Source organism: Mesoplodon mirus (assembly GCF_964341445.2).
Source record: "Mesoplodon mirus genome assembly, chromosome: 14".
In the NCBI taxonomy this organism is placed as follows: Eukaryota; Metazoa; Chordata; class Mammalia; order Artiodactyla; family Ziphiidae; genus Mesoplodon; species Mesoplodon mirus.
This window is the reverse complement of record NC_138990.1, coordinates 1544589-1828296: the sequence shown is the minus strand read 5'-3', so window position 1 is coordinate 1828296 and position 283708 is coordinate 1544589. Positions and strand designations below refer to the sequence as shown.

At 45.2% G+C, this 283708-nt stretch overlaps 5 protein-coding genes, 1 long non-coding RNA gene and 2 pseudogenes across 17 annotated transcripts; 3 read left to right on the top strand and 5 right to left on the bottom strand.

The window, feature by feature from the left end:
* Positions 1–9866: 9866 nt before the first annotated feature.
* LOC309815549 lies at positions 9867–16962 on the bottom strand. The gene is made up of 3 exons (XR_014295890.1): positions 16897–16962; positions 16587–16704; positions 9867–10664 (listed from the first exon to the last, which is right to left on the bottom strand). It is a non-coding gene; the product is annotated as an uncharacterized lncRNA (long non-coding RNA).
* Positions 16963–29103: 12141 nt separating this feature from the next.
* On the bottom strand, positions 29104–39630 carry BOLA3 (bolA family member 3). Its single transcript, XM_082641862.1, has 4 exons — positions 39512–39630; positions 37251–37374; positions 35054–35142; positions 29104–29348 (listed from the first exon to the last, which is right to left on the bottom strand). The coding sequence occupies exons 1-4, from the start codon at positions 39563–39565 to the stop codon at positions 29283–29285; spliced, it is 333 nt and encodes a 110-aa protein (XP_082497988.1). The 5' UTR covers positions 39566–39630; the 3' UTR covers positions 29104–29282.
* A 6119-nt stretch (positions 39631–45749) lies between these two features.
* Positions 45750–64948, bottom strand: MOB1A (MOB kinase activator 1A). The gene is made up of 6 exons (XM_082642771.1): positions 64721–64948; positions 61689–61855; positions 56424–56517; positions 54859–54992; positions 50674–50837; positions 45750–49561 (listed from the first exon to the last, which is right to left on the bottom strand). The coding sequence occupies exons 1-6, from the start codon at positions 64732–64734 to the stop codon at positions 49484–49486; spliced, it is 651 nt and encodes a 216-aa protein (XP_082498897.1). The 5' UTR covers positions 64735–64948; the 3' UTR covers positions 45750–49483.
* Positions 64949–80568: 15620 nt separating this feature from the next.
* On the top strand, positions 80569–100178 carry MTHFD2 (methylenetetrahydrofolate dehydrogenase (NADP+ dependent) 2, methenyltetrahydrofolate cyclohydrolase). Its single transcript, XM_082641802.1, has 8 exons — positions 80569–80705; positions 93235–93419; positions 94866–94988; positions 95613–95765; positions 96184–96291; positions 97137–97229; positions 97608–97733; positions 98920–100178. Exons 1-8 carry the CDS (start codon positions 80605–80607, stop codon positions 99081–99083), a joined length of 1053 nt encoding a protein of 350 aa, XP_082497928.1. The 5' UTR covers positions 80569–80604; the 3' UTR covers positions 99084–100178.
* Positions 100179–102575: 2397 nt separating this feature from the next.
* Positions 102576–198459, bottom strand: SLC4A5 (solute carrier family 4 member 5). 2 transcript variants are annotated; one of them, XM_082641801.1, is made up of 26 exons: positions 198318–198459; positions 192780–192950; positions 178708–178837; positions 148451–148611; positions 147417–147572; positions 146619–146714; positions 144153–144208; positions 140631–140788; positions 140110–140197; positions 138766–138920; positions 138200–138388; positions 136321–136495; positions 134345–134478; positions 133386–133657; positions 129062–129120; positions 127031–127231; positions 123444–123557; positions 121859–122020; positions 120872–121050; positions 119512–119584; positions 111103–111171; positions 110450–110623; positions 108031–108180; positions 105118–105185; positions 102983–103168; positions 102576–102897 (listed from the first exon to the last, which is right to left on the bottom strand). In XM_082641801.1, exons 1-25 carry the CDS (start codon positions 198394–198396, stop codon positions 103003–103005), a joined length of 3435 nt encoding a protein of 1144 aa, XP_082497927.1. In that variant the 5' UTR covers positions 198397–198459; the 3' UTR covers positions 102576–102897; positions 102983–103002. The 2 variants fall into 2 exon arrangements, with proteins under 2 accessions (XP_082497927.1, XP_082497926.1); XM_082641800.1 differs by having other exon boundaries at positions 102576–103168.
* Positions 198460–215533: 17074 nt separating this feature from the next.
* Positions 215534–216433, top strand: LOC309815919 (chromobox protein homolog 1-like; annotated as a pseudogene). The gene has a single exon. The product of its transcript is annotated as a chromobox protein homolog 1-like (transcript).
* Positions 216434–250315: 33882 nt separating this feature from the next.
* DCTN1 (dynactin subunit 1) lies at positions 250316–280481 on the bottom strand. 9 transcript variants are annotated; one of them, XM_082643069.1, is made up of 30 exons: positions 280324–280481; positions 267169–267414; positions 266813–266891; positions 266579–266613; positions 263530–263547; positions 262129–262149; positions 260695–260886; positions 260150–260347; positions 259795–259999; positions 259640–259718; positions 259366–259525; positions 259150–259254; positions 258777–258968; positions 258571–258687; positions 258172–258324; positions 257418–257578; positions 257144–257312; positions 256808–256876; positions 256510–256572; positions 256249–256398; positions 255926–256087; positions 255707–255838; positions 255349–255474; positions 254966–255108; positions 254527–254693; positions 252467–252600; positions 252160–252352; positions 251838–251917; positions 251202–251291; positions 250316–250793 (listed from the first exon to the last, which is right to left on the bottom strand). In XM_082643069.1, the coding sequence occupies exons 2-30, from the start codon at positions 267394–267396 to the stop codon at positions 250656–250658; spliced, it is 3759 nt and encodes a 1252-aa protein (XP_082499195.1). In that variant the 5' UTR covers positions 267397–267414; positions 280324–280481; the 3' UTR covers positions 250316–250655. The 9 variants fall into 9 exon arrangements, with proteins under 9 accessions (XP_082499195.1, XP_082499197.1, XP_082499196.1 ...); XM_082643071.1 differs by lacking the exon at positions 280324–280481 and adding an exon at positions 280216–280238; XM_082643070.1 differs by lacking the exon at positions 280324–280481 and adding an exon at positions 279918–279939.
* LOC309815918 lies at positions 279826–282264 on the top strand (annotated as a pseudogene). Its single transcript has 3 exons — positions 279826–279848; positions 279993–280283; positions 281625–282264. The product of its transcript is annotated as an uncharacterized misc_RNA (transcript).
* Positions 282265–283708: the final 1444 nt, after the last annotated feature.

Below are 283708 nucleotides of genomic sequence, written 5' to 3'. Positions count from 1 at the left end.
GTTGGTTTGGAAGGTCCTGAGTGTAACCCAGGTGATTCTGATGCTTGGCATGTATGAATCTCCTTGATGTGTGTTAAATAGACTCTTCCCCTCATCCCCCTTTGGTAGCAAAGCCATTAGATGAAAGAAGAAACCAATACAAGCTCCAAGCATGTGATGTCTGTCCCCCCAGCCCAAACAGCCTTCGGTTCATAAATTCTAGATCAGCAAATAGGCTGCTGAGAAGTGAGTCAAGAGGCAGTCTCCATTGGACGTCCCCATGCCCTTCAGAACGGTGTTTCAGAAATTAGGTGGTGCTGTTGCCATGCTTAAGCCCATGCTGATTTTTACACACTACATGTATAACCTACCTCAAATCTCAGTCATTAAATTAGCATGCTTTAGACGTATGTTTAAAAAGTAACTATGCACAGCTCTTTATCCCCCCCCCCTTGCTGCTGAAGGTTTCTTAAAGAGAAAAATCAAATTTTTATTTTTTACTGGCACTATCATTTTTTAAGTCCTAAAGATGATTAACAGACGTTTTTATCATGAGAAGAAACATAAAGCCATTGCAACTAAAGAACCTAACAGCATGATCAAGTTTTAATAATAGTATAGCAGCGGAAATGATGGAGTCTGAAGAGTCATCCCCCAGTGTGCCCTGTCCACAGACGCCATCCACATGCAGTGCAGACATTTGGTTCTTCTTTTGTTTCGTTTTCCCTGCCTTGTGCTTGCAAGGAAAGTACTTGCAAAGTTTTGTGCTAAGAGGTCTTTAAAATAAAAATCGCTTTGCGGCAGGTTCTCGCAAAATAACTGGTGCTAGCTCAAGAAACCGTTATCGAACCATCAGAAATCTTGAGTAAGGTGTTTCATGGATTTTGGGGTTTCTTGTTTTTCTTGTTGTTTGGTGTGTTTTTTGGCAGGGCCTAGGTTTCCCACACTGGCTTCGTGGGTACTGCTTTGCTGTCTCACTGAGATGACAGGTATGCATGGGAAGAGATCATACCCACCCCTCTTGGTCCTTTCACCAGCCTCTTTTGGAAACAGTAGTTTGCAGAACAAGGGACTTTTAAAGTGCTAAAGTAAGGAAAGAAAGAGCAGATCTTAATTGCTTTGTACCCGACAGCAGTAGGTGTGTGAGGACGGGTGACAGTGAGTAAGTTGATGATAACCTGATTCCATTGAGAGAACCCGGCCAGGCTTCATGAAGTTAACCACCGCCAGATCTCACACCAAGGCAGTGCTGTGGAAAATTTAAATGATAGCCCTGACGTGCCTCAACCAATCTCTCTTTCCTTTTGTTACTGAAATGTGTTTTATGGACTAGGAAGCATTTTTATGAATTGAAATAGTATAAATAAAATGGTGCTATGGTGTTTTAATGTGACTGTCCCTGATCCTGTCCTGCTGAGGTGCTATCAAGGTTCTGAAACCACAACCAACCAAAAACAAGGTGGGCTCCAGTCTCTCTTGGCTTCTCCCCCCCCCCCCCCGGTGCTGTCTCCTTAGACCTCTGTTTACGTGCTAGAACCTGCTCTGAGCAGTTTTTCTGTTTTGTTTTATTCTTCCCTTGCTGGCCAAATAGAAAGGCAAGTCTCGAAGGCAGCCGGCCCCCTTTCTACGACGGGGGATGGGCCTTCCTGGCTTGGAGGTGGCGGGCGCTCTCGTCTCACATCTGTCCTCTTAGGCCTGATAGGAAAGGAGGTGTGAAGGGCTCTTTTCTTTTTTTTTTGGAGGAAGGGGCGTTGGGTACTCCTGCCTCTTCTGACGTGGCAGGCACTCTCATCGCCGACACACAGTTTCCTCCTGCAGCCCGGGGTGCCAAGTAGACGTCTCTGGGGGTCCCAACGGTGCTCTGCACGCCAAGGTGGGCCAGATGGGCCTCCTTCCTCACCGAGCGCTGGCCAGGACCGTGGTGGGCAGGGGTCTCACTCCTTAGCTCCCCACAGCCTTCGCCCCAGCAATGCTTCTGCTTCTCACTGGGAGCCCCTCATGTTCAAACTTAGAGGAAGGAGCTTTCTTTGCTCACTCTGTGCCACTGAGGCTCTTTTTAGTTGGTGCTATTCTAAATTCCTTCTTGGGTCCACAAAAGTTGATATTTTAAAAACTCAACAGGAAGCTCCATTTTGTGTCATCCACTGTCACAGTAATTTTTTTAAATACCTCAAAACGGGACATCATGACAACTTCGGTAAAGGAGATTCCATGAGGGTCTGATACATACAGGTTGTCCATTTGATGACATACCTGACCTTGAAGAATCTGGGGTCACTTTGTTTTTCATTCTTCAGTTAAAATGGCAGAATGCCTAAAGGAAGGACTGTGGTTGACTTTATTTCGTTTCCTTTTTTTGCTTTTGAATAAAATGTGAATTTCCCATGCCCATCTCATCGAGCTTTCTCAGTCATTGTTGCTGTCATTTGAAATGACTCCCTCAAAACCTAGTTTTATTAGCCAGCTGCATCTGCTGTAGTACACGGCCAACTTCAACATGCCCTGGACCAAAAGGAACATTTGTGGGGGTGCATACCCCCAGCATAGGTTATACAGTCCCACACCCACGTGTGCAAAGAGTTTTTCCGTGTGTGAGGCCCCTGTCTTGGCGCTCCCAGCCCTTCCTTCTGCAGAGCTGCCGACAAGAGCAAAGCAATAGGCTTCTTCCCTGAGCAGAGACTGCAGCACAGAAATGCAAAGTCTAAAGTTGCTTTTGGCCTAAGAATCAGTGAGAATTGGCCTACTTCCTTGTTTGCTTCTATTCTGATATCAGGGATGCTTTTTGTAGTGGTATTGTTTGCTCTCTTTTCTCATTTTGACTACCTGTCATTCAGGGATAACTCATCGTTATTCACATGAGGATTTAAAAAATACTATTTGGCTCATTTGAACCTCCAAATTTTCTTGGTTCCAGTACTTTTTTTTCTTTGGAGGGGAAAAAGGAGGAGAAAAACAGGAGCGATGTAATTTCTTTTTCACATATTCTAAGTTAAAAAACAAGAAACAAGGACAGGTCATATTGTGGCATATTACTGCATTAGACTTCATCTAGAACCCCTGTAGCTTTTTGGTGTGTTTTATTTCTTCTCTCTTTGAATTCCTGTTTGGTTACTTGGCTTCCAATGGAGGTGAACTTAACAACCATACTTGAATATTCCGTCTTGACTTTGTAACTGTGGCTACTTGAAATGAAGTTTATCTGGGGTTGATGGATGAATGGTAGATTTTTGCAATGTCTCAAGGCAATAGGATGTGTATTATTAAACTGTAGATATTCTTAGTACAGTAAATTTATGCCGATAATTTTATTTTGTATAATTTTTACCTTTTTGTTAATATTTTTCCTCCCACTTTCTTGGTTTTGCCTCCTGAGCTACCCTCCGTGCCCTCCCTTCTCCCCCAGTGTTTCAGCAGATTTGATTTAGGGTGCCTAGAAATTGCAAGTATGTATCCTTTTTTGATTTGTATTTTATTATAATTTACACAAACAACTGGGTTTGTGAACTGTATTACTCCTGGTATCTTTAAAATATTGTGGGTGTTTTAATAAATTTTATATTTATTTTTTGCACTCAAATTCTGTGTGGCTTCTTCCCCCCACCCCACCTTGAATTGGGCCCAGATTGCGGTATTTAAGATTCCCTGTAATCCCACCCTCCCCCTGCAGGTTGTAGGTACACAAAGGAAGCCCTGACTAATGGCCTGTTCCCCTTCCACCTCCTGCATAAAGTGATGTTCAAAGACTGGCAGCTGTTAAAGCTGCCATAAAGGGGGAAAGTAGACGTGGCCGTTCACTCATCCGTTTCTCCTTTGGTTTGCTTTTCCCCTTTGATCTTTTGGTCCCCTCTTTCCATTCAGTTTGGAGACTCCCACGCCCCCGCCCCCATTAAGACTGTTCACTTCTGATGTACTGTTTGCTAAGGATTGCTGCATCCTGCTCCATTCTGGTGGCCTCAGCAGCACATCCAGTAGGAGGGGCCTATCTCTGGAGAGAGGAGCTTTCCCATAAGGTCCCATGCCTGGGGCTCCCTCTTTTCTTTCAGATTGCCAATTCTGCTGATGGCTGAAGAGGGAACTATTGAAGTTGAAGAAAGGAAAAGAGAGAAGGGCCAATGGGAGGAGGAGAAACCATCCCTTCTGCTTGAAGCATCGGACTAAAGTGCATTCAGCGTCTCTGAGGGACAGCCAGCCCCGCAGTCCATAAAGACCAGCACCCTGTCCAGTTGATGCCTGTATCCCGTTAGGTCACGAGACAGGAAGGCTCCTCTCTGAGGACATTTGCGTGAAAACCCCATCATTCCAACAGGGGTGCCAGATGACAGCCTCGGGGGTTTTCTTCTCTGTTTCAGTTGCAAAGGAACCCTCTGGAAATGCCTGGGCAACCAGGGTTACCAGGGCTTCTCACAGATGTTCGTGTGTTTTATGAAAGTGGGGTCACACTGTGTTTGGTAACCTGCTTTCCACTTGACATCTTTGAGTTGAAAGAGACCTAGTGTCCCCTTTCCCAGCCCCTGTTGTGTTGGCCCCATTTCCAGGCCCTGAGGTGAGGGGTAGGAGATTACTGCTTCGCCAGGGACTGACTCCCTCCTGGGTAATATAAATATGCTTTCATCTCTCCTTATACAAATTCCGTGTTAGATATAGAAAAATTAGAAGACAGGAGTTTTAAAAAATTATTTGAAATCCCACTACAAGAGAACCACATATTATGGGTCACAAACATTTCCTGAGTATTTAAATATAACCATATGTGTGTATATATATATATATTTTTAATGAAATAAAACAATAATACCATGTTGTGATCTTTTTTCACTTAACATATCTTCAAGTATCAGTAATACAGAACTAGAGTTGACCCTTGAACAACGTGGTGGTTAGGCGCACCAACCCTCTGCACAAAAAGCCTCAGATTATTTACCTGTCCACCCTCTGTATCAGCACTTCCTTGGTATCTGAGGTTCCACGTCTACCCACTCAACCAACTTGGATCCCGTAGGACTGTAGTATCTACTATTGAAAAAAATCTGCGTTGGGACTTCCCTGGTGGTGCAGTGATTACGAATCCACCTGCCAATGCAGGGGACATGCGTTCGATGCCTGGTCCGGGAGGATCCCGCATACCACAGAGCAACTAAGCCTGGGTGCCACAACTACTGAGGCCACGTGCCACAACTACTGAAGCCCATGTGCCGAGAGCCCGTGCTCTGCAACAAGAGAAGCCACCGAAATGAGAAGCCGGAGCACTGCAATGAAGAGTAGCCCCCACTCGCCGCAACTAGAGAAAGCCCGCGTGCAGCAATGAAGACCCAGTGCAGCCAAAAATAAATTTTTAAAAATTAAAAAGTGAACCTGTGCAATTCAACCCCATGTTGTTCAAGGGTCAACTGTATATCTTTTTAAAGAGTTGCCTAATATTTCATTGTGTGGATTTACTCATCCACACATTACTATGGAACTCTAAGATTCCAACTTGTTGCAGTTATAAACTGAACTAATCTAAATCTGCCTCCATCGTCTTTCCACTAAATTTCCTTGTACTCCAAGAAGCATCTAAATTAATCCCTCTGAGCCACATGACTGCATCCTTAATTCCCTGAACCTTCTTGTGACCCTATACTACCCCCCCCCCATATCCCTGTTCACACCTAGAGCATCCTTCGCTATAGTGGGATCTCTAGAAATGACCGCTGTCCCAGATGGGGTATGGCTGGCCTAAAGCAAGCACACAGACACCACGGAGTCCCACAATCGGGACACGCCATTTTTATTAACACACACCAAAGTTTATTAGCTTTTTAATCAGCTGAGTCACGCTGAGGGCTGTGTGGCTCAGTGGAAAGAACATGGCTCCCTCACTTCCCAGTTGTGTGACGTGAGATGAGCTGTTTCATCTCCCTGTGTCCTTTTCTTTGTCTGTAAAGCAGGCTAATACCACCACGTAAGATGGATATGAGGATCAAAAAGAAATACTAGAGAAGTCAGAGTACCAGGCATTTGAGATGTGGCAGGTCTAGAAGCTATCGTTATCACTCTGGGCACATAAGAAGCTTTAAGTCACTAAAGAGTCCAGGACTCAGTTGTGGACCACAGAGTGACCTCTTCTGTGAACTACGGCCAAGTCAGGCTCCCGAGCTCCAGCCTTTATGCACTTCATCTTGTGTTTTTACTTCTACACACGGCACTTGAACCTTAACCATCCTGAATGGGCTGTTTAACCCGTCCTCCCTGCCAGTGTTGAATCTTAATTTTGTCGATATTGTTTAACCCTCCATAGCTATGCAAACTTGTTCAATAACCTTATCACAAGTTCTGCTGATGCTCTTGTAGGCTGCTTTACCTAGGAGAGCTGTTAGTCATTTTATGTCTCCCATTGTATTCTGAAAATCATAGGCACTCCTTGTCCTGTAAGAAGAAATGAATTGATACCCTTAGGGAGCGGGGGATCAGCTGAAATACATTCAACACATGTCACAGTGCACGTCCCCGTCAGAGACACAGGCACACCACAGAAGACACAAGAGGACCACACATAGAAGACGCCATAGAAGACATAATCAAAGCCTCATCAAAATCTAGATCCAGGGCTTCCCTGGTGACGCAGTGGTTGGGAGTCTGCCTGCCGATGCACGGGACATGGGTTCGAGCCCTGGTCTGGGAGGATCCCACATGCCACGGAGCAAGTAGGCCCGTGAGGCACAACTGCTGAGCCTGTGCGTCTGGAGCCTGTGCTCCGCAACAAGAGAGGCGGCGATAGTGAGAGGCCCGCGCACCACGATGAAGAGTGGCCCCCGCTCGCCGCAACTAGAGAAAGCCCTTGCACAGAAACGAAGACCCAACACAGCCAAAAATTAATCAATTAATAAACTCCTACCCCCAACATCTTCTTAAAAAAAAAAACAATCTAGATCCTTCCAATGCTACCCTGACTCCCACCTGCAGAAGCCTTGGCAGATACCTGCTCTCTTCCTCTGCCAGCAAACCCAGACCCAGGACCAATACCCCTTCCCTACCCTTCAAACATCTTTCCTATTTTGTCTTTTTTCTTCTCACACATTGACTCCTACTCCTTGAGACTACGCCCCTCCCCGCGGACATTTTCTCTTGATTTGCACCCTTTGCTTCCCCTCTGACATGCCTCATCGAGACTATCCTCTTTCTGCAGCTCCTCCCCTCACCGTGCTCTCAGGACTGTCGGCCTGATCCTGCTCTGCCCTCAAGCTCACCACCTTTCTCCCTGCTTCCCATCACCACCACGTTTCTGCAGGTGTAGACAACCTCCTGGCTTCAACATCCACACTACTCACTCACCCTGTCTTTGTTCCTCCAGAAAGAGCTGTCTTCTAGGCCAATGATTCTGTCTTCACTGATCTCTCAAAACCCTCTGCTCCTGGGATGTACCGCCAGTGACGTCCCATTATCCCAGAACCCTAAAGCCCTCCGCTCTTCTCGTGGCCCCTTTGTGCCCTCATGTCCATTAAACACATATGCCCCCCAGGAGAAAAGGCTCAATCCTCACTATGACCTATAAGCTTGCCCTCAGAGGGCTTGCTCAGCCACCAGGCCTCAACCATGACCCTAATGCCAGTGATTTCCAAAGCTGTGTCGAGCCCCGAGACCCTCATGAGTTTGGGCTGCTGGATAGCTCTGGATGGCTGTTTGGCAGGGCCAAAGTCTTAACACACCTAAAATTGACCTCTCAAGTCTCTGCCATATTTTCCTCTGGCTGTTGATGGCCCCATCATTCTTCTGGTCACATCCTGACACCTGCCAAGGCTGGATTTTACCCCTTTCGTGTCCTCAATCCTGCCTCCTCTTTTCACTATTATTAGCAGTCCACACTGTGCAGTTGCACAGTCCATTCACATAGACTAACATGTGGGCCTTGATCATTGGCATAGATTCCCTGTGGGCAGGAGAGGACCACAGCAGGGTCTTCTAAAGCCAGGGGCCCAGGGAAGAGGCATCTCATACTTTGGTCTAAAAATGAGAACTTTCTGAAAGATTAAGTGACTTGCCCAAGACCATCATCTAGGAAGTGGCAGAATCCAGACTCAAACCAGGTGTGTCTGACACCAAAGCCTGAGCCCCATCCAAATATACCCCTGCTTCTTCTGCACCTTAAGAGCCATGTATCCAAGGGATACACATTGTTCTCGCTGGCAGGAATCTACCCGCAAGCTGAGCTTAAGGTATGGCTGACAGCCTGCAGGTCTATGAGTACAAGAGGCGTAGGACAAGGTGGCTCTGCAGGAAGGCTTGTGCTTTTTAGAGCTTTTCAAAAGTATCAATATTTGAAAGTCTGCATTCTAGCCCCCATTTTATCTCCCTGCTCACCTCACCAAAGCCGATCTCCTTACCTAGATAATCTTCCTTAAACCAAAGAGGATGATACTATTTCCCTGTAATACTCCTCACTGCTCTCCATATGGCACAGCTCTCAGGGTAAGGTGCAACACCCTAACTCCGTCCGAGGGCCCTGCAGGACATGGCCCCAGCTCACAGCCCACTCGGTGTCTTTGTCCGATGATCTCCTGCCTGCCCCCACCCCAGCCAGGTGGCTTCTCACAAATGAAAGTGCTCTCAGGCTAATGATAGTGCAAATAATACCCCCAAGGACTCACGCCTTTTAAAATCCGTTAAAATATTTACATAAACTATAAAACTACTCCAAATAAATTATCAATAAGAACAAAAAGATCAACAAGATTTTACTCAAGGAAGTATGAATAAACAGGAAGTCGAGTTTTCTGAAACCAAAGAAAAACTTTTACTGCACAAAGAACCTCAAACACTAATTCAGAGACTAGCAATGAATCCTTTGCAAGAAATACAGAAGGTTAGACAGTGATTGCAATCTATTCTCAAAAAAAAAAAAAAAGCTACAAGTGTATATTGTACAACACAGGGAATATAGCCAATATTTTATAATAACCATAAATGCAGTATAACCTTTAAAAATTGTGAATCACTATACTGTAACCTGTAACTTATATAATATTGTACGTCAACTACACTTCAATAATAAATAAATAAATGAATAAATAAATAAAAAGAGTATGTCACCCACTCAACAAAAGCAAGATTCCTCGATAATAGACTAAATAGTATCGATGCTGAAAGCACGACTGATATGCTGAGAACGGAATAACTAAGTTAGATCAGGAAACAGCTATTTAACACAAAAGATTACATAGGGAGATGCACAAGGCCATAAAAGACTATGCGAATAGAGCAATGAAATGCCTCTTGAAAATACAGACTTCCCAATAAAGGGCACAGAATAAATTGTTCTGAATCAGTAATCAAAGGTCTGTGGGAAGAAAAATGTTCTGAATGAGGTCAAGTGGAATTGTTACCTCCAAGGCATTGCAGGCTGTGGCTCATTTGATCAAGAAGTCCAAGTCCTGGAGATTAACCTCCTCCTCTTTGGCTGAGGAATCATTTCCGCAAACACATTTCAACTCTTCAGCCATGTTTACATTCGGAACCCTGAGCAAAAGCTGTAGGCCCGCAGCCCATAAGTCTCAGATCCACTCAGTCCATAGCCAGCACCGAACACCTCGCTCTCAGCAGCTACTGTGCTGGGTGCTGGCCACACACCGCCAGGCCCAGACATCCAAGCAGTTCAGAACAGAGGACCTCACTGGAGACTAAAATGTCCGGCTGGTTTTTTACTATCCCTATGCACTGGCAATTCTAAACAATGTCATTGCTAAGGCAATAAATGAGGTAAATATTATGGTACAAAAAAGGAAAAGTGAACTAATGCTTTGTTTTTAAATTAGTAAACTTTATTTGTAGAGCAGTTTTAGGTTTATAGAAAAATTTATTGGTAAGTGGAGAGTTCCCATATACCCACCCCATCCTCCCCAATTTCCCCTATTACTAACATCTTGCATTAGTGTTGTACATTTGTTATGATAGGTGACTCGATATTGATACAAAATTATGAACCAAAGTCTATAGATTACATTAGGGATCACTCTTTGTATTGTACACTCTAAGGGTTTTAACAAATGTGTGATGACATGCATCCACCATTGCAGGATCCTACAGAATAGTTTCACTGCCTTAAAAATCCTCTGTGTGCCGCCTTGTTCATCCCTTCCTCCCCTCCAACCCCTGCCAACACTGATCTTTTTTCACTGTCTCCATAGTTCCGCCTTTTCCAGAATGTCATATAGTTGGAATCCCACAGTGTGCAGCCTTTTCAGATTGGCTTCTTTCACTTACAATGTTCATTTGAGCTTCCTCATGTGCTTTCGTGGCTTGATAGGTCGTTTCTTTTATTGCTGGAATTGACACTTTAATTGCATTAACGTGTGTTTTGTTAAAGGGCGGGAAGAGAGGGGTTTCTGCGGATGTGGAGGGAAGTGTCTGGTGTAGACAGAGCGCCAGGCCTGAGGAAGCTCCGGGCACCCAGGTGACCAGCCGGGGGCGAGGGCGGGGGCGGTGCAAGCGGGAAGCAGCACCTGGAGAAGAGGCGGTGTCGGGGGAACCTGATCCGGTCTGTGTGCTGACAGCGTCCCTCTGGCTGCTGGGTGAGCGCTGAGAAGCGCGGCGGAGAAACTTCACGTCATAGGCGGCCTGGAGTCCCCAGGCGGGGTCTTTGCTTTCAGCGGGCGCTTGCAGATGGCCTCCCCAAGGAGCCCACGTTGTGGGTCTAACAGTTGTTGTGGTTACTGTTTTAACAATAAAGAACCTTCAGATTAGCACTTAAAAAAAAATTTTTTTTTGATGTTAACATTTCATTTTTTTTTAACATCTTTATTGGAGTATAATTGCTTTACAATGGTGTGTCAGTTTCTGCTTTATAACAAAGTGAATCAGCTATACGTATACATATATCCCCATATCTCCTCCCTCTTGCGTCTCCCTCCCACCCTCCCTATCCCACCCCTCTAGGTGGTCACACAGCACGGAGCTGATCTCCCTGCAGATTAGCACATTTAAAAATTACGCTTTAATAAACATTACATTCTGCAGGCAAATTAGTACCAAGTCAGCCCCTGACATGCAGACTCAGCAGCATGCTTTTTTTTTTTTAATTATTACTATTATTTGGGTTAAAATGAGTTTTCCCCTTGGTTTCTGTTTACTTAGCAATTTTTCCAATTTATTTTTTATTGTAAAATGTACATCAAATAAAGTTTACTATTTTAACTATTTACACATGTACAGTTCAGTGGCATTAATTACATTCACATTGTTGTGCAGTCTCCACCATCCATCCCCAGAACTTTTTCATCCTCCCAAACAAAAACTCTGTGCCCACTAAGCAATAACTCCTCATCCTCCCCTCCCGGCCCCTGGCAACCATCTTTTTACTTTCTCTCTCTATGAATTTGACTACCTAGGTACCTCATAGAAGTGGAATCATACAATAGTTGTCCTTCTGCGTCTGGCTTAATTCACTTTGCATTAATGTCTTCAAGATCCATCCATGGAATAGAATGTGTCAAAATTTTACTCTTTTTTTTTTTTTGCGGTACGCGGGCCTCTCACTGCTGTGGCCTCTCCCGTTGCGGAGCACAGGCTCCAGACACGCAGGCTCAGCGGCCACGGCTCACGGGCCCAGCTGCTCCGCGGCACGTGGGATCCTCCCAGACCGGGGCACGAACCCACGTCCCCTGAATCAGCAGGCAGACTCTCAACCACTGCGCCACCAGGGACAGCCCCTAAACTATTCGTTTTTGATACACAAGTTGTCTCTACTTTAACCCGTGGCAGCCCCTCAAGCTCATGCCTGTGCCCTTTGATACGTCCTCACCATTAGAGTGTTTTCTTATTTTCTGTCATACGATATATCCCAGGCTTATCTCACACTTTCCCTGCCCCAGTCCTGGAATGAGCCATTTCTCCAAGAAGCCCTGGTTCTTTTAAAATGGGAAATATTTAGAAATCAAAATCTGGGAGATATTCATGTCCAGTGCTACTTGGAGTATAGCTTCCCAGCCCTTTCAGTTGACAGATTTAGGAGATACATGAACACATTCTTTTAAAAAAATCATGAGTTCAAATAGATAACCCTAATTCCCCTCTAACACCACAGGGCTTTTCCTCTCCATTCTGTGTTCCACATCTGTATTGTAAATTTCCTTCATCAGCCAAAGGCCACCAGGAGCACACCTACAGTTAAATGAAGTTAGATTTATGACCTGTTGCAACAAGGGAAACTGCTCAACTTGAGGAGCCATGGGACGTCCCAGGGGGAGGGTGTCAGAAAGGACTTGGCAGGATTTGGGCTTGTGTTGGGTGATTACGGAGGAAGGTTTGAGGGAGTGCGCATTGCTCTGGATATATGGCTGTAAGGAGGCAGGCCTAACTCTATGGGCAGGTATCTTAATTCTTTTCTGGAAAGAGAGAAGCATGGGAACAAGGCTACCAATCACAGGGTTAGGCCATTTTTGTGGTTTAAACAATGTTCAAGTTTTTGTCTGTGTTTGGACACGATTATGAGGTGGTCCTCTTTTTATTTGGATCCATCACCATCACAGAGTGGCCTTCCCTGATGTTGGTGTTCTGTGAAATTTTTACTTTTAATAAACACCACAGCCTACCTCCAGTGCCAGGTCAGCTCCCAGCTGTCAGGGGCTAATTCTCTCTCTCAATATCTCCCTTTTTCCACAGTGAAAACATTCACTCCCAACAGTATTGATGTATTTAGTCATTTGCTCAGTCCTACAATATGCACAAAATAGTTTCGGAGTTGTTACACTTATACCACTACCAACAACGAAAATATCAAGTAAAAGTCAAGATTTCTTTGTAGATTTCTTTAATTCTCGGAATATGTCCAATTAAAAGGACGGTGTTCAAAGTTACTTGAACTAATCATATTTTTTTCTTCTGTATAAATGAGTTTGTTATCAATTTGACTTTCAACTAGGTTCTTTTTTAAATGTTAAGTATTTTCCCCATCCTCAGCGATTTATTTTTTGAATATGTAAAATATTAACACAGTTAAAGAGTCAACACTATACGAAAAAGATGTATTCAGACAAGTCTCATTCTTTTCTCTCTTCCTCTCTCTCCATTCCCACCTAGCCCCTCTAGATAAGCCAATATCATTAAATTTCTGGTTTATCTTTCCAATCTTTCCATTTATAAAAATAAGCAGACACAATATAGACTTTTATTTTCCTTACTTACACAAAAGCCAGCGTATGAAATATACTTTCAAACTTTTGGGTTTTTTTTTTAAAAGGAAGGTTTATTGAAGTATGATATATTCACTCCTTTTAAGTGTACAGTTTGATTGATGCTGACTATCAAACTAGGTAACCACCACCAAAACCAAGATACAGAACATGTCCAGCACCCCAGTAAGTTCCCTGTCCCTTTGCAGTCAATCTTCTTCTCCCACTCCCAGCCTCTGGCAAACACAGATTTAATTCCTCTCTCTATTATTTTACCTTTTCTAGAATATCATAGAAATGGAATCAGACAGTATTTAGTCCTTTGTATCATCTGGCCTCTTTCACTTAGCATAATGAAAGTGAGATTCTTAATTGTTGTTAAAAGTACTAATTGTTCTTTTCCTTATTATTGTTGTGTACTATTTTGTTGTGTGGCTAGAAAAATTTGTTTATGAATGTTTATGTTTTTTATGTTAACAATGTTTCATACATTATTAATGTATGAATTCTTTATATAAGCTTTCTTCTTCTACTTGTGTGATTACATCTTTAATATTTAGACCTCTGATCGTTTGCATATTTTTCTTGTGTATGGTGTGAGACATAGGTCCAGGTCCTTTATTTACAAATTATTTTCCCACTTTCCCACTTTTGAATTGTATTTTCACTTTCTTGATGGTGTCTTTGAAGCACAAAAGTTTTTCATTTTGATGGATTCCAACTTATTTTTCTTTTCTCACTTGCTTTTAGTGTCATGTATCAGAAGGCTTTGTCTAACCTAAGGTCACAGAAATTTACTTCCATGTTTTCTTCTAAGACTTTTATAATTTTAGCTCTTACACTTAGGTCTATGATAGATTTTGAATTAATTTTTCTGTACAGGGTGAGGAAGGGGTCCAACTTTATTATTGTACATCTGGATATCCAGTTGTCCCAGTGATATTTGTTGAAAAGACTATTCTTTCCACCTTGAATTGTCTTGGCATCTTTGTTGAAAATCAAATGACCATAAATGTAAAGGTTTGTTTCTGAACTTTCAATTCTATTCCATTAATCTCTATTTCTATCCTTATACCAGTACCTCATTGTCTTGATTACTGTAGCCTTGTAGTAAGTTTTGAAATTGGGAAGTACAAATTCTCCAACTTCATTCTTATTTTTCAATACTGTTTTGGCTAATCTAGGCCCTTTACATTTCCATATGAATTTTAGAATCAGCTTGTCAATTTCTGCAAAAAAAGGCAGCTGGAATTCTGATAGAGATTGTGTTGCATCTATAGATCAATTTGGAGAGTATTGCCATCTTAACAATATTCTAATCCATGAACAGGTGGTGTCTTTCCACTTGTTTAGATCTTCTTCAATTTCTTTCAATAATGTTTTGTGGTTTTCAGTGTACAAATCCTAAACTCATTTTGGGAGGTTTATTCTTAAGTATTTTATTCTTTTTATGCTATTGTATGTGGAATTGTTCAATTTTATTTTCAGATTATTCACTGTCAGTGTATAGAAGTACAGTTGATTTTTGTATATTGATCCTGTATCCTGCAACCTTGCTGAACTCATTTACTAGTTCTAATAGTTCTTTGTGGATCCCTTAGGATTTTTAAAACAGGTTTAATTTTATTAATTAATTTATATTAATTGATATACTTGCTTTGCAAAAGGATTTGGCTATTTCCTTTCATCTTTTAGTTCCTGGAATAATTTGTGTAGTATTAGGTTTACCTGGTGTTTAAGGATTTGATAGAATTCCCCTATATATGGTGTATTTATTTGATAAATTTCTCTATTATTTTATGGAGATTGGTCTGTTAATGTTTTCTCTCTCCATGAGGGTCAATTTTGGGAAACTTGTATTCTCCTCTGAAATTATTGATTTTATCTGTAGTTTGAAATTTATTTGCATAAAGTTGTACAAAGTAGTCTCATATATTTTTTTAGTTTCCTCTGTTTCAATGGTTATTTCCCCTATGCCCTTTTATATTTTGTATTTTTGTGCTTTCTTCCCTTTTTTCTCAATTAGTTTAGCTACTGGTTTGTTGATCTTGTTAATTTTTTCCAAAAGAACCAGCATTTTGATGTATTATTTTCACTATCTTTTGTTTCCTACCTCATTAATTTATGCTTTTATGGTTATCATTTCCTTCCGTGTTCTTTATTTGGTTAATTTTGTAGTTCTTTTTCTGGCTTTTTGAGGAAGCTAAAATTTTTAACAAACAAAAGATAGCTTATAGTCTGCCAACTATTTTTTAGCAAAAAACAAAGGGTTTTTAAAATGTCTACTGAAGCTATGAATCCTAGGAACAAAGTTCCTTCTAGAAAATTTTACTGAAAAATCTCCTTCGTGAATTAAAGTTAATTACAATGATACAATAACATGACGTGAACATAAACATTTTTTTCATTCCACAAACGTGTAACATAAGGACCACAGGAATGATCTAAGCTTGACACATCTGAGATATTGTCTGTACAACCTAGTATATAATTTTAAGTTTTTTAGTTGAATTTTTAACCATAAAATATCAGATTACTGACGTTAATTATCTCTGAAGTCAATTCTCAGATGATGGCATTCCACTTTATGCTTGGCTTTGGCTTAACATTTATTTTGCCCGTAGGGATTGAATGTGTCTGGTCCACCTCCACCAGAAGAGGGCGAGAAGGTTGGGCGTTACAGTCTGGTTTATGGGTGGCCGAGAGAGAATGGAATGAGGAGGCAGACGTTAAGTCTGGCTTGAGGTGCCAGCGGGAAGACCCAATAGTGTTCCAGGGGCCCTGTTACCAGAAGCGCTCTGGGACTACCCATGGGCCAACTCCTTTCTTACATGAGAGGGCCTCCTGGACCTCCGGGCTCCTCCCAGGATGCTGCATCCCAGAGACCCGTCGGACCTCCCTCTGGAGCGCTCCATCCTGCTAGGTCCAGGGCCCGGGTAGCGATGACAGGCGACGGCCGTACCCTTCGGTCTTCCCCTCCGGGCCTGTGCACCCCTCGCCCGGACAAAGCTTGAGCGCGCGCTTCCGGACTCGGGAGAACATCCGGGTCATTTACAAACTAAAGCACGCAAGAGGCCACGGCGGGCGGTGGGTGGAGCGATCTTGGTGCGGATCTACCCGGAGGGAGGGGCCATGGGAGAGACCCAGCAGAACGCGGGTGGCGCGCCCGCCGCGGGGAGCCTCTAACCGCCCCTGCGCCCGGACTGGGGCACCGAGCTCGGGGAGCCGTTCGACTTAGGAAAACACAAGCAGTGAGGAATTGGTATTCTTGAGAAATACATCACATTTGTCAGGGAAACGACAGAGACTGAACTCAGCTTTACAAAGCAACTCAGGAATCTTTTGAAGAAATACCAACCTAAAAAGAACTGGAAGGAGGAAGAATACAAGTATATCCGTCATGTAAAGCGTTCCTTCCCACCCCGTGAGCGAAATGAGCTCTCACGCTGGGCACCATGAATTTACCTTGGAGAACTTGACCTCACAGGTCACCGTGGAGTTAGCGGGCTGTGTTCAAGACCAGAGCAGGAGTGGAAATCGCACTTTTCGTGATGCACAAAAGAGAGCCACCGATAGACACTTGCTGGAAGCAACGTAAATCAAGTAAACGACGGTATGTGTGAGATTCCAAAACACTGACAGAACACAGCAGTATTTTGGAAAAAAAAAAACAAAACATGCTGACATGAGTGTTTAAAAGGTAGGTGTTGAAAAGGCACACCAACAAACTCAAAAGTGTCACCAGTAGCAGAGGACGGCAAAGCAGATTACTCACCAAGTCTTCAAGAAATTGGACCAGGACCTGCATGAATATTACCGTCCTCGTATATCCAACATCCTTCAGAAAATACAAGAGATGGAAGGAAGAAGGACAGTGAGAATTGGAGGATCAATGAAGACATGCAGATGTTGATCAACAGGCAATAGTAATCAGTGGGAGATGCGTGGATACCATAGTTAAGGCAGCTGAACCAATGATCAGATAAATGTCATAGTTGGTAACAGAAACTTTCAAGTCAGAGTTTGAGCCTCCTGGAGACATCTGAGGAAGACACTCAGCCAATGAAGTGTACTGTATCTGATCAGAGTGTTTAAAATTCCAGAGTAGACAAAACAGAGTTCAAATCTGATAGCAAATCCAAAGGAAAGTTATGGCTGTTCATAAAAATAAATGTCTCCCACACAGTAAAGGGAACTCATTGCTTCAATGAGTTCATGATCTTCAAACCCCAAATTCACTTTAAAAACCTAAAGCATGGTGGGGGGGGGGGAGGGCAACACCAGAGGGTTTCAGCAATCTTTCATCTCAACAAAGAAGGAAAAAGCTATATAAAGAAAGTCAATGAATTAAATAAAGAAATCCAGATGGAGATGGATCAGAGATGGTATAACAAAAATGAAGAGTGACTGTCTAATGAATCCTCAAATGGGACACCCAGCCGGTTTGGGTCACAAATTAACTATATATATATATATATATATATATATATGGAGAGAGAGAGAGTTTCATATACATATATACATATATACATATACGTAGGAAAACTGTGACGAGAGGCCCAGAACCTTGAAGCCTGGCTAGCTGAGGTTGAAGGCAGGCTCCCAGCACCAAGTGAAGAGGCCTGACAACAGAGTGTAATGCACAAAAATCTCAGTCCCAAATAACTGTGCACAAGACTGGAAGAATACAGACACCGGTTACACAGAGGAGCAAAGTCAGAAGAGTGAGGTGCAGGTCTGGTCATGACTTTTAATAATAAATTCGATGAAAAGGGACATCTTCCCCCCCTACAGGGACTTGTAAAACTCTCTACATATTTGAAGATCAGAATGAAGGAATTCTTTCAGCAGTTGAAGCAGAAACATTGTATGTTATAGAGGAAAATGAAGGTGATTCTGCATTTGGAGAAATGAAGATGAAAAGGGTTATATTCCTACTTTATTTGTCAAAGGCTATTTGGACAAAAATGCCAAAGGTGCTAAGATGTATACAGGCATACCTTGGAGACATTGCAAGTTTGGATCCAGACCACTGCAATAAAGCGAATATGATAATAAAGTCACACGAATTTCTTTGGTTTCCCAGTGCATATAAAAGTTATGTTTATGTTATACTGTAGTAAGTGTGCAATAGCATTATATCTGAAAGAACAACATATATTACTTAATTTTTTTTTTTTTTTTTTTTTTTTTTGCTGCACTGCACGGGATGTGGGATCTTAGTTCCCCAACCAGGGATCGAACCCTCGCCCCCTGCATTGGAAGTGCAGAGTCTTAACCACTGGACAGCCAGGGAAGTCCCACAACTTTTTTTTTTTTTCCTGCGGTACGCGGGCCTCTCACCGCTGCGGCCTCTCCCGTTGCGGAGCACAGGCTCCAGACGCGCAGGCTCAGCGGCCACGGCTCACGGGCCCAGCCGCTCCGCGGCATGTGGGATCCTCCCGGACCGGGGTACGAACCCATGTCCCCTGCATCGGCAGGCAGACTCTCAACCACTGCACCACCAGGGAAGCCCCCACACCTTAATTTTTAAAAATACTTTACTGCTAAAAAATACTAACTATTGTCTGAGCCTTCAGCAAGTCAGTCTTTTTGCTGGTGGAAGGTCTTGCCCAGATGTGTTGATGGCTACTGACTGATCAGCGTGGTGGTTGCTGAAGGTTGGGGTGGCTCTGGAAATTTCTTAAAATAAGACAACAATGAAGTGTGCCACATCAATTGACTCTTCATTTCGTGGACAATTTCTCTGTAGCATCCCATGCTGTTTGATAGCATTTTACCCACAGTAGAACTTCTTTCAATATTGGAGTCAGTTCGCTCAAACCTGCTATTGCTTTATCAATCAACTGTCTGTGTAATATTCTAGACTCTTTGCTGTTATCTCAAGAATCTTTACAGCATCTTCACCAGGAGTAGGTTCCATCTCAAGAAACCACTTTCTTTGCTCATCAGTAAGAAGCAACTCCTTATCTGTGAAAAGTTTTATCACGACATTACAGCAATTCAGTCCCATCGTCAGGCTCCATGTCTAGTTCCCTTGCTCTTTCCACCACATCTGCTGTTGTTTCCTCCATGAAAGCCTTGAACCCCTCAAAGTCACCTGTGAGGGTTGGAATCAACTTCTTCCAAACTCCCATTAATATTGATATTTTGACCTCTTCCCATGAATCATGAATGTTCTTAATGGCCTCTAGAATGGTGAATCCTTTCCAATTCAGAGGTTTTTCAACTGACTTCACCCAGATCCATCAGAGGAATCACTATCTATGGCAGCTATAGCCTTACAAAATGTAATCCTCTTTTTCTATCTGAGTTTTAATTTTAATAGATATTGCCAAGTTTCTCTTGTTTAGTTAAAATCAACTATGCCTAACAAAATCCAAAATGTATTTCTTAAGTACTAACACTTGAGAGTCAAAATACCCCTTGATCCATGGACTGCAGAATGGATGTTGTGTTAGCAGGCATGAAAAAAGCATTAATCTCATTGTATATCTCCATCAGAGTTCTTGGGTGACCACGTGAATTGTCAATGAATAATAATATTTTGAAAAGAATATTTATTTTTAAGAGCAGTTGATTTCAACAGTGGGCCTAAAATATTCAGGAAACCATGTAGTAAGTAGCTGTGCTGTCATCCAGGCTTTATTGTTCCATTTGCAGAGCACAGGCAGAGTAGATCTAGCATAATTCTTAAGGACACTAGGATTTTCAGAATGGTAAATGAGCATTGGTTTCACCATAAAGCCACCAGATGCATTAGCCCCTAGCAAGAGAGCTCTGAAACTAGGCATTGATTTCTCCTCTCTAGCTATGGAAGTCCTAAATGGCATCTTCTTCCAATATAAGACTGTTTCATTTACATTGAAAAACTGTTGTTTGGTGTAGCCACCTTCATGAATTATCTTAGCTAGATCTGGATAACTTGCTGTAGCTTCTACATCAGAACTTGCTGCTTCCCCTTGCACTTTTTTTTTTTTTTTTTTTTTTTTGCGGTACGCGGGCCTCTCACTGTTGTGACCTCTCCCGTTGCGGAGCACAGGCTCTGGACTCGCAGGCTCAGTGGCCATGGCCCACGGGCCCAGCCGCTCCGCGGCACGCAGGATCCCCCCCGGACCGGGACACGAGCCCGCGTCCCCCGCATCGGCAGGCGGACTCCCAACCACCGTGCCACCAGGGAAGCCCTGATCTCTTCTTTATGTACAGTGTCTGCCACGAATTGAAGCATATTCTAATATTACATTTTGTAACTTAATAAATTGAACTATGCTAGTTCGTTAAACTTTACCACTATTCACTTAGAGGAACTCATGAACAAAATAAAATCTCACCCTACTTGAGTAAAGAAGTAAATAAGAAAATACTTATATTGGTACTAATTGCTTAAATGTGGTTAAGATCATGGCTAGTTCATCATGATTATCCCAGCCTGTCTATTTGATCCCAAACACCTAATTGAAATCTGTAAAAGTTTGGTCAATTAACCTGTTGATTTTTACATATGGCACCAGTTGAGCTCTCCACCAATTGCAGATCAGATATTCTAGTGCTGTACAGACACACTTACATGAAAACAGCACATGTCCACTTCTCAGTCACCTAGGTTCTGTTTCAGCTGGAGGTTTGGTGGCAGGAGAAGCTGTGTTCAGCTCACACTTCCCCAGGCTGGGCTATAATTTGAATGCAGTGTGGTGATAACTACAGTCATACACAGACTAAGAGCGCAGCATATTGTTTCCAAAGGGTAGATTTTTAAATCATTCCCATCTTTAAGATCTAAATTTCTAGTTACTGAAATTTTAAAAAAGTAGTAAATGTAAGGGCCCACTTCAGAAAATGTGATTAACTTTAGCCAGAATAAAATAAATATTTCTCACCATCTTTAAAGAAATCTGGCCACATAGGATTTACATTCTTAAATTGGCGCTGAAGCAGGAGGATGGATAGTGAAACTGGTCACATGCATAGTCAGCCACCAAATCCAGTGTTTGATTATGCTCAATAAAGACGCAGCTATAAATGGGTCGGAAGGAAGGTGTCAGGTTGAGACATACCCTTTTTTTTTTTGGCTTTGAAAAATATTTATTCATGTCTTTCCTACTTTTAGATAGGAAAATTAGCTTCTTGCCTCTACTTCATGGGCTCATTTCATAAGCTCATATCAGAGGATCAGAAAATGGCAGGAGGGACTCATACTTGTTGCTCTGGATGGCCTGTGTTTCAAGGTAAGTTAGCTGCAGTCAGCTTACATTTTACACTGGCTACCAAAGTGAGATATAGCGGACTGTACTTAATGACAGCCCAACTTACAGCTACATATATAAATTTTTTTAATTAAAATTTCTTTGCATTATTATGCCTTTATTGACATGATATTGATAAAGCCACCTATCTTGATCCAGACCTCTTCAGGGGATTGTTTCCTTCAGTTCTCCTTTTCAAGTATTGCATCAAGAAAATCAGCTGACCCTTAAATGATGGAGATTTGTTTTAATGAGCCGTAATGCTCATTAAACTAGTAGACTAACTGCTTCTGGCATTTAACCAAATGAATGGGAGACCAAAGGTATTATAATCTGACCTTCTTATGTCAGATTATGAGCTCACTTCCAAATTGTTAACTACCAGAAAAAGCCTAGAACAGGCCAAGTCAACATTAGCTTTTAAAAAGCCTGCCTTGAAAAACATCCTGTTTTTTGAAGTTTTTTTTTTTAGGATTGTGCAGATTTGATTCAGAAAATAGCTCGATTTGTTTGTATAGAGCAAGTGTTGTGTGCATAAACTTATGATCATTATTTTAAGCCGTAGCCTCCACACCAAAAACAGATGGAGACATGGGACATTGACTAAACAGTTCAAGATATTTTGTAGCTGCAGTTCCTTTAGTCAGTGCCTGAAGTATTAGAAAAGTATTGAACAATTTCCAAAGCATCAGAAATTTCCTTTTCTACCCAAGATATTCTTTTCTTCCGACAGTTCTCTGTTAAATAAAAGAAGAAAAATCTCAGCCTGATTATAAAGTTTTCTTCCTTTATTTTACAGGTTAATAATAACACACTTTTGATAGGGACTGAGTGAAGGGACAAAGTAGGTGATTAAATAGTTAATCCCACTGGGGGGTTGTAAGCAGAAAGAAAAAACTTACACGGAGACCCCTGTAAGTTAATGATCACTGAAGAAGGCAGGCTTGCTTAGCAACAAAACCATGCAACAGAAGCATGAGACATGCCCCCAAACAATAAAACAATGGTGAACTGAGACCCACATCCTGCCCAGTGAGGTCAGTAAGTTAATGATTCCTAGGACACGCTCCTCTGAGCATATTAAGAAGAAAAATGTAGGGAAAAGATGACATTATACTGAAACCTGAGATGATTTACCATACTTTAGTATATGTTACTGCCTTTTTGCCCATTTCTATCGTGCCATGACCGTCCCAGTTTGACCACGTAGGGACAAGAAATCTCCCCCGCCTGACATGGAGGAGGAACTGATGACGGAAGCTTGACATCTACTGAAGAATGAGGAAGAAGGTGGTCTTCTTTCTCTCCCCGCTTTTCCTTTGATTATAAACATGTAGCCCGCCTAGCTTTCGGCGCGGCACTCCCTTGCTTGCCTGCTTGTACCCCTCACACGGGTCCTAGTCTAATCAACTCTTTCTGTACCTGTCATTCGGCCTCTCACTGAATTCTTTCTGCGCAGAGACAGAAGAACCGATGCTCTATTAAGCCCCGAAGCGTGTTCTGCAATCTCACTTACAGGTTAATGATGTGTGTGTTGAAGTCTTTCCTCCCTAACCTTGTTTATAAATCTACCAAACCTCACCCCAGACAATGAATTTCTTTAAACTCCTCCTGTTTGGGTGAAGCTGTTACTTCCTGAGGTCCAAAACTCATGGCACTTGTTTTCCTTTTAATAATGCTAGGGCACTTTTTCGGTGTGGTGTCTATCATGTGATTATTTAATGTTTGCCAAAATGTTTAGAATAACTTTCAATTGGCCCACTGGATTATGACTCCTTTTGTGGTTTTGTTTTTGTTTTTAAAAGTGCTTTCAATCAAACACATCTATAATTCGCCGCACAGAATATACTGCTATTTAAAGAGTGACCAAAAACAAGGAAATTATGAGAAACTGTCTTGAGGGAGAGGGGAGTACTAAAAGTAATGTGGTGCTGTGGAGGGGATACCTGGGTAAGACATTATGGAAAACGATGGAAATCTGACTAAACTTTGGGCTTTAATTTGTAATACTGTATCAGTATTGGGGTTTACTAACAAATGTGCTATAATAATGTAAGCCGTTAATAATAGGGGAAACGGGGGTACACAGGAACTCTCCATACTACCTCATTTTTCCTGTAAATCTAAAGCTGTTCTAAAAACACTTATATTCAATATAAACTGTTCTAAAAACTGCTTATAAAAAACAAAAACCTAAAGTGATTACCTGAACTTCAGTTGTTTTAACTTTCTACTCTTTTATCCATTTGTTTAGCTGATTATTCTGCTCCCTAACGACCTTTTTATTTTCATAACTGCTGGAGAGGCTGCCTGCTGGATGAGACTACTATAGACACTTGGGTTCTGAATAAACTGTGTTTGAATAAAGGTCAACATGATTGTTTGTTTTTATTCTTATTCTAAAAGAAATGAAACCATCTGGTACCTTTTACTTGTACCCTCTTATCTGCCTCTCTAATAAATATTATATTTTCCTCAAAAAATTAAAGCGCATAAATGTTCTTTTAAATTCACAGTGTGCAGTGGTTGAGAATCCGCCTGCCAATGCAGGGGACGCGGGTTCGAGCCCTGGACCGGGAAGATCCCACATGCCGCGGAGCAACTAAGCCCGTGCGCCACAGCTACTGAGCCTGCGCTCTAGAGCCCGGGAGCCACAACTACTGAGCCCGTGCGCCACAGCTACTGAGCCTGCGCCCTAGAGCCCGGGAGCCACAACTACTGAAGCCCGCGCGCCTAGGGTCCGTGCTCCGCAACAAGAGAAGCCACCGCAATGAGAAGCTCGCGCAGCGCAATGAAGAGTAGCCCTGACTTGCCGCAACTAGTGAAAGCCCAAGCCCGCGCGCAGCAACGAAGACCCAATGCAGCCGAAAATAAATAATTAATTTTAAAAAATAAATTCACAGTGTCAGGGTATTTTACCAGAGCCTAAGAGCTCAGTTCCGTGAAATGAGGTGCCTAACGGCAGACTTCACCCCGCCCCAACAAATGCAAATTAAAAGGCGTCCAAAGCGTGGCTCGGCGGGCATGCAGCAGAGACCCCGCCGACCGGGCGAGGGGCGCCGGGAGCCCCGCAGAGGTTGGGGTGGGGGGAGCTGGGTCTTCGGCGGCGCGGAGCCGTGGCCGCGGACCCCAGCCCGAGCCTCCGCCGCGCGCCGGCCGGCGTGTCTGAGTCGTCGCGAGGAAGCGCAGGGCGGGAGGGCGGCCGGCCCTGCTCCCCGGAGACCGTCGGGGCTGGTGGAGGCCCTGCTCTTTGGCTCGGATCCCGGGGCGGATCCCGCCCAGGGCAGCGTGCCCTCCGCCCCAGTTAGGTCAGGGCTGCACCTGGCTGGGAGGCGTCGCGCACTGTCACGCTTTACTCTGCGCAATTAGGGGGTGGGTCCCCCTAGACGGTGGGGGCGGAGGTGAGCTGGCCAACTGCCCCCTGTGCAGCAGCTCCCTAGAGGGAAAGGGGGTGGGCAGGGCAGGCCTCACCCGTCTGGGGCCAGAGGGGAGGGGTCTGGGGGGGGTCCCGACTCCTGGGCCACTAAGGGAGTCTGTCTTTAACTTGGGCTCTGGAATCCACTCTCCCCACCCCTCACTAGCTGGTCTCTTAGACCCGGGAGGGACCAGGTATGGGGATTTTTAAGATACCCGAGGTAGCTCTGACTTGCAGTAGGTTGAGAATCGCTCTTTATTTCCTAGTGTGACTTTCTCTTAACTGAGACTTGCCAGCGCCCCTCATGACAGCTCCCAGGCCGTTCTTTTTCAACTTCCGCTTCTCCTTGACTGATTCTCTCCGTATTTCCCGATTTGAACCAGATTTGTTTTCCCAGAGCTTTCCACCAACCATTATCTGTCCTTTGGTCATTTACCCTTTCCAGTTTGGATTCCCATAAAAGGAAATTGAGTCTATTGATCCCCTGCCACTGCCATTGTCTGGGTGGGGCTTTGTGGCCCCAATCCCCTCCCAGGTTGCAGGCCAGCTTGTCCCACAACTGCTAGTTGGGTGCTCTAATCAGGGGTGAGAGGGGCACCACAGGAACCCATGGAACAAAACAGGCCTGGGACCCTGCAGTGTCTCTTACTTAGGTTGACTTGCCTAGTTAGCAATCACCAACCCCAGGACGCTTTGGATTTTCCACTGGAAAACTGCACATTGTCTTCAAAAGGACCCTTGACTCAGAAAACGTCTCAGGTTCATTCAGCAGTTTCCATAAGTAGCACTTAAACTCTAGGAGTTGGCTGTATCAGATGCAATGTATATACTGTGGCTGCTAACGTGAAGCAATTCCTTCTTATTCAGTCAACTAAAAAAGAAACCCTGTAGGGGTAAGACAGGAATAAAGACACAGACCTACTAGAGAATGGACTTGAGGATATGGGGAGGGGGAAGGGTAAGCTGTGACAAAGTGAAAGAGCGGCATGGACATATATACACTACCAAACGTGAGGTAGATAGCTAGTGGGAAGCAGCCGCATAGCACAGGGAGATCAGCTCGGTACTTTGTGACCGCCTGGAGGGGTGGGATAGGGAGGGTGGGAGAGAGACGCAAAAGGGAGGGGATATGGAAACATATGTATATGTATAACTGATTAAATTTGTTATAAAGCAAAAAAATAAAATTAAATTAAGTTTAAATAAATAAATAAATAAATAAATTAAATATAGAAAAAGAAACCCTGTTATTCCTCTCCCAACTTGCCTTTTAATTTGTGGGTAAGAACAGTGTGTATGTGTGTGTGTGTGTGATGGGGGGCGGGGGGTGGGGGGCGAGGGTCGGGGGGAGGTACCTTAAAAAGCTCTTCCTGCCATATTTGGGAGCAGACATGTGAAGCGGTAGGACTGACACAGTTCACTGGGTCTGAAGCGTCCTCTGCAGTGGGGGTGTGGTGAAGCAGGGGCAAGCGTCCCAGTTTCTCTAGTGTCCCCACACTCCTGAGGCCTTTTCTTCCTGTTCTCCCACCCACCTTTTCCTCCAGTTGAGAATTCCGGTTGTTTCGCCCCAAGTCTCTGCTTTGGAGAACAGAACCCCTACTTCTTTCGGCAGTTGTTCCTCCCTCCCCTCCAAACCCGAGTCCAGAGAGAGGCTGCAGTGTACTGTGGCTCCTGGACTCCAGGTGGCTCCTGATTCAGGACAGGCCGATCAAAGGCCCTCCCTGGCATCCTTTGAAGTGGAAGTTGGAAGGACAGTCTGTCTTTCTCATGATCTGCACATTAAGATATAAAAATTAAGAGCCACTGGCAGGATCGTCGGTTGTGTACTGGCAGCATGTGGTGGACGCTGATTTACAGTAGGAGACGATAAAGCTGATCTGCAGAGCAGCAGACAGGAGGCAGGGAGCCCCGGTGGCGGTGGGGTTCCTGTTCCTGACGTGTAGCTGTAACCCTGTCCTTTCTGCAGGTTGGCTCTTCAACCCTTCCTTCAATATGTGTAATCCCCAGCGTCCTCCTAGTAACGCACAAGTGTATCAGTTATCGATTGCTTCATAAGCATTCACCCCGGAATTCCATGGCTGGAAACAACAAACATTTATTATCTCACTTATTATCTCTCATCATTTATTATCTCAATAGTTTCTATTGGTCAGGAATTGAGAAGTAGCCTAGCTGAGTGGTTCCAGCTGTTTGCAGTCAAGGTGTCAGCTGGGGCTACAGTTTTCTGAAGGCTTGGCTGTGACAGACTTGGAAGGATCCACTTCCAAGACGAATGGCTCTTGTCTTGGCAGAAGGCTCACTTCTCTATGGGCTGCCAGCAGGCCTACTTCATTGGCTGTTGCTAAGAGACCTTGGCCCCTCACCACACGGACCTCTCCACAGGCTGCTTGAGTGTCCTCACAACATGGCAGCTACCTTCCCCCAGAGCAGGCGATCCAAGAGAGCAAGGAGGAAGCCACAGTGCCCTTTATGACCTAGTCTCTGAAGCTGCACACTGTCACCTCCATTTTAATCTGTTCTTTAGAAGCAGATCCCTACGTCCAGCCCACCCTCAAGAGGAGGACAGTTAGGCTCCACACGAGTAATCAACATGTATCTAATTCTGTGGTCTTTCTGTTCTCGCTGACCACTGCCTTCTTCTTGCCTCTGGGACTTAGGTGTTTCCTCACTATACCACCTAAAAGCTGTCCTGTGGGGTGTCTAGGTCTTTTGGAGGTGCCCTGGGCCCTCAGGAGTTGTTTTATCCTGTCTTTTCAAATCTGATACAACTTAGTGAAGCTATTCCATGCAAAAAGCAGTTCTGCCTTGGCAGGACACCAATCCCTCCCCCACACTGTGGGGTTAGAGAATAATTTTAAACCAAAAAATGAGGGCACCGTATGTGAACAGAATATTTAAAATTTGTGCTGCTCCAAAGCTCTGGGGCTCAAGGTTGTTTTACCTACATACTTTTATTTCTTAGGGAGGTAAGAGGGATCTTAAGAACTGATAGTGACCAGTGATTTCTCTGGTGGTCAGTTCCATGAAACACAAAGGAGGAGTTTGGGGAAGGAGTGGTGGTCAATCTGCCATCGCTATGGTGACAGGTCACGTGGAGGACTGAGAGAGGCAGTGGATGTGGTTTCTCAGAAAGCTGTCCAGTGGAGAGACGGGAGCAGGAGGGCACGAGCCACACTGTGAGGGGTGGGTGAACCCATCAGGGCTCTTGGTTGTAAGCGACAGATACTGACCAGGCCAATGTAAGCAGAAAAGAATTTAGTGAAAGGATATGGGGATAATCAGAGAATTTCTAGGAACACTGATGAAGCAGCTTCTGAAAATGGGCTGGAAGAGGAAGACTGGCCAGAGCCCAGATCATGTTGCAGACACAGTGACCACCACCACGGACTCCAGAGACAGCGGCCTGTAACACTGACACCTCCCAGAACACTGGACATTGCTGCCACAGCTGCCAAAATGGACACGCCACTGCCCCGCTTCTCAGCGTCACTTGCTCCCAGTGCAAAGTTCAAGGCAGATCCATCTGGCTGAGTCTAGACCATCTGCCTGTGCCTTGTTTGCCAAGGAGCTAGGAAAGCAAGCCTTTTTAGCTTCTGACACTGGACGCAGGCTCAACCTCCCACCAAGATGCAAAGGGTGGGGGATCTTCAAACGTGAAGAAGACCCTGATCCAGGCAGCCCACACTCCTCAGAGTTCACTCCAGGAAGTAAGAAACTTGAGGGTCCAAGATCATTCTTGTAAGAAGTTTGGAGGGAAAGGGAAACAGAGTGGTGAACTAAGGGAAGAGCAAAACCAAAGGGTCTTTCCTTTTCTTTTTGGTAAAATTAAGGGACCTGAGCAGTTTCACAGAGGAGAAGAAACAAAGTTTCTTGACAAGACAAGGAAGCTGGCACCCCATTCGGCCTCTAGCACCAGGACAGAGCTGTTCAAAGACAAGACCACTTTGAACACAACGACATGCTTCTCAAATAAAGGAACTAAAAGCATTACTCATGACTCCTCAAAAATTTCATATAGTCTCTCTTGGTCTGCTTCTTATTAATTACATTATCCCCATATTAAGAATGTTGCCAGGACTTCCCTGGTGGTGCAGTGGATAAGACTCCTCGCTCCTAATGCGGGGGGGCCCGGGTTCAATCCCTGGTTGGGGAACTAGATCCCACATGCATATCACAACTAAGAGTTTGCATGCCACAACTAAGGAGCCCTCAAGCTGCAACTAAGACCCAGCACAAATAAATAAATAAATATTTTAAAAAAGAAGAAGAAGAATGTTGCCTAGCGCAGAGCAGGATTAAATAAATATTTTTGTAATGAAAAAAATTTTAGCTGTCTGTTGCCTTTAATTAACATCTAAATAGATATCATACTCTTCTCTAATTACAACATGGAAATGTCCATGAACAAAATAGATAAATTGTTTGTCATAGGCCTAGGAAGGAATGGTGGCAATAGGATACACCCAAGGTTTCAGCAGCAGCATCTACGCAGCCAGGGCGTGGTCAGTGTTTGGGGACAGAGGTGAATATCCGCAATCCGTGCATACTTTTGATTTCTTCTTTTAGTGCCTAAGGAAGCAGAACAGCATCATCATTGTTTGTTTGTATTCGACACTGATTACATACATATATACATATATTACATTTATATAGCTCTATCTCTGTAGGAAACTTTGCACACACTTTCTTTAAGCAATGTTTCCTTTTTATTTTTGGAATCAGTATTGAAGCCGGCTCAAAAATCAAAAGGCATAAAAGGCATGCAGTAAAGTCTCCCTCCCACACCTGTCCCCCAGTTTCCACCTCCAAACCAAATAGAGAACTGTTGGTATTTTCATGTGCATCTTTGCAAGGATTTAAAAATGCATATTCAAACTAATATTAGTATATATTCCATCCCAATACCTTTTTTAAACACAAATGATAGTATTTCAAACACACTGTTCTGCACTCTCTCTTCCCCTAACACTGGGGGTCTTTCCATATCAGGCATAAGGCACGCCCTCATTCTTTTTTGTATCAGCACAGCATCCATTATATGTATCCATTCCATTATATGTATACATATGTAACCATTCCACATATGTATTCCACATATGTATACATTCCATTATAGGTGTCCTAACTTTTTAGCCTGTCCCCTAATGAAGAACTTTCAGGCTGTTTTTTGTGTTTTGCTATTTTTTTTTTTTTTTTTTTTTTTTTTGCTGTACGCGGGCCTCTCACTGCTGTGGCCTCTCCCGTTGCGGAGCACAGGCTCCGGACACACAGGCTCCGCGGCCATGGCTCGCGGGCCCAGCCGCTCCGCGGCATGAGGGATCTTCCGGGATCGGGGCACGAACCCGTGTGCCCTGCATCGGCAGGCAGACTCTCAACCACTGCGCCACCAGGGAAGCCCATGTGTTTTGCTATTTTCAGCAAAGAATAGCTGTTCTTTAAAACCACACTGGGAGTTCCCTGGTGGTCTAGTGGTTAGGATTCCACGCTTTCACTGCGGAGGCCTGGGTTCAATCCCTGGTTGGGGAACTGAGATTCCACAAGCACAGCCAACATTTTAAAAAATTACTTGAATAAAAGAAAATATACAGCTTCATGTAAAAAAAAATTTTTTTTAAATAAAAAGATAAAACCACACGAATCAGCACCAATTCCCCAATTTTACTCTAAATCAGAAAATAAAGTTGTAAATTACGAGATTTGTTTAGGGCTACAAATGATGTCAGGGCCCAAGTGTAAATGGGCAACCACAATCAAATAGATATGTAGCTCCTGCAGTACCAGGAGACAAACTGCAGGACCTGAGTGAGACACGGGAGTCTAAGTCCTTTTATACTAGGCCCAAGACATCGCAGTGGGGCGGACATTTTTTTCCGGTCTGTCCAGCAGTCTCCCGTCTCCTTGTCCACTTTAATTGTGTACTTCTGGTGGGACTACCAGCTGACCTGTACTGAGGAAGCTATGTGCCCCTGGACCAGCCTGACTGGTCCAGGGAAGGCACATGACTCCAACTGGGTCAGTCAGAGTCTTCCCTGGGAGTTTTCAGTGTAGAGCCTTCTCTCTTGGTCCCCACAGATATACCTTGTCTTATTGCACTTTGCTTTACTGTATTTTGCAGATATTGTGTTTTTTCACAAACTGAAGGTTTGTGGCATCCCTCTATTATCAGATGATGATTAGCACTTTTTAGCAAAGTATTTTAAAATTAAGATATGTAGATTTTTTTAAGACATAATGCTACTGCACACTTGATAGATACAATATAGTGTAAGCATAACTTTTATATACACTGGGAAACCAAAAAAATCCATGTGCTTGATTTATCGTCATGGTCTGGAACCAAGCCTGCAATATCTCTGAGCTACGCCTGCATACTGGAATGTTGTCACTTGGAGGCAACTTGGAGTCCTCTTCCCTATCAAGAAGAGAAAGCCCACCTCCAGGAGGAGAAAATGAGGCCAACATACAGAAACTGGAAGCTCAGAAGAAGAGAATATGAAAGAACAAGCAGACGAACTTAAGACCCTGAATCTAGATAATTTCATTACATGGGCCAATTAATTACCTTTGTTTGCTAATGCTCGTTTTAACTTTGTCTCTGCCACTTACAACAAAGAGAATACTAACACATGCGGTCAAATTTATTGAGTCAGAAGGTTCCTTAGAGATAATCTAGTCTTATCTCCATCTTTGACAAAAAAAGAAATAGAGTTTACCCCTTGTCCAAAGTCAGCAAGTGAGTAACAGCAAGTGAGACAGAACCTGAACCCAGGGAATCCTGACATCCTGGCCCCCCCGATGCCAGGAGCTGTGGTTGTGTTGGGAGCCAATGAGCTGCCCCACCATCTCCATATTCACAAATAAGCCCCTCAGCTCTGCAGATAAGCAGAAATGCCCCTGGAAAAAGCCTCATGTCACTGCTGCGAGAGGGAAACACAGTGCCCTGAGCCACATGCTCTCTGCTTTCTGCAGGCCTGGAATGTTCCCTAGAGGCTGTCCCTGTGTCTCGGCCACAATTCTTAAAGCCTCTGTGGCTAGATGAGGGCCCAGTCACAGCTTCACATGAAAGACCCTGGACAGAGAAACCATCCAGGCTTTGATCCCTAAGCCCTGTGCACTTCCCCTTCCAGGTCCTTCTCCTCACTCTCTTGCAGCTCTCAGAGGGCTCCCCAACACAGGTCACAGGATCTTATAGCTACAGAGGGCCTTAGAGATAACTTGGGTCACTTTAAATAGGTCAGGAAACTGAGGCCCTAGTGGGGAAATGACTTGGCCAAAGTCCCACAGTTTATAAGATCTAGAGTAGGTAAACATTTTTCAGCACCCGCTACGCCCATGGCATTAGGCTGGGTGCTGGGGACACAAATGAAAAAGGCATGGGAAAATGATAAAAAAGGTAAGGAAAGTAACTCAACAAGAAATGGATTCAGCACAGACAGTGATGGATGCTGTCGGACCACAAGCCAGCTCAGCACTGTTGCGGGTACTGTTAGGAAGAAGCGTTTGCTACTGCACTGGCCGCTGGTGGAGGAGGTAGCCCAGGAGAGGGACGGCTGGAGGTGCGACAGGCACAGAGGCACAGGGCACTGGGCCCAGGAGAGCAGGTGAGGAAAGGCTGGGAACCTGCTGAAATTCACCGGGAAAAGCCTGGCTTTGAGTCAGGCCCACGGAGGGGAGACTGTGGCCGACCACACAGAGGATCGGAAATCCCAGAGGAGGGAGGGACCGGGCTCCACGGGCAACCAGGGTGCCCACCGCAGGGTTCTGAGTAGGGGAACAAGGGCAGAGGCACCCTTTGGGGAGGATGATGGACAACAGACAGCAAGGAGGGCAGAGAAAGGGAGAGGGCAACTGCTGTTTACCAAGCACCTTCCCCATGCCAGCACAAGGTGGGCACGTGCGGCCAGCACCTCACTTGATCTTCGCCAACGAGGAATCTGAAGCTCTCGTCGCACTGTAATGTGCGGAGCCGGGATGGACCGGTTCACCCGACACAGAAGGGAACACGGTGCTTGCTCTCCTCTGTGTGGCTGCTCCCCAGGGTAGGGGCAGGATGGATGGGGAAGGAATCCTCATCATCCTGCCATCGCTGGGGCCTGGCCCAAAGGATATGGCAGTGACGCCCTCTGCCACTGCCTCCTGCGTCACCCACCCCACGACAAGCAGTGCTTGGCCCAGCAAAGAGGCTGCTGTGGTAACCCAGGCAGTAGCTGCTCCAGGTTAAAAGTATACCAATGCCAGGAGGTGAATTCTCTGAAATGGAAAGCCTTTCAGGCATTAAACATTTAATTTCTCTGTAAATCAATAACAAAACCCAGGCCAGCGCTCCTTACTCTCTATAAACTCTCAACAAATACTGATTGAGCTGTTTTATGTACCGGGTCCTTTGTTAGGTGTTGGGGACACAGCAGTGAAGAAAACAGACCTGGGTTGTATAAGTGAATCACTCTGCTGTACACCTAAAACGAATACAACATTGTTAATCAACTATGCTCCCGTGTAAAATAAAAATTACAAAAAAAAGAAGAAAAGAAAAAGAAAACAGACCTGGGCCTGGCCTGCATAGTCTGCTTCCAGGGCAACGACAAGTGAGCAAGGCTCTCCAGCTAGGCCGGGGCCAGGGAAGGTACATGCTCAGTAGGGGCCCAGAGGAAACCTTGAGCCCAAGATGACGTAGGTGACATTCTCCCAAGCGGAGGAAAATGCTGCCCCCTGAACTTGGCGCAGGTTCCTCGCAGCATTTATAGGTAACAGTGATGATGATGGTGACAGCGGCTGACATTTATGAAGGACTGACCATGTGTCAGACGCTGTTCTCAGTGCTTTACACGACTTTACCACTAGTCCTCAGGAGAGCCCTTTGAGGCAAATCCTATTACTCTCTCTGTTACAGATTAGGAAACTGAGGCACAGGGAGGTTAAGTAACTTGCTCAAGGTCACACAGCAGAAAGTAGCAGAGCCCAGATTTGAAATGTGGGCAGTCCAACTCCAGAACCTGCATCCTTGTAACCATGGCTTCAGGCCAGGGGATGTGCTGTACTTAACAGCACCCCCCGGAGCCCAGTTGCACTAGGCAGCCTGAGTAGTTTTGATAACAAAACCCAAAGTCCTACCAGTTGGGGATGATCTGGGCCAGTTGGGTCTTCCCTGCCTTGTCTTCTACCTTGGTTCCAATCCCTGGGATCACATGGGGCTAGAACTGCTTCTGGAGGACAGAAGTGGCTGCTGTTCTGCCCCAGACTGCCCGGTCAGACGACCAGCATGCCTTAGGGCTGTACGTGCCCACATCCAAGTGAAGGTGGACTCCACGAGGATTCCAAAGATGGATCCAACAAGGAACCGGACCACAAAGGGCTCGCAGGGCCAAGGGATGGTGGCAGGGACCTAAGTATCCAGGACACAAGGCAGAAAAGCCTGGAGTCAGACAGTGGAGGGCATTCATTCCCTGCCGGGCAGACGGGAAGGCAGCACTTGAGCCTGGCAGAGGACTGAGGGAGGCGCAGCCCAGGCAGGAGGTCGCATCTGGACAAAGGTCCTCAGGTGCTTGGAGAGACCGATGGGCAGGGCCCAGAGGGAGGATCTGGGCCGGGAAGGGTGGGGAAAGGCCTGGAAGAGCAGTTTGGAACAGCTGGACTCGGCTTTCACGACCAGAGCTGTGCTTTGCAAAAGTTAAACTAGTCCACAAAGTGCAACTTTCCAGAATGATGTCAAACACACTGGCTGAATGGGGTGAGTTTATAGACATAGGCCCAAGGGTCAAGGCTGGAATAAATTCCAAGTAAAAGAAGCATAGAAAATGAATACATTGGGCCTTAGTCTGGTTTACTCTGACGTTCCAGACCCCTGCTGTCGTCACTGGGTCTGGGGCCGCTGGAGCAATTCTCAATCAGGCCATCCTTCAATTTACCCAGTTTCGGACGACTTTAGTAGTCCTAAAAGAGGCTTAAAAACATGTTCAAATCTACAGAAACATATATATTTTAGTACTCCTGTGTTTACTGTTCAATAGGCAACAATCACAGTATATGGTAAACATCGGTAGCACTGCGCAGGGAAATGCAAAAGAACTAGTGGGCGGCTTGTTTTCAAGTTTGAATAAAATTCAGATTTGCCTGCAGTCCGATCCCAGATAGTTCGTTGACGTTTTTCTCGGATCCTGAGTCCTGTTCACATGATTGTGGTATTGCATTAGTCTTTCCTAGGACTGGTGGTACAATACCATCCGCACTTGCAGGCCCTTTCAGATGCGGAGACCAGTGGCAAAGCCTCTACTGACCTGATTTACCATCTGGTGCTGCTGGACAGTTCTCTTCTCCTTAAATTCTTCTGATTCGATTTGAATTTCATACATTGCCCCACAGCCTCCTGAAATAAATGTGATTTGAAAGTGTTTCAATTATTAAGTTACAGCAGCCACAGTTCCTTGTGTCCTGGAAGTAAGTACCACACAATCCAAAGAAGGTCTGAATGCTATCATTCAGCAGAAAGTTGCTAAGATTGTTAGAAGATCATGGCCCACAATCTGACCACGGCCTCCTCCTGGCAGACTGCCTCAATCCAAAACATGCTCTTCCTTTTGTAAGGCACCTGCACTGCCCAGAATTTTGCTTTTGGGGTAGGAAAGATAAGGCGCAAAACATGTAAAGCCTAGGAAATGTAGGTTTTCCTACTGTTCCCTTTTATTAAGCCAGCAAATGCCATGGAAGAAGGTGGGAGGGACTGAATTTCAGTGCTCCACCTCCCAAAGGACTAGCAATTGGTATTTTTAAAAATGCAAAAACACACTAAAATCTGATTCAAAAACATGTGCAATACTATCCAAAATAAAAGGAACAAGGAAGCGTGAGAGACAGGGACACAGCATGACAATAAACAGTGAAAACATGCTGGTCACGGAGCTGGGCTCTCCAGCACCCCTGCTCTACACGCAGCATTAAGGGTTTCCCCCTGGGCTGCGGCAGGGAGCGGGTGGCTATCCGGGGATGCTCTCAAGGCAGAGCTTGCGTGGACCCATCCACCCCCAGCCCGAGCTTTGTCTCCACATGGCTGGAGAGCTAGTGCTGACGACTGATGCTAATAAAACGTGCTGCTCCAGCATGACACAACGCGGCAAGAAAGAACTCAATAGCCTTTGTTAAGATTTTTCCATGGGTTCTAGGAGCCTAAGCTTTGGCTAAACCAAGGTTCCTAGCCTTGATCCCCTTTCTGCACTCTACCCAGGGCTAGGCAGAGTGAGACTGGAGGTCAAGTTCCAGCTCTCCCCTAACTGGGCCTGAGGCAGGTACAGGACTGGTGACATCGAGACCTCAGCACTGGGACTTCCCTGGTGGCACAGCGGTTAAGAATCCGCCTGCCAATGCAGGGGACACGGGTTTGAGCCCTGGTCCGGGAAGGTCCCACAGGCCGCAGAGCAACTAAGCCTGTGCTCCACAACTACTGAGCCTGCGCTCTAGAGCCCACAGCCACAACTACTGAAGCCCGTGCGCCTAGAGCCCGTGCTCCGCGACAGGAGACGCCACTGCAATGAGAAGCCCGCCCACCGCAACAATGAGTAGCCTGTGCTCGCCGCAACTAGAGAAAGCCCGCGCGCAGCAATGAAGACCCAACGCGGCCAAAAATAAATAAATAAAATTAAAAAAAAAAAAAAAAAGGCCTCAGCATTGCCCTGGGACCCCTGCAGAGGGCTCACCCAACCTACCATTCCAACAGATCTTTAGATTGGTTAATTTCCTAGAGTGTCCAGAATAAAACTACTTTCTAAACTTTCTCCCTATCCTTGTAAATGTTATGTTCCCAGAGAAGCCAGTAAGCCCTCGAGCAACGCAGAGTGACAAAGACTGGGTCTGGGTGTGGGAGATGCCACCCCTGGCCAGCTCTTCCACATGTGTGTCTAGATAAAGGCCTTATCTTCCCGGTCTGCTGCGGGCAGAAGCCGATATCCCAGCCCGCTCCTAACTCACAGTCAGCCTGAACTTTGAGGTGCCAGCGGCCATCTGAGAAAGGCAGGGCCTGGCTGGGGCTGGTCACTGGGCTCAGGACACAGTCTGCCCTGGGTTCTGGCTCCGCCGCCTATTCCCTGTGAAGGGCCAGGCAGGTTCTTAGACCTCTCTGGGCTCGTCTTCCTGGAGTCTGTTCTAGCTCTGCCATTCTAGGGTGTCAGAAGAATGTGGGGACATTAAAGTCTGGCTCATCTCAAAGTCAAATTAAAGGCTGTGGACCTGAGCCCCAGGGTGACTGAGAGAGACCTAGTCTGAGCTGCACCAAGCTGGCAACCACAAGTCCTCGCAGTTCCCCGCCCATGTTTCTGCATCCCCACCTCCACCCTTCCAGCGGGAGAGGCCAAGGTCTGTGTCCAAAAGCCACACGTACTGAGAAGCCACCGATGGCGAGTTCCTTCCAAGCCCCCTGCCCTCTACCCTTCCAGTGGGTAAAATCTTCCCAAACTCTGTGGGAAAGATGAGAGAAAACTTTACCTGAAATGTCAGTGACTTTGATAGCTGTGGCTCGAGGAAATTTTTCTTTGAGAATCTGGGTCACTTTGAGCTCCCCCTCCGTCTGCGAGGCAAACATGCGCTGGGCGCAGTGGAGAAGACGAAGCTGCCACAGAACAGAGGAGAGTCACTGTGCAGGCCCCCCCTGCCCTCCCCTGCAAGGCAGGGCCCCGGGCTAAGTCAGGGGGACTGCATGGCGTCCGATGTCCATTTAAGCTCCACAGGATGCAGAATAAACTTTTTTTGAGGGGGGAGTGGAGTTGTAAAATAACTCACTTTGACTCTAGAGATAACAAGGGCCTCAACTTAATTCAACAGATGTTTATCCTCATGATAGTGAGACACTATCATGATGACGGTTTAATAAGTGAGGGACCTGAAGCACTAAGTAATAGGCCAAGGTTGGATCCCTTAGTAAGATGCAGAGTCAGGAGAGGCCGGGCAGCAGCCTGGCTCAGGCGTGCCCTGCTTAGGCCAGCATGCCATTGACCATGTACTGATGGGGCCAAATGCCACCCACGCTTTAGGCCTGATTAACATTCTACATTCTCTCCAGTGGGAGGTAACCCTGTGACCTACTGCTCAATAAGCCAGCTACCCTTTGCAATTCTGACTGGGAGAAGAAACAGAATTCTATTAAAGGACCTGAAGTCAGAACATTTTTAGATTATTTACCACTGGCAGTAACTCTCCCCCCTCCCCCAATGGCTACCCTGAGGACCCAGTGCTTCTGACGGGAACGTGCCTCAACCCTTACGGAAGAAAGAGCACAAAACCGTGTCGGCAGCCCCTTGGCTGGGCTGAGCACATGCTGAAAGGGGAGACTGAAAATAGAGCATGGCAGGCCTTCAAGGTCAGGCTTGGAGTTTGTTAGACAGGCTTCTTGGTGCCAAAGTAACAGTGCCTTTTGAAGCAAGTCAGGAAAGATTCCCAGATAACGGTTTCAATACAAAGGGAGTAGTACCCGGTATCCCTAACTGGGGGAGGAAGGCGGGTGGGGCGCTGTTCATCAAGTGCTGGTGCTGAAGGTAACATCCCTTCACCTCCTCAGTCCTGCCCATCCTCAGGCCTTTGCTGACGGCCCAGAGCAGGGGCCTGGGTTATAGAACCTCAGAGCGCCCTCTTTAAAATGCCCTGTGCACTGACTCTTTCACCAGCTGGTCTTAGAGGCCAAGACTGGGTCTGTCTTCCAGAGCTGAGCCAGGGCAGACCCTCAGGAGGACTTGGGTTATGGATGTATGAGTGAATGAACGAACGAGCAGGGGAAGAACCACACGATTCAGGGCATATGTGCTGGGCACCTGCAAAGAAGTCCTGATTCCAGCAGGCAACTGAAATGCAGGGCAGGAGAAAGATCTGGAGGGAGGCTGGCTGAGCGATGTACACAGGGACAGAATCTTAAGCTGTGGGCCTGGGTAAGACTGGGGGGCGGGGGGAATGGGACCTCCTCTGAAGACACTGCCCTGGGGGGCAAAGGCAGAGGGTAGCCAGGTGGCACGCAGAGGCAGCAATCACTAAGGAGTGAGGGTGGTTAGCACTGCTGACTCCTTGGGAGAAGCCTTTTCCTCATCTCAGCTGATCTGCAGGCAGCGGCCTTTAAACCAGTAATCTACTGACAAAATCCCCGGAAAGCCGACTGTCCGCTCTGAATGTCACCAGCAGAAGTGCCCTGCATGCGTGGGGGAGGCAGGTCCAAGAGGAGGAATGTGAGAGGAAAGCGAAAGAAGTGGATGAAGTGAGGAAAGAATGAACCAGAAACGGGGGAGAGAAAATCAGCAGGGCACGTGGTGAGTGCCCTCGGCTGGCTTCCTACCCCGGAAGTATGGGATCTGGGGAGGGTCAAGGCCACAGAAGCCAGGCGGACTTTCCGGAGCCCTACCCAGGCAACAGTCCCCGGCACGCACGCCGCGACTCCGGGCTATGAGTCCCATGTCTTCGGCTCAGTAAATCAACATTGCTTTTTCCGTGCCCGCTGTATTATGACCATCTCTTCCCCTCGGCCTCACCCCCCACTCCGATCGGGAGCTCCCCCAGCACGCGCCGGGCCTGACACTTCTCCCAGTGCCCGGAGGCGGGCCCACGAAATGAACGAACCAACGAGTGAGTGAATGAGAGAAATGAACGGCAGGCCCTGGGCCCTGCGCGCCGCCCGCTGTGGACCAGTTCCGCGGCCGCGGCCGGCCCCGCGGTCCCAGCGCAGCTTCCGCCCAGGGGAGAGCAGCCCGATCCCCACCCGCGCTCACCCGGCGGGTTCCGCGGAGCAGAGGCGCTGCCGCGGCCGGGCTCCACGCCGCCATGCCCGGCCGACGCGGCCCGCCGTCTGAGGTCGCCTTGTCGCCCAAAAGACGTGGAGCCTGGGACCAGGGCCGCCGCCGCCGCGGGCTAGGCCGCCCCCTGCCGTCCGGAGGCCGCGAGCCGCCCCCGCACGCCCCGCCCACGCCCAGGGCCCCGCCCTCTGCCCTGGCTCTGGCCCGGCCTCCCCTGCCTCCCAAGCCTCGCCCCCAGCGGGTCCTTCCTCCTCTGCCTACAAGCCGGTGCTAGGTGCTCGGTCCTGCAGGACTTTCCCTCGTCCCAAGGACCCTGGGGCCCTAGGTGGAACGCCTCCATTCCAACTCCCCACCCGAAAACTTGCTGCTAAACTGAGGAGCTTGGGTTTCTCCCTCCAGGAGGGAACCAGGAGAGGATTTTAAGCAGGGGAGTCGTTTTCAGATTCGCGTTTTGGAAAGATCACTCGCTCCTGCAAGGAGCGGGGACAGGAGGCTGAGACGGGACGAGAACAGGAGTCCCAAGGCTACTGCAGTGGTCCGAGGGAGACGTGAGGCCCGAATAGAGCAGCAGCAGCAGCAGGGGTGGGAGGGGTGCACTGAGACACCTGGGAGGGGAATGGACTGGAGCGACCCGATTGGCGGATGAGGGGATGAAGGCAGCAGGGAGGACTCTCAGGGTTCTGGCTTGGACGGTGAAATGAGTAGAGAGCTAGGGTTGGGGTGAAGGGGGTCGACTAACTCAGTTCTGGATTTGTCTGAGTCTAAGGCCTGCAGGACACGGCCCAGCAGAGATGCTGCTGGAAACACAGACCTCGGACTCTTCACAGTGCAGTGGAAAACTGACACCATCAGGGACCGGTATTGATAGGGACTGAGTAAAGGGACAAAGTAGGTGATTAAATAGTTAATCCCACTGAGGAATCATAAGTAAAGAAAAAAGTATAGAAGACCCCGGTAAGTTAACGATCACCCAAGAAAGTAGGTTTGCTTAATCACAAAACCAAGCAGGCTTGCCTAGCAACAAAACCATGCAAGCTTGCCTAGCAACAAAACCATGCAACAGAAGCATGAGACATGCCCCAAAACAATAAAACAATGGTGTAATGAGACCCACATCCTACCCAGTAAGTTCAGGAAGTTGATGATGCCTAAGACATACTTCTCTGCACGCACTGAGAACAGTGATATAAGGAAAAGGTGACATTATACTGAAACCTGAGATGATTTATCACATTTTAGTATATGTTACTGCCTTTATTTTTATTTTATTTTATTTTTTTTGTGGTACGCGGGCCTCTCACTGTTGTGGCCTCTCCCGTTGTGGAGCACAGGCTCCGGACGCGCAGGCTCAGCGGCCATGGCTCACGGGCCCAGCCGCTCCCTGGTATGTGGGATCTTCCCGGACCGGGGCACGAACCCGTGTCCCCTGCATCGGCAGGCGGACTCTCAACCACTGTGCCACCAGGGAAGCCCTGTTACTGCCTTTTTGCTCATTTCCATTGTGCCACGGCAGTCCCAGTTTGACCACGTAGGGACAAGAAAACTCCCCCGCCTGACATGGAGGAGGAACTGATGACGGAAGCTTGACGTCGACTGAAGAATGAGGAAGAAGTTGGTCTTCTCCCCCTCCCCACTTCTCCTTTGATCACAGAACTGTAGCCCACTAAGCTCTCAGGGCGGCACCCTCTTGCCAGCTGCTTGTAACCTCACAAGCATCCTATTCTAATAAATCACTTATCTATCACTTTGCCTCTTGCTGCATTCTTTCTGCGCTGAGCCATAAAGAACCAGAGCTCCTTGGAGCCCCGAGACACATTTCTGAGGTTTCAGTATGATTATCAGCAAATCTGCCCCACTGTTGGAATACTTCAGATAGATATCAAAGCCAAAACTCAGCCAAGCCCTTTCTCCAGTAGGATATTTGCAGCAGGTGGTCTGGTACACACTGAAGGATGTACCAGCTCTTTTTCGTATTGCATTCTGGCTTATACAATCAACATGTTCGGTGTTGCACTTGGGTGGGTTGTGCAAGCAGACAGGGTAGTAGGTCCCCGGAGAAAGAGAATCAGGCATGGCTTTCTTGACATGAGCCATTTCTGGCCTAAGTCATTTTGTGATCTAAGCCTGGCCACAGCGCTTGCCCTTGAATAGGTCTCAGTAATTAATGATCTTAAGGAAATAAAAGAATGCAGGAACAAACGACTGTAACCCAGCAAGAGAAGTAACAATCGCAAAGATAATAAATCACTTATAAAGACTCCCAGTTCTGTTTCAACGGTAAAGATTAGCCTGGCACCCACTCTTGAGTTGTTTTGCAGACTTCAAACACCATCCCCACCCGCCTTGAGGGCTCAGCCACCAGATCAACTGGAAGCTAAGAAATGATGTTGATCTATCCTGACCCTCGTGACTTCAACTAAAACTTTGACTGTCAACCTGTGCCCCAATTCTAGACTGAATTCTCCTCTGCTCAAGTCCCTTCATGAATATGCATGTACCCTTAGCTTAAAACTTCTCCAGTTTTGCTCTTGGGGACATACTGCTTTGGGAAAGATCCCCAGTGTTATTACTTGCTGCAATAAATCCTTCCTTCTCCTCCTCTTTGACTTGGTTGTGTCATTTGGCTTGACACCCACCAAGAGGCAAACCCAGTTGTGGGGTAACAGTTGGACGTGAGACAAGATACATTTACAGACAGCCTTCTGTTCACACTTCCAGATAGAAGTAACAAAAGGAACAGGGTAAATAGCTGGACTTTGCCTCCAGTGGACACTTTAAGAAAACAGTAATGGCAGGGGCAGAGAGGAGTTGAACCCTGACCACATAAGAGACAAAGAGACCACATATTTCTCATTCTCGAGGTCTAGGAGACCTTCCCGACTACACATAGTAGATGATGTCAACCTACCCATAGGCCTCTTCAATAGAAGCCATCTTGGCTAAGAGATGCACGCACACAGGAAGGACCCTGAGATAAACCAAATACGGACTCAGAGCCAGTCAATGCTAGATGACTGGCCAGAGGAAACCAGAAAGAAATGCCCCATATTAAGTGATTCAAACTACCACGAGGGCACGACTCTGAGTCCGCCTGTGTCTATCCACACACACTCTTTTTCCTCCTAATAAACACTTTGTTTCACTACTTTCCATCTCCTTGTGGAAATTCATTTCTAAAAACCGACAGGCCAGAGCCTTGTCACTGACCACTGTCTCTGGTGGTCTAGTGGCTAGGATTCAGCACTCTCACGCCATGGCCTGACTTCAATCTCTGCCCAGGGAACCGAAATCTTGCTTCCAGCCACTGCAGGCCAAGGCCACCTGATATCAGATGGACCTACAGCTGCTGTTTAAAGTGATCAGCTAAAAGTATGCTCATTCATTCTAGTATTAGTTGAATGACTCCTATTATTTTATTTTATTTTTTGCGGTATGCGGGCCTCTCATCGTTGTGGCCTCTATCGTTGCGGAGCACAGGCTCCGGACGCGCAGGCTCAGCGGCCATGGCTCACGGGCCCAGCCGCTCCGCGGCATGTGGGATCCTCCCGGACTGGGGCACGAACCCGTGTCCCCTGCATCAGCAGGCGGACTCTCAACCACTGCGCCACCAGGGAAGCCCCACCCATCTTTTGAGTCAGTCCAAGCCTTGTCTTCTCCAGGGAGCCACCTCTGACTGCCCCACAGTAAACTAAGGGCCCATAACTTCTGCATAACTTTTACTACACAAAATAGCCCTTTAGAACTATCAATTTATGTATATGTCTGTTTTTCGCACTGGTCCATAAACTCCATGACAGGATCTTGCTTTAGTAACCTATGTCAAAGGCCCAGCACGGCACGGGACAAAAAGGCTTTGCACTGACTGACAGTGGTTTAACAATTCTAGCTCCACAGTATGAATCCGAACCTTTTTAGACAAGGATTTTCAGAACAATCTCACCATCTTGGGCTTCCAAATTAGTTCCAAGATAACAGTTCACATAATTTTTTATAATAGAAGCAAATCAAAGGCCAGTTTTAGGACTTGGATGAAAAATGCAAAAGAGGATTGGTGGCATAAAAAATAGAGTGAGGGACTTTCCTGGTGGTGCAGTGGCCAATGCAGGGGACACGGGTTTGAGCCCTGGTACGGGAAGATCCCACATGCCGCGGAGCAACTAAGCCCGTGCGCCACAACTACTGAGCCCATGAGCCATAACTACTGAAACCCGCCAGCCTAGAGCCCATGCTCCGCCACAAGAGAAGCCACTGCAATTAGAAGCCCACACACTGCAACGAAGAGTAGCCCCTGCTCACCGCAACTAAAGCCCGCATGCAGCAATGAAGACCCAACACAGCCAAGAATAAATAAATAAATTTATTTTTTTAAAAAAGGCCAGTTTTACTTTATGATTAGAAGCATAATGCCTTTAGTCTCCAGAAATGGGTCTATCCCTTCTGCATTTACTCTTTTTGCCCTGAACTTGAGATTCTCTCCTCTTCACTTGTATCAGTCCATGATCACTCCCAGCTTTCATACTTGTATCTGAGCTAACTGCAGAAAATTCCTTAAGTAGGATCTATTTGGATACATCTTTTTTTTTTTTTTACCTCATTGGGATGATTTTTTAATTGCAGTCATTTTGTTTTACAGAGTCTCCTAGCACTCTTGAGTACACAGAACTTTTACAAATGCAAGCCAGAGAGAAAGAGACCCACCTCACTATGTATTCAAAGTCTGAGCTTTTGTGACATAGTCTAAAAAACACTGAAAAATTCCTAACATACCTCTCAACTGTCACCCCTTCAACAGATTGCTGTAAGGATTAAATGAGATGAACCTGCTAAAAGTCTCCCCTAAACAGGTAGGTTCCTCTAAGGAAGTGATATTCAAAATGCTGGTCAGCCACAAGACAAAGAGTTTGGCCAGAATCTGCATCAGTCATCTACTTCCTTCAGTTAGCAAATCTGCTACAAAAAAATGTCAGCTGAGCTAAACAGTACACTCAGATACTTACATTATAGTGAAAACTCCTCAGCTTTTCACAGAACAGGAGCAAAAAGTTCACAGAACAGCAGCCTGTCCGAGCTTTTGGACCATCCAGGAGTGTGCAACAATTTGCTATGAACTCTGAACCCCAAGTAAAATCCAGAAACCTTTTCCTAGCCTCTCTTGCAGCCAGAAGAGAGCTATGTGACCTAGGCTCTGCCAATGAGAGTCACCCATTTAAGCTTCTGATTAGGAAGAGACACGAAAGGAAGGAGGTGCTAGGTAAAATCCTTTATTCTGGTCAAGGCATATGCATCTAGCTTTGGGGAGGAGGTAAGGCTCACTAACATCTAGTGGCCAAAAACAACAATGCAGGCTACAGTGTCCAAACCTACCTCAACAGCACTGGGGTATTTGCTAAAGAAGGCCCAAAGCATGGTCTGGACACTGTTTCTGGCTGTGCAGCTTCAAAGCCAGACTCTGGCTCCCCCAAATATTATTCAAGTTCTTCTACTCATTTATAAAGTTTAAAATAGCTTTCAAACTTAGTCATTAGATACCTTCACAAACTTAACACTTTTGCAACAGATTTTAAGTTTACTAAAATATAACCATCAAAAAAGAAAGTCCAAATTTTGATTACTAGCTTACCCATACCTTTATACAAAATGAGTGTTAACCCATATTATTTAGCCACAATTGTTAAGTTTTCATTAACTCTACTCAAAAAAGGTCGAAACAATTCTAGCAATGCTATTCTGAATGGACCTAAAATTAGGTATCTGTAATTTGAACCTCTAAAAATAACTAATATTTCTCCTATAATAATGAAAAATGTCTGTTTGATGTGGGGAGGGGTGTCTTATGGATAAGCCGAGTACTCAATTTCAAGGTCAGAAAATTAATGAGTCTAGTCTTTCCTCTTCCCTTTTCTCAATCTCACAACCAGGAATGTACAAAAGAGGTCAAGAGCCTGGTTAGCATGGTAAGAAGGAGACAACTTATTTTTTGTATGGGATAGGTTTTAGCCACTGCATCCAGAGGCACAGTCTGTTCCTTGGGGGTGGGCCTGCTATTACAAGATGTTTAGTTCATTTAGGAACTTCCCTTTCTTCTAAGAGTTAAGAAACCATTTTCGCTACTAAATGATAAGCAAAGGTAACCTTTCACAGAACCTGCAAAAATCTCAAGTTTCACATTTAAACAGAAACAAGTGTGTTGAGACATACTTTCATCAGTCCTTCCTTTCTTTCAATATATTTTATTCTGATGAAGTTACAAAAGTAGATACAAAATATTTTTTTAAAAAGTACAGTTAACTGACTTAGAAAAATAGATAAAGCCCCTAAAGGTTTAAAAATACAAAATAAATTTTCATGTAAAGAACATTTAAAAATATTTTAGATGATAACCAAGACTAACTTAAACTGTTTTAAATGTAGACCAAACATAGAATGTTGTTCTATAATAAATCTATAGCACACTGGTAATCCATTTGGATTTACAGAATACTTGTTTGGAAAAGAATCTGATAATGAGAGAAAACCAAAGTGAATTTCAATTCAGTTGCTTCAGTAAAATTACTGCTATCACAGGTAATATCAATAGCATCCCCCAAAGCCCCTTACAGTCTGAAATATCAAAATCTAATGCAAAAACAAAGGAACACTGAGGAACTACTTATTTTCCCTCTTTGCCAGAATTATACAATAGTAAAAAACCAAATCCAGTTACTGAACTGATATTAGGAGGAAATAATGTCCCTGTTGAAGCTTAGTTTGGTGTACCAGCTGGTACTTTCAGGCCAGAATTCTAGACAGAAGAGACAGCCTCCTACAACCAGGCAAGGGGAAGAACAGCACCATGACTGGAGCTGCTTAGAAACAAATTTCTAGGACTCATACTCTTCAGTACTGATTTATTTATACTTATAAGGTGATGATGTTATGTTTAGAAGCTTCTCCACTTCTAATGTGACCTCACTGCTCAGAGAGAAGGCCAAGAGTATAATCAAGAAACCTCAACAACATTTGAAAGATTAAAATCACCACCAGAATTGTTCCTCTTGCTTTTGCATTACTAGAAAAACCTTCCTTTTGCTGTTATCAATGTCATGATGAATACAGATGTGCATTTCTCAAGTAAGCAGCTACATGAGCTAGGGATCTACAAGTCTAAGATGAAAGGAAATACTTTGTTAGCTGGCAGCGCAGTAAAAATCACTTTCTTCACAGTTTGGAGAATAAAGGGTACATTTGGCTGTCAATACAGAAACTGTAGTGCAAGGAAGTTGCACTATTTAAACAAAAACCTGCACTAAAATCATGGGTTGGGCAGTACTTGCTAAATTATGCAGTTAATCCTACGGTGCTTTAATTTCCAGGCCTTTAAAAAAAACTTTCCAGGCCAGAAGTTTTTTTTAAAGGCCTGGAAATTGAAGCACCATAGGATTAACTGCATAATTTAGCGAGTCCTGTCCAACCCATGATTTTAGTCAGGTGTAAAGGGCAGTGACCGGACACTGAGAGGTGACTTCTGAGTAGGAGGAGCCAGGGGAGTGAGTGTCACTCGGGGAGATAAATCAAGATTGAGAGGAGTCAGAGAGAGACTGATTTCTTCCAGCTTTAATCAAAGGCTGGCCCTCCAGCCAAGTCAGAAAGGTGTCATCCTCTCCCTATTCTCTCCCCGTCCTCCAACTCTCCTGTTCTCAACTCCCGGGCCTTGGATGTAAACAAATAATGCTGACACCAATGTTTAGATGCATTGTTGGTTAAGCCAGATTAGCTTGGGAACCTAGTAATGCTTTTATTTTTTTTAAAAAAAGGACATTCTGAATTACCTGAATTCCCAAATTACCAACAAATTAAAAAATTTATGTACCATTATTAAGCTGCCTCTACTACTGTCCTAATTGTGGCCATCTTTAGTTAGTTTTAGGGCTGAGTCATGAAGAGAGGAAGGATTTCTACCACTGAAAATAAATGGAGAAAAGTGAGAACCCTTTTGTTTGATGATATGTGAAATATTAGAAATAATGAAAGTACAATCCTAGGTGAGAAATATTTCATTCCTTGCATACTTAAAGCCAACAATGTTCAAAGTCAAGAGTCAGTAATATTCTAGGTGGCATGTAAAAACCTTCTTTCTTGTTTGGAAATGATCAACATAAACATACAGAATGCCTGACAGGGACTTTGGATATTCTTAAAATGTGGATTATGGAATGTTTCATAGAGGGCTTTTCTCTTTTTTTTCATAAGGGATTTTTCTACACTTTATTTCCCAAAACAACGATGTACGGTTTCAGCCTAAATCAGATAAAATGTTTTGTTTCCTTTAAAATTCTACATATATTTAAGAATTTATTGAAATTGGGTTATTACAAAAATGGAGTTTCTAAGCAATTCTTTTCTTTACATTCTAGTGGAATAATAAAAATAAAAATAAAACCCTATCAAATTTAACCTTAACCAAAGGTATCAAGATGGAAGATGGTGAGTACTTTGCAAAAAAAATCGTAGCTCTGAAACGAAGAACGCTGATGAAATTAAAGTGTTGCCAGTCTGGCAAGTCTTTAGTAATATGTGTGCCTCATTACATTTTAAACAGTCTAAATCTCAGAAACCTAAGGAAAATTAGATCTTTTCTTCACTAAAGGAGAAGATTCTTTTTATCCCAATAGAAACAGAATAATTTCAAGTTTTAATACAGAAACAAAACAGAATAAAATCCCAATCCATCCTCTGACTATTAACAGATGAAGTTTTCTTTTTTTTTTTTTAACTTATCCCATTTTGTCTCCTTTAAACATATTACTCCCCCTCGCCCAACACATACACACATTAAAGAACAGGCAGCACATCAAACTTTCAGCTGGGTTATAAAATGTGTACACCTTCAAGGTTTTTTATTGTGGTTTTCCTTACGTTTTATCCTTATTGGCATAAGGTTCGTGCATTTCTACAGTACACTTAACTAAGTCTCAAGTCACAATAAAAATGTATAAAAGTAGTTTCTTTTTAAAGGAAAACTCAAAATTAAATAGTCAAGTACTCTGAGTACTTTCTTCCATTCTCCTATCCAAATTTTAAGGCCTCTGAAACAAACATGAATGAAAATAATGGTTTTTGAGACCCAAATTTGTTATAATTTTTTGGAAGTTTTCCTTTTCTCAGCCAAAACCTACATATTAAAATTAATCTGAATGAAGCATTTCAAAATAAAAATCTGCAAGACGATCCTTAGATGACTTAAAAAAATTATGTGATACACACACACTGAAAATTTAGACAGGTTTATGTGAATAAAATTCCAAATAAAGATTAAAAAGATTAAAAAATAAAGTCCTTTTAGAAATAACTTTGGTTACTCCCATACCACATGTCATATGATGATTTAAACTGCAATCATGGATTTTGAAAAAATATACATATATATAATCTTACCTATAAAAACACTAGCATACAAACTTCAAACTACAAGGTTATCCAAAGTGACACAAATGTTCTAAATCTTAAGGAAATTTTAGAACACCTCTTCTATTTGTAAAATGAAAGCAGAATAAAACTGATCTGTGATTGCCTTATTAGGAAATTTGTTCTGGAAACCTGTTAATAAATTATTGGAAATTCTTAATATCCATCATGCTGTCACCTGAAACAGAGTCAGTCATCTTCTTCAGTAAAAGAGTAAGTAAGCTAACAAACTACAGGTTAGTCCTCACATTCTACAACCAAGTACGACTCTACGGCAGTAACAGCAGTGGTCACACAGTGCCTCAGATTCAGCTGTGCCCTGAATTTCTCACTCTGAAGGTATGAGGCCAACCTACCTTTGGGACAATTTTATCAGTAGACACAGACAATAGGTATCTTTTTATCTTGTTTTCTTAAAGTTTGTATCACTAGTCTATAACAGAAAGCAACAAGAGAGCTCTAGCAGTAGATGAAGCAAGAGGGTAACTGTTCTAGAAGAAAAATTTATCTGTCTTTCGATCCAAGCTTCTCAATTAATTCCTGAAGAGGTGCCAACTCACGCCTATCAATCAGATTAAACTCCTAAAATAAAGAAGAAAAATAAAATTTAAAAACAGATCTAAAATTAAAACTCTATAAATGTCATCGAGAAGGGCTTCCCAACCCTAGCTTTCTGAAATCCAAAAGAATGATGAAATAATCTCTATGAACATTTTTAAATGGGGTCATTTTTACTCCCTGTTTTAAACTACAGGGGACTTAATAAATAAGCAACCGTACATATTAACATGATCCTGTGTAAAATCGTATAATGTTTGCATTTACACAGAAATTATGTGAAAACTATACACTGAACCATTGACAGTGGCCTCTTCTGGGTCAGCAGACCTTTTACTTTCGTATATCTATATCTATACTCTATATATGCCATGCAGTAGTCTCAGAAGGAAAACAAAGAAGAGAGCACAGTACATTCTCCTTTGTGTGGTACATAGAATTGTGACATATAATATCTACTATAAAACTACCTGCTTTCCCTCCAAAATATCTAGAGAGACATATTTATATTTTACATACAGAATTATATATCTCGAAAGTTAGGCTAACGAGTCCCTATTCTTTGATATCTTTTTCAAACAATGTGAATTATTTTGACTTTAAAAAGTTCTAATTCCAACTAAGGGCCCATAGGGAAATAGGCCACACCTCTGAAGGGGGTGGTTCTTTTTGAAATTTCTAGCTGCTGGCTTTGTAAGATTTGGCCTGAAGTGGACTTCTGGAAACTTAACCCAAGATAGTAGCTAATGAGTTCTTCCAAAAGTTCTCTTTTAGGCATAGACATCTCATGAAACAACCCAACCATAGATGTTTTTCCATGGCATCCCTTTACCCAGCAGTGGCAATGGAACAGGAGGGTATGAACAAGCTTTCTTGAGTGTTTGGTGCTTCTTGTCATATCTTAACCAGAGACCTGGGGCAGGTCTCTCCAGAGGCAAAAGGTCCAAAATGGGGGTAATGGTTTCTATGCTGCTATGCACATCAAAGAAATAAACATGGAAAAGGGAACAAAACACGAGAACCCTGCATGCTTAGCTCTACATCTATAAATAAGACTCTAAAAATTACTCCATATTAACTACCAATCCAGATATGTCCAGGTCAAAGGACACAAAAGTCAACGCGGTTCAACTTACCTGAACAAAGAAAATAAAGTGCTTAAAGGAGGTGTTGAGGTGGGCCTCCTCCTGCAGCTGCATCACAGAATCAAAGTGCTGGTGATAAATATGGGCATAAACCCTGAACAGACGCTTTAGAATGGTCTTTGCCACAGACATAAAGTTTTTAGGAAATGGGACACCTGTAATATAGGTATGTATCAATCAGTCTTTTATCAATTCAAGAAAAATAGCAGAAAAGTTTAGACGCTGCCATGAGCAACTCCAATACACAAATTCACAAATACAAGCCTATTTCCATTTTTTTTTAAGGCAAGGGGAAAAAAAAACCCCAAACCTAAGTATATGAGGTATCCTCACATACCACACTTTTCCTGACTGCCTTAGAATAGCAGACACAGGTATCAAGTTATGCAAGATGATGAGGAATCAAAATCAGTTTTAGTTGTTTAATACAGGAGAGTTTCTCCCTAAAATTAAATGCAACTTTTTTTTTTTTTTTTTTTTGGCTGCACGTCATGGCATGTTGGGATCTTAATTCCCCAACCAGGGATTGAACCCACGCCCCCTGCATTGGAAGCATGGAGTCTTAACCACTGGACCACAAGGGAAGTCCTGGAGAATAAGTATTTTTGACTATAAATAGAAAATTTTTACTTTTTGCAATTTTTAACTGTAAAAAATTTTTTTACACAAACACATACACACTCAACCAGGACTGGAAACTCTCCCGAGCAAAAAAAAAAAAGAAAGGCACACTTTGAGTCATTATTATCTACTGTCTACAAATAAAAAGTATTTCCTCAGGGCTTCCCTGGTGGCGCAGTGGTTGAGAGTCCGCCTGCCGATGCAGGGGACACGGGTTCGTGCCCCCGTCTGGGAAGATCCCACATGCCGCGGAGCGTCTAGACCCGTGAACCATGGCCGCTGAGACTGCGCGTCCGGAGCCTGTGCTCCACAACGGGAGAGGCCACGACAGTGAGAGGCCCGCGTACCGCAAAAAAAAAAAAAAAAAAAAAAAAAAAGTATTTCCTCCTCTGAAGTACTCTGAAAAGCCAGTTTTCCTTCTTAAACTAGGAGTCCTCGACTTTTTATTTAATTTTTTAAAGTGCTATTTTCATTTTCCTATAGTCTAAGAAGGGGAATAATACTTTCTGTACAGGGGAGGAATGGCACCTCCCTATTTTTCAAAGAATATAAACACCTCCTTAGAAAAGAACTGGGAGAGGACTTAGTCATCTCTCTCCAAGCAGTGCAGGTGGGGATGTGACTGGTTGCATTCCTGAGAATTTTGGTTGACAAGACCAATATTTGTTAGAAAACAGAGACAGGAGAAAGACAATACAACTGGCACTGTGTATAGTTAACAAATACATAAGAAGGCATCTGCTTCCAAAATAACCTAGATTAGTTGGCCTTGAAGGTCTGTTCCACTACACTACTCTCGAACATATTCTTTTCTCTAATCTTTCAGAAAACAAAGGCTGTCATTTTCTCCTTCCCTGCATTTTGTGTTCTTTATTTCTCAACCAGTCCTTAATAGCTTGAAATTTAGTATAGTTTGCTCTTGTTAGCTGATTTGTGTGTGTGTGTGTGTGTGTGTGTGTGTGTCCCCACCCTTAGTCTTGTTAACAACTTGCCTTTTCACACATTATTCTGGGGCTTATGGACATGTTTCTTCTGGACTTGGTCTTATATTCATGTACTGAAAAGATGGATTTAAGTCAAATCCTTTTTCTTTCAGAATTTGTAAATGGGCCCCATGCTATTAAAAAGAACATTAATAAGTTGGATATATTTGTTTAAAAATGAATAATAGACAGTTTGTCTAATAAGAATAAATAATTAGCATAAGTAAGATCTGGATAATAGCCTAATGAAGGGGGAAAGAATTCCAGAACATTATAATAAAATACTGAAGAACTGGGAAGCCGAGGAAAGAGAATAATGACAAAAGTATTCTTTACCTCCATAAGAGGGAGACTTTAATAAAGAAATACAAGTGATTTGTTTTAATCTAAGCAGCACTTTCCAAGCTGAATTTAACATTCAAGCACACCCAATACACAATAAAGGATCTATGAGAAAGGAAACAAAAGGTTTTATAGAATGGAAAAGTTGACCAAAAACAAACAGACCAAACATAACAACATGATATAAAATTTTCTCCTGAAAGAGCCTCTGATTAGACTTCAAAAAGGAATCTGCTATGTTCTGAATGTTTGTGTCTCCCTCAAAATCATGTTGAAATTCTAACCCCCTAGATGATGGTACTAAGAGGTGGGGCCTTTGGGGGTGATTAGGTCATAGGGCATCTTCCCTCATGAATAGGATTAGTGCCCTTATAAGAAGAAACTCGACAAAGATGATTTCCCTCTCTGCCATGTGCGGATACAACGAAAACACTGCTTTTTGCTATCTGTAAACCAGGAAGAGGACCTATGACAGAACCTGACCATGCTGGCTCCTGATCTTGGACTTGCAGACTTCAGAACTGTGGGAAATACATCTCTATTGCTTATAAGCCCTCCAGTCTCTGGTATTTTTTGTTATAGCAGCCCGAACAGACAAGACAGAATCCAACAATATGTTGTTCATAATATACCCTTATACTGAAAGTGACAAGGACCAATCACATCCATGAATACCAATGCCAAAATCTTAATCAAAATAGCAGAAATAAAAAAAATACTCTTGCAGCAGAACATTAAAAAAGATGGAGAAAACCTTATGATCAACAACAGATACTAGAAAAGTATCTGATAAAACCCTATAACCAACTTGATTTTTAAAAATTCACATACCTCTAACCAAAAGCAAGATTCCTACTTAATGCTGAAATACTAGAAGCACTCACATAAAAGTAAACAAGAAAAAGATGTTTGCCATCATCACCATTAATCAGTACTGCTCTGGAAGTACTAGTTATTGCAATTAGATAAGAGTTACACAAGTAGTATATTTATCAGAAGAGGTGAAATTAATATTATCTTAGTATGATATAACTGTATACTTTAAAAACTCAAGAAAACCAATCCAAAAGAAACAATCGGAATAGTTTTCCTATATACTAAACAATAACCAGTTAGAAACCAGATTATCAATAAAAACATTAAGTGCCTAGGAATAAACTTACGAAACCTGAAGGACTAGCATAAAGTAAAATGCAGAATCTTACACGAGGAAATAAGAAATAATTAAAAGACATGAATAAAGGAATATGAATTGTTCTTGGATAGGAAGACTCAAGTGTTGTCAAGAGAACGAGAATCCCTACATTAATCTACAAATTGAATAAAATCATAATAAAAATCTCACAGTTTTTTTTTTTTTTTTACCTTGCAAAATGTTTCTAAATTCTTTGGAAGAACAAATTTTCCAGAATAGCTGTAAGTATTCTGAAAAAGAAGAGCAAGGAAGAGAGACTAGCCCTACAAGATGTTCAAAGATACATAGCCATGGTAATTAAAACAGTGTGGAATTTCTATAACAACAGGTAAAGAGATTAAAAGACTCCAAGATATATGTCAATTTGGTGTACACATATGATAATGAGGGGATAAAAGACACATGTATTCGATAAATGGCACTGGACAAACTAGCATTTATAGTTGGAAAAAAGTAAAGGGAGCATTGAAAAAAAATTCCTGACAGAACAAAGATTAAAATAAAATGTAAAAGCAAAACCACAAAAGTACTAAATAAAAGCATGGACAAATATTTTATAATCTGTAAGTAGGAAAATCCCTTCTAATCATTGTATTAAAATCCAGACATCATAAAGGGAAAGATTAATAGGTCAAAATAAGAACATTATACATAGCAAAAAAAACCTCATAAACAAGACCATAAGGCAACCCAGGGAAAAAATACACACAACATGCATGACAAAGAGCTAATAACCTTAACATAAAGAAACAGAAAAAGGATATAAACAGAAAACACACAAGGATCAATAAACCAAAAAATGCTCACTGTTATTGATATTTTTTAGAATGTACCTTATACTAGAAATTTATTTACCTATATTAGAAAAGATGAAAACCTGAGTAACAACTAGTACTGGTGAAGAAACCCAGGCAGACACAAGCATGGCTGGAAGGAGTAGACATTTACAACCTTTTTTAATAGTAATAGAGCATTAAAAAGACAATAACACATTTATCTTTTAAAAAGAAAATTAGTTCTACAACATTAACTCACCAATTTTAGAAGGAAAAAGAGTTTCATCATCAAGTTGATCCTGAACCCAAGTCATCAAATAGTCAATGTATTTTGGTGCAGAACATTTGATTGGCTTTTTAATATTAGTACCATCTGCCCAATGATATTCATATCTGGAGAGAAAAAAGTTTTAGTGATAAAGTTTTCAAAAACATGTTGCAACTTGTAATCAAAGTAGGTTCACAGTTTGTCAACAGAAGTTATATATATAGTACTATAGTATAGTATCTATATTTAGTAAATTACCTAAAGTTCTACTGAAGATCACTTGAGAGTTCCCTGTAGAAGTACAGTTGACCCTTGAACAATGTGGGTCTGAACCACACAAGGCCCACTTACAAACAGATATTTTTCAATAGTAAACACTACAAGATCCACGGTTGGTTGACTCTGTAGATGCAGAGGAACCATGGATACGGAGGGCCGACCATAAGTTACACTGTATTCTGAGATGTGATGGTAATAAAGGAAAAGAAAAGGAAGCTGGTGTGGCAGCTGGCTGTGCCAGAATCTGTTTTACAACACAGCCCTGAGAAAGACAAAGGAACTGCATTCCTGTCTGTTAGACAGAGGGTGCTGAGGACTGGGCAAGGTGCTGATGGATCCACCACATTCTGAGCTTGTTGGCCATTAAGTAATCAACAACAGAGCCAAGATTATAAAACCCTGTTTCTTGGAGAGCGTTTTAAAGAAACAATCTTAGGCACGCGTCTTTTTCTACCTCACCTTTGCTAGAATGATTAATAAGACTTAATCAAAACTTCACTGTGTGAAGCATTTAAGCCAAAGATAGTTTGAGGAATAAAACTTAACACTTCACAAAATAAAAAACATCTCTCCTAAAATAACATAATAAAAATAGGACTCAAACTCATGGGGGCCCTTTTTTTCCTTTACATCTATAGCAAATTCAGAAAGGACTATTTTTTCCCAAGAGGTAAATATCTTGCTACCATCTATCATCACATAAAATCAATCATTTGTTATAGGAAAAAAGGCCGGAAGGACACACTAAAATGTTAATTCCATCACATCTTAACTTTATGGGTGATAAAGAGTTCCATCTCTTCCTCAACATTTCTAGAAATTTATGATAGTCAAAAACATTTTAATCTAGATAACTAAAGCAGCACCATTTGGAGGTAACTAACAGTAAATAAGCACAACAACAAAAAAAATCAAATATTAAAGGGTCAACTAAAAACTCTTCCAAGAAATTAATTTAAAAACCAGAAACAGAACCATAAATGTTAATAAAATTGAAAAAAATAACTTTCGTAAAAGCAAGATAAACCTAAGCCAAATTTCTTTACTTTCAATCCTACTACTGAATATTCATACTTAATATAATGCAATTATAAAAAATCAAAATACTGGGTACCACATACCAAAGTATTTAATAACTAAAAGCTTATAGGTAAACTTTTTGTTTTCACAAGCAAATGGGTAAGAAAAACAAGTCTTTATTATTTAATTTATATCAATTGGTGATTAGCTTTATTTGGTAATAATTCAAATACCTATATAATAGCCAGTATATGTACCTTGGACCTGCAGACATGACTGGACAGCTTGCTTCAGTGCAGAATTCTGTGATAGTTCCATATAGCATGTTGATCTGGTTGAAGAAATCCACAGCTGGAAAGATAATAGCAGAACTGTGTTAAAATGTCTGTGTAAACACAACAAAACATCAGACCTCTCAGTCGGAGGATTCAGCCAAGAATCCTCAGGAGATTCAACAATCCAGGGGCACTATAAATTCTCTTTCTAAGTTGTTACACCTAAGTAAAGTTAACTTTTAATATTCATTCACTTTTAATATACTAAGCTTTTAAACAGCCTGTAAGCAGGAAAATAAAATATTAGGGATAATTCTAACGTAATGGTGATTATTACATTAGAATATACAATTTGATCATATACAAGCAAATGAAAAAATCCATAGCTTCTTACCAATCTGGACCAGACAATATTATCTGTGTTGGGAAAGAAAAAAATCGTTGCGGAATATACTGGGAGGGAGGTGTATCAGCTGTGTCAGGCATTTAAAAAATCTAGTTCATCATAAAAAATTGAGACCTAGTGCATATTGAGAACATAAAAAAGACAGGAGATAATGTCCCTTCCCCTAGACTCTCCAGCTAACAAAAGGGACAAAATTAAAAGAGAGGAGTAATATAACATATAAGAAGATAGCATACAAAGGCCAACAATAAGTGCTAGAAGAGTTCAGAGAAAAGGCAACATCTCGAGGAGCTGAGATAGTCAAGGAGTACTTCCTAAAGGAGCTTCAGCTAGATCTGGAAGAAAACAGAAGAGGAAGCGGGTAAGAAATGAACTTAACTGAGTGAAACATATTACTATGTGCAAAGAGAACCACATAAGCCTTGGCAAGCTTTTTCAAAAATATCTTAGTTCCCCATCTAAAAGATTACCTAAAAAATCAACTAGGGCTTCTCCAAGTTTCTTAGAAAACAAATCAATATTCCACCATGTCAAAAGGAATTTTATACAAAACTCCCTCACTTACAAACCTTCCTCTTAAATTAGTCATGTTTCTAGGAAAGTAATACTTAGGCATTCAATATTCATTCAAAACAAAGAGTGTGCCCAGATGGTGTGCTGGTTTATTGATCTGTTCTCAACATACGGTCCAGAGATCCCCTGTTTCAGAGGGGAATCTGTGAGGTCAGAAACATTTTAATTGCTCTGAATTTTCACTCTCTCTCAGGAGGCACAGTGGAGTTGTCCAGAGGCTCCATAATGTATGACATCACAACAGACTGAATGCAGAAGCAGATATGAGAATCCAGCCAACCTCCTATTAAGACAGACATTAAATAAGATTTGCAAACCTGTAAAACAATGCCACACTTCTCATTAAAATTTATTTTGGAAAATAGTCATTTTTCATAAAAATATATTTATGTTAACATGTATTTTAAAATAAGTATTTAAACTTGCTCAGTTTTAATTTCTAACACAGTATCACTAAATATAACCCACATAATTAAAAGCCCTTTAAGGTTCTCAGTAATATTTAAGAGAATAAAGGGATCCTGGAACCAAAAGGTTTGAGAACAGTTGATTAGAGCATTAAGTCTCAAAGAAAAATCGAAAAGCTGAAGAAGGCCAACAGATGCCTTCAGAATAAAAGATGACATACAGATGGCCAACAGACACATGAAAAGATGCTCAACATTGCTAATTATTAGAGAAATGCATATCAAAATTACAATGAGGTACCACCTCACACCAGTCAGAATGGCCATCATTAAAAAGTCTACACATAACAAATGCTGGAGAGGATGTGGAGAAAAGGGAACCCTCCTACACCGTTGGTGGGAATGTATCAATAAATTGGTGCAGCCACTGTGGAAAACAGTACAGAGGTTCCTCAGAAAACTAAAAATAGAGTTACCACATGATCCAGCAACCCCACTCCTGGGCATATACCTGGACAAAACTATAATTCAAAAACATACGTGCACCCCTATGTTCATAGCAGCACTATTCACAATAGCCAAGACATCGAAACAACTTAAATGTCCATCAACAGATGAATGGATAAAGATGTGGTACATATATACAATGGAATATTACTCAGCCATAAAAAAGAATGAAATATGGGACTTCCCTGGCGGTCCAGTGGTTGAGACTCTGCACTCCCAATGCAGGGGGCATGGGTTCAATCCCTGGTCAGGGAACTGAGATCGCACATGCCTCACAGTGCAGCCCCCCCAAAAAAGAACAAAATGCCATCTGCAGCAATGTGGATGGACCTAGAGATTATAATACTAAGTGAAGTAAGTCAGAAAGAGAAAGACAGATACCATATGACATCACTTATATGTGGAATCTAAAATATAACACAGGGGCTTCCCTGGTGGTGCAGTGGTTAAGAATCCACCTGCCCAGTGCAGCGGTCATGGGTTCGATCCCTGGTCCAGGAAGACCCCATGTGCCGCGGAGCAACTAAGCCTGTGTGCCACAGCTACTGAGCCTGCGCTCTAGAGCCTGCGAGCCACAAGTACTGAGCCCACGTGCCACAACTAATGAAGCCCCCACGCCTAGAGCCCATGCTCTGCAACAAGAGAAGCCACCAGGATGAGAAGCCCTCACACTGCACGAAGAGCAGCCCCCACTCACTGCAACTAGAGAAAGTCCACACAGAGCAACCGAAGACCCAATGCAGCCAAAAATAAATAAATAAAACCAATAAATTAAAAAAATAATAAAAATTAAAAAATAAAATATGACACAAATGAACCTATTTATGAATCAGAAACAGAATCATGGACATAGAGGACAGACTGGTGGTTGCCAAGGGGGAAGGGGTTGGGGGAGGGATGGAGTGGGAGGCTGGGGTGAGCAGATGTGAGCTTTTATATAGAGAATGGGTAGAACAAGGTCCTACTGTATAGCACAGAGAACGATATTCAATATCCTATGGTAAACCATAATGAAAAAGAACATAAAAAAAAGATGTATGTATATGTATAACTGAATCACTTTGCTATATAGCAGTAATTAACACAACACTGTAAATCAACTGTACTTCATTTAAGAAAAATCAAAAAAAAGAATGGAAGATAATAATTTGAATAAGGTTACAAAAAAAGTGGTCTTTTCTGAATAGATAATATGCCACGTGGTTCACATGCCAAAAGATAGATAAAAATATACAGCGAAAAATCTAAGTTCCAACTTACCACCTACACACAGGTAACTACTATAGTAATTTTTTCAGTGTCTTGCCCCCTAAGTTTCTTTATCCCATCTAACAAAAGATAACACATTACATAGTTCTACACCTGATTTTTTTTCTCTTAATAATATGAATAATGGCTTTTTAATGAGTTGAGAAAAATAAAATTTTTCTTGATGTGGCTACTAGAAAATTTTAAATTCCATTTGTAGCTCACAATATATTTCTACTGGACCACACTGACCAAGGCAATGATTATCAACAGTTGAAAACCACATAAAAAAACAACTAGACACTATGGAAATATCTACACTGTTGGAAGTATATACCACCACCTACGAAGTAGTCTTACACAAAATCAAACCTGAATCTGATCAAAGCTCCAAATCTGTTCTAACATGGTAGCCACTAGACACACAGGGCAATTTACGTTAAAATGAAGTTAAATTTAAAATTCATTTCCAGTCACAGTAGCCACATTTCAAGTGCTAAATGGCCACAGTGAAGATATACAACATTTGCCTAATCACAGAAAGTTCTCTTGGACAGTGCTGCTCTAGATTTAACATTTACAGGAAATAAAAGAACAAGATAATGGACGCCTTGGGGATGTTATCAGCAAAATTCATTCTGTAGAAAACAAACTGGTTTCTTCAACAACAACAACAAAAAGAGCAAGGAAAAATAACTGCAATGAGGGGCAACCTGTGAATTAAGAGATTCAAGAAACATATGTACAGACCTTGTTGGGTCCTGATTTAAACCAACCATATATTTTTATTCTTTACTTTCATAAAAATATTTATTTATTTGGCCGCTCCAGCTCTTAGTTGCAGCATGCAGGATCTAGTTCCCTGACCAGGGATTGAACCCGGGCCCCCTGCAGTGGGAGTGCGGAGTCTTAACCACTGGACCACCAGGGAAATCCCCTTATATTTTTTTAAAAATAAACATTTATAGGACAATCAGGGGAAATGTGAACATTAACTGGATATCTGATAACATAAAGGAATGATGGCGCTGTCAGTACCTTTAAAAGGGGAAGTTCTTATCCTTTAGATACTGAAATATTTATAGATAAAATAATATGTCTGGGATTTGCTTCAAAATAATCAGGGTAGTGTACAGAAGCAGCACAATTGCCCATGAATTGATAACTGTTGAAGCTGGATAATGGATACCTGGGAATTCATTCTACTTGCTTCTCTACTTCTGTATGTTTGAAAATTTCCATTAAAAAGTTTTAAAGGGCTTCCCTGGTGGCGCAGTGGTTGAGAGTCCGCCTGCCGATGCAGGGGACATGGGTTCGTGCCCCGGTCCGGGAAGGTCCTACATGCCGCGGAGCGGCTGGGCCCGTGAGCCATGGCCGCTGAGCCTGCGCGTCCGGAGCCTGTGCTCCGCAACGGGAGAGGCCACAACAGTGAGAGGCCCGCATACCGCAAAAAAAAAAAAAAAAAAAGTTTTAAAGATTCCTGGAACATCTAAAATTCCTAATAGACTATCATCCAGAACTGATCTCATCTCAGAAATGATAGACACTAATATTCAAACCTCTAGACTCAGCATATCCTTCCATGTCATGCTTTTATGTCTTGAATTCAGAGTGACTTTCAGCTCATGGGTCCCTCTGTTTTCTCCCAATCTCTCAATTTTCTTCTGACTACTCCTAACTCACAATAATCAAGTGACTGACCACAGCAACTGCACTTGACTTTTCTGTATACACAGGCAGATGAAAGCTGCTGGGAGAGGGGGCACAACTATGAAGATGGACCCCTACAAAGTCATGTCCACCACAGGCAGAATCTTTGTATTTATCAATCTTTCATTTGACCTTACTCAGCAATTCAGACCATTCTCCTCAGAGATCACCCCAAAGTACTTTTCATTTCTCCTCAGGTCTCTCTATTTAAGCACACAAGCTACAATCAGGTACACTGTGAAGAGAACACACTTTGGATGTATTTGTACTTACATGTTTCTTTACAGATAATCTGTTTTACTAAGATAGCTACATCCATAAGAAAATTGATTAACAAAAAGATTTTAGCAAAATCTTCTTACAAACCAGTAGAGTTGAAAGTTATTAAAAACTTACTGTTAACCGCAATCCATTCGTTGAGGTCCTCTCCCTCTGGCAACATAACAGCTTGTCTCAGATTCCCACTTCCTAGAGTTGCTTCTGCATGTTTTAAGAGTTCATACTGATGAGATCCTTCAGGGATATTCTTCTTTGGTTTGAATGTTTTAGAAGAGCGGCTACTACTGTTAGGTTAAAAGTAAAAGTACATCAATTTTTAGGACCAGAAGCAGAATGACAATTTTAGGCATATAAATTGTTTTGAAATTAAAAAATATTCCCTGAAAAGTGCCAAGATGGGGGGTAGGGGAAGAGAGAATAAACACAATAAAAGAAAGAGTTAAATTTTTTCCCCTACATAGAGACAGGATTAGCAGCACCATTTCACATAGAAGGCAATTTTACTATGCCTCATGAAGCAGGCTGGTGTAACAGAAAGGGCACCTTAACCAAAAGAAGAAAAAACCTGGATTCTAGTTCTTGATCTACCACTAACTCTGTGACTGCCTGAGAAACCTAACCTCCTTTGGCCTCAATTTTCACCTAATAGTGCTGTGAGGGTGTTAGCTCTAAGGTTCGTACAGCTCAAAAATCCAGTTTTCTGTATCAAAATATTTGTGATGCCATCAAAGCAAACCAGAGAAGTAGCACTAACGTTTTAGAGTTTATAGCAGGGAAAATAAATGAGACAACTGGTTTGGTCGGGGGGCGGGGATAAGTTTTTATTCCTATCTCACACCATTCATAAGGAAGGTCTTCCTAACATGACACAAAGCCCAGAAGAAATGGACAGCTTTCTAACCGTAACAATTAAAACTTCAATAATTCAGAACAAGGAGACAAGTAGCAAAAAAAAAGTATTTGCAACATATATTAAAAGTATTAACTAAATTATAAAGGGTTTTTATAATCTGTTAAGAAAAAGGCAAAGAATGCTTTAGAAAAATGGGCTAAGGAGATGAATACACAATTCAGAAAGAAAAAGAGAATGACAAATGAACATATGAAAAGCTGTTCAATTAAAATGAGATTTATTTTTCCTTAACCTGAGTGTCAGAAATCAGAACAATTACATTAAGTGTGGGATACAGTAGAGAGAAATTAGTACTTTAATTCGCTAATGGTCAAAGTGCATTAACATTTTAAGAGGGCAACACGGCAATATCTATTAACACTGAAATGCTTCTCAATCCATCGCTTCTACTTCTAGGTGTCTCTCCTCGATATGGATAAGGATGTGTTTCCCAAGATTGTTTTTAATAGCAAAAAACCTGGAAATGATCCTAAAGCTTACTGGTAGAGGAATGAATAACTATGATACATCTATATCATGGAATACCATACAGTAGTTAAGATATTTTCCGTACTTAGCAAGAAATGATGTCTCAAGGTTCAGTATGATCTTCATCTAAGTTAAGACTTTTGTGCTTCAAATGGCACCATCAAGACAGTGAAAAGAATCCACAAAGTAGGAGAAAATATTGCAAATCACAGATGTGATAAGGGACTTGTATCCAAGATAAAGAATTTTTACAACTTAAAACCAAAAAGACAAGCCCATTTAAAAAATGGTCAAAGGATCTGAATAGACATTACTCCAAAGAAGATACACAAATGGCCAATAAGCACACGAAAAGATGCTCAACATCATTAGTCATTAAGGAAATGCCAATTAAAATCACAATGAGATACCATTTCACATCCACTTAGGATGGCTATAATCAAAAATGCAATTAACAAGTGCTAGGGAGGGTGTAGGGAAATTGAAACTCATACAGTGCTAATGGGAAGGCAAAATGGTGCAGTGCTTTGAAAGTCTGGCAGTTCCTCAAAAGGTTAAACATAGTTACCATATAACCAGGCAATTCCCAAGAGAAAGGAACACATAGGTACATCCAAGTTCATAGCTGTATTATTCATAATAACCAAAAGTGGAAACTCAAACGTCCATCAACAAAACAAAGTTTAAAAGAAATAAACGGCCTCACATTTAGGTCCAAAAAGCAAATAAGAACTGTGCATCCACAAAGCACTAACAGAAAAAAAAGACTGGGGTGGGGGAGGGTGATGGTGGTTTCTAGTAATATGGAAATTTGCAATTAAAATATAAACCAAAGATTTTTTGATATGGTCATCATACTCTGAAGACTATACGCTTAAAAAAATAATCCAAAGGAGGGGAAAAGCGATTTAGACAAAGTCTCAGTAGTTCTATTTTATAACAGCAAAATACTAGAAAGAATCCAAACTTCTCACAATAAGAAACGGGGTAAACTCTGGTTATGAAACACTATTTCACATGTCAAGTATGTGGGTGATGCCCATAACTGAAAATGGATTATTTATTCGCTCATACAATACATATTTAAGCAACATGCTAGGTAAAGAGAGCCACCTGAGAAAAATAAGGTGCCAGAGCAATGCTTCTCAAACCTTAATGTGAGTAAGCATCATCAGAGAATTTACAAACTTTCCCATTCAAGGCTCCTTTGGGCCCAGACGTTACCTCTAAAACAGGATTCTACTGAGTTAAAAAGAAGTTAGTTAATTATACAAATTCACAAAGTGGGCTGGATCAGAATTGGAGGCAAGGCCCGCAGCTTAACTTCAGCGGCACTCCCACATCTTCCTGGGGCGGCATTTTTCCGCGGGGGTAATTTAATACTGACAATAATAAAGCTGGACGTACGGTGGAGTAAAAAGCTAAGTCAGCATATGCATCGTTACTAAAAGGCTCGAGACTCAAGACAAATTGAGGCGCCCAGATCGTCCCTCTGCCCTCAGGTGCCCTCGGGCGGAAAAGTCTGGAGGCACTACCGGCCTCGGGGCCTTTCTACTCCCCAACCTTCTCGCTCCGCTTCCTTTGCCTCGACCTTCATCTCCCTCTGCTTCTGCCCACATCCAAGCCTCCCCCGTGACCCCGAGCGTGGGCAAAGCAAGCGCCGGGCACCAGACCCCGGCCCCGGGGACCCGCCCTCGCCTCAGGCGTCCGTCCGCCCCTCCCGGGCCTCGGCCCTCAGTCCTGGAGCCCTCGACCGGGCCACACTCACAAGAGGAAGCTCATCTTCTATCCTCGGAGGGGAGGGGAGGGGCCGCTGGCCCCTGCCGCGGACAGGATTCGGAGCCCGCGCGGGACCAAGGGGGAGCGGAAGGTCCTCAGCCAGCGGACAGCGGAAGCCCGCGCCGCCGCTGCTCCGGGCCGGGATCGAGCTGGGGCAAGCAGGTGAGAGGAACTGCACCCGCCTCGCCCCCCTCCCCCGCCTTACAGACCCAAAATGCGGAACCAGCAAAATCTCGCGAGCTAAGGCTTCGTTCTGCTCCTCCCCGCTGAGAGGGTCTCAAGAGGCCCCTTTTCGCACCGCCCGCTCCTCCGTCTCAGCCAATCAGCAGCCTCTAGGCCGGGACTTCCGCTCCCGGAGGCGTGGTGGAATTGCGGTCTTCGGACTGGAAGAGCGGCTGAGCTTGTGCGTGCTTCGAATTGTTGCTAATGCGAAATCTTAGTTCCCCAACCAGGGATGGAACCCAGGCCCACGGCAGTGAAATGGCCGAGTCTTAACCACTGGACGGCAAGGCAATTACCCCAAAATTTTTTAAAACTTTAATTTGAGTTTTAAGTTGAGCTCTCACTCACATAGCATAAAATTCACCCTTTTAAAAAGTAAGCGCCTGCGTTTCTTTGTGTGTATTCAGAGTTGTGCAACAATAGCCATTATCTGATTCTAGAACATTTTTTTCCATCACCCCAAAAAGAAACCGGTACCCATTAGCAGTCTCCATGCCTCCCTCCTACCAACACCTAGCAACAACTAGTGTACCTTCTTTTTATATGAATTTGCCTAATCTGGATATTTCATGTTAAGTGGAGCCACACAATATGGAGTGTTTTGTGTCTGGCTTCTTATGTTTTTCAGATTCATCCATGTTGTAGCATGTATCAGTACTTCATTCTTTGACGAACACTATTCCATTGTATGAATATACCATGTTTTGTTTATCCATTCATCTGTTGATGGACATTTGGGTTGTTAACACTTTTTGGCTATTATGAATACTGTTGCTACGAACGTTCCTGTACTGGTTTTTGTGTGGATGAATGTGTTCTTTTCTTTTGGGTATATGCCTAGGAGTGGCTGGGTCATATGGTAACTATATGTTTAAACTTTGGGGTAACTGACAGATTGTTTTCCAAATTGGCTGCACCATTTTACATGCCCACTGGCCAATATCTGAGGGTTCTGATATTTCCCCATCCTTGATAGCATTTGCTATTATGTGTTTTTCTGATTATAGCCATCCTAGTGGGTGTGAAGTGGTATCTCTTGATTCTGATTTGCATTTCCCTGTTGGCTGATGTTGAGAATCTTTTCATGTGCTTATTGGCCTTTGAAACAAATACATTTTTACCTTCCTTTAAGTTACCTCAGGCCCCCAAAAGACCATCTGGAAAAGGGTCCTGGTCCAATAACAGTCTTCATCCACTGTCTCCACAACATTACCATTTCTTTTGTTCCTCAACACCAGTCAGTCCACATTCTGCGGGGTGCCTCCCTCCCACAGAAAATTCTCTCACCAAGCTCTCCAGTGTCGGTTTCCAAATCCCACAGGCATTTTTCAGTCATTATCTTACTTGCCATTTAGTTCTATCTGGCCCATCCCACTAGACTCCTGATTTGATCACTGATTTTATTTTTCAAGAACCTCTTTGTCCCTCCCTGTGATCTGGCTTCTGTAGGGTACAAGTAGGGCACAGAAAAGGGGAAACCATGGCCAGATATGTTGATAATAGTCTACTTTAGCCAGGCTTGTTTGGATGCAAGTGACAGAAACCCACACTGTTCATCTTTCCATCAGAGCCATCTTACGTTTTCTTCCCCAGTAGACTGTGAATTCCTTTGGGGACAAAACATAACTTGTTTATTTGTCATCGCCAGTGCTCAGCACAGCACACAATAAATGCTCAATATAGACTGGAATTCTCAGACTAACAGAGGAGATTGACACAGAAATAAACGGTAATTAGTGCAGTATTACCAGTACTGATAAGATGAAAGGTAGAGGAATTCTAGGCTTTTTATGACTTGGCCTTTAGTTTTCTAGCTTCATTGCTCAAGGTGGTTTTCCAGCCAAACAACTTCTTGCTGTTTCTCCTATAAGTCCTGGGCCTCCTTGAGTCCATGCTCCTGTGCTTGCAGTTCTTTTTGCCTGGAATGCCCCAACATCCACATCTTACCTTGTCCTTCAAGATCCAGCAGGAAATCCTCTTTCCTACCTCTGAACTCTTGTAGCCCTTTATCTATTGATATATCTTTCTTATAATATAATTATAGTTGAAGTTAAAGAGTAGTATTTGCATATTTAACAGCTGTTTTGTTAGGTGGTAGGACTTTGAGGGTTTATGTTCTTTTCTATTTTTCTGTATAATTCCAATTTTTCTCTAAAAGCAAATACTAATATGAATTTTTTTCTTTCTTTCTTTTTGAAACGAGAAGCAAGATAGAATAGTGACTAAAAAGCTCATATTTTGGAGGTGACTATTTGTATTTGGACCCTGCCAGTGCTACTTAATAACCATATAACGTTGAGTATTTTCATAACTTTTTGCCTCAGTTTTCTCATTTGTAAAATGCGGGCAATCTCTTAAGGTTGTGAGGATTAAATAAGGTATAGAACTCCCTTAGACAGTTCTAGAACATATATTTACTCAATCAACGTTTGCTATTTAAAAAGGAAGAAATTTTGACATATTTTATTACCTCGGTTGGATGACCAGCTTCTTGAAAGCAAATCCCTGACTTACTTAGCTTTGTATTTTAACTGTGCCTATTGTGGAGCCTTGTATGAGATATTTAGCAAATAGAAATGTAGCAAATATTTGCTAGGTAATGCAACTGAATATTTGGCTAAGTATTATTTTATTTATTTATTCATTTTTTGGTGGCACCACGTGGCTTATGGGATCTTAGTTCCCCGACCAGGGATTGAACCTGGGCCCTCGGCAGTGAAAGCACAGATTCTTAACCACTGGACTGCCAGGGAATTCCGGGCTACGTATTATTTTAGACCAATGTTTTTAAACAGATGCAGTCCCTGAATTTCAGCAGTTCTTGTGTAGCTTAGGAAGTAGTTGCATCTGCTTGCCCAGAGGGTACATTCGCACTTTCTGTTGTTGTTGTTTTTAACCTACCTCATATTTCCTCAATGGGGAACAATCTTTGATCAAATGGCAGTAAAATGACCAGGTAAGGCAGTACGTATTTTCTGGAAGGGATGGAAGTGCCTGGATCCTTCCCCAAAATATTTTAATAAGGAAGCCACGTGGGAAAACAACAGAGATATTATATCACGAGGCTACTAGAGTGAGAGCCACAAGGAAAGTCCTATGCTGGTTCTGTAACCTTGGCTTCTGAGAAAGAATGCTGCCATTAAATGATAGAGCAGTGGTTTAAACTGGAAACCTCTTCATTACCCACGTGTTTTCTATGAGAATTTTTTTAAACTAATTAAATTATTTATTTCTTTATTTTTTGGCCGCATTGAGTCTTCGTTGCTGTGCGCGGGCTTTCTCTAGTTGCGGCGAACAGGGGCTACTCTTCGTTGCGGTGTGTGGGCTTCTCATTGCGGTGGCTTCTCTTTGTTGCAGAGCACAGGCTCTAGGCACGGGGGCTGCAGTAGTTGCGGCACGTGGGCTCAGTAGTTGTGGCACACGGGCTTAGCTGCTCCGCAGCGTGTGGGATCTTCCCGGACCAGGGCTCGAACTCATGTCCCCAGCATTAGCAGGCAGATTCTTAACCACTGTGCCACCAGGGAAGTCCCTATGAGAATTTTTATATGGTATTTTCAGTTTGTTGTACATATTCTCTCTTTCACTCACACACACACACAATTATTCTAGAAAGGTGCAGTCTAATAGAAACAGAGTTTGAGCCACATAAGTTTAAATTTTCTAATATATATATATATATATATATATATATTTAAAGCAAAAATAAAAAACCCGAGTGGAATTAATCTTGATAATATATTTTATTTAGCCTGATTTATCCAAAATAATGTGATTTTAACAAGGAATCAATTTAAACCTTTTTAATAAGATATTTTACTTTTTGTTACAAAACATGATATGAATGTATTTACATCTACACACAGCTCAGTTTGGACCAGCCACATTTCAAGTGCTCAGTAGCCACCTATGGCTAATGGCTGCCATGTTGGACAATACAGTTCTAGATTATCTGCATGATCCTCTCATAACATACCTTCATTTTTGCTTGCTCTTTTTGGTATCAAAGTGCCAGTTGTCATGATCTAATAAAACATTAACAGAAGCAAGCAATGGGAAAACAATGCATCAGTACCAACTGACAGCCACATGACAGGCCTTGGAATGAAGAAACCAAGAAAAAGCAAAACTGGGGGAGAATCAAGAATAGCTCAGCAAATGGTGCAGGATGCCCAGTGCAAAAGAATTTACCCTGTACCTGTCACTACCACATTCATGTTGCAGGTGATTTTATTTCATCCAAATATTCCCTGTCACATTAAGTAATGATGTTATTTGGATTTTATTAACTTTACTGGTTTTTTTGGTGTTTAATTTACAACTGTAATTTGATAGCTTTTTAAAAGCTATAAACATAAGGACATTTAGAAATTTATACTTTTATAATAATTTATATTATTTAAATAATGTAATTGTCATTAAAAATATTTCCAGAGAGCATGAGAAGGGAGTTTGTGAAAATTTTCCTTCCTTTTAATGGGATTGTTCCTTAAGTTGGAGAATCACCGAGGATATGAAAGGCCAGCCGTTTATAAGAAAACCTTTCCAGACAGCAGAGGGGAGGAGGGGGAGCCTTAGGGACTTGGAAATATTTGACCAGGATGTCAATATAGACCACGTAGAGATCAAAGATAAGATTTCTGAATGAACAAATACAACAAAACAGAAACAGACTCATAGATACAGAGAACAAACGGGTCGTTGTCATGGTGGGGGCGGGGGGGAGATGAGTGAAGTAGATGAAGAAGATTAAGAGGTACCAACTTCCAGGTAAAATGACTTATTTAGTCATGGCGATGTAATGTAGAGCATAGGGAATATAGTCAATAATATTGTAATAACTTTGTATGGTGACGCTTAGTAACTAGACTTATGATGGTGATCATTTGTGTATAAAAATATCGACCTGAAACTAATGTAATATTGCAAGGCAATAATACTTCAATTTGAAAAGTAATAAAATGTAAAGGTAAAACGTAAAAAAAAATAATAAGATTTCTGAGAGAAAGATAGAGTAAAACGTAGGAAGAGAGTGAGAGAAATTGCTAATTGCTACAGGGCAATTTGCTCCCCTCAGACACAGCCTATGGTCTACAAATACTGGGGAGGTTTTACTCTTTCCTTGGCTCAGTTGGCCAGAGAGATCACTGCACACCATCTGGTCACAGCAGATGCTGAAAGCAGAAGCTAAGCAGCAAATTGTACCGCAGCCAATACTGCCTTTTCTGAACCTCTCCCACCCCCTGCCCCACCCGCATTCATCACGCAGTTCCCCTTTCCAGCTCCCTCGGGCAGAATTTGCAACCTTGCATTTTCATTCTGTATAAGTGCCCTGTCTCATCATTTGAACAAACTCGCTCAAGCCCCACCTCTTCTCACTTTGGTCACAGCAAGTTTCCTGCCCCTCCCAGCTAGTCGGTGCTCTTGGCAGCCTGTGATTTAGCCCCTGTCACAAGTGGATAAAAAAAGACAAACAGACAGTAAAGTTGCTAAGCTGTCCCTGCTCCTTCTCTCATGACTCAGGTCACAGGTCGTGAAAGAGAAATCCCAATTTGTTGAATACGGAAAACTCAGTGAAGAAGCCATGTGAAAGTTTCCACTTTGAAAATGTCTTCAGTCTAAGGTCAGACCTCTGTCAGTCACATACACTGGTGAACGCAGTTCATGGCCCTGGCACTCCTGGAGCTCACATTCAGTTGGAGAAGATAGATATTAACAAATAATTACATAATTACTACTAGGAAGAAAAGCACAAAATGCATTAAGAGCATTAAGAGAGTGTAACAGGAGAGACTGGGGAGTCTCAGGAGGTGTCATTTAAGCCGAGACCCGAGAAGGTGAGGTAGCCGAATGAAGAGAGACGGAAGAGGGTCTGCTCAGAGTCAATAGCACGTGCACAGGCTTTGAAGCAGGTAAGAGTTTGCTATGATCAAGGCACCAAAAGTGTAGAACTACCATACGACCCAGCAATCCCACTACTGGGCATATACCCTGAGAAAACCATAATTCAAAAAGAGACATGTACCAAAATGTTCATTGCAGCTCTATTTACAATAGCCAGGACATGGAAGCAACCTAACTGTTCATCAACAGAGGAATGGATAAAGAAAATGTGGTACACATATACAATGGAATATTACTCAGCCATAAAAAGGAACAAAATTGGGTCACTTGTAGAGATGTGGATGGACCTAGAGACTGTCATACAGAGTGAAGTAAGTCAGAAAGAGAAAAACAAATACCGTATATTAACACATATATGTGGAGTCTAGAAAAATGGTATAGATGATCTTATTTGCAAAGCAGAAATAGAGACACAGATGTAGAGAACAAATGTATAGATACGGGGCAGGGGGCAGCGGGGGTGATGGGAAGAATTGGGAGATTGGTTTTGACACTATGTATAAATTAGATAACTAATGAGAACCTACTGTATAGCACTGGGAACTACTCAGTGCTCTGTGGTGACCTAAATGGGAAAGAAATCCAAAAACGAGGGGATACATTTATTCGTATAGCTGATTCATTTTACTGTACGGTAGAAACTAACACAACATTGTAAAGCAACTATACTCCAATAAAAATTAATTTAAAAAAAGAAAAGGCACCGGAAGAGGCCAGTGTAATGAGAATGTGGTAGGCAAAGGGAAAGTGAAGGGAGCTGAAACTAGCCACCAAAAACTTAGATCTTAGTTGAAGCCGGTTGGCCAGCCATTGAAAGGTTTTCAGAAGGGTGATGCCATCTACACTTTAAAATGTGGAAGCAGTTAAGAGGGTATTGTGGTTGTCTGGGCAGAAGATGGAGTTGACCTAGACTAGATCAATGGAGAGAAGTAGACACAACTGAGATCTACTCTGGAGAAATAATTCAGTGATGAGCTGACTGTGAGTCAAGGCTAAGTTCTGTGTTTCTGGCACAAACAACTAGCTCGTTGTTCCCAATTACTAAGATAGAGAAGATGGGAGGAAAAGCAGCTTTGGGGGTAGATCAGGAGTTCTGTTTTGAATGTATTAACACTGAAATATCTACGATGCAGATATATACAGGTCTGGAGCTCAAAGAAGAGACCAGGATGACGATCATCTTGGCAGGTACCAACGTATAGATATTTACAGCCATGGCAGTGGATACAATAGCCAGGGGTAGAGTAGACAGTAAGAGGTGCCAGGGAAGAACCTTGAGGAGCCCTGATATTTAGAGGCCACATAGAAAGAAGAAACTGGCAAAGGAGGTTGAGAAGGAGCAGCCAGAGAAGCAGGAGGGAACCTAGGAGGGGATGTTATAAAAGCACGAGAAGAGTGTTGAAGGATAAGAGATGGGGTCAACTCTATGGAATGATCTTGAAAGTTCCAGGAAGAGGACTGAAGGGAAAGTTTATAAAAGTGGTGACCTTGGGGAAATCTTCTGACTGTGTTCTCATCTTCACGTTCCACTGTGGTGATTTCGGAGGGAAGCTTTATAAATGCCATCAGTGTGGGGGAGGAGAGTCAGGCAGGAACCAGATGTACTGATGAAAACCTTTGTCACTCAGGCATGTCCTGTGGTACTCACTGAGGAGTAGCCTTCTCTGAAAGTGTACTCTTTTTTTGCTTCAACTGTTTTTAATTGAATGATTCTTTAAATTCTATAGTGCTTTACAATTTTCAAAATTTTCACATTTCATATAATCCCCTTGAAAGCATACTCTTGAGTAAGAAATGGTGACAAGAATTTGGCTCAGATCGCCTTCAGTCACAAAGAGAACCCAGAGACTCTAAAGTTTTTAGAGTCTTTTCTCATATTTTTTGCCATTTTCCTTTGCTATCTTAACCCTGCCACTTACTAGCTGTGCACCTGTGCACTTATTTATCCTCTTTGTACCTCAGTTTTCTCATCTGTAAAATAGGGACAATAATAAGACTGATAAGAGGATTGGATAATACATGTAAAATACTCAGAACAGGGCTAATATGTTGGCTATTATTAGTCTCAGAAACCAAAGTTTGTGTTGTTGACATCTTTTCTTTTCTCCTAAAGTTCAAAAGCTATTTCTCTCATGTCTTAAAAAAGAAAGGGACTTCCCTGGTGGCGCAGTGGTTAAGAATCCACCTGCCAATGCAGGGGACATGGGTTCGAGCCCCGGTCCGGGAAGATCCCTCATGCCGCAGAGCAACTAAGTCTGTGAGCCACAACTACTGAGCCTGCATGCCTAGATCCCATGCTCCGCAACAAAAGAAGCCACTGCAATGAGAAGCCCGCGCACTGCAACAAAGAGTAGCCCCCGCTGGCCACAACTAGAGAAAGCCTGAGTGCAGCAGCAAAGACCCAAAGCAGCCAAAAATAAATAAATAAATTTATATTTTAAAAAAAAGGAAATGGATTTGAAAATTAGATTTGCCATTTACTAGCTGTGTGATCTTCAGGAAGTTACTAACCACTCTGTGCCTCAGTTTCCTCATCTGCAAAATGGGGATAATAGCAGTACACTGCTTTATAGAGTTATCGTGAGATTAAATGAGTTATGAAGCGTAGAGCATTTAGAACAGTGCCTGGCACATAGTAAGTGCTACCTCTTAGTTATGTTGTTCTCTGCAGCTAATCATTTCCCTCAGTATTGCCACCACCTTTAATCTTGAATGTAATAAAATGAGGACAAGTAAAAAGTGTGTAGATTTTTTTCATGATAAAATACAAGTTTTGATTTATTTGTAATTAATTCTAAGGAGATAATAAGCAAGAACATGATAGATTGGCATCTAAGTACTGAAGTTTGGAAGATAAACAATATTTTCCATAACAATTTTTGGTGCTGCTGTCAGAAACATGTATTTTTAACCACAAAACATCATCTCTCTTCTTTAAAAAATCATACAGGGCTTCCCTGGTGGCACAGTGGTTGGGAGTCCGCCTGCCGATGCAGGGGACACGGGTTCGTGCCCCAGTCCGGGAAGATCCCACATGCCGTGGAGCGGCTGGGCCCATGAGCTGTGGCCGCTGAGCCTGCGCATCCGGAGCCTGTGCTCCGCAACGGGAGAGGCCACAACAGCGAGAGGCCCGCATACCGCAAAAAAAAAAAAAAACATACAAAATTTTTGTAAATGGTAAAAATTTAGTAAGAGTTCTTTTTGGCAAGCCAAAAAGAAGAAAAAGGAGGAAAAAGAAGAGGAGAAGAAAAGGAAGGAGACAGGCAGGCAGGCTAATAAAGTACAACCTTTGGGGAGGATCATGTCATTAAATGTTCTGTAACCTTGTCAACCCTCCTGTTCCACTTGCTCCATTCCAGCCGTTACATGCTGCCAAATGCCCTCTCTTCACTCTGACCTCACACAACTGTGATAGACATATTTTGTGAAAGAACATGGGTTTTGAATGAAGACAGACCTATGTTTAATCCTGGCACTGCCATGACTAGCTGGTGGTCATGGGCAAATTACTTTAACTTTGTTGCTTCTTCTATAATAGATATAATAATATATTGACCTCACAGGAACATTAGGATTATATGAGTAAACGTAGGGGAAGTATCTAGCATATTTCCTGGCACGTGGTTAATGGTCTATGAAACTAGTTCCCTTTTCTCTGCAGTCTGACTCCCTGCCCCCTTTCCTATCCTGTCAAGTAAGTAAGGTCCCCTTCCTTCTCCTTGAAATTAGAAGAAAACTGAACTGCATCTCCTCAGGGTGCTACACGGACTCCGCCAATATCCAGAACCCTTTAAACAGAAGCCACCCCCAGTTCAAATATAAGAAAGAGAAGAATTGAAGAAAGAACCTAAATCCTGAAAATTCTGAGGCTGATATTCTCCAACCACTGGATCCTTAACCTGCTGCCTTTCACCCTAGAATGGTTTATGAAGGAGATATGCACAGCGGCCCTGTAAATCACTGGAGGCTTCTGTGCAGTCTTCTGAACAAAGTTCCCAGCTTGTTATGAGCTAGGATGGACTGCTTGTGAGCCACGAGCTCTCCTGTTTTCTTTTTTTTTTTTTTTCTTTTTTGGCAGTACGCGGGCCTCTCACTGCTGTGGCCTCTCCCATTGCGGAGCACAGGCTCCGGACGCGCAGGCTCAGCGGCCATGGCTCACGGGCCCAGCCGCTCCGCGGCACGTGGGATCTTCCCGGACCGGGACACGAACCCGTGTCCCCTGCATTGGCAGGTGGACTCTTAACCACTGCGCCCCCAGGGAAGCCCATCTCTCCTGTTTTCTGTCGGCCTTATGGCCCTGTCAAAAAGGCTGAACACACTCCTTGGCCTGCTTCCGAGTCCACACGTTCACTATGGCCATAAAGGTGATTCCAGTATAAAGGCGAGGACAGGACTTTGCCAAGAGTCAGGGGTCCCTCCACTCAGCTCCCAGAGACCCATGGGCACACCTCTCTCACTTATCTACTCAACTGTTAACATGATTTGTCTTCCACCTCACTGAGCTAGAAACCTAGTTAGAACAAGTTTGTATCTTATTCAACTTTTTAAAAATATCCTTACTTGCAAGAACAGTGCCATTTACCTAATCCTGGGTGTTTCTGATTGGTGCTGGACTGGGTGTCATTTTGTCTCTGCTTCTTAATCTTTTTTGTATTTTCCAGTGTGTATGCGTACATGTGTGTGTTTTAAACAAAGAACATGAATTGCTTTCATAGTAAGAAAAAAGGAACAATTCTCTGGTTGGGTGTTTCGGAGACTGGGCTGTCCTGTCTTAGTGTTACAGTATGTTCTAAGATGAAAGTCAGGAGCATGACATGGATAGGCATGGCCCAAACTAGCCTAGTGTGAAAGCAGCATCATGGTCCGGGTGTTGATATTAATTTCCCTAAGGAGGGGCACTAGGGTGTGGTAGACAATCAGAGGGCTTGGGAGAACAGGTTTTACCAATCGGTACAGAAACATTTCAATATTTTCACAACTGCAGTGGCTATCCTGATGCCATTATGAGCTCTAGGTCATGAGGGGTGCCCAGCATAATCCTTACTTAGAAATTGCTCTGGGATGATAATGAGTCCTTGATTTCTTCAGGTAAATCAGTTACACTGGAGGTTTGATGGGTGGTGGAATGTGTTGGTGTTCATAAGCTCTGTGGTTCCTTCTAGACGTGGAACACTGTTAGAGTTTAGCTGCCAATTCTGTGGGTCCCACCACCATGGCCTCCTCTGCCCAACAGTTCTCTCTCACCCATTTATAGTTTTAAGTGATTTCACCTGTGTGTGGTCTGGTTTCCTCCTTAGCTATCTATTAAATATTCAGGCCCACGTGAAGTGGAGGGCTAGAGGGAAGGCTTCCATGCCAGGCCTCATCTTGCTGGTGAGTGACTTCAGGCAAGTGGTCATCTCTCTGAGTCTCAGTTTTCTCATCTGAAATGCAGAACATAATACGTACCTCACAGGATTGTTGGGATTATAGAAGATGGTGCTGAACCCAGTGCCTGGCACAGAATAAGTGCTCAATAAATGGTACTTAATAGCAGAGCATGGACTCTGGAGCCAGCCTGTCTGGCTTCAGTCTCTGCCCTCCCCTTACTAGGACCCTGACCTTAGACATGTTCCTTAAACCTCCTGTGCCTCATTTTCCCCATCTGTAAATGGACATAATAATAGCACTTACTTCATGGGCTTACTGTGAAATTAAATAGGATAATATTTGCAAAGGGCATAAAACAGTGCCTGACACATTATAAGTGTTCAATAAAGCTTAGCTATTATTAGAATGATTATTAATAGATGTTTGATTATAAATGTGCTTTGTGCTTGCATGAATGAAATGAATCATGAGATATGAATTGTCTTGGTTTAATAAGCTCACATCATATTGAAACAGGAGGGAAGGGGGCAGGGCGCAACCTTTAAATGAATGACATAACCATAGGACATGACAAAAACTGGTTAGAATCAACTAGGTCCACGATGGCAGAAGATTTGACTTCCAGTGGACCTTGAACCTCATTATACACTCATTGTAATATATTAGCATACTAAATGACACACCCACAGGTGCCAGGACAGTTCTGAGGCCAACCATAAAAGGCCCAAAAGTGGGTGGTGACCCAATTCATGGAAATCCTTGCCCCTTCCCCAAAATAGTGGGAATAATCCACTCATTAGCCTATGAAATTACCCAGCCCATAAAAACTAACCATGCCATATTTTGGGGCTTCTCACCTTCTGAGATGGCCCATACTCTGTGGAGTGTGTTTCTCTCTAAATAAATCCACTTCTTACCTATCACTTTGTCTCTCACTGAATTCTTTTTGCGATGAGACGTCAAGAACCTGAGCTTCATTAGGTCCTGAGACCAGGTGTGTGGTCTCAATTAAAAGACCATGGGGGACTTCCTTGGGGGTCCAGTGGTTAAGACTCCATGCTTCCAATGCAGGGAACACGGGTCTGATCCCTGGTCGGGGAACTAAGGTCCGACATGCTGTGCCATGGGGCCAAAAAAAAAAAAAAAAAAAAAGACCCAGCATGTAAGTCCCAATCTGAGTTGCACGGTTTCAATATTTGAAGAGATAAGACAGATGCACAAATATCAAGATGTCCTTCTGAGGACTGCCATAGGATTATTCTCATATTCTATGATAGCCCCAAAGAGAGGGCAATGAATTCTGCCTATCGGCATTATGTTGGAGCAAAAATGCTCTTTTGCCCGTGTGTGGTCCCAGTTCTTCCTTATGTGTCAATGAAACATGTGAGGCCACTTAACGTGGAGGCCCATAGGCAAGACGGGCAAGTCAGGCAGTCTGGGGGTGCAGCCTTGGGGATGAGTAGCAGCGGTTCTGGGGAGTAGATGGAGGAGGGCAATCAAACAGCAGGCAGAGGTACAGGATGTGCTCAGTGGAGGGGAGAGCAAGGAAAGAGCATGCAGAAAGGCTATTTGGGGCCCGAGTTAGAAGGGCCTGAGCTCCCCACAGGACTGGGGCTAAAAATTAGAGCATGAAGTACTTTTGTTAAACAAGTGGTATTTCAATATAATACTGTGGGAGCATGGAGGGAAGTTCTTTCATTAGGCATAGTAAAAAATATATAATAATGTTCTCATGCTTTCACTCTCAAGAGTTTTCTTTTTGGGAAAAGAGAATTTCCAGAATTTTGCAGAGTGGTGAGAGGGTTGTGTATCCTAAAATCTGGGCATGTCTGGTTCCTTTCCCTCTTCAAAGCCACTCCTGCAAGGTCCAAGTAACTGTAAGGCCCTCCTCACCAGGGCTTGCTGGGGATAGATTCTGTGAGTTATCACACCCAGGCATATAACCTGAGGGCGTGCTCTGAGCTGTACAACCTTTCACATCTACTGTCTGGAGGGTCCTCAGCACCACAGTCTTTTTCTTAGTCTCTTCTCTTGATTATTGTATGTCTACCTTTCCCTCAAACCCCAGGAGGGCAGAAATCTGATTTAAAAATTTTTTTGAAATAATTTCAGACACACAGAAAGGTTGCAGGAAAAGTTCAAGGAATGCTTACATACTCTTCGCCCAATTCCCCAGTTGTTAATATGCTATATTCACTATATGCTTTATCAGCTTCTCTTTTTGTATATACATCTTTATGGACTGAATTGTGTCACACACACCCCAAATTCATATGTAGAAGCCCTAACCCTCAGTACCTTAGAACGTGACTGTATTTGGAAATAGAGCCTTTAAAAAGGCAATAAAGTTAAAATGAGGTGGTCACAGTGGGTTCTAATTAAATCTGACTGGCGTCCTTATGAGAAGAGGAGATTAAGACATACAGAGAGAGGCGCCAGAGGGGTGCTCCCACGGATGAAAGGCCACGTGAGGACAGTGAGAAGGCAGCCACCTGCAAGTCAGGGAAAAAGGCCTCAAGAGAGGGCAAACCTGCCAACACCTTGATCTTGTACTTCAGCCTCCAGAACTGCAAGAAAATTAATTTTGTTTTTTTCTACCAATTTTATTGATATATAATTGACATAGAGCCCTGTATAATTTTAAGGTGTACAGCATAATGATTTGACTTACATACATCAAGAAATGATCATCACAATAAGTTTAGCGAACAGCCATCATCTCATATAGATATAATAATTTTTTTAAGCCACCCAGTCTGTGGTATTTTATTGCAGCCCTAACAAGTACATTCTCTTACGTAACCACAATATGATTAGCTATAGGAAATTTAAATTGATACAATGCTATTAACTGATCTATAGACTTTATTATTATTTTGCCAGTTGTCCTATAATGCCCTTTATAGCAAAGAAGAGGCAGGAAAAAAAAAGAAGAATGAAAGAAAAAGAAAGAAAATAATTGGGGGGGGGGGCGGGGTGTCTGGGATCACATATTACATTGAATTGTCATGCCCAGGCTCCTTTGATCTAGAAAAGTTCCTCATTCTTTGTCTTTCATGACTTTGACATTTTTGAAGAGTACAGGCTGCTTTTCTTGTAGAACATCTCTTAGTTTTGGCTTATCTGATATTTCCTTGTGATTAGATCTACTAGACATTGCAAAATTTCAGGAATGTGCCTTTTTCCTGGACTGTTTTAACATTCCAGGTCTATGATCTCTCCTCTCATTGTGTAAATAAGAAATCTGTAACAATTTTAGGGAATTCAATGGTTTAGGAAAATCACTTTATTCAATATTCAGACTTGCTAAGATTTATGAAGTGGTGTGTCTTCCTCAATGCGTCATATCTGGGGGCATATAATATGTTTTTGTCCTATTACTGGTGTTAATTTTGATCACTTGTTTAAGGTGATGACTGTCAGGTTTCTCCACTGCAAATGACTGTCAGGTTTCTCCCTTTGCTATTTTTGTTTTTTTAATTTGGTTGTGCCCGGCGGGCTCCTCAGTTGTGGCTCGCCGGCTCCACTGTTGTGGCATTTGAATTCTTAGTTGTGGCATGCATGTAGGACCTAGTTCCCTGACCAGGGATCAAACCCCAGCCCCCTGCATTGGGAGCAGAGTGTTTTAACCACTGCGCCACTAGGGAAGTCCCCCGCTTTGCTATTAAAAAAATATCCTGTGGGAGAGATACTTTGAGACTATGCAAATAGGGCGGCCAGTCAGATAAAATACAGGTAGCCCAGTTTAATTTGAATTTCAGGTAACAGACGATACCTTTTTAGTAAAGTACGACCCCTCCTCCCAATCCAAATTTAACTGGGCATCTTGTATTTTTATTGCAAGATCTGGCAACACTATATGTAAATAACTTGGTCCTCATCCAACTTCCCTCAGTTGTTTTGACATCCATTGATGATTCTCAATCAATTTTTACTATGATTTTGCCAAATAGTCGTTTTCTAACTGCACCATTCTTCTACATTTATTAGTTGCTATTCCATCTGCCTATCTTTTTATCCACTCTTAAAGCGCCTGGCACACAGTAGGCACTCAGATATTTGGGCAGTGAATGAACGCGTTGGCCGGGCGTCCGTGACAACGTTTGCCAGGGGCTTGCCATCCTCAGCCAGTCTCGGAAAGCTACGGAGCCTTCGGCACCATCCAGGGCCTCGCTCTTGGCGCTTTTTGCTCCAATCACGAGCATGGCTTTACCAGGCTTCTCTGCGTTTGAAGGAAGATCGGTTCCTTCAGCCCCAGCGGCCCAACAGACTGCAAGTGGAGAGCCGCAGGGACCAATGGGTGCCGGCAGGAGGCGGGGCCTGCCACGCGGCAGCGGTATAACTGCAGGGCCCGCGCGCGTTTCCCTCCCGGCGCTGGCCATGGCTGCAGTGTCCCACTTGTCCACTTTGGCCACCCGGCTGCTCCGGCCGGCGCAGAGCTGCCGCCTCCACCATCGCCCCTTCCACCTCTCGGCAGTTCGGTAAGAGGGTCGGGGGGCTGGGTCAGCGCGGAAATCCGAGGTGAACCGACCGCGGGGCCCGCCCAGGGACTCCCTTCATGAGCATCTCCGTCCCGGGAGGTGGTGGCCACCGAGAAGGGTGTGGCGGGGCGACGTGGCATCCCAGAGTGGCCGCAGCCCACCACCAGGGCGCTCGTTCGGCTGTGTGGGCTGGAATCGGGAGCCCGCCTTTCGGAGGAGCCGGCCTCCGGCAGGCTCCGGGCGTCGCCCTGTCTCAAGGCCAGTCCGCCGGCTGAACGGGGCCCACGGCGTGGAGCGGAGGTGCTGGCGGGCCCTGGGACCCCGCGACTTACCTGGGAGCGTACGGAGGTCACCGGCCAGAGCCTGCCGGCCGCCCTTGGCCCTGATACCAAGAGCGGGAAAGCAGAGGAGACGTTTTGGCGAGCGCGGGGAAGAGTTGTGAGCGAGCAGCCTTCAGTGAGCCGTGCCTTCCCGGGACGCTAGCGGCGGCGGGGGTTGGGGCGGAGCCTTGCTCGCCGGGTACCAGCACTTCCCTCCTCCTCCCGGTCGTGGGTGTGGCTCGCGCTGCTCTACAAGCTGCCCCTGCCCCTCCCAAGAGAAGAAATGTGTTGTGGTCACCAGGACTTTGACTGCAGCCCACCCGGAGTCGGTCAGTGCCAGACCGAGTAACTTGAGGTGGTAAACGCCCGGGAAGAGAAGAGGGAAAGCTCTGTCTGCGTTTTCTTAGGGAGGTAATAAATATGTCCTGATGGTTTTGGACCTCAAATTCCTATTCTAAACCTAGGTTGAAGAATCTTTTTTGCGGGGGAGGTGGAGGGAGAGCTGTGATTTCGTTCCTTAAAGCTATGCACCCTCTTTCCCGTCAATCTTTAGAGCCTTTACACTGCAGAGACCTAAGCCTTGTAACAGCAGCCCCTTTATCCAGGCACTGTGCTAGGCTGTGCGAATTCAGAGATGGTAAAAGCGGTTTTCTTTAGTGGAACTTCCATACCTGTCAGGAGGCAGAACACGTACATGTGGCAGAAAATGTAATTTCCAATCAGTGTAAAAATGCTATTAGAGACGTTTCCAAGGTGCTGTTGGAGCACAGAATGGGGATTAATGCGTTCTTGAAAGAAGTCTTCCGAGGGGACATTTAAGGGTTTCCTTAGTCTGACCGTGACCTGCCTTTCCAGCCCCATCTTTCATTACTGTCTGTTCTCTTCCCTCTTCCTCCCTTCCTGAGTTCTGGCCACATGTGCTTTCATGATTGAAGAGATTTATAAAAATACTCCAATTCCTTACCTAAAGAACTGGAACAGTTTGCTCACACTCGCCAGTAACAAATGCCCTGCTTTTGGGGCTTCCCTGGTGGCGCAGTGCTTAAGAAGCTACCTGCCAATGAGGGGGACACGGGTTCGAGCCCTGGCCCGGGAGGATCCCACATGCTGCGGAACAACTAAGCCCGTGCACCACAACTACTGAGCCTGTGCTCTAGTGTCTGCGAGTCACAACTACTCTGCCCACGAGCCACAACTACTGAAGCCCATGCGCCTAGAACCTGTGCTCTGCAAGAAGAGAAGCCACCGCAATGAGAAGCCCAGGCTCCGCAATGAAGAGTAGCCCCTGCTCGTCGCAACCAGAGAAAACCCGCGCGCAGCAACAAAGACCCAATGCAGCCAAAAATAAACAAAATAAATAAATTTATAAAAAACAAAAAAACAAATGCCCTCTTTTCATTCCCTTTTCTGAATGAAATGTAGGTTTCCACATCTCTGAAGGCAATAAGTACATTGGTATTCAAGTTTCTAATGTATTGCTTTGCTTACTGCTAGCTGGTAAAATTAAAACATCCTTTAAAAAATATGGGTCTAAGGACAAGACGGGAATAAAGATGCAGACCTACTCGAGAATGAACTTGAGGATACGGGGAGAGGGAAGGGTAAGCTGGGACAAAGTGAGAGAGTGGCATGGACATATATACACTACCAAATGTAAAGTAGATAGCTGGTGAGAAACAACGGCATAGCACAGGGGGAGATCAGCTCGGTGCTTTGTGACCACCTAGAGGGGTGGGATAGGGAGGGTGGGAGGGAGGGAGATGCAAGAGGGAAGACATATGGGGACATATGTATATGTATAGCTGATTCACTTTGTTATAAAGCAGAAACTGACACACCATTGTAAAGCAATTATACTCTAATAAAGATGTTAAAATAAAATAAAATTGAACAGAAATGAAAAAAAATATGGGTCTGCATGTATTCCTTTTTGGGGGGGGTAGTGTGAGAGTTTTCATGGTTAGAGAGATATTACTGTAGTCTAAGGCGACAGTGAGGGAAAGGAAAAAATGGACTTTGGAGGCAGAAGTTTGTGTTTGAATTTTGTTTCTACTGTCCTCAGTTTCTTGTTCTGTATAACATGCTTATTATAATAGTCCCAAGGTAACTGAGAGTAATGTATGTAAAACTCTAAGCAAAATATCTCGTGTTTAAGAGACGTTAGATCCATCCCCCTTTGTGTCTTTGTTCACTCATTACTGATTCCATTAATTAGTAGATAACAGAACTCTTTCCAAAATAAGTTGATCATGAATTGTAAAATGCACCTGATATTAATTTTTCATGGAAAATTACAGTACTGTAAACTATTGAATTAGAAGGAAAGTGAAGATGCTACTGACTTGGATTTCAGTATGCATAATTGATGCATAATTTTATTGGAAATTTTTCTAAACACATCTGTGAAAGCACTCCTAAATGTGTTAGCTCATATGGTTAATACATTTGGGATTCCCCGTAGGACTGATCTCAGTCTCCATTTCCATTTATTTTGGGGTAGCTGTAACTTTATCTGCCCATTGGCAAAAAAAAAAAAAAAAAAAAGTTGGGAAATTAGGTAATGACTCCCTCTCAGGACTGTGTTTTACATTTGGCAGAGTTGTGGTATGCAGGCGAGGGCTAAAACACAGTTATGTTGTAAAAGATACTCCTTGCATTGTGGCTTTGTTTTGGTTCTTGTTACTCCTTGACTTCTTTTTTTTTAAGCAAATTGGCATAACATCCAGAAGTTGCCTTTGGAACTTGGAACACTGGATTCTCCCAGAACCCTGTGTCCTTAACTTTATTATATCATGCTTAGCCCAAATGTGCTGCTACCATTTTCTCTAAGTTTACTGATTTCAAAAGGAACTTAAAAAAAATTTTTTTTAAATAAGCTTTTTAATGAAGTGCATTATAAGTCCTATTCACTGATTATTTTTATAAAGCTATCCTTATGAGTGTTTAAATAGATAAATATATCTATTGTATATTAAGGATGTGTGTGTGTATAAATTTAGCCAACAGAGTTAGATATTAATTTTTAGTGAATATATATGCCTGGGACTTTATTTATTTATTTTCTATTTTTGGCCATGCCACGTGACATGTGGGATCTTAGTTCCCCAACCAGGGATCGAACCCCTGCCCTCTGCATTGGAAGCTCGGAGTCTTAACCACTGGACTGCCAGGGAAGTCCCCATATGCCTGGCACTTTATTTGTTATTTCCTGTCCTAAGCCCTTTTAAAGTAATCTTTCACTCTATTCTATTCCAGGGTTGAGAATCTATTTCTGGCACAGGGCAGGTATTACTATAAATCAAGAATGTTGCCAGGGGTATTTGTATCAGCAAACCCCTTTTATTTTATTTTATTTTTTTAAAGATTTTATTACAGATATCTTTTTTTAACATCTTTATTGGAGTATAATTGCTTTACAATGGTGTGTCAGTTTCTGCTTTATAACAAAGTGAATCAGTTATACATATACATATGTCCCCATATGTCTTCCTTCTTGCGTCTCCCTCCCTCCCACCCTCCCTATCCCACCCCTCTAGGTGGTCACAAAGCACCGAGCTGATCTCCCTGTGCTATGTGGCTGCTTCCCACTAGCTATCTATTCTACGTTTGGTAGTGTACATGTGTCCATGCCACTCTCTCACTTTGTCCCAGCTTACCCTTCCCTCTCCCCGTATCCTCAAGTCTATTCTCTAGTAGGTCTGTGTCTTTATTCCTGTCTTGCCCCTAGGTTCTTCATAACCACTTTTTTTTTTTTGGATTCCATATATATGTGTTAGCATACGGTATTTGTTTTTCTCTGACTTACTTCACTCTGTATGACAGACTCTACATCCATCCACCTCACTACAAATAACTCAATTTCATTTATTTTTATGGCTGAGTAAAATTCCATTGTATATATGTGCCACATCTTCTTTATCTATTCATCTGCTGATGGACACTTAGGTTGCTTCCATGTCCTGGCTATTGTAAATAGAGCTGCAATGAACATTTTGGTACATGACTCTTTTTGAATTATGGTTTTCTCAGGGTATATGCCCATTAGTGGAATTGCTGGGTCGTATGATAGTTCTATTTTTAGTTTCTTAAGGAACCTCCATACTGTTCTCCATAGTGGCTGTATCAATTTACATTCCCACCAACAGTGCAAGAGGGTTCCCTTTTCTCCACACCCTCTCCAGCATTTATTGTTTGTAGTTTTTTTCTTTTTTTTTGGCGGTACACGGGCCTCTCGCTGTTGTGGCCTCTCCCGTTGCGGAGCACAGGCTCCGGATGCGCAGGCTCAGCGGCCATGGCGCACGGGCCCAGCCGCTCCGCGGCATGTGGGATCTTCCCGGACCGGGACACGAATCCGTTTCCCCTGCATCGGCAGGTGGACTCTCAACCACTGCGCCACCAGGGAAGCCCTGTTTGTAGATTTTTTGATGATGGCCATTCTGACCAGTGTGAGATGATATCTCATTGTGATTTTGATTTGCCTTTCTCTAATGATTAATGATGTTGAGCATTCTTTCATGTGTTTGTTGGCAATCTGTATATCTTCTTTGGAGAAATGTCTCTTTAGGTCTTCTGCCCATTTTTGGATTGGGTTGTTTGTTTTTTTGATACTGAGCTGCATGAGCTGCTTGTAAATTTTGGAGATTAATTCTTTGTCAGTTGCTTCATTTGCAAATATTTTCTCCCATTCTGAGGGTTGTCTTTTCATCTTGTTTATGGTTTCCTTTGCTGTGCAAAAGCTTTTAAGTTTCATTAGGTCCCATTTGCTTATTTTTGTTTTTATTTCCATTTCTCTAGGAGGTGGGTCAAAAAGGATCTTGCTGTGATTTAAGTCATAGGGTGTTCTGCCTATGTTTTCCTCTAAGAGTTTGATAGTGTCTGGCCTTACATTTAGGTCTTTAATCCACTTTGAGTTTATTTTTGTGTATGGTGTTAGGGAGTGTTCTAATTTCATTCTTTTACATGTAGCTGTCCAATTTTCCCAGCATCACTTATTGAAGAGGCTGTCTTTTCTCCACTGTATATCCTTGCCTCCTTTATCAAAGATAAGGTGACCATATGTGTGTGGGTTTATCTCTGGGCTTTCTATCCTGTTCCCTTGATCTATATTTCTGTTTTTGTGCCAGTACCACACTGTCTTGATTACTGTAGCTTTGTAGTATCGTCTGAAGTCCGGGAGCCTGATTGCTCGAGGTCCGTTTTTCTTTCTCAAGATTGCTTTGGCTATTCGGAGTCTTTTGTGTTTCCATACAAATTATGCAATTTTTTGTTCTAGTTCTGTGAAAAATGCCAGTGGTAGTTTGATAGGGGTTGCATTGAATCTGTAGATTGCTTTGGGTAGTAGAGTCATTTTCACAATGTTGATTCTTCCAATCCAAGAACATGGTATATCTCTCCATCTATTTGTATCATCTTTAATTTCTTTCATCAGTGTCTTATAATTTTCTGCATACAGGTCTTTTGTCTCCTTAGGTAGGTTTATTCCTAGATATTTTATTCTTTTTGTTGCAATGGTAAGTGGGAGTGTTTCTTTAATTTCTCTTTCAGATTTTTCATCATTAGTATATAGGAATGCAAGAGATTTCTGTGCATTAATTTTGTATCCTGCTACTTTACCAGACTCATTGATTAGCTCTAGTAGTTTTCCGGTAGCATCTTTAGGATTCTCTGTGTATAGTATCATGTCATCTGCAAACAGTTACAGCAGCAAAGCCCTTTTAAAGAAGTCCTCCTCAACCCTAAATCTGGATTGGATTTGTAAATGTTAACATGTTTTCAGTTCCTCAATATAGCATGAGTATATATGAAATGCTAGTATATATTTTGTGCTCTGCTAGAATTATCATGTAAAATCGGATAAATGCATTTGGTTTGCTATAAAATTGTGATATCTTCTTCTTCTTTTTTTTTTTTTAAAGTGAAAGAAGGTTTATTCAGGGAGAAACACACTCACTAGACAGAGGGTGGGCCATCTCAGAAGGCAAGAGGCACCAGGGTATGGGGTTGTCAGTTTTTATAGGAGTGGGTAATTTCATAGGTTGATGAGTGGAAGGAGTATTCCAGCTATTTTGGGGAAGGGGTGGGGATTTCCAGGAATTGAGCCACTGCCCATCTTTTTACCTTTTATGGTCGGCCTTGGAACTGTCATATGGGTGTATCATTTAGTGTGCTGATGTGTTACAATGAGCGTATACTGAGGCTCAAGGTTTGGTGGAAGACAACTTGTCCGCCATCTTGGGCCTAGCTGGTTCTAACCAATTTATGTCATGTCCTTGGGCTATGTTATTCTTTAAAAGGTTGTGCCCGGCCCCCTTCCTGTCTCATTCCCCCCTCACAGATTTTACTCCCATAATCTTATGGGAAGCAGAGGGGCAGTGGTCTGTCATCTGTAGCTGCTTCAGGGCTGAGTAGGGGCATCAACCCTGCCTGTCAGGGAGTGAAAAGTCTCTGGATGCCTGATCTAGGGGCCCCAGGAGCAGGACGGCTTCTTGTTTTAAGTTGACATGAGCTGGAATCATTGCATAGCCACCATCTTGATGTGGAACTGCTTCTGTAGCCTCCCTATGAATCTTCTTGAAGATGAAGCACTTTTGGAACAGCATCAGAGTACAATAGTAACTGTCTGTAAATGACAAAAGACTTAAAAGGTTAAATATCTGATTACAGTGTAATTGATAAAGAAGCTTGGTTACTGTTGTGACATAGAACATTTTAAGGTAACAACTAGAACTATAGCATTATACCAGGACATATCCAAATTTTAGAACCTTTACATAATTTTTAGAATGTCTATATTAATAACATTCATCCATACAGTATATTTTTAAATAGGTTTATTGCTCATGTGATAATGCTGTCTATGTAATTTAACATACTAAATAATACTAGTTAAATATTTCTCTCTGAGATGCCTCAGGGGCCCTCTAAAGCACCCCAAAGTTAGTTGAAAGTCAGAAGAATTTTAATTAAAATTTGACATTTGGGAAGTTTGTCAAAAAGTTTTAAAACACTTGATCAAATAAAATCATTGGTCACTATGAGACAATACTTATTTCTTAACCAAAGTGTCAAGAGATCTCAAAAGCGAATACAGATTAAAGGCAAAGAAACTCACACAATCTATTATCAAAAACAGCATAACTTTTCAGTATGTTTTCATTCCTCACACGTTCTTTTACTGAAAACACATATCTTACCTTCCTTAAAAGTTTTTTCCTCATTGAGTTACTCCCATAACTAAATTTGCTAACAAATTTGCAATAGATATAGTAAGGTCTAGTAAATCTAGGTAGAACAGAAGTATTTTTTCTTTAAGTAAGTTTTTTTTTAATTTATTTATTTTTTATTTATTTATTTTTGGCTGTGTTGGGTCTTTGTTGCTGCTCTCGGGCCTTCTCTAGTTGCGGTGAGCGGGGACTACTCTTCGTTGCGGTGTGCAGGCTTCTCACTGCCGTGGCTTCTCTTGTTGTGGAGCATGGACTCTAGGCGCACGGGCTTCAGTAGTTGTGACACATGGGCTCAGTAGTTGTGTCTCACGGGCTCTAGAGCACAGACTCAGTAGTTGTGGCACACAGGCTTGGTTGCTCTGCAGCATGTGGGCTCTTCCCAGAGCAGGGCTCAAACCCGTGTGCCCTGCATTGGCAGGCGAATTCTTAACGACTGCACCACCAGGGAAGCCCACAACAGAAGTATTATACTTAACATTGATGACTCTAAAGACATGTTTATATTAATCAAACCAACAAGCTTAAGCCACCTTGAATACCAGATATCAGTTTAGTACTGAATATTTTACAGATAACATGAACCTGAAGTTCATTCTGGCCAGATTACTTTCTATTTCTAAGTATTTGTATAATCACTTAATTTTCTTTAAGTCAACTAAATAGAGCTCTTTTATGAATTAATTTTTGGCAATACCATACATCTACAGCACACACATAGATACATACAAATATACAAACAAACACAGAGGCCTCATAGTTCCCATTCCAAAATTTTAGCCAAGAGTCAGGTACAGCATCAGTCTACAAAGGAGGCTGGATTAAAATTGGGTTTCTGGCAGGTGGAACAAATCAAGCTCACTTGTCTAGATGGCTAAACCCTTTTTACTAATATTTATGAAAAAGATACTTAAGATTTATATTTGTCCATGACAAGTTCCAAATTATTTACCCCCTTTTTCAAAATTTGCATTTTAAAAAGATGGCAGAGATTAGTGTTCCTGGAAAAAAAACCGGTAGGATATTTGCATCTCAAAGGCACAGGTCAGTTTCTCCTAGGATGACTTTGTTTCCCCTTTGTTTAATACTTACAAGCCTCTTCAGATAAACAGGGAAGGTTTGGGCTTCCCTGGTGGCACAGTGGTTGAGAGTCCGCCTGCCGATGCAGGGGACGCGGGTTCGTGCCCCGGTCCGGGAAGATCCCACATGCCGCAGAGTGGCTGGGCCTGTGAGCCATGGCTGCTGAGCCTGCGCGTCTGGATCCTGTGCTCCTGTGCTCCGCAACGGGAGAGGCCAAAACAGTGAGAGGCCCGTGTACAGCAAAAAAGGGAAGATTTGGGGAGTGGTAAAATGATTGTGAGCTTTGTATTCATTTTTTGGAGCTACATCTCTGGTCCTGTAAAGATTAGAGGACAGGTTTTTTTTTTTTCTTCTTCTTTTTAAAGAATTGGGTGGCTACCTCAATGATACTGAAGGACTGCTGTACCCATTTACCTATGTTGAGGAATGTTTTACTTTCCTCGTTTAGCTTAGGGGAGAAGTCCTTCCGCCAAATTTCTATCAGGTATGGTTAGCTTAGTCAGACCAGTAGCCTCCCATTTTGGTACTCTATTTACAAACACTTTTGGTGATCCTCCCTGGGTTTAAGAAATTTTTTAATTGTGGCCCTCAGTCAGGCCTTTGATCTGAGGCAGCTTGCCTACGGCCTCACGTGATCGCATTTTTAGAGATAGCTGGACAATTTCTAGCTCACGTTTTTTCTTTCTTTTTCTTTTTTTTTTTTTCGGTCCATTCCATTCCTATCATGTAAGCACCCTCAGCTTGAATTTTACAAGCACACAGCGTGGAGGCATCCGTGGCATTTCAGTGTCTGGATCCGTCCAGTCAAAGGCAAAGAGATCCCGGGGTGCAGGGGAATGCAAAAGAAAGCGACCTTTAGTTCCAGAACTATGAACTCGTTAACAGCCCATAGTTTAAAAACTTAGATGGGGTGGAATGGAGATCTCCTCTCGCTGGGACTGAGGTAGATTCCTCTGACCAAGAGCAGTTGTTTTTCTTGGGGGGTGCTCTCTCTGTGAGGATTTCCAGCTTGGATTATTGTCGGGAATTTAGTGAGCAAGTCCCTTCCCAACAAGGGGAGGGAGCCCTCCGGCATGAGCAGAAACTGACGTGCAAAGGTAAAATGTCCTAGCAAGCAGTTGAGGGGAGGAGTGAATCACTGGTCTGGGGCTTTGCATCAAGCCCTGTTATTATACAGCTTGTGGAGGACACGGGTCCAGGGAAATCAGTCAGCACAGAGTAGGCGGCCCGGGTATCTAATAAGAAAATAACTTTCCTACCTTCCATGTCAAAGGTTACCTGAGGCTTCTCCGGAGAAATGACCAGGTGTCCTTTGGGAGCCAGGGAGGGTCCCGGACCCCATCAGTCTTTGATCCTCTTGGCCATCATTGCTTTGGGAGCCCCGAGTCCCCTTTGGGACTGGGAGCAGTTCTGCTTCCAGTGACCCTCTTGTTCACACTTAAAACAGATGCTTTTGGGCAAGATAGTGACTCTGATCCAGCATTCCTGGATCCTGTCCTCACCATGGGTCTTCGCAAGGGATGGTAACCCTGAGGTGGTGCAGGGCTTAGGGCTGCTGCCAATTGTTGTGCTTTTGCTGTTGTCCCTGAATCCTTTTTGCCTCTCTATTGTTAAATCCTCCAAAGGCCAAATCCATGAGCTGATTTATGGGGGTCTGGTGTCTCCAGCTCCCCGGATGCGGCATCAGGGGTAAATGGTCTGGAAGACTGTCCCCCTCACAATTGGGGGAGGTAGGAGTTCACGGTAGACCTCTCCGGGAGGTGGACTCATAAACAGGTCATCTAAAACCTTTCGCTCCTGTGAAGAGGCACTTTGAAAGGGGTGTGAGCCAGGTACACCCGGCGGTTCTTTAGACCTGGATTATGGAATAGGGTCATGAACATTTAGATGTATGGGACTTCCCCCCATTTACCTTTCCTTTTACGAAATAGGTCCAGTTGCAAGATGGTATTGTAATTCAATGACTCAATTTATTTTTGGCCAGATCACTTCGTCCCCTAGTTTGTATTGGGACCATACAGTATTGCAAAAGAAAAGTAATTGTTTTCTTAAACCACCCTGTCTAAATTTTCCCCAGTTAGTTAATATGCATCTGGAACAGGGAAGAGCCAAATCAGACTACATGTTGGATCTGTTTCATTTACTTTATCTTTTTATTTATTTATTTCATGCTTATTTTTACTTTTTTTTGTCGTTGTTGTTGGCTGCATTGGGTCTTTGTTGCTACGTGCGGGCTTTCTCTAGTTGCGGCGAGCAGGAGCTACTCGTCGTTGCGGTGCATGTGCTTCTCATTGCAGTGGCTTCTCTTGTTGCGGAGCACGGGCTCTAGGCGCGCAGGCTTCAGTAGTTGTGGTGCACGGGCTTAGCTGCTCCGCGGCATGTGGGATCTTCCTGGACCAGGGCTAGAACCCGTGTCCCCTGCATTGGCAGGCGGATTCTCAACCACTGCACCACCAGGGAAGTCCCCAGGCTGTTTTTTCTTAAGGAATAGATGCTTGTCTTACTTTAAGTCATGGGAACTTTACCCTAAGCACATATGTGGAAATAAGAGAACCAGGCATCTTCCACGTTGGAGCCCGGGAAGAGCTGTTCTTATATTGTTCTCACCAATTCTTACTGGGGAGAGATAGGCTTTCAGAGGTTTGAATGTGTTTCTGGGAACTGAAGTTTCTTCTAGATCTCAGTTTTCTCCTTGTCTCACCCCCAGCAAGCAGCTTCTCATCCCTGTGGTTCTAGCGTGTGAATGTAGTTCAGAGAGGCGCCCTTACTGGTCCAGTCCACGACCACCGCTCCCGGTGAATAGACTTCTGCACCAGCCGCACCGCTGGCCGGCCTAGAAATTGTTCTTCTTGGCGTCAGATACTTACTCCCGGTGTGTCAGCTGTGGATGGGGCACTGGGGTCTCGGGGTGGAGCACGCGGCCGCCTGTGAGATGGAATCGCCTTAGCCCCCTTCCAATCCCTATTCTTCATCGGGAAAGTCTTTTCCAGGAGGGGTTGTGGGGAGTGGTAGGTGTCTGAGGTTTGTCTAGTATATTGCTTATTGGTTTAACTGCACAGCATAATTTATAGATTTAAAAGCTTGTATAAATTAAAAGCCAATTCACTAACTGGGAAATGATTTAAAAGCATGTATAAATTAAAAGCCAATTCACTGGGCTTCCCTGGTGGCGCAGTGGTTGAGAGTCCGTCTGCCGATGCGGGGGACACGGGTTCGTGCCCCGGTCCGGGAAGATCCCACATGCTGCGGAGCGGCTGGGCCCGTGAGCCATGGCCGCTGGGCCCGCGCGTCCGGAGCCTGCGCTCCGCAACGGGAGAGGCCACAACAGTGAGAGGCCCGCGTACCGCAAAAAAAAAAAACAAAGAAAATCCACTTCACTAACTGGGAAAGTGGGACGTACATGACGTCCCTAGTACTTATTTATCTTACAACTAGAAGTCTGTACAGTCATCCCTCAGTATCTGAAGGGACTTAGTTCCAGGAACCCCCAGGATACCAAAATTCCCAGATGGTCAAGTCCCTTATATAAAATGGCATAGTATTTGTATATAACCTCTCCTCCCGTATACTTTAGATCATCTCTAGGTTATTTATACCTAATACCATGTAAATGCTGGGTAAATAATGTAAATACAATGTAAATAGTTGCCAGGTTCAGGGCAAATTCAAGTTTTGCTTTTTGGAACATTTGGAATTTTTTTCCCCAATATTTTCGACCCATGGTTGATGAATTCTCAAATGCAGACCCTGCAGATAGGAGGGCCCACCATGCCCTTTGACCCCCTTCTAACAATTCCCCCTCCCCCACCTCCTGAAGTTTTGGGTATTTAATAACACTTTCGTGGCCTGATCTTTACTCTTTACAAAGATTCAAGCTATTTGTTTTTGTGATTCTATTGCCTTCTGCAGAAATGAAGCTGTTGTCATTTCGGGAAGGAAACTTGCTGAGCAGATCAAGCAGGAAGTGCGGCAGGAGGTGGAAGAGTGGGTGGCGGCAGGTCACAAACGGCCGCACCTGAGCGTCGTCCTGGTTGGCGAGAATCCTGCAAGTCACTCCTATGTCCTCAATAAAACCAGAGCAGCTGCCGATGTGGGTATGTGTCACTCTCAGACCCCGACTGCTGTTAAACTGAGACTTATCTGGGGCAAACTCTATTGCACTTTATGATTCCTTTTTCCGATTAGAAAACCCAGGCAGAGGAGGCTAATGTGATTGAACTGTATCCAAATATTTGTCATAAAGAAATCAGGCTGTCTATTGGGGAGGCTTATAGACTAGGACAGGAGGAATATGGTTGGTATTCCTGGTGTCTTCTGGAATGTAATCTAAATTCTGTTCTAGTCTAACATTTGACAGGTGACCTTGAACACAGTTTACACCTGCTTTCCTTGAGCCATAATGACTCTGAATGAGGTGTTGGAGCATTTGGTTGAGGAGACCTCAATGATGTGGCCTAGAACACAGTCATGGATTTGAAGGAAATGACTCTGACTTCTTTGAAATAGCCTTTGATTTCTCCACCAGTTGGTTCCAAAGCCAATTAAATCAGCAGTTTAGAAGTGCTTGGAGGTTTGAGTGCAGAAGGCACAGGTCTGAGTGATGGGAGGGTTGTGTTCGAGGTCTCGCTGTACTGCAGACTCTGTGTGGCCGCAGACCAGAGGAGGGTAGGCTCAGCTGTGCCGTTGCCAGCTTATCTGTGGGTCACTGGTCTGAGAACTGTGTGCCTGCCGTTCTGAAGGGCTGTGAAACCATGGCGGGTCTGGCCAGTGTTACTGGACTGTGAGCCCTTGGTATACTCTGTTCTTTATCACTGAGGATCGAAGCCTCCTGCCCTTTTCATTGAAAAACCTTTAGAACCTCTAGAAAATGGTAAGCCATGGCTTTCTAAGACATTGGGATGGGAGGTAGTGTGATACAGTGGAAAAGAACATGGACTTTGGAACTGGAAGGATTGTCTTTGTCACCAGCCAGCTTGTGTTTCAATTTCACTGAGCCTTGTCTATCAAATGAGGTTGATGAGGATTATGTAGTATAATACATAGAAAGTATCAAGCTGGGGGAAGGGTAAGCTGGGACAAAGTGAGAGAGTGGCATGGACATATAGACACTACCAAACGTAAAATAGATAGCTAGTGGGAAGCAGCTGCATAACACAGGGAGATCAGCTCTGTGCTTTGTGACCACCTAGAGGGGTGGGATAGGGAGGGTGGGAGGGAGGGAGATGAAAGAGGGAAGAGATATGGGGGTATATGTATATGTATAACTGATTCACTTTGTTATAAAGCAGAAACTAACACACCACTGTAAAGCAATTATACTCCAATAAAGATGTTAGAAAAGAAAAGAAAAGAAAGTATCAAGCTAGTATTCTTTAGTGTTTGTATTTGGGAAGTTACTTAAGTTTACTTGTGAGCCGATTCAAGCTTTCCAGCTACCAGGGTGGGTATGATGATAAAAAGCCTCGCTGGTAGCGTGGCAGGCAACGTAGCATTGTCTCAATAAATGCCTCTTTTTTTTTTACCTTGAAATTTTCTTATAGGAATCAACAGTGAGACAATTGTGAAACCAGCTTCAATTTCAGAGGAAGAACTGTTGAATTTAATCAATAAACTAAATAATGATGATAACGTAGATGGCCTCCTTGTTCAGCTGCCTCTTCCAGGTGAGATTTGGACACCACCATTTAAAACGATTTCTGGGGATTTCCCTGGTGGTCCAGGGAGTAAGGTTCTGTGCTCCCAATGCAGGGGACCTGGGTTCGATCCCTGGTCAGGGAACTAGATCCCGCATGCCGCAACAAAGATCCCACATGCCGCAACTAAAGATCGCGCATGCTGCAGGGAAGATCCCGCATGCTGCAACTAAGACGCGGTGCAGCCAAATAAATAAATATTTTAAATGATTTCTGAGGAATGGAGAGGCTTGTTTACTTTATACAACTGGCCCCTTGTGTGGCTTTGACATAAAGGGGAGGTAAACTCAAGAGAGTGAGTATGTTATTATATATGGGACAGACCTACTCAGAATACCAATTACTCCTTGATTTGGTATTGAGATCTTAAAGCAAAGGACCGTGGAAGGAAGCAGTTATACAACAGGACACTGGCTTTGATCTTGGCCCTTGGCTTTGCTCGATGTGTGTTCCTTATATGCAGGTGAAGAAATAAGTCACGGGGGAAAGCTGTAAAAGTGGAATAGGTTTTTGTGGCAAACCAGGTAAGCTGGAGTCAAGCAGTGCTAACTACGTAACAGTGACTTAAGACCACCGCTCTGATTTCTTTTTCAGAGCACATTGATGAGAGAAAGATCTGCAATGCTGTTTCTCCAGACAAAGATGTTGATGGCTTTCATGTAATTAACGTAGGGCGAATGTGTTTGGACCAGAATTCCATGTTACCAGCTACTCCATGGGGTGTGTGGGAAATAATTAAGCGAACCGGTAGGTATATCCCTCTCAGTATTATCAAGGCAGTACTTACAAATGGTAAAAATTCATGCAAAGAGTGGAAACTCCCACCCCACAGCCTCTAGTCCTGCTCCCCAGAGCCTAACTCCTTTAGCAGTTGCCTACAACTGTTTTTGCTGTTTAATCCAGAAACCTCTGAGGGAAACTTAAGCTTTCATAGTGGTGACTGTGCACACTCATAACATTTTGCAGCTTGTAAAATGTTTCCTTTTAGCTTTCGCTATGTGTAGTGAGTGATAGTCGAGTTGACTGATGAGGCAATAAGCTTAGTGAATTCTTTCATTATCACAATCAGAGTCACATCCTAGGCCATCAGCCTTCCTTTTCCTTAGGTGCTCTTTCTAAGATAATCAGGCACTATCTTAAATGCAAATATATTTATTTTTCATAGGTATTCCAACCCTGGGGAAGAATGTGCTTGTGGCTGGAAGGTCCAAGAACGTTGGAATGCCCATTGCAGTGTTGCTGCACACGGACGGGGCGCACGAACGCCCCGGAGGTAAGGGTTTTGCTCCCAGGGGTGAGTCCGCTTCTCCCGTACGAGAGACGAGAGACGCTTGAGAGACTGCCCTGTGGATGTTGGGAAGTGTTAACTTTGTGAAACTTTGTTTTTGTTGTAAGTTTGTTAATAGGTACTTGGGGAGTAATCTTTGTAGGAGAAGCTGTACTCAGTGTCACTTGAAAGTTCATTTATATTCACTAGTATGGAACTAGTTCAGAGATAGATATGCCTCAGAAATTTGAGTTTTGAGTATAAGCATGGTTGTAGACAGTTAGAATTTCCAGTTATGGCTTTGACAGTTGGAGCTAAGATGTAGAACTTATTCAAAGTTAGTGTCCTGTTCTGTGCCATTTGGTAGAAAAAAATCTTAGACCAATGCAAAGGATTGAATGGATATTACTGTAATGTGTCATCATTGTGTCAAGTTCTATTAATTTGAGAAAAAGCTTCAAATCAGAGTTAATGTGATTATCATAATATGACTATACATGATTATATCAGAAATAATGTCAAAACTAAATATTTCCAGGTATCTTTCAGCACGCTTTTAAGAAAAATCCTTGAGTAATCCTAGTGATAGTTTGTTTAGAAAGGCTGTTAAATAGGATAAGGAATAAATCTAAAGATGTATGGCTCCAAAGGGTGGAGCTAGAACCAACAGGTAAAAGTTACAAGAAACTGAGTATTTGTTTTTTTTTAAAAAAGGACAATTGGCTGCCCAGAAAGTATGGCACAGGAACTGTCAGTTATTTTTTCAGAGATGTTGAATTTCTGGCATGGTTTGCCTAGTTGAGATCTCGTCCAATCCCAGCTTTGATTCGGAGATATTTTTGAACTTATAGGTGATGCCACTGTCACAATATCTCATCGATATACTCCCAAGGAGCAGCTGAAGAAACATACGGCTCTTGCAGATATTGTGGTCTCCGCCGCAGGTAAGGGCACCAGGGAAGGGGCGGGAGCACGTCGCCTCAGAGGGTGGAGATGGGACTCTCGTCTTCGAATTTGCCTGCTGCACTGCTGTTCCATTCATTGTTCCCCTAGGATTGATCATGTGAGCTGCTTACGAAGATGAGGAGAGAGTTGTGGTTGGAATACTGATTTCTGGCATTCCATTATAGATTTGATGGATGAATGTTTTTTCTACAGCCTGTTTACTCTATGAAGTTTAAATGTTTTCTTGGTTAATAGTTTTTATAGGTTTTTGTAAAACAAGCTAATTCGTTCTTCCAGGTCTCTTGAAATTGAAAGTCGAAAAGAATCTTATCTAAGAATCTTCTTTTCAGTACTAAACCGATCATTCCTATCTCCAGGCATTCCAAATCTGATCACAGCAGATATGATTAAGGAAGGAGCAGCTGTCATTGATGTGGGAATAAATAGAATCCAAGACCCCGTAACTGCTAAACCCAAGCTGGTTGGAGATGTGGATTTCGAAGGTAAATGGTATCATTTTTAAAAAATATAAAAGTCAATAAATACTATCGTTATTGGACATTTAGGGCAGGCTATTTTAACTTTTAAACTTATGTTACCTTGGTAATACCATTTAAAATGCTTTCCATGAGAATTAATTAAGAAAAATCTTTTTAACAATTACAGTCATTCTAGAATTATTTTAGGTGTTTGTATCATCAAATTATGGAGAACAGATATAGCGTTTTCAGAGAATTGTTTTGTTTTTTTCCGCTTAGGGCTATTTTATAATTAAAACAACTTCAAGACTTTTAACAAGTCTGAACATTTAATGAAGTGATTTTCCTAAACTACTGAGTCTCCTAAAAAGTGTTACAGATTTCTCATTTTCTTACTGGGAGGAGAGATCACCGACCCGGCCTGTTAAAAGTATGCAACAGAGCCCAATTGCTAAAATTTTGGAATTTGCTAGTAGAGCTCTCCTTTCAGTTCTGATTTTATCTGAATTTTATGCCAATAATCCTATTTCTAGCTTTCTGTTTCTTCTAAAGCAGCCAGACCCAAGCCTAGGTATCTAAGTATTTTTCCCTTTAGATTGGAATTAAAAAAATCTTACTTTTTACTTTCCAGAAAATTACTTTGCTTGATGCTTTGGGCAAACAGTATAGTTAAATAAATAGGATAAAATTAAGAAAATATTGTAGGCAGGTATTAATTGAAGTAATGCTTATTATTATTATAGTTACACTTCCCATACAGTTAACCTACTGAGATGTTTCTTTTTAAGTTGATTTAATATGGAGGAAAAGTATGGCTGGTAAATTATAGGTTATTTAGATATATAAATATTCACTGAACAACTCTGCTTATTATATGTGTGTTATTGATTTATTTATTTTTGGCTGCTCCGCACAGCATGTGGGATCTTAGTTCCCCCACCAGGGATCGAACCCGCGCCCCCTGCAGCGGAAGAGCGGAGTCCTAACCACTGGGCCGCCTGGGAAGTCCCTATATGTGTGTTATTTTACATTAGTATGTTCAAAAGCCTTTACTCTTGAGTAATGTAGCTGTGATTTTTTAAATGAGTTTGAGGCTTATGAAGATGCTTATGTATTTTATTGCTTTTTCTTTGAATGCTTCTTCCATGATAAAGTACATACAGTTCCTTTGCCATAATTAAAGCAGTCTGCCTGTCTTATTTCTATGTAGGAGTCAGGAAGAAAGCCGGTTACATCACTCCAGTCCCTGGGGGTGTTGGTCCCATGACAGTGGCAATGCTAATGAAGAATACCATTATTGCTGCAAAAAAAGTGCTGAGGCTTGAAGAGCGGGAAGTGCTGAAGTCTAAGGAGCTTGGAGTAGCAAGTAATTAACTGTTGTGTCTTCTGTGTCGTGAACAGCACTCCAAGCTAGTTCACGAGGAAAACCAGGCCAATAGAAATGCAATATTTATTCTACTTAAATGGTTTAAAACAATGCTTTCTATTTATTTGTAAGCTTAAATGGGTGGGTGTTTGCACACATAACCCTGCAGTTACCCACCAGGGAGCACGCCACTATCGTGCTGGGTCATGGGATCCAGCCAAGAGAAGCCATTAACCTACGGATTAACAAGGGGACACTGTCACATTGAGAATGGCTGCCTAACTCCGTCAACCACTTCAGTTAAAATTTGTCTTTTTTAGGAGGGCAGCTATGCTTACCACTATACCACCAACGCTGCACAAATTTGTCTTTTCTACGATTGCATTTCCCAAGTGCTATTCCAATAATGAGTTGATGCTCACTTTAGGTTCCAAACCTTTTGAGTTCAACTGGTCAAACCAAAGGAAAAATGTTGCAAGAGAAAATTAGGGAAAAGGTAAAAAGAAAGAAGTGATGGTAGTTGAGTAGGAAAAAAATTACCCTAATTTAATATATGTATTGATTGATAACCAGAAGAAAAACTACATGCTAATAGTCTCCTAAGCTGTCATTTTGTAGCTTAGTCATTGGGAAAATGTTTGGGGTTGTTTCATTTGCTATTAGCCCTCGTTTTATGTTTGTTACCATTCCTGAGGTTTCCCCATTTTAGTTTTCTAGGATTGAAAGGCTTATTTTATAAATTATTCACGTGTGTTGTCATATTTGACTTTCCTACATTCTTGAACTTCACTGTCAAATTTTTATACCGTTGGGGGTGTCTGTATGGTTTCTTTAGTGTATCTTGAAACCTGTATTTGGAAAACATAACTTGGGCTTGATGATCATTAGGGCAGCTTGTATAAGTGTGCAACTTACTTTTCCACCAAAGAACTGTCAACAGCTGCTGGCTTTTCTCTGATGCACCTGTTGGCTTTCCTTGATAGATTTTTGAGAACTTGAGTTAATACTGAATTTAATCAGACTTTCTGATTAAAGGACTTTTTTGCTTCATTTTGTTTTTTTAAATAAAACACTTCTGACTGGTATAGAATGAGTTTCTGAAATACTGTATCTTTCTGCTACTAACTTGTTGTGACCTAATTTTTCTCATTGGATGTAATCAACCTAAATATTCCTATATTTGGTAATACCCAATCCGATGCCTTAAACAATTGGTTTAAAGAGCTGTGGAGAAACCAGCCTAGTCCTTTTAATCTTACATCCCAAAAGGTCGTGCCAAGCCAGGAGTTTAATCTGTAAGATTCATTTAAGTGGTTAGTCTTGTTCTGATTATTTTCTAAACCATATGTTCAGTTTACACAGGACTTCTTGATGTGCTTTGCCAAGCCCCCCCCCCATATATATATAAATTTTTTTCGTGTGTCTGTGTGTGTGTGTTTAAAGCATTAGTTTGATTGCACAGATTGAAAGGTGTTTGCTGTGGCACATTTGCAGCGAGGATAGGTCCGGTGTATTCTGCTCAAGGGCTGGGTATTTGGCTTTCATGCAGGCAGAAGCAACTCCTGCTCCAGGCAGCTTGAGGCAGAGAGAGGAAGGAGAACAATGCAGAGCTGACCTTCTCTCTCCCTTGTTCATGTGCCGCCTTTATGCTTTTTCTTATACATTTATTTATTTTATTTATTTGTTTTTGGCTGTGTTGGGTCTTCGTTGCTGCGCACACTTTCTCTAGTTGCGGCGAGCGGGGGCTACTCTTCATTGCAGTGCGTGGGCTTCTCATTGCGGTGGCTTCTCTTGTTGTGGAGCACGGGCTCTAGGCTTATGGGCTTCAGTAGTTGTGGCGCGCGGGCTCTAGAGCACAGGCTCAGTAGTTGTGGTGCACGGGCTTTGTTGCTTCGCAGCATGTGGGATCTTCCCAGACCAGGGATTGAACCCGTGTCCCCTGCATTGGCAAGCGGACTCTCAACTACTGCGCCACCAGGGAAGCCCGTCGCCTTTATGCTTTTGATAGTTTTCTGGAGATCAAGAGGGGTGATAGTTGCTAGAGATATTTTTGCAAGTGGGGTGTAGTTGCTGTACATAAGCCATGCCTGCTGACTCACCCAAATTATTAAACATGGAGCGAGATGAGCAAACAGGATTAAATTTTATTGAACTGTAGTTACAAGTTATTGTTACTGCATGGAGAAGTACCAATATGTCAACCTATTAAAAGCTATGGAAATTAAAATGTTCGTGTGTGTGTACAAAATGCAAATGACAGGCAATGTGAAAATTACGGTGATCAGTTTACAACAACAAAAAATTAACATTCTAGTTTTCCAGCTTGTTTGATTAACCAAGCACATTTACTCCTGAATCCACAACATTTCTACAATTCAATTTGGACAAAATGCTATTGGAAATCAGCCAGTTTTTAAAACTGAAATGTTAAGGGTAGATTGTTAGCTCTCCCCAGATTGGTGCAGATGAAGACAAAGAATTTATACTTAAGCTCAGGCAATGGTTCTGGATTAGTGAGCAGCTAAGTAATTCTGCTGCCCTCAGTAGAAGTGGTGGAGCGTTAGAGCTTTACCTCATGGCAGTATCCTTGGAAGGGAGTTCTGAGATTTAATTTAATAAACGCTGAGAGCTTTCTATGGACCAGGCACTGTACTGGCTCTGGGGATTACCGAGGCAATGAACTGTCCCTGTACTCAAGGTGGTTAATGATCTAGTGTCATTTGTCTTTAAAAAATAGAAAGGGATAAGGAAAAAGCACCTGCATTTGTCATCTTGAGTAAATGTGGTAACCTTAACCGAAGTGATTTACTCAAGATTCAAATCCACAGTTTTGGAGAAGGTAAATGTCAGATGCATTGTGGCTGTCAGGCACACAGTAGGTGGTAAATAAACATGGTTGGTGTTTGTTAAATGTGACTTGAAGATAAGAAGGCTGATCTTAAGTTTCATGAGGAAAAGAGTTTGCTTCACTCTTAACGGGTTTTAAATCTCCCCAATTTGTTTCTAATTATTCCTTTAAAGTACTAGTCTGACTAGTATTACAGAGTTTTAGTCTTCCAAAATTTCACATGAGCCCTGCCTAATATGCAATATTAATGTGAATGCAAGTTTGACTTTGGGAATCAGGCCATTGAAAACTTGCAGGAAAGACCTACCCAAATGCGTAATGAAATGTGATTCTGGGCTTGAAAAACCAGTGATACTAAGTTAAAGGATCATTTTGTTGATTTGCCATGTGATTTGAGATTTCATTTTAACAGGAACTATTTTGTTTTTAAAATATCCACTCCAATATGTTGGTTCTTTCATGACCAGACTTTCAGAAATAGCTTTCAATCTGGAAAAGCCCAGTCACACTTCTGTGCTGGAACAAGGCTCGTAATGCAGATAGTTCAAACTTGTCATTTGACCCTTAGAAAACTGAATTGGATGGAGAGATAAGAGGTCCTTTTTAGCATTTTTTAATATGCAAAATTGCGAAACAAATTTTCCAACCTTGGTCTATTAAAGTATGAGTATTTTAAGTTGTTTTAAGACCATCTAGATAATTTAAAATCTCAGCTTAAAAAAAAAACTTAACTGATATTTGTTTTAAATAAAAATTGACTAGTGCCCCTTTATCTTAGCTACAGTTTTGAGAGAAAGCATTTTTTCATCTCAAAAGAAATGTTATAATTTCTATGCTGGACTGCATTTTAAAATAAGGTGTAACATTTAGCTTTAGTTATTTTCATAACTACAGAGGGAAGTAGAGAACTTTGCACGTAGGTAGTACTTTTCATCAGCAGCTGTCCAGTCTTCTATCAAGCAGAATGACTCCCTCTGTTTGGTAAATAAGGAAACAGGTTTGGAAAAGTGAAGGGTTTTGGCCCAGACCCTCACAGTGAAGACTAAACCAGGCCCTCACTCTGTGCCCCGTCCGTCCTCCTAGAGGGTGGTCTCGCTGTCCGCTTCTCTTCCATGTCTTTCCATGTCTGTGAAGTCACAGTCTGGCTCCATCTCTATCTTCACCTGTGGCACCATGAAGACTGGGCTCTGTGAGTAGCTGAAGGCCGGTGAAGCTGGACAGGAGATTTTGAAGTGCAGGGTGATGCTGAATGAGAAAGAGAAGAGGGCAGACGCTTTATCCGGGATCTGGTGTTCTTTAACGCTTATCCCCCAGAACGGGGCGCTAGCGCAAATCGTTCTGTCTTTGCTTTTGAGCTCTTAACACGTCACAGGAACTAGCAGTATCCTATCTGCTTGGCCTTCCGCTGTCACAATGACTGGCCTCACCCCCTTTCAACCCATTTATCACATTGCTGCCAAAGTGAACTTTTTAGAGCGTGAACCTGACTGTGGTTCCCCACTGTTCAAAGGAGAGAATTCAAGCTCCTTAGCCTGGCGAGACAAGAGCCTTCTTTGCTCAAACTTCTGCCTGCTTGCTCTTTGCCCCATCCATCCTGGGTTCTTTGCCCTGTGTCTGTGTGATATTTCAGACCTTTTCTCAATACCTGCAGTGCCTTCTTTTCTCTCGTTTTTCTTTTACTCTGTACATCTGGAAGACTCCTATTTATTGTTCCCAGATTCTCTGGGTAAGGCAGATTCCTCCCTTAGATGCCTGTCCTTTCTCTATGTGTGCTCCGTTCTTGGCATGTGGTACACATGCCTGTCTTTCTATATTCCCAGAGGTTAAGCATCATGCCTGGTAGATCATGGATGCTTAATCTTTGTTAAACTAGATCATGTTGCTGAGTTTTTTCCTCACTGAAATGGAATCCTGCCATTTAGTTGTCTTTACTTCTATGTACTTTCATAGATTCAGTAAAACACCAGCATAGTTGGGAGGTGCCATCACTAGTTATGAAATTTTCTGCATTTCTGACCTTGTCCCCTGCTTTGTGTACTTTAACAGGTTTTTGGAAGTGTCCTATCCTGGACCAAATTCTCTCTCCATTAACTGAAATTAGAGCAATTAGAGATTTAATTTTGTGTAGGCTACCTTAAAATGAAAATAAGATAGACAGTGCTTTTCTCTTAACACATTTATTTATAAAAATCTGTGGCATTAAGGGCATAGGAGCCCTGACTGGGGAGGTGGGATGAGAAGGCAGGCAGAGGTGTCATTTGGACATGCGACACAGTAGTCTTGGGCCTGCTGCTTAGGGAGGCTTATTATACTGGTGATAAATCTCTTCTCATCCTGGCAGTGTGATAACAGCTTTGACATATAACTCAGAAGATCCTATACATGTTTCCTAAAATCTCTCAGGTGAGTCCCATCTCCGCCTGGAGCCAGCTACCTCTAGTCTTGGGATAGCCCGTGCTTTTGCTGTCGGATGTAGCACAGTGATTCTTGTCCAGCTTAGGGCGCACTGTAGGAGTGGGAACGCCCCTACCATCGTCCCTAGTAATGACCGAGGCAGACCTTCTTGCCTCTGAATTACTCTTTTCCGTTTTTGATCCCCCCCTTGTTTTCAGTCATCAAGTCCCACCTTTTTTGAGGGTGGCTTCTCATTAAGAACAGCAAGGAATCACATGGTTGGCATGGGAGTTCCTGGAACCTGGGCCTTGAATCCTTTCTTGACTGTTGTTATCTCCACTTGATCATTGATACTTAGTTAGCTTTCCTTGATACCCTTTCTGACCTTTGCATATGAACCATGCTGTGATTTTACTCCACAGAGTATTAGAGTGCTTGGTGTTTTGATCTTGAGAGTTCGTTCATCCTGGCTTTTAATAATATATACTTAAATCACGTCTAGTTTCTGTTTTCCTTTTCCAATATTTACTTTCCATTTTCATTCTACTTAATATTTTGTAATAATTTCCTTTTCTAAAGCTCAGTACCTTTGTGTGTTGTAATCATATTATGTCAATAAGAGGACAGATTTGTTACTTGACGCTCAGTAATCAGCTCTGTGCCTTTGTGTCCTGTGGTGGACCAGCAAAGGCCTTTCACTGAGACACTGGTTAGCCCGGGAAATCCTAGTCCCTCCGCTTTCAGAGCCATTGCTTAGGCCCTTATCGAACACTCAGAGAGTCTTATCTCACGGCCGTTACCTGCGGTCGAGTTCTGAGTCACTGAAGGAAGAATCAGAGTGAGTAACTCCAACTGGAAGATCTTTGTCCTGGCAAGAAAATTAAAGTGTAAGAAATGGAGCAGCTTTGAGAGCTATTCTGGAGAATATACCCTCTTTCTCCAGTGCCTCCCTCACCCATGTCTTCTCCTTTCTGTTCCCTAAGCCCGTGGCCAGTACTACACAAGAGGAGTACAGGGGCCTCACAGAGATAGGTGGCTTCCGGTTCAATTATTCCTTCACCCAGAGGTGGGCGGGAGGCATGGCGAGGGCCAGGGAAGATGAAGAAAGGCGATGGAGGTTACACAAATGAGAAGGGGGAAGGGCGTGAGAAATTCAAAAGGAAGAGGTGCTTCTGGAGGAGAATGTAGTGGGAAGCCCTTCCTTGAAGGGCCCTTGTGGGGGCTGGCAGGATCCCCAGTATGGGCCTTTGGGGAAAGCGGCAAGCCCTTAGGAGCACCAGGGTCAGGACCCATGTTGGCATCTTTCAGACTACTCCTAGGACAGACTGTGTTCTCTTGATGACAGGACTATCCACCAATAGGAAGCTGAGGCTGGAAGAGGGTAAAGGCAGCAATAAAATCCCCCAAGATCTTCATAAGCCACATCTGATCCTTCCCAGGCAGGTTCCCTTTCAACATGTGGAAGGTGCTTGTGATTCATACAGAATCACAGCCCAACCACTAGGACCTTGACTAATTTATAATCCCAGTGTGATGCTACATGTTTTCCTAAAGGGGACAACTCAGCTTGGCTTTGAGCTCTCAATCATTTCAACAACCACTGGCAGACACGAGAGGCTCAGCAGGTCATGCAGGAGGGGGCAAGGTGGTGCCACAGGCATCTGAGGGCACTAGGGGTAAGGGGGGAAAGAGGGGCTTTGCCTAAACTGATGAAGATTGATCGCTGAAGTCTACATGGTTTGATTTGGGGCTTCCATATGGTTGGAGTTCCAGTTCTTGTAGCCCAGTTCTTTTTGAAGTCTGCCTAGCACAGGAGTCCTTTAGTATCTAAGAGCAATAGATCTGAGTTAGAGATGAAAGTTCCTTGAGGAAGAGGTGGAGGATTAGTAGTAAGTAGGAAGGGAGAGACACCATGTGTTTTACTTACTGGCAACGCAGTGGATACCGTTTTGGGGATCTGATTGGACACTTTCCATGGGAATCTTTATAACTGAGGGAGGAGGGAACTGGGGCTGGAGAGAGACAGTGGGAAAAGCTGATAAATTCCACCAATACTACAGTGTTGGCTTTCTTGCCAAGATGGAAAATACATGCGTCCACAGTGTGCAAACCACCATCCTCCTCATATCCAGACTAGACAGTGGGTGCTGCAGTTACCCTGGGGCCCGCTGAGGACACTAGAAAGGACAGACTCTTGCAGGAATGTTACTCATCAGAACAGTCTCAACTGTTGTGGTAACCAGTCACTTGGGAGTGAACCTCACACAATAGCTGAAGACGTGTATAAAATGAATTTATGTAAGTTGAATCCCGTTTTTCCATCGAATATATCATATAAACCAGAGATGCTTTTTCCCACCCCTGAAATAGTTCCTGGCATGAGGTAGCCACCCAAATATTTATCGAATGAATCAGTGAAAGAATAATACTTGTCTTTAAAAGGCACTTAGACTCTCAGTTTCTTTGTTCTCAGAACCTAACTTTGCAAATCATCTAAATCATCAACAAGGGGGAGTTCCCTGGTGGCCTTATGGTTAGGATTCTGGGCTTTCACTGCTGTGGCCAGGGTTCAATTCCCTGGTCAGGGAACTGAGATCCTGCAAGCTGTGCAGCACAGCCAAAACATATCATCAATGAAAAACATGTGAATGGGGATTATGGGCCTCTTACGTTCTGGGAAGAGGACAGTAATTAAGGGCCAGGGGAATTCTGGCCTGTCACTACCATCAGAAGATGGTTTAATCGTCACCAGTCAGTCAGCAAGGGCTTGCCTATGAGCAGCTTTGATCTGCAAAAGGCAAGATTGCTTGGAGAACAGTTCACGGTGGAGGCAGGGATGTGGGTTTGGGTCAAACTGGGAGACTGGGAGCCAGGCATGCTGTTAGGAAGGGCATGGGCGGCTTAGCGTGTTGGAAATGATCGGATTCACAGTCGGAATATGGTTTCCTCAGTTCCCTCCTAGACATGTAGCCTGTACGTCCATCTCGGGTGAGTCACTTCCCTTTTGGGGGACAGTTTCATCATCTGTCATGAACACTTGAACTAGACAATCTTTTTCACGAACATTTTGTGATTTACTATAAGTTGTGGACTGGCTTCTTGTCTGCTGACTCCCTGAGTGTTTTGGGGTGAGACGGGGAGGAAGCATGGGAGAGGAGAGGGGCAGATGGGGCCACTGAGACTGAGAGGCCCCAGGCATCTGGGGAATGTAGTCACCCTCCTTTCAGGAGGCCACGTGCGTCTTCCCCCACCTCTCTGCTCAGGACCCTGTGGACAGGCCCAAGCAAGGCTTGTCCCCAGTCCTCCCACTTGCCCAGGAGTCCAGTCTACTCACGAGTCCCTACTAGGCCCCTCCCCCTGGGCCTGCTGTGTTCTTTGGAGGTCAGTCCTCATAGCCTCCTCCATGACGGGGCTGAGTCTTCTGCCCTGTCCCCTCAGGGACCTACACTGCTGCTGTAATGGCCCCAAGAGCCCACAGGAATGGGGGAAAATAGGCATGGCCAACTGACTTTTTCCTGGATGAGAGGGCTCTTCACTCTGGCCTACCCTGAGGGTATTCACATGAATAGACACGATCTCAGCACACCAGACTGACACGGGGCCCAGGCAATCGCTCCTGGCTACCTGAGAAGCCTCCCCACCCCGGCCCTGGCAGAGGTGGGGGGAGGGTCTCTTGATCCCTCCCATCAGCCCAGGCCTCACATCCTCCCCACCTCCTCGTCACTGTGCTCATGGGCCCCTTTCCTTTTCTTCTTATCTGCCTCCTTTTTCTCCTTCTCTGGAAGGATGTTGTCAATCCAGGCCAAATCATGCTGGGAGAAGATGAGGTCCAGAAGCCTTCGAACGATGATGAGGCCCAGGATCTGTGGTGAGAGTTCAGAGAAAACCGTGGGCTCAAGGCCCCAAACTGGGGCACAATTTTTTTTCCTCTCTCAGTCAGCTATGTTCAGGAACTTTTTCTGGTATCTTTGGAACATTCTCAAAGCTCCCCCAAACCATTGTTCACCTCCCACCCATCTTGGTTCCTGTCATCCAGCCTCTCCTCAGTTGAGTGGCGATGCCTACCAGCGACCCAAAGGCACAGAGCCTGTGACAGCTGTGGTGGGGAGCCAGATGGGGACCATGGGTGGAGAACTACAGTTATTCTTTAAGTTAGTGGTTCTCAGACTTGAGCTTAGATCAAATCACCTGGCAGGCTGTTAATACCCACACTGCTAGGTGCTGGGTAAGTTTCTGACTCAGAAGGTCTGGGGTGGGGCCTGAGATTTGCATCTGTAACAAGATTGCCAGGAGATGTTGATGCCGCTGATTCAGGGATTACACTTTGAGACCAAGTGTCCCCATGCCCCCATTTCTGAGAGCTGCCAATCTCTCTGCTAACAAACTGAATAAAGTATACCGGCATATCTAGAATTTTTAAAGCAAAGTCTAGAAAGTTTGGTTCTGTTCAGGATAAACAAAGGCAAAACATGTGCTCTTTGGAGAAGATTAAACACTGACTTTTAATAGATGCAATGGGTCCAAGTAGCTAGTTATGAGTATTGTCCTTTCACCACCAAGAACCAGCCATTAGATGAGGTCAGGGAGAAAACCATCCAGCCGGATTTAACACTGGGTCCTCACTGACCCTGTGTCTTGGGAGCAAGCAGAGCTCAGGAGTTGGTCAGTCCTGGTTTTTAAAATTCCTGGCTCTGAAAACAGAGCATGGTTGCTAGGGACTGGGGTAGGCAGAAGGGCTGTCTACATAGGGACAGCACAGAATTTTAGAAGTGATGGAGCTGTTCTGTACCATGACTATGGTGGCGGAATCGCTGCTCTGTGTTTTTTCACAACTCCTAGAACAGCAGGGTCACTTTTCCTGCACGTAAATTAAAAATATCAACATGGGGAAGGTGTGAATCTAGGCTCAGCACCTTCCTGGTTGTGTGACTGACTCACTCACACATGCTCTCTGAGCCTCAGTTTTCCAGTCTGTAAAATGGTAGTTCTTTAGGAAAGGTGTGGACTAAGGGAAATAGCACTCAGTACATGCCAATTGTGACGATCCCTTCCCCTCCTCACCTCTGAAACCCATGAGGGCACTGTTGGGGAGGGTCCATTTCACTTTCCCTGGAGTGGTGGTTCTCAGCCTTGGCTGAACATTTATGCTTACCTGTAGACGTACTATAAATACCAATCCCTGGGTTTCTCTAAGAGATTCTGAGTTCATTGATTTGGGCTGAGGCCTGGGTGCATGTGCTTTTAAAAAGCTCCCAAGTGAGCTTTTAAAAAGCTCCCAAGAATCACTGACTCAGAACCCTGCCAGGATATTTCAAATCCTACTCTGTGTCCTCACTTTGGTCCCTAATCCAGCCCTTCAGGCTTTAGGGCCCACCTAGGGCTTCCCCCAAGCATTAGCCCACAGTCCCCGCTCCCATTCCCCACACCCCAGCAGGGGCAGAGGCCACTGCCCTCCATGGGCGATCCAGGTGCCAGATGCAACATGTTGTTGGCTTTTCTTCTTTTCACTTTTAATTTTGGAATAATTTCAAACTTACCCACAATTTCAAGAATAGTCGAAGAATGCTCACATACTTGCTCCAGCTTCTCCAAACAATGACATGTTAATGACATTGGACTCTGAAGTTCTAAATCTCTATTTCTAGCTCTCCCCATCCCATCCCCCCATTTATCTTTTCAAATTCAGTTATATTGAAGGGTGAAAAATTATATTTAGTGTAGATCTGCTTCCGCACTTGGTTTGAATTTTGGCAGTGGGGAACTCAGTCTCCTTGTTGAATTTGCCCAGCTTCTCCATCGCACCCCAGAGTTGGGAAAGTTGGTTGGCTTTTGCATTCTCACTGAGCCGCCCTGACCTGAGCTGGGTGGAGGCGGGCGTGTGGGCTGTCACTACAGCATCCACCCACCACATACAACTTCCCTCCCCGTCTCTCCTCTCCATTCCACCACACACATCCCCCACCCCAGCTCTACTTGGCCTGGAGTCACAACCCGAATCTTGATCTGTGTCTGCCTTTGTGACCCCGAGAGAATCAGGCCACTGTGGAGGAGAAGGCTAGGGTGGGTCTCCCCCTGGACACCTTCCCCACCTGAACCTGCTGAACACGAGGGGGAAGACTGCGCTCATCTTACCATGACTGGGAAGATGATGGCGGCCACCGTAGACTTGAGGATCCAGAGCACAGCCAAGCACAGTATCTGCACCAGGGTGAAGAGGTGGATCCGGCGCAGGGGCACGTGCCGCAGGAAGGCATGGTCCGGCTGGTGCTTGGCCGGCATCAGGAAGAGTTTGCAGCGATCCCAGAACTGGTGAGGACGGAGGAAGGCTCAGCCAGGCCATGGGGACCCTGGTGGCCCCGCTGGGGGCTTGGGTCTGGTGAAATGGGTGCTGCAGTGGGGTCTCATAGAGGGGAGCCCCTGGTCAGGCCTTAAGGATGCAAAGGAAGGGGACTGGAGGTCTCGGAGGATGTATAATGAGATCTTATGGTGGGGGAGTGCTGAGCCCTTGGTGAGGGCTCAGCCCTGGCGCTGGCCCCAGTAAACATCGCCCACATTCAAGGAAAATGCAACTTAACAGCAACACAAGCTATCCAAGACATCTGGTGTATCATGGTAAATAAAGAACAAAACAAAACAAAATGTTTTCTTCTGTGCAAATTGCCTTGGAGAAGAGAGAGGTGTAGTGAAATGCTCATAGGAGTCAGCTCGATCTGGGTTTTGAATTCTGAGCCTCAGTTTCCTCATCTGTAAAATGAGGATTAGAGGACCTAAGGGGAGAGGCTTACCTGGATGCCATTCAGGGAGGCCACACCCATGTAGAGGAAGACTCCATACAGCACGGGCAAAGGGATGCACTGAAACGAGACGGAAGCAGAGCTCTGGACTGGGCCTCTGCCCAAGGCAGGCTACGGGCCACCCTGTTCAGGGTGACTGTCTGCTGAGCCACAGAAGCAGCCTGGTCAGCCTCGGCTTTCTCCAAGGGGTGAAAGAGCTGGATGTTTGGAGGAATGAAGCATCTGTTAGCAGATCTGGAGCCAGAGTGTCACTGGGGAAGGAGATGGTCTCTGGGGCACTCCTGCCCTCTTCTCTAGCCCAGTGGACAGCTGCTGTCCCAGCCTGGTCCCCCCCCCCCCATCCCCCTTTAGGCCCTGCAGAAGCCATGTGGTCTGGCTGAAGATATACCTTCTGGAACACGGCAATTCCCCACAGACTGCTCATTCCTGCCAGCCCCTTCCCACCTCCAGTGCCAGCTAAGGGCCCCCCCGACCCCACAAACTGCATTGCTCAGCTTGCAGGGGGCTGGGGACCTTTGATGAGCTGACCTACTAATGAGTGGGGAGCACCTGCTGATGAACAAACCTCGTGCACCATATAAGATCAGGTAAAAAAGAATCAACAGAAGTGTATGAAGTAACCCCTACTGGCTGACAACCAACTGCTGATGGTTTGGTGGGTATCTCTCCTTCCCATCATGCTCACAGGTAGTTTGTTGGCTTTTTCAAAAGTTGGGTCATGTCACTCATACTGTGACTCCTTAGAAGACGCCTGAGCAATGTCTCTCCAAGCTGAGTCTTTGCTTCTTTCACCCTTCCCTTCACCTGCACCCGTGGCTCAGCACTGCGAGCAAGGCTGCTCTGCCCGCTCCCAGGGCAGCTGTGCTGAACACTTGTGAGAACACAACGTACTGTGTCCAACTTTTAGAAGCCATTTAAGAATGTTGGCAAATCCAAACAAATCAATAACCTGTCGTTTAAAATAAATTAGGCTGTGTTCATTTTTTAAACACAAAGCATGATTTGGACCCATATGCTATAAACCTTAAACTACAACACTTGAATTTAAAGAAAGGAAATCTGGGCCCATTGCATCATTCCATTTGTACATGGCTTATGAATTTTTTGCCTAATTATGAAATAAGGTAAAAATTTCAATCCATCAACAGACTATTGTTTTAATAAGATATATATGTATATACAAAATGGAATATTATTCTATTACACAGCCATAAAAAATGAAATATTGCCATTTGCAGCAAAATGGATGGACCTAGAGAATATCATACTAAGTCAGACAGAGAAAGACAAATGTTTTATGATATCACATATGTGGAATCTAAAAAATCATACAAATGAATCTTTATACAAAATAGAAACAGGGACTTCCCTGGTGGTACAGTGGTTAAGACTCCACGCTCCCAATGCAGGGGGCCCGGGTTTGATCCCTGGTCAGGGAACTAGATCCCACATGCATGCTGCAACTAAGAGTTCACAAGCCACAAATAAGGAGCTGGCGAGCCGCAACTAAGGAGCCTGTGAGCCGCAACTAAAGAGCACCTGGGACTTCCCTGGTGGCGCAGTGGTTAAGAATCCGCCTGTCAATGCAGGGGACATGTTTGAGCCCTGGGCCTGGAAGATCCCACATGCCACGGAGCAACTAAGCCCATATGCCACAACTACTGAGCCTGTGCTCTAGAGCTCGCGAGCCACAACTACTGAAGCCCACAAGCCTAGAGCCCATGCTCCGCAACAAGAGAAGCCACCACAATGAGAAGCGCGTGCACTGCAACAAAGAGTAGCCCTCGCTCGCCACAACTAGAGAAAGCCCGCGTACAACGATGAAGAGCAAACGCAGCCATAAATAAATAAATAAATTTATTTATTTTAAAAAAATAAAAATAAAGAGCATGCCTGCTGTGATTAAGACCCGGTGCAACCAAATAAATAAGTAAATAAATAAATCTACTTTTAAAAAAGCAAAACAAAACAGAAACAGACTCACAAAGAAAAGAAATTATGGTTACCAAAGGAGAGAGGGAGGGGGAGGAATAACTTAGGAATATGGGATTCACAGATACGCACTATTATATATGCAATAAACAACAAGGATTCACAGTATAACACAGGGAACAATATTCGATATCTTGTAATAACCTATAATGGGAAAATTATCTGAAAAAAAAATCTGTACTAATCAGCCTCAAAGCGTGGGAGCAATTAACAGAGAAATAAAATCTTAAAAGACTAAGCTATAGGAGCTTCCCTGGTGGCGCAGTGGTTAAGAATCCGCCTGCCAATGTAGGGAACGCGGGTTCGAGCCCTGGTCCGGGAAGATCCCACATGCCACAGAGCAACTGAGCCCCTGTGCCACAACTACTGAGCCTGCGCTCTAGAGCCCATGAGCCACAACTACGGAAGCCTGCTCACTGCAACAGAGCAGCCCCTGCTCGCAACAACTAGAGAAAGCCCACACGCAGCAATGAAGACATGACGCAGCCAAAAATTAATTAATTAATTAATTAATTTTTAAAAAAGACCAAGCTATAATCTGTAACAACACAAATTTAAGATGGCTTAAAACTTCCCTTTTACCCTAATGAGTGTGAAAACCACATCAAACTGAGTTGTCTTAGTTTATAGTTACCAGTGAGTGATTATCAAGTCTCTTCATTATCAAGCCTAGGAAATTGTCTCCAGTCTTGTCATTTCCAGGCTGAAGCAGCTTTCTCAGAAAATCCTAATGGCCCATGACATCACAAGTGATAGTGCTGTGATCTAGAATTCTAGATTAATCGGTGCAAATCTTTCTTGGATCTCCAGGGAAAGGCCCTTTTCAAATATTAGTGACACAGTCAAGTGGCAAAAAGGTGCCTCTGGTGTCAGCTTTATACCACCTACTAAAGCAATGAACAAGGATCACAGCCCTAGAAACATAAGGACATCACAGCCTTCCCATATAATTTGAGGCTGAGATCATGAGAACAACATGGGGACCAGAGGGGGCACTTCCACATGGTCAGGACTTCCTCTGAGGCAGAATACAGTAACCCACAGTCTTAATGAGCTGTGGTGAGTTGCAGGCAAATAAAGGAAACAAAACAAACAAAAAACCTTTGGGGCTTGGGATGAACTGAGAATCTGCAGAACTGAGCGTGTAAGCCATTTATGCCGCCCATCAGATACATGGCCACTGCATGCCTCAGTGCCCTCGTTTGGCAAGATAACCAAATATTTGCAAATTGGTGATGGAAGGACTGAAGATTATTGTTAGGGGAAACACTGAGCGAAGCCGCCCGCCCTGGCCAGGCAAGATAGCATCCACTCACGTGAGTCATCTTACGACAGGAGGTCCTGGTAAGGAACGAGGAACTAATAAGCTACCACCAACAGGAAGAATTCGGGAAAGTTCAAAGGAGAGAGGAGACACCAATCCATATGTCCTACCAATCTCCCGGAATCCTCACTGGAATCATCTTGGCTGAGCGATGGGCGCGCCACCAAGAAGTTCCCTGAGTCGGAATGATTGGCCAGAGAGAACCCGGAAACTAACCCCATCACCATAAAACCTGAGACTTTATATGGCAGAGCAGTTCTCCTGGGTACCCTGACCCTGCTGCTCTCTGCCCGGGCGCCCCTTCCCAATCAAGTCTCTTGTTTTGTCAGCATGTGTGTCTCCTCAGACAATTCATCTCCGCGTGTCAGACAAGAGCCCACTCTTGGGCCCTGGAAGGGGTCCCCCTTCCGGCAACGTTATCACTGATCCTCTAACAAACATCACTGTATCTAATATCAGTCTAACCATCCATTGATATGGAGAGGGGGGTGGGGGGTGATTTTGTTCCTTGCTGCTCAAAGTGTAATCTTTGGACCAGCATAATTTGGTACCATTGGTGAGTTTGTTAAAAATGCAGAATCTGAGGGACCTCCCTGGTGGTCCCATGGTTAAGACTCCATGCTCCCAATGCAGGGGGCCCAGGTTTGATTCCTGGTCAGGGAACTAGATCCTGCATGCTTCAACTAAAGATCCCGAGTGCCACAACTAAGACCTGGCACAGCCAAATAAATAAATTAATGTTTTTTTTAATGCAGAATTTGGCGCCCCCCCCCAGACCTACTGAGTCAGTATCTTCATTTAACAAGATTCCCAGGTGATTTTTAATACACATTAAAAAAATTTTTAACGTTTTTATTGGAGTATAATTGCTTTACAATGGTGTGTTAGTTTCTGCTTTATAACAAAGTGAATCAGTTATACATATACGTATATCCCCATATCTCCTCCCTCTTTTGTCTCCCTCCCACCCTCCCTATCCCACCCTTCTAGCTGGTCACAAAGCACGGAGCTGATCTCCCAGTGCTATGTGACTGCTTCCCACTAGCTCTCTATTTTACACTCTCTCACTTTGTCCCAGCTTACCCTTCCCCCTCCCCGTGTCCTCAGGTCCATTCTCTAGTAGGTCTTCGTCTTTATTCCTGTCTTGCCCCTGGGTTCTTCATGACCTTTTTTTTTTCTTAGATTCCATATATATGTGTTAGCATACGGTATTTGTTTTTCTCTTTCTGACTTCACTCTGTATGGCAGACTCTAGGTCCATCCACCTCACTACAAATAACTCAATTTCATTTCTTTTTATCGCTGAGTAATATTCCATTGTATATATGTGCCACATCTTCTTTATCCATTCATCTGTCGATGGACACTTAGGTTGCTTCCATGTCCTAGCTATTGTAAATAGACCTGCAATGAACATTGTGGTACATAACTCTTTGAATTATGGTTTTCTCAGGGTATATGCCCAGTAGTGGGATTGCTGGGTCATATGGTAGTGCTATTTTTAGTTTCTAAGGAACCTCCATACTGTTCTCCATAGTGGCTGTATCAATTTACATTCCCACCAACAGTGCAAGAGGTTTCCCTTTTCTCCACATCCTCTCCAGCATTTATTGTTCGTAGATTTTTTTGATGATTGCCCTTCTGACTGGTGTGAGATGATATCTCATTGTAGTTTTGATTTGCATTTCTCTAATGATTAACAATGTTGAGCATTCTTTCATGTGTTTGTTGGCAATCTGTGTATCTTCTTTGGAGAAATGTCTATTTAGGTCTTCTGCCCATTTTTGGATTGGGTTGTTTGGTTTTTTTGATATTGAGCTACATGAGCTGCTTGTAAATTTTGGAGATTAATCCTTTGTCAGTTGCTTCATTTGCAAATATTTTCTTCCATTCTGAGGGTTGTCTTTTCATCGTTTATGGTTTCCTTTGCTGTGCAAAAGCTTTTAAGTTTCATTAGGTCCCATTTTTTAAATTTTGTTTTTATTTCCATTTCTCTAGGAGGTGGGTCAAAAAGGATCTTGCTGTGATTTAAGTCATAGGGTGTTCTGCCTATGTTTTCCTCTAAGAGTTTGATAGTGTCTGGCCTTACATTTAGGTCTTTGATCCATTTTGAGTTTATTTTTGTGTGTTTCATTCTTTTACACGTAGCTGTCCAGTTTTCCCAGCACCACTTATTGAAGAGGCTGTCTTTTCTCCACTATATATTCTTGCCTCCTTTGTCAAAGATAAGGTGACCATATGTGTGTGGGTTTATCTCTGGGCTTTCTATCCTGTTCCATTGATCTATATTTCTGTTTTTGTGCCAGTACCATACTGTCTTGATTACTGTAGCTTTGTAGTATGGTCTGAAGTCCAGGAGCCTGATTCCTCCAGCTCTGCTTTTCTTTCTCAAGATTGCTTTGGCTATTTGGCGTCTTTTGTGTTTCCATACAAATTGTGAAATTTTTTGTTCTAGTTCTGAATACACATTAAAATTTGAGAAGCCCTGGAACAGAACTCTACTGGAGGAACTGGTACAAAAATAGGTGAAGTTAATAAGTGATATAGAAAAATTAATAAAAATAAAACCACTAGTAACTAGGATCCAACTTGCACCCCCTAAATTTGTAGCATCAGGGGGACCTCTCTTCTGTTGGCTACATAAAGAAGAATTAAAAATTTCAACTAAAGTATGGTCTTGGGTAGACAGCTCTCTAATGTAAGTTCTCTATGAGTCTAGTACTTGGCTATGCCTAATTTGACAGAACTAGGCAAACTTACAGTTGAAAAAAGTTAAACAAGTTTTATGGAAAATTTTCTTGATTGGAAATAAATTCTGGAATTAAATCTAAGAATTCAGATCTGGATTAAGTTGTATTTTTCATTAACTGGCTATACCAAATATCTCTCCTTTACCTAAACTCAATCTAATATTTAGTACTGGCGTCAGCTAGTGATAATGCTTTAATCACCTAACAATTTTGAAAGCCTTGATATATACCTTGATACAATCAAATCAGAAATCTTAAATCTTATAATCAATAAAAATCTAGATGTCTTCCATGCTATAAAACTTATCAAATAGATTAGTGGTTAAATAAAATGATTATATATATTTTTCCTCTCACTGTAAAAGAACATGAGCAGGCAAAATTTTCACATCCTTTTGTGATTGAATGCAAAGACAATATCAGAGCATTTGGAGCTATAATAAACCCCATAAAAACTTTTTCATTACAGCCAAAGCAATAATGAATATTTCCCCATATCTGGCATATTATCCTATTTATAGAGCCCATTTAGGTTTTTTTTGGCTGTGCTGGGAGACTTACAGGATCTTAGTTCCCTGACCAGGGATCAAACCTGGGCCACTGCAGTGAAAGTGCCAAGTCCTAACTAACCACTGGACTGACAGGGAATTCCCCCATTTAAAAAAAGAATAATTTATTTAGTTTTGGCTGCTTTGGGTCTTCGTTGCTGCAGGTGGGCTTTCTCTAGTTGAGGTGAGTGGGGGCTACTCCTCATTGCAGTGCTTGGGCTTTTCATTGGTGTGGCTTCTCTTGCTGTGGAGCATGGGCTCTAGGCATGCGGGCTTCAGTAGTTGTGGCACACGGGCTTAGTTGCTCCGCGGCATGTGGGATCTTCCCAGACCAGGGCTTGAACACGTGTCCCCTGCATTGGCAGGTGGATTCTTAACCACTGCACCACCAGGGACGTCCCCGCCATTTGTTTTTGTAAGATGCATAAATTAATACAGAAATACAGTCTACAGCTTGGAAGTTACAACATTTGTGCTGAAAACTGCAGCAGGGGACTTCCCTGGTAGCACAGTGTTAAGACTCCGTGTCATGATCTGTCATTGGCCCTTTCCCTTAATGCCTTCAGAAGGCTTTCCTTTCTCGAATTAAGGTAAGTTGTAGTCACCCAATCTTTTGCATCTATTTTTCCCTTTGAATATCTTTTTTCAAGCTAATTCACAAAGACTAAAGAACCATGATGTTAATTGATTTGTTTACAATGGAAAATATTTCTGGCTTGAGAACTGGTGCTGGGCACAACCAAACAGGTTTGAAGTTGGGTATTTTTTTAACGGATGTTTCCATTTTGCAGGAAACAGATTGCATACGGGGTGGGGGCAGGCATTTTGCTTATTTAAAAGAGTATTTTAAATGGCCAGGGAATGTCTACTTTTGCAGAGAGGCTGCCAAAGAGCCATTGCGCCTTAACCAACTCCCACACCCCCACCCAGGCAAATTCATATGTTAAAGTCTTAACCTCTAGTACCTCAGAATGTGACTGAATTTGGAGATAGGTCCTTTAAAGAGGTAATTAAGGCAAAATTAAGTCATATGGATGTATCCTAATTCAATACAACTGGTTCTTATAAGAAGAGACACAGGACACATTACATAGGACACAGACATGCACACATGAGGAAAGACCATGATCTACTTCTAGAACATAAGTGTCTATTGTTTAAGCCACCCAGCTTGTGGCCTTTTGTTGTGGCACCCAGAGCAGAGTAAAACAACAGGTGAGTGGCTGGAATGGAAAGCCTTTCTGGGGGACCCATGCTCCAAATGCACACCCCATTGCTATCATCTCTTCCAGCTGATCTGGAAGGACATGAGCAAGAGGGGCTTCAAACAGTGTGGGAAAAAGTCACCTATGCACCCAAGACATGCAACAGAGGAGCAGAAAACAGGCCCCAAGAACAAGGACAGAAGCCTCCCTCCCCCGTGCAAGTTTTAAACTTCAGAAAATAGGTGAGCAAGGAAGCCATAAACCACAACATGGAAACACAACCAGCTTGAGACGCTACTGATTTAAGCAAGGATGGAAATTGGCAGAAATGTCTGTGGGAAGGGGCCTTCAGAAAGGTGAGGGTGGGCCGTGGGAGGGGCGGGAAGGAGCAGTGAGGATGGCCTGCTGCTGCTGATAAATGATGCAACATTACAGAAAACAGTAAGAATGGTGAAACATGTCTGGCCTGATAGGACCCTGCCTTTTTAGGGGCCTTGTGGGGAGGCTGTTTCCCCCTCTGGGGCATCGGATCAGTGCCTTCTCAGGCGGACAGGGCCCTAGCAGAGGGTGCGGAGCCTCACCTGCAGGATGGGAGCCAGGAAGACAGAGATCCCTGTCAGGATGAAGACAATGGTGCCGGTCACTCTCTGTTCCCTGGCAGAAAAGAACACATGGTCAGGGTGGATTGGGAGGTGCTCCATGACCATTCCAGCCCTCTGTGGGCACTTGAAGGGTGTGTCCGAGGCTCTGGCCTCTGCCTTGCTGCCCTATTCCAGAGAGTAAACCAGTGACCTGAGGACCAGCTGCCCGGCACATGGGAAGAGAGGGAATCCGACTGAGGTGAGGGCATTTGTAGGGGTGTTCAGGAGGTTATCCGGTGCAGTGGCTAACAGGGGGTGCTTGAGCCAGACCAACCTGGGTTGAATCCTGGCTCTGCCACTTACTAGCTGTGTGGCATCAGGCAAGGCCCTAAATGTCTTCAGCATTAGTAGAATATGACTAATGGCACGCACCTCAGGGGTTGTGAGGATGAAGTGGGATATGAAGTGCTTATTATCCCTGCCCTTTGATTATAATAAGATCCCACACTTGCAGGACATGACAGATGAGGATTTAGGGGAAGGGGGCCCGGCTGCTCTCAGAGCAGGTATCAGGGGCTGGAGGGCAGGTATGTTTTCTGGAGTGCTCACACCCAGGCACAAGTCCAGGCACAAGTCCAGAGCTTGGGGCTCTGGGGCAGATTGCTCAGGCCCAGCCATCTGGGGCTCAGGGGTTGGGGAGGGGATCCTGCCCTGACCATAGGAACCTTGCTCAGGGCCGGCTGGGCAGCCCAGGAATTCTGAGGTAGTGAGGAGAAGCTCTTAGGACAGCCGTGTATGAGAATGCCAGGGTCTGATGTGGGCTCACCCCAGAGGTCCGAACGGGTGGACGATGTGCTTCCCTGCCTGAAACATGCGCGTGAGAGGAGGGGCGAGTGAAGGAACGGAAGTGACAGGCCATGGGCCACAGCCCAGGGCATGGGAGTGGTCCCGGAAAGGCTTTCTGGAGGAATGGAGATTGAGCAGGACCCGAACCCTGCTTTGGGGGATTTCAGGGACGGCATGGCTAGGGAGTCTTGAAGAGGAGACAAAGAGTGAGGTCCGAAGGGGCTCTGTGGGGACTCTTGAGCAGCCTGTACAGGTGAGAGGTGAGGGCATGTGTAGGGGCCGGGCTGTACTGACTGGAAGCTATTAAGAGAAAAGCACCACTTAAAACTGACTTTTGTCTCCCTCCTCCCCGCTTCAGGGATATCACTCCTGTCCCTGTGGTTCCTGGGTTGTGAGAGAAGGGGCCCTAGTCACCCAAATACCTTGATGGTAAGAAAGACCTGCTTTCTCTCCCCACTGCCCCCAAGCTGACCACTCCTGCCCAGGTGGTCCTCAGGCCCTGACCACCACCTACCTGACCCCCAGGAACTGCGGCTGCTCCCCAGGGGCGCTGGTCTCCGTCTCCATCTTGAGGCTGTCGATGTGGGCAATGGAGATGACTGTGGCAGCCACGTACCAGGGGAGCCCCATGAAGGAGCAGAGAGCCATGAGGATGCCCACCCAGAACAGGTCCAGATGGTAGCCAGCAGCCTTCTGCAGGGGCAGTGGGAGGGAGGAAGCTGTCTAGGGAGCCTGTTCCCAACCACCTGTTGGGGTTGGGTGGGGGAGACAGAACTCTCCCAAGGCAGCCGTTTTGTGGAACATGTTTTGAGGGCTCCCCGTGGGCTTCTATACACACCCGGAGAGGACTGCCACCCTGAGGTGATCAAGCCTCGCCAACCCCAGGGTTTGGTGAACCAGGGAACTGATGCAGGTAAGGGAGGAGAGGGGTGTTCAGGCTTGGAGAGGCCCTGGGTTTGGGTCCTTGGGAAGAAGGTCTCCTACCCAGCAGCCCAGTATCTCTATAATTCCCTAATGAGGGGTCCCAGGTGGGGCAGGCCTAGACCAAGCCAAGAGTGACCCAGGTTGGGATGGGGGAGAGAGTAGTCTGAGTCTCCTCAGACTCAGAGGCAGGGAGGACAGTTGGCGGGGCCAGGAAGGCTACAGATGCTCCTCTGCCTTATGGTTCTGGGTCAAAATCCCCTTGTTAGGATCTGTTCAGACTCCCAAGTTCACTGTCAGGAGATAGAGTGGGAGGGTCACTTTGGGAGAAGCAAGGCGCCGTGCCCAGTGGCCCATCCTGGGCTTGGTCCTGGTCCTCGGAGCCTCCCCGCTGGCCCTTCTGGCCTTACCCACATCTGGAGGTCACATTCTCCCCAGCCCCGGAACTCCAGTCTTCTGCCCTCATATTTTGCTTCACAAATGGCCCAACATTTTGAAAGAAGCACCTCCTCCCTCCTTCCTTCCTTCTGACTCTGTGGAAAGAAAGAGATTGTGCCCCTCCTCCTAGCACCAGCCTTACCCTCAGCTTGTTCTCCTTCCGGTTGACTATGACGGCCGTGATCTGCTGGTCCATGAAGATCAGGATGGTCACCAGCAGGGCGGGCAGGATGCTTACCAGGTACACCCACCACGGGTTCTTCCCAAAGGGGGCCACGAACCAGCCTCGATCAGGCCGCGTGGGCTGAGCAGAGCAAAGGAGAAGGCCCTTTTCTCTCTCCCTTGTCCGGGTGCACTTGTTGTCTAGCCCGCTCTCCCAGACTTCCCGCTATTCCCACACCTGGGGAACTTTTCAAGTGCAATCTTATCCCTTAAAGACATTAGGCACCTGCAACTTTAAAGAGACCCCGGAGGCACAGACTTGGGAAGGGTGTGGTGTCTACAGAACAAAGGAGATGGTTTGTTGCAGCCGCCATGGGCTTGTTTGGGAAACAGGGAGGTGCCGAGTCAGGGGGCATTGGTAGAGAGCTTGTGGTCACTAATTGCAAAAGATGTTAACAAGAAATGGAAATGAGGCCCAACAGCAAGAAAAAAGAAAATGATGGGCCCAGTGCCTGATGCTTTCTGCCTCTTCTCTGAGTCATCTGTCTGGGGAGGTCATAGAATTGTCTGTAAAACACCGAACATTAATTTAGACTTGCGTATTAAGAATAAAGGATTATCTGTGCAGGAGCTGGGCTGAAGTTTATCTTTTGTTTACTTCAGAGAAAGAAGTACTTTAAATTTCAAGGCCAACATGAGTTTTATGAGATGTTTAAGCTGAAATAATATTGCAAAGGTCAAGCCCTCAAAGGCAGGGAGGGTCAATTCTAGAACCTGTACCTCCCGGTCCAGTTTAGACGGGTGGAGCTCCTTGTGAGGGAGCTGGGCTCAAGCGGAGCTACAAGCAAATGGCACCAACTCTAGACTAATGGGAAATTCTGAAGCAGTGGCTCCCAAACTTAAGCAGGCCCCAGAATCTCCTGGAGGGCTTGTTAAATTCAAAGCCCTGAACCCCACTCCCAGACTTTCTGATTCCATGGGTTTCGAGTAGGGCTGATAATTTGCATTTCTAACAAGTTCCCAGATGAGGGCGAGATGCCAGTCTGGGGACCACACTTTGAGGATCACTGTTTTGGTTTTTTTGTTGCTGTTTTTTGTTTTTGGCCTCGCCACGCGGCTTGCGGGATCTCAGTTCCCCGACCAGGGAATGAACCATGACAGTGAACGCCCAGAATCCTAACCACTAGGCCACCAGGGAACTCCCGAGGATCACTGTTTTAAAGGATCATTTTCAGAAGATGGCCCAACTTGTAGACTGCCATGAGTGAGGGAATTGTAAACCTGTAAGTGGAAATCAAGGGGCTTCAGCTGGGCTGGAGAGTAGATTCCAGTACCTTCCCCATCCTGTGGCTACACAGCAGGAGTTCATCGTGGATATATGTGGTTTCAGGAAACCACTATCTTAAAGGACCGCCCCAGCAGGCCGTGTGGGAAGGGTGGAGCATACAGAGAACCCACGGGGTCATTTGGCTGAACACATAAAAATTTGATCAGCATAGAGGGGAAAGGATCTGCAGCTTGTGGGCAGGAGGAGAGAATGCACAGAGCAGGGGCCCTGGGCAAACCTTGATGACGCTGGGCACGAGCAGCTTGGGGGTTGCCAGGCCAAAACAGGCATCAATTCCACAGAACAGCAGGATGGAGAAAATGATGGAAAAGTCAGCTACTAGGGCCCGAACCTGCAGAAAAGAGATGAGCAAGTCAGAGAAGCTCCTGCCCACTCCAGGCAGACCCCGTCCTCCAGTAGTGAAGAGGAGAGCTGCTGAGAGCTTGAGCTCCAGAGTCAGAAGACCCATCTTCAGCTGTCTCAGCGAGTGCCAGTCACTCTCTAAGTTGGGTGAACCTGGTGACACTCCCACCCATCACTTTTCATTTCCAATACTTGGTTTTCCAAGACCTTTGTGTTTTTACCAAATTGATGGCTGTGAAATGGTATGATCTCATTCTTCTCTGCAACACTAAATTCCAGGTGGCAACATGGCACTTTGTAAGTATTAATTTGAGGGGAAAAAAAGGTGGTGATAAAAGAATATGACACTAACATGAATTTTATTTCATCCTTCAGGCAATAGATATTCTCAGATGCAGTCACTGCTCTGGAATTTTTATATAAAAGGCAACTTAAGGATATGATCTGGTTGGAAGTTGGAAGGAAGGGAGGGAATTTGTCTTGAGGAGGCATCCGTGTTGCAGGTACACTATTTTTTGCTCAGTTTGTATTTTGTAAATCTTCCCCAAAAGTCTTTTATTTAGTCTTTACAAAATATTGGCAAAAATTCAATTTTCATATCAAAGATATTTTTCATCATCATCATTATTATTATTGGTAGTAGTAGTAGTAGAAAATTTATTTAAGGTGGCTTTAGACGAGTGCTCATGGGGTTTCTGTTAGCAGAGCATTGCTAAAAATCTTCTCAGTGCCCCTCCTCATTTCATAACTGTTGCTCACATATGCAAGTGCTGTTTTGATTAATAAATGATTTATTCTAGCCACAGAACAGTTAGAAAATGAAATTAAAATAGCAGTTAGCATTTACAATAGGTAAAAAAAAATCAAGTACCTAGGAATAAATCTAATAAAAAATGTGCAAGACCTCAAGATCAAAACCTACAAAATATTATGGAGAGAGAAAAAAAAAAAGACCTTAATAGGGACTTCCCTGGTGGCACAGTGGTTAAGAACTCACCTGCCGGGCTTCCCTGGTGGCGCAGTGGTTGAGAGTCCGCCTGCCGATGCAGGAGACACGGGCTCATACCCCGGTCCGGGAAGATCCCACATGCCGCGGAGCGGCTGGGCCCGTGAGCCATGGCCGCTGAGCTTGCGCATCCGGAGCCTGTGCTCCACAACGGGAGAGGCCACGACAGTGAGAGGCCCACGTACCACAAAAAAAAAAAAAAAAAAAGAACTCACCTGCCAATGCAGGGGACACGGGTTCGAGCCCTGGTTCAGGAAGATCCCACATGGCTGTGGAGCAACTAAGCCTGTGCGCCACAATTACTGAGCCTGCACTCTAGAGCCCACGAGCCATGACTACTGAGCCCGTGCACCACAAATACTGAAGCCCGCGCACCTAGAGCCCATGCTCCGCAACAAGAGAAGCCACCGCAATGAGAAGCCCTCGCACCGCAACAAAGAGTAGCTCCCGCTCGCCACAACTAGAGAAAGTCGTGTGCAACAACAAAGACACAACGCAGCCAAAGATAAATAAATAAAATAAATAAATAAAAGACCTTAATAAATGGCAAGGTATACCATATTCAAGGATTAGAAGACTCAGAATTTGAGAGGTGTAAATTCTCCCCAAATTGACATTTAGAGTCAATATAATTCTATCAAAATTCCAATAAGTTTTTATTTTGGTGAAATTTAAGATTCTAAAATTTATGTGGAAATGCAAAGGGCCAAGGCATTATTGAAAAAGAAGGACAAAGAGGGAATGTTTGGTCTGTAAGATATACAGACATTATCGGTTTTAGAAATGAAGACTGTGATATTGGCATATGAATAAATCAGTGAAACAGAATAAAGAACCTTGAAACAGATCCCATCACATGTGAACATTTTATATATGGCAAGGGAAGCACTGTAGAGTAGTGGGAAAAGGATGGTCTTTTTAAAAAAATGTAGTGCTGGCAGGGAGATCAGCTCAGTGCTTTGTGACGACCTAGACGGTAGGATAGGGAGGGTGGGTGGGAGGCTCAAGAGGGAGGGGATATATGTATGCATATAGCTGATTCACTTTGTTGTACGGCAGAAATTAACACAGCATTGTAAAGCAATTATACTCCAATAAAGATGTAAAAAAAAAGAAGTATAAACATAATGTACACATGAAACTTATATAATGTTATAAACCAATGTTACCTAAGTAAATAAAATTTCCTCTTTAGTTTGTAAAAATAAAATAAAATTTTAAAGTGCTGGAACAATTGGCTATCTAAATAAAAAACAAACACTCTCTCACACTATATGTCAAAAGCAATTCTGGTAGATTATAGATTTAACATGAAAGGAAAAACAATGAAGCTTTTAGAAGATACCATAGGAGAATATCTTCTATCCAATATTTTCCTTGAGGAAAAATTGGATATATTTGATTACAGTGAAGCTAAGAATTTCTATTAATCAAAAGATACCATTAAGAAAGTAAAAAGGTCAGTCATAGAGCAGAAGATATTTGCAACACATATGATCACAAAAATGTTTCTATCCAGAATATATAAAGAGTTGCAAATTGGAAAGAAAAAGACAGACAACCTGGATGAAAATGTGCAAGAGATTTAAACAGGCTCTTACAAGAAGAAAGTCAATGGTCATCTAGAGTCTCTCATACAGAGTGAAGTCAGTCAGAAAGAGAAAAACAAATACTGTATGCTAACACATATATATGGAATATATATATAAAAAAAAGAAATGGTCATGAAGAACCTAGGGGCAGGACAGGAATAAAGATGCAGACTTACTAGAGAATGGACTTGAGGACACGAGGAGGGGGAAGGGTAAGCTGGGACAAAGTGAGAGAGTGGCTTGGACATATATACGCTACCAAATGTAAAACAGCTAGCTAGTGGGAAGCAGACACATAGCACAGGGAGATCATCTCAGTGCGTTGTGACCACCTAGAGGGGTGGGAGAGGGAGGGTAGGAGGGAGGGAGACACAAGAGGGAAGAGATATGGGAACATATGTATATGTATAGCTGATTCACTTTGTTATAAAGCAGAAACTAACACACCATTGTAAAGCAATTATACTCCAATAAAGATCTTTAAAAAAAAATAACAGTGACTTCTTTATAAGTCACTTCTTTTAAAATTACAACTCAGTATAAAAAAAAAAGAAAGTCAATGGTCATATGTCCATTAAACACATGATAAAATTTTCAACTTCATTAGTCATTGGGGAAATAAATGGAAAAAACCCACAATATACTACTAGGCTAAAGATAAAAGTCTGACAATATCAAGTGTTGTCATGGGGCTTGACAACAAGGGAACCCAGTTCTCTCTGATCCAAAGTCTGTGCTCTTAACTTGAAAAAACCTCAGTGAGCAAGTGCTGATGTGGTGTCTATTCCATCAGTTGGACCAGAACCCTCTCAGGGACTCAGTGCTGGCTTCCATGTGAACTGTCTGACTGTAGGGTGAAGTTACCTTGGTAGGGAAATAGCGGCTGAATTTGAACTTCTTCAGGGTCAGGGTCATGGAGTATGTCCCGAAGAAAAGGATGAAGGACATGAGTGCCAAGTCTGGGATGAACTGGCAGGAATTCCCAAGTAGGCGCCCACCATAGTTCAAACACTCCTTTTTGCTCAGCAGGGACCAGTCCAACGCTGTGAGGTTAAGGGGGTTGTACTTGGAGACCAAGACAGGAGAGAAATAGTCAGGGCCTTCCTGGGAGGTCAGCTGTTTCCTCCCCACTGCAGTTTCCAGGCAGCCCACGCACCCTTCCCACCCTCCAAGGGGCCCCAGCCCTCCTGCCCCATGACAGGGCCCAGTAACAGAGTGATGGTCCTGGGGACAGGCTGTTTCAAGGAATGACAAGCAGGAGGTTCCCTGGGAAGGTTAGGAGCTGACATGTGTTTCTTCATTGAGTTCTAGGATGGACTGCTTTGTGCATGAGGAGGAAAAGTGCAGGACTGGCTCCCATCTCAGTCAGTCAACCGTGGGTCCTGCCCACAGCTCCTTCCTGGAGTGGCTCACGTTTATCCTCTCCTTTCCTTCTTCTATGCGCTCACGTTTTGTGTGCATAGAAGAAGGAAAGGGTTCACACCCCACCCTTGTCAGACCTCTCTTGGGTTAATCACTTCCGTCACTTGACCTTTGGTGTCCCAGATGCCTAAAATCCAGGGCACACAAAACAATTTATATATATATATATATATATATATATATATATATATATATATATATATAAACTACACATTCCTATATATATTCTTATTTATGCTCCTAAGTATGTATAGGTACATATATTCATATATCTATATTCACACATGTATATTAATATATATGTTTCTAAGTGTAATAGAAGGAGAGTAATGTATAATAAAATTTAATTTATATTTTGAAAAATAAATGTGCAAATATTCAGGAACCTACATAATGAAGTAAACAGATGTTTGCAACTAGCCATAATGTATGTTTGTATTAAGAGAAGTGTGGTAGTTTGATATAATGACGGTCCCCAATGGATCATGGCTCCCTGTGTCCACACTCCTTTGTGATGTGACATCAGCGGTCCTCCCATCCAAAGGTGATTCCCCTTTGAATCTGAGCTGGCAGGCTCTACCTGTGCTGCCCGTTGCTTTTTCAGGTTAATCTCCACATGCATATTACAAGCAGGTTGGAGGGCAAGGACAACATTCGCTTCTTAGATGTTTTTCGAACCATCATATCACCCGCACACAGCGCCTTACACATAGTAAGTATTCACACATAGGCACTGACTGATTCCAGTTTTCCTCCCTCAAAATCAGATATTTGAGAAAACCTTAGGTTAAATTGCCATTGAGCAGTCAGCTGCCTGTGCAGGGGTAACTTAAGGGGCAAGCTTGGGGACGCTAAAAGTCCAGAGCCTCCTCCCAGCACCGACCAGGTGCTACCCTTCTCCTGGTTCTCTACTTCCCACTGTTAGTGCCACTTAGGCTAGGGGTCTTCTCCTGACGGCCACCGCTCATCATTATTGGGAAAGGCAGACCAGACCTGGGGCCCTCGGAGACACATGAGTGCAAAGGACAGATCAGATTCAGAGAGCAGGGAGCATTAATAAGCTTTCTGGGGCTGGAGGGTAGCATTGTTGGTTAGGAACTGGGAGTCCTCGGTAGAAAGGCAGGGAAGGAGGTAGAAAGATGGGCGGGAACATTTACAGCCTTGCACAGCCCTCACCTCAACCCTCACCCCCACCCCCCGTCGTGTGTCTGTGTGTGTGTGTGTGTGTGTGTGTGTGTGTGAGGGAGGGAGGAGGGGGAGGTTTGTGCGCAAGGATTTCATAAAATGAGACAAAATAGGATTTTGACAGTATATACTTAAAATAAAAATATTCATTTTCACAGCTCTGCGGGTGACCCTGGTGTGGGTGTGCAGCAGGGTTAATCTCTGCAAGTCTGGTCTAAGTTTCCCAAATCTTCTCAATCTCCCCACAAACATAAGCCCTTGAATGTCTGACGTGAAGTAAGGACTTACCAGAGAAGTGTTGGTGTTTGGTGGCGACGTGGCTGAAGCATTGAATGCGGTTGTATTCGCTGTGGATGAGCACAGGGCATGGGGAAGGGTCAGCAATTGCTGGGTGGGGATCCTGCACCCCACCCCAGGCCCTGCTCTTTCCCATTTCCTTCCAGTTCCTTAGAGATGAGGACTGGGAGCTGCACCCTTCACTCTCCTCACTTTGCTCAGGGAGGGCAGGGTGGTGGGAGGGAGCCTGGGCCACAGCTCCGACAGTCTAGCTGGTCCGGGTTAGGATAGCTCCTGTCTGACATGGAAGGGCTGGCTTTAAAAACTGCTGCCAAGACAAGATGCTAACACAAGTGGGTAAATACTGTGCCTTGTGCATCCCCACCACCCACTTGACCAACGTCTGTGCTCTTAGACTTGACATTTCCAAAGAACTTACTCTTTGCCCCGCACTGTGCCAAACCCTTACATACGTCATCTTGCTGAGTTCCTAAATCTCCAAGAAATCTCCACATTTTAAAGATGAGGTCACTGAGGCCCAGAGAGACTAAGTAACCTGCCCATTGCCCAAGGTCACGCAACTCACTCTTGGAGGAGCCGTTATCCATCCCAGGCAGGCTGGCCCAGAGCCTGCACACCTCCCGGCTCTACACGACGAGCTTCCTTCCCTGCCCTGTCCCCCTCCACACACACTTCCTTTCTCTCCTGCCTTGTCCATAGGTGGTTTGTTTTTTTTTCAGGTCAGCTGGGCCTGTAAGAACTTGTTGGGTATCTTCCCTAATCTGCCCATTAAATGCTAGCTGAGGAGAATTAAACCTGGGCCCAGGACCTGAAGGAGAATCAGGACCCCAGCGGTGCTGCTCTCAGCTGTTGGCTCTGCATCCCTTGTCCACAATCCCCTGCCCCAGCCTCAGTGTCCCTAAGTGCAGCAGAGGAGGGTTCCCTTCGGGGGCCATGGGACGAGTTGAGAGGAGCTGTAACCCCCTCCTTGAGGGATGCAGCCGTTTATTAAAGAGGCAGCTTTGGAGGTCACGCTCTCTCTTGCTCCTGCACCGCATGCATAGAGGAGAAGGGCCAGGTTCTCCTCGCCTTCATCCTCCAAGGGAAGACTGACTAAGCAATTCCTCTGCAGCTGATTTAAGGAGGGAGGGAGGAGGCTCGGCCAGTTTGCTAGCAATAATCTAAATGCATTGTAAACCCCATTTAGCTCCTGCTAAGGACCCAGAGGGAATAAGAGGTTATTCTCGAAGCTTCCTTCAACCTCTAACAAACTGTCATGGGGTGGATGTGATCACAGGGCCCTTCTATGTTGCCTACTTCTGGGGCAGTTGGGGCTGGGAGTGGCTAAGGAATTCAGTCTTGACCTAGAGCAGAATATTCTGAGAAGTTCTACAAACCCAGAGTTTTGTTACAATTATTCTGAAGAACGCTTCACTTAAGAGAAGTCAGGGACATCTGCTGCCTTTCCTCACACTACTGACCAAAAGAACATGATACACAGTTAACAATGGAGCAGGGAAGGCGAGCAGGAAGGCTGATGCAGGGGTCCCCTCGCACATGCTACAGGACCCCCAGCTAACACTCGAGCCTGGTGAGTGTAGATGCGCTTCCATTGCCCAAGGTTGTCAGATCAGACATTCTTTTGATGTCTTCTGCTTAGGCTTTGCCATTCTTTTATATCGAGAACTTTGTGAGGTTTATCTGAAAGCCACTTTGAGATGAAGAAGGAAGAACTGTAACATGGAAAATCCTAGAAAGGGTCCAAGTATCAAATATCTTTAAACTCTAGTGTTTACAAAGTGGTACTCACTTGGGGTTGAAAGCAGCCACGTCAGTGTGTGCAGCATCCGTAAACAGAATACAGATCAGTTACCATAGAAACAAGATTAGATTGAAAAGCGTGCCCCGAAACGAGCTCTGACTGATACAGAGTGACAAAGAGTGACAGTGTGCCACAGTCAAACTGGGTTTTGCAGTAACACTAGGATTATGGAACAGCTAGTAAACGAGTGGCCCATGGACTGGGAAAGAAACCCTCCTAGTCAGCTCCCCCCTCCCCAGTCTCCTAAACATCTAGAATTTTCCCTTTCATATTCTCCTAATCAAAACTAACTTGTCCTGTTTCCAGTTCCTTTACTCTCCATGAAGAAACTGAAAACCTAATCTCACGATGGCTAGTTGCTAATAATGACTCAGTTTAATAGAGCAGTAGTTCTCAAACTTAAGCATACATGAGGATCACCCAGAAGGCTTGTTAATATACAGCTGGCTCTATCCCAGAGTTTCTGATTCAGCAGGTCTGGGGTGGGGCCTGAGAATTTGAATTTCTAACAAGTTCCCAGATAGTTCTGATGCTGCTTCCAGGGACCAACTTTGAGAATCATGGCAATAGCATGACCCACAAGAATGAGGTGACATGAGGCACCTGGGCAAGGCTAGAAGGGACACTGTTTGGAGGTAGGCGGACTCTATTACAGTCCTCAACTCCTACCTGATGTGCCCTGTTCCTAGGGAACCCCTATGTTTGGTTTCTCCTGTGGACAGATGATTCCCAGAATGGCCAAAGTTCCACATATGACCCTAGAATTTGGACCATTTCTGAAAGAAATTAAGGATGTGTACTTCCAAAAGCCATGTTTGTGGGAACATTTGTGTTCAGTGCAATGGATCTGTAGTCCAGAGGGTGTGAGCAGAAAACAAAAGTGCCCTGATGGGGCTTAGTCCACAGAGATGGGATTTGCTCTACAGTGTGATGAAGAAAGCCTGCAGGTAGGATCTCCTCACTCCCCTGGGCAAGCAACATGCCCTGGCTCAGGACAACAGACAGCTTCACCTACTGCTGCATTTTAATGAAATAACTCAAAATGAATTATAGAAAAAAAAAAGAAGAGAAAAAAATTGTCTTGACATCTTTACAAATTCAGAGCAGTGACAGAGGGTGAGAGGGTACAACCAAAACTATGTTCCCTGATGTCAGAACAACTTTATCTTTACAAGGCCTAGTCTAAAGTAGAGTGCACAATAATTGTGCAACAAATATTTTTGGTTGACTTATCAATATTTTTTATCAGTTGTATGCATTAAGATACTGAACAACATGGTAATTACTTATGTGAAATGCCCACTGAATCTGAGTATAGATATGAAAACCTCACAAGCGTTCCATGAGACTGGAAGGGCCAGCATTGATATACCCTAGGGAAACTGACATTTGGTGTGACCTTGGGTGTCTCTGGACCTCAGTTTTCTCTGTGAGTGCAGCCTGGTGGTGCTAAGCGGTATGTGGATGGCTCTCTAGACTCTGCTCTATAGCATCCTGGGCACTCTGAGCATGTCCCACTGAAAGCTCTTAGGGGCATGATTCTGACTGCAAAAGAGGCCAGTGGTTCAGCTAAGGAAAGTCCTAACTTTACAGATGACACTTTTTTGGTCAGAAAGGGACTTCACAGGAATGGGTTGACCAGTTGGTTGATTCAGCCTCCCACCCAGCACAGGGATCCTTTTTACAATACCTCTGGTAGATGGATATCCAGGTAGTGTCCAAGGAGCTTGCTACCACCCGAGGGGGCCAATACCTCTCGGTGGTGGCTTCCACCACTGTTAAGATATACCTTGAATTCAGCCAGCGTTTGGCTCCTGGAGATTTTGTTCTTCAGCCCTCATTCTGCATCTTATAGTTACACAGGGTGAATCTGGCCCCTCTGTGTCATGACAGACTTTCTCTCATACCTCCCTAAAAGCCTGGATAACCCCAGGTTCTCTAACCATTCTTTAATGACATAGTTGCCAGGTCCTCCTCCACCCTGACTAGCCCTCCACCCTGGACATGTCCCCATCTGTAGGGATGTTCATCCCTCTGGTGTGAACACACTGGTAGTGATGTGTCAGGGAGAACTCATGGTGTCATGTGCTCATGGAGCTGGGAGGGGCTTTAGGCTCCATCAGGTCTACCTCTGGCCTAGAGCAGGCCTCCGGCCTGAGTAGCATTTCTGACTGGTGTGGCCTCCACATTACTCCACACTGAGGCCAAGCATGCCTTCTTCCCTTCCTGGGGTATCACTATCACTGCTCCCTCCTGACTATGACCCTGGGCTCTGGTATTGTGATCCTCATTAGAGTTCCTGTCCCCTTGATTTCCTTCCAAAAACTGGTTTAAGACCCTGTATTTGCTCCTTTGGGACAGAAAGTCCTTGGCTGAACAGCCCCTCCCAAGCAGACTCATGCTCCTGCATTTGAGTAGACAACGGGGTGGAGGGGAGAGGCAGAGGGGGAGTGGGTTTTAGAGGGGAGTGGGTAGTGGGTGGGGGCCTAGGGCACCTCTGCGTTTACCGGTCACCTGTGTCGGGGGCGACGCACTCGCATTTGTAGATGGTGATAGAGTCAGGCTTAAAGTTCATGTTGATGGGGTAGTACTTGAAGGCACCAATCATCTTCTTAATGGCATCATAGATGAAGATGAAACTGATGAGGGTGGAGAAGCCCTCCTCAGTGAAGCGGGTGATATACTTGATGATAAAGCTGGCATCTGTGGCCACCAGGATAAGGCACTGGACAGCTGAGTGTAGGCCAATCCAGAGGCGGAACTCCATGTAGTCCAGGCCATTGCCTCTGGAAAGCAGAGGGAATCAAAGGGCCTCCAGCCCAAGGCTCTTGGCTGTGCTTGACTCCCCAGACCCACCCTGGGTGCCTCATCTGCCCCTCCTGTGGCACAGATGCCCTCTTAGGAAGTACAAGAGGACTGGGGATGGGGACAGTTCCCGGGTGGGGTTGTCTGGTCTTTGAGAATTCCGGGAAAGGCTCCCAGGGGGTGGCAGAAAGGTGCTCACACACTTCAGTTCTTACACATTTGGTAACAAACACCAGAGTGAATGAAAAACAGGGAATTTCAGAATGACGCAGCTGGAGCAGACCTCAGAAATGGGCTCATGTTGTAGGTGAGGCAACTGAGCCCACAGCTGCGTGAGTCAGGGTATAGCCTTCTGACCTCCAGCTTGAAATTTTTTATACACTGCATTGACTTTCAAGTCATAATTGCTCATGAGCAGAGCAGTGTGAATTCTGTCCTCTTGTCTTGCCTGGATTTCTCCCCATGGGCTGTGCTAATATGCACTAAGGTGGCTTAAAGGCAGATATCGGAGGGAGTCAGGAGGGACCACTTGGCAGTGCCTCCTACAGGTAAAGACAGCTTTGGTACCTTCTCACCTCCCCTCCCCCTTGGGGCTCATCCCCTACCCCGACCTTGGCATACTGTCCCAAGTGTGAGAGCAGGCACTGAGGGCCACCAGGTGCACCTACTTGCTGAAGTCGAAGAGGAGCTTCTCGAAGATGAGGATGGGCCCTGTGCTGCTGAGGATGATGAGAGGCTGTCCCGAGAAGAGGCAGAACAAGGAGCCAGCCATGGCAGTGCCCAGGAAACTCTCCATCACTCCCTGGGGGCATGAGGGGTGTGAGGCTCAGTAGAGGTGTGAGAAAGGGGCCTCTCCGACCAGTTAGAACCCAGTTATCTCAGCGAGGGCCACAATGCTCGTCCTTTATCCCAGGTCCTCTCCTCCTCAAATTCTGCTCCCCGTCTCTGACTCCACGACCTCTCACAATTGCCAAGCATCACTCTCTAATTCTAGGTCCCATGTGACTTCCTTTTGGCACCCTAGGGCCTAGAAAACAGGGCTGCCAATGGTCGTGCTTGTTCCTGTGCCCATTCTACTCCCAGAGGACAGCCCATTCATCCACCCAGTCATTTATTCATTCAAAGATCTAGTAGGTGCTTTTAGAGGTCAGACCATTCATTCATTCATTCATTCAAAAATCTATTAAGGGCCTACTATGTATCAGGCATTGTGCTAGACATTGAGGACCCATGAACAAACAAGATAGTGCATCTTCATTCTAGTGGGAGATACGCACAAGAAACTAGGCGATTTCCATACAGCAGAGTCTCTTAACCTCAGCACTACTGACATTTCAGGCTAGATAATTCTTTGTTCTAGGGGGCTATCCTGTGCATTGTAGGATGTTTATTAGCATCTCAGTAGCACTTCACCTCCCAGTTATAAAAACCCAAACTGTCTCTAGATGCTACCCTATGTCTCCTAGGGGTCAAAATCATCTGTTGTTAAGCACCACTGGCAAGAAATATGATAAGCTGGGATAAGGGAGGAGCACACAGTAAGAGTGAAGGGTTGGTCAGGAAAGCCTCCCAAGAGGTAGATACACGGAAGCTGAGAACCAAAAAATGAGCAGAGAATTGACCAGGAGAATAGGGTAAGTGGATGAGAAAGAGTGTGCCGGGAAGAGCAACAGTACTCACAAAGGCTGGAGCTGAAAGGGAGCATGTCTTTGAAGAACTGAAAGATGATCAGGATTGATGGAAAACAGAATGCAGATGAGTGAGGAGGACAGGAACCTGAGAAAGGGAATTCTGGGAGATGAGGCTTGAGAGGCAAGTCGGACCGTGTCATGAGGGCCACTGGGGGAAGCTGGGATTTACGAGTCAAGGATGATGTGTGAATATCTGGGTCAACCATGGCGTCGCTCATTGGCTGGGGGGAGCAGCAGGTCTGGAGGGAAGATAATGGATGCAATGTTGGCCCTGTGAGTTGGGGGATCCCAAAGGGCAGCTATATGGACATGCCCAGGAGGCAGCTGGATATTGAACCTGCTGCTCAGGAGAGTGCTGTGGGCTGGAGATAGGCACTCAGCTTAATTTATCTGGGAAAATGGGTCTTCACCTTGGTGCTCTGAGCTTTCCAGCGATACTCTCCCAAACGCCCCCAGTGGAGAAGACCCTTGTCTGGGTCTCAGGCTAGTGTCTCTGCTGAACGGTTTTCCCCAGGTATACCTGTGTTGTTGTCATCGTAGACATTTCTAAAAATGTCTTAACTTCAAGCTTAGAATTTAAGGTTAGTTTTTTTAAACAGTATGGGAAGAAGGTCACGATTAGCCACTCAATTAATTGTGCTCATTAAATCCATTAAAGCATCAGTAGGAAAAGTATCAACGAACAAAGCAGATGATTTCCCCTTAAACATTTGCTCTATTTACATAATCTTTAAATTTGGTCTTTAGTAATATGATTTAGCTTTAGACCTTTTAATTATGCCAGCTTGTTATTATTTTTCTCAAGGGTAAAGGATTACAAAAAGTGATGGTCTGAACCTGGATGGTAGGTCAAACCCAAACCTTGGTTTTGGGATTATGGGAATAAGCTCCTTACCAGTACCTGGTGGCAGATTTTTCTGAGGTTTGCATGCATGTCCCCAGCTCACACACACCTGATAATTGTCAGTGGCATCCCCCAGAAGCCCACCAAAGGTGATTGCGTTGGTAATGCAGCCGAGGTAGATGAATAGGATGGCAGAGATGGACTGAATGTGGAAGCCATCGTAGAAGTCACTTGGGAACCAAGGCAGCTTCCTCTTGACGTCCAGACACAGGCCACCGAAGACCCTGCTCAAGACAGGGCCAGGTACTGCTTTCTCGCCACAAGCACCAGTGCAGGGGCAGAGCTATTTACAGGAGCCTTCAGAGTCTGCAGTGAGGAGGGGAACTTGACTAGGGGTGGATGGGGACAGGGATCTTTCCACCAGAACATTTAAGACCAGGGAAGAATTCTGTCATTAGACTGAGTCTGTGGTTGGCACCATCTCCACTGGGAAGGGTGGTCACAGACAGCCTGGGTGGGAGAGGGAAGGCCTTATGGGAATACATATTGGGGTAGACCTAACATTCCACAGGGAATGGAAATCCTGGGGTCCAGAGATGACTATCCTCCTCACGTCCCTGATCATCTGCAGGGTGCCTGTGCTTGGTAAACATAGGTGTGTCCAGCTTTAGGAGATGAAGAGATCCTGGTTTATAACAGGTTCATCAAGGGAAGATTCTGAACCTTATAACTGGCTTCCTTGCTTTGTGGAACAAACAAGTGGGGAATTTTAGGTTTAGGGAGAATGTTTGCTGGGGATGCTAGTCTCCATAGCCCCTAACACAGTGCTTAGCATAGAGCAGGTTTTCTCAACCTTGGTACTGTTGACATTTTGGACTGGATAATTCTTTGTTGGGGGGAGGGCAGTCCTGTGCATTGGAGGATGTTGAGCAGCATCCTTGGTCTCTATCTACTAGATACCAGTAGCATCTCCCCTCCAGCTGGGACAAACGAAAATGTCTCTGAACGTTGCCAATGTCCCCTGGGTGAGGATGGGAGTGGGGAGTAGGTAAAGTTGGGAGCCACTGGCGGGCAGAGAGCCAAGGGCATAAAAAACATGACTCGTTCTCAAAGTTATGACTTACACAGAGCTTTGCAGGGCTGTGTCCTTTCCTAAATTCAGATCTACCCAAGTTATTCTAAAAGCTGGCAAAGAAACGAAAGCCAGGAAAGTTTTCTATTGTTCTCTTTTAAAACAAGTTTTTTGACTAGGTAACAAAAGGTTAAAAAAATTCAAAAGGTACTCTTATGGATTGAATTATATCCCCCCAAAAGATATATCAAAATTCTAACCTGTATTGAATTATATCCCCCCCAAAAGATATATCAAAATTCTAACCTGTAAATGTGACCTTATTTTGTACATGTAATCAAGTTAAGATGAATTCATTAGCGTGGGCCCTAATCCAATATGACTGGTGTCCTCATAAGAAGAGGAAAATGCTCTATGAAGACAGAAACACAGGAAGAACACCATCTGAGGACACAGAGAGAGATGGGAATGGTGCAGCTGCAAGCCAAGGAGCACCAAGGACTGCTGGCCGCCACCAGAGGCTACAGAGAGGCAAGGAAGGACTCCACCCGGAATCTCAGAGGGAGGATGGCCCTGCTGACACCTTGATTTGGGAATTCTAGACTCTAGAACTGTGAGAGAATAAATTTCTATTGTTTAAACCACCCAGTCTGTGACACTTTGTTTCCGCAGCCCTAGGAAACTAATACAGGTAACAGAGGGTGTCCTGAGAAAAGTCTGGGCTCCTCCACTAGCTTCCCCTTTCCTGCCAGATCCAGGAGGGGCTTTGAGGGCTGGGGAGGAAAAGAGTGCATTGGCCAGATCCCAAGGCCGGGCGTGGGTGCTGCTGACAGCGGTGGAGAAGGTTCCTAAGTGGTGGGTGAGGAGAAGAGAAATCTAAGGCAACTGGTGTAGCTGTCAGGCCTGGAGAGGGCACCTTCCCGTCCAGATGAGCTCCTCCCCGATCTCGTGCACGGTCGGCATCTCTCCATCATCCCCGCTGCTCCCTCCGCCGGCCCCGCCGCCGCCGCCGCCTCCAGCCCCTCCGCCGCCTGCAGCCGCTCCGCCGCCTCCCGTCACAGAGCCGTTCATGTGACCTAGCTCCGTCAGGGAGAACACGGATTTCCTGGAAGGAGAAGCGCGACAGGGGACAGTGGGGCTCCCAGTCCGAGGGAGAGATCAGCACCTCCAGGACTGTCCTCACAACTCCTTTACCTTTCCAACTAAAATCACCAAATATCTTAAAATACGGAGAAAAATGCAGAGATTGATCTAGCAACACCCACACACAGGTCACCCAGGTTTTACAGATGGTCACATTCAGCATATTTGCTTCTGATTTTTTTTTTCAGAGAAATAAAGTGAGACTGAAAAAAAAAAAGTATAAACCCATGTACGCTGACATCTTTCTTTCAAATCCAAAAAAAGAAACGGACAGACAGAAAGCTCCCTCTGACTCGGCTCCCCGCTTGCCCCCCCCCCCACCGCTTCATTCATACACACCTCTTGTCGGCAGAAGTCACCTTCTTGGGTGGCTCAATTCGGATATTTGGGTCCCACTCTCCAGGGGGGAGCACGATGACCTCGTCTAGAAACTCATCAATCCCCGCGATCAGATCCTCCCGATTCCTGGCCTTGTAGGCCACGTCGCTGAAGAGCTGGCAGGGAAAGAGGCGGAGGAAGAGAAAGGGCCGCTCTCTTGCTGCGGTCCCCACCTCACCCACCTCCCGGGGGCACACCGCGTACACTTTCAAAGAAAGTCCCTTTGAACCGTTACTCCAGCTGCCGATTTGCTGTCAGTTTCTGAGATGAGAACAACAGGGCAGCTGAAACATAGCACTGTGGGGACAGTGGGACATGGGGCAAGGCGGCTCTTCCTGGACCTGAAGGCCGGGTCTCTGTACTCCAGGTGTCTGACCCGGGTTGAGTTACTTACTTAACCTTTCTACTCTCAGTTTCCCACAGAGCGAGCTCATCAGAAAACCTGTGCAGAGCCCAGTCGGAGAAGCTCAGGTATTTCAAATCTGTTTTTTGTTTGTTTGTTTGTTTGTTTTTGCGGTACGCAGGCCTCTCACTGTTGTGGCCTCTCCCGTCGCGGAGCACAGGCTCCAGACGCGCAGGCTCAGCGGCCATGGCTCACGGGCCCAGCCGCTCCGCGGCATGTGGGATCTTCCCGGACCGGGGCACGAGCCCGTGTCTCCTGCATCGGCAGGCGGACTCTCAACCACTGCGCCACCAGGGAAGCCCTCAAATCTGTTTTAACATCCCAGCCTTTCATCTTTGGAGGGTCAGGCTGCATCATTCCACGCTGTCTCCAGAGGGTTCTTTCTGACTTTCCAGATCTGATTGGCTTGTGCTGGTATTTAAAGTCCTCTAGGCTCCCTGTCACATACTGTCAACTCTCAGCTCTGCCTACAGGCTCCGTGTGGTATGTGGCTCCTCTCTCTGGTGTCACCTCCGCTCTTGAAGCTCTTACACTGAGCCTATATCAAACCACTTCCATCCAGCTCCCTCCCTCTCCGAACCGTGGCCCTTTGCCCGGAATGCCTGCTTCCTAGGCTGGTGCTCATCCTTAGCTTTAAAGCCCCCTCATGTGTGAGGGCCCACTGACCGCCTGGGCAGTTAGCACGCGGCTCACTCTAGGACTGTAGGTCTGTCTCTCCCACTTGATTGGTGCTCCTGAAGGGCACCCTCATTCCCTCATTCCCATAATCCCCACCCCCTGCACAGGGTCGGGCATACAGTAGGTGATCAAACGTGACTTGTGGGATAAATGAATGAATGCAGGCACAGTGTTTGACGCAGGAGCCATGACGTTCCGGAGTGCACGCTCCTCGGGGCACTTACGTCATCTACCATGAGGGTGGCAATGGCGCGGCCAATTTCGTTGTAGGATTTTGCTCTCCCAGGAGGTCCCAGCAGTATGAACAGAAATCTGCACAGAAGATGGAGGAGGAGGGGGAAAGTGAGAAGGAAAAGTAAAAGCAGGTGGAGAGAAGGATTTTCTGGCCCTAAATAGTATCCATTCTTAATTTTTTAACTGGGCAGAAACATGTCCCTTCCCTCCTCTGAATCCCGTGTTTGCTTTGGAGAGACATTCCTCTTCACTCCCACCTGAGCATCTTTGCCATGCCCTGGCATCCCAGAGCTCACCCAGCAGCGCCTCTCCCAGCTGCTGGCTACTTCTTGTTTATGATTATTTTAAATACATTCTCTCAGATTCTTCCTGAGTCAGACTGCCCTCCCCATACAGTTCCCTCCTGTTCCTTCTTCGATTTAAGGGTGTCTCCAACTGCACTGCTAGCTGACTGCATGGACAGCTGGCCACCCGAGGGTGGGTACGGTGGGCAGATTTCAGTGGCTCTCACCTGGTGGGGACAGGCACCTCGGTCACTCCTCCCAGCATGGCTGACTGGATGAGACGCACGAAGGCAATGAATGGCTGGTCCAGGAAGTCCACCTCGCCCACGAGCACATTGGAGGCTTCTGAGTCCTTGGGGATCTTCTTCATGAATTTGTTTTTCCGCTGGTCAGTGAGGGGGACACAAGATACCCATGATACTCACATGCAGTGGTTTCGGCTCTCACTCAGCCCGTTCAGACTACTGTGGAGACCTAACCTTACAAAATTCTCCCAGCGTTTCTCAAGACACACTGAAGGAAATAAGCCGACACTCTCCCACAATCTGCAGATGAGGAGACTCAAAGTTGGTTAACCCCAGGGACCAATTAAGCCTTTCGTAGATGGGAATGAACAGGCAATGACTTGACCCCCTCAGATGTTCCTTGATAAGCGAAAACCTTGTTCTACTGAAGTGTGAGTTGAGGGGTCAGAATAGAAAGTCAGGGCTTGCTGGACATCAGATCTCTTCCCCCAGCAGCAGCTCAAGCAGACGGGAGCCTTGGCCCTTACACCCCAGCTGCCCAGCCCCCGCTCTTTGCCTTTACGCTGGATGGACGTGGGAGGAATGAGACCATCCTGATGGCCAGGGTGGACACACTTTGTTTTTTCTTTACCACCAGCTTCCTGGCTGACAGGAACCCCTGGACCTGTGGGCCCAAGCCTGTGGGAGACTTCTGTGCCCCCAAGTCACCCCTAGAGGACCTCCCAGGAAACTCGTAGCTTCTGAGCCTTTCCAACTGAGACTATTGACTAGACTGGTGTCTAGTCAGGGCAGGAAGGTCAAACAGGAAGAGTGAGCGGGGTCCGATGTGAGAGGTGCTGGAGACAAGCCCTCTGCCTCAAAGCAGCCCCACTCTCTGCGGTCATGACTTTCATCCTATGGATAAGAGGCCGGCTCCTCCGGAGCCCTCTCTTATGATGAAAATGCCCACTCTCTGCGGTCATGACTTTCATCCTATGGATAAGAGGCCGGCTCCTCTGGAGCCCTCTCTTATGATGAAAATGCCCAGGGGTGGTCACATACGCACTCTTCTTAGTCTTTAACATCTTAGGGTACATTCGTTTTTCAGATCACTTTCCCTCTGGGCAGCAAGGGGATAGACGAGAGACAGAGAGAGTGTCATAGAAAGAGGTGGGGAAGGAGCGTCTGGGGAGGACCGGGCTGGTGGGAGTCCACAGTGGCCAACAAAGGAAGAAAGGGCCCAGGAGGTGGAGGCAAGTGGCACAGAGAGATTCTGCGGACGCCACCCCTTTGCCACCTATTCCCCCTTGATGGGAGTCTCTCTTGTGGGCACAGAAATGTCTGTTTCTCGTACGTTCAGTGAAGATAGTTTCCTTCTGTCCCTGGAGAGGGGTCAGTTATGGGCATGGGCATGGCCAACAGGTCTTGCCCCTTTGGGCCCACAGCCATTTCCTGATTTGACTCGTGGGGGACATGATACATACTGGGCTGGGGGCCTACCAGCAGTAGAAAAGGCTTGTGAGCAAGGGTTGCACCTTATAATCTTTTAAATCCCTTAGGAAACAGAAAACTCTCCACAACCACCTGGGCAACAGCCCCAAGGGCCCTAACGCAGTGAGAATAAGCAACAGCAGAAGTTAACGGGAAGGCCAGGATCCCCACAACTCAAAGAGTCCCTTTGTCCCAGGACCAGTTAGCTGGTTCATAAGCAGGTTCTTCAGGATGGAGGTCTGGGTGTGCCAGGGCAGTCACTGTCTCCCTCCAACTCCATGTCCCTGGGCATCAGGCAGGGAGCAGGTGGGTGGCAGGAGTGCCCTGGAGAACAAGGTTTTGAAAACAGCAATGCTCTGGGGTGGCCCATGCAACACGCTCGTAACCGTGAGCAGAGAGGAGTTAAAACAGGGCCTGGGTCCTCCCTTGTAGGCTGTCACCCCAGTAAGGAGGCCAGAGTTGTGGCATCCCAGAAATGGGCCATGCTGGTGTTCTGGCCACCCTGGCTTGGTGATGGTCTGGCCATGGGCTTGTCTAACCAGGTCCTGCTGACCCCACTGCCTGAACCCAGGGGACTCTGGTCCAGCTCTGCTGAGTCACTGCACACAGCGATGCTGTTTGAATCCACACTCTGCTCACCGGGAACTCACTGGAACTCAGGGCCAACGGGGAGTGGTGAAGAAAGTCGCACCCAAAGAACACCTGCCAGTGCTGCTGCAGATACTGAGAAGCAGCATCACACAACCAGTTAGGAGAGCTGGACGCTGGTGCCCGGTGTTGGGTTCCAATCCCTAAATCAAAGGCAGCATCGCCAGGGGAAAGTAGCGGATAGTATTCTTCTTACCACTTAGGTAGTGTAAAATGGTTGTGAAAAACTTTTACTAGGCAGTGCTTTCTTATAACGGCTCCCCTGTCTGTGCACATGACTACAGTAAAGTGGGGTTCTTCTCTAAATAATATTCCAGAATACTCGTTCCTAAGTCACTCCCAAATTAAGGGCTCTAGAGTCACACTGCCTGGATCAAATCATGGGTATGCCACCTTTCAGCTGCATGAACTCAGGCACGTTATTTAACTGCTTTTGTGTTCTCATCTGTAGAGTGAAGATGATACAGTACCTTCATGATGCACAGAAAACGCACCGCACAACGTAGTGCGTGCAATGTGTGGACCTCCAATGGTGGTTGATGCCGTTATTACTCTTATTTTATTATTTTGGCCACCAAAGGGCCCTGGAGACACTGACATGAGGGAATACTCCTGTTTTGCCTTCCACCAAACTGGGGACTGCCTTGGAGGCCTGGAGGTCACCCAAGCTCCTGAGGAGTAGGTGCCACAGTTCAGGTTCCCCTCCTCACCTTCCTTCCCACTCCTGGGGGCACAGGCAAGGAGGCCCTGGGACCTGCTGCCCCTGAGACGTGAACGTTTGGAATTGAGGGCAGCCTCCTCTGGGCTTCCCTCGGGGGCACAGTCATGGGGGTCCTGGGCTGTGGGCTTGGAACTTGGACTCAACTTGTTTGCGGGATTCTGATCTCATCAAGGAGGTTTCAGCCAAGCTGGTGGGAGACAAGAACTGACTTTATCCAGCACTAGCCAAGGAGAAGATACACTATTGGGCAGTCCAGTGGATTCACTATCATGATTGTCCCCACAGGGAGGCCCCACTGCTTTTCTCTACCAGCCCAAGCCCCCACTTCATCCTTAAAAGTGTTTGCGGGTCATGGAGGAGATGAAGCTCTGTGTGGCGGTCTTCTCTCTCCAATAAACCCCAAGGTCAGGGATAGCTGGCATCTCATCTGATCACACTTCTCCGTCTCCTGCTCCTTCCAGGGCCTGGCACAGAGCCAGCACCCAAGTGTTGGACTGGGCTGAGTCACCAAGGCAACCCAGAGCCCCGCCCGCACCCTTCCCGGGGACTCCCGCTTTTTCACGGGAGTCGAGTTTTGCCTGTAGGGGCTCCCTACCCCTGAAACCAAAGACTTCTTCCTGCCCTGGCCCTCCACAGCAGCCAGGTGCAGGGGCTTTACTACCTACCTGGTCTGTATTTGGGGTGAGAGAAATATCATTCATGCTTCTGCTTTGGGCGTGACCTAGGAGAAAAGGAAAAGGAGGTCCATCAGGGGAAGACGGGTTCTCGCAGGCCCTTGTCTCTTGGTCTCTACACGGGCTTTTCCCACCTTCACGACCAAAGCAAGCCCCCCTCCCCTAAGCCCGCAGCCCCTTTCAGCAGGCGTTCTCTCTCTTTTCTTCTTTTCAGGGGCAGCTTTCTTAAAAGCACTGCTGGGCCCCAGGTTCTACTGCTCCTTCTCACCCCTCAGTGTGCTACGCCCTGGTCCCAGCCCCCGCCCTGCCTTCTGGGGCGGAGACTAAGACGTTGCTCTGTGCCAGCCCTGAGGTGGGGAGGGGCACAGACACACTACTGGGTAACGAGCCGGGCGTCTCTAAGCTTCGGCCTTGTTGGAGAGAAAACAGCAGTTTCACCTCTGTCCTCCGAGACCCACGCGAGTCTTTAAAGACGGCTGGGGACGTGGGCCGGCAGCGGGGAGGACGGTGGGGCTCCACAGGGCGAGGGCAGTGGTGGTGAACTGTTCGAGCAGCTGCTTCCTCCGTTAAGGCAGGAGAAGCTCAGCTCTCTTTTCCCACCAGCAGCCACATGCAGTGAGCCCTCCAGGCTTTCCGTGGTCTGTGGTTTCCCGGCCCTTCCAGACTCTGCTTTCCCTCGGCTCCCCCCTCTCTTATTTCCATCCAGGACCCTCTCTTGCTGGGCCCTCCTCAGGGCCTTGCTTTGTACCCAAACCCTCCAGAGGCCTCACCCCCGTCCTCCTGGGTCAGTCCCATCCCCTCCTGTTTCATCCCCATCCACATTTGTGCTGGGGATGCCCAGGTTGGGGCTCCAGTCCAGATCTGTCCTGAGCTCCAGATTCCTCTGAGCAGCCTGACCTGGCACCTCAAACTCAACACACCTGAAACGGAACTCGTTGTCTTCCATCAAATGTCTCCCCCCATAGACCCCACACCGCCAGGGCTTCCTCCCCCTTGTCCACTGGCAATCAGAGCGGACCAGGAGCCAGCCTCGACGCCTCCCTCTCCCTTATTTCCACTTCCCACCAGTCGCTGAAGCCCAGCGGGGTCCTTCTCTCTGTTCTCGCTCTCACTGCCCGAACACGCCCCCCGTCTCTTGCTCCCAATAGTTCAGCCCCTTCTAGTTTATTTCTCAAATAAAAATCTGACCATGATATGTCCCTGCATAAAACTTCTCAGGAGTCCCCATTACCCTCAGAATACAGGCTGGGGCCTCTTGCAGGATTCATAGGCCCCTTTTGATTGGACCCTCTTTCCCTTAGAGCCTGGTGAACTGAATCACCCTATTTCCCCGAATATGCGGCACCCTTCACAGCACCTTCGCTTCACCTGCTCTTTGTTTCCTTTGTTCTAAAGAACACCCTCTTCCTCCCCCACACTGCTGGGAAACTTCTATTTATTCTCCAAGACTCAGGCAAGCGTGGCCTCCTCTTTGAGCCTTCCCAGGTGCCACCTTGGGGTGGGGAGGTGTGCACACAAAGCTGTCATCACTTATTCATGTCTTTTATCCAGGTCCCCACCACAGCAGCGCTGGCACTTCATATATAGTGAGTAACAGAGCAGAAAGCTCGTCCCAAAGCCGTTCACCGTCTCTGACTGCCAGCATCCCTCTGTGGAATAACCAAGACCAGGGAGACTAAGAGCATCCTGGGGTCACTAAGAACAGAGAGAAAAGACCGTGACAAACCCCTGCCGTGGCAAAGGCCACATCACTGTCACTGTCCTGAAGCATTCCTCTGGCCTGGTCAGGGGCACAGCCCTGGGACGTGCTTGTTCGTATCTTGTCATTCTAGTAAAAGTGTTTAAAGGAAAATACTCCTTCACACTGCTTTTTCTTTTCACTTCCCAAGCTCCCTCTTTTCTTTGCCTCACAGCTCACCTGTCTGTTCAGCGCTGATGAATTGCCTGACAAAGCCCAGTCTGTGACATGCCCCTCCCAGGCTCCACTCACCCAGTCACAGCCCTCGGGGGCTGCAGCTCCATCAGCATTTCATTGTCTGGGGCCCAAGACTGTCATCCAGGGATGGGAACATTCTCTGTCCTGGGGCAAAGGACCTAGGCTGCTTCTAATTGTTTCTCGGAAGACTTCTCACCAAAAACAGGGCTAATGATCAGTTTGGTGAAAATAAAGCCATAGACTAAGTTAAAAATGCCTAGCGCACAGGATTGGGTATTGATTATGACAGGACTTGATTAGAGCTGCAGTTTTTGGAGTAATTATTTAGAAAATTACGGTAGTAAGTTAGACTCTGAGGGCAGCCCAGGTTTAGGGTGAAAGTTAGATTTCTTCTGATGCCTGAGAGTTCTAGACAGACCCTGGGCTTTACCTCCTCTGCTATGAAAGTATGAAAATTGACTCCAGAGTGGCCACAGCCAGGACGAAGCTGCCACACAGTGGCAGAGAAAGAAGATACTCACACAGGCGGCCGTAATTTGCACTTTGCCGCATCCTCAGGTCCTCGGTGGAGTGGTGTAGGCTTGGGCCCGCCGCGGGGCTCCGGCCTGGGCTGCGATCTGGGAGGAGGGACAGAAGAGATTTGACTTCGGCAGACTTGCTGGAGTGGCGCAGCTTCTTCCGTTAGCACAATTCACGTTTACAATCATTTCACCTAAACAAAGCTGGGCTGCAAGACATGTCTCTTCCCCTTCTAGGAAGAAAGGATGTTTTGGTTTTGGTTCTTGTTTTTCAGGATTTTTTTTAAGCAAGTGAATAGTCTGAACATGATTAGAGAAAATATTTGCACCTTTGAAAGTGAAATAGATATACAATTGATTAAATAGACACCAGGTGTTGTAGATGATCTAGGTTCACCCCTGATTCCACAACCTACTGGCCATGTGATCTTAGGTAAGTAACTTAACCTCTCCGTGCCTCAGCCTCCTCATCTGTAAACTGGGGATGATGAGGACAGTACCTAGTCATGGGGTTAGTGTGAGGATGAAGTGGAGTACTCAGACAGTGCCTGGAACACAGGTAAGTGCTGAGTACATACCCACTGTAGGCTAAACATTTTCCATTTAAAATAATTCATCTAAGGAGATTCCTCAAGTCTCTTTAGTTAGCAGCGTTATCAACTTTGTACTGATTATTGCATTTATCTGACAGGTCCAGCAAGGCTAGTGTCTGGGCATCTCAACTCTGGGATATCAAGAGTGGAGGATTGCAGGTTTGAGATGTGTGCATAGAACAAGCCACCAGCGTATGGCCCGACTCACTGGTGGTGGAGGAGACTGACTTTCCAATGTCAACCAAGGAGCGGTGGATGGGCTTCTTGGTTTGGTGACGGTGTTTCCTCAGTAGGACGTAGCTGACCCTCTCTCGGAGCTCTGGCCGAAGGAGGCCGTCCTCGATTTGCTTTTCAATGACATCATCTAAGTGGGAAACAAACATGCCTTGTCCACGTGGCACCGAATGACCAGGGGTGTGGGGGTCTTCAGTTTCATCTGTTATTAGTGGGATTAAAAGTGACCTAAAGGAGGCAGGGAATGTAGAAATAGTCCCACCTTTGCCACAAACTGAAAATTTGGACCAGTCATGAACGCTCAGCCTCCTTATATGTAAAAGGGTGTGTGCATGTCTGTGGGAGTTCGTGTATGTGGATGCATGTGTGTGTGCATGGGGGTGCATTGTGTGCCCGTGTGGGTGCACATGTGCATGCATGTGTGGGTATAGGATTCTCAGCTCTTTCTATCAATAACATTGTGGAAAATAAATGAAATTGTACACATGAAAGTACCCTAAGAAGCACAAGGTACGGTGCTAAGTGGTTTTAGTCCTAACATGAATTCTTTTTAGAAAAGTATTTTGGGCAATGTAGTTCTGGCAAAATTGAATGTGCTAAAACAAAATTCACAAGAAGTTTTAGGGATGATAAGGCAAGCTGCTCCCTCCCTTTGCCACTCTATCAAACGAGAGTTAATTTCCTAAAGATGAATGGTGATCTATTTACCCTGACAAGAAACAGGTTGCCATGGCAATAGGTGTCTCCAACCATGCTAAGAAGCCCTTCTCCCTTTTGTTACATTGCTGAACGGCGTTTCAGAGGCTGACCTTTCCCTCTCTACATGTATCTGAAACTTGGAGCAACTGTGACACTGCTTGGGGGACTCAGACCCAAAGCCTGGTCTCTGCAGAATTAGGCAGGCATCAGAGGTGGGTGTGCCATGCAGACCAAGGGTGGGCATGAGATGGGGCAGGTGAAGGGGGACGCTGCCCTGCTTGGTGGGGGCCACAGTGGTCCTTGCCTCACCTATGATCTGTGGTAAGGAGACGCTGTCCAAATCCAGCAGCACCGTCCCCGTCTGCAGGCAGGTCCGGAGCTCAAAGAGGCTGTGCAGGGACAGTGTGGACACGTGGGGCTTGCTCCAGCGCTCTCCTCCTTCCTCTACCTTTTCTTCAAACTTTATCCACCTGGAAAAGTAAGGATGGGGCTCAGCATGGCCTTTGCCCTCAGGAGGAGCCCACAGTTGGGCCTCTTCAGGAGAGGGGTGTTGGCTTGTGAGTTATGCTATGCACATTGTTGGGGCATTGGTCCTAGACTCACAGGCAGAGGATCTCCTGGGGACATCCCCACTCAGTCCCCCACTCCTCCTGAAGCAGTAATGCTCAGGACAAAGTGGCACCAGAGAATGACCATAAATGGGCATGAAGGATACTTTTAGGGTGGTGGAAATGTTCTAAAATTGGATTTGGTGATGGTCACACACCTCTGTACATTTACTAAAAATCATTTAATTAATACAGTTAAAACAAGGGAACTTTATGGTATCCATTAATAATAGAGCTGTTAAAAAAATCGTCCACTGGACCCTAGTTACCCATCTACTGGTCACACATGTGTTCAGTGTCTGCCTTATGGGGTGTTTGCTGGGAGCAGGAAAGTATTTCCCCACAGTTCTGGTGTAGGGCCTGAGGTTTCCATGAGTCCCACTCGTATTTTGGCTCTGGAAGTTCAAGTTAAAATCCAAACGTCATTTGAGGAAGGAAAGAAATTAAACCAAGGGTACGTAGGAGTTTGTCCTTTCTAGAAGCCTTGGAAGCATAGGCTGGGGTGGCGGGGCCCAAGTGGGAAAGCCTTGGGCAGGCTGGTAGCACTGGCCTGTAGCTCCCCGCAGAGGGCAGCACCACACAGCCTGGAGAGCCACTGGGAAGCAAAGTCTGGCCGGAGACCTGCTGGCTCAGCTTTATTAGATGTCAACCTCAAGTTAGTGAGTAGCGTCAAGCTATGCCGATCAAAATCCCAGGGGAGTATTTTTGGACTGTGACTATCTAATTCTAAAGTTCCTCTGAAAAAGTAAATGTCTGAGAGTGGTTCGGGAAAGTCTAAAAAAGAAGAATGGGGATGGGACATGCTTTTAGCAGATATAAAAACTTACTGAAAACCTTGAGTAATTAAAGCATTGTAATTCCAGTCCAGATATAGACAAAGGGATGAATAAAACAACAGTCTGGAAGCAGATCTGAGCCCCCATGGGAATTTGGGTTTTGATGGAGGAGCCGTTTAAAAGATGACCAACCTAAATATTAAAAAGTCCCTACTTCTTACCAAGATATTCTTACCATGTGGATTAAAGGCTAGACATAAAAATAAATCTATAATGGAATATTGTTGAGCCTTAAAATAAAGGAAATTTTGACGCATGCTACAGCATGAATAAAACTTGAAGACATTATGCTAAGTGAAATAAGCCAGTCATTAAAGGACAAATACTGTAAGATTCCACCTCTATGAGGGACCTAGAGTAGTCAAATTCATAGAGACAGAAAGTAAAATGGTGGTTACCAGGGGCTGAGGGGAGAGAGGCAGGGGAATTACTGTTTAAGTGGTATAGAGTTTCAGTTTTGTGAGATGAAGGAGTTCAGGAGATGGATAGTAGTGATGGTTACACAACAATGTGAATGTACTTAATGCTATTGAACTGTACACTTAAAGATGGATAAAATGGTAAAGTTTATGTTATGTATATTTTACCACAATTAAAATAAATAAATAACCATGTTAAAATCTAGAAACAAAAATATAAATATACTAGAAGAGAATATAGGAGAATATTCTTGTTGTTGTTGTGGAGAAAGACTTCCTAAGCAAGATGTAAAACCATAAAGGGAAAATAAATGGGCACATTTTGTTACATAAAAATAAACTAAAACCTCTGTATAACACAATAAGACATAAATGAAATTCACATAAATGCAACATACTCAGAAAATATTTGCAACAAACAGGGCATCAAAGGATTTTTTTTTTTTTTGGCTGCACCAGACGGCATGTGGGATCTTAGTTCCCCGAGCAGGGATCAAACCTGCACCCCCTGCTTTGGAAGCGTGGAGTCTTAACCACTGGACCACCAGGGAAGTCCACAAAGCTTCTTCACATCAATAAGAAAAACTCAAATTACCCAACTGAAAAGTGAACAATTCTGAAAAGAAATAATGGCCAATAAATGTATGAAAAGATGTTCAACTTTACTAGTAATCAAGAACATTTAAATTGTTGCAAATGAAACAACATCCTTCGCTTCTCATATTGGCAAAAGTTTTAAAGATTGACAACTTCCTGTGTCGGTGGAAACATGGGGGGTGGGCACTCAAACTGTATGTATGAATATAGTATGTGTGTGTGTGTGTATGTGTGTATATATATATATATATATATATATATATATATATATATAGTGTAGCCACATAGCCTTCTTGGGGTGGGGAACTGGGAGTCTCTTTTGTCTTTTGACTGAGCAGTTCTATTTCTAGGAAATTATCACAGGAGTATCTTTGCACATCTACACACAGTAATATGTATACCAGGAGACACTTAGTGAAGCTTTGTCCAGTAAGGTGAATAACTGGAAACCACCAGTTTTCAGTAAAGACATGATCACATCAATTCCATACATCCATGCTGAAGAATAACACTCAGAGATAAAAAGCACGAGGGTGAACTATGCGTACTGACAGGATGGACAATACCATCCCATTCTATAAAAAAGAAAAACACACACACACGTGTGTGTGTGTGTTTACACATGTGTCTGAACATGCCCAGCAGCAGTTTTGAAAGGATGCCTGTCAGGTGGTTAAATGGTTACTTCTGAAGGGAAGTGTGGGGTTGGTGGTGGGGGGAGGATTTAAGAGACTTTCAATCTATTGGGGTTAATTAGTGTAGTAAGAGTGCAACCTGTGGAGCAAGACAACCAAGTTTTATTTTTTATTTATCTTTGGCTGCGTTGGGTCTTCATTGCTGTGTGCGGGCTTTCTCTAGTTGCAGTGAGCAGGGGCTACTCTTCATTGCAGTGCGTGGGCTTCTCATTGCAGTGGCTTCTCTCATTGTGGAGCACAGGCTCTAGGCGTGTGGGCTTCCATAGCTGTGGCACGTGGGCTCAGTAGTTCTGGCTCGTGGGCTCTAGAGCGCAGGCTCAGTGGTTGTGGTGCATGGGCTTAGTTGCTCCGCGGCATGTGGGATCTTCCCGGACCAGGGCTCAAACCCGTGTCCCGTGCATTGGCAGGCGGATTCCTAACCACTGCGCCACAAGGGAAGTCCCGACAACCAAGTTTTGAATTCCAGCTTCACATTTACTAGCTACGGACTTTGGGCAAGTTACTCAATCTCTCACCACCTTTGTTTTCTTTAGGAATACTAACAGTTTATAGCAATTAGAGAAGTGCCTGGCACATAATGCACACTCTGTTAGTGTTAGCTATTAATGTGAAAATAAATAACGTTGCTTTTTAAAGTTTAGAAACAATAAGGAAATAAGAAAGTAAAGGCATTCAAAGCTCTCCCAACCAGAAGACACCATGGTTGATATTCTGATGACCTTCAATTAGATCTCTGTGTGCATGAACGCACACGTGCATGCATGCACACACACACTTTTACATTAATGACACCATAAGGGCGTGGTATCTAATGGGTATCCTTTCATGTCTATAAATGTCTATAAATATTCATATCATTTTAAAGGCTCTTTAGCATTCCATTGTATGAGTAGACCATAATTTATGTGAATAATCCTCATTTGGTCAACATTTAGATTATTTCTAATTATTCTTTATTATAAACAAGGCTGGTTTGAATTTCCTTGACCCCTGTTCAATAATTTCCTTACGATAAACTCTCGGGAGTGGAACTGCTGTGTCTGCACATTTTTACATGTATGACGTACATTGTCAAACTGTTCTCCAGAAAGCTGTGCCAATTCATACTTCCACCAATGTACAGGAGACCTCACATTTTTCTGAAGTCTCTCAAACTCTAGTATTGTCATTCCTTTTCACTTTTGTGCATTTGGTAATTGAAAAATTATATCATATTTACATTCTTTTGACTACATGTGAGGTTGAACGTCTTTTCCTTTGTCAGATTTCTTCTTTACACAGTTGTGTGAGCACTCTTCAGTATCAGTGTTTAATATCCTGATTCAATACATTTATTTGAGACCAGTTAACTTGGAGCCTGGTGGGGCCTTGGGGGCTTGGATGGACACAGGATGGGGAGGGTTTTTTTCTAAATATATACATGTTTATTGGCTAGTGTTATTATGGACCTATTATTACAGGTAAATGATTCTTTTTAAAAAAAATATGTATGTATGTATGTATGTATTTGGCTGTGCCAGGTCTTAGTTGTGGCACACGGGATCTTTAGTTGAGGCATGAGGGATCTTTAGTTGTGGCATGCGGGATCTTTTTTAGTTGCAGCATGCAGGCTCTTAGTTGTGGCATGTGGGATCTAGTTCCCTGACCAGGGATCGAACCCAGACCCCATGAATTGGGAGCACAGACTCTTAACCACTGGACCATGAGGGAAGTCCTTAAATAATTCTTTTTAAATTGAAGTATAGTTGATTTACAAAGTTGTGCTAGTTTCTGGTGTACAGCAAAGTGATTCAGTTATATATATAAACTTTTTCATATTCTTTTCCATTATGGTTTATTAAGGGATAGTGAATATAATTCCCATGCTATACAATAGGCCCCTGTTGTTTATCCATTCTATATATGAGTTTGCATCTGCTAGTCCCAAACTCCAAAGATGGGGAGGTTTGATTAGAGGGGGCTGGGAGGTGAAGACATGGCGCTGGAGCAGAGACCACTCAGACACTTGCCTCGGAGACTCACCAAGGTGTAGTGGACATTTTTAATGGGGAAATATGTTTGGGAGAACATTATTTAAATTATGGTAGATCCAAGTCTGTATAATATCAATACAAAGTTTTTCTAAAACTTGTATTAACATAATGGTTTGCAAGGAAGAAATCAAAGGACAGGTCCAAATGTTTTGGTCAGGAGATGCTCACTCTTCTCCCTGAGAGTGCTTCTCCTATTTAATCACTCAAATTGCCCCCTTTTACCTCAAAAATACACGAGATAAACCACACTGTCTCCTTGCCACTGAAGACCCTTTTGCTACTCTACAGCCTTACCCCATCCACCCAAATGTATGATGTGTCCCAGTAAGTGGGGCCACTTGGGTTGATTGCTTTCTACACTGTCTCATAAACATCCTGGGTGGACATTCGGGCAGTTCTCTCCCATGCATCCATCCTTCAGCTTCCTGCCTCTACAAATGCAATTCCATCTGGAAAGGTGGGTTGAAACCCTTCAAAACATCCTTTTAGTAACGCTGCATAGCAAGAACAATTGGTCCTCTTCACTTCCCAGGACTTCAACTATTTGTACTGTGTTATGGGCACCCGTAAAACATTAGTTCTATACACAGACAGGGTCTCAACCAACCTGAGCACAGTTTGCAGAAAAGCAAAGCTACCAGTGTCCAGGTTCAGGGCAATGCCAAAACTAGACTCCTGCTACCACTGTCTCTTGAGAATTTGATTTTTAAAAAGTCCAGCATACTCAACAACTTCACTAGGGATACCTCTTCAGTTGTCCTTGCAACTATTTGGGGAATCCAGATATTGAAACAATAAACCCAAGGCCTGAACTTAATTTTGTGTTTTTTATGGCTACAGCTAGAAATTAAGCTCACTTTTCACCTTGAGTAGAACATAGAAACGTGGAGGACCCAAAGTCTGCCTCTGTGGTTTTCAACTTTGGCTGTCTGTTAGAATTGCCTGAGGAAATTTTTAAAAATACTGATGCCTGGATGGTCATGCCACCAGGAGGGTGGCCTAGCCATGGAAGCTCCCATGTTATTTTTGCCCTGAGGGTTGATGAGACTCTGCCCTGTAGTCATATACAGCCATGTGGCTCAGGGATAGTTGGACTTGTCTGGGGTCCCCATGCAGGCAAACGCTCTGGGCACATAGGTCCCATTCTTTTTGTATAAGAGGGGACATGGCCTCTTTCCCTTAGAAAGGCTCTGAGAACACCAGTTGAAAAGGTGGAGTAGATCTCTGAAGCCTCCTTCCTAGCATGGCCATTCTATGCTTTCATTTCTCTCATTTTTTAAGTAGAGTACATACCTCTACACCAGCATGTCTCAAACTTTAATGTGCATACAAGTCACCTGGGGATCTTCTTAAAATGCAGGTTCTAATTCAGCAGGTCTGGGATGGCGCCCAAGATACTGCATTTCTTTTCTTTTTTCTTTTTTTTGGCTGTGTTGGGTCTTCATTGCTGTGTGCGGGCTTTCTCTAGTTGTGGTGAGCAGGGCTACTCTTCGTTGAGGTGCATGGGCTTCTCATTGCCGTGGCTTCTCTTGTTGTGGAGCACAGGCTCTAGGCATGCGGGCTTCAGTAGTTGCAGCATGTGGGCTTAGTAGTTGCAGCAGGTGGGTCCTAGAGTGTGCAGGCTTCAGTAGTTGCAGCAAATGGCCTTAGTAGTTGAGGCGTGTGGGCTCTAAGGCATGCGGGCTTCAGTAGTAGTGGTGCACGGGCTTAGTTGCTCTGCGGTACGCGGGATCTTCCCAGACCAGGGATTGAACCCATGTCTCCCTGCACTGGCAAGCGGATTCTTAACCACTGTGCCACCAGGGAAGTCCCTGCATTTCTTTTTCTAAAATTTTTTACTGAAGTATAGTTGATTTACAATGTTGTGTCAGTTTCAGGTGTATAGCAAAGTGATTCAGTTATATGTATTCTTTTTTTAAATTATTTTCCATTATAGGTTATTACAAGATTTTGAATATGGTTTTCTGTGCTATATAGCAGGTCCTTGGTGTTTATCTATTTTATATATGGTAGTGTGTATCTGTTAATCCCAAACTTCTAATTTATCCCTCCCCCATCCCCTTTCCCCTTTGGTAACCATAACCCCTTTGTTTTCTATGTCTGTGAGTCTATTTTTGTTTTGTAAATTAGTTCATTTGTATCATTTTTTAAAGATTCCACATATAAAGTGATATCATATGATATTTGTCTTTGTCTGACTTACTTCACTTAGTATGATAATCTCTAGGTCCATCCATATTGCTGCGAATGGCATTATTTCATTCTTTTTTTATGGCTGAGTAATATTCTACACTTGAAGAACCCCTATCCTAGGATGATGATTCTTTTTTTTTTTTTTTTTTAGTCTCTGCTTACAACAAAGTGAATCAGTCATACATATACATCTGTTCCCACATCCCCTCCCTCCTGAGTCTCCCTCCCTCTCACCCTCCCCATCCCACCCCTCCAGGCGGCCACAAAGCACTGAGCCGATCCCCCCGCGCCACGCGGCCACCCCCCACCATCCATCCACCCTAGGATGATGATTCTTAAACTTGGGTACATATAAAACTACTTCAGATACTTCTAAAATCTTGATGTTTAGGTCATATCCTAGACCAATTTGCATCAGAATATCTGGGTGGGATCCAGGCAACTCTGCTACAGATTGTTCTAAGTAAAGTTCCTGACTTCTGGGGCTCAGAGGCTAAAATGACAATTAATTTGTAGTCAATCATATTTCCTAATTGTTTTGGTATATACCTGTCCCCCCAAATAGACATCAAGCTTCTTGAGGACAGGGACCTTGCTTCCTCTCTGGTGTCCCTTCTGATCTCCTGCCCAGAGTAGTGCTCATCAAATGCTTGCTCCTTCTTGCTTGAGAGTAGTGAGGCCTCAGTGATTACTTTGGGTAATCACTGTGAGAATCACTATGAGAAAATGACTGGGAAAAAGAGAGCTCAACAATCGTGGGTTTAAATGTGTTTTAAAACACTCAGAGTGATCTAAGCAATAATCAGCAGAGCCTAGTGACATCACAAATATACACACAAAGACCAGCTGGGCAGGAGCTGCCTTTTGATGGAAGCAGAGACCACCACCTATGAAATAATCTTGTGGAAAAGCCAGACAGGAATCAAATGAGTCTGGACCCAACTACCATTTTACAGGAAAGATAGGGGCAGAGGAAGATGTTAAACACCACCACAGGGATGCAGTTAACAAAATCCAGTATGTGGAAAACCATATAGGACAAAAAATGCAATTTCTTTAGCAATAATGGCAACTGCAAGGGAAAAATAAAGGAGGAGGAACATGTAGATTAAAAATGATGTAGGAGACATATCTCCCAAATGCAATGTGTGGACCATCACATTAAAAAATATATGAGGTGATCTGGGAAATAAATATGAATACTGCATGGATAATTCAATGAAAATAAAGAATTACTGTCAATTTTTTCCAGTAATTTTTTTCAAAATTACTGTTTACTTTTTTCCAGGTATCTGGAAAAAAGTAGTATTGTGGTTGTGTTAAAAAGAAAGAGGCCTGGGGCCTCCCTGGTGGCGCAGTGGTTGAGAGTCCGCCTGCCAATGCAGGGGACACGGGTTTGTGCCCCAGTCCGGGAAGATCCCACATGCCGCAGAGCGGCTGGGCCCGTGAGCCATGGCCGCTGAGCCTGCGCGTCCGGAGCCTGTGCTCCGCGACGGGAGAGGCCACAACAGTGAGAGGCCCGCGTACCGCAAAAAAAAAAAAAAAAAAAAAAAAAAAAAAGAAAGAGGCCTCTGAAACCAAGAAGGGCCCTGTAGGATTCCTGGGCACAGAGGCCTTTCGGTGTCCCCCGTTTCTTGTTTGTAGGGAATAGGTTTCAGCCTCCATGACCTTCCCTGCATTCCAAAGGGCAGGTTCAAACAGTTGCTAATCAGGGAAGAGAGAGGATGCAGCGACAAGGGAGGAGCAGTCAAGAAACAGTAGTGCAGCCTTGGGGTAGAGTCCTGGTTCCACCTCAAGGGATACACATAACAATATCTTTGAGCTCTTCTGCAGAGCTCTTCATTCCAGAGAGAAGGTCACAGTTTGATAACCTCTAGATCCACAGAAGCTAATTAGGAGACCACCTGAGGCCAGATTAAAGGAATGCAGGCCTGCAAACACCCTGATCCTCACCAGTAACCCCACCCTTGAACCACTGCTATAAAACTCCTCACCAAATTCCCCGGGGTTGGGACACAGTTTTGAGAGCATGAGCCCCCTGGGTCCCCCTTTGCCTGGCAAAGTAATAAAGCTTTTTTTTTCTTTTCTAATTCACCCAAAACTCTGTCTCTGAGATTCAATTCGGCACCAGTGCACAGAGGCCAAGGTTTCAGCATCACCTTTACCCAAAAGAATTGAAAGCAGTGTCTTGAAGATATATTTGTACAACGGTGTCCCCAGTAGTATTATTCACAGTAACTAAAATGTGGAAGCAACCCAGCTGTCCACCAGTAGATGAATGGATAAGGACATTATGCAATAAGCCAGTCATGAAAAGACAAATACTATATGATTCCACTTAACATGAGGCATTTAGAGTAGCTAAAAATCATAGAGACAGAAAGTAGAATGGTGGTATCTGGGGCTGGGGGGAAGGGAATGGAGAGTTATTGTTTAATGGGTACTGAGTTTCTGTTTTATAAGATGAAAAGAACTATGGAGATGGATGGTGGTGATGGCTGCACACCATTGTGAATGTATTAAATACCACTAAACTATATACTTAAAGGCAGTTAAGATGGTAAATTTTATATTTAAGTATATTTTACCACATAAAAAATGGAGGAAGAAAGATCTAAGAGGGCTTATCTTTTAGAGTCACCTACTGAAATATTTACAGATGGATTGATATGGGGTGTGGGATTTGTGTCAGCATGATCTAGTGTGTGTGTCTGGGGTAGTGGGTAGAAATAGAGGCACGAAATTGGCCATGAGTTAGCTGGTAACCATTGAAGCTGGGTGATGGTTATGTCGAGGGAAGTCATTCTACTACATACCACTTTTGCATAAATTTGTATACAAATTTATATACAATTTTTGTATAAATTTCCATAACACAACATTTAACCACTTTTCAGGATGAATAAAGGAATGGGCTCTTTGAAAAGCTTCTGGCCAAAGCCAGGCTTAAAAACTTTTGGAAGCCTGATAAAGTGGTTAATGTGTAATCCCAAGCAACTCATTGCAAAGTGAGCTTTATACCACAGTTGGTTTCAAAAGTGGGGAATTAGAGTTGGAGAAGCAGGTCAAATGGAAAGAAAATCTCTGGGCTGGAAAAGAACTCTCAGGGATTTTGTCCAGACCAGGGGCAGGTGCCAAGTGTCCCTCCCAACTGGGAAGGAGCTGAATGGAAGCTCAAAGGGTCACATGTCACAGAAAGCTGTTCTCAGTCACGCAAAGGGTGTCCAGAACTGAGGCCTTTTCTGTGACTAGTAACTTGGTCACTATACAATTAGAGGAAGTTGCTTTTCAGTTAATACCAAGGGTGGTCGAAATCATCATGGGGCAAGTTACTAGGCACCACCAAACCACTAGACGGGAGGGTCTCCTTTTAGGATCTGCAAAGGGCTGAAAACTGAGAGACCTGAACTCTAGTTCCATCCTCAGATGGAAATAAATTATAACCCCCACTGGCCCTGCCCTGGCTAGCATGTATATCAGTGGCTCTCACCTTAGCTGCAAGGATCATCTGGGAACTTTCAACAAATTCCAACATCCAGGCTGACTCCAGACTGACATCAGAATCTAGGGGCCTGGCGGAGGAGCTTCAAGATGGCGTAGAGTAAGACGCGGAGATCACCTTCCTCCCCACAGATACACCAGAAATACATCTACACGTGGAACAACTCCTACAGAACACCTACTGAACACTGGCAGAAGACCTCAGACCTCCCAAAAGGCAAGAAACTCCCCATGTACCTGGGTAGGGCAAAAGAAAACAAAATAAACAGAGACAAAAGGATAGGGCCGGGACCTGCACCAGTGGGAGGGAGCCGTGAAGGAGGAAAGGTTTCCACACACTAGGAGCCCGTTCGTGGGCGGAGACTGCGGATGGCGGAGGGGGAAAGCTTCGGAGCCGCGGAGGAGAGCGCAGCCACAGGGGTGCGGAGGGCAAAGCAGAGAGATTCCCGCACAGAGGATCGGTGCCAACCGGCACTCACCAGCCTGAGAGTCTTGTCTGCTCGGCCGCCGGGGCGGGCGGGGCTGGGAGCTGAGGCTCGGGCTTCAGTCAGAGCGCTGGCGGCGTGAACACAGCCTGAAGGGGTTAGTGCACCACGGCTGGCCGGGAGGGAGTCCGGGGAAAAGTCTGGAGCTGCCAAAGAGGCAAGAGACTTTTTCTTGCCTCTTTGTTTCCTGGTGCGTGAGGAGAGGGGATTCAGAGCGCTGCTTAAAGGAGCTCCAGAGACGGGCACGAGCCGCGGCGAAAGCAAGGACCCCAGAGACGGGCGTGGGACGCTGGGGCTGCTGCTGCCGCCACCAAGAAGCCTGTGTGCGAGCGCAGGTCACTCTCCACACCTCCCCTCCCGGGAGCCTGTGCAGCCCGCCACTGCCAGGGTCCCGGGATCCAGGGACAACTTCCCTGGGAGAACGCACGGCACGCCTCCGGCTGATGCAACGTCACTCCGGCCTCTGCCGCCGCAGGCTCGCCCCGCATCCGTACCCCTCCCTCCCCCCGGCCTGAGTGAGCCAGAGCCCCTGAATCAGCGGCTCCTTTGACCCCGTCCTGTCTGAGCGAAGAAGAGATGCCCTCAGGCGACCTACATGCAGAGGCGGGGCCAAATCCAAAGCTGAACCCCGGAAGCTGTGCGAAGAAAGAAGAGAAAGGGAAATCTCTCCCAGCAGCCTCAGGAGCAGCGGATTAAATCTCCACAATCAACTTGATGTACCCTGCATCTGTGGAATACCTGAATAGACAACGAATCATCCCAAATTGAGGAGGCGGACTTTGGGAGCAACGATATATATATATTTTTCCCATTTTTCTCTTTTTGTGAGTGTGTATGTGTATGCTTCTGTGTGTGATTTTGTCTGTATAGCTTTGCTTTTACCATTTGTCCTAGGGTTCTGTCTGTCCGTTTTTTTTATTATTACTTAACAAATTTTTTCTTAATAATTATTTTTTATTTTAATAACTTTATTTTATTTTATTTTATCTTCTTCTTTGTTTCTTTCCTTTTTTCCCCCCTTTTATTCTGAGCCGTGTGGAGGACAGGCTCTTGGTGCTCCAGCCAGGCATCAGGGCTCTGCCACTGAGGTGGGAGAGCCAACTTCAGGACACTGGTCCACAAGAAACCTCCCAGCTCCACATAATATCAAACGGCGAAAATCTCCCAGAGATCTCCATCTCAACACCAACACCCAGCTCCACTCAACGACCAGCAAGCTACAGTGCAGGACACCCTATGGCAAACAACTAGCAAGACAGGAACACAATCCCATCCATTACCACAGAGGCTGCCTAAAATCATAATAAGGCCACAGACACCCCAAAACACACCACCAGATGTTGACTTGCCCACCAGAAAGACAAGATCCAGCCTCATTCACCAGAACACAGGCACTAGTCCCCTCCACCAGGAAGCCTACACAACACATTGAACCAACCTTAGCCACTGGGGACAGACACCAAAAACAACGAAAACTACAAACCTGCAGCCTGCAAAAAGGAGACCCCAAACACAGTAAGTTAAGCAAACTGAGAAGACAGAGAAACACACAGCAGATGAAGGAGCAAGGCAAAAACCCATCAGACCTAACAAATGAAGAGGAAATAGGCAGTCTACCTGAAAAAGAATTCAGAATACTGATAGTAAAGATGATCCAAAATCTTGGAAATAGAATGGAGAAAATACAAGAAATGTTTAACAAGGACCTAGAAGAACTAAAGAGAAAACAAACAGAGATGAACAAGACAATAAATGAAATTAAAAATTCTCTAAAAGGGATCAATAGCAGAGTAACTGAGGCAGAAGAACGGATAAGTGACCTAGAATATAAAATAGTGGAAATAGCTACTGCAGAGCAGAATAAAGAAAAATGAATGAAAAGAATTGTAGACAGAATTGCAGACAGAATTGCAGACAGTCTCAGAGACCTCTGGGACAAGATTAAATGCACCAACATTCGAATTATAGGGGTCCCAGAAGAAGAAGAGAAAAAGAAAGGGACTGAGAAAATATTTGAAGAGATTATAGTTGAAAACTTCCCTAATATGGGAAAGGAACTAGTTAATCAAGTCCAGGAAGCACAGAGAGTCCCATACAGGATAAATCCAAGGAGAAACACACCAAGACACATATTAATCAAACTATCAAAAATTAAATACAAAGAACAAATATTAAAAGCAACAAGTAACACATAAAAGAATCCCCATGGGCTTCCCTGGTGGCGCAGTGGTTGAGAGTCCGCCTGCCGATGCAGGGGACACGGGTTCGTGCCCCGATCCCGGAAGATCCCACATGCCGCGGAGCGGCTGGGCCCGCGAGCCATGGCCGCGGAGCCTGTGTGTCCGGAGCCTGTGCTCCGCAACGGGAGAGGCCACAGCAGTGAGAGGCCCGCGTACAGCAAAAAAAAAAAAAAAAAAAAAGAATCCCCCTAAGGTTAACAGCTGATCTTTCAGCAGAAACTCTGCAAGCCAGAAGGGAGTGGCAGGACATATTTAAAATGGTGAAAGAGAAAAACCTACAACCAAGATTACTCTACCCAGCAAGGATCTCATTCAGATTTGATGGAGAAATTAAAAGCTTTACAGATAAGCAAAAGCTAAGAGAATTCAGCACCACCAAACCAGCTTTACAACAAATGCTAAAGTAACTTCTCTAGGCAGGAAGCACAAGAGGAGGAAAAGGCCTACAATAATCAACCCAAAACAATTAAGAAAATGGTAATAGGAACATACATATCAATAATTACCTTAAATGTAAATGGATTAAATGCTCCAACCAAAAGACATAGACTGGCTGAATGGATACAAAAACAAGACCCATATATATGCTGTCTACAGGAGACCACTTCAGACCTAGGGACACATACAGATTGAAACTGAGGGGATGGAAAAAGATATTCCATGCAAATGGAAATCAAAAGAAAGCTGGAGTAGCAATTCTCATATCAGACAAAATAGACTTTAAAATGAAGACTATTACAAGAGACAAAGAAGGACACTACATAATGATCAAGGGATCAATCCAAGAAGAAGATATAATAATTGTAAATATTTATGCACCCAACATAGGAGCACCTCAATACATAAAGCAAATACTAACAGCAATAAAAGGGGAAATCAACAGTAACACAATCATAGTAGGGGACTTTAACACCCCACTTTCACCAATGGACAGATCATCCAAAATGAAAATATATAAGGAAACACAAGCTTTAAATGATACATTAAACAAGATGGACTTAATTGATATTTATAGGACATTCCATCCAAAAACAACAGAATACACATTCTTCTCAAGTGCTCATGGAACATTCTCCAGGATAGATCATATCTTGGGTCACAAATCAAGTCTTGGTAAATTTAAGAAAATTGAAATCATATCAAGTATCTTTTCGGAACACAACACTATGAGACTAGATATCAATTACAGGAAAAATACTGTAAGAAATACAAACACAAGGAGGCTAAACAATACACTACTTAATAACCAAGAGATCACTGAAGAAATCAAAGAGGAAATAAAAAAATACCTAGACACAAATGACAATGAAAAGACAACCCAAAACCTATGGGATGCAGCAAAAGCAGTTCTAAGAGGGAAGTTTATAGCTATACAAGCCTACTTTAAGAAGCAAGAAACATCTCAAATAAACAACCTAACCTCACACCTAAAGCAATTAGAGAAAGAAGAACAAAAAACCCCCCAAATTTAGCAGAAGGAAAGAAATCATAAAGATCAGATCAGAAATAAATGAAGAAATACAAAGGATCATCAGAGATTACTACAAGCAACTTTATGACAATAAAATGGACAACCTGGAAGAAATTGACAAATTCTTAGAAATGCATAACCTTCCATGACTGAACCAGGAAGAAATAGGAAATATGAACAGACCAATCACAAGCACTGAAATTGAAACTGTGATTAAAAATATTCCAACAGCGCTTCCCTGGTGGCACAGTGGTTGCGAGTCCACCTGCTGATGCAGGGGACACAGGTTCGTGCCCCAGTCTGGGAAGATCCCACATGCCGCGGAGCAGCGGGGCCCGTGAGCCATGGCCGCTGGGCCTGCGTGTCCAGAGCCTGTGCTCTGCAGCGGGAGAGGCCACAGCAGTGAGAGGCCAGTGTACCGCAAAAAAAAAAAAAAAAATTCCAACAAACAAAAGCCCAGGACCAGATGGCTTCACAGGCGAATTCTATCAAACATTTAGGGAAGAGCTAATACCTATCCTTCTCAAACTCTTCCAAAATATAGCAGAGGTAAGAACACTCCCAAACTCATTCTACGAGGCCACCATCACTCTGATACCAAAACCAGACCAAGATATCACAAAGAAAGAAAACTACAGGCCAATATCTTTGATTAACATAGGTGCAAAAATCCTCAAAAAAATACTAGCAAACAGAATCCAACATCACATTAAAAGGATCATACATTATGATCAAGTGGGGTTTATCCCAGGAATGAAAGGATTCTACAATATACACAAATCAATCAACATGATAAACCATATTAACCAATTGAAGGAGAAAAACCATATGATCCTCTGAATAGATGCAGAGAAAGCTGTCGACCAAATTCAACACCCATTTATGATAAAAACCCTCCAGAAAGTAGGCATGGAGGGAACTTTCCTCAACATAATAAAGTCCATATGTGACAAACCCACAGCCAACATTGTCCTCAATGCTGAAAAACTGAAACCATTTCCACTAAGATCAGGAACAAGACAAGGTTGTCCACTCTCACCACTCTTATTCAACATAGTTTTGGAAGTTTTAGCCACAGCAATCAGAGAAGAAAAAGAAATAAAAGGAATACAAATTGGAAAAGAAGAAGTAAAACTGTCACTGTTTGCAGACGACATGATACTATACATAGAGAATCCTAAAGATGCTACCAGAAAACTACTAGAGCTAATCAATGAATTTGGTAAAGTAGCAGGATACAAAATTAATGCACAGATATCTCTTGCATTCCTACACACCAATGATGAAAAAATCTGAAAGTGAAATTAAGAAAACACTCCCATTTACCATTGCAACAAAAAGAATAAAATATCTAGGAATAAACCTACCTAAGGACACAAAAGACCTGTATGCAGAAAATTATAAGACACTGATGAAAGAAATTAAAGATGATACAAATAGATGGAGAGATATACCATGTTCTTGGATTGGAAGAATCAACATTGTGAAAATGACTCTACTAGCCAAAGCAATCTACAGATTCAATGCAATCCCTATCAAACTACCACTGGCATTTTTCACAGAGCTAGAACAAAAAATTTCACAATTTGTATGGAAACACAAAATACCCCAAAAGCAAAGCAATCTTGAGAAAGAAAAACGGAGCTGGAGGAATCAGGTTCCCAGACTTCAGACTATATAACAAAGCTACAGTAATCAAGACAGTATGCTACTGGCACAAAAACAGAAATATAGTCAAGGGAGCAGGATAGAAAGTCCAGAGATAAACCCACACACATATGGTCACCTTATCTTTGATAAAGGAGACAAGGATATACAGTGGAGAAAAGACAGCCGCTTCAATAAGTGGTGCTGAGAAAACTGGACAGCTACATGTAAAAGAATGAAATTAGAACAGTCCCTAACACCATACACAAAAATAAACTCAAAATGGATTAAAGACCTAAATGTAAGGCCAGACAACATCAAACTCTTAGAGGAAAACATAGCCAGAACAGTCTATGACATAAATCACAGCAAGATCCTTTTTGCCCCACCTCCTAGAGAAATGGAAATAAAAACAAAAATAAGCAAATGGGACCTAATGAAACTTAAAAGCTTTTGCACAGCAAAGGAAAGCATAAACAAGACAAAAAGACAACCCTCAGAATGGGAGAAAATATTTTCAAATGAAGCAACTGACAAAGGATTAATCTCCAAAACATACAAGCAACTCATGCAGCCTAATATCGAAAGAACAAACAACCCAATCCAAAAATGGGCAGAAGACCTAAAGAGACATTTCTCCAAAGAAGATATATAGATTGCCAACAAACACATGAAAGAATTCTCAATGTCATTAATCATTAGAGAAATGCAAATCAAAACTACAATGAGATATCATCTCACACCAGTCAGAATGGCCATCATCAAAAAATCTAGAAACAATAAATGCTGGAGAGGGTGTGGAGAAAAGGGAACCCTCTTGCACTGCTGGTGGGAATGTGAATTGGTACAGCCACTATGGAGAACAGTATGGAGGTTCCTTAAAAAACTACAAATAGAACTACCATATGACCCAGCAATCCCACTACTGGGCATATATCCTGAGAAAACCATAATTCAAAAAGAGTCATGTACCACAATGTTCATTGCAGCTCTATTTACAATAGCCAGGACATGGAAGCAACCTAAGTATCCATCAATAGATGAATGGATAAAGAAGATGTGGCACATATATACAATGGAATATTACTCAGCCACATAAAGGAACGAAACTGAATTATTTGTAGTGAGGTGGATGAATGTAGAGTCTGTCATACAGAGTGAAGTAAGTCAGAAAGAGAAAAACAAATACCATCTGCTAACACACATTTATGTAATCTAAAAAAAAAGAAAATGGTCAGAATAATCTAGGGGAAAGACGGGAATAAAGACACAGACCTACTAGAGAATGGACTTGAGGATATGGGGAGGGGGAAGGGTAAGCTGGGACAAAGTGAGAGAGTGGCATGGACATATATACACTACCAAATGTAAAATAGATAGCTAGTGGGAAGCAGCCACATAGCACAGGGAGATCAGCTCGGTGCTTTGTGACCACCTAGAGGGGTGGGATAGGGAGGGTGGGAGGGGGGGAGATGCAAGAAGGAAGAGATATGGGGACATATGTATATGTATAACTGATTCACTTTGTTTTGTTATAAAGCAGAAACTGACACACCACTGTAAAACAACTATACTCTAATAAAGATGTTAAAAAAAAAAAGAATCTAGGGGCCTGAGAAACAACACTTTTTAAAAGGAAGACACAGGTCTTTGAGAAAACAAAGCAATGAGCGGATCATTATGTGTGGTTAGATAAGAGTAAAACCTGGAATCTATATATCTATGTCTAAATCTATATCTAAATCTATATCTAAATCTAAATCTATATCTATATATCTATATCTAAATCTATATCTATGGCAATTAGAGTGAAGGTCCCTTCCTTCTGCACTTATTTTGCATATCAATATCATTAAATTATATATGGCTAATTTCTTTGCAAAAATTACCCTTAGGACACCCTGATTTAAATATTTTTTAAAAATTTAGTTTCCTATACAATGCAACCTTTAATGATAAGTTTATGTTGCCTCTAAACACTTGTTTTAAGACTTAGAACTGTATGAATTTATTTCTCAGATGAAGTTAAGTTTACTCACCTAAAAGTTGTAATGTACATACCCACACTATGTTAATTCTCTATCTATGTGGGCTCATTGACTTTTATTCTGTTACTCTTCCATGCCCGCCCCATCATCCATCATCCTAAGACTTGACTTCCATGTATGAGTTACAAAGCATCAAGACAGTGTTTTCACTTTTTGCCTGAGGCTTGTTTGTAATAAATTTTGTGATTCTAACAGATTCATTTCTTAAAAGTAATGTGAAAGTCAGTTTATCCCCCTTATCCAGCAAAGCTCTCTAACTCCACATTGAGTCATATCAGTGCCCTGAATTTTCCATCAGAAACCAAAGGCCAGTGTTAATTCTCTTATGGGGCAATGAAGAACTGTCCTAGAGATACCGGGGAACCATCAGATACTCCCTAGATTCAGTCTTTGACAGAGGCACCAAGAGATGATTTACAGGTGGAAAGTTTTTCAAAAGACGAACTCCTAAGCAAATTCTTGCCCATTCCTACAATTTATTTGGCAAATTCATACTACACGATGACAAACACATGCATTAAAATATGTATGTGAAATAATGTAAAAAGTTATTTATACAACTGATGAAAACTACACGTATGGTGTGTATGTTTGAAAGGGAGCAGGACCCTGTGGGGCCTTCCTGGGTACAAATTCTTTCTGTGTCCCCCGTTTCTTGTTTGAAGGAAATAAGCTTCATTCAGCCTCCTTGACCTTCCCAGAGTTCTGAAGAGCAGACTCAAACAATTGTTTATAAGGGAAGGGAAAGAATGCAGAAACTAAGGAGAATCAGTCAAGAAACAATAAGTGCAGCCATGGGGCAGGGTCCTAGCTCCTCCTCAAAGAATATACATAACAATATCTTTGAGTTCTTCTGCAGGAGCTAAAGCCACCTGCCACCCAGGTGGAGGATGGTAACTTCAGGCTGAGCACAAGATTCCTGGAACACTGCCCTGTTACCTTACCACCAACCAATCAAAAGAAGGTCAGCACACAGTGGAAGATAATGAAGACTGACATCCTCCCCAAATGATTCTCCCTTTAAAAACTTTCATGGTCGGGCTTCCCTGGTGGCGCAGTGGCTGGGAGTCCGCCTGCCAATGCAGGGGACACGGGTTCGTGCCCTGATCTGGGAAGATCCCGCATGCTGCAGAGCAGCTGGGCCTGTGAGCCATGGCTGCTGAGCCTGCGCGTCTGGAGCCTGTGCTCCATGACGGGAGAGTACACAGCAGTGAGAGGCCCGTGTACCACAAAAAAAAAAAAACAAAAACAAAAAAAAAACCTTTCATGGTCAAAACAAAAACAAACAAACAAAAAACTTTCATGGTTGAGCAGAATCTTTGGGGCTGGCTTTTGGACAGGAGTCTGCCATCTCCCCAGGTTGCTGGCCTCCTGAATAAAGCAAACCTGTTCCTACCAGCACTTGATTCTTGAGTATTGGCTTTCAAGTGGTGAGCAGCCAAATCTGAGTTCAGTAATATGTTCACAAACCAAACTTGACAGTGAATTTAAAAGGCTGTTAAGTATGTAAGACTGAGCAAGCAGGCATGGGTCAAGGGTCAACATCCATATGCAGGAGTTTAGAAGGTACAAAGAGGGGCTGATGGCACCAGAAAGGCCCCACAGGCCTCTTGGGGTATCCACTCCAGACTAGACTCAGAAATTTGTCTTTTTATTGTCCTAGAGATGATTAGGTCCAGATATATTGACTAACACTAACCAAGTTCACAAGGGTTGATGTATAAACCCAAAGGCCAATTTATTTAATTTACAATGAGATTTACAACAGTTATAAGAGTTAGTTATTCTCATCTTCTAGCCCCTGCATTCTCTCCTTATAGGCAGCCATACATGGAAAGTCAAATTATCATCAGAAAATTATAGAATCAGAATGAGGCACATTAGCAAAGTGATTCAAATGTTTAATAGACTCAGAATAAGATGTCTGGAATCCTCCATCCCTGCAAATGAGATTTGCCTGGGCCTGGGACTAGAGAGGTGGAGACCTCTTAGATTGTTCTGGAATGAACCCATGAACTTCCATGGCTAACTCCCTGTGATTGAAAGTCTTTCCTCTTGCTAACCTAGGAGTCTCCTCTAAGGACCTCTAGTTATGCAGTGCGATTTGGGCCTTACTGGAGAACCACTTCTTCCCCAAAAGTGTACCCAGTAGTGCAGCTGGCAAGGATGGGGCAGGGGTGTGGCATTCCCAGAGCTGTGGGGAATTGAATGGGGTGGGGAGGGCTTGCCCCCAGCTCATGCATTTGGTGAACACACATTATGTCTTCACTCAGGGGTAAGGAGGAGCCCACGGCTAAGTGAATGCCATCAGACAAAGCTACAGGCAAATTGTGAACTGGCACCTTCAGGGAAGATTTCTGGAGCAAAACTTCTCTGAGGGCTACTTGTGTGTGTGTCCAGAGGGCATTTGTAATTACCTAATGGGTCTGTCATTTATAGACTTGTCAGTCTCCCTCAGAGTCTGCCAGCGCCTTCTCCTCACTGCCCCTCAGGAGATACCCCCTCCTACACCTGGATGTTCTCTCTTCCACCTCTGCTATTCAGGGCCTAATTCAAAGGCTACCTCCTTCATGATAAAGCTTCCCCAGGGGCCCAGCTTGCAGAGACCACTCCTTCCTCTGACTCCCATGCACTTTGTCACATGCACAATAATACTGACAATGGTTAAAGCTTACTGAGTACCTTCTATGTGCCAGACGCTATGCTAAGCACTTTACATATATTATGTGCTTCAATCCACAAATCTATTGCTGAGGTAGGTCTGTCACTACTCTCATTGTGTAGGTAAGGAGACCCTTTGAGGATGAGGGGCCTGCCCAAGATCAAGCAGCTTATAAGAGCCAGGGTTTGAGGGCAAGTCTTTTGACAGAGAGCCATGTTCGCACCACTTCACACGTACTGCCCTGGTTTTAATTATCTGTGTGTATGAGCACACGCCTGCCTTTTACACTAGATTGGGGTGGGAGAACCATGCCCTACAGGTTAAAAGCACACCACAGCCTGTTTTTATATGGCCAGCTAGCTAAGAATGGTTTTTAAATGTTTAAAATGTTGTGAAAAAAAGAAGGAGAAGAAGAAAGCAGAGGAAGAAGAGATCATATATGAGCAAAAAGCCTGAAACACTGTCCATTTGGCCCTTAACAGATACCTTTGTTGACACCTGCACCAGACGATAAGCATTCTGAGAACAGATTCATACTTTACTCCTTTTAATTCTCCCACAGGACCTAACACAGCATCCCCTAAAATGTTTTTAGAATGAAAGAAGGCGTGGTGGATAAGACAAACTTTCCAAAGTTCTCCTAGATCCACAGATTCCCCTTTTCCACTACGCTAGGGATTGGTGCGGTGCTGTAGTGACATCCGCTGGTGTCCATTACAAAGACAGGGCATGACCTCTGAGGTGCCTGTCCAAGAGGGGGGTGGTTTTGCAAAACTCCACCACCTATACTCTCATGGGCAACTTGAAGAATTCTAAAAGCTCTGGTTGGCATGAGAAGCACAACTGCGGCCAATGCATAAAGTGCATAGTTTTACTGTTACATATGTGTAAAAGATATGTTTGCAGTGTCTGCTCTGCTGCCATCCATACCAATATAGTCTCCAGGCTATGGCCGGCCCTTCCATACTTCTCCGTAACTCTGATCTGGGGCACAATGATGGGACAACCAAAGTTGGGCAAATTAGATTATCTCTGAAGAATTAGAAATTGGTGGATTGAGGAACACATTCTGGGATGGTCCCTTGAGTAGAGTAGATGTAAGCACAGAGGCTGAGGAATGGCCTAGGGCAGGGACAAGTGGAAGAAGCTGGCTGCAGAAGGGTAAAAAAGATGCCCAGAGAGAGGCAGAGACCAGAAGCAGAAAAAGAGAACAGCTTGGCTTCCCAGGCCCAGCCCTTGAGAGATCTGACTGTGCCTGGGTACCATGAAGTCACCCTGTGTTCTGCTGATGCTCCCTCTTTTTGCATAAGTTAGCTTGAATGGGCTTCTGTTACTTGCAGCCTAAAATATCCTGACAATGACAGTGGCATTTCTCTTTCCCTTGGGCATCATGCACAGGTTCTGACAGCTCACTTGAGCTTGGGCTGTAGTTGCAGAGCTAGACATATCAGATGGGGGTGGGAGGGGCTCTTGACTTTAGTGACTTTAGCATAAAGAGCTCCTGCCAAAGGAGCTCTCCTCATTGAATTAGCCTTACTATCACACTGTCTGGCCAGCTAATCTAACCTTACCATCCTCAGTCCACTGTGTGAGGCCTTGCATCACTGCCTGGCTGTCACTATGGATGTGGACTGGTGCTTCCCCAACCTGACTGCAGACCCTTTGAAGGTGGCCCCTTCTGGTCTGCTAGGCCTCATGCAGACCTGCCCTGGCTGTGCTAACTGTAAGTGATCACTAAGTCCCTGGGGGATGAATGACCCTAGCACAGTCCCCATCCTGTGTTCACACAACTCACAGGTGAGAGTGCTGGCTAGAATCAGGGACTTTGAGGCCTGGGGGAACCATGCCCACTTCTACCTGGGGCTTGGTCCAATTTCTGATTCATATAAAATCACTTTTTCCCTCCTGGTATTTATCCGAAGAAATAAAAACACTAATTAGAAAAGATATATGCAGCCTTATGTTCATTACAGCATTATTTACAATAGCCAAGTTATGGAAGTGTCCATCAGCAGATGAATGGATAAAATATATATATGTACACACATATATATTCCATTATATATGGAATATTAGCCATAAAAAATGAAATCTTGCCGTTTGTGACGTGGATGGACCTAGAGGCTTTTATGCTAAGTGAAATAAGTCAGAGAAAGACAAATACTGTATGATTTTATTTATATATGGAATCTAAAAAACAAAAGAACAGACATAATGAAACAGATGCAGAGTCATAGATACAGAGAACAAACAGGTGGTTTCCAGAGGGGAGGGGGCTGAGGGAAGGAGACAAATAGGTGAGAGAGACTCAGGGTCAACCTTCCAGTTGCAAAGTACATGAGTCACAGATATGAAACGTACAGTGTGGGGAATATAGTCAGAAGCTATGTAATAACTCTGTATGGTGACAGATGGTAACCAGATTTATTGTGGTCATCATTTTGAAATGTAGAGAAATATTGAATCACTATGTTGTGTAACAGGAACTAACATAGCGTTGTAGGTCAATCATACTTCAAAATCCAACAAACAAACTTATAGTAAAAGAGATCAAATTTGTGGTTACCAGAGATGGCTGTGGGGCTAGGGAGAATTGGATGAAAGTGGTCAAAAGTATAAACTCCCAGTTAAAAGATAAATAAGTCTGAAGGCTGTGATGTACACATGCTAAATATAATGAACACGGCTGTGTGTTATACAGGAGAGCTGTGAAGGAGTAAATCCTGAGTTCCCATCACAAGGGAAACAATTTTCCTTCTATTTCTTTAATTTTGTATGAAATGAAGGATGCTCACTACACTTCCTGCGGTCATCATTTCCTGATGTGTGTAAGTCAAAGCATAATGCTCTACACGTTCAACTCATTCAGCGCTGTATGTCAGATATCAGTATTTGACTAGAGGAGAGAGAAGGAAAGACCGTGCTAGATATTGGATGTGAAAGTAGCTCGACAATGATGAATAGTATGATTATTCGAGCCAGTAGATAAGCATCAAGTCAGAGTCAGACAACCTTAAAATCTTTCCTCTGACCATAAATCTCCACGCATGGCTCCACTATGGCCAGGGTCTGGAGCTGCTTACCTGCCTCAGAACCACTTGGCAATCTGCACCTCCTCCAGTCAGCTCTTCCACTCGGCTCTCTCTTCAAATGAGAGATAGTATGGGAATTATCAGCTCTGAACTCTCAACTCCTGCTCAGAGCCCCCAAACCTTGCTGCAACTTCCCTGCCCCCTGCTCCCTCGGGCCTGTCACAGGGCACAGGTGTGGGCCTTCCTGGCTGGGGGAGCCCCCAAACTGTGCCCAGGGCCCTGCACCCTCCATCCAGCAGGCCCTCTCTCCCTCTTGCGTCTCTAAACCATTCTCTTTCGTCTGGCCCCTTTCCATCAGCACTCAATACACTCTCATCTTTCTCGAGAAAACAAAAGCCTCCCTTGACCCCACGTTCACCTTGAGAGACTCCTGCCCCTCAAAGACAAGCACATTAGAAAAACTGTCCAAAGGAACCCCCCCTGGCCCTCCTGACTCTCTTCTCCACCCTCTGTCCCCTTCCCGCCCCCGAGACCGCTGTGTCCCTCCGTCCTGTGGAGACTCTTCAGTTCTTCCCCACTGTTCGGCCCCTCCCCATCTTGCCCCTCTTTCCTGGACACAGCGCTCTTCTCATCCCCTCCTACCTCTCTGGCTGCCCCTTTCAGTCTCCATTGTGGGTTCTGCTTCCTTTGCCCATCCCTCAAATGTCAGTGCTCTAGGGGGCTCTGACCTGGGTGCTCTCCTCATTTCACAGATCTTGGGGGCAACCTTATCCTTTTCTTTGGGTTTGATTTCCATCTAGATGCGAATGGCTCACAAATCTATGCTTCTCCACTGAACTCCGGGTCTCTATGTCTACATGGTGATCTGCTGGATATCTCCACTTGGAGTTTCCTCAAACATAACATGTCCAAAACTCATCATCAACCTCCCCCAAAGAAAACAAAACAAAATACCCAACACAACAAAACTTTACTATTCCTCTTGTGTTTCCTAAATTGATACCACAAGTTACCCACTTGCTCAAGCCGGAAACCTGGGCATCTCCTTGACTATCCTTCTCTCCCACATGCCATCTGTCATTAAGTCCCGTTAAGGTATGTCTCAAATCCAGTAAAAAGACCAGTGGTTGCCAGAAATTAGGACGGAAAGAGTGATGAATAGGCGGAGCACAGGCACTTTTTAGGGCAGTGAAACCATTCCATGTGACGCTGTAATGGCGGATACATGTCATTATCCATTTATCTAAACCCATAGAAAGTACAATACCAAATATGAACCCCAACGTAAACTATGGACTTTGGGTGATAATGATGTCAATGTAGGTTCATCAGTAGTGACAAATGTACCACTCTGGTGGAGGATGTTGATAATGGGGGAGGCTGTGCCTGTATAGGGCCAGGGGGCACATGGGAACTCTGTACATTTTGCTCAGTTTTGCTGTGAATCTAAAACTGCTCTAAATAATAAAGTATATTTAAAAGGAAATACAGATACACTATACATTATATATATATAATTATACACTCAAAAAATATGTCTCAAATCCACACCTTCTCTATATTCCCACTGTCAACATCTTGGTTCAGAATCTCATCACCTCTCACCTGGACCAGCCTCCTAACTGGCCCAGTCTTACCTTCTTTTATACATTCTTCACATTGAAGCCTGAGTGATCTCCCTCAAACAGACAATCCGGTCCCTCTCCCACCCCAAACCCCTCAGTGGTCCTCCAAAGCTCTCAGCATCAAGTTCAAACTCCACAACGTGGTCTGCATAGGACCTGCATCGTTGGCCACTCCCTCTCTAGTCCAGCTACAGGGAATCTCTGCCGCCTCCTCTGTCTCTGTCTCCCCTGTTCCAGGGGCCTCTTCCCCCTTCCGTACCCTCTCCTGGCTCACTCTGACCCAGCCTTCAGGTGTCTATGTAAACAACCCTTCTTCCTGCACATCTGCCTTGATCCCTCCTGTCTGGGTTAAGTGCCCCTACACTGCGCTTTCTTAGAACCTCATCACCAAGTATCTAGTTATTTACCTCTGTGCCCCATTAGGCTGAGAGCCTGAACGAGCAGGGATGGCATCTGCCATGTTTTTTGTATCTCTAAGCACCTGGCTCAAGGCTTACAGACAGTAAACATTTGGTAAATAGTAGTTGAATGAATGAGTGAGGTTTGTTGATGTCTATACTAAGAACTCTCAGCTCCCCACTCTGCTTTCTACATAGAGAGGGCAGCTGTGGTGCCATAAGGGTGATCCCAGGTGAGTGGTGAGACCAGAGGGCTGGGGCATCTTCTGTTCCAGACTAAGAAGTAAAAGGATGGTAGGAGAACATGCTTCAAGGTAGGAAGCAGGAACAGTTTCAGGGTTGAGACAAAGTTCAGGCTTCTTCTTCCATCATGTACAGAGTGAGAAAGCATCCCCGCCTATGTGTGGATGGCTTTTGAAAATGTACTGATCTGGTCTGACCCAACTAAGCTGACCTACTTCTCCTGCCCCTCTTTCTGCCCTTTCCTGGCCACGGCAGGGATCTTTTCAGAGCATATGTGTCTTATAAGAACGTCCCAGCAAGTTCACGCTTTTGGTCTGCTCTGAGTTGAGATCAGAGGCAGCTTGGATTTGGAGTTTGCTTTCAGAATTCATGGAAGGCTCAAAGCTCTATTTCTGAGTAACCCCAAATGCCCCTCCACACTTGGCTGGCTTCCAGCCCAGATCATTCTCCTTCCCTTCGTCCCCTGCAGCCAGGCAGATTCAAGCTTGAGACACAATGGAATTATGGGTAAATTGTTTGCTCACAGTGAGGGGGTCCACCCCGCCCCATCCAACCCAAGCTTCCCTTCAGGCAAGGTCAGTATCAGCAAACAGCTAGCTGCACTCCCCTCCCGGGAACGCAAAAGACACAAATTTAATAAAAATCTATCTTATTAACAGCCTGACCTACCAACATTGATCACATTAGAAATGATGCCCACACACACAATCCCCATCATGCACAAAGGGCCAGGCTCAGTGGAGCTCAGAAAACCAGTTAAATCTGTCCAGTGGTGATTCTTTCCCCAAGGGCCCAAAACATCCCCCAAACTAATAACCCCCAGAAAAGCACTGCCGGGGAAAATTCCTTGCGGATTTGAGATTTTCACTCTGTTAATCTCCTAACTCAATAAAGCAAACCCTCCCGCAACAAATTAAATACTTTTATTAAAAGGTGCCCTCCCCCAATCTCTTTCATGTGGGTACAAACCTGCAACCCTCTCAGGGCCTGAGTGTCCACATGAGGGCCTGTTCCTGCCTCCTATCATTTTCTCCTGTTATTCCAAGAAGGCCCAGAACCCACTAGGATTTGCTGATTCTTGGATTCTGGAAACTCCCGAGACCTCTGTCTTCCCTGAGTCAATGGCACAGCCTGTCAGCTGAGGGAAATTCTTCCCATTTTTTGGTGGGGTGACAGGCCCCAAACAGGCCTGGCCCGGAGCATCTCTACTGATGCAGTTCGCCAGGAGGAGCCCCCAGCAGAGCTGTCCAGGCCAAGGTGGACTTGCTTACCGATAACCAAATCCTGTCTCTGACCTCTGCAGAGGCCTACTGCTCAGACCTCCAACAGTGAGCTGCAAACCAGCCGGGGGGAGCTGGAGAGAAGATTAAAGGAGGCTGGGCTGGAGAAAGGAGCTCGAGATAAGGAGGCCTGAGCGGCTCTCCCCCACCTGCTTCCTGCCCCAAAGCTGGCCCTCAGGATGCTCCTCTCTCCATCAACCTGGAATTGGGTTCAGCCGTTTAACTTCTTCCAGCCTCCACTTCCCTCTCGCTAGGGCTTTGAGGTCCACTTGGGTTACACTGGGGCCCTTCCCAGGTCTCCTCAAATGCTGTCCTTGGAAAGCCTGCCTTGTGGGGAAACACCCTGGTTTGCAGACGGTAACCCCAGGCCCCTTTATATTTTAAAGGAGTCTTCTTCCAGAAGCATCATTATCTACAGTTTATCACTTTCATTGCAGGGTCTATAGTGAGCAAGGCTCTATGGATCAACACTCAGAGAGAAACTGGGTATTTCATCTATGGCAACAATCATGTCTCTGAGAGCCCTGGGGCCTTCTCAGCAAGGGCTCTGTGGGTGCGTATGACATGCCCTCATGGAAAGTCTGGTCCTGGTAATTATTGCCAGGGATTCTGAATACACACCTTACCCAGGGTGGGGAGAAGTCACCCTCTCCCTACTGGGCCTTGGAGAAGGCCTTTCACAACTTTCCTTCTCTCTATATGCCCACCTTGGACAAGAAAGTCATTTGCCCAGGGAGGTACAAGCCCCTCAGAGGCATTAAGCCACAGTAGCACAGACTGGGCCCTCGTCATTTGAAATGCCCTCCCCTCTCTTATCAGCCCTGGATGGATGTCCTGGGCTCTGTGGCTGTCGCCGTTTATCTCTTTACCAGCTGAATTCCCTCCAGAATTATGTCCTCCCATGGAAATCAAAACAGAGTCCCTGGAAGTTCAAGGAAGGGGAGAGAAGTGGCTGAGAAAATGGGGAAAACATGACAAAGTTCATAAGCTCTCAAGCTGGAGAGTCAGAGAGCCCTGGGCTAGCATCCAGACTCAGCTACCTACAGGCTCTGACCCTTGCATCTATTTGACCCTCTGAACCTCACTATCCTCATCTATAAAATGAGGATAATAATATTTCCTGCCTCCTCGGGGTCATTGTGCAGCTTGAATGAGATGAGCCTGCAAATTGTTTAGCATGTAGTAAGGGCTCATTGAATGGGCTGATAAGAAGAGGCTCCACAGCTTCCAGACAGGGATTGGGCCCAGCCATGAGGCTAGGAATTCATTCCTTCTGAGGCCTGCAGGAATTTGCTAGTCACTCAATGGCCTTTTTTCTTTTTCTTTTTTTCTTTATCCAGGAGAGATTGGAGGGGGAAGCTTGGGAATGTTAAATCCGTACCTCTTTCTACAGAATAGCTACTGAGGTGAGTGAGGTTGGTAGGTAAGGAAAGGGCCCAGGCTGTGATTGGGGCAGCTGCCAGGTCCGGGGTGTCATGGTGGCCCCCAGGCAAAGCCACCTTGGGCACAGCTGGCAGTTAGTTCAGGCATTCTCAACGGGGGCAATATCAGCCCCAAGGGGGCAAGAATTGGTTCTTAGGAGAGCAAAAAAGTTTAAGATATTCCAATGGTTTGTGGCACTCCAAAGCTCAAACCTACCTGACAAAATTTAATTTCTTAGCATTTCATTTCTCTCATTAGAAATAAATTTAATTCTATTTTAACAAAGTTAATTTAAATTTAAAAATTTGGTGGGGGGGACGTTAATACAAAAAAAGGTTGAGAAACACTGGTATGCTCTGCTTGCAGGCTCTCAACTCCTGTCCCGGGGTCCCTCCTCCTCTCAGCAGCCCCTCCTGCTGCCCCTACTGTGTTCTGCCTTCTCCCTGAGCTCTGGGCAGCATTTGATGCTCCTGATCAGTCCAGCTCAACTTAGAGGCTGCGCTGCCCCAGGCACAGGGTATGGCCAGCGCTACTCTTTACCCTGATTCTCCCTTGGCTCCCGTGACTTCACCGTGTGGCTCTCCTCCAGCCTTTTGGCTCTTCTCTTCCTTCTACTGCCCCTATATACACAGCTCTCTCTGCTCCCCACGTGTGCATCCAGGGCTACGCTCTGCTTGTCCTGCCCCAGACTCTGCCAAATCCCTTTGCTTCAGTGCTCACTGGAGCTCCCCAAGTGGGTTTTTCCTGGCACGCATTCTTCTTCCTCCAGGAAGCACTCCTGTCTGCCCCAGCCTGCTTGGTGCTTTCCCTTCTACAACGTTTAGTTTGAACCACTTGACATGAAAGGATATATGCCCTTGTGTTATTCTCTTATGGTTTCATGGGGGTCTGTTCTACTTTCCCACCAGGATTTTCATTTCTCTGAGGATGAGACAAAGCCATAAGTTTCTGTTTGCTCCTTCGCATCCACCCCAGTTCTGGACACCAAGGAAGGCAAGTAGGTGGGTCTTTGGGGGCCAGGAAGCGCCCTAGTAGAACTCAAGGTATGAGATGCCGCTGGTCAGCTCAGCCTGGGCCCGGGCAGACTGCAGTGGAAAGCCCCCTCTACCTGCCTCCGAGGTGCCGCCTCACCTGGCCGACTCCTTCCACTCCATCTGGTCTCCGTCGTGCTGCAGAGTGTCCATCTCTGTGAAGAGGGTGGGGTTGGGCGCCTCATCTTCCTCCCCCAGGATGTCCTGGAGCTGCTCAGCAGCTGGAGACCCTGCAAAAGGAGGGCAGCAGGTTCTGCTGAGGGCCCCACGGGAGGGAGAGGCCAGCCGAGATGGAGCAGGAGCCAAGTGCAAGGGCAAAGTATTCCCCGATTCAGGGCTTCCCTGGTGGCGCAGTGGTTGAGAGTCCGCCTGCCGATGCAGGGGACGCGGGTTCGTGCCCCGGTCTGGGAAGATCCCACATGCCGCGGAGCGGCTGGGCCCGTGAGCCATGGCCGCTGAGCCTGTGCGTCCGGAGCCTGTGCTCCGCAGCGGGAGAGGCCACAACAGTGAGAGGCCCGCGTACCGCAAAAAAAGAAAAAAAAAGTATTTCCTAATTCAGTAAAACGAAGTCCACCCTCTGGGCAAAGCTAGACTCAAGTTTCTGTGGATTGGATGTGGGTGGGATATTCTTCGAGATAAAAGACATGAAAGGATTTAGTCTGTATTCAGACTCCTGGGTCTTGCAGCTGACACTGAAGAAGGATGGAAAATGGCCAAAGCCAGGGCAGCAGCAAGGGCAGGGAACAGAACAAATAAGTGAGGGGAGAAAAACTCAGTCCCAACTTGAGCATAACATGCCCAGAGGGACCCCTTTTCCACTGGACTCCACACACTCAACGCCCAGCATTGGCCCCGAAGGGGCAATCAGACATGTGAAAGGATGTGCTTGTACCAGTGTGGCACATGGGCCCACTTTCTTCAGGCACAGTCTAACAGTCTATCCCTGAGCTCCCAGTCTGCTTTCCAACTGCCCAGGGGCTGTCGCCTTCTGGGTGTCTCTAAGGCACCCCAAGTCATCTGACGCGGAACACATACTCTTCCCCAAACATGCTTCTCCTGCCTTCCCTCCCCGCCTCCCTTTCTTCCTCCCTCCCTCCTCCCTCCCTCCCTCTCTTCCTTCTTTCTCTCACTCAATATTTAATGAATGCCTACTATGTGCCAGGCATTGGTCTAGGTGTAGGGGAACAAAGCTGTGAAGGAGGCCCATATATTCTTGATCTCTTGAGCCTCTCCAGTGGCAGATACAGATAATAAACAAGTAAACAAATCCATAAAAAATCAGTTCAGTGATAAGTAGTAATAAGTGTTATGAAAAAAAAAAAAAAAGACCACGGAGCTATATTAGATAGCATGGTCAAGAAAGGCCTCTCTGAGGAGGGCACATTTGAATTGGAACTTGAAAAATGAGAATGGGCCACTTCTGCATATCTGGAAGAAGAGTGCTGCAGGCGTGCCAAAGACCTGAGGTGGGGTGTGCTGGTTAGTGTGTCTAGGGCATGGTGGGCTGGAGAGAGAGAGGTATCACACAACATTGAATGCCTTGGTTAGAGGCATAACTGTCCACCCAACCGCACAGGCTAGACACGCTGGCATCATTCTCACCTCACCTCTTTCTCTCACCTCCACTCCCACATTAAAAGTTTTTGAGAATTCTCTCCTTCCTCACCAATCCCATTGCCCCTGCCCTGGTTCAGTCTCTCACTGACTGCCCTTAGGCTTCATCAAGTCTTCCTCTTCCTCCAAGCCTCTCTATCCCCTCAGTTTATCATCCCTTTGGCCTTCACTTATTTCTCCATGGACTCCCAATGGTCAATAATTTCAACTACCCTTCTCATCACAGTCTCCAGTCTCTTACTCCTTGACTTCCCAATAAAACCAGGCAGCTGATGCCCAAACAAGAATTCACTGGCCCAATCTCCACCTCTTCAAATGTGTCCTGGGGTGCAGGGAGAGGCAGTGTGGTATGGTGATACGGTGGATGCAAGGCACACGCTAGGCTTTCAATCCAGCTAGACGTGGGTATGAATCTCAGAGTTGCTACTTACTCATGAGTGAATTCAGTCTGAGTGAACAGGGTTATTGTCCCAGTAAATCAGGTAAGGAGAATGACACACGTGACACAGGGCCTGGAATATAACAGGTGCCAATCCCCGTTGCTACCAAGCTTAGCACTCAGGCTCATGAGTCCCTCTGGAGAAAACCACCCAGCTGTACAAATGGGGGGTTTCCACTGTTAACAGGTCTCAGAAGTACAGCCACTTCCACTCATCCTTGCACGCCCTTTCCCATGTTCCTCGATGCCACCACTAACCTTTGCTCCTCTCTGCAAGCCTCTTGATCTATCTCTTATCCCACACCACCAAGAAAATAAGACCTCCAGGCAGGAACTCCATCAACTTCCTCCTCTCCAGTCCTTCTGTGTCCTTACCACTGCTGCAGTCTATCTCTGAACAAGAGTTCTTCCTCTAGCCTGTCTCTGGCCCCATCTATTCCCTTCTACTGGATCCTTATTTCGTCAACCAGCCTTTCCTTACCTGGGTCTTCAACTTCTCTCCCTCCACCCTCTTTCTCTCAACCTATAAACAGCTCATCTTACCATGAAACCCCTTCCCCTGATCCTGCCTTCTAAGCTCTGCTGCTCTCCTTTTCCCTTCTCTCTCCTCAACTTATTGAAGGGGGAGGTCTACACTCGCTGTCTCCACTTCCTCCTTACCTAATCACTTCCCAACCTGCTGCAACTGATTCATCCCCACCACACTAAGGACATTGACTAAGGCAGAGATTTTAAACTGGCAGCTCAAAGATGTGTTTAATCCAGCCCTCATAGAGTATAAAAGTTTTTGGAGTTGTTGCTAATACGAAGAATTATGAGATTGCATATAAAAATCTAGATTTCTAACTTTTCTTGAAAATTCAGATACTCTGACGACAGTGCCCATATTCCTACCTGACAACAATCAATTAGAGCTGAGCGAAGGATGAGAATATGCATTTTAGTTTGCCACAGTCCCCACTACTCCCTATCATTACCCTGCTAATCTCATTTATGCTAAGCACCCAAGTTTACAACCCTGCTCTCAGGTCTCTCTTGTTTTATTCTCAAATCAATAAGTCACTAAAGGGCCTCCCTGGTGGCGCAGTGGTTGAGAGTCCGCCTGCCGATGCAGGGGATACGGGTTCGTGCCCCGGTCTGGGAGGATCCCATATGCCGCGGAGCGGCTGGGCCCGTGAGCCATGGCCGCTGGGCCTGCGCATCCGGAGCCTGTGCTCCGCAACGGGAGAGGCCACAACAGTGAGAGGCCCGCATACCGCAAAAAGAAAAAAAAAAAAAAAAAAAAATAAGTCACTAAACTCAATCAAACCTACAGCACTGTGAAGCTATGGTCTGGCTTATCTCTCTGGGACATGAGTGGTGCTGACTGCTCCCTCTGAACTGAAATGCTCTTGGTTCTTACAAGGTAGCACGTTCTTGATATTCATTCCTATCTCTTTGAGGACTCCTTCTCAGTGTCCTTCCCTGGCCCTTCTTGCATGTCTCACTTAAATCTTGATCTTCCCCAGGATTCCTCCTTGGCCTTCTTGTCTGCTGTCTTTCTACACCCCTACTGGACCACCTCATGTTCTTTTTGGTGTCACCCTAGAGCCGGGGTCACCCGTGTCTCTAGGTCCTGACTTACTGAGCATTTCCAGCTGCCATCTGGACGGCTCCATCTGGGAGTTCTCCAGCCTTCTCGAGTCAACCTCAACATATTCAAAGCAGCCCTGCCTCCCGTCTTCCAACACCCCAACCTTGCCGTCCTCTGGTTTGATTAATAGTGCTCCTGGTTACCCAGCCATCCAGAGGAGAAATGTTGGGCTCACTCCTGAAGCCTCCTTCTCTCTCATCATCCACGTCCAATCAGACACTAACGTCTTCCACTCACTTCCTGACTATGTTTTAGCTCTCTCCCTTTTTCCCACCATTGCCACCACCTTTGTTCAGGTTCTCATTATCTCCTATTCCTATCATCGCAAGAGCCACCTACTGCTCCCACTGCCTCTGCTTGCCCCATCCATCCCATTCCCTGTGTAGCACCTGAGTTTGCTTTAAGACATTTCAAACATGTTCACATGGCAAACTCCTAGGAGTCATGGTGTTCTTTGAGCAGCACCATAAAATATTGTGCATATGAGTTAGAAATAATTTTGCTAGCAGAAAATACTACCAATTTATCTGTATATAGCTCAATGGACTGCATTTATTTAAATGAATTTTTATTTCTGAATTTTTCTACTACTTTAAACTTAGTCCTTTTTATTGACTTATTGATTATTGACACTTGCTAGCAGACGTCAAAGGGTTAAGGAAATTTTACAGAAGAAAATTTAACAATTGAACAAATAACCTTATTTTTTCCTTAAATTGGGAGAAGACTATGACTGCTTGATTCTGAGAGGGCACACCAATTCTCCATGAGATCAGAGTTCAAGAACTACTCTTTTAAAATGTAGATTTGGTCATGTTACTCTCCAGGTGAAAAACAGTCAATAGCTCTCTACTACCTAAAGCCTAGGGTCTATGACATGGCTCAAAACATCCCTCATGATCTGGCCCTAACCTGCCCTGGTAGGTTCTGTCATGTTCCTCCTCCAGACACCCCAGACTCCAGCCACCCCGGACCCCGGATACTCTGGACCGAAGTTAGCCTGGACCCCAGCCACCCTGGACACCAGCCATCCTTAAGCCCAGACACTGTAGGCCCCAGCCACTCTTGACCCCCCATGCCCTGGACCCCAGTCACATCAGACCACAAACAGTTCTCTGGAGAGGAGAGCACATCACTCCTTGGACCTTTTGTGCCTACCATTCCCTAAATCTGCAATCCCCTTCTGCCTTCAAGGCCAAATAAGAAGGCAAATAAATGGAACAGTCATGAAATGATGAGACCCGACAGAGAGGGCGAAGCCTGACCCAGCCCTGTCTGGGGCATTACCTGCTCCCTGGAGTGGCTGAGCGGTGGGGTCTCCGGCTGTGGACGCCGCCTCTGGCCCCAGCCTGTTTCAGCTGCTGCTACCCTGGCTGCTGCCTTCACACGTCCTCTTCCCCACCAGCAGAGCACAACAAACTCACTTTTGTTTCCAGTTAAGCACCAGGGGAGGTGTGGGGAGAGGAGAAGCGGGAGAGGGAAAGAGAGGGAGGGGGGAGGGGGAGGGGGTGGGGGGGAGAAAAGGAATGTGTGAGAGACGGGGGCAGTGGACAGAGGGTTGTGTGTGGGGAGATGTAGTGAGCATGAGAGGGAAAGTATTGAGAGCGAATTACAGATACTGTGAGTATAAGAGAATTGTGTGTGTGTGAGAGGGAGAGAGAGAGAGAAAGGCAGGGGGAGAGTGAGAGAGAGCTCTCAGGTCCTCAGGTGTGGCGCAGAGAGAAGGGCTCTGAGGCCGGGCCAGAACCTCCCGCAGGCAGCTGCGTCTCGGCAGCTGCAGGCCCCGAGAGGACTGGCTGAACTGCCCCCTTCCCCCTCCCCCATGGGGCCTTCCTGCCGAGCCTGGGGGTCCAAGGGGAGCCCAGGCACCTCTCCTCAGGCCCCTTTATAGAGGCAAAGGTAGGATTTTCCTTGAGACTCCCCGGGGCCTCCTAAAGGGCCTTGGCTGCAGCTGTCCTGGCCCGTGGATTCTCTCAGCCGCACAGCCCCAGGGTGGAGGTGGAGTTGTAGGGGGAGAGGTGCTGTGGGGCCTCACGCTCCACAGCAACCACCCTTGGTCAGTAATATTCCATGCAGCTGGTTTCTCTCCTTCCCCAGCTTTAAACCCAAACTCCTGATCCTTTCCCTCTTAGTCTGCTTCTAAGACAAAATGCCAGCTATCACTCAGTGGGTATTTTCTGAGAGCCCATGGACAGTGGGAACTGGTCACTTCAGGGTGCGTGATGAACCCTCCTGGGGAATTATTTCGCTCTGCTAAGAAACTCCTAATCTCCTGGGTTTGGTTCAACAAGTGCTTACTGAATACTTACAATGTGCCAAGGTTGATTAGAGGTCATGAGTGGCTGCTGCTCCAAGGAGCTCTGAACCCTGAATTCACTAAGTCTCAGAGCTGAGAGAGAGCTTAGCGATGGATGAGAGGATGAGAGGATGAGAAATCTGAGACCTACTTTACAGCACAGAAGGCCCCACCAGGCCCCAGGTTAGGACAACAGTCTGCTGACGCCCTCACCCTGCACTGCCCTGTGCTCCCTTACCACGTCTTCATGCCTGAGGCTCAAGGATCAAGTGTGCCCACTTTAAAGCTGAGAACATAGCAGCAGAGGGTCAGGGCTGTGTATTTAGGTGCGGGGCCCCAAGCAAATGCCACCACCAAGGACTTCCTGCTTTGGTGGGTTCCTTAGCAGGGCAGGGCAGTGAGTAGATGGGCCCCTCTAAAGGTCCCAGGCTCTACAGTTCGTACCGCACTGTGGCTGAAGTCGGCCCATTTCTTCCTGAGCGCCACGGGGCAGACCCTGCATGCTACACCGAGTCAGGGGCTGTGGGTGACCTCAAAATCCCAGAGGGACACCCAGAGAGAGATCACCAAGGACGCCAGAGGATTCTCTTTACTCGTGTGGTGCTTTAAGAGCCCAGACCTAGGTTCAACTCCCGACTCTGGTAATTACTAGCAGTGGGATTTTGGCAAGGCATTAAGCAATCTTAGCCTTAGTTTCTCCATCTATAAAGTGGGAATAATCACACCTGCTTTACTGGATTGTGGTGGCCATTAAATGAGATGATATATGTGATGTGGTTGGCACGGTGCTTGGCATATGCCAGTTACCCAGTAAATATCGCTATGATTGATGTTGCCAACAGGTCTGACACTTTCCTCCCTAATAACGGCCCTTTTAAACATTCCAAGGGCTCAATCCTTTTCAGCTTCTAAATACCTTTTCTACCCCTCCCACTCCACCCTGAGGCCCCTCCCTTCCCTCAGGCCCACAGAAGCCTCGCTCTATGAGCTGGGTTCCTACATCAGGGTCTCAGTGCATCTCTAATTCACTGCGGGCCCTTCACGCAAGTTAATCTGCAAATGAGAAAGGCCACAGATAATAGCCCCTTGATAGCTCACAGCAAGAATCCCATAGCGATGGCCCAACTGGAGGTATGGACTCAACCAGCAGCAACTCAACTCAACCTAACCTCGGCAGGAGCAAGCTTCAGGAAACACATGAAAAGAAGCAAACAGAATCGTGCTTTTACTGGGGTCAGGGAGGGGTGCACCTGTCCAGTCATTAGCTGAGCAAAGCACAAAATCACCGTGTGGACTGCAACCTGCAGGTCTTCAACTCCTAGAAGAGCCAGGAGGCGTTTAGCACCACCAGGAAGTCAGCATGAGGACTTGGACCTGGGGTCCTCAGCTCTGAGTCCTTTCAGAGGTGCTGTCTCTCAACTCACAGCATGGACATGCTAAATATTTGCTAGGTGAATTTCACTGCTTAACACTCATGAGTACAGCGGCTGGGACTAGCCTCAGCAACAACAAGGAAACGGAGCTGGGTAGGGGACCAAGCCCAAGGCCCCCGAGTACTGCGGAGTGGGAGAGACAGAAACTGAGGGCTCCAAAGTTATGCTTGCAGTCACTTGAGGTGGTCTTCAAGAGGGGACTGGAAGACTCCAAGTCATAGTTTCATGGTCAGTAAGGCTTTTTTTCTAGAAAGCAGTCCATAAACTCAAATATGCTCTCTGGGAAGGAAGAGGAGAGAATCTGCGGACTTGCAGTGTTTCTGGGAATCCATCCTGCCGTCAGTAGCTTTGGGGTTGTCTGCCAGCCCATACAGTGCCCCACCCAAAGGATGACTCGCGGGTGGCCGTGTTTGTGGAATGCTTGACCTGTGTCCCTTCGCCGTGGTTAATTGGACCAGGAACAGTTAATCAGACACCTGACTCAAGCCTGGAAATTCTGAATTTGGTTTCTGAGATAGCTGGGCGTTTCCTGACGGTAGAGAAGGAGCATGTAAACTGGAAGCTGAGGGCACAGAGAGGCAGAAAAGGCTACAGAGAGAGAGGAATAAAGCAGACTTACTGGAGAAGCAGGGGGAAGGCCAGGAGTCCCAGAGAGGGGACTGAGAGGGTGCTTGTCCTCCTGCCAAGCCTGGTGGCTTGTTCTTTGGGGACTGTGAGAAACCCCTTTGCTCTTACAATATAAACGAACTCTCTCTCCCCCCACCCCCTCACTCCCTCCTTGTTCAAGACAGCTCAAGTAGGTTTCTGATACTTGTGATCAAATTATCATCTTAATCATGAGTCTCCCTTATATGAAATTCTAGGGTAGGGAGATTTTCTTCTGTATACCTTCTCAAAAACTGCAAGTGGAGGGCTTCCCTGGTGGCGCAGTGGTTGAGAATCTGCCTGCCGATGCAGGGAACACGGGTTTGAGCCCTGGTCTAGGAGGATCCCACATGCTGCGGAGCAGCTGGGCCCGTGAGCCACAACTACTGAGCCTGCGCATCTGGAGCCTGTGCTCCGCAACAAGAGAGGCCGCGACAGTGAGAGGCCCGCGCACCGCAATGAAGAGTGGCCCACGCTCACCGCAACTGGAGAAAGCCCTCGCACAGAAACGAAGACCTAACGCAGCCAAAAATACATAAATAAATTTATTTTAAAAAAACTGCAAGTGTAAATGTTATAAAAGAATGTTAAGTCTAGCTAAAGGGCTAGACTTAGAGGCGACGGTCTTTGTGTTTAGCTCAACACATTGTGTGTCTTTAGCTGTGCAAAAATGGGTGTTGAGCTAAGGTGGGCAGAGGGAAATTGATGTGACTGAAAGGGAGGGAGTGAGTATATGTGTTGGGAGGGACGGGAGAAGCTGGGGGGTGGCTGAAAACTGAGAAGCAGGAGATGTGACGGAACTGGCGAGGGGGAGTGGGGGTGAGGTGGGAGTTGCCAATATGGTAGGAGGCTGAAACTTCAGAGAAGAGTGGCCAATAGGAAATCTCCTGTGACAGGGGATTTTAAAGAAAGGGGATATCTAGTATCTCACCTTAAAAATTGTGTATCTCTGCAAGGTAAAACTGCTCCAGGGTTCTGAACTTCAAGAAAGCCTGCTGCTCACTTGTATGTGGTATGTGACCAATCTGGGGGAGACCAAAGGAGGACTGAAGCCCATGCCTGAGCTGGAGCTGGAGGTGAGGGCAGAGAACGGTACAGGAGGTGAGACACAGCGAGACTGTGAGCCCAGCAGGCAGGACTTGGAGCTACAGTGATACTGAGACTGGAAGCCACTGGAAATTTACAGAAATTTAGGCAGAGGTGAAGACACTAACTCTCAAGGAATAAGGTAAATCCAGCTAACATATGGGTTATAATAACTTTGTATTTATTAGAACTTTCCATTGGTTCACTTGCAAACTGAGCTTTCAACCCTAATTTCCCCTTAAGGTCTTAAGGTCACTAACTCAGGATTCTCTTCCAATAGGGGTTTTTGTTTGTTTGTGCTTTTGTTTGTTTGAATGCTGTCTATGTTGATAATTCCAGGAAATCCAGGTTTTAAGATGTCAAGGGCAAGAGGAGAGAGAAGAGCAAATACAGGCTTCCTTCGGGAATTTTGAATTTGCCTTCCCGTCTGCCCAGCCCCCCTCCACACACACACCGGGGTGGGCCATGTCTAAAAGGCTTAGGATGACACTCTCCCCCCTTTCCTCCCTCCTGCTCCCCTTTGTCTCTGCTCCTCTCTTTACCACTCCTTCCCAGAAACAAGTTGGTAAAGCAGACAGAGGAAACCACCTCATTTTAAAGCTTCGAACTCGAAGAGAAATCCGATTGTCTTTGCTCCTATGTTGCAAACACAGCCTGTCTCAGGAGCTCCTTCGTGGAGCAGATGCTTTCGAGGTAGATTCATCTTCTGTCCCAACGCTTGCTCCTTCTCATCAGAAATGGGAAAGAGGAACTTGCCAATGCAGGGGACACGGGTTCGAGCCCTGGTCCAGGAAGATCCCACATGCCGCGGAGCAACTAAGCCCGTGCGCCGCAACTACTGAAGCCCGCGTGCCTAGAGCCTGTGCTCCTCAGCAAGAGAAGCCACTGCAATGAGAAGTCCGCACACTGCAATGAAGAGTAGCCCCTGCTCGCCGCAACTAGCAGCAGCGTGTGCAGCAGCGAAAACCCAATGCAGCCATAAACAAACAAACAAACAAATAAATAAATAAAAAGAAATGGGAAAGAAAGACCCCATGAAATCTAAAGCCTTTGGAACCATATGAGGCTCAAACACCTGGCTAAAAAATAGACTTTCTCTCCCTTACTGGTCATCTTGGGGTGACTTTGATCTTTTAGTGACCCTAGAGTTGGTCAACATTTGGCAAGTAGAAGAAGACCTTAACACTTTTTCACACCCCTCCCACCAGAAGGATCTCATAAGCTTCTCAGTACCAGTGACAGCCGCCAAACCAGATGCCCACTCGTAAAGGAGTGCTTTTATTATTTATTTATTTATTATTTTTGGTTGTGTTGGGTCTTTGTTGCTGCGCACAGGCTTTCCCTAGTTGCGGCGAGCGGGGGCTACTCTTCATTGTGGTGCACAGGCTTCTCATTGTGGTGGCTTCTCTTGTTGCAGAGCACAGGCTCTAGGTGCACAGGCTTCAGTAGATGTGGTACGTGGGCTCAGTAGTTGTGGCTCGTGGGCTCTAGAGTGCAGGCTCAGTAGTTGTGGTGCACAGGCTTAGTTGCTCTGCAGCATGTGGGATCTTCCTGGACCAGGGCTCGAACCCGTGTCCTCTGCATTGGCAGGCAGAGTCTTAACCACTGCGCCACCAGGGAAGCCCAAGGAGTGCTTTTAAATTGGGTTAACATAGATCAGTTGAGGTAACATATGTCAAGTGCCTGTCATGCACTGTGCACCATGCGAAATACTTCATGTCTGTTTATATTTCATCTAGGAACTCACAGCTTAGTGTGACAAACATCCCAGTTTGCTTTGGACTGACCGGTTTTAGCACTGACAGTCCCACGTCCCATGTCCTGGGAAAGCCCTCCAGCCCAGTTAGACTGAAACAGTTGGTCACCCTACAACAATCTTTCACTCTACTGATGAAGGCGCTGAGACCCTAGTGCCTACACACCAGGTTGGGCTTGGCCAGTCTCGTTCCTCTTAGATCTTGGCTCCAGTTCTTAGCACCAGCCAAGAAATGCCAAAGGGCAGCCATATTTCTACAGCTGTTCTTTACCCTCTTGCTCCTAATAGCTCTCAAGAGGTTCTCAGAGCCAGAAAATGCATTCTTTCCAGGGAAGGAAGCATGGTGCTTGCTGATTCTCACCACAGCTTGATGGTTCTATTCCCTATATATAATCTGCTGGAGTCAAAATTGATTGGCTACTAAGTACTGACTTCCTAAATTATATTCATATTGGAGGAAAGGGTGGTAATCCAACTGCTATGGCGTATCATGTTATGGTGTAACTACTACCTACCTATCCCTGTCATCATAAGGCAATTCGGCTGCTTAAAAGGATACAATTCTCAGCCCATATCCAACATGGTGACTGACCAGTGATAACTTACAAAGGACAGTAGTGTAGTGGAAGGGGCACACACAGGTTTTAGAGTCTACAGACTTGTTTTCAAATTCTAGTTTCACTGATTACCGCTGTATCACACTACATCTCTTCAAACCTTGATTTCCCAATCTGAAGATGGGGATAATAATATCTCCTTTTTATTAACACTATACATTTAGTTAACAAAATTACAATGAAATACCATTTCATGGTACAAATTCTTGTCATTGTCTTGTGAGGCAGAAACCAAAGGAGTCACCTGTCAATCCTTCATCTGCACAGCCTGCTTTACTCTCAGGCCTAGCTATGTCTAGCCACCTGCCTGGCCAGCACCCACGCCCTCCATTCTGCATGATTCTCCTCTTCTGTAGAGGTAGGTCCCACTTGGACTTTGTGGCCAGCTAGACCGCCTGCCTGGGCTGTCTGAATGGATTCATAGAATAGACAGGACACTCAGAGAGGGAAAACACATGTGGTCAGTTGTCCTACAGCAAAGAAAAGTGGCAGATTCAGGCAATTATCTAGATGATGCCATAAAATTACTTGGGCACTGTTTTGTTTTCCCTTCCTCGGGTCATTGTTACTGACCCTGGGATGTGGTGGAGCAGGGCTTATATTTGCATCATACACACAATGCCCTGTTTGGTTTGAAAGAAGTGAAGGACTAAGGGGTGAACCTCTACCACCCTTAAGAGAATGGCCGGAACAAGCTCAGCCCCCATGGGCTACAGAAAACTCGCGGTGGCTGTTGACTTTGCTAGCAGGCTTTTTGGCCCCCTTAAATCAGCACGTCTGGAACTGTGGTCTGGAAAGTATTCGTAGGGGCAGGTGGGATCTATTAGAATTTTTTAATTTCATGTTTCCATTTTGATGATAATCTTAAAAAGATTTCTTTCATTAGATATAAGGGCAAAACTTTTCTGTTATAATTCAAAAATGTAAGATACTTTTATGGAATAAAACCTTAATTAAGATATTATTTCTCAAACTGGGATTTTTATGGTCCCCTGGGGCTCTACAAATGTACAAATGCATTTTCATGGGTCCACAACCCCTTTTCCCTTTAAAAGGGGCTCTTGATTTACCCCAGCTTGAAAGACATGGCCTGAAATTTCCTGTCCTCCTAGGCCCTCCCATTCTCTCCCCTGTTCCACAGCCATGCCATGTGACATGCATGGGAATAGCAGGCTGTGAAGAGAATGAACTGAATGTGCAAATGTACCAAAGTATTCTCCATTCCCTCCCCTTTGGTTTCCAGTTAAAACCAGTGTCCCCTTAACCAGAAACCACCGAAACAACATAAAATCCACCACTCATGACCACTTCTGTGATGCACTATGTTGCATCAACAAATACCACTTATTAGACCCCCTCCAAGCCCTCCGATCAGAGAGCACCAGCTCTAACCCACTTTCCTCTTTCCTGACTCAGGAAGGATCCAGCAGACTCAACTTTGAAAGGGTGACTTCATCTCTGAATGTGGTGGGGTGACAGGAGAATGCCCCAGAGAGTGAGTGGGAGGTATCCACATCCAACATGGGGAGCAGGCCTTCCCACCAGGCTTGCCCTCCTTTGGGTCTCTGATACGTCTACCCCTGAACATGTATGTGTGCACAAGCCTGTGTGTGCATGTTTGTGTGTATGTGTGCACATGCATATTTTAATCAAAGCTTATCTCTTAAACTAGACACCTCCAAAGGACTCCCCATTAACCCCTCCCCCACATAGGCACATTTCCTTTGGAAAAGTCACAGGCCTTGGTAGACTTGGTGCCAATGACAGCAGTTGTTCAGGGCAGTGCAGGGTTGGGGGTGACTCAGATGGCCTTCGCAAGCGTGTATGTCAGGTCTCCTACAGGAATGTTAAGAGGCTGTTACTGCCTCTGACATCCTTTTGAAGGTTCAGATGGTAAAATAACTCATTTTGCCTTGCTCAAGACAGTGGAACTATATAGTAGAAACCAGTTAGGTACCATTTATTACGCAGATTTGGGATATGCTGCAGGTGAAATCATGTCCCTAGAAACAGCGAAGGCTCAAAAGGATAAAATGTCACAGTTGTGCTCTAATCCTTTCACTCCTCTTAAGATTGACACTTTTCTTTCCGCAGGAAAGAACAGAAGACTGATTTTTAACCAGCCCAGAGCTGATTTCCTCAACAGCAGAGGAAGGCCTCGGGGGCTCTGCTGACCCGGGAGAAAGCCCCCAGGACTCTGCAAGCTGAGGAGCAGGGTGCCCAGACAATTCCAGACCATTCCTTCAAGCTCAGGTGAAGAGCGAGAGTGGAGGGAATGCAATAAGGAATTCAGTTTACTGAGCACAACACCTCACGCCAGACACTCATGTTTGTTATTGGCTCTTCGGGCAACGGCTGTGTGGCCCCTAGGAATTTGGAAACAGGAAATAATTCTGACAATTAAACTGTGAAATCAAGGCAGAATGGATCAGAGCAGGTCTCAAAGTGACCAGAGAGGGACAGGTGCTCAGCCTGACTAAAGGCGTCCCTGAGCAGAGAGGCTGGTCTGCCATGGCAGCAGAGCAGAGGGGACTGAGAGGCCTGAGCAACATGGGGCGGTCCTCACATCCTCCAGAGAATCCCCCTGCCCTGCCCTGCCCCATCTGGACCACCCAGCAGATGGCTCCCCAGACTGGTCCCCTCAAGAACTCACGTGTCCTGATGACATGATCCACAGTGCTGCGGGCACTGGCCAGCCCCTGCTGCGGCTTCTCTGGCCGCAAGCCCCAGCGGACCTTTTGCAGGTCTGAAAGATGTCCCTTCGGGTCTCTTTTCCTGGGAGGGTAACTGGGGACTGAAAGTCCAATGTGGATGGAACGGCAGTCTGTGGGCACAGAATAAAAGAGAGGGTAGGAAGAGTTACTGAAAATTGGCATTTCTCCTTAATATTTTCCAGTTACAAAGAGCTGAGGCCACTGAAGAAGATCAGAAGACATAGGATTCCTGGACAGGGCCACTGGGCTTGATAGAATTCCAATTCTGAACCAACTCCCCAGTTGCTGGAAGGGAGACCCTTGGCCCTATAGTTAGAATTCTGTCAGAATGAGCAGAACTCCCATCTCCCCATTTTTGCTAGTCCAGAGCAGCAATAAACACATATGGTTTATGACACATGGTCCAGGAGAGAGGCCCTCGGTGGGTCACAGAGTTAGTTCAAAATGCCAAGCCCCAGCTTCAATTGTTATGGGAAAGCCATACGCATTTCCATCAAGGGCCATTTTTACTAACAACCAAGGACTATGTGAACTACTACTCATCAGAGAAGTGAGTTATTAAGGATTTCTCGAAGCTGGTTTTGTAAATTAGAATTTTCAAGAACTAGAGCTACCAAGAACCCTAATTCAGAATTCCACTAAGAAGCCCGGCTGCTATGTAAATCCCCCACTAACTCTGTGCACAAAGAGGCAGCTAGAATTCCCTCAGACCTCAGGAAGGACATTCTGCCACCAGTTTCTCATCCGTATTGTCTTGAGTTGGTCAACAATTTTAAAAATAATTAATAGTCTTTTTAGTACAATTTTAGATGTACAGAATAATTGAGCAGATAATACATGAAGTTCCATGTACCGTACCATATGCCACCTCCAGTTTCCCCTATTATTTTTTAACTTGGGTTGTGATTGACATATAATATTGTATTAATTTAAGGTGTACAACATGATTTGATATACGTATATCTGCAAAATGACTACCACAATAAGTTCAGTTAACATCCATCACCACACATAGTTACAAATTTTTTTTCTTGTGATGAGAACTTTCAAGATTTAGTCTCTTAGCAACTTTCAAGCATACAATACACTATTGTTAACTACAGTCACCATACAGTACATCACATCCCCATGACTAATTTATTTTATAACTGAAAGTTCGTGCCTTTTGACCACCTTCACCCAATTCCTCACCTCCCACCCCCAGCCTCTGGTAACATCCAACCTATTCCCTGTTTCCATGAGTTTGGATTTTTAGATTCCATGTATAAGTGAGATCATACAGTATTTGTCTCTCTGTCTAAGACACTTAGCATAATGTCTTCAAGGTCCATTCATGTTGCAAATGACAAGATTTCTTTCTTTTTTATGACTGAATAATATTCATATGTATATCACATTTTCTTTAACCACTCAACCACTGATGGACACTTAGGTTGTTCCCATGTCTTGACTATTATAAATAATGCTGCAATGAACATGAGAGTACAGATATATTTTCAAGATAATGATTTCATTTCTTTTGGGTGTATACCCAAAAGTGGAATTGCTGGATCATACAGTAGTTCTGTTACTAATTTTTGAGGAATCCCCATACTGTTTTCCACAGTGTCTGCACCAATTTGCATTCCCACCAACAGTGCACAATGGTTTCCTTTTCTCCACATCCTTGCCAGCATTTGTTATCCCTTGTCTTAGAAGATAGCCATTCTAACAGTTGTGAGGTGACATCTCATTGTGGTTTTAACTGGAATTTCCCTGATGATTTAATGATGTTGAGCCCATTTTCCAGTGCCTGTTATCCATTTGTATGGTTTTTTTTGGAAAATTTTCTATTCAGTTTCTCTTCCGTTTTTAAATTGTATTCCTGTTTTTTTTTTTTTTTAAAGAAGATGTTGGGGGTAGGAGTTTATTAATTAATTTATTTATTCTTGCTGTGTTGCGTCTTCATTTCTGTGCAAGGGCCCTCTCCAGTTGTGGCAAGCGGGGCCCACTCTTCATCGTGGTGCGCAGGCCTCTCACCATCGCGGCCTCTCTTGCTGTGGAGCACAGGCTCCAGACGCGCAGGCTCAGTAGCCGTGGCTCAAGGGCCCAGTTGCTCCGCGGCATGTGGGATCCTCCCAGACCAGGGCTCGAACCCGTGTCCCCTGCATTAGCAGGCAGACTCTCAACCACTGCGCCACCAGGGAAGCCCCTGTTTTGTTTTGTTTTTCTATTGAATTGTATGAATTCTTTATATATTTTGGGTATTAACCTCTTACCAGATATGTGATTTGCAAATATTTCCTCCTATTCTGTAGGTTACCTTTTCATTTTGTTGACAATCTCCTTTGCTGTGCAGAAGCTTTTTAGCTTGATGTCGTTCAACTTTTTTGTCGTTGTTGTTGCCTTTGCTTTTGAGGTCAAATTAAAAAAAATAATTGCCAAGACTGATGTCAAGGAGCTTACCCCTTATGTTTTCTTCTAAGAGTTTCATGGTTTCAGGTCCTACGTTCAAGTCTTCAATCCATTTTGAGTTGATTTTTCTGTATGGTGTAAGATAGGGGTCCAGTTTCATTCTTTTGCATGTGGCTGTCAAGTTTTCCCAATATCATTTATTGAAGAAACTATCCTTTCCCCATTGTATATTTTGGCTCCTTTGTTATAAATTAATTGACTATATATGTGTGGGTTTATTTCTGGGCTCTCTATTCTGTTCCATTGATCTCTATGTCTGTTTTTATGCCAATACTATACTGTTTTGAATACAGTAGTTTGTAATATAGTTTGAAATCAGGAAGTGTGATCTTCAAGCTGTGTTCTTCTTTCTCAAGATTGCTTTGGTTATTCAGAGTCCTTTGTGGTTTCATATGAATTTCTGGATTGTTTTTTATATTTCTGTGAAAAAAACATCATTGAAATTTTGATTGCGATTCCATTGAGTCTGTAGATTGTTTTGGCTAATATGGACATTTTAACAATATTAATTCTTCCAGTCCATGAACATGGAATATCTTTCCATGCGTTTGTGTTGTTGTCAATTTCTTCCATCAGTGTCTTTCAGTTTTCAGTGCACAGATCTTTTAGCTCCTCAGTTAAATTTTTTTCTAGGTATTTCATTCTTTCTGATACAATTGTAAATGGAATTGTTCTCTTAATTTCTCTTTCTGAAAGTTCATTGTTAGTGTATAGAAATGCAACTGGTTTTTGTATATTGATTTTGTATCCTGAAATTTTAATTAAAAATTTTTTTTTAGTTCTAACAGTTTTTTGGTGGAATTTTTTATCATTTTCTATTTATAATATCATGCCATCTGCAAATAGAGACAGTTTTACTTTTCCCTTTCCAATTAAAAAATTTCTTCTTCTTGCCTTTTATTTCTTTTTCTTGCCTAATTGCTCTGGCTAGGACTTCCACTACTATTTTGAATAAAAGTGGCAAGAGTGGGCATCTTTGTTTTGCTCCTGATCTTAGAGAAGAGCTTTCAGCTTTTCATCATTGAGTATGATGTTAGCTATGGGCTTGTCATATATGGCCTTTATTATATTGAGGAACATTCCCTCTATAGCCAATTTGTTGAGTGTTTGGTTTTTTTAATCATGAATGGATGTTGAATTTTGTCAAATGTTTTTCCTGCATCTATTGAGATGATCATATAATTTTTATTCTTCATTTCATTAGTGTGGTGTATCACATTGATTGATTTGTGGTAAAAAATTTTCCCTAGGGCTGGTCAACAGCTATTGATCATTATGACTATTTCTGAAGCACAAGAATAGCAGCTAAAATTTGAGAGTCTGTGGCAGAGTGGGAAATTGGACTTTACGTTCTTACATCAAGATCTACACTAACTTTGTGAGGGTTTTTTTGGGGGGGGGTTGTTTTGTTTTTGTTTGTTTGTTTGTTTTCCCTTGGAGGAGAGGGCTGCCTGTTGGCTCAAACTCCTGAAACTGATGTACTAGAGGCCTGGGCATCACTGACTGCACATATCACACTGAAACCACATGAAGCTGAACCTTGAAGAAGCATGTCTAGGCCTTTTAGAGACATGTTGAATGTCCACTCTGGTGAGCAGATTCTGTGTTAGTCTACGCTGGCTGGTGCATTACTAAGCACTGGAGAGTAAGGTTACATGGATGTCAGTGTCCAAATCTCTTTAGAACCCCAGCTCACCCCCACCTTATCCTACTGCTTGCTCTTCTGGACCCTCAATCTCTCACGGGTGTAATGAGAAATTTGAGGTAGATATCTTTATGAAGCGCAGCCTCACTTCCTAGTGAACCAGTATCAGAATGACTGGTGCATCTCCTTCTTTCTCTCTCCTACACTGAGCCTGAGCAAGCTGTAGTTTGAGGTAAGCCATGGTCACCAATATTTAGAGATAAGTAGTTGTACTCTAAAGGTTTAGCATATTTGTTTCTTTCAATGATGAGTTCCTATTCTCCACCCTTGAGGCCAGGAATGGAAATGAGAAGCAGACGATGTATCAGAAAGGCCTCTACCAAGAGTTAGCTGCCCTGGGTGCTCCATGGCTTGTTCTTCACCTGCTGTATGGCCATGCACATCTGCCTCTCTGGGACTCAGTGTTCTCACCGATAGTGCAGGAGTAAAACTTCTTTCTCTACTGGCTAGGCATGGTTCTTGAGAAGATAGAATGGAATGGTGAATGGGGACATGATTTTGAGAATTGTGAGGGGTTATACAAACAAAAAGCACTCTTTTTTAAAAAAAAATCAGGGGATGGTTGTCAGGGAAACATTTTCTTTCTGCCCTGGATCTAACTTGTCTCATTTTCTCCACTCTAACCATCAGAGTGTGGTTGTTTACCTGGTGAATTGTAGGGAATCATTAGCCCACCCCCAGGTTGTTTCTTTGCTCTGTAGGACCTCTCTTCTCACTGTGAAAAATCTTGTAGTTTGACTCAGGACAGTGCCAGCTCCTCACTGCATTCTTCTTCATCAACAGCCCCAGAGTAACTCTACACGTTCCTCAGCTCAGGAAGCATCCAGCTGGACAGGAAGATTACTGTCTCCCTCCAAAAGGGCTGGGGTAGTGCCTCTTCATAAACTCTGTGGCTGCTCTTCTGTAGCATGTAGGATACTTAGGGTCTCTGAGTGAGCAATTCTGGAGCAAAAAAAAGTATCCCCACTCAATATCCTCTTTCACTGGTTTTACCTGAGCTGCTATTTTTAGAATCTATAAAAAGTTGATATTTGGCATTTAGTATGATTTGTAGAGCTTGTAAGATAAGTGAGTTTAACATTGTGTTGGAGAAGCTATGCTGTAATCCTAGTACCAGTTACCTGCCTCCAACCTGACCACGTGGTCCCTTTAAGACATGGTTAAGGCTGGTCCCACCAGATCTAGAGGAGACACTGTGGATGGGTCAGGGAAAGGGACCAACTCTCTAGTTTCCCCAGCTGGAAGGGCTGTTATAAGGATATCCAAGGAATTCCCAGAACCTCCAAGAATTTGCATCAAGTTCTCAAGGTGACCTTACCTTCCTGATCCTGACATCGCCTCCTGTAGTTAGTGGGGTCCAGCTTCCCTACCCCAGCCTTTTCCTCCTCCACCTTCATAACTATAAAGTAAAAGATGAACACAGCCTCAAAATGTATATGACACAAAAAGGTAAAATTTCAAGGAGAAATGGTCAAATTCATACTCATAGCAGAAGACCTTAGCGCAGATGAAAAAAATTAAGACAAAAGAACATATAAACAAATTGAGGAAGCTCAAATATATATATGTTGGGGAGATATATATATATATATATAAGAGAACACACTTCTTTTTCAAGTACAAATGGAACATTTACAAAGAGAGCACATATACTAGGTCTCAGGAAAGCCTTAGTAAATTTTAACGAATCTGTATCATACTTTTACAGTAAAAAAACTAAAAACAAAAAAACCCCAAAACTATACAGATTATCTGTTGGTTCTGCATCCATGAATTCCACCAACCATGAACCAAAAATATTTTTAAAAAATATTCCAGAAAGTTCCAAAAAGAAAAACTTGAATCTGCCACACACCAACAACCATTTACATAACATTACATTGTATTTACAACTTTTTACATAGTATTTACATTGTTAGGTATTATAAGTAACCTAGAGATGATTTAAAGCATACAGGAAGAGGTACCTTGGTTTATACGCAAATACTATGCCATTTCATATAAGGGATTTAAGCATCGCAGATTTTGGTATGGAGTGGGCAGTCCTGGAACAAATCCCCCACAGATACCAAGGAATGACTATATAAAAATAAATATATAAATATATATTTATATATGTGTGTATAATAAATATATTATATATACATATATTTGGAAACTAAAAATCATTTCTAATGATGGGCTTAACAGGAAATCACAGTGGAACTTATTACATATTTAGACTTGAATTACAACTTGAAACTTGTGGGATACAATATACTTTGAGAAAAAAAGGGAGAAAGGAAAGAAAGAGGGAGGGAGAGAGGAAAGTAGAAGGAAAATAAATGTGATAAGCATTTAACTAAAGAACCTAGAAAAAAACGAGAGAGAAAAGAAAGTAGAAGAACATAAATATAAAAGATGAAAGCAACAAATGATGAAGTAGAAAACAACTGAGCATAGAGATGGTTAATAAATCTAAAGGCAATTATTTGAAAAGATTATTAAAAGAGGCAAACTATGCAAGACTAATCAACAAGAAAAGAGAATATTCATACATAAACAACATTTGGAATGAAAAAGGGATGTAACTAAAAATATAGTAGAGAATTTAAAAATTATAAGTGAATGCCATGAGAAAATTCACGCCAATACGTTTTAACTTAGATAATAATAACAGCTACTGTTGCAATGTGCCAGGCATTATTTTAAATGCTCTGCTCTGCATGTATGACTTACTTGAATCTTCGCTATAAGTAACATTGTTGCTCCCAGTTTACAGATGATGAAACTGAGGTACAGAAGGCGTAATTGACTGCTCAAAGGGGGGAACAGCAATTCAGACACAGACTGCCTGTTTCTGGAACTATAGCTCTTAGTCACAAGGCTAATAAACAGATAGTTGATTAGAAAAGTAATAGAAATGATCAAATAACTTTAAAGAATTAGAAACTCCGAATTAACCAATAACTGAAATGGTTACGGGAAAGTCATCACAACCAGTCATACATTGATAATTATTGAAGCTGCTTTGTAGGGACAAAAGGATCATCATATTATTTTTTCTATTTTTATTAAGTTTGAAAATTTTCTGTAATGAAAAGAAAAATAAACACCAGAAGCATAGAGTTTTTCTTTTTAATGTTTCATCTGAACCTTCAAGTATATATAGTCTCCAACTTATACAAAATTGTTCTCAAAAGTAGAGAAAAGGGAGTTGGAGGTAGTCTTTACACCTGAACACCAGGATAGAGGATGGGGCCGAAAACAGGAGAGTTGGTTGAAAATTTTCATAAGGACTAAGTTAAACCCTCAGATCTCGCTCCTAGGTTCAGTCTCCTAGAATGGCTCTCCTATCCCAGAAGATGGAAAAGTTAACTCAGATGGCCCTTGGATAGTTGAGAGCAAGAAGATGTCATTTCACTGGGGGAAAAAAGGATTTAATTAAAGATAGTGAGCCACTCAGCCCTCTCCTAGAATAGTAATGAAGCTTACACACTCCAGGCAGGAGACTGGAGGACTTAAAGATTCTGACATTTTGGAGATCTCTAACAAAATGGTTAAGGCTCCACCCAATTGCCCACCTTGAGTCTATCATTCAAGAAGTCCAGGCTGTCAAACAGCTGTTTAGCAGCTCCACTCCAAATTATGATGGCCAGCAGAATCACCAGAATGACACAGACCAAAGCAAACAGGAAAAGACAAAGTCCAAGAAAACAGGAGCACTGCAAGCAGCCAAAGAACCACTTAAAAACCATATAATTAACATCTTCAAGTGGGCTAGAAAAAAAACATTGTATCCATGACAAAAAGAAAAGCAGAATGCTATAAACCTGGAACTTTTAAAGAATAAGAAAGAACTCTTGGAAATTAAAGAGACATTAGAAAAAAAATTTCAATACAAGAGTTGGAACATGAAGTTGAAAAAATACATCAGATAATAGAGCACAAATACAAAGAAAAATTTTAGGAAAAAGACAAGGAAATCAGGGGATCAATCCACGGGTTCCAAAATCAAAGTAGTAGGAGTTTCTGAAAGAGAAATCAGGAAAAATGGTAGAGAGGAAATTATTAAGAAAATGACATAAGAACACTTCCCAGAACTGAAGGATTTGAATCTCCTGATTGAAAGGGGCTGCTGAGAGCTCAGAAAAATAATTTTTTAAAAAAATCCACTCCAGGACTTCCCTGCTGGCTCAGTGGTTAAGAATCCTCCTGCCAATGCAGGGGACACAGGTTGGAGCCCTGGTCGGGGAAGATCCCACATGCCATGGAGCAACTAAGCCCATGAGCCAAAACTACTGAGCTTGCACTCTAGAGCCCGTGAGCCACAACTACTGAAGTCCATGCGCCTAGAGCCTGTGCTCTGCAACAAAGAGAAGCCACCACAATAAGCCCGTGCACTGCAATAGAGTAGCCCCCACTCTCCGCAACTAGAGAAAGCCCATGCGCAGCAACAAAGAAGACCAAACACAGCCAAAATTACATACATACATACAAAAAATCCACTCCAACTCACATCACCATGAAGTTTTAGAATGTTACATATAAAGAGAAGACCTTAAAAGCTTCCATAATAAGAATATAATTCACCTACAGAGAATCCACCATGAAAACTGGCATTGATTTCTGAATAGCCACAGTGGAAGCTATAAGACAAGGGATTCATGCCTTCAAAACTGAGGAAAAATTATTTCCAACCTAGAATTTCAGTGCTAACTAAGCTATCAATCAAATGTGAGAGTAGAATAAGGGCATTTTCAGACATGAAATGTCTCAAAATTTTTCTCAGGAAGTGATTGAAGCAAGATGAAGGAACATCAAAGAAAGGAATATGGCATCTGGGAAATGGGATTCACCACAAGAGATTGGCACAGGTAGGTCCTAGGAGGGGAGCTGTGCAGCAGTCCAGGGAGCAACAAGTGCCTCTTAGATCAGGCTCTGGACCAGATGTCTCCAAGGAGAGCCTAGAACTGATCAATTATCTGGATGAATTTGACTATTTCAAGAGGGTACTGAGATTCTACCAAGAATAAAGAAGAATTGTAGAAAGGAAAAGTAATCATGGTACACTATGCAAGTCAACTGTGAGCAAAATTTATACAGTCATAATAAATAAAAATAAATGTTAATTTTACCAAAAATTATGATATAAGCAAAGTTGGTTTTCCAATATGCACCAGTATGGCTTCTGTTTGTGGCTGGTATCCATTCTTAACAGTTGGGCATTCATTCTGATTGATTAGTGTTGATGCCATATTGGTTGTGAAATATTTTGAATGTCCCCACTGGATATAACTACTTGGGGATGATGGGGAAACAAGGTGGGGCTGTGTGCATGGAGGCACGTGTGGAGGACACTGCTAGCTACCTGCCTGATGTCTGTCCCCTCTTCTGTTCTTATTTTGTTCAGGGCAGCAACGTGGCCAACTGAAAATAATCATTTCCCCCAGATGCCCTTCAGCAATCCCTCTCTAAAGAGATATAGGGGAAAGAACCTGGAGAAAGATTCCCTTCCTGGATAAAGCCTCTCCAAAAGAAACCCCCTTCATTTTTCCTTCTTCTCCCTCCCTCCCTGAATAGGGTTGCTAGATTTAGCAAACAAAAATACAGTTTCTCCAGGTTAAATATGAACTTCACATACACAATAAATAATTTTTAGTATAAGTATACCCTATGCTTTATTTATTTATTTATTTATTTATTTATTTATTTTTGGCTGCATTGGGTCTTTGTTGCTGCGCGCAGGCTTTCTCTAGTTGCGGCAATGGCGGGCTACTCTTCGTTGTGGTGAGCAGGATGCTCATTGCGGTGGCTTCTCTTGTCGTGGAGCATGGGCTCTAGGCGCGCGGGCTTCAGTAGTTGTGGTGCGTGAGTTTAGTTGCTCTGTGGCATGTGGGATCTTCCCCGACCAAGGCTCGAACCTGTGTCCCCTGCATTGGCAGGCAGATTCTTAACCACCGCACCACCAGGGAAGTCCCCCATGCACTATTTGAGACATACTTATACTAAAAAACTATTCACTGTTCGTCTGAAATTCAAATTTAACTGGGCAAACTGTATTTTATCTGGTAAACTATATTATATCTGGCAAATTATATTTCATCCTTATATCTAGAGCCTGGAACATGATGCCTGGAAGCGCAGCAGCCATCTTGTCATCATGGGAGTGAAGGCCATATGCTAACTATGGATACAGGGGAGAAGGAGCCTGTGTCCTTAACATCTTCAGTGAACCACTCTACCAGCACTGGACAGTGCACACTTGGACTTCTTTTTATGGTGAAAAATTAAACCACTAAACTTATAGTTAACTTTTCTGTTACTCAAGACCACACCTGAGGGACTTCCCTGGTGGCGCAGAGGTTGAGAGTCCGCCTGCCGATGCGGGGGACACGCGTTCGATCCCTGGTCCGGGAGGATCCCACATGCCGTAGAGCAACTGGGCCCGTGCCCTACAGCTGCTGAGCCTGCGCTCTACAGCCCGCGAGCCACGGCTGCTGAGCCTGCGTGCTGTGGCTGCTGAGGCCCGCGTGCCTGGAGCCCGTGCTCCACAACGGGAGAGGCCACCACAATGGGAAGTCCGCGCGCCGCGACAAGGAGTGGCCCCCGCTCGCCACAACTGGGGAGGACCCGCGCATGGCAGGGAAGACCCAACGCAGCCAAAAATAAATAAATAATTAAAAAAAATAAAAAAGACCACACCTGAATTAAGACTCTGGGCAAATAAGATTGGGGTCTGCTAGTAAGGAAAACAGGGAGAATGGGCACTGGGCGCTCATCTAGAAGTGTCTGCTACACTTTCCAACGTTCGTTCCTTCCTCTCCTTGCCTGTTTGTAGAACCCCATTTTGCTCAGGTAGAGACACAGGGCCCTTGATGGCCATACATACCTTCCCCAACCCCAGACATAAATTGTGATCTGACTAAACCATTCATTGTAATCTTACGGCCCTTGGCCAGTAAATGATCTTAGGAGTAGTCATGTGACCCTACCCTACCGAGCCAATGAGATTTAATGGAAGTTTACTGGGTAGGGTTTCCAGGAAAACTTTTATCTTCCTAATAAAAACTGACAGACACAGTTAGAATGCATGTTTTGCCCTTTACCTTCCCCCTTTTCCTGCACAGACTCTAGGCATGAGACTTCTAGATGAAGCAGTCATCTTGCAAAAATGATTTGACAGGTATGAAAACCAAAGGCACAGGCTAAGGACAAAGCAGAAGGCTAGAATAAACTTGGGCTCCTGATAAAACCACTGAGCTCTAGACTGTTTATCTCTGGTCTTCCTGTTATGTGAAAAGAAAAAAATCTACCTAGTATATTTAAACTACTAGCCAAGTTTTATGTTACTTTTAGCTGAAGGTCTTTCTAATTGATACATAATGGAAAGCTACAGTGAGTTTAAATGAATGAACTAGATCTCTGTATCACATGTAGAAATCTCAGTAACATAATGAATAAAAAAAGCAAGTTGTAAAAAGATACAAACAAAATGGCATTATTTATATAAAACTTTAAAATGCACAAACACTGTCAATGTTATTTATTGCTACATTTATAAGTAATAGAAGCATAAAATCATGCAGGAGAATGAGACACACTAACTTCAGGTTACTTCTGGCGACAGGTAAGGTTTAATGGTGATGTTTCAGCTGTATCTTTGATATTTTTGATAGATAGATATAGATATGAAGCAAATATGATAAAATGTTAACATCTGCTAATTCTGGACAATGACATATAACTATCATTCTACAGGCTTGAAATATTTTATTATTAAAATTTTAATTTTTTAAATAAATAAGATAATTCCCTAACACTATGACATAGTAGTCTCAAATAAAATGGGCCAACTGAGTAGTCTACACAAAGAATGATTGAGAAGAAAAATCCTCACATTTTGATATGTCATTATGAAATTTTAGATTAAGTGTGAAGAAAAGAAAAATCCTAAAAACTTTTAAAGAAACAGGAGCAGGTCACCTATAAATGAATAAAAATCAGACTCTCAGAAGACTGCTCTTTAGGAACGTAGACAAGAGAAGATGCTGGACCAATGCCTTCAAAAAGCTGTGGGAGAATAGCTTCCAGCCTAGCATTCTCTATTCAGCCAAACCACCAGTCAAGAGTGAGGGTAGAAGACAGTTTAGGATATGCAACACATAATTTCACTTCTCTCTCATATCTTCTTAGGAAGTTATGTATGTATAATATATATTACCTCCATTAACAAAGAAGGGGAAGACAATGGGATCCAAGAGAGAGGGGTTGAAACAGAAGAATAATGAAGGAAGGTCCCTGAAAAACAGCTGTGATATAGCCCTAGAGAGCAGTCAGTCCTCAAAATAGCTAAAAAGGAGGTTTCAGAAGGAACCACCAAGGAAAAGAGGAAATTCAGGAGACTTTATACACTCCTTGAGAATGTGGAACAACTTAAGGAAGTGATAAAGACAGAAAGTGCAAAGAGGAACTTCCCTGGTGGCGCAGTGGTTAAGAATCCACCTGTCAATACAGGGGACACAGGTTCAATCCCTTGTCCAGGAAGATCCCACATGCCACAGAGCAACTAAGCCCGTGTGCCACAACTACTGAGCCTGCACTCTAGAGCCTGCAAGCCACACTACTGAGCCCGCATGCCACAACTACTGAAGCCCACATGCCTAGAGCCTGTGCTTCACAAGAGAAACCACCACAATGAGAAGCCCACACACCGCACAAAGAGTAACCCCCACTCGCTGCAACTATAGAAAGCCTGCGCACAGCAATGAAGACCCAAAGCAGCCAAAAAATAAATAAATAAAATTTAAAAATTAAAAATTAAAAAAAAGAAAGTGCAAAGAAAAAGAAAGGCAATTAGAAACACCAGGGAAAATTAAAACTGTAAGAAATAAAATGTGATTATGGTATATACATAATCATAAGAGCATAAACACTGACTTTTAACTGAAAACAGCAACGATATATCTACATTGGAAGTATAAAGAAGAGGAGATGGGTATTGTGTATGATAGTTAAATAGTCACCTGTAGGTGACTGATATCTAACTTTGATAACTAGCAGGAGATTTATTATTATGATTATTATTATTATTATTTTAGCGGGGTGTAGGTAACCAACAAAAAAACCTAAAAGAATTCCAAGTGAGAGATCAAGATGGCAGGCAGGAAGACACTGGGCTCACCTCCTCCCATGAACACATCAAAACTACAACTAAGAAATAGAGACACAGATGTAGAGAACAAACATATGGACACTAAGGGGGGAAAGTGGCAGGGGGTGGTGGTGGTGTGATGAATTAGGAGATTGGGATTGACATATATACACTATTATGTATAAAATGGATAACTAATAAGAACCTGCTGTATAAAAAAGTACATAAAATAAAATTCAAGAAAAAAAGAAATATTTACTAACTTTATGAACAAGCAAATGAACAAATGAACAGCCTTCAGAATCTTTATTACATTAAAATGTTTCCTCAGTTGGGGGGAAAAAAAACTACAACTATATAGGGACTTCCCTAATGGTCCAGTGGTTAGACTCCATGCTTCTACTGCAGGAAGCACAGGTTCGATCCCTGGTCAGGGAACTAAGATCCTGCATGCTGCACAGTGCAGCCAAAAACAAAACAAAAAAACCCTGCAACTATATATAGAGTGAATCTCACTGAACTTGACCTGTGGACTAGCAAAACAGCTCTTCTACAACACAGTTGTAAAGAAAGATTCACATGGAGTCTGGTAGGAAGGGAGGAGAAGCAATCTGCTCAGGATCTGCACACCTGGAAGGGGTGAAGCTAGCTCCAGAGCAGAGACAACTATTGCTGAGGCACACATCTCTGTGCACACTTGAGAGGGTGCAGGGCCATCCCTGTGGTGTGGCACCAACCCCACCAGCCCCAACCCAGCCTATAACCAAGGTATGCACACTGGGGAAAGAATGAAACCAGCACAGAAGTGCAACCCCAAGCCCTCAGATCCCAGGCATGCCTTCAGTGAAGGCCACCACACATGAGATAAACAACTCCCGCAGGGTTCCTGCTTGAGCATAGGACAAGCCATGGCTTCAACCAGACTCTGGCTCTAGCCCCTCCAATTCCATCCCTACCTCCCACCAAGGCTGTGGTTGCCAGCACACCCTGGGAAAATACTGCCCATGCTTACTTCAGATCCAGCTCTCCCACCAAACCACTGGGCACACACAGGCTTCACAGGGAGCTCCTACACAAGGGCATGCCTTCAAGACCAGGATAAGTAACTGTTCACCTAATTTCATAAAGACAGAGAAAGATAAATAATATGAGAAGACAGGAGATTATGTTTCAAATGAAAGAATAAGAGAAAAAAAACAGGAAAAAACCCTAATGAAACAGAACTAAATAATTTACTGATAAAGAGTTCAAAACAATAAGAATAAAAATGCTAAATGAACTGGGGAAAAAATAGGTGAACACAGTGAGCATTTTAACATAGAACTAGAAAATATAAAAAAGAACCAGGGAGGGCTTCCCTGGTGGCACAGTGGTTGAGAGTCCGCCTGCCGATGCAGGGGACACGGGTTCGTGCCTCAGTCTGGGAAGATCCCACATGCCGTGGAGCGGCTGGGCCCGTGAGCCATGGTCATTGAGCCTGCGTGTCTGGAGCCTGTGCTCCACAACGGGAGAGGCCACAACAGTGAGAGGCCCACATACCGCAAAAAAAAATAAATAAATAAAAGAACCAGGGAGAGCTGAAGAATGCAATAACTGAAATGAAAAAGCCACTAAAGGGAATTAATAGCTGATTAGGTGATATAGAAAAACACATAAAAGTGATCTGGAAGATAAAATAATGGAAATCACCCAATCAGAGGAGCAAAAAGGAAAACAAATTTTTAAAAATGAGAATAGTTTAAAGGACCTCTGGAACAGCATCAAGCATACTAATATTCATGTTTTAGGGGTCCCAGAAGAAGAGAAAGAGAAAAAGGTAGAACATGTTTTCATGAAATTATGGCTGAAAACTTCCTGAACCTGAGGAAGGAAACAGATACCCAGGTACAGAATCACAGAGAGTCCCAAAGAAGATAAACCCAAATAGACCCACACCAAGACATATTATCATTAAAATGGCAAAAATTTAAAGAGAGGCTTCTAAAGTCCACAAGAAATAAAGGAGTCACATACAAGAGAAACCCCAGAAGGCTATCAGCTGATTTTCAGCAGAAAGTTTACAGGCCAGAAGGGAGTGGCATGAAATAGTTTAAGTTATGAAAGGAAAAAAAACCCTACAACCTAGGACACTCTACCCAGCAAGGTTATCATTCAGAATTGAAGGAAAGATAAAGAGCTTATCAGACAAGCAAAAACTAAAAGAGTTCATCAATACTAAACTGACCTTAAAAGAAATGTTAAAGGGTCTTTTCTAAGTAGAAAAGAAAAGGCTACAACAAGAAATAAGAAATTACAGGAAGGGAAAAATCCCACTGGTAAAGGCAACTATACAGTAAAGGCTGAGGATCAATAATTTAAATAACCTACCATGAAGATTAAAAGACAAAAATTGTAAAAATCAATTATAACCATAATAAACAAGTAAGGCATAGACATGAAGATGTAAAATATGACACCCAAAACACAAAACATGGTGGGGGAGTAGAAAAATGTAGATCTTTTAGAGTGTGTTTAAAGTGAAATGATTACCAGTTTAAAACAAGTAGATATAGTTATAGGTCAACATATATGAACCCCATGGTAACCACAAATCAAAAACCTATAATAGAAAAAAACCTATAATAGATAAAAACTAGAGAGAAAGGAACACAAACATAACACTAAAGAAAATTATTAAACCACAAGGGATAAGACTAAAAGAAGAAGAAAAGAATGGAGAAGAACTACAAAAACAACCAGAAAACAAGTAACAAAATGGCAATAAATACACACCTATTAATAACTACTTTAAATGTCAATGGACTAAAAGCTTCAATCAAAAGACGTAGGGTAGTTGATTGGATTTAAAAAGAAAGACCCATCTATATGCTGCCTACAAGAGGCTCACCTCAAAGCTAAAGACACACACAGACTGAAAGTGAGGGGATGGAAAAAGATATTCCATGCAAACGGTAATGAAAAGAGAGCTGGGGTAGAAATACTTATGTCAGACAAAGTAGACCCTAAAAAAAAGTCTATGATAAAAGACAAAGAATAGCATTATATAAAGATAAAGGGATCCATACAAGAAGAGGATATAACATTTGTAAATATATGCACCTAATATAGGAGAACTAAATATATAAAGCAAATATGAGCAGACATAAAGGGAGAAATTGACAGTGATACAATAATAGTAGGGACTTTAACACACATTACATCAATGAACAGATCATCCAGACAGAAAATCAATAAGGAAACAGTGGCCTTAAATGACACATTAGACCAGTTGCACTTAATAGATATCTACAGGACATTCCATCCCAAAAGAGCAGAATAAACATTCTTTTCAAGTGCACATGAAATGTTCTCCTGGATAGATCACATACTAGATCACAAAACATGTCTCAGCAAATTTAAAAAGATAGATTAAAGCACAGAAATCTCTTGCATTCCTATATACTAACAACGAAAGATCAGAAAGAGAAACTAAAGAAACAATCCCATTTACCACTGCAACAAAAAGAATAAAATACCTAGGAATAAACGTACCTAAGAAGGCAAAAACCTGTACTCAGAAAACTAAAACACTGATGAAAGAAATCAAAGACACAAACAGACGAAGAGATATACCATGTTCTTGGACTGGAAGAATCAATATTGTGAAAATGACTATGCTACCCAAAGCAATCTACAGATTCAGTGCAATCCCTATCAAATTACCAATGGCATTTTTCACAGAATTAGAACAAAAAATTTTACAGTTTGTATGGAAACACAGAAGACCCTGAATAGTCAAAGCAATCTTGAGAAAGAAAAACGGAGCTGGAGGAATCAGGCTCACTGACTTCAGACTATATTACAAAGCTATAGTCATCAAGGCAGTATGGTACTGGCACAAAAACATAAATATAGATCAATGGTATAGGATAGAAATCCCAGAGGTAAATCCACACACCTATGGTCACCTAATCTATGACAAAGGAGACAAGAATATACGGTGCAGAAAAGACAGTCTCTTCATTAAGTGGTGCTGGGAAAACTAGACAGCTACATGTAAAAGAATGAAATTAGAACACTCCTTAACACCATACACGAAAATAAACTCAAAATGGATTAAAGATCTAAATGTAAGACCAGAAGCTATAAAATTCTTAGAGGAAAACATAGGAGAAATGCTCTGATATAAATTACAGCAAGATCTTTTTCGAGCCACCTCCTAGAGTAATGAAAATAAAAACAAAAATATATGAATGGGATCTAACTAAACTTAAAAGCTTTTGCACAGCAAAGTAAACCATAAACGAGATGAAAAGACAACCCTCAGAATGGGAGAAAATATTTTCAAGTGAAGCAACTGACAAAGGATTAATCTCCAAAATATACAAACATCTCATGCACCTCAACATCAAAAAAACAAACAGTCCAATCAAAAAATGAGTGGAAGACTTAAACGGACATTTCTCCAAAGAAGACATACAGATGGCAAACAAACACATGAAAAGATGCTCAGCATCACTAATTATTAGAGAAATGCAAATCAAAACTACAATGAGGTATCACCTCACACCTGTCAGAATGGCCATCATCAAAAAATCTACAAACAGTAAATGCTGGAGAGGGTGTGGAGAAAAGGGAACCCTCCTGCACTGCTGGTGGGAATGTGAATTGGTACAGCCACTATGGAGAACAGTATGAAGGTTCCTTAAAAAACTAAAAATAGAATTACCATATGACCCAGCAATCCCATTACTGGACATATACCCTGAGAAAACCATAATTCAAAAAGACACATATACCCCAATGTTCATTGCAGCACTATTTACATTAGCCAGGTCATGGAAACAACCTAAATGTCCATCAACAGATGAATGGATAAAGAAGGTGTGGTACATATATACCATGGAATATTACTCACCCATAAAAAGGAATGAAATTGGGTCATTTGTAGAGATGTGGATGGGCCTAGAGCCTGTCATACAGAGTGAAGTAAGTCAGAAAGAGAAAAACAAATATCGTATATTAACACATATATGTGGAATCTAGAAAAATGGTACAGATGAACCTATTTGCAGGGCAGGAATAGAGACGCAGACCTAGAGAATGGACGTGTGGACACAGCAGGGAATGGGGAGTGGGATGAATTGACAGATATACACTACCATGTGTAAAATAGATAGCTAGTAAGAACCTGCTGTATAGCACAGGGGGCTCAGCTTGGTGCCCTGTGATAACCTAGATGGGTGGGATGGGGCTGGGTGGGAGGGAGGTCCAATATGGAGGATATATATGTATACATATAGCTGATTCACTTCATTGTACAGCAGAAACTAACACAATATTGTAAAGCAATTATATTCCAATTAAAAAAAATAAAAGGATAGAAATTATATGAAGAATATTTTCTGACCACAACAGTATGAAACTAGAAATCAATTACAGGAAGAAAAATGGGAAAAACACAAACACATGGAGACTAAACAGCATGCTATTAAAAACCCAATGGATCAAAAGAGAAATCAAAGGGGAAATCAGAAAATACCTTGTAATAAATGAAAATAAAAAACACAACTTTCTGAAATCTATGGGATGCAGCAAAAGCAGTTCTAAGAGGGAAGCTTATAGTGATACAGGCATACCTCAAGAAACAAGAAAGATCTCAAACAACTTAACCTACCATCAAAAGAGATTAGAAAAAGAAGAACAAACAGAGCCCCAAGTCAGAAGAAGGAAGAAAATAATAAAGATCAGAAAGAAAATAAATAAAATAGAGACCCACCCCCAAAAGAAGAAAGAAAGAAAGAGAGAGAGAGAGAAAGAAAGAAAGAAAGAATCAATGAAACCAAGAGCTGGTTTTGTGAAAAGATAAACAAAATTGATGAGCCTTTTAGCCAGCCTCATTAAGAAAAAAGAGAGACAGAAACCAAATAAGAAATGAAAGACAAGAAATTACAACCAATATCACAGAAATACAATCATAAGAGAATACTAGGGACAGTTAAATGTCAACAAACTGGACAACCTAGAAGAAATGAATAAAATACTAGAAACATACAATCTTCCAAGACTGAATCAGGAAGAAATAGATAGTCTGAATAGACTGTTTACTAGGATTGAAATGGACTCAGTGGGTATTCCCTGGCAGTCCAGTGGTTGGGGCTCTGTGCTTATGTTGCAGGGGGCATGGATTCGATCCCTGGTCAGGGAACTAAAATCACACACGCTGCGTGGCATGGCCAAAAAAAAGAAGTGGAATCAGTAATCAAAAAACTCACAAGGGGGCTTCCCTGGTGGCACAGTGGTTGAGAGTCCACCTGCCGATGCAGGGGACATGGGTTCGTGCCTGGGTCTGGGAAGATCCCACATGCCGTGGAGCAGCTAGACCCATGAGCCATGGCCGCTGAGCCTGCGCATCCGGAGCCTGTGCTCCGCAACGGGAGAGACCACAACAGTGAGAGGCCCGCGTACCGCAAAAAAAAAAAAAACCAAAACAACAACAACAACAACAAAAAACTCCCAAGAAACAAAAGTCCAGGACTGGATGGCTTCAGAGGGGAATTCTACCAAACATATAAAGAGTTAATATGTATCCTTCTCAAACTATTACAAAAAACTGAAGAGGAAGGAATACTCCTAAATTCATTCTGAGGCCAAAATTACCCTGATACCAGAATCAGACAAAAATACTACAAAAAAACCAATATTCCTAATGAATATAGATTCAAAAATCCTCAACATAATATTAGCAAATTGAATTCAACAATATATAAAAATGATCATGCACCATAATCAAGTGGGATTTATTGCATGGATATAAGAATGGCTCAACATCCACAAATCAATCAATGTGATACACCACATTAACAAAAAGAATGATAAAAATCACATGATCATCTCCATAGATGCAGAAAAAGCATTTGATAAAATTCAACACCCATTCATGACAAAACTCTCAACAAAGGGAATAGATCACAATATAATAAAAACCATTTACGACAAACCCACAGCTAACATCATACTCAATGATGAAAAACCAAAAGCTTTTCCTCTAAAATGAGGAACAAGACAAGGATGCCCACTCTCACCATTTCTATTTAACATAGTATTAGAAATCCTAGCCCCAGCAATCAGGCAAGAAAAAGAAATAAAAGGCATCCAAACTGGAAGGGAAGAAGTAAAACTGTCACTATTTGCAGATGATATGATACTATGTATAGAAAAACCTAAAGTCTCCACCAAAAAAGCTATTAGAACTAATAAATAAATTCAGTAAAGTTGAAGGATACAAGATTAGTATACAGATCTGTTGTTTTTCTATACACTAATAATATCAGAAAGAGAAAGAAAGAAAATCTCATTTACAATTGCATCAAAAAGAAAAAAATACCTAGGAATAAACTTAACCAAGGAGGTGAAAGACCTGTACTCTGAAAACTGTAAGACATTGATGAAGGAAATTGAATATGATACAAATAAATGGAAAGATATCCCTGTTCATGGATTGGAAAAATTAATATTGTTAAAATGTCCATACTACCCAAAGCAACCTACAGCTTTAATGCAATCCCTATCATAATACTCATGACATTTTTCACAGAGCTAGAACAACTAATCCTAAACCTTGTATGGAACCACAGAGGACCCCTACTGAATAGGAGAAGATATTTGCAAGTGATATGTCTGATAAGGAGTTAATATCCAAAATAGATAAGAGCTCATACAAGTCAATATCAAACACACAAACCACCCAATTACAGAATGAGCAGAGGATCTGAGTAGATATTTTTCCAAAGAAAATATACAGACGGCCAATCAGTATGTGAGGCTGTGCTTAGTATCACTAAGCACCAGGAAAATGCAAATCAAACCACAAGGAGATAGGACCGCACACCTGTCAGAATGGCTGTTGTTGAACAGACAACAAGTAATACATGCTGGCAAGGATGCTGAGAAAAGGGAACCCTAGTGCACTGTTGGTGGGAATGTAAATTTCTGCAGCCACTATTGGTGCAGTCTGAAGTTTCCTAAAACAATCAGAAATAAAACTGCCATATGATCCAGAAGTTCCACTCCTGGGTGTATATCTGCAGAAAACAAAAACATTAATCCAAAATGATACATGCGCCCCAGTGTTCATAGCAGCAGTATTTATGATAGCCAAGATATGGAAGCAACCCATGTGTCCTTCAACAGGCAAATGGATAAAAAAGATGCAACACACACACACACACACACACATGCACGCGCGCACACACACACACAATGGAATATTATTCAGCCATAAAAAAGAATGAAAATTTGCCATTTGCAATAACATGGAATGACCTGGAGGTTATTATATTTACTGAAGTAAGTCAGACAGAGAAAGACAAATACTGTATGTTCTCACTTATATGTGGAATCTAAGAAATAAAACAAACCAGTGAATATAAAACAGAAATAGACTCATAGATACAGAGAACAAACTAGTGGTTACCAGTGGAGAGAAGGGTGGGGGAGGGGCAAGATCGGGGAAGAGAATTAAGAGGTAAAAATAACTTGTTATAAAATAAATAAGATACAAGGATGTAATGTACAGCATAGGGAATATACACAATAGTTTATAATAACTTTAAATGGAGTGGGCTTCCCTGATGGCACAGTGGTTAAGAATCCGCCTGCCAATTCAGGGGACATGGGTTTGAGCACTGGGCCGGGAAGATTTCACATGCCGTGGAGCAACTAAGCCCTTGCACCACAACTACTGAGCCTGTGCTCTAGAGCTGGTGAGCCACAACTACTGAAGCCCGCATGCCTAGAGCCCATGCTCCACAACAAGAGAAGCCACCACAATGAGAAGCCTGTGCACCACAATGAAGAGTAGCCCCCACTCGCCGCAATTAGAGAAAGCCCGTGAGCAACAACAAAGACCCAACACAGCCAAAATAAATAAATCTATTTAAAAAAAATTTTTTTAAATGGAGTATAATCTTTAGAACTATCAAATCACTATGTGGTACACCTGAAATTAATATAACATTATAAATCAACTCTACCTCAATTTTTAAAAATTTACTTATTTCCTTTATCTTTGGCTGTGTTGGGTCTTCGTTGCGGCACGTGGGCTTTCTCTAGTTGCGGCGAGCAGGGGCTACTCTTCATTGCAGTGCTCGGGCTTCTCATTGAGGTGGCTTCTCTTGTTGTGGAGCATGGGCTCTAGGCACGCAGGCTTTAGAAACTGTGACACGCGGGCTCAGTAGTTGTGGCTCGCCAGCTCTAGAGCGCAGGCTCAGTAATTGTGCCGCACAGGCTTAGTTGCTCCGCGTCATGTGGGATCTTCCCAAACCAGGACTCGAACCCATGTCCCCTGCATTAGCAGGCAGATTCTTAACCACTGCTCCACCAAGGAAGTCCTCTACCTCAATTAAAAAAAATAATTCCAGATGCTGGTGGCGGCAGCTCAGAGTGCCAGGCTCTTTTGTTTGGCCGAGGGAAGGGCGGTTGGCCGGCACCTGCGGAACGCCGCTTCAGTGAGGGGCTCGACCGCGGGCAACCGGATTGTTGCTTTTCTGGTAAACACTCGCCTGGCCGGCTGGACAAGACGCACGAGTAGCGCGGCACTGATTCCTCTCGGGTTCACGGGCACTGCTCTGAGCAGCGTCACCCTTTATACCAGAAAGCTGGCGAGCACCGTGGGGAAAAGACAAAACAAGAAGAAAGTGGAGGAGGTGCTAGAAGAAGAGGAAGAAGAATATGTGGTGGAAAAAGTTCTCCACCGTCGAGTGGTGAAGGGCCCAGTGGAGTTCCTCCTAAAGTGGAAGGGGCTCTCAGATGAGGACAGCACACGGCAGCCAGAAGAAAACCTGGATCGCCCCGACCTCATCGCCGAGTTCCTGCAGTCACAGAAAACGGCACACGAGACAGATAAATCAGAGGGAGGCAAGCGCAAAGCTGATTCGGATTCGGAAGATAAGGGGGAGGAGAGCAAACCAAGAAGAAGAAAGAAGAGTCAGAAAAGCCACAAGGCTTTGCTCGGGGTTTGGAACCCGAGTGGATTATTGGAGCTATAGACTCCAGTGGAGAACTCATGTTCCTGATGAAGTGGAAAAACTCTGATGAGGCTGACCTGGTCCCTGCCAAGGAAGCCAATGTCAACATGCCCACAGGCTGTCATATCCTTCTATGAGGAAAGGCTGATGTGGCATTCCTACCCCTCGGAGGATGATGACAAAAAAGATGACAAGAATTAACTCTCCTGAGTACCAGCCCCTGTCACATCTGACTGTGGGTTTCAAGTGGGGAAAGAAAGAGTTCTACTTGTCTTGACACCATAGAGGTGGCTTGAGAAGATGTCCTTTGAAGAGCCAGTATAGTTTCCATGCCCTACAGCAGCCCAAGTGCTTTAAAGCCGTTCCATGCTGTATAGTTTGCACACCCATTCTGGTGGAGGGGAAGGAGGGTCAGTGTTTCAAGGCAACCCATTCTGAACTTTGCTGAGAAAAGCAAAGGACTTTCTATGAAGGACAAAACTTGCAGAATGGGATGTGGGAGAGCAGAAGATATTATAGATCTTCAAAGAGCATCTCCACAACCCACAGCCTTCTTCCCAATAGTGTTAACTCTGCATTTTTACAGCATAGCATGTATGTAGATTTTGGCTATTACTGGTGTATTATTTGGGGTGGGAGGGATGGGGTGGGAAAGAAGGGAGATGGGTTAGGATCATTTTTGTTAAAATTTGGGGCCTGATGGGGGAAGTGGTGAAACAAAGGAAAGAACAGCTAACGATGATTTGGTTCCGTGTCCAGAATATTTCTTCCTTTCAAAAAATGTCATTGGCAACCTAAATGAGGACTGTGAGAGACTGTTCAAAAGCTGTGAACGCCTGAAACTTAGAAGCCAAGGTGTTCCCTGCCTGAGCTTAATGCTATTCCCAACAAAGGACTAAGCCAGTTAAGAAGTTACCAAAGCTGTCGTCTGTGGGATGGAAACTGGTTGAGGAGGAAAAGTCTTACTGGAGTGTATACGCAGGCAGGTCATATCACCTGATAAAGAGGTGATAATTCTTGAAATTGACAAGAAGACCCTTTCTTTTCCAATTATGAAGTTATAAATATCAGCTTCTCCACCCAAGCCACTGGCTGAAGTATTTGGGGAAGGGCAGAGGGTAGTATAGGAGGTGGGAGAGTAGGGAAAGGCAAGGGCCGGTGCTCTTAGGGTGGAAAACTCTTGGAGCCTCTGTTTTTTTGAACTCTGAAACCATTGGTGGCAGGGTTCAGTCACTGACAGCACAAGTTCACTGAATCACTTCAAGAGCTGAATGATTTCAGAAGCCCTGGTCTCAGGAGAAGATTAAATTTTCATACTGGGGCAGTGGCTCACTTTAAAACAAAACAAGTTTTTTTAATTCTAAGAATTAACCAAAACCCAAAACTCTGTCTTGAGTCATGAGATCCATCAGTTCTGACATCATCTAGACCTGCATCTAGAACTCCATTGTAAAACATTTTTAGGCATGTGTTAGGTTTCTGTGAAAATTTTGTTTAAGTGTTAAGCTTCATACCAACACTGTCAGTTTTTGTCTTAATAAAACTATAGATTTATAATCCAAAAAAAAAATTCCAAGTGACTGTCTTTGGGAATTAGAACTGTGGGGTGTGCAGAAAGCTGAGATGGAGTTCTGTTGCTTTTTATTATAAGCTCTTACATGTGTTACTTGATTTTAAAATTATGATTATATATTATTTTTACTTTAAACATTTTAAAACAAATAATTTAATATGTGCTCTCACTTTATGTGATAATTGTATTCCCTGAAAATCCCTGGTTAAATCTGTTTGTCCAAACTGAATCATGATATTCAGGAGACCTACAAAAAAAGAACCTTTAAGACGGTGGTTCTCAAACTTAAGTGGGCATCAGAGTCATCTGTGGGGCTGATTAAAACCTGGATTGCTCAGCCCTACCCCAGAGTTTCTAAGTCAGCAGATCCAGGGTGGAGCCTGAGAGTCTGCATTTCCAGCAAGCTTCCAGTTTATGCTGCTGCTGCTGATCCAGGGACCACACTTTGAGAACCATGGTTTTAAGGAAATAGCTCCCAATTTATATTTTCTAATAAATTGAATCACCATACATGGAGTTTGCTTCACATGAGGTTTACATACATAACAATATCACATCTTTTCATTCAAACTGGGCATTGTGAACGGGTAAGCTTAGTGAGAACACACTGCTAGATCCAATAGGTTGGTGATTTTTTGAAAATTACCCCCTCAGGCATAGCATGAGGAGTAAAGAGAAGCTGAGTAACAAATCCTCTTTCTCACAAAGACCACCTCCAACCACAAAAGGGAAAGGCCATGTGACCTAGGCTGGCCAATAAAACATTCCCTAGTCCCCAGTCAGAGATTGATTCAGAGATGACCCCATGGCCAAAGCTGGACCAATCAGAATTCTTCCCAGGACATTTCCACTTGAACCATCCAAAAACACTGCCTTGTTCTGGCTCTTGCTCCGGTTCTGGCATTGTGAAGCTTATAAGCTTGGGGGCTACTATCTTGCCTGCCCTGTGGAAGGATGCATCCAAAGAAAGTAGAGAAACAGTTCTGATAACACTGTAACTCCCTGAGTCAGTTAATTCCGACTGGCCTTCTCAGTTGTGTTGAGCTGATAAATTCACTTTACTTTTTCTCATGTTTGAGTTGGGTTTCTGACACTTGGAGTCAATAGTTCCTGAATAATACAAATGAAGTAAGAGTTTTCCAACATGTTTTAAAAATGTGTTTTTTCATATTTGAAGTTCTATGGATTTTTCAGATTGGAAACCAAGCAAAAATGAATACAAAATGACAATACGGATGTAAGTAGAGATGAAAACTCTCCAGGGCTACAGAAGTATGGAGCTATAATGTAGCTCGTATTCAGGTAGACGCATAACTTCCAATTCCACACTAGCTGAGACCGTTCCCTCCTCACCTCCCCTGTGCTGGGTCCCACGTCCTCACAATTTGAGAGAGGCTCCCTTCCAGGAGTATGCAGAAGTAGAACCCAGGCTGCCCCAGATTCATCTTCAAAGGAAGCCATCCATTTAAAACAACTCAAGCAGAGTGCTGACCATATGGAAAGTGTTTAGATTAATGACTGCTCTGATTGGCAGCTACATGGCCCATCATAAAAATTCCCAATCATGACCTAAACTTTGAAACAGAAGCTCTATCTCCACCATTTCATATAATATATATTAATTGGCTGTCAAATATTTGTTTTCATAATCTCATTTAATCCTGACTAAAATTCAGGGAGGTGCATAATTTTGATCTCCACATTATAGATGTGGAAATGGAGATTCAGAAAATTAAGTAATTTTTCCTGAGTCACAGAGCCAGGCATGGTGGAGCCAAGAGTCATACTGGATTCTCTGATTCTGGGACCCAAGGAAGGAAGGAAGACAGGGAGGGAGAGAGGGAAGGACGAAGGAAGAAGAGCAAAGAAACAAGAGACAGAGGAGTTCTGGAGGAAGACTTTCACTTCTGGATTCCAGACCCTGCCTTAGGTCCCAGCCACAAGCCCTCCCCATGGCCTTATACTAAACCCCATTTTCTCTTCAGCTGGCTTCAGTTGATTTGAGTTACTTGCATCCAAAGAGTAATAACCAGCACAGCTATCCACCTCAATATGTTGCCAAAGGAACTGCATTAGAACACAGCAGCCCCAGCACGTAGCAAATGAAGGAACTTGCAACGGCAGTTTTACCCATACCAGCCCCTCCAGTGCCCAACTAGCTCACCATTATCCTCCCATCCATCTTTAGATCATAGGGTGTCTTGGGGATGAGCATGGCTTTACAGTGAGGAATCAGACCAAATTCTCTTCTGTCCCAAGTCACTTAAGGGCCCCATTCCACTTTACTGCCCCTGCCACCAGTGCGAAATCACATCTGGGAACCCTGCGAATCCAAACCCTACTGACAAAAATCAATGCCTTAAGCCTGTAAGGCTAAGGACCAGAGTGCCACACCAGTGAACATTCAGGGCCCCTGCACAAGTAGGCTTCATGTCCACTGCAGCAAGGAGGTGGTGATACAGCCAGTCTTATGGGCAGATAGTGTGTTTTGACCATCAAAACCCTGGTAATTGAATCACCTGCCATTTAAACACTTACCCCACCCCACCCCCACCCCGACCTCCCTTCCACAAGGGCACATCACTTCAGTCCAACAAGTTCACTTTGTTCCAGATATTTGCACTGGACACTGCCAACAAGGAGAACAAAATAGTTTACTAGGGAAGAAAGGCAAAAAATGGTAAAAACTCCTGCAGGTTAGACATTCATATCTCTGGGGAAAACTAGAAAAGACGTCGTGCCACATTCATCAAAAGTCAGCCTTTTGGGAGCTTTTCCTCCCACCCCATCTTTTAAGCCATTTGACCTTATTATACTATCTAAGAACACGGGACTAGCCCAACATGGTATCCAGTGAACTCCTCTCATAGCCCAAAGTATTTGAGAAAAGGACCTCCCCAAGGGCTCCTCTGGGTTTATTTTGTGAACCGAATTGACAAGAATGACATGGGGTCATACTGGGCTTTAAAAAAAACTAAGCTAGAAGCCAGAGAATGGCCACCTTCACAACCGATAGTTTATCCATTGCCTCTGGGCTTAGCAGACCCCTAACATGCTTGCCCCAGGAGAGGAAAGAAAAACAAGCAAACAAAATATCCCTAAGCAAACTTTCAGTAACAAAACGAGGTACCATATCCAAAACCTAACAACAGAAAGGTCTAATAAAAGGAGGCTAGCTATTATTCAGTTTCAATTCTGAGATGTTACATTAACAGATATCATCTATCTTCCCATAGTTTTCTGGGGAAGAGCCAAGTCTCAGGGCTTTTGCGTACTTCATAAATACTTCAGTCAGCCTTGTAACTTTGGCAAAGACAATAGAAACTTATTTGCCTGGAAGAAGGAGTCTCAGTTCCATCAGAGGAGGACAAAGAAGAACTCACCAGGGCGTCAGAGAGAATGAGTCTCCTGTCATTTCTGCCCATTTGGTGTGAGTTCCAAACCAATGAACTCAAGGCACCAAGATGACACACTATAATTATTTTAAGGAAAGGCAAATATTCAAGGCTCATTTGGAGGATTTACTCAGCTTTCATGCTATTCTCCTTCTCCGTGTGTGTAAAGCTCACTCTTAAATACTCTGTGCTCATACTGTAAAGCACATTTTCCCTTATCTGCATAGCTCTGTCTACTATCTCTGAAGCTCCAAGCTGCAAACTTACCTTCAAGCTCTAAGTGTTGGAAACCACAATCCAAATCTCAGGGAGGCCGGAACCACTCGTTCTGCTGCTCTTGGGTGGTGAGAAGGACGCTCTGTGATTTCCAGGCTGAACAGTATTTGGGGCATTGGAGATTGACTTGTGGGCTCAGTGGCGGCCAGCCATGTGACCAGGATGGGGGAAGGGACACTCCTGCAGGGTGAGGGACTGATGCCTGGTTGGCTGACAGACCGGGGTTGTGCAGGGTCTGAACAGAGCTGCCCAGGATCATAGGCAGACATCTTTAAGTTTCTTCTTAGATTTTAACTTGGTGATTTTACATGGCAGTGTTGTTTCAGCCTGGATTTTGAAATGCTGGTTTATCTCCCTGCATGGTTTTTATCCCAGATCCTTTTGAATTCTGTCTTAGAGGGCTCTTAGAGGTAAAGGTCAAAGGGACCTTAGAGATGATCCAGTCCTGCCCCAGGGCCACCCATTTTATAATCAGTTAGCAGCAATTCTAGGAGCCTTCAGAGGCCTGGGTTTGAATGCATACTGGAGTGGCCAGGACTGGCTGGCCCCAGTGTTACAGCTCACTTGAATATCTTCAACCGTTAGGTCATTAGAGCTTTGAGGACTGCTGAGATGCCAGTTAAATGGATCTTGTCACACTTCAGGTACCTAAATCTGCAGCTATCAGATTAGGGCATGGCTTAGAAATTACAGCAATTTGTACTTGTGGTCAATGAGTTTTTGTATAGACATGTGTACTTATGTTTATGTATCTCTATCACAATCTTCATAAAATATTCCAAGATGATCTTTTGGGGATCAGAGGATGTCATGAGCTGGGGAGATCTTTGATCTCAAAGATCTTGAAGACTTCTGGAGACCAGAGCTGTATGGGTAAACTTCTAGTTCACATCTGCCACTCCACCCAAATGCTTTGTGCTGGCTGCCTGCTAAAACGATGGGGGAGATGTTAATAAGAACGGAGGAAATGGTAGAGGTGGAAGTGGTAGAAGCAGCAATATGGTAGCTGGACATAAAAGGAGGTGTTGGACTTATAGATGGAGGTGGTGGATGTATAGACGGAGGTGGAAAAGATGTAGACGGAGGTGGTGGACGTATAGCTGGAGGTGGTGGACGTATAGATGGAGGTGGAAAAGATGTAGATGGAGGCGGTGGAGGCAGTGGTGGTGATGGAGGAACGGGTGAGAAGACCTCCTAAAGGACAGAGTAGGAGATTATTTTTACTATTATGCTGATGACCCTGGATGAATCTGACTTTCTGTGATTAGAAGTGTGAAATGGCGAAGGCTTGGCATTAGGAATCTGGAGAACCTTATTCTGTCCCCAAAGCTGTGTGACCTTGAGAAGATACTTCACCTCTTTGGGCTTCAGTATCCTTGAAGCAGAACTGGCACTTAATAAATGGTGGCTTGTGTAGGGGAACTCATCTTTCTCCCTCCAAGCACTTTACTCTTCCCTACAAAGTAGGAGCTTCTGTCCTTTCTGAAGCTTTGAGAAAAGTACTCTCCTCTCACCTCTCTTACTTACTGCTGCTTAGTGGATGAGCAGTGGCTCATGTGCTTGATGAATTTGGGAGAATAAAATGGGCACGTGCCATGACTCAGCTCCTTCTGAGAACTGCCTGCACCAGAGAAGGCCCAAGCTGCCCCTTCTCTCCTCCTCTCTTCTCAGTAAATGTCCCAGGGCAGGTTCTTGTCCTGCAGGTACGGAGTCTTTCAGTGCTGGAAAGATAAGTTTGGTTCTTGGAGAAAGAGTTAGGAAGCCTGATTGTGGTTGTACTTTCTAAACCAAACCCTCCAATCAGCTTTATCTGTTATGAAGTTATTTTAATCTCTAGCGGTTTGACCCCTGTATCTTATTTCTCATTTGATTCCAAGCATAGAGAGAAAGACTGGGAACAAGGATCACTCTCAAATTCCAGTGTTGGTGAATTAATGAGAGAACCAGCATGGAGTTGATTGGACTAAACGGTCTCTAAGTTTCCTTCAAGGTCTAACATCCTGTGATTCTATGAGTCTATTTCTCTGGAAAAAAAACAAACGCTTAGCAAACAACTTCTTAATCTCTGACTCTCCTCCTTCCTGCCTCTCAATACAAAGAAGACCTCAAACCTTCAAACAGCTTCCTCTCCTCCCCTCTCCACCAGCCCCTCGTGGCTGCATTTACTCCCTGCTCTGGTCTGGACCCCATGATGGATCCCTTCACTCCTCCATCAGTGATACCCATAACCTCTGGCTCCTGCCCTGCCATCTCTTGTTCTAGATCAGCCCACCCATCAACCTTCTCCTCCAGCACTGAACTCCCTTTCATCTCTGAAGAAAGCCTGTCTTCAGGGGGAGAGAACAAAGCCAATACACAGAGTGGCAGAGGGGTGTGTGTGTAGGTGAGTGGGTGTGTGTGTGGGGGGTGTGGGTGTGTGTGTGGGTGAGTGTGGGGGGGTGTGGGTATGTGTGAGAGGGAGAGACAGACAGACAGACAGGATGGGGAGGGGGAGGGAGACCTAGCCCCCTGATGCCTGTGGCCAACACTATCCCTGCCCTTCCCCATGATTGGGTTTTGTGAGCCAAAAACCGTTAAGAGAAGATCTGTCCATCCCCTTTCCCTCCTCCCCCTTCCCGCTGGCCTCTCTCCATGTTACTTCCAAGGACACTGGTTCACCCAGCTGGCTTTAAGCTCTGGGATAAATGGGAGGCTTTCAGTCCTTCCTTATCACCAGAGTGGTAACAGCGGAGATCCACACTTAGGGGAAGGGGAAAAGTTGGACCCAGTGGTTCTCAGTCAGAAGTGTCCCCCACCCAGGGGACATTTGGCAATATCTGGAGACATTTTTGGTTGTCACACTGAGAGGAGAGTATTTCTGGCCTCTAGCGGGTAGAGGCCAGGGGTGCTGCTAACATCCTACATGAGACACCCCCCACAAGAAAGAATTAGCCGGCCCCAACTGGCGATGGTGCTGAGGTCGAGAAGTCCTGGATCAGACAGCTCAGCCCCCTCTGGTCTAGGCTCTAGGCTGTCTCTAACCCAGGCCAAAAGAGCATTCCACATGGGCCCATCTTGGTCTGGGCTCTACAAGGAAGAAGGAGGGGCAAAGATTCTTAGTAATTCGCAGTTTCTCACCTCTGTGCTTCCATCTCCTTTAGAGACCTGGTGGAGAGAGGTGGCTACTCACAGGGACAGATCCCTTTCCATCTCCTGGCCAGATACCATCTGAACTCCACCTGAGTTTAACGTATGGCAGGGTTTAAGCAGGTTTGACACAGGGTCCTGGTATGGGGGCATAGTATGAAGAGAGAACAAGCCCCCCACCCTGGAGAGGTCTGCAAGGTTCAGGTCCTTGAGTTGGTGGGAATAAGGACACATTTCAAGGCCCCAGCAGGCCTATCTAGAACTTTTATCCATAAGAAATTCTCCATGAGCTGGGCAAGACTCACTCCAGTATGTATATTATTTGGCTCTCAGATTGTTTGTGCCAAGCTTTGGCAGGTGGTACGAGACTGGCTGCCCCAGATTCTTGTCAACTTTAGCTGCTTTTGAACTGTATCCAGGGTCAAGGAGAGAACATACTGTGATGGTGTCAAGTCTGCACAGGAGGGCAAAAAAAAAAAAGATGGTATCTTAAAGGGAAGCTGAGATACCCAAAAGGCCAGGCTCAGGTTAGGCAGTGGCTGGGTCCTGGCCTTGCACATCTCCATCTACCCCCTGATCACTGCTGTGGCCTGTGGCCAGCAACATCAGAGACCTTAGCTCACTCTCCACCAGCCACACTGCATGTCCTGCTGTTCCTCTAACACCCCAAGCTCATTCCTACTCGGAACCTTTGCACTTACTGTTTCCCTAACCTTCAGCATGACTTGCTCCCTTGTGTATTCAGCTCTCTGACCAAATGCCATCTACCCAAGAGGGGTCTCCCTGACCAGCCCATCTAAAATGCCCCTCTCTAGTCCTTAATTCTGCCTTCCTTGTCTATATGACATTTCTACCCAAAACCATATTTTGTGTTTGTTTGTTTATTCATTTATTGTCTGATCCTTTAATATGGCAGGGATTTTGTCTTGTTCACGGATTTATCCCTGATGTCTAGAATAGAGGCTCATAAATGGTTGGGTTCAAATCCTGGCTCCACTAACTGTGGGATCTTGGGCAACTTACCTATCGTTTTTTTCTCCTTCATATTCCTCAGCTGAAAAATGAGAATAAGAATTATATCTGCCTCAAGGGTTGTTATGAGAACTGATTGAATCAATGTATATAAAACCTTAGGTCAGGTCTTCCCAGGTGGCGCAGTGGTTAAGAATCCACCTGTCAATGCAACAGACAGGGGTTCGAGCCCTGGTCCAGGAAGATTCCACATGCTGCAGAGCAACTAAGCCCGTGTGCCACATCTACTGAGCCCGCACGCTAGAGCCCACGAGCCACGACTACTGAAGCCTGTGCTCCTAGAGCCCGTGCTCAGCAACAAGAGAAGCCACCACAATGGGAAGCCCACTCACCGCAACGAAGCGTAGCCCCCACTCACCGCAACGAGAGAAAGCCCGCACGCAGCAACGAAGACTGAACGCAGGCAAAAATAAATAAATAAAATTAATTAAAAAAAAAAACTTAGATCAATGTCTGGGCCACAGGAAATAATTAGTATTAACTATGAATATTATTATAATTATTATACTCCCAGGAAGCTCACGACCTGTGTATTCTGAGGAGTGGGGAGTGGCATTCCTGGCAGCTTGCAGGAATGAAGCAGTCATTGTTACTTTGTTACTCCAGGAGCCAAGATCCCCCTGCAGGCTCTCAACCAGAGTCCTTTTCTCTCCTCTGCACCTGCTCTCTGTTGCCCTCTGGAGATCCTGGTTGGACACTGGTGAAAGCTAACCATGTTAGGGACTCTGCGGATGATGTATTTCCTAGAGAAGAATGAGGCTTTACTGGATGGCAGCCCCCTTACTTAAGTTCGGCCCTTGACAAAACCCCCAGTGGAGCCATCATTTGGCAAACATGATTGGAAATCATTGAGACCACAGAAGAACTGTGGGTCCTAGGAATTCATCTCTCAGATCCCAAGAGAAAGGCCACCCCTCCCCTCCCCCAGGCTGTACTTCCTGAGCCAGGGGACAATGCTCTGGCCACCTGGGCCAACCTGAGACACCCTGTAAAGCCACTCCTCAGATGAGCCAATGCCTCCTCCAGCCTGATATTTTCTTTGCCTCCTTTTCTTTCCCCGAAATAGTCAGACTATTCCATGTTTTGCCTCAGGGAGTGTGTATGAAAGCAGAAAGCAGAGACAAAATGAGCCTCTTCCCTTAGAGGAAGAGACAAAACTCCTGGCTAACCCAGACTGAAGTGTAGGAGAGGATGTTCATGAGAAAGGCTGTTCCCTACCCCTCATTCAAGGCTGCATAGAAACATGGAGGGGGACTCTGAGCTCCACAGTGACCTGCAGGCACCAATGAACAAGGACTATATGGAACAAGAACAAATGACATCAAGTGTAGAGACCTATGTAGGTCCCTAAGAGTCTAGAACCCTGCAGTGCACCCCACTCCGACCCCAAAATGGAAACCACGAGGGACACTCAGAACAGACAGGGATTAAATGTCAGCACCTTTTAAAAATGAGGGTTTAGACATTTCTCCAAAGAAGATATACAGACTGCCAACAAACACATGAAAGAATGCTCAACATCATTAATCATTAGAGAAATGCAAATCAAAATCACAATGAGATATCATCTCACACCAGTCAGAATGGCCATCATCAAAAAATCTAGAAACAATAAATGCTGGAGAGGGTGTGGAGAAAAGGGAACCCTCTTGCACTGCTGGTGGGAATGTGAATTGGTACAGCCACTATGGAGAACAGTATGGAGGTTCCTTAAAAAACTACAAATAGAACGACCATATGACCCAGCAATCCCACTACTGGGCATATACCCTGAGAAAACCATAATTCAAAAAGAGTCATGTACCAAAATGTTCATTGCAGCTCTATTTACAATAGCCCGGAGATGGAAACAACCTAAGTGTCCATCATCTGATGAATGGATAAAGAAGATGTGGCACATATATACAATGGAATATTACTCAGCCATAAAAAGAAATGAAATTGAGCTATTTGTAATGAGGTGGATAGACCTAGAGTCTGTCATAGAGAGTGAAGTAAGTCAGAAAGAGAAAGACAAATACCGTATGCTAACACATATATATGGAATTTAAGAAAAAAATGTCATGAAGAACCTAGGGGTAAAACAGGAATAAAGACAGAGACCTACTTGAGAATGGACTTGAGGATATGGGGAGGGGGAAGGGTAAGCTGGGACAAAGCCAGAGAGAGGCATGGACATATATACACTACCATATGTAAAATAGACAGCTAGTGGGAAGCAGCCGCGTAGCACAGGGGATCAGCTTGGTGCTTTGTGACCGCCTGGAGGGGTGAGATAGGGAGGGTGGGAGGGAGACGCAAGAGGGAAGGGATATGGGAACTAATGTATATGTATAACTGATTCACTTTGTTATAAAGCAGAAACTAATAAAAAATAAAATAAAATAAAAATGAGGGTTCAAAATATAGATGAAGAGTTTTAGAAACTCATGTTTCTTACAACCTTGAGTGCAGGGACCAAAACTGGTATTCCAAAGGATAGATATTTTTTAAGAAAATAGTGTTGGGGAAATGCACTATTTCAAAAATTACACTTAGAGGAGAAGTCTGGGCGGCAGACAAAGGCAGAAATCTAATTGTTTGTTGGACTCAGCACATTTATCTCTGCTCTGAAATCAAATCTGATTGTCCCTTAATACTGGGGTTGAACTTGCAGCTCTGGTTGCCTTGGACAATCTCCAGGTGACCTGTTGTCTTGGCTTCATTATCAGCAGTGCCCTCTTTCATTCTCAAAAGGGATGCAGTCTGGGCAGTAAGTTATATGGTTACTCTGCTCAAGATTTTTAAATGAGTGAGCCCATGGGCTGACCAACTCTGAGTGAGGTGCTATGAAATAGAAAGTAAGGATTTCCAGGCAGGGGTGGCTGGAGGCTGAGGAACAATGAAGCTCTGGAGGGGCTGAGAATCTCACCCGGACAAGAAAGGAAGGAACACGTGTTACATGATGAGAGGAGTTGTGGTGAGGTTGAAGGTCAGGTGCTATGTGGAGTTGAGAGGACAGTGGTGGGGGTCAGAGTGGGATGTTTGAACTTAATATTTCAGACACGGAGTAGCGCAGGGTAATGTCATGGTCTGAGTTATGACCACAGGAGCAGGTAGGAGAAATGGAACCTCATTGCATTTGGGGATAGGAATTGGGCAACTAACAAGAGACATGGAAGCAGGACTGGCTACTCTATACCTTTTTGCGCCTATTGAATTTTGAATCATTTTACTATATTACCTTTTCAAAAATACATAAATAAAGTTAAAATATAAAGGAATCCAGGCTTCTAGGTCAACAGTGGAATCATTTTATCAAGTTTTTAAAGCCCCACCAGTAAAACAACTTGCCTTTAAACATTTGAAAAGATGCTCAACCTTACTCACTTAAAAAAAAGAAAAATAGGCAAATTAGAGCCACAATGAAACATCATTTTTCACCTTCAGATTGGCAAATATCAAAAGGTTTCACAACAGCAAGAGTGGAAAGAAATGGGTCCTAGTCCACACAGCAGTTGGACAGATGGCAGATGGGTACAGGCTCTACGGCACCACTTCGGCAATATGCATAAAACCTGAAAATGCACATACCTTTGGGTAGCAGCTATTCCTGTGTAGAAAGTTATCTTACATATACACTCCGACCTGTGGACAAAGACACATATGTGGTTTGAGGCAGTTACTCACCTTCCTGTACTTATGTCAGAGGGTTATCAGGGGAATTAAATGATATAACGCATGGAAAGGATGTTAAAGAGAGCCTGGCACATAGTAAGTGCTCAGTAAATGCTGGCTGTTATGATTACAGCATTGTTCATGACAGCAAAACATTGGAAACAACATGACTGTCTATCAATAGGGGACTGATAAAATAAGTTTTGTCTTACATTGAAAAATCACAAAGATTTTAAATACAATGAGGATATTCTTTAAACAGTGCTATGGAATGATCTTTTAGAAATGTTGTTAAATGGAACAAAAACAAAGTGTAGAGGAATGCTTGTGGTTTGTCCCCATTTGTGTGTGGGGTGTGCCTATAGGTGCACAGTCTCTCCAGGGATGAAGTCACAAGAAACTGGTAATAGTGATGATTCCTGGGAGGGAAAGTGAGAGGCAGGAGCTCAAGGGCTACTGTATAACCTCTTGTACCTTTTATATTGTCCATCATAGGGATGTATTCTCTAGTCAAAAACAATTAAACAAATTGGGGTATATGTCCAAAAAGTTGAAAGTAGGGACTCAAATAGATACTTGTATGCCATTGTTTGTAGCAGCATTATTCACAGTAACCAAAAGGTGGAGACAACCCAAATGTTTATTGATAGGTGAATGTATAAACAAAGTGTGGCTTATCCATACAATGGAATACAATTCAGCCTTAAAAAGGAAGGAGAGTCTGACACATGCTGAAACATGGATGAAACTTGAAGACATTAAGTTAAGTGAAATAAGCCAGTCACAAAAGGACAAATACTTGTATGATTCCACTTATATGAGATACCTAGAATAGCCAAATTCATAGAAACAGAAAGCAGAATAGTGATTACCTGAGGCTAGAAGGAAGGAGAAATGGGGAGTTAGTGTTTAATGGGCACAGAGTTTCTGCCAGAGATGATGAGAAAGTTCTGGAGATGGATGGTGGTAATGATTGTGCAACAAGGTGGATTTACTTAGGGTTTCCCTGGTGGCGCAATGGTTGAGAGTCTGCCTGCCGATGCAGGGGGCACGGGTTCGTGCCCCGGTCCGGGAAGATTCCACATGCCATGGAGCGGCTGGGCCCGTGAGCCATGGCCGTTGAGCCTGTGCGTCCGGAGCCTGTGCTCCGCAACGGGAGAGGCCACAGCAGTGAGAGGCCCGCGTAACGCAAAAAAAAAAAAGAGTGAATTTACTTAATGCCACTGAATTGTACACTCAAAAATGGTTAAAATGGTAAAGTTTATATTATGTACATTTTATCACAAAAAACAATTAAATAATTTTAATAATAAAAATAGTCATTTTTAAAATTTTGATTGGAGTTATGTTAAATGCAGAGATTAATTATGAAGAGCTGTATCGAATGAGCCACAACAAAGAAGGGTCCTATCGAAAAAAGGACTGGGTCTCCAAATCCTGGCATTTTTCCATGCCAGTTTCTCCTGTTCTGCTGACTGGCTCTTGGGGGATTCATGGTACAGAGCAGAGGTGACAGGATGAGCCAGGACCATGGGAGGAGGGCAGCTTCATCCAAGACAGGGAAGAAAATGGAAGGGAAGAGGTGGCGGGTGGGGCAAAAGTAGAGGAAATTCCTGCCAGACCACATAGACTTTCTCCATGAGGAATGTTGGGGGTAGATTTTGAGGGGGCTGGGAAAGCTTGGTCTTTGAGGGGAATCACAAAGGGGCCAGACCAGCGATGTGTAAAAGAACCACCACTTTCCTCTGAGGAGCCTGGTGAGGCTGGAGATCACCAATGTGTAGAGAGAATTTCCTCTCCTCTTGCCTCTTCTCCTCCCCCAGGCAACAACACTGAAGGGGTTGCAGACCCCGGTAGCTAAATAAGTGAGGAAGAGCAGAGACTCCCCATCCAGACCACCGACTACCATAGGCTTCCCTTCCTCAACAACACCAAGCTGGGACTGGGAAGAGGCCTCAGGTTTAAGTTGAAACTGAAGTTTGGGTTATTATTGGGATGGACGTTATCATGACTGAAATAAGACTGAGACCAAGGGTGACCAAAACAATCATGTGACTTGTCTAAATTTCATCCAGTGGCAGAGCAAGATCTAGACCTACAGAATGAATTTTAAAAAGCAACAAGAGGGGCTTCCCTGGTGGCACAGGGGTTGAGAATCCACCTGCCAATGCAGGGGACATGGGTTCGATCCCTGGTCTGGGAAGATCCCACATGCCACAGAGCAATTAAGCCCGTGCGTCACAACTACTGAGCCCATGTGCCGCAACTCCTGAAACCCGCGTGCCTAGAGTCTGTGCTCCACAACGAGAGAAGCTTCCGCAATGAGAAGCCCGCACACTTCAACGAAGAGTAGCCCCCTCTCGCTGTAACTAGAGAAAGCCCACGTGCTGCAATGAAGACCCAACACAGCCAAAAATTAATTAATTTAAAAAAAAGCAACAAGAGGCAGAAATCAGGTTACTTTCTGACTTTATCTGATGTGATGAGTCATGCTTATTCAATGGAATAGTTACACAGTATTATTTTCAGTTGTTAATTGAAATGCATGTATCTTGCATCTCCCCCTAGATTGTAAGTTCCCTGAAGGCAGGTCCCATGTGCTATTTATCCTCATACTGCCCCCACAGCCTAGCAAAGTGCCTTGTATGTACACAGTGGGCACTGAAATGGCTGCTGACCAAGAGGGCTTACCCCATAGGAAGCAGCACCGGGCCATTAGTGTGCTTATACAGTACCTAGCACAGAGCAGGTGAGCAACAAGACCTGGTTGAGTTGAAATGACTCTTCCTAAAAAGAGGGCTTGTGTTCTAGGAAGTCTGATATAAAATGATGCTGCTCTCACACCAGTCAGAATGGCCATCATCAAAGAATCTACAAACAATAATTGCTGGGGAGGGTGTGGAGAAAAGGGAACACTCTTGTACTGCTGGTGGGAATGTGAATTGATACAGCGACTATGGAGAACAGTATGGAGGTTCCTTAAAAAACTAAAAATAGAATTACCATATGACCCAGCAATCCCACTACTGGGCGTATACGCTGAGAAAACCATAATTCAAAAAGAGTCATGTACCAAAATGTTCATTGCAGCTCTATTTACAATAGCCAGGACATGGAAGCAACCTAAGTGTCCATCAACAGATGAATGGATAAAGAAGATGTGGCACATATATACAATGGAATATTACTCAGCCATAAAAAGAAGCGAAATTGAGTTATTTGTAGTGAGGTGGATGGACCTAGTGTCTGTCATAAAGAGTGAAGTAAGTCAGAAAGAGAAAAACAAATACCGTATGCTAATACATATATATGGAATCTGAAAAACAACAAAAAAATGGTCATGAAGAACCTAGGGGCAAGATGGGAATAAAGATGCAGACCTACTAGAGAATGGACTTGAGGGCACGAGGAGGGGGAAGGGTAAGCTGGGACAAAGTGAGAGAGTGGCATGGACATATATACACTACCAAATGTAAAATCGATAGCTAGTGGGAAGCAGCCGCATAGCACAGGGAGATGAGCTCAGTGCTTTGTGACCACCTAGAGGGGTGGGATAGGGAGGGTGGGAGGGAGGGAGATGCAAGAGGGAAGATATATGGGAACATATGTATATGTATAACTGATTCACTTTGTTATACAGCAGAAACTAACACACCATTGTGAAGCCACTATACTCCAATAAAGATGTTTAAAAAAATAAAAAATAAAATAAAATGATGTTGCAGGTTGCCCAGACTTAAGGTAAAAGTGGCAGAGATGAGGGCTTCCCTGGTGGCGCAGTGGTTGAGAGTCCGCCTGCCGATGCAGGGGACATGGGTTCGTGCCCTGGTCCGGGAGGATCCCACATGCCGTGGAGCGGCTGGGCCCGTGAGCCATGGCCGCTGAGCCTGCGCGTCCGGAGCCTGTGCTCCACAACGGGAGAGGCCACAACAGTGAGAGGCCCGTGTACCGCAAAAAAAGAAAAAAAAAAAGAGGCAGAGATGAAGGAGGTGTGGATGGTCATTTTCTATTTCTCTGTTAGGGCGGTTCTTGTACTGGATTAAGGAGAGGAAGGCTAAAACAAAAGAGGAGGGTGAGTCAGACCTAGTTTACAACCTGTTCTACCAGAAGTGAGTATTGCAGTGCCTTATTAGGCCTCAAACCAAGCTGAATTCATTTTTTATTAAGAGAATCTTAAAGGGCTCCTGTCCTCAAGGTTATATAAAATCATCCCAATCATGTACTTTTGAGATAATAAATCAATAGAAGCACAGAGCCCAATTCTTTAGATAGGGAAGTATATCTCGAGTAGCTCAAGGAGCAATCTTTTCTACAATGAAGGTTGAGAAAAGGAAACCCAAGACCAGTTGATTCTGTTTTGGGGAGTGATAACATTGGAGAACACAGTCTACTGTGTGATTCTTGCCATGACATCACTCATGCTGAAGTTAACTCCTTTGCTGGCATGGCCTCCACCCTTGTTGGGAGGTAAAAGGGATGTTTGAGTGGCTCCATTACTAAGTTTAAGTACTTGATTACTGCCTCTCTGGGAAAATGAACTTGGCTGAAAGGAGAGTGGGCAAGCATTCAGCCAAGCAATAAACCACTTACTGAATGCCTGCAATTGATGGGGAAAGATGTCTCTCCTTAGACTGGTCCATGCAAAATAAGTTGGGGGGTGAGAGGGAGAAAGACCATAGTTGGTGGGTCTTTAGGGAACCCCTGAGGTAATCCCACAGGTCATGACCTTACAGCTCAGTTCCAAATTCCAGGATGTCTGCTTAGAGAGACAGTAAAACACACTTTCTCAGGGACAAAAGCCCTCAGAGCCAAGGGCTCTGGGTTTGAGTCAGAATTTCATCAAGGGCTGGGTGACACTTTCTTTAGGAAGCCATCTGATCTCCAGGGGTCCTGATACACAAGAACTATGCAGCCTGCTCCATCTAGGGAGACAGATGTGGACTCGCCCCCCCACCAACCTCTCATGCATCCCTCCCTCTTACTCCCTCAAGAGCCCCAGAAGCGGGTCCTTCATAAAAGGGCGCCTCCCTCAGGCCTGAAAGCTTAGCTGAAGTGGGGATTTTTGTACAAGTCCCATGTTTCCTGGATTTTTAGGAGCCTCCAAAAAGATGCTATAAATAATCATTACTGAACTGGAAGAAGCGTGAAGTTGGCACAGGACCAACCTCTGTGACTTCCATGGCTGAAAAGCATGGATTTAAGAGGGGTAGTTAGACCTCCATGCAGAGAATATAACTATTCTCAGCCCCTCACTGTAGAAGTCTGACGCTGCACAGATGCACACACGCATGCATGATCCCTTCTCTGAAGGCAGAGATGGGAGCACAGAAAAGCAACACTACTATAGGACAAACTGGTCATTCTCTTACTTGTCCGTTACCGTGTTGTAATAGTTATAGATTAATTTAAACAATTAGATTGTCTCTTATCTTTGCTCTCTAAGTCTTGCACAGACCTTTAGCAAAAAGCAATAATGTTCTCACATGACCCTCGGTGGGCTGGGGATTCCTACCTATACTACTCACTTCTCTCACTCACATCCCCAAACCAAAACATACAACCAAGCGGTAACTCCATATATTTAAAATTCACTCTACTCACCCCCAGTGCAGCGGCCTGTTGCTCCTGGGTCCTTGAATCCAATCTCTTTAAGGTGGGCCTTGCCTTTGGAACCCACCCGTCACTTCTTTTTCCACCTTTGCTATTAAGATAGCCCCTCCACTATTGCTTCACCAACCATCTATTTTAGAATCAAAAGGTCTTTGTCTATTCATAGACACTGTAAAAGTAACATTCATTTTATGTTTTTTAATCTACTATCTGTGTCTTCCACGATTCTCATTGGCTTATCTAATCAGCATGTCCTAGGGAGGCTTATTATTTGCTGGTTTAGCTTGTCCAAGCACAACAGGGCCAGCCGAGGCATTTACTCAAGGAGAATCAGCTTCTTAAAATAGGCGATCCTCGGGAAGGACGTCAGACCTTTTGCCTCTTCTCTCCAGAAGCCTGAGACTAAGGAGAATGTTCCACATCCCACTGCCGCTCCAGCTCTGCAAACCCCAATTCCTGGCTTTTCAGAGAAGGATACAGAAAAGGAAAACCAAAGAACAAACCAAACCCTGCAAGAAAAATGTTGCATACTTTCTGATTTTTCTAGGTTTTATGCTGATTTTTGCCCTCATTTTATTACTTCCTTCTTCATAAGTAGGAAACATAAGATGAGGGAGCAATAAGTGGAAAATAGGAAGTTTGGAGAGAGGAGAGAAAGGAGAGACAGTGAATGGGAAGTGAAAAGAAAAGAAGCAAGTGGGAGTGGGAGGCCAGGCACCAGTGCAGGGAGGAGGCAGGAAGCATGCTGGGAAGTCTCTGGCAGTTTCGGCATCTCCAGGAACCAAGCACTGGGCTTGGTACTACACATACCTTCCCTTATTTAACTTCCTCAATGGTTCTGCCAGGACAGCATTTTCATCCCCAACCTTGTAGACATAGAAACTCAGGTTCAGAGAATACAATACTTGCCCATGGACTCATAGAAATAGGAGGAAGAGGAGGGGCTGGAAGCTCCATTGAAAAATAAACCCCACTCCTCTATTCCACAGGCCCTTCTGTGGATTTTCTGTGTCTTCAGACCTGTATTTCAGGGTTTACTTCCCTTTCACATAGGAAATTTATCTCCTGGTTTAAAGTCTTACTTTATTCCTAGATCATGTGGAGTTTTCCCTCAATGGAAAAGCCACACTCTTGGACATAGTCCTGCCTGCAGGAGACAGTGGAAAATGATCTGGAGGCCATGGCTGAGCCATCGCATTACCTGTACATCCTAGTTCTCTTCACAATCCAAGGAATGAAAGACTAGCAAGACTACAATGACCAACTCATCCCAGTTTGCCTGAGACTTTCCTGGTTTAAGCACTGAAAAGTCCAGTGACCAAGGAAACCCCTCAGGCTCAGGCAGACCAGGACAGCCTAAGCCAGAAGACATACAGACTTTTGTCTCAGGGAGTTTGCAGCAGGCCAGAGATTAGACAAATTCACAAGCAGAAGAGTGTGAGGCCCCTAAAGAAGCACAAAGGGAGGAAGGCATTCAGTAAAAGAGAAACTACGTGTGTTTGGAGAATTAATTCGTTCCACAAATGGTCATTTCTTGCCTTCTAAGAGCATTTGAGGCAGAGGCAAGGAGCCACATAAATGAAGAACTGAGAGGTGGAAGAACACAGTATATCCTGGGAACATGGACGTGGTTTCCCTGGCACAGGGCAAATTTGGGGAGAAAAAGGTTTGGGCCTGTAAGATAGGCTGCGTCATTCTAGAGAGAGGAATAAACATCAGCAAATGTGTCTAACTCAAAGGAATGTGGAATGGGACTTTGTACAAGAATGGAGTAATTGGCATCAGAGTAGACTGTAGCACAGGTGGGAAGACCAATGGGGACATTACTGTCAAGCATTCAAGTGAAACCCTTTGGTTTTGTCTAAACCATGTGGACCTTTACTTCAGATTATTTTAGCTTCTAATTTTTGTTTTTGTTTTTGACATCATAGAGGTATTTGAGGGTGAGCTTTATCCTGGATTGGGGAGGGAACGAGAAGATATGGGATAGGTAGCTTTCCCTCCAGGGTGCACAAAGGGAACAGGTTTGCAGGCTGAGGCTCCTTCCTGATGGAGGACATAGGAAGGGAACTGCGCTGGCAGCAAAGTGCTTTCCTCCTCGTGTCCAGTGTCCACTGAGAGATGGCTGGAGCACGCCTGTGCCTCTGTCCAGCCCTAACGCAACTGCATTTCTTTGTGAATGGACATTCATATCCATGTTTATATTGGTGTATTTCCCTTTCCTTATTTATTTATAGGAATTCTTTACCATATATTGTAAATATTTTTCTGTTTGTCATTTGTCATTCATTCTTCTTTATGGTCTTTTTCTTCTTTTCCTTACAGAAGTGTTTAGTTCGTGTGTGTGTGTGTGTGAATTTTAAGGAAGTCAAATTTATCCATATTTTTCTTTAAGGTTTCTAGGTTTGTTGTCAATCTCAGAAATGCTTTAACTATCCCCAAGTCTACGTTCACCTATATTTTCTTCTAGTTCTTTTCTGGTTTTGTTTTTTCTGGACTTTAATTTGGTATATGCTATAAGATAAGGATTTAACTTTATTATTTTTCCCAAGTGTTACATCACCATTTGTCAAACTTTGTACCCTGTACCCACTGGTTCAAAATACTACCTTTCTCACATACTAAATGTTTCCGTGTGCTGAGTCTGTGCTCATCCAACCATCCTGAAAGGATATTCTATACTCGGTCTCCTTTTGCTACTACCTACTCTCCTCTCAAGCCACTGTGTTCTGACTGCTGTCCCCATGGTGCCACAAACATTTCTCTAGCAAAGCTCATCATCAGACTCCTAATTGCAAAAGCCTGTGGATGCTTTTCAGGTCTTTTCTTAATGGATCTCTCTGTACATTTGACATTGTTGGCAATTCTTTCCTTCTTGAAATCCCTTCTTTTGGGGTGATTTTGTTTGCATGTTTGTTTTGGTAAATTTGGGGGACTTCTTGGTCATTGGGTATGTGCATCTTCATCTTTGCTAAATAACACCACAGTGTTTTCCAGAGGCGTTGTAGCAGTGTGCCATAGTCTAATTAGATTAAAGACAAAGTTGGTAGATCTGGGAGACTCTGGGTCTCTGCCCCCTGGCATTTGCTCAGTTCCCCTCTTTTATCTTCTCTCCACAAATTTTCTCCTCTCTCCTGTGAACTTGCATCCTGCTGCTGGCCTAAGCCAACTCCACCACCATCACCACTCTCCGCCGAAACACAAACCAGTTGAGAGCTTTAAAGACTCATCTTCCTAAAACCTCATTTTTGTATTTTGTTCCCTGTTCCAAAATCAATAGTGGATTCACAGGAGAGTCAAATAAAGTCTGAATGCCTTGGATTGGCACCCAAAGCCCTCCCCTGCCTGGCTTCCTCATTTTTTCCAAGACTTATCTCCCCTCACTCCCAAAGGGGGTGCACTTGAATCCAACCAAGGGAACTCACCCTGCTGGTGAGAGTGTAAACCAATACAGGCACTCTGCAAAAACAATGGGGCAATGTTTAATAAAGATGAAAATACACATACTGAATGACCAAGCAATTTCACTTGAGTATGTGTGTACCAGGGCACATGAACAAGGATGTTTACGTAGCATTGTTTGTAGGTGCTCAAACATGGAGGCAACCCAAATGCCTATCAAGAGTAGAATGCGTAAGTATGTTCCAGTCTCAGCACACTTCTTCACTCTGTCCCCCCACTGACCCTAGGTCAGTGGGTATGTTTCTTTTTCAGACGTATCTTCATGTAAAACAGGAGCCCAACTACCTACTTCCAAAATAGAAAGTTAGGATAGTTTTCCACTGAAAACTGAATTTCCAATATCATTGTATTAATATGTAGGAAAATTCTCTTTAACAAGCTGTGGTCATGTTTTATCATTCTGTTAACCTAAGTGCTCCTTTTCTTTTTAAATTAACTTTAGGGCTTCCCTGGTGGCTCAGTGGTTAAGAATCCGCCTGCCAGGGCTTCCCTGGTGGCACAGTGGTTGAGAGTCCGCCTGCCGAGGCAGGGGACACTGGTTCGTGCCCCGGTCCGGGAGGATCCCGCATGCCGTGGAGTGGCTGGGCCCGTGAGCCATGGCCGCTGAGCCTGCACGTCCGGAGCCTGTGCTCCGCAATGGGAGAGGCCACAACAGTGAGAGGCCCGCGTACCGAAAAACAAACAAACAAACAAACAAACAAAAGAATCCACCTGCCAATGCAAGGGACATGGGTTCGAGCCCTGGTCTGGGAAGATCCCACATGTTGTGAAGCAACTAAGCCCGTGCACCACAACTACTGAGCCTGCGCTCTAGAGCCTGTGAGCCACAACTACTGAGCCCGTGCACCACAACTACTGAAGCCCACGTTCCTAGAGCTCATGCTCCTCAACAAGGGAAGCCACCGCAATGAGAAGCCCACGCACCGCAACAAAGAATAGCCCCCAATCGCCCCAACTAGAGAAAGCCCGCACGCAGTAATGAAGACTCAACACAGCCAAAAATAAAATAGATTTTAAAAAATAATAATAATAATAAATTAACTTTTAAAAATGTATACACGTTAAATGGAGAATAATCTATAAAAGTATTGAATCATGCTGTACACTTGAAACTAATATTGTAAATGGACTATACTTCAATAATAAGTAAATAAAATAGCATATGTTAGAAATAATAAAATAAAATAATATTTATATACAGTAAAATCCATTCTCCTTTGGGGTTCAAGTCTATGAGTGTTTAATGCATACAGCTTATCCTTTGTTTTGTTTTTTTTTACAAAGGAGTATCAAGATGGGTTTAAAGTAATTTTTCTTAGATACTGTTCACTGGGGCTTTGGAAAACAAAGTTTGACTTCACAACTTAGTAGGCAGGTTGAGTTCATTAAAGTGCAGTTCCACCTATTGGTCCTTCCTCAACTATTTAAGTAGGTACTGATTGCCTGATAGGATGGCCAGTCCTGGGCTGACCCTTTCCACTAAGATCAGAAGGATCGCTCCTGACAAAACAGGACTGGCTTTTACTCTCTATAGGAAATTGACAAGCTGTTGCTGCAGATGAAGGATGCAGCCAAGGATCTTTCAAAACCAGGTGCCCCTGGCTGCCAAGTACAAAGGTGACCTAAAACTCCAGAGGAGGGTCTGCCATATCTGAGCTACCTTGTCTTCTAGAAAGTGTCCAGATTTGATGGCATAAGCATTGAGGGAGAGTGAATACTTGTCCCCTCACTTCTCCAAGAAAGACAGGGAACATTGAACCAGTAATCATATAGTTTTCAAAGTACATTAAATCAGCTAAATTAACTGTTTAACCATAAGCCCACCATTCCATTCCATTTGCTCTGACATTATGCAAAAAAACATCAAAATTGTCATTGTTAGAAAAAAAGCCTAGAAATACCTACCTAGTGGTAGACCAGCCACTACCTTGCCCACCCCTTTCACCCCTTCCCACTCCTTTCTACTTCAGTGGGTGACTTCACAAAAATGGGATGCTAGGCCTCACCAAGATGGTGACCTTGACGGCCAGCCTCTCTGGGTAGGTAGGATTTAGCATCTCCTACAAGTCTCCAGGTGATGCTAATTTTGGTCAGGGGACCATACTTGGAGAATCACTGCTCTAAATCTAACTAATAATTTATAGGAAATATGAAAGGTAGAGGAACCTATTAACACCATGAGGATGCATTAAAAACACAGACTCAGAGAAATTGTTCCTTCAACAAATAAATTATAAGGAAAAAGCAAGCAAAAAAGAATCTAGGGATTAAAGGAAACAATAGGCATGGAGAGCAGGGCCAAGACAGTGGCCCAAAGTACAAGCCTGTCCTGCGCATGAAGCTGGATGTCAACGTCTACCAGATTCTGCCCCAGGCCTCCAATGGTGGCTACAGGCTGGAATTCAGGTCAGTCTGCTTAGACTGTTCACTTTAAAAGGAAAGACTGCCTATATCAACTCGAGTATAAAATATCAGGGGAACTCTTTGCTCAGGCACCAGTAGAACAATATCCTGGCTGAGGAGACAGTGACAGATTCCAGGTTCTGTTTTGCAATCTAGCTCCAGGATGACACTGTACATAGTGCTTTCATTGGCATTTGCTTCATAGATCAGGGTGATGTCTTTGACTTTAATATGCCTTTGCAAAAATCACTTCAGGTGGGTAAAGCAGGTATCTGAGATATCCTAAGAATCTCAGGAAATGGCTGCTCATCCCAAGTTGAATCTGGGCTTCAAGGTAGGACAGATCATCAAGTTAAATAATGGGAACATTATGACCAAAAGATGACATTTCCCGGGACTACAGGGATTGGAGGCCTAAGTTTACTCCCAACCCCACCTAGAAGCAAAGTCACTATTCTCCCTCCATCCTCCATGACTGACATCAGCAATCACGTCGCCCCACCACCATCCTAATCTAACCATGGAAGCAGTGATGCAGATTTCCCTTTAGGGTGGGATTCTCCTGCTGCTGTCATGACACCAGCTCGTCATTGAGTAATGACTTGGGGAGACCTTGGCACTGCACCCAGCTCTGTTCCAAACCTGGCACCCCAGCCATCCAACTGAGTCCAAGTCTGAAATAGCACTGGCAGGACATCAAGGACATACTTGAAGAATAAAAATGTCCTTGAGAAGATAGGGAAGAAAACCCCACCTTTGAGGAAGAAAATGAAGAAAGAGGAGGAGGTGCGGAAGGTAGACCTGGTAAAAGAAACTTTTTTCTAAAGAATTACAAGAATGATGTATGGGTTTGGGGATGATTAGAATCCTTATACTAAGCCAGTGGATATTCCTGAAGACTTTGTCATAGAGTTCATCACTGAAATGAGTCAAGGGAACATCAATTGGAAGACAAGGTCAAGTACAAATTGAAGATATCTTTTTTTTAAAATATTTATTTATTTATTTATTTAGGCTGCTCCGGGTCTTAGTTGAGGCATGTGGGATCTTCGTTGCCACGTGTGGGATCTTTAGTTGTGGCCTGCGGACTCTTAGTTGCAGCATGTGGACTCTTAGTTGCGGCATGCATGCAGGATCTAGTTCCCTGATCAGGGATTGAATCCAGGCCCCCTGCATTGGGAGCAGCGGAGTCTTACCCACTGGACCACAAGGGAAGTCCTAGATATCTTCTTCATTTGAAAGGATCCCAGGAAGTTTGCTGAGGTTAAAGTCTTGCTTATTATGAATGAAGAACTGAAGCTTCTTTTATAATTTTAAATTTCTGAAGCTTCATTATTTTCTGGGGCAACCATAAATAATAACAATATTTTCTACAGTAAGGTCCTGATACCTAACCATGTAAATAAAAGATAAAGAAACACAAGATTTTCATGTCTTTGATTTTAGAGTGATATTTGAGATTTTAATTGCCTGCCTTTATAATACCATACTCAAATTACTTATTGGGTTTTAATGACCACACAAAGGCTAAAGTATCTTGCAAACCATGTAGCTCCTTCTGACTTTTGATTATCTGAATTAAGTATTACGTGTCTTTGTGCCATTGTAAGCTATGCTATAACTATTTAATATGTGAAATATAAATGTCACCTTGGACCCTATGATAAGTGAAAATGTGTTTCATGTATTCTCATTTCTAGACAACAGAAATCTAACATATTGAGGATAGTGAATTAATTTCTCTTTTGTAAGAATGTTTATCTGTCTCAAAAGATAACTTGTTTTAATATTTTCTTCAGATAGCGAGTGATTTTTTTTTTGAGAAACTAAGTTTCACATGAATGCTTCAGGGTTGGAAGGCTTCTTTTAATTTAAAAGCTTTGGGGCTTATACATACTATTTGTCAAGTTGGAGGAGAACCCATTTTCCCAGATCAGATTAAAGCTTCTAAAATAAATGCTTTCAGTAGTAGCTGGAATGGCATTGCTTAAAAAGCTGACAGCCCAATAAGCATTTGGCATAGTGTTTTATTAATATTTGTTAGCATTTGTTCATTGTGGAAAAGTGTCCTTGACTAAAATCAAATATAGCTATAGAAATCACTTGCTCAACTTACTGCCGTTCAGGATACATAGATTTTGAAATTGCATTTAAAGGGATCAATGAATGTTTATCATTTGTGAAAATGAACATTTTGTATGCTGCTTATAAATATTATCTATCAATCAGTACTTGGGGAAGTTCTACTTTCTTAACCTATTAATACCAGGAATAAAATATGAAAAATTAAACAGAAAACAAATTCTCCTGGGGGCACAAATCTTTGAGAAGTTGGAAATACCTCCCTCCCTCAGAAATAAAATTACTGGGCAATCTTTTTCTTAGCTTCCCCATTTCACGGGGAAGCTGGTTTATGCCATTCCCTTTGTTGTTGTGCAGCCAAGATTAACAAGATGGGAATAGTGGGTCATACCACACTCATGGCTGACTCTGAAGGGCTCAGCAAGCCAGGGAGAAATGACCTCTAACGTCTGTAAAATTCACCTTTCAAGTTCCTCAACTTATTTCAGAGTCATCTCATGACCCTCATGTGCCTTTGTAAAGTCCTATTTAGCAATTTCAGGGGACAAAGAAATCTTGTCACTTCCTTCTCCACTAAGCCAATTCTCTGAAAAGGGATAGACTGGCCTCAGTGTTTATAAATCCAGAATTTTGACAGGGATAGGGATGGAGAAAGTCATCTTTTCTGGTCACTGTGCTATACTCTTCCTCACTGCATCCAGTGCTGACTGCAGCTCCATCACTCTCTTGCACGTTTACATGTCTCTTCCTGTGATAAAAGGGTTGTCTGTGGCACCTCCACTATTCCGTTTGTTGAAAAGTGCAACATCTTTGGCCAGTTTGGCGTGGCTTGAAGGAAGTTCAAAGGGCTGTTCTAAGTTACATTCTATGGAAGTGTTTATTTTCTTATAGCTCCACCCAGTTGCTGCATTTGAAGAAAAGCTTTACTTGGTATTTGCCCCATATTTAAAGTCAAAGGGTTTAGAATTTTGAACCTGACCTGTGGAGCAGAGGTTGAAAGCACATAACTCTTGTTCAATACACACGTTCCCTTACTGCCTGGGTATCTATCTGACCCCTTTCCATAAACATTTTTTCAATCCTTTCAAATCTTCAGTAAAAATTTGTTACATCTACCATCATTTGTAAAGTTGGAGAGTCACTGCTTCAGCTATTTGAAAGACTTCCCAAAGTGAAGGGTTTGATACCCATCACCTAGAGTATCTCAGAAGCAAATTGCTCTCCCATCACTTTCTTTTCCCACTGCCCAGCCTTTCCATATACAATGCCGGGAGGAGAATGCTCCTTCTTGGGTGATGGGCACTATATATTTGGTATATTAATGGGTAATCTGAGGCAAAAGCAAGAGGATATAATTTCTTTCCTCAACACCAATTTGGATGCTATTATGGACTGAATGTCTGTGTCCCCCAAAATTCATATGCTGAAATCTAATCCCCAATGTGATGTATTTTTCCAAGTAAAAGCTTTGGGAGGTAATTAGGTCAGAAAGGTGGAGCCCTCACGAATGGGATTAATATCCTCATAATAGGCCAGAGAACTAGCTTATTCTCTTTCTGCCATGTGAGGATATGAAGGAGGCAGCTGCCTGCAACCAAAAGGGCACTCTCTCCAGAAGCTGACCGTGCTGACACCCTGATCTCAGACTTCCAGCCTCCAGAACTGAGAAATCAATTTTGGTTGTTGATAAGTGACCCAGTTTATGGTGTTTTGTTATAGCAGCCCAAGCTAAGACAGATGCTTACATTCTGAATGAAGGAAATCCTTATATTTAGTTTCAAAATATATTCTCTCTCCTTGACTTCCATCTTTTATCTCCTAACGACTCTGGGTCCATTTTTTTTTTCCATTGTACTCCCCCTCTGGCAAATCTATTCTTGCAGAGCCATGGCAGGACATCTTTAAATTCGTGTTTTACAAAGAAACACTAAAAGGAAAATCTCTACAATCACTAGTGACTACGTACTGGGAACCCCTGTCCTCAGTCTTCCTCCACGTTGTGTTCTTTGTATCTCAGGATAACATAAGCTATATTTGAATTGCTGACACACTGAAAATGAAGTTTAAGATATATGCATATAAAGTATATGTTATCAGCTTAGTGTAGTCATCTCCACTTTTAGGGCTGGGTATGGGAGTAATGTTGCTCCCATAAAATAAAATACAGGATACCCAGTTAAATTTAGATTTCAGGTAAACACAGAATTAAAAAAAAAAGTATATGTTGTATTGGTGCACTAATGGTAATTCAGAATATGGAACTCAACAGACAACTATTTGTAGTATGTATCTTTTTCTTGAACCTTACCCGAATACACATACTATAACACAAAACATTTATAAGACAATCAGGGAAATCTGAACACGGGATATTTGATGAATTTTTTTTAGGTGCCATAATGGTATTGTAGTTTTCTTAAGTGCTCTTTTAGGGCTACTAAAATACTTTTGGATGAAATGATGTCTGGGACTTGCTTCAAAATAATCTGGGGGTAGAGGAGAGTGAAGAAGAGCTACACAGAGGAAACAAGGTGGATCACGAAACAATGAATATGGGTACATGGAGATTCACTACACTCTACTCTCTTCATTTGTATGTTAAAATTTCCCACAATAAGAAGTAACAAAACACAGGGTGACAGACACATATTTACTCTGACACCAGTTATTTGAGCGAGATGAGTCCAGGTCTCACCCCCGAACTCCCCAGCCTTCTGGAGAGAAATGGAGGCCAAACATCCCAGGCTACCCCCTGAGTACCTCAGCAACAGAGGCTGTCTGTCCCTGGGAGCAGCACTGCCTGTTTCCGTTGTCACATGTGGTAGAGATGAAGGAAGCCTGGGTGAATGGACATGCTTCTCGATATACATAGAGGAGGAGAGGGCTACATGGAGCTTAACAGCCACAGGGAGGCAGGAGAGGCTGCTCACCCTCAGATTCCAAGTTCTCTAGGTGTTCTGGGCCTCCCTGACAGGGTTCAAGGTACTTAGTGCTATGAAGCTTCCCCAGTTGGGCACGTGGAGCGGTAGACCACACAGGCTCTTGGCTCACCTTCAGCTCCAAGGCTGAGTAGGGCAGAATTGGCTCTGGGGCCTTGCACATTTCCTGGGATTAGCCAGCAGAGACTCGGGTCTCTGTATTGCACCCACTCCTCTTCCCACTCCGCGACAGCACAGAAAATGGGAACCACGAAGGTAAATTCAAACTGGGGTGAGGTAGGAGTGTCACGAACATTTGACTCCTCCCCAGCCTTGGCCTGCTAACAGTAGGAGGAAACAGTGCCTGGATGGTAGAAAAATAGGATGGTAACCACCCATGAAAACAAGCCAGAAACTGGGGCACTGAGGACTGCCTGTCCTTTGGAGCCAAAGTATAATTTGTGTCCCCAGTGTACGTCTTGGGAATGTGGCTGCTTGCATTTTATTTCCTTTTCATTTGTTCAATATCCCCCTCCCCCAGTATCATTTCTTATTGAGTACCTGTGTCAAACATGCTTTCTCATTTAACCTTTCCCTGAAGATTACCTGAGGAAAAAGTACCACCTGAGGAAGGTGCTATTAGCCTCATATTATAGACACAGAAACTGAGGTTGAGAAGTTAAGCCACTTCCCTTAAGTTCATACAGCTTATAAGTGTAAGAGCTGGGATATAAGCCTTATACTTACTTCACAAAGTTGTCTCCAGGTTGGGGAAGGTGATGCTGACCCTGGAAATCTGCCCAAGAACCCCCAAAAGAGAGGGGCTCATAGGAGACAAAATTGAGACTGTGTTCTTGTACAGTTCTGGCAGTTCTGGGTGTAGATGGATCAAAGGAGACTGTTCCCATGCTATGCACCATCCTTGGTACACACAGTGCCTCACTAGGCCTCCCTCCCCACCACATCCTGTCCGTTTCCAGGAATCTCCTGGGCTCCACGAGCAGCCCCCATCATCATCTACAGGCAATGAGGCCTGCGTCAGCCATCTGCCATCCCCTGGCCACCCAGCTTCCACCACTGACTATCGGGGAACAGTGGTGCACACGTGCTGCCCTCTCCCGCTTCTCGCCACCACGACCCAGTTTCTTTTCCCTCTATTCCACCAGCAGAGGGAGCTCTGACCAGCTCGGCAGGCATCTCGGAATCAGATGCCACTTTCTTTCTGAACTCAAGCCCCTTTGACCACTGAGCAATACAAGGCACTCTCGACTTCCTCCCCCACATCTCTCTCCTCCTCGGCCCTGTGGCCCCTCCTCCGGGGGTCTCTGCCCGGCTCTGCTGTGGGTCCTTCACCTCTCAGAACCGCCCAGGGCTCCGCCCTCCTCCTGCCCTACACCCTCTCCTCAGGTGACCTGCGGCCGCACCCGATTCCCAGGCCTCCAGCCGCTTACTCTGTCTTGACCAAGTCCTATAGGCCAGTGCCCGTCTGTGCACCTCACCCTTCAGGACTCGTATGATGTGCCCAGCTGCAGGGTGTGGCATCTGGCTTTTCTGGTGGTCAACTAACACAGTCCCAGCAAGTGAAGTGGAGCAACACCCAACAGGGCACACCTGGAGCAACAAAGGACAGCAGACGGGAGAGAGAGGAGGTGAATCTGCCGTCTCCATCCCCCCATCAAGCCAAACTAGCATTTCTGTAGACTCTATCCAGAGACGTGTCACGTGGACAAGTGGCCGGTGGTGTATCTGTGAAGCAGTGGCCCACGCATGAAAACAAACCTTGTGTTTTCTTCTCTTTTCCTGCCTGGCTTTCCTCACCCTCACTGCTTGGGGGTTGTATCTACCAATAAAGCACTAACACGGCAGCTGTGCCTCAGGTTGAGTTTTCTAAGTAACAGTACACCGCCTCCCAATCATGTCTTCAACCACCACTGGCACACTCCCAACTCATTCCCCGAAGTTGATCGCCAATCCAGACTTCTCTGCTGAGCTGTATACCCGGTTGGTTCCAACTGCCAATGGACATCTCCACTTGGACATTCTCACAGGCACCTCAAACTCATTTCTAAAATGAAACTCATAGTGCTGCTCCCCAAACGTGTGCCCTTCTCCTGTGTTTTGGGGGAGGCAGAGATGAAGGACACCTTAAAGGAACTCTCAGTCTGGCTACAGGAGGAGACAGATGGGTGAACTCACAATTACAATGGAAAGAGACACTTACTGGTATAAAGCGATGCCACAAGGGCATGTACCGAAGAAGAGAAGAAAGGCTGCTGTGGGCTAGGCTTGCATGCGTTCTCTCATTTAGCCTTTACCACAGCCCCGTAAGGTATCATTATGCCTATTTTGCAGTTGAGAAAGCAGACCAGAAATTAGAAACCTCGCCAAGGTCACAAAGCAACTAAATCCAAGCACACCTGAAAAAAAAAGGTTCATACTCTTTGCTGCTCCAGAAGAGGATTGGAGATTTCCAAAGGTAGCGGTGCCAGAACTGTCTTAATAAATAAACAGGCTGTCGGCTAAGATGGGGTGGGGTGGGGTGGGGTGGGGGCAGAGAGGTAGAAAGGAAGGAAGGAGGTAACTGGCATTCTTGGCAGTGGGAAGAGGCCTGAGCAATCACATGGTGGCAAAGACACTGCAGGGGTTCACTAAGCCTAGACCATAAGGCACAAGAGAGGCTGGAGAGGTGGGCAGGATCCAAATCATGGATGGCCTCATGCACCATTCTAGTGAATTTCAATTTTAAATTCTAGACACTTGGAGGAACCATTTCAGGATTTTGTTTAACTTTTAAATTCTACTTGAAAGAACCATTTCAGAATTTAAACAGAGAATGACACAGCCCAGTGTGCATTTTGGAAAGGTCTCTCAGGCATCCATGAGAATTGGGTGAGAGAGGCAACAGAGGTAGGATGACCATTTCAACGACTGCTGAAATACCCAGAGCAAGAAATTATACACAAAGTTAGCAGTGGAGGGAGTGGAAAAAAGTGAACAGGTGTGACAGACAGTAATGAAGGAAAAACTGAACAAGACTGGGTAACTAAATTAGCTAAGGAGAGTGGAGAAGCCATCAGATACCCTGGTTTGTGGCTTGTCATATACAGGACGTGGAAAAGATGCTTTCCGTTTTAGACATGCTGACTTGGAGATAGATAACAACGGGCAATTGAATAAATAAGTACGGTATTCGGAAAGCGGTAATGGTGAGAAACCACTACCAAGGCAAGAACAGAACAAGAAAGCCCTGTCCTCTTCTCGTTCCCCCGGGAGTTGCCCAGTCTCGGCCCTTGGTACCTTAACCACCAATGGGAAGGGAGGTCAGCAGCTTAGGCAGAAAGGACAGGAACACAATCCAATCCCAGGGAAAGAACAGTGTGGTCTGCAACTTCGTCAGCACTAGAGGCCAATTTGGAGAGGTGAGGTAAAGACTGTCTGCTATCAAGACACAGCCACCCTCCTCAACCAATTCTGGAAGAATTAAGCCCTAATACCCTAAGGTATCCCTTAGGTATATAAAGAATTGTATCCTATGCATCCAGAATGGTATCAGCTATGTGTAATCCTTGAGAGTACGGAGGAAAGTCACACAAATCCTTTTCTCTTGGAACCCCAGTTGGAAAAGGCTAAGGTGCAGAACAGGTATCAAAACACCACAATCCACTGACCTTCCCAGAGGGTGCACCAGTTGAGAATGCGCCCAGCGCTAACGTGTGCCCTGGGCTCCCAACCTGGAACCTCCTTGTCCTGTTTGCTCCTTTCCCACAAGCAGAGGACCTGACCTAGCTGGAGCTGCTCCTAAGCACTAGGGGTCTCTCCCTCCAATTGGATCAGAGACCTCTGGCAGCCTGCGTAGGATTTCCCCAAGGAGGGAATAAAAGAGAGTATCAAGGGAATTCCCTGGCAGTCCAGTGGTTAGGATGCCACACTTCCACTGCAGGGGGCGCGGGTTAAAAAAAAAAAAAAAAGAGAGAGAGAGAGAGAGAGAGAGACAGTATCAAGGAGTCAACCAACTGAACTAAACAGGGGCTAAGCTCTAAAATGCCAGGGCACTGCTCATTGGCCTAACGGGCCCCAAATCTAGAAGTGATTTCAGTAGGGGTGGGCCAAGGCCCAGAAATGTGCAATTTTTTTTCAAAGGAGCTCCCCAGGTGATACTAATTTGTAGTGGGACTTGGGAGCAGCTTTTGCAACTTCTATCCTTTCTTACCGGTCTGTTGCTTTGGTCTTCCCTTGCTTAGTAAATGTTCCCTCTGAGAGGCCCCAGATCTTATGGGGAGACTGTGCCAGTGCATCAGAAAGTTGTCTGGGGTGATGATCATACCATTAGCCCAGCTCCAAACGCTGGCCTGAAGAGCAGTGGAAGATCCAGAAAGCAGAGGCAGGTCTGCTGGCAGAGACTACATACTCCTGGCCTCCTAATTCCATCAATGAACTCAGGAGCTGAGCCCGTGGTCTAGCCCTTTTCCCCTTGCTTCGAGAAACTTACTGCACACAAATTTGAGGAACACGGCATTCTACTGGTCACTACAGAGGGAGACCTTCAAATATGACCCAGCCAAAGCCTCCTCAGCATCCCTTCTCCACTCCTGCTCTGAGCCAAATGGCCCAAGTCCCACTCCCAACACCACACAGAGAACACTGAAGCAGAAGTGACTTTAATCAAGGGGTGAAGTCCTCAGTCAGGGAGACCTCACTTGACCTTTGGTGGTGGGGTCTCAGCCTACCTACCCACCACGGCCCCTGAGGCTCCTCAGGAAGGAGGGAGCAATTGAACAGCAAGTTCCAGCAGAGGTCAGGGAATGGAAATAGGGGAACCAGGTCAAGGGGCAGGGGCAGGGCACCGACAGGTGGGAGTGAAGCTGAAAGGGGCAGGAACAGCTTTACACAGGCGGCTCTACCTGGGGGCTACCCGGCGGCTATGCATCAGGCAGAGTGGCACCAGGAGGGCTGAGTGTAGAAGACAGCGAGGGAAGGAGCATTTAGGAGATGAGGCGACCATGGAGCTGGTGCAGCTGCTCCTGGGTGAGCACCAGCCGGTGTCGCTGTCCAAGGCCAGCAGCACACGAGAAGGTCACTTTGCCCATGTATACAGTGTCGTCCTGCTGCTCCTCCTTGGCCTGGGAGTTGGGAAGGGGAAGAGGCCTCCGGGTCAGGGACCCACTTGAGCTGTGCGCCACAGACAGGGTCCCCGAGCACCGAGACCCTGGGTGGCTGAGGCTTTGAGGCCGCTAGGCTGTAATGACCACATTTTCCAAATCAGAATTGAGGTGTACAGCCTGACAAGGGAGTTTTGAGCCCCTTCTGATGTCAGAAGTCAAAGAAGATGTTCAACTGCTAAAATACTGGAATTTCAGGAAGCAATGCAAGCACTCTTAAGATGCTTGCAAGTAAGACTTGGCCAGATTTCTCAGGATGTTCAGTTGTTGGACCTGAGACCCTAGAAGCCTCTTCAAATTCTGGAGGAGAGGGGAAGGACCCACCTGAGCCCTCCATACTGCCCATCGCCCTCCCCCGCTCCCTCTTACCCTGAGGAAGGCTGATGAAGGGAAGGTGGCAAAGTCAGTGGGGACCGTGGCTCCAGGGCGCTGAGACACAGTCTCCTTAAGGACCTCATCCTGGCAGAGGGGAAAAGGATTCACTTAGGGGACGCCCACAGGCTAGCCCAGTACCTCCCTGGTTCCACAGGAAGGACACTAACACCACAGAAGCAGAGACCAACCCTCTTCATCTAATGCTTCTGCTCTCAGCTCCAATCCCATCCCTACCCAACAGCCTTACTTTACAGATACTCACCCTTTTAAGGCTCAACTCAGATTCTAGGGCTTCTAGGAAGCCATTTCCAACCATTCTACTCTGCAGTGATATCAGCTCTGACAGAAGCTGTGCCTGAAACCACACACTCTAAAGAGGATCCTAGCTCAACCCATTCTGTTGATAAGAATCTGTTTTCTGTTGATGAGAATCTGTTTGGGAGTGAGGGCAGGCTCCCAAGGCAGGAATCCCGCCTCCCGTTCCATCCCCTCCCCAGTGTGTCACCTAGCACAGGGCTGGGCCCCCAGGAACGCTGGGGGTCCTTGTGGAAATGACCATGCTAGGGGCTCCACCACGGAATGCTCTGAAGCGGGCACTGTCGGGTGAGAAAGGGCAGGGTCTAAACTAACCTTGAGCTTCTCGATGGTGTCGCTTAGGGACTTGAGCTCAGCCACTTGCTCCAGGAGCTGGGCCGATGGGCTCTTGGCAGCTGTGGGGAGAGAAGGCTAGTGAGGCCCACCAAGGCCCAGGCAGGCAGCTGTACTGGATTAAGGGTCAATAGTGCAGATACTGGACCGGCTCATGGAGTAGACATGTAAGAGATTAGGTGAATCAAGCAAATTAAACACTGAGGCCAAAGTGCCGTGCTAGGAAGAGCCTCTCGGGCGTGGGAATTGCCTGGGGCACGGGGAAGGGGTGTGCTTTTCATCTCAGGGTTTGGCTGGTCCGTACCAGGGCTGGTGCGGGTGATGTCCACGACGTGGGTGTGTGCGCTCAGCTGATTCAACGTCTCCAGCAGCTGGTTAGTCTTACGATACAGCACCCCGGCAGCTAGGTCACTGCCAGGGCCCTCACGGGGTAGGAGAGAGAGCTTTGCCACGTGCAGAGGGGGCAGGGCTGCTAAGGATGCCTTCATCTGGGCTCCCTGCGGGGAAGGGGGAGGAAGGGTCGTGGTGACAAGTGAGAGAAGGCCCTGCCATGTGTCATCAACGAGGCAGTGACACTCCACCTCTACCCATCCTCCCTGCGACCTCCTCACCTTGAGGATGCTGTTCTCATGCTGGAGCTGGGAGATGTGCAGCCTCATGGCAGAGATCTGCTGAAGCAGCAGTGGTGAGTCCTTCACCAGCCCGGGGCCTGGCACAGATCCCGGAGCCTGCCCAGGGGCACCTCCTATGGGCACCATAACAAATGTCACGAGCCCCAGGTGCAGGAGGCTGACGATGGGCTCCACCCCTACTCATCCCCTTTCCTTATCCCCTCCTACCTCCAGTCTTGCTTGCTCCCGAGGGGGTAGTCTCACCCTGCTCCCCCAGCCCCAATTCCCACCAGCCCTGTTAACCCCCCACCAGGATGGGTCTCTACCTCGCTGCTGTTCTTCTGTGCTCAGGATAGCCCATGGGGGAGCAGGAAAAGAGGAGAGAGGAATTAGATGATCTGGGAGTGACGGGGACACGCCACAGGAATCCTGGGCATGCAGGAAGACTGCTTTCCTAATCACCAGACCTTCTCTAACAAGACCCTGCCGCTACTTTTGGGGAAAGAGCAAATATGTGAGAAAGACAGAAAAGGGGAGCCAGGCCACGATACAGGGTGCAACACGTGAGCAAGAGTGGCAGCGGGAGTGCGCGCGGGGGGCAGCGCTCGAGGCCGTTCCTGCCTCCCTGCCTCAGACCCCAGCTCCCAGAAGGGCAGACGGAACGCTCCTGAAACCCTGCTATGTCTGCACCCTCAGTGCTCCCCAGCAGCAAAACTTAAGTGGAGGATGTAGACACATTCCCATGTTCCTCAGGTGCCCCAGCGCTGAGACAAAAGTCACCCTTTTTTTGGTGTGAAGTTTCCTGAACTAAGAACCAATATTTGTTTAAAGAGCCTATGCTAAAACAACGCAGTGCTGTAACTCTGGAGACTCCCCTCCCAAGGAACATGGAGCCGTCTGCACCACAAGAGTCTAAAGTCAAGAAGACGCTTGGTCATTTTCAGGGTCAAGCGGCACCAGTGACGGGGCCTTTGATGACGACAAGACCCTAGGTGAGGCCGGCTGACGAGGCGAGCGCAGCAGGGGAGATCTAGAGATCCCGAGGGTTTAATTCCATTACAAGGAGTTTGTCTTCTGGAGGTGAGAAGGGTAAGGAAGAAACTGAAGAGAGAACAAAAACCAAACTACATGGTAGATGAGAACTAACATGGTGGTGGCCGCCTCCTTGGTCAGGAAACTAAGGAGACTAGGCCTGGAAGCCAGAAAAACTCCAGGTAAGGAGCCCTGACCACACTAAGAGACCAGGCAAAGGTCAGAACACAAGCCCCAAGTGAAACTAGGAGAATTCAGCAATGGAAGAGACAACCACTCTATAGGGTGAAGCCACGTGAACTCAGTGGGGAAGAAAAAATGCAGTGCCCAAGCAGAGGAGGAATCAAGGGCAAGCACCATCCCCTGCTGTGGACACCACAGCAGTTAGCCCAGCCTGCTGCAGGCTGCGGACCCTCTGGAATACAGGGCTGGGACAGAAGAGCCAGACTGCAGACCCAGCAGGGACATCTACTAGAGTCCAACTGGCACTGTAATTCTGAGCTTCACCAACAACTGGGTAAGGCCCCACTGCCCCGCCTTGGTCAGAACTCTGCACATATCTTCAAGGAGAAGTAAAAACTTGGTGAAAGTTGCCAGAGGGCTTCCTTGGTGGCGCAGTGGTTAAGAATCCACCTGCCAATGCAGGGGACACAGGTTTGAGCCCTGGTCCGAGAGGATCCCACATGCCACGGAACAACTAAGCCCACGCGCCACAACTACTGAGCCTGTGCTCTAGAGCCCACGAGCCACAACTACTGAAGCCCGCGTGCCTAGAGCCCATGCTCCACAAGAGAAGCCACCGCTATGAGAAGCCCGCGCGCAGCAAGGAAGACCCAATGCAGCCAAAAATAAATAAATAAATTCATTAAAAAAAAAAAAAGTTGCCACAGAGTGAAACTCGGCAAGCATGTTCCTGGTTGAATATCCAGGGGTAAAAGGCGGGGGGCAGAAGTCAAACTGAAGCCAAGGGCAGGAGGGGGGCCATCCGACCTCCTCTGGGCTAGTGCTGCCTGTCCTACTGCACTCACCACCGGCAATGCCAGACACCAGGGTAGCAATACCCGAGGGAGGGGGAGCCCGGAGCCCCTCGATCGTGCGCTTGGACTGGCTGTTCAATCGCTGCTTTAACTCCGCTTTCTCTGCCTCCAGCTGGTCGATGTCAGCCTGAAGTGCATCCATCGTCTCCTCGAAATCTCTGTGAAAGAATCTGGGCTTGGACAGGGTCCCTTCCCCGTGGCCCCAGCCCCCCTTCTCAGTCCCAACTGGTCCTTGGAGTAGCCCTACTGCTGAGGAGCCAGGGGCAAAAGAGGCTCAGGTTGGGACGAGATGACGGGGATGTCAGTTGGGAAGGAAGAGCGTGTCTGTCCCCCTGGGGAGTCTCACTACAAGAGGCCCCGGGCTAGGCGGCAGGGAGCTGCTGGCAGGAGGGAGGGGTGGAGCGAGCAGGGGCCTGGGAAGCTGCCTGACTTCTCCTTCTTCCGCAGCAGCGCCTGGGTCTCCTCCAGCCGAGTCTGGACCTTCTCGATGCGCTCATCTGCATCCTTGGCTGCACTGTCCAGCTTCTTCTCCAGGAGGCTCAGCCGCACGTTGGCCTCACTGAGCTCTTCCCCCTGGACGAGGGCAGAGAGCGTCTAGTGCCCTTACCCCCTCCCATGGCCCCCCAGAGACCTGGGATAGACCACGAGATAGAAAGCTTCGTGAGGGCCCATGAGAACTCGCACTGATCACAGCTGCCACTTGTCCCCACTCAACCCCCAGCCCCCCTCAGTTATGATCACCAACACTCACTGCTTCCCTGTGCCCCATGCTATTTCCTGGCCCCCCAGATCCAGAGCCTTCCCTATCCTCACCTTGATCTTGAGTGACTTCTTCAACTCCTTAATAACTGTCTCTCGATCTTCAAGCTTCAAGCCCAGGCCTTCAGCATCTGTGATCTCTGCACGGAGGGCTGCAGCCCGCAGCTCAACTGGGGGAGGCTAAGGGCAGGGACAGGGGACAGAGGGCAGGGATAGGGAGAGGAGGTCGTCAAGGCACTCCTTTCAGAGATGCAGTCAAAGGGAAAATCTTCTCCTTGCCTTCTAGGCAGGATGGTGCTCCCCAGACTCCTTCCTGCTGCCGCCCAGCCCCCCTCCCACAATTACCAGCAGCTCTCCAAGTCCTGCTCCTCCAGGCCCCTGGAGCCCCTCTCCAAGGAGAGACCCCACCCACCTTGCTGGGGGGCCGTTCTGCATCATACTCTCCCTCCTGCATGGCTGTGGCCAACTTGTTCATGGTACTGATCAAGATGTTGCATGACTGGCGCAGACACTCATAGGGGCTGCTGGAGGGGGTTCCGTAGATCTGCAGGTGCCAAGGGCAGTAGTGAAAACCCCACACTGGCCACCTGACTGCCCCATTACCACCTTCTGCCCAGCCTTCCCAGCCCACCTGCTCGCCTGCTTTGAAAGCCAGCTCCTCCAGGGCAGCCACAGGCAGGCCTTCATTCTCTGCCAGCGGGGCAATGAGCTGGGCAGCAGCAGCGGCCACCTCCTGCAGCACAGCCACCACCCACGTCAGGTGTTTCCTGCAGTCTAGGAGTGTGTCGGATACCTGTGCAACAGGCCAGAGTCAGGAGCCCACTCTGGGCCCAGCACCACAGCTCCCAGCTACCTCAGAACCATTCTTGTCCCCCGACCACATCCAGATCCTGACGTGCCGGGCCCCTCCTGGTTCTACTTGGCTTCCTTCCCACCCCCCCTCACAGCCCAAACCTGTGGTCCAAAGGCCAGTGCAGCTGGGATCCCAGGAGCATCTGTCCCTGGCATTCGCCTCCGGATCTTCTTGCAGAACTGGCGGATATCACTGCATGAAGTTTCCAGGTCCCGGAGCAGGAGGGCAATATCTGAAGCCTCCTGCCCACCCTACTCAGGGAATAGGAAACAGATGGAGAGGCAAGTCAGCACTAGGGCTGGGGCGAGGAGGTGGGGACGCAAAAGCAAGAGGAGCTCCAATAGACCTAGCTGTGCCCTCACCTGCAGGAAGGCCCGCAGCCGGCCCACCTCCACACTCATGCAGTCCAGGGCACTCTGCGTGAACTGTGAGGACAGAAGCAGGTGGTTGTCAGCCCCCGACAGGAGCCCTTCGCCCCATCGCCATCTCTAAGAAGTCTCCGCCCTCGGCTGGCCCCCATCCGTAAGTGGGTCCTCTGGCTTCCCTGATCTGCCCTTAGTGACCCTGTCCCAGTCTTATGTGACACCCTTTGAGGTGTGATCTGCTGTCTTCCGTTTCTGATCTCTATAAGGGGCTCAACCACTGGCCCAGACACCTCACCTTAATGTGGTCAGCCAGCTGTATGGTACTGTCCTCCGGTTGTTCAGAGAGGTGGATGCTGTACAGGTGCTGAGGAGGGATGGCAAAGAAACAGACAGTCTTCAGGCCTCGGAAGAATGGAGAATTCTTCCCAAACTGCAATTCGACCCTGTCATCACGGGACTCCAGAGGTATGAGAGCATCCAAAACCCTCAAGGAGCTGCATCCTAAGGTGAGCCCATCTACGAGCCTCAAGCCATCAGCCTGGGACATACAACCTTGGCTACACTGGCAACAGCCTCCAGCAGAAAAAACCCTCCCTCCCTCCTGTGCCAAGGCTGAATTCTCGCCCCAGACCTGGTAGTACTTGATGGCTTTGGTGAGAGGCTCTACGTTGACAGTCTCGTCCAGCTGATCCTTGTGCAGCAGCTCAATGAGAAAATCCAAGGAGCGTTCGTGGGCACTCATCTCAGGGTAGAGGCTGCCCACCTTCTTATACATGTCCACGCTGCACTGAGAGAGGGCACTAGAGACCAGAGAAGGGCCCTGTGAGGCCAGGGTCTACCAGGCAATCTCAGTTCCAGCCAATCTGGGACCCGTGGCCCTGGAGTAGAGGTCAGGGGTTACTTACTGCTCATAACGGTGGAGTGTGGCCTGCAGCAAACTCAGCGAATACACCAGCCCAGCAGCAAAGCTGAGCTGCTCCCCCACAGCTCCTCGAAGTCCTGGCCGCTCTGAACAGTTCTCACTTAGTTCAAATTTCTCCTGGGCCTGCTTCCGGATTAGCTCCGCCTGTGGGAAGAAGCACCAGAGACCTGGGGCTCAGAGCAGAGGATGGAGAACGCAGACTCAGGAATATAGCGAGCTGAGCAACTATGCAGGGGGCATGGATACATGGGGAGAAAGCAGAAACAGCTCTTAGGTGGGCAGGGACTATCACATGGGGACAGGGTAATGATGTGATCACTGGTGGTTATGAAGATTCGGGACGTGGGGATGGAAGGGTGGCAGGACCGGCGGGGCCAAGCTCTTTCCCGCCTTAAAGCTGCTGCTCCTGCTGCCCCTCTACCTAGAAGGCTACCCTGACAACTACCTCCCCACGAACTCCTGGTCATCTTCTAAGTCTCGCCTCAAATGTCACTCCCTCAGTGACACCCCTCCGTCTGAATCAGCTCTCTGACCGTGCTCTCAAAAACGCCACCTCCCCTTCAGAACACGCCATCTGTAACACACATCCATCTGTGGCGTTGCTGACCGTGTTCCTCCACTGCATCATAAACCCTGTGAGCAGGGAGAGTGACTGCTCTCTTCACTTGGCATCCTCAATGCCTGGTTCACAGCAAGTTCAGCAGATTCCTGTTGGGCACGTGATTGATAGATCATACCTTGCAAATGAGACGAGGCATGAGCAGCAGCACCAGGACGCAGTCATGGTCCCCGCCTGGCCGAAGGAAGCTGTCAGGCATGAAGGCTGTCAGCAGGGACATGTGCCGGTTGGCCTGTGCCACCTCCATCTGCCTCAATTCCATCTCAATTGCCTGTGAGGTAGACAGGGAGGTGGGCTCTCAGCCCGGCTGCAGAGAGCCTCATAACCACCATGCCACGCTCCACCACGTCCCCCGCTTCTAGGACAGGCCCAGGCCAGAAGTCTTCCAAACCACCACACAAAGCACCCCGCCATCCGGGAAGCTGAAGCCCAGCACCCCACACCAGATCAGCCCACCGCCACACCCAGGCTGGGGTCCCCAGCGCTCAGCCCTGTGCGACCCACCCACTTTGCGGACCTTGGCGTGGGCCTTAGTCTCAGCAAACTTGATCTTGAAGTCGAAGGTCTCGGGGGGCGGCTGCTGCTGCCTCTCCACACTGGCTTCCTGCTGGTTTGTCAGTTCCCGGTTCACATCCTGGGAACAGGGACGGACAGTGAGGCACAGCTGGGTCCTCAGGGAGCCCCGGGGAGATGGTGGGCAGAGAGTAGCGGGTGTGCAGGCACCTGCAGGTGGGCGGTCAGCTGGCGATACTTCTTGATGGTTTGCTGATAGTCTGCCACCGTCTCCTGGGCCGCCTCCACACGCTTCTGGGCCTCTCGCACCCGAGCACCCGCCATATCCAGCTGCTCCCGCAGCTCCAGTTCTGTCTCACGGGCGTTCTCCTGCAGCTCATCGTTCATTTCATTCATGGCTTCCTGGGAGGCCACAGGGGAGTTGAGGCAAAGGAAAGGCAGAGTCAGGGGAGCAGGCCAGGGTGGGTTCACTCACCACGCCTCCTACTCAAAGGTCAGGGGTCACATGTCAGCCCTTCTCTCAGCAAGTCCCTTCCAAATACCCTCCATCAGGGTCATGAGTCAGAGTCTGCTCTTCTCTTACCAAGTCCCCCACGGTTTCTCTCAATTCCCGCACTTTCTCTTCCAGATTCAGGTTCCGGTCTGTCAGCATCTCCACCATCTCCTCAGCACCCAGAGCAGCATCCACCTGTGTTACAGAGAGGGAACAAGGAGAAGGGCTGAAAGGTGCCTAGAAACAGAAGGCACCAAAAAGCGAGTCAGTGGAGGTGCTCTGGGCAAGGCGCTGGGCTCCCCAGACCTGCTCCTTGAGCTCATCAATGGTGCTCTCTGCCTGGCTCAGCTCCTCCTGCAGACGCTCCCGCTGTTGCCTCACAACCTCCAGCTCTTGGTTCTTCTTTTCCATGAGCTTCTGGAGTTTCACGTGCTCCTGCTTCTCGGAGGAAGAAAGATCCCGCATTCTGTGGGAAAATGGGGAGAGAGGAGAGAGAGTGCGTGCGTCGGAGTCAGCGGGTGGTGGGCGCTCTAACACATCTGGAGACAGGAGAGGGAGCCGCGCCGCGAGAGGACCCTACCTCACTAGGGCATCCTTTAGGCGGGCGTTCTGCTCCTCAAGCTGCTTGAGCTGATAACTGGACGCAGCGCCATCTGAGCCTGGGGAAAACCATTAATACTTTCAGACAAAGTTGCAACCCCACCATTTGGCCCCCAGCAGCTCCTGGCCCCTTACCCTTCTCTTCAATCTCAGCCTTGAGGATCTCCAAGTCAGTGGTGAGCTCGTCCACACGTTCCTTCAGCGCCTCCACCTCTTGCTGTAGGGACTCAGCCCGCTCTTCGGCCATCTCCTTATCCAAAGTGGCCATCTCGATGGCATCGGCAGTGTCAGCCATCTCCTCCATGTAGCGTTCCTTTGCCTCTAGGGCCTCCTTGGCTTCCTGAAGAGGAGTGGAGGTTTGTTGGGGTACAAGCACAGAGATGCCTTATGCACCCTTTCTCACAGGACACTCCAGGCTCCAGTTTCAGCTTCCAGTACACTTCCTCGGGCCCCGTGCCTCCCCAGACACCCTCTTCATCCCAAGCCCCACCTTCCGAGCCTCCTTGAGGCGCCGTTGCAGGTCTGCCTGCTGCTCCTGCATTTTGCTTTTCCATTCCTGCACCTGCTCCAGCTGAATCTTGTGTTTCTCCAGCTCTTTTAGCTTTGCCTTGTCTTCTGCACGTTTCAGTCGCAGGGTCTCCAGTTTCTCCTCCAGGTCCCGCACTTGGGCCCTCAGCCCCTCCTCCTCCTGCAAAGGAGAGACCCTTCAGTCTGTGCACAGCCTCCCCCGTTTTCCCCATCAAGACTGAGCTGGAGTGGAGAGGACAGGAATGTGTGCAGACATCATTCCAGGCCCAGGGCCAAAGCAAGTGGCACACAAACATCTGAGAAGAGCCTGATACATAAGGGGAAAGTGTGGAAGGGCAGAGAGTACAAGGCAGCTTAGTCAGTGATGCGACACCTGTATGCTGGGTCCCCCACTCTTCTAATCCAAGTTCTGGGTCTCCCCCAACCCTGGGAAACTTCGAAGACCCTGCCAGGGGTCACAGGCCCTTTCGTGTCTTGGATCTTCTTCACTCCAACCCCAGACCTTACCTTAGACGGGGAAGGAAGCGGTGGGGCTGCTCCAGGAGAGGTGAGGGCTGGCGTAGGGATGATGGGTGCCGCCAGCGGAGTCTGAGCTGGGGTGCTGGGCTCACTGCTGCTCAGCTCACCTGCTGATGCTGAGCCAGAGGGGCCCAGGGAACTACTGGCCCCAGCTACCCCAGTGCTGGCTGGGCGGGTGGGCTATTCAGACAGGATAGGGGCAGACCAGAAAAAGTGTAGGGGACAGGGGTGGTGAAAGAGAGTAAGACAATATGAGAATACGGTGAGGGAAGTGACAGAAAAGGAACAAGGCAGAGTATCAAAGCACAATGCGAACAGAGAAACAGTGATGGGCAGAAGGAGATGACACAGTCAGAGACAGTGACAAAGGACCGGGGCAGAGCAGGGGTGAGAGGATGGCCGGGGAGGAAGGGATGGAAGAAGACATAAGATTACAATGCTCCTCCCTTGGCACCGACCCCACATTCCTCCAAGCTCTGGCACTAACCCTTCAGAGCAGAATCCCTGACTCCCCAGACCATTCCTTTTGTGACCCACTTGTGATCATTCTAGCAATTTCTTAATACTCCCAATCCCATTGTTGCTCTGGGCCTGTGTCTTCCTCCCCAAGAGGGAAAAAGTGCCTCAGTGTCATTCCCAGAGAAAAAGAACAGATTGATCTCTAACTTTCATGTTCCCAGAGAAGGCTGGGCTAAAAGTGGGGGCACTAGGCCCCCCAGCTCTTTAAATCAAGCTGATTCTCCTTCCCTTGATCTACTTCAGGGGACCCTGCAGGTAAAAGAGCCAGGGTGAAAGTTGTAATCCTTGGCTCCCCTCTGAAACAAGGTCAGTACAGCCAACCCATCTGTCACCTCCCGCCCTCCAAGACAGAGGGGTTCTAATCAGATGACACTACCCAGGCCCCTGTGGAGCTGAGGCCCTGGAGCACAGGCCTGCCCAGTGCTCCTCCCTGCAGGGCTGAGCCCTGAAGCTCTCCCGATGGGCTGACACTCAGAGACTACATGCCCAAAGCCTTTCACAGATACACCCACCTCCTTATCTCCTGACATTTACACTGCCAAGTTCTTTTTCACCTTTCCTCCAATCCCCGCCCCTCCCCCCAACACACACACACACACACACACACACACACACCCCTGGTCTAAATGCCCTTCTTCAAGAAAGCCTACCTTGATTAACTACAATTACTCTAGTTTCTCTTCTGCACTCAAGCTACTGGCTGACACCCTCCTAAGAGCCGGAAGTCACTTTCCCCGGAGGGGCCTGTCATTACCCTCAGTCCCCTCACTCCCCTTAAGAGAACCCAGGATACACTGTGACCAACTTATACTTGCTCATACACATGCCCACATACATGCACATGCCTAAACTGAGTGTGTGTACACTCAGCAGTAGCTTGTACAGAGGCCTGTTTTTCCTCACCTTGGGCCGCCGGGTTGTAGTCTGGACAGGCAACAGGAGCCAGAGGAGGAGTAGTCAGGAAAGAAAGGATAATGACAGAAAGACAGCAAAAGGGACAGCAATGAGAGCAGAAGCAACAGAACCGAGGCTGCGGTTAGCGGTCCCACCACTCCTCCCTCATCCCCACCCCGTCCCCTTCATCCAGTGAACCACCTCGTTCCCATTCCAGGAACTCAGGACTCCTATTTCCCGTTAGTTCCCTCTCCCACTTTTGTCCTGCCCTTGCAGACCTCACCCCTTCAGACACCCTGGAAATCCTGGAAGTCCCTGTCTCCTAGGCTGAACCACAGGAGACCAAACTCGGCAGCTGGTGGAGGAGACCGCTCCTCCTGCAACAACCTCTCCCGCTCCAGCCCAGAGCCCCGCCCACCCACCACTCCCAAGGACTTCCCAGGTCAGCCCCTTCCTTCACGTGCTAGACTGCACACAGGACTCCCTAGAAATACCATGTGACAAGAATGATGATAGGAGCCCGAAGTGAGCTCAGCAGAGGGAGATCAGGCCCCCAAGGCAGAACAGCGCTACTGTATACCCCACCCCCACCCCCTTCCCCGGACCAGTTCCGGTAGCGATTCCCTGCCCCAGGGCAGAGGGCTCAGGTGTCAGGCCCATGAATACTGCATGAGCCAGAAGCCCAGAGCTCAGCAAAGCAACCCCACCCAGCTGCAAGGGAAGGGGCGAGGGTGGGAAGCAGCACAGGGACACTGCTGCCCTAAACCAAACCCAGAAACCCCTCAGGGTACTGCGAGGTGCTACAGATGATCAACCCCACCTCCCAATAACGTTCCTGACACCCGGCGTCTCACGGCCTGGCAAAGGCACGATGTGGCCTGGGCCCTGCTTCTAGGTCTCCCAAGGAGACCAACGCCCACCTCTGCTACCCTGGGCTAAGCCTCCATAGCTGTGCATCAAAAACTATTCTAGGGAAAGACCCCTGACACAAACCCCAGTGGGCCAGGGATGCTGGGATTACAACCAAGAGTCATTCTAGCAAAGGTTGGGTGAGGTAGGCCTGCTAGAGGCACAAAGACATCTGGACCTGCTTCCCAAGATTCTCGCATAGGAAATGCATCCGGAGCCAGTTTGCAGCAAAAGCTGCCTGAAGCCCAAGCCTGTGAGGCCACTGGGTACGAGGCCCAGAACACAGATTCAAAGCCAAAAGCAGGCAGGCCAGGGAGCAAATGCCCAGGGTGTGGGGCATGGCAGCGACACACACCTCTCCCCGCCCCCCACCTTCATCACCATCCTCTTCCCCGACCCAGGGAGACAGACGAAGTCACTCAGCCCCCACCTCCACCCCAGCAGCCCGCTGCCACCATCACGCCGGCAACCCAGCAGCAGGCCCAGAGCAAGCAAGAGTACCTTTCGGGCTGTCGGTGCCTGTCTCATCATTGCAGAAAACCAAAGAAAGCCAGGAGAGGAGAGAAGGAAGGACAGAGGAAGACGGACAAACACCGAGGAAGGACAGACGGAGTGGGGGGGGAAGAGACCGAACAGAGGGAAAGGCGGCGGAGACAGGAGATTAGTGCATCAAATCCCAACAATGCAGCCTCAGCTTCCCAGGCCAGCAGCTTCCCAGCTGGCAAATGGCTGCAGCTCAGATGCAGAAGCCCCCACAGGGGCGCAGTGGGGACAGCCGGGCTCCGGCAGGCACCGGAGGGGTACCCGGCCTAGTTCGCCAGCTCAGGCTGATGGCAGCCTCAGTGGCCGCGGCAGCAGCTCCACCTGACGTCATGCACCCACCCTCCCCTGCTCCGCTAGGGGTGGAGACACTGCTCCTCAGTCACCTAGCAACCACCAGGCTCTGACGGCCCCTCCTCCTCCTCACGATTGGACAAAGTCCTCTGCTGAGCCCGCCCTGCTTCCTCCCCCAAAGAACAGGTTCTGGCTCCTCCCTCTCCTTCCCTCTCCCCAGCCCCAAGAATTTGCTCCAAGAAATTGGGCTAGGGGCCATCCCGTTTCTGGGACGACCCCTCTGGGACCAGGGTATCACTGCACAGGGACACAGGGCCTCACCGCTTCATCAGGCCTCTCTCATGCTCACACTCCCTTCTGTCCACAACCCCATCAACTCTACTGCTGTATCATACACATGGACAATACCCTTATGGTGGCTCATCAGGCACACGTACCCACGGCACTCCTGCTGCATCAGCTCTGCAGGGCACACTAAGAAACCTGGGGAACATTCCATCTGGGCTGCAGCAGCTCTAATGAGTGTTTGGCTCCTCTCCCAACTCTACCCTTGTTGTAGTCATGTGAAAACCCGTCTCTAAAGGGTTTCCAGAAAGGACTGGGCACCTTGCAGAGACATCTGGGTTCTCTCTTCCACCCTCCTCCTCCAAGTTCCTTCTTTTGTTCTGGTGCCAGCTCCCTGTTCCCTGGGCTAAGTGACGTGCTGTGACAGAAGCACTGGAGAGGAAGACCCAGGGAGGACTTGACTACCTGACTGACACTGTGTCATGAGCCAAGAAGGTGCCATATCCCAGCACAGGCAGCCGAGGCTAGGCTCTGCCACATTGCCCCAGGCAGCCGCCAAATCCCCAAGATTTGGGCACGGCTCAGGTCCCTTCTCAGGGTCAAGTCAGACTGCGGCCAGAACTCCTCCATAGATATCAGACTGCAGGTGCATCCTCTTCTCTATTCAGGGGTCTGATGGGAGATGGGAACCCCAACCTGGAGCCAATAATCAAGGGAAGAAGCCAAGTGTCTGGAATGGGTCCGGCATCCTTTTGAGAATTATTTTCCTTTTTATATCCCCATTCCCTCCCAAGCCAGGACCCCAAAGCAAGTACCATCATGTTGTCTCTTCCAAGGCAAAACTCCAAAGTGAGGACCCACCACCAACCAGAAGTCAAAAACAAGATGTTTTACTCTCCCCTCCACTGCCCCAATCTAGTAGCTCTCCATGCAAGGTCAGAAGGGCCTGAAACAGGCTGGTGACAAGGAAATCACAGACTCGTACAAACAGCACAGCACATACAGGTCTGACAGGCACATGCAGGTCGGAGACAGCTTGGGCATAGCCCCAAGGCGTGGGCTGGTGTGAGGAAGTGGTCATGGCAGCAACTTAAGACTAAAAGAGTTTCAGGGGGGCGGGAGGTGTGGGAGGTGGGCCTCAGGCACACCACCAGAGGAAGGAAGAGGCAGTGAAAGACTGACAGAGCACAGTGAGGGTGGGCATCCGTGGCAGCACCCACCGAGACAGGAACGACACAGGCTTTTCAACTCAGGACTGTTCTTCCTGTGCTCTGTTCCCTGACCTCCCACCCCCTTACCTAACCACCTCACTTGGTACTTTCCTCACCTCCAGACCCCCAGTCTCTCCTCCCACTGCCCCCCAAGCTGAGGCTAAGTGAGAATCCACTGTAACCCAGTAAATGCTCTATTCCATGCTGCTACTGTTTACAGTCAAATGCTTGGAGTCTCTGACTAGACGTCCTGAGGCGACGGGCAGGAGTGTGGGAAGGGGTGAGGATCATCCCTAATGAGTACTACCTGAGCCTGATGTCCTTGCACCCCTCAAAGGAACTCTTGAAAGCCAAGGCTGCCATGTCCTCTGGCCATCCCAGCCCCAAGGTCACACACACATGCATGCAGCCCAAGGACATGCAGGACAGCTGGGGAGGGGGCTCATGGCCCTAACCCACCCAGGCACAAATAGTAAACACACCACCTTCTTAGGCTTCAGGCCCCGCTGCATGAGGAGTAGGAAAGGGCAGAGTTAGAGAACAGAGTTAAACACCACACTGTGCTAGCTGGCCAGATATCTTGGGTGTAGGTATTAAGACCAACTCAGGCATACCCAGGTATGGGGGGAGCCAGGTCACTGTCAAATCCAGGGTAAGTGAGACGAGGGCTCCCTTAAGGATCAGCTTCCAGGAGGTCCACACCCTGACCCAGAGGAGCTGGAGAATCTGGAGCCCCACCTCACACACCCTGCACAGCGCAGCGGAGGGAGGCTCCAGCAGGCCCTCTGCATACAGCCTGAAACAGGGGGCAGAGGGTCCAGCTCCTCTCCACCCACTCGTGAAGAAGAAAGCACCTTCTCTCTCCAGTTCTTACCTTACCCCTACCCTACACCCATCAGATGTTGGCAGCCTTGGATACCAAAAGGTAGGAAGTTGGCAACAACACTACTGGGGTCAGACCTGTCCTCCCTTTCACCCCCAGCCTCTGTTCCAATTGATCCAGAACTTCTGGGCCTTAATAGCTTTTTCCCTGATACCACCCTTACACCTAAAGCAGCAACGCATACCCAGAAAGCTTCCTTCTCAGGGCGGATGGAGACTGGAAGGCTAACTCAATTTACTCATCTATTGCTTCTACCTGCCTGGTATTGAGTCTCCCTCCTCTCTTTCTCCTTTCCCTCTTCCCTCTACTACTCCCACCCCCACCCGTAACCACTTACCAGTTTGCTGGTCTTTGCATTTGAGTCAGTTCCCTCTGTAGGATGCAAACAGAAGCAAAGTGTGTGTTTGTGTAGAGGGGTAGAGGCAGAGAACAGCATGGCAGGTTAGGCAAGATATAACAAGGGAATATGGTGGTGATGGAAACTCTCAGGATCCACTGTGGCCCCTTGTTCTGGGGAGAAGTCCTGGGGACTCCTGGATGTGAGGAGGCAACTTAAGAGGGTGGTTGTTACCTCTTCTGAGGACCTTTGAGGCAGAAGAATCAGGTGTCTCTGGGGAAGTAGTATCTGCTCCATCTTCAAAAACCTGGATCTGAGGACACAGAATAGATTCAATATAGCTAGATCAAGGCTGGATGTAATATGGGCCCCTCCCCAGGCCTTAAGCAAACCTGGGGTACAGGGCAGCTTCCTTAAGTACAGCTCTTAATCGTCCCTCCCCCATTACCTCCCACTCTACCAACCAGAGACTTATGCTCATGCCCAGGAAAAAGGAGCACCAACACAGCAGCCGCACACGCAACAGAGCATGCACGCGCGCACACACACACACACACACACACACACACACAGCAGCAGGAGGTGCGTACCTGGGACTGGCGCACGAAGATGCCGTGCCCGTCGTCACACGTGAAGTACTTCCTGCCTTGCACGGTCCCATCATTCTTGCCCTTTGCTTCATCCAGGATCACACCTACCCACTTGCCAGTGGCAAACAGCGTGGCTCCAACATAGGCCACAGTGCCACGGTAGCCTTTCCCAATCACCTCCACGCGGGAGCCCACTCGCAGAGGCCGGGCACTTGTCTCCGCACTCATTCTGCTGCCGCTGGGAGTCTGAAAGACACATGCAAACATACATAGTTAAAAAGCCTCAGGTCAACGGTGTCATCCTAAAATATAAGAAAGGCCCCAATCAGGATCCTGGCCTGAAAAAGGATCAAAAGTCACTTACCTGAACCCCATTCTCAAGGTAAAGTGTCCCCCCCGCCACCAAATTCCCTTTTGAAAAAATGTCAGTACTGTGTTCTAAAACTTCTCCAAACACCTCTGGAATCTGCCAGAATTTTTAAGAGATTATACTTAAATTTAATAAATCAGAATTCATTGCTAGATCTGTGAATGTCACCCCACACAGCTGCTTTCTCAAGGAGCAGTGCCCCCTAGGAGGGGAATGAAGCTCAAACGAATAACTCAGTTTAGACCAGGCTCCCCACAACACAGTGCCTGACTCAAAAGCCTGAGCTGGGAAGACAGGTGAGTCAGCGAGTGACCCCACAGAATCCTGTTCCCTCCCTACTGCTGCCTGCCCTCCCTGAGGGCACACAACTGTGCCTCCTTCCTGACCTGACTCCCCCCCCACCCCCGCCGCCCACCACCAGCACACTCCTAGATGCCTCACCAAGCCCATCCAACGATTTACTCCCTTCTTCCTGGCCTGAGCCCTGTTCTATCAACTCTCTACCCACAAGTTCTGGAGATCCTTCACTCATGCTATGTCGCTATAAAAAGAAAAATAAAGGCCAGGTAAATCGGGTACCTCAGATCTGTCCCCCATCTGTCCCCCAGACTCTGCCCAGTGGTTCAAATGGATGGCTTATCACCCTATCCATGGTGATAATGGACAAGGCAAGGGAATAGACGAAACATTGTCCTTGGGAAGCTCTCGTCTTCTGACGTACCCGTGATGACAGGACAACATGAAATTAGGCTCCAAATAGGCCCATGGCTTAGAAGAAAATCACACCTAAGCCACTCTTAGCAATAGCAGCTCTGTGAACCAGGGGCCTTGCAACAAACAGAGAAGGAAGCTGAAGAAGTGACAGCATGGCCTTGAGGACTCCACAGGGCCCCCTCCTGATGCCCCCACTTGGCTTCCTAAGAGAGCTCTGCCAGAGCCAGTGACTCCCTAACTCTCTTCCCCAAAGAGCTCATCCAAGAAGGTGAGGATACCGTTCCCAGGGGCTCCGAGAGGCCAAATCATACCTGGGACAGCCGAGTGGCTCTCACGGACCTGACAATAAAAGGAACTGGCAGTGACATCAGGGCCCCAAACTCAGAGACGCTCTCCAACCTCCTAACCCTATAAGCCTCTCAGAATCAGGTGGACACAACAGTGGCTACAGATTCAATCTCAGTCAGAAGAGCAAGAAAGCGAGTGACAAACAACAAAGCAGCTCTAAAGAAAGACTTCACTGAAAGGCCACTCCAACCCACCAACCCCATCCGTAATCCCCAAGATAGTCTGGCCCCCTCAGGAACCTCTGGCCTGAGGTCCACTTGGAGTCAAAGGTCAGGCCTCACCAGTACCCAGAGAGGGCCCAACTCTGGGGAGGGAAGCCTGTGCAGTCCCACACGGCCAGGGCCGCGAGTGGCCCCAGCCTAGCTCCCGCCTGCCTCCCCACCCCCCACAGCAACGTCCACGGCCACCCAAGGCCTTCTGCAGAAGCCCTCCCGTGGCCAGCCCAGGTCAGGACCACTTACCCGGCTGTACACGTGCCTCTTGCTCTGGGCCATGTTGCTCAGCCAGCCTGTACCCCCTCCCCCAGCTGGCCAAAGACAGAGAGAAAAGGCAGAAACCTAGGCAGGAGGGTCAGGGCTCCAGGCCCTCACGGACAAACACAGGAGCCAGCGAGCGTGGCCCTCCCCAGTCCATGGACCTCCCTGGGTGGCCTACCGGGGTAGGGCTGGGGACAGAGATGGGGGCTGAGGAGCACGTCCCCTCTGCCGCTGGAGGATTCCTGAGCCCAGGGACACCGAAGCCCGCTTGCCAGCTGATGAGTCTCACTCTGCGCTAGTGCTGCTCTAGACTTGTCAGGGATCGAGCTAGCCGCTGGGTCCTAGTGCCCCCTTGCTTCCCCTGGGCCAGTCAAGAGGGACAGCGTGTAAGGGACGAGGCCCAGGCCGGAGACCCTGCACACTCACCTCTAGAGTGCGCCGTCCTACGGCGGGGCGCACAGCCCTGGGGACCCTCCTAACCTGCACCCCCTCACCGTCACTGCCACCCCTCCCAGCCCCAGGACGTGAGGCCTCAGCAGACCCACAGCATCAGGTGACACATTCCCACAGCCAAAGTGAGGGTCTCTCGTCCCCCTGTCTGGTGCCCTCCCTCCTCCCTGCCCTTTCTAAACTCTGGAGTCAGGTCCAAACCCACGCGATCAGGGTCTGCATTGCACTCTCACCCTGGGCCGGAGCAGCCAGGCCCCCTGCCCACTACACAGCAAAGGAAGGGCCGCACTGGAGGCAACTTCACACACACACACACACACACACACACACACACACACACACACAGAGCAAAGCAAGTCAAGTACCCCAGCTCCCTCAGCACTGGCAAAGGTGGCCATGGTCATTCTTCCTCCCTTCTAGTTGTTATAAAGGGCCAGGCTCTGAACCCTAAGAGTATCAGGTTCAAACGGATGAGTGAGGGTGGTGGTCAGGAACAGAGAGTCCCCCTTGCCCCCTACACGTGGGGGCGGTGCCCAGTCCACCTCAGCCACCTGTGCCCTGTACTCTTGGCCTTGCCTCCTAGGCATCTCCTTAAGAGAAACAAGGAGATGGTTTGTGTTCTATTTTTCACAAAATTTCTTTAATAACCACATTACTTTTATAATTTAAAACGTTTAATTTCATAAGATTATGCATTCTAGTGAGAGGTCTCAAGAGGGCTATGTAACCACTTCATTCATTTATCCATCTCATGGGCTAGAAAGCAACAGTCCCCGCCCCTAAGTAGCTAACAAGGTTGTCCTGGGGTCTGATCTACGGCTCTACCGGGTACAGTGTGGATGTAGATCCCCTGGGCCGAGGGATACCTGTCTTGTCTGCACTGGGCTTCACTGGCTGCACAGGGTCTTCCTCCATTCCACCCTCTTTCTGAGGCAGGCCAGATAGCCTAATAGGAGAATGACAGCCAACAGCCGGATGTATGGTCCCCAAACACCTCTCCACATCTCCAGTCCTGGCCAGACCCCCCAGGAAACCATTTCTCTCCTCCTCTGCAAAACCTCCACGTTGCCCCCTTCCTTCCCGATTCACCATTACACAGGTGGGCAGGGCCATGCAGCTCCTTGCAGCCTGGACTTCGGCACGTTCGGAACACTTTACAGTCTACACAACACCTTGAAAAACAACTGTATAGTACCATGGTTAAGAATACCGGTTCTAGACTCAGCCTGCTTACATTTAATCCCTGGCTTCACCACTTGGTAGCTACATAAACTTGGTCCAGTTACTTCACATCTCTGTGCCTCAACTTCCTCATCTATCAACTGGGAACAAAGAACATCTCTGAGAGCTGTTGTGAGGATTAGCTGAGATAATCCATGTAAAACACTTAGGACATTGCCTGGTATTTAGTAAGTACTCAACAAAGTTAGCTAATAACTTAGTTATCATATTTGGACATCAAAAGAACCCCATAAGAGGCAAGCCAGGAACAATGCTGACAAGGAAACAGGGCTTAGAGAACTGAGCGACTTCCCTGAAGTCACACAGAAGACAAGGAGTGGAGCCGTAACTGGAACCCAAGCCTGAACCAGAACCCTCTGCACTTTTTACTCTCCTCACTGATATACCACACATATTTCTAGGCTTCCAAAGCCGTGCTCTTCCTCTGGACCACACAACCTTCAAAGACTCAAAAGGGCGCACATCCAGGAACATCACAGCTCACCAGCCACACAAGTGTCTATAGTCACCTCACTTCTTAGATGCTGTTTTTTCTATAACATGGGACAATCACCTGCCATAGCTACATTAATGCTCAAATAAGATAAAGCACATAAACGTGCTCTGCAAACAAATGCAGAAGCTGTGTAGGTATTAAACTAAACTAAACATTTTAGTTTAATATTTAGTTTAATATTATAAGGAATTACGGAGAGGAAAAAGGTAGCTAAAAAGAAAAGGGATACTTGATCATCCCTTGAATCATGAGGTTTTCGTTTGGATATGTGGAGAGGAAAAGCCTACAAACATTGTAATTTGTGAGTACAGTATGAGTAGAGACAGAAATAATTTTGCTTGACTGGGAAAGTTAAAGATGACTAGCTTGGCTGAACTAGTGAATTCTGATGAGTTCTCCTATCAAACTACAAGCCTTTTAAAGCAGACTCCTCAGCTTTTCCTCTTTATGATCCCATCTTAGCTCATGAAGTCAAATATTTATTGAATGAATTGACACTGATCTTGAGATGTATTAGAAGGTAAATATGGATAGTCAGGGAATTTAACATCATGTAGAGATAGATGAATTGGATCCAATAACAACAGGAAGCCCGTCTCTTCCTGAGCAGGAGACTGGCATAATGCAAACTATTTTAGGAAGATCAAACAGGTGGCAGAGAGCAGAATGGAGTGGAGGCAGGAGCAACGTGATAAAGACAGGGAACACAGCAAGGAGGCTACGGCAGTAATGAGCAAGGGGTGAGGGGGTCTGAGCCAGGCTCATGAGAGAAAAAGAGAGGGAAGAGGAAATGGACCAATTCAGAGACAGTACAAGAAAGCTCCGAGAAGGCCCTATGAGAGATCAGACATGGGGAAAGAAGCAGCAGGCCTGTATGGGCTCTGGAGATGGACAGACCTGGGTACAGCGTTGGTTCTCCTATTTCCTCATGTGTATGAGGTAAGATATTTTCAGAGCCCTGGTTACCTCAACTGAAAAAAGGGGGAAATAATACCTACCTCACAGGGATGTTGTGAGGATTAAATAAGACTGAAGTAAAGCATTTGGTACAGTGCTGAGCACAGAATGTGTGTTCAACAAATTGTAGATATTGTCTTCATCATTACCGAGAGGGTACATCAATGACAACTGCACACGGTAGGAACTCAAACCTAGCATGAATAAATGGGTGGATGAATGAATGCATGGATAAGTAAAGGAATGAATAAACTTGGGAGTTTTCAAGCAGGAATAATGGGAGAGTGATGACTGATAACAACAGAATTGGGACGGGAAACTGAACATGTTAAGAGAGAGAAAATAAGTCACAGGGCCTTCTCAGAGGCCAATTTAACTGTGACCACTAACACGTGTACTTCACGATCTCCTTCCAAAACGAACCTGTGATGCAGACAACACGGATTCCACGATCTCCATTCTACAGGTGACAGAATTGAGTCTCAGAAGTCCAACAACTCACCTAAGTCTCATAGCCAGCGGGGCCCATGTGAGTAGGAAGTGGGGCACATCTGACCAGCTGTACAGGTAGGTGGTCCTTCAACAGCACCATTGGGCCTCACCCCATGTCACACAGGACAGCTCTGAGGTACATGCTACCTCAGCCAGAAGACAGATACTCCCTGATTTCTAATCCATTTTCCTCCCCAATGATATTAAATACTAATAAAAAGTCTAGGAAAATGCAAAGAGAGGAGGGAAAGAAATCTGTGTCTGATAATAGATCACCAGTGGTCTTGGAGAACATTCAGAAATGACAGGAAAAGAAGTGGATTGTTAGGAATTCAGGAGGAAAAGCCTCCTTGGCACCCAGCCTGCACCGTGTCAACCTTGCTTTTACTGGTACCCCAGCAGCCTTTATGCCCCTGACCTCCTCTTGTCACACCTCACCAAACCTTGATCCTGGGCTAACCCAACTGTTTGCTTTCTCTGATCCGACTTGTAGAGGTTTGAAATCCAGGCAGTCTGACAGCAGGGTCCACACACTTGAACTGAACTGCATTAGGCACGGGGTATTTCGATTTGGTTGCAAAGAGATAAAATGAAACATAAAGGTAATCAGCAAGATACAGATTTTCTTATAACTAGGGTGAAGCTGTACATCTCTAAAAGCACTAGAAGGGGAGGGATATGTGTGGATATAAGTCCCTCAGGAGTCAGGAAAGGAGAGGGGAATAGAAGCTCAGCTACTGGAAGCTTGGAAGGCCGGATTCCAGATATGCACAGGAACCCAGAAAGAAGATAAACAGAGCCTTGTGTTCCTAGGTCCTACTCCAGTATCTGCCTTGCAGATCTCACACAGATAGGACCTAGACCCTAAATAGAATTTGTTTTTACCTCTCCAGCTCTTCATTATCCCCAGAAATTTCTGTAGCCCACTCTCAAACTGAATACAGGTCTACCCCCTCCCAGGATATCCCCCTCCCCTAGGAATACCCAGTGACTACCAGGCCCACCTCCAAAGGGCCCAGACCTCCAAGAGCCAGGAAGGAAAGCTACACAATATGCCTCACTTATCCTCAATGAAGGCACTTCTGCAGGAAGGCAACAAGCACTTGAGTGCAGCCTGGTACTCAAGAATTGCAAGCCGGGACTTCCCTGGTGGCGCAGTGGTTAAGAATCCACCTGCCAACGCAGGGGACACAGGTTTGATCCCTGGTCTAGGAAGATCCCACATGCTGTGGAGCAACTAAGCCCGTTGCCACAACTACTGAAGCCTGCACACCTAAAGCCTGTGCTCCGCAACAAGAGAAGCCACCGCAATGAGAAGCCCGCACAACGCAACAGTAGCCCCCACTCGCTGCAACTAGAGAAAGCCCACGGGCAGCAACAAAGACCCAAAGCAGCCAATACATACATACATACATACATACATACATACATACATACATACACACATACACACACACATACACACACACATACATACATACATACATGCATACATACATACACTATTCTTTGAAAAGAAAAAGAATTGCAACCCTCCCAGAGCTCGCAGCAGTCCCACTTAATAGCCTACTCGAAGTTCCTGCTGCTTTCTCCCCATGATCAACCAGCAAGTCCCTGGCACTAGGACCCTGCAGACAGGGAACCCTGAGCCTGCGCTCTAAAGAGAGAGATGCACCATTTCACAACTTCAGCAAAAGCCAAAGCAGCCAACAAAGCCACAGCCACCTCGGCTGTGCTGGGCTCTGCCTTTTGGGCAGCTCACCGGCCACTCCCCAAAAGCAGAGCATTCTGTCCTTTCTCTTTTTAAATCCACGTCATCATCTGATCATAATGGGAATCAGTCTCCTCAAGTCACGACGCAAAGGCGTATCCATGGCAACCTCAAGAGGAAGGACACAGAAATGATGCTCCAGTGGCTGCAGCAGGAAAAGGTAAGTCCATTTCTCTTCCACCCATGCCATCTCATCACTCTCCCCTTTCACTCAAGTCAGGTGCGCCCCTTACCTACAAATTCTATCTATCCCACCAACGGGGAAAACAAAGGTGAGTGTTAATAATCTATGCGATTACGTAAGGTCATAGGTCTGCCTCGTCCCATAACTGGCAGTAAAAATTCTTTTCCTGGCTGACTGAGACAAGATCTCTTTTCTTATTCACCATCTCAATTGACATGGTCTCAGCCTGCAGTACCTAACAAATCATTATCAGTCACTTGTCTTTCTAGTCAGGTTGCTGGGAAATCACACCAGGATTTCAGAATTCTGTATGTAGTTGTAAAAATACAGCAGCAACCCTGACCCCACCACCCTGCTCACCCAGGCCGCTATCATACCCACAGACTGGCCCTCCTTAGCAGCCCTAAACTCCAGCCCCTCAAGGACCAGAAACTGGGAGTTGGGATTAAATTTCTGCCTTTCTCTGATGCTTCAAGGAAGGAATGCCATTTCTGCAGAGGTAAGAGATTCATCAGACATAAGTTGTACTAAGTGTAAGTAATACTCCATGCCTCAATTTCTCCTTCTGTAAAACATAGATACTAACAATACCTTTCTAACAGGGCTGTTGTCAGAATCACGTGAGAATGCCTGAAAAGCACTTAGAAGAGTGCCTGGTATGAAGCACTCAATAAAAGTCAGCCATAATTATTATGAAGAAGAGGAAAGAGAGGCCTCCAGTGAAGGACTCAAGCTCGGAGGGCACTCCATGTTCTGGGAGCATATCTCAACTCTGCTGTCTTTCCCTTCCCTCTCTGGACAGTTTCAGGTTTCCCTTACCACTGTCAAGTCCCTGCTCCTATCCGAGCCCACACCAGGACCCCCACCCCTCAGCGGATAACCTTGCTGAGAAAGGAAATTGAACCCATTAGATAAGAATTCCTTTGCAAGTTTAGCTGTGTCCATCATTGCCTCTTTCTTCCTACATCCTTTTCCTTTCTTCTGTCATTCCTCTTCAAAAGAAATGATGTCTCCTTCTCAGAGACAGCCCTCCACCCTCCTGTGCAATCATCATTTCCCTTGTGCCTTCAAATGCAACCTCTCTACGGGCTCTTACACATCATCAGATAACCCGTGCTCAAGACTTCTATTCTAGGAAAATCTGTCTCTAGTCTCTGCTACTCCTCCACAAGCTGCCACCATCTTCCTTCCCAAACTACCCAAAGTGAGTGCATCCTCCCTATCCTCACTTCCCATCCACTCTTCAACCCACCTGGCTCCCATCCAGCCGCTCACACTAAAAAAATAAAAGAGCCCTGGTGACCACAATCTCCTACCTGCCCAATCTCAAAGTACACTTTCCAAGCTCCTCCTACTGGACCTCGCTGTAGCAACAGAGGCTGCTGATTCTCTTCCTGCAACTTCTTCCTCTGTAGCTCCCTGGACAGCATTCTCTCTCACCTTGCCCACCAACCCCTGTCATCTCCTCTGTTATCTTCAGTCTTCTATAAGCATGGCTAGGCTCGTCCATCCCAACAGCATCAACTACCACTTACATCTACCACCCCTAGACACAGACTCTCTTCTGAACTCCAGACCCACATTTCCACCTATCTGCTAAGCGCCACAGACGCCCAAATTCAACATGACCCAAAACACACGGAAGCTTCCCCCAGCAAATGTTCCTCGTCTATACTCCCCCTTTACTACTGGTACCACCATCAATCCAAAATAGAAAACTGAGTCATCCTCAACAACTCCCTCTCTCTCTTGTTCTCAACAACCAATTAATTAGTCATTACGTCAGGGGAACTCTGTCTCTACAATCTCCAATCTATCCCCTCCTTCCCATCCCCACTAATACTTAATTCAGCCTGAAGCCAAGCCCAGGTTACCACAAGAGTCTCCTGATGTCCTGGATCCAGATTCTCCCCTTTCAGTCTATTTCCACAATTAGCTTTCCAAAATATAACCACATCACCTCCCTGCCTAAAAACCTCCAGTGGCTTTCCTCCCACAAAATTGAATCTAAGAACAAAACTACAGGCCATTAAAAGCCTGGCCTCATTATGAATCTAATCTCATCAATCACCTCTCCTTTGATCCCAAAGTTCTCTTAGATTCCAGCCACTTGGATCTATCTATCTTACGCCTCTGCAAATGTTGCAAACGTCACCAAGTCTCTCTCTTCGTCTTCAAGACTGTACTTGTCACCTCTTTCCTGAATGTTCCCCTGATGTCTCCGTGTGGAGCTAGCCATTTCCTCCTCTGCCCTCACACAACACTTTGGAAATAACTCTATTACAAGATCGCATTTCACTTACAATATCTCCCTTATCCCATCGTGAATTCCTCCAGGGCACAGAATTTTTAATCATCTCAGTATCCTAAGCACTGAAAACAGAAGACACTCAATGTTGAATAGAAGCCTATACCAACACCAGGCTCTAGGGATATAAGTTGGTTCTGACACGTTTCCCAGAGACACCATGGGGGAAGTACAACAGTCAGGCACACATACACCCCAAGAGATGTAGCTCTTTGCTCACCAGATAGGAGCCTAAGAAAGTAAAAGTGCAGGGACAGCTCCAGGTCCAATGGAATTTGGTAGTGATAATAAATTTCAACCTCATATGCTTCCAGGGTAAAAGGACGAGAGAGAGAGAGAGAGAGAGAGAGAGAGAGAGAGAGAGAGAGAGAGAGAGGGAGGGAGGGGGAGGGAGGGGGAGGGAGAGGGAGAGAGGGAGAGGGAGAGGGAGAGAGGGAGAGGGAGACACCTCTAGGCTCTAGGGGAAGTGCAGATCTTCTGGGAAAATAGCTTTAGTGTGGCTTCGGGAGTGACAAGGGTCCAGTCTCTGCTTCAGTGAAACCCTCAGTGGATATGTGGGAGCTTGGGGAGGTCAGACTGGCTAGCCAATTTGTCCATCAGCCAAGTACAACTAATATTAGCTGGAACTTCAAAAGAAAAATTATATAAAACAAAATTCAGAGACTCCTGGAGGGCAAGGACCCTAAGATAGATTTGAATCAGTCAATTGCTCAGCATCTACCTTCTCAGGGGACACTGAGGATCCAGTTCTCAATTCCCTTGGTATAGGACAGCTAACCCAAGGCCCACACACCACCCAGTACCAACGGACAGGCTAAACAACCTAGGAATCCTCTGACACAATCCCTCCCGACCTAACACTCCAAACAGCCAACGACGATGACACATCTGAGCAAGTACAACCTATGGCAGTTGTCGATCGTGTGTTATGATTTTCCCAACTATTCCGATTCCTCCCTGACAACTTCTTTTCCTTTGTACCCTCATGTGCATCCAGGCCCAACTTATCAATTCTTCCTCAGTATTGCCTCCTGCATTCTTCCTTTCTCTTCCATTACCACTGCCATCGCTTTGGTTTGCCATGTAACAGCTTTGAGAATCAAGGCAAATCATTTACTCTCTTTGGTGCCTCATCTCTAAAACTGGGTAACAGCTGCTCTGCCTACCTCACAGGAAAAGGTTGTCTGTGAAAGGTTCTGTAATCTGTTAAATGTTATACGTAAATAGAAGGCATTACTATTATCATCAACCTAAGCCCTCTGTACTGATATGTGAAGCATATCTGGCTCCCTGCCTCTCTGCTTCCCCATTTCCAACCACATTATACACCACAGTAAGACAACTACACACTCTAAAACACTGCTTTGCCCAAAACGTTTCACTGACATACCATTTCTTATGAAATTTCTTCTGATTCTCCAGAATCAAACAACTCTGGATCTGACGTACGCAGTGTCATCTCTGGACCACTGTCAGCTGCTTAGGACGCTTCCCCTAGTTTTGCAAGCCCCGCCCATCCTTCAAAGTCCAGCTACAGCCCCACTCCACTCCACACAGAAGGACTACATTGAAGAGACAGATTTGAAACAATGTCCTGGAAGAATAAAGGATAATTCAGTTTGGGGAAAACTTGGTAGATACACTGTCATCTCACACTTTAAGAGTCTTTTTTTCTTTTTTTTTTTCCACCATGCCACGCAGCTTGTGGGATCTGAGTTCCCTGACCAGGGATTGAACCCAGGGCCTGGCAGTGAAAGCACCAAGTCCTAACCACTGGACTGCCAGGGAATTCCCAAGAGTCATCTTTTAAAGAGGGATTATACTTTTTTTTTCTGTTTGATTCTAAGAGATAACCTAGGACCAACAGGATGGAAATTATAGAGATGTATTTTAGCACTATGAAAAGCTTCCTTATTGAGCTATCCCACGATGAAATGGGACGCCTTACATGCAGTAAATTCCCCATTACTAGAAATGTTCAAGCTCAAACTGGCCATAGGGCAAGGATATTTTAGATGTAATTCAACTATCACACGGGTAACTGGACTAGAATCACCACATTTTAGGTCTGAAGGAAACCTGAGAGATCTTCTAGTCCAGTCTCCTATTTTGTAGGTCTGGACAGGGGAAGTGATCATTCAAGGCAGCACAGCTTGCTCTGGAGAGCAGGCAACAGAAGAACATGGTCTCTTTCTATCCAGTGAAAACCCTTGCTCCTCGAAGTGTGTGTGGTCCATGGACCGGCAGCATCGGCATCACCCGGGAACTTGTTAAAAATACAGAACTAACCGAAATCTGTACTTTAACAGACTTTGTGTATGTAGCATTAAAGTTCAAAAAGCACTGACCTACACTGCCCCTTCCAAACCTTGAGTTTCTAATTCTGGAACTCCATCTCCCAAACTGTTTCATGTGTTACACGGAGGTAACACCCGAGAAAAACAGTATTTTCCATTCAAATTTGGGAAACTCTCCATACTACACTCCCAGTAGGAAATTCGTGATAAATAATAGCAGCAGCATACTTAAAGTTCCAAAATATTCTGTAGGAGAGAAAACTTTAACCATGAAGTTTCTGAACGCATTTGAGCACAAAATGTCTTTGAAAAAAGTTATCCTTAACTACTATCGCTAACACCCCCGGGCCTTGGGCTTCGCCCATCCGTTAGCTAAAGAACTTCCATCTCCGCCTCAGAGCTCCCTGACTCCCAGCACCTTACGCATGCTGGATTAGTAAGTGGTCGCGACGGGCGTGCTGCTCTCCACACTGTGATACGTGAGGGTACGTTTCTAAATCACCGCCTCTTACAAATAGCGGAGCTCGTCATCTGTGTGATTTAGCTGCGGGGATGCGCAAGACGACTGCTCCAGGGTGAGCCTGCCAGTTAAGGCGGACGCCAGGAACGGGAGACTGACACCAACCGCACATCCGGGCCCCCACCTTGAGTCCGCTTGGTTTTTTGTTTGTTTGTTTGTTTTTCTGTTTGACACAACTTCTCCACCGTGTGCCCCACAGGAAACCTGTAGCTCGGAGTGGGTTCAGGTGTGCCTCGGATGCTCCCAGGAAAGGACGGGAGCCCTTGCAGTTCTGGAGGAATTCGGAGACGCCATCACTCGACCCCGGGAGAACACCACACCAGCAGGATGAAGAGCTCAGGGGGGTCGGACCAGCCCAGACCCGGGGGGCGCCCACCCCCGCCGCGGCCCACCCCTGCCGACCCCCGCCCCGCCCCGCACACCGGGCTCCCGGCCGCGCCCTAGGCGAGCGCCGAGCCCCCAGAGCACAGCCAGGAGCCTCGCGAACACGGTGGGGGAGGAGGCAGTTTCCAGGGTCGCCGCCTCCGTACCTGTCCTGTCAGGGGCTCCGCGCCCGGCTCCGGGCCCTACCGACGACCGACGCCCAAGCCCTAGCAGGGGCCCGCCCCGCCCTCATGGGCTGCCCGCCGTGCCGCCCGACCCCTGCAGGCCCGTCCCAGGCCCTCTAGCCGCTGAAGCCCAGAGGCGCTCTGGGTCGGGGGAACACGCTACTCTTCCCCGAAGACCAGTCCGGGTTAAATACCGCGCGCTGAGCGCGGCCGAGAAGACTTCAATCAGGCACAAAGCTGGACACCTGGAGCGAACTACGCGCGTGCGCACTGTACACGGGAAGCCGATTAGGACCACAGGAGAGAGGCGAGCGGTGGCCAGCGACCTCCGCAGGCAGAGGGTAGACAGCCCAGAGAGGAGCCCGAGGAGTCCTCTGCGTTGGGCAAAGGGCTCCCCCAGAGGGTGGCTACGCTTTTGAGTGCTAAGCTGTTAATTAAAACAATACTGGTAAACCGTCTTTCGTCAGGTAGCTTGAGGAAAAAATTAAAATTTGCTGCCTTTCAGTATTATCCATCCTATGGGGATTCAGGCATTCTCATGCCCTTTTGCAAATTTACGTAATGGACTTTGGCATTCTTTCGTTAAAAGAAAAAGAAAACATGGGTGGTAGGAGTGGCAGCGGCTGAAGTAGGAGATAGATGGGCCCCTGGACTGGACAGCTGGTGCTTGTCAAATGGAGCAAAACTGAAGTTTATCCTCAGCCAGACCAGAAAGCAAGGCCCATTTCCCTTCCTTCATTGTCGTGGAGGGAATGAACTAGCAGTGGGCTATTTGTTGCAGTAAAAATAGAAATGAGACTTTTCTTTTTGGATAAACAAGGAAAAAAAGTAAACAATGAGCAGGTTGGGGAAACAGCATAACCAGGCCTGAAAGTGTTAAGCAATCTTGGTTATTCTTTAGCTGTTACTACTCATAAACACGTGTAGCTAGACTGGTCCTTAGCAAAGTCTCCTACACACCCTTGCAGCACTTCATTTCAGAAAGAAGGTCACAGCTGATAACTTCAGGGACACCAGACCCGGTTGCTGAGCTGCCTGACGCCAGCTTTGGCCATGAATTTGCAGAAGAAAAGAAATGCAAGACCTTAATTACTTTGAGCCTTATCACCTACCCCAGACCAGAGCCCCAAGCTATAAAAACCTTTCCCTGTGGGGGTAGGGGGGGCACAGGTCTTGAGGCTCTAGCCTGCTGTGTTCCCCCTTTTGCCTAGCAAAGAATAAAGCTACTTTCCTCCTTCCTCCAAAACTCCGTCTCCGTATTTCTTTTTGGCATTGGTGCACAGAAAACCAAGATTTTGGCATCATGGCCAGGCAACCCAGCTTCGCGAAGATTCGTGGCATGCTGTGGCCCGCAGGCACCCAGCACGCGCCCGCTCGGCTGCCAAGGTGCCCAAGAGGAAGGTCAGCTCTGACGAGGGGGCAGAGAAGGAGGAGCCCAAGAGGAGACCAGCGATGTTGTTGGCTAAAACAGCTTCTGCAAAAGTGGAAACGAAGCCAAAAAGGTGGAAGGAAAGGATAAATCTTCAGGCAAAAAAGTGCAAACAAAGGGGAAAATGGAGCAAAGGGAAAACAGGCTGAAGTGGCTCACCAAGAGACTAAAGAAGGCTTACCTGCAGAAAACAGAGAAAATAAAAATGAGGAGAGGCCAGCCTCTGATGAAGCAGGAAAGAAAGAAGCCAAGTCTGATTAATATCAAACACCCGGTCCTATCAGTGGTCCCTGTCTCCCTTCTTGTACAATCCAGAGGAATATTTTTATCAACTATTGTGTAAATGCAAGTTTTTTAGTAGCTCTAAAAACATTTTTTAAAAGGAGGCAGGGGCTTCCCTGGTGGCGCAGTGGTTGAGAGTCTGCCTGCTAATGCAGGGGACACGGGTTCGAGCCCTGGTCTGGGAGGATCCCATATACCACGGAGCAGCTAGGACCGTGAGCCACAACTACTGAGCCTGTGCATCTGGAGCCTGTGGTCCGCAACGGGAGAGGCCGCGATAGTGAGAGGCCCGCGCACCGCAGTGAACAGTGGCCCCCGCTTGCCACAACTAGAGAAAGCCCTCGCACAGAAACGAAGACCCAACACAGCAAAAATAAATAAATTAATTAATAAAAGAACACCAAAGAAGTTTAAACACAAATGCTCTTACAAAAAAAAAAAAAAAAGGAGGGAATCCCACTTCATCTCATTTTTTAAGTGTGTGACAGGTAAGAGCTAAATCGGACTCCACATTGGATCTGTTTCTTTGACTTTAACCTTTGATTTTCGTTGCTTTTGTTACTATAATCGTACATAATGGCCTGCCTCAGGAAACCCTGCCCACCTGTGAATGGCTGCACGAAAAAAGAAACTAACACATCCCCTCACTGAGGCTGGTCATTCCAGGAGATGTTTTGCAAGACCGACGGCCCTTTTACTTTACTTCCTCACCGCCTCTCCCTCTCTGATTCTATAAAAGAAACTGGCATCCAGACCCAGATAAGATGGTTTATCAGAGACGCTAGTCTGCCATCTTCTCGGATAAAGTCGTCTTCCTTACCTCAACACCTCATCTCCGATTCATTGGCCTGTCGTGCGGAGAGCCGAGCGAGCTTGGACTCGGCAACAAATTTAGCGAGCCAACCAGGAGCCTTGCTCGTGTCTAGCCAGCCCTGGTCAGGGAATATTGAGGCAAGGGCCTAGCAGCTGCCAGGACCGTTTGTCCTGAGGATCTTCCCTTCAAAACTCCCTGAAGCGGCACTGGCTATCCCAGCACTTGGCAATTGAAGCAAGGAACCGACAAACTTCAATTTGGTGCTATGAGTCAATGGACTCGATTCGATTTGGAGGGTAAGTCGCTCCAGCGTGCACGCCAGGAACATATTCCCCCCTCAATCTGGGCTTTTCCTTTACAGGACAAGCCAATCTGGTTGGGGTACCCTGCTGGAGGGGGGAACTGTTGTTGGACTCTGCCCGATTCTGGGAACTGGTTCCCTGGGAACTAGTTCATTGGTTTTGTAGGGTAAGTCTACCCGATCTGGGAACTAGTTCGTTGGTTTTGTCTTGGTTTTGTGTGCATCGATGCTGGAATTTGTGCCTTTTATGTTGGAATTTGTTGGCATCTTCTGTGTCTTGGTGTCACCAAACTTTTAAAAGTGGAAAATACTCCATCTATCCTAAAGGAGAGCCCTTTGGGGAATATATTATATAAATGGGCAAAACATAGCCGTGAGCCTATGACTAAGAAAGACATGATGTACTATTGTAATAGGGTGTGGACCCAATATATGTTAGGATCAGAAGAACAATGGCCCCTGAATGGCTCACTCAATTATTATACAATCTCACAGTTAGACATGTTCTGCAAAAGAGCAGGGAAAAGAGATGAGATTCCAT

Bases quoted from the DNA above. Each gene is read 5' to 3' on its own strand.
- SLC4A5 (XM_082641800.1), bottom strand. From the start codon at position 198,396: ATGAAGGTGGAGGAGGAAAAGGCTGGGGTAGGGAAGCTGGACCCCACT. The intron at 129,121-133,385 runs GTGACCGGTAAA...GCTCATCCACAG, and splicing joins GTGCGTCGCCCCCGACACAG to CGAATACAACCGCATTCAAT. The intron at 127,232-129,061 runs GTAAGTCCTTAC...TTGGTCTCCAAG, and splicing joins CAAACACCAACACTTCTCTG to TACAACCCCCTTAACCTCAC.
- BOLA3 (XM_082641862.1), bottom strand. From the start codon at position 39,565: ATGGCGGCGTGGAGCCCGGCCGCGGCAGCGCCTCTGCTCCGCGGAACC. The intron at 37,375-39,511 runs GTGAGCGCGGGT...GTTCTGTGGCAG, and splicing joins TGCTCCGCGGAACCCGCCGG to CTTCGTCTTCTCCACTGCGC. The intron at 35,143-37,250 runs GTAAAGTTTTCT...CATTTATTTCAG, and splicing joins CAAAGTCACTGACATTTCAG to GAGGCTGTGGGGCAATGTAT.
- MTHFD2 (XM_082641802.1), top strand. From the start codon at position 80,605: ATGGCTGCAGTGTCCCACTTGTCCACTTTGGCCACCCGGCTGCTCCGG. The intron at 80,706-93,234 runs GTAAGAGGGTCG...TGCCTTCTGCAG, and splicing joins TTCCACCTCTCGGCAGTTCG to AAATGAAGCTGTTGTCATTT. The intron at 96,292-97,136 runs GTAAGGGTTTTG...TTGAACTTATAG, and splicing joins GGCGCACGAACGCCCCGGAG to GTGATGCCACTGTCACAATA.
- MOB1A (XM_082642771.1), bottom strand. The intron at 54,993-56,423 runs GTACATATACTG...TTTTCTCTCCAG, and splicing joins GTCATGTCTGCAGGTCCAAG to ATATGAATATCATTGGGCAG. The intron at 49,562-50,673 runs GTAAGTTGAACC...TCTTTATTTTAG, and splicing joins ACTTTATTTTCTTTGTTCAG to GAGTTTAATCTGATTGATAG.
- DCTN1 (XM_082643065.1), bottom strand. From the start codon at position 269,094: ATGGCCCAGAGCAAGAGGCACGTGTACAGCCGG. The intron at 258,688-258,776 runs GTGCCTGCACAC...CCCTGTTCCCAG, and splicing joins AGCTGACCGCCCACCTGCAG to GATGTGAACCGGGAACTGAC. The intron at 251,292-251,837 runs GTTAGTTTAGAC...CCCCTCTGCCAG, and splicing joins ACACCATCGAGAAGCTCAAG to GATGAGGTCCTTAAGGAGAC.